Genomic DNA, 247,643 nt, shown 5'->3' on the forward strand with positions numbered 1-247,643 from the left:
GAATTTACATTGTAAATTACTCTAGATCTGTCCTTGATAGCTACACCTTATCTATCATTAATGATCTGCGTACTATTTGAACAAAGCTAAAGTACTCCATTTACATATATAGTAAACATCTCTTCCCTTAGCAAACAGATTTGACTCAGTCTGTCCTAGACTGCACTAGACTCCTTAGATCGCACAAGACTCAACTTCCTATACAAAAGAAGGTTATTCTCTAGAGTCTTTCTGGTACAAAAAAACTGTGTTCTTTTAAGAACTTAAGTATCTCAATCTCTTCACTAGTCTCAATGTAATTTTCAATTTTTATTACTTGGACTCTTACAAAAGAGAAAGCAACCCAATCAACTTCTGTTAAAAACTCATCTTAATAACACATTGCTTAGCAGAGCTCTGTGTCTAGAATTGTTAAACACACATTCAAACTAAAATACTGTTTGGTGACTTTCTTTCCCAACACCCACAGCATCCTGCTAATCAAATCTCTGTGGTAAAGGTGATGATGGTAATTCGTTGACTCTTCCTTTTAAACAGTTAACCCATCCCACTGTTTGCTGTTTTTTAAATTTTGGTGTCTAAAGCTGCATCATTTCCAGGTTGACTGGATGATTTTTAAACTTTTCCAGCCTAATTATGCAGGGATTTACACTCCTTATGCTGAATGCCAGACATCCGTGATACGCAAAGACACCCAGAATTTTAGGCAAGTGAGAAGTCAGTATTATGCAGGTACAGTCAGATGCAGATGTACTCTCTCCTACAAAGTATAAAGAAATGCTGTGATAAGTCAAGGTTGTTTATCAGTAATTTAAACATAAAAGTGCTTATGTAACAGTTGAACCTAAAGAAAAGAAAATCTCGCAAGTCAAAAAATGGAGAGGTAAGCTTAACCTGTATTGATACTCCTGTCATTTGATCATTGTTTATCATTGTCACATACTTGAAATTAAAATGATAAAGACAAATCTTAGAATGCAAAGCATTTCCCAGAAGTTAAAACCAAAAGGAGTGAGAAGAATTAAATCAACAGGTGAGTTCATTATTGCTGGCATTATTACAGCAGTTACAGGCTGCACAGCAGTCCTTGGGAGCGTAAGAAGAGTGGATGGAAAGAATATGTAGTTTCACAGTGAGAGAGTATTTCCTGTAGGGTTGTTTTTATCCAATCCATTAAACTCATACCCACTCAACTCAGATTATGGTGAACCAGGATTATAATAAATCTTTCCTTACTTTATGAACATTGGTTCAGTTTCTCGGTTAGCGTACACTGTAATATTGCTACTGACTTCAGTGGTGCTATGCCAGCTCAATTTAGCTCAGGCTCGCTAAATAAGTATTAAAACTCTGTTGGTTTTAATACATTAGTAGTCTAGAGGTTTCTCCATATTCCCTTTTCATCTGTTAATTGAGATAATTTTTATTATCTGTTTCTCTCTCTAGCTAATGACTCAGCACCTCTTTCATTCCCTTCCCATTAACGTTTTATTGTTGTGAATATTGACACACAACATGTTTATAATTGTTCAATAAATACCATACCATATAGAAAAAACAGTACAAATAACTTCTGGGAAAGTAAAAGACTATGACGCCTTTATGGAATCTCATTTAAAATGGATCACAGCGTCCTATTGTATCCTGTTACAGTATCAAAGGCATTACACTTAAATTAAAGAAGCAGAAATAAGGGAAACCATCCAGATGAATGAAAATACTTGCTCAGGGGAATAGCTTTATTCTAATCCTGAAACTGTATATATATATGAAAATCTTCATTATCAAGTAAAATCCAAGACCCTGTGACAAGGTGTCTTCTAGTAATCCACAACTAAAATGATTTCTGGTAGTCCTCTGGGTCAAAAAAGGCCCCTTGGCCAATTTATATCATAGGAGTACAATCCAGAAAGAAAAAAGATTGAGGATTTGAGGAGTCACACTACTTTAGTAGCTGTACACCTTGGCTTTGTTTTCCATGTCATCAGCTCTGAGAGACTAAGATTCATTACCCTTTGTTCCTTCATTAACTGTGCTATCAAAGGCTTATGATCCCTGCATGACTTCAAGATCTCACTTCAACATCAACTCAGTTCAAGATCCATTCCACTTTTTGTAAATATTATTCAAAGACTCTGGATGTGCATGTCATCTTTTATTTAAGGCATCTACGTACTTAGTCATACTGAGGTAAGTACAGGTCTGATAAAAACAGGTACAGTTCTACTAACTTCAGCCAAGCTGACTCTACTCACACTAGAACGGAACTTGGTCAATTGACATTCAAATAAAAGTCCACCCATACGGGTAAAATCCATGTTTATTCTATTGATACCTCCAAATGATATGTCATCAAGTATATTTTTATTAGAAATATCTGTTTGTACTACTAATAATTAGAGGGTGTTATCTTAAAACACCTTGAGAATTTAAGTCAATAATGATTAATGATAGACAAATCCATTCATTCACAGTCTTCTCTATTTACAAGCTGATCATAAATAAATCAAAAATATCTACCAACTTGTATTATTCAGCAGTCTCAAATCCTTATTGGTGTTGACTGTATGCATATAACATGTTTGTTTAATGTACAAGAATCAGTCAAGAGGATTTTAACTAATTATACAATTCACTCTAGATTTTAGTTTTCTGATTAGAGACCCTCAGAGTAAAATTTTCAGCATATACTGACATTCCCAATGTCATGCCCAGCATTCACTTCAAACTGGCCAGTTCCTTCGCTTTTCTTGTTAGAGATCACTGTTGCTGTCAGTGTCTTTTAGCAGAGGGTAAACTATGCCCCAAAATAAGAGCAGCGAGTATGTCAAAAGAACAATAAAAGAGTAGAACAAAATCAGTTTAAAAATTCAAGTAGAACTGTCTTGCAGCATTTGCTCAGTTCTAGCAACAGACTTGCAGGATCACACCCGAGAACAATGTGCTCTGAAACTAAAACAAACAGGGGGATTTAATAATACAGCTAGTTAGATAGGAATGACCCCCTGGAATCTTCCTAGCAGGCTGTTGTTAATTTAACAGGTTTCGGTGTCCATCGACCTGGTCCCAATCTATCCCATCTCAATGCTGGGATAACAGAAGATGTGAGGCTGAGAGCTGAACATCCACACTAGAGACCTTTTGCAGCCAGCCCCTCCCTGCTCACTCCCACCCGAGCCTCTTCACTTTATCGCCATCCAGACCACAATACAGATGAAGCACACACAAGCCTGTATACACAGTCTTGGCATCTGTCCTGGACCCTGGACCTCTCCCTTTGTGCTGAGAAATAAGCTATCAACTTAATGAAATCATTGATGGCATTTCAAAGGTTAAAACAGCGCTGCAAGTATTCCCTCTTACTTTCTCTCATCTCTCTAGAGAAGACACCACTAGTTCTTTGAAACAGTAAATAAACCTTAAACCTTTACGTGTTCAAAGGAAACGCTGGCTTGTCTCAGAGAGCATTCCTTTTGACACAGCCTCCAAAAGCCTGCTCCCTGGCAAGTTCATCCTGTTCCTCAAGCAAGACCTGGGTATTCCCTGCTGTGAAAGAGCAAGCCCTTCTTCCCCTTCTCCCTCAGTGGAAAGTACATCTTCTTTCCAGCCAGGCTAACCTTTGACTTTGTCTAGAGCATAACAATATTCTCTCCTTTGAAAGCTTCCTGGAGGACTTCTTCCTTTAAAGCACAGAATTGCCCTAATTGGACCTCCAAGAACGACTGTCATCTTTTTGTTCACATTGCTTTACAAACCCACTACCCTCCCCACCTCTCTATTCTGTGGTGTTAGATTTTGTTAGGTTTTAGATTAAAATAAATTAAAGGCAACTGCATGAGGTTAAAGGCACTTGAGGGTTTAAACCACTGTTATTGCAGTAGCTCTCTCTCTACTGTGGCACTATCACACATCCATCACATTGTCACTTCTCCTTTCAGTGTACGATTGACAGAGAACAAGATGGAAACAGTCCATCAATCTAGTGTCACAGCTGTAATAAAAATCTACAGAAAACCTGTAAAAGTGCTTATACTCTCAGCTATAGCACCAGCGTGCTGGCTGGTGTAAAGTATTCTACAGAGCTGCAAAGAGGCAGCACGTCGTATGGAAAAACTGCCATTTGAGTCATTTTGCAAGTACTAACTGCTTGCAGATACCATGCTATCATAACAGGAGAGAATGAGGACACCACAAACAAACACATCTGCAGTCCCCACACTAAAAGCACAGATAACTCTCCTGTGCTTTCACCTGTTGGGCTGCATGTATTATACAGGGACAGTCACCCAAGTCACAAAGCACTTGTTTAAGTAACCAACTAGTTCATAGTGAGTAAACATACAACTCTTCTCAATGAAAAGAAAAAAAATTTTGGATTTTCTGTGCACCCACTTAGTGTGCCCCACTTAGTAAATTTTTTTGGATTTTGTGTGCACCATTTAGTAAATTATAGCCAACACACCTGAGCATGGATTTCTTATACAAAAATACCGAAAGCCACAGTAAAGAGAGGACTGCAAGCTTTCAGAATAAAGAACATGCAACATGTAAATCCTCACTTGTAGTTCACAACATACAAATTCATTCCATGGAATGCATGCTTTAGGTGCTCTGCTTATAAATGAGGAGCACGCACAAGAAATATGAGACACAGGTCCCCCTATCTACAACCATTCCCATGCCTGGGAACAAAAATGCTAATACAAAAGTAAACAAAGAAAATAGGCAAGTGAAGAGATAAAACCGTCAAGAAGGTGTACATTTAGGAGGAAAATGTAAACCAAATAAACAAACAATATAAAAACGACCGAGGAGACTGAATCTTAGGACTAAATTCTACTTCAGAATATAGTAACTTTCTAGAAATACATATACCTGTTATACTGCATTTTTTAAAAGAAACATTAATTCTGATATGAATTATTTTAAAGAGGATCAGGAAATACCCCCATCATCCTATTAACTCACATGAAGAAAGCAGTCAGTATAATAAATTCTCCTTTGTCAGAGTGAAAACCAATCAAGGAATATCTTTACAGACATTCTAACAGATTACTTTTCCTAATAAATTAGAGACTCACTCTTTAAATTGTTTATTTCTTACTCAGTTTTTAAGTAGCATAATCCACCACAAAAAGGGAGGTACAAAGCAGTTAAACTCCATAGTTTTGTCCAGCTTTCTTCATAGCCTCTTCGTCAAAAATTCACTGGAGGAATGGGTTTGTTTATCAAATCATAATCAGATGTTTGCAGGGTGACCTAGAATATGAGCAATGACAAATGTGTCTCAGTCTTTGTGTCACAACATAATGATTTGAGTTAACAAAAATTGTTTTGGTGAGGTCATGGATCTTTCTATCATCAAATAAGAGTTCAGCAATCTGGGTAATGAGGAGCAGCAGGAAAAGCAAGTAAGAGAATAGAATGAAAAATAAAATTTCTACTTTTTTGATTCATTGAGACTAAGCCTTTAACTGGTCTGAGAAATAAGATTTTTCTTCTCGGTTTTAAATAGCAGTTCCACTTCATCATTTATGTGGATATAGAAAAACGTGCTATAAAGCTGAAAACAGAGAACTGCTAAAATCTGGGGTTTAGATTAATTCTTACCATATTGGCAATTGCTCTCTTTCCAATAAATACGAAGGCTTTTCCTGAACAGGATAACCAAAAATGACAAGACGGAAGGTGACGAGTCTTTTATCATCCCAGCAAACACAGTGGTTAAAATGCTGAAAGACCCACAGAGCAAAGAAACCCTCTGCAACATGAACAAAGCTCACACTTGCATTATGGACCTGACTTCACGTAATCCTCCTCCCCTAGAGCCACACTGGAGACTACATCCATGGTATGCCCTAGTTCTTTTGCACTGTTAATCACTCCTCTAGCATTTTTCTTTTCCTCAGGATCAATGACCCTTAACGGCAAAATCATCTTTATGTCACACCTCCAGCTACCTGAATAGGCATGGATTTACTGGAGCAATGGGGATTTAAGGGAATTTCAATCAGTTCGCCTCCCATTATGTCAGAGACCATGTGATTACAGCTGTGCAGGACCCTAATTTAAATAAGGGCTGAATTCACCTCCCCTACCAACAAAGATGCAGTGGGCACAGCATAAATTACCTGATGCTTTCATAACCGGGAGACTAGTACGACTGGAGCACCACTTTGTTAATAAAGGCATTCAGATGATGGAAAGGGTCCACTAGGTTATTGCTTCCAGAGGTGAAATAATACCTGCATGGCTCCAGGATTAGGATTTGCAGAAATAATGCAAGATTTCTTTGATATTGCTGCTTAATGAGACCATGAAAGCAAGGCCCTCACAGGCCTTCACAGGAAGAATTAGCATGCTTGGACTTGCAGAGCCTCTACCTGCCTAAACACCCTTCAGGTGCCTAGGTTTGGGACGTGGCACTATAGTTCTATGCTCTTTGAAGTGCTATAGTCATTGTGACTGGCCCCAGTCTCTCCAGCACAAGAGTTCCCTATCTATTCTAAATTCAGAGGATCAGTACTGCTCTCCAAGATGTTGCATGAGCTTAAGCAAACCCCTTCTGAGAAAATCAGTACCAAAAAGTTACTGCTTTTATACACCTCTCAGAGCTGAACTTCTCCAGACACATGTGTGCCTTTCAAAGTTTTGTATTCCAGTATAGCTTTTCTTAGATAGTAAATGAGACAGCACTGATCCACTCAAATCAAAAGAATTCATCCATACCCTATTCCAGCCTATTCTCCCCACTTCTCTTGAGAAGATCTCTGGCCTTAAGTCAGTGTCCTATAAAGATTCTTTCTGTAGCTCATGACTTCCCTCATCATCAATTTTCCCCTCTCTCTACCCAGACTGGCTTTCACTAGCCATGGCTGGGCCTCCCTGTTTCAAAAACATGCTCCACTCTTTTCTGTCCATAGCCACCACCTCGTCTTTGTGAATTCTCCTGTCTTTTCTCATTTCTCCAGTACCTGTGATTTTAAGCCCAACCTTGATATACTGTCCACCTGTGGAGAGATTTTCTTTTCTACAGTTCCCCTATCAGTGAAGCCAGAGAAGATTCCCGCCTCCCCCCCCCCCCCCAGATGTCAAGGTTACAGTTCTATTTTGTTATTCTAGGTAAGATTTGGCAACCCGTTAGACTGACCAGTTCATGGATGAGTACACAGAAACTATTCCATCTTCTTAGCACAAGGTGCTTGAGACACTACTCAATAAAAGACAGTTCTAAGACACAAGAATACAAACAGGTTGATGAAAATAAATTGGAAGGTGTAGCTTTGAGTATTGACAAACTTCTCACATGAATAATTTGCAATTTCTGCCAAGATGACAGGTAGTGGTTTGATACTTTGTAAACGGGCTAAAGATCTAAAATGTTTGGCCTACCTTACTTCTGAACAAGTGGCATCACCTCAACCATTTAAAGAAGTATTAGCCCTGAAAGTTAGTGGTGACTGTCATTATGACAAGTTATTTTTCATGAAATCTAATGTACAGGAAAATTCACAGCAATTAGTGGATATTGCAGATTGTGTACATGCATTTCGCATTATTTGGTGATTTTAATTGTTAAGTCTCACCCAAATGGGATTTTGCAATTAGTCTTTTTATCTATTTGATGCATTCTCAGCACAGTGTTAGGCAGGACAGCTTTAGATAAAGAATGTTCAGATGTTTGTCTTAGATTAAGTAGGAGGGTGTTAATTGGCAAAATAGTCCCTGATTTTGATATTAAATATGAGTATCATGCAGCATATTTTCAAGTTTATAAGGAAGTGGCACCTAAGTTCTGCACGCTGTGTTTACTTTGCAGGTCTCGAAATGAATGATATATGTTCTTGCTAGTGTACAGATGGTCATTTATTTCCATGCCAAATTAAAGATAGTTTTTTTCCCTACGTTTTAACATCTGCCCTAAATTTATCTATTGTTGTGTTACACTTAGCTTTCTTAATTAGAGGAGAGAGTGAGTGTAATTTGAAGGTTCAGCTGGGATGCATTTTCCAAACTACCCCACAGCGTCTGAGTCTTCCGGACTCTTGGGAAATCCAGCCTGATATTATTTTGGCAGCTCTTGTTTTCTAAGTTCCCTACTTTCTCTTTTCAACAGACAATGCCTTTCTCCAGGTCTCCCATATGGACAGTAAATGGGATGCTAACATCCTGTACGGCTGCTAAATTCTAATTCACTGAGTTCATGGGAACATCAAGACTGCTCACTTGTTTCCACACATTTTCAGTGGTTTCTGTGACATTCCTTACCTCAGGACCAACACATTAGAGTTGTCAGCAATCTCTTGTATCCATTATGTTGGAAGATTTAACTCTCTTAATATACTTGTTTGATCATACAAATATGGCTTTTCCTATTTCTAGATTTTCTATTTCAGTTGTTATTTTTTTAAATATAGTTTATTAAATCTCCCCATATTCCCCTTTAGTGCATTAACTGATACCTGCCTGATAACTTGCATTGACTTACAGCCCCAGGCTGCTGTAAAAAGCACCCTGTGAGGACACGCTGTTTGGTTATTCATGGAGCTCTGTCTTCTGCAGATTGTTCAGTCCCCATTTTTCAGAAACAGTTTCATAAACTAAAACTACATTAGAAAGCTTACTCTCCACTGTAGCAGATGATTTAATGCAAATTATCAAGATATTTTGCAACATTTATGAAAAATATTTAGGAAAGAGAAAAGTAACATTTTGCCATCCAGCTAATAGAACATTGCAAGCTCTACTCAGAAGGGCAATAGACTTCTTGTAAAGCCTTGACAGCCACGATCTTGATCATACATTCCTGCCCACATGTCACAACCCTGAACGAAGGGATTTTGATCTTTGCAAAGTCAGTCCACTCTGAATTACTTTAGAGGTACTGAAAATGTTTAATATCTGTATCAGTTTGCTGTTGCTGCTCAGTATTTTATTTAGATTTATTTAAAGTGCTCATCCATGGCTCTGTTATATTATTCTGCTATTTATTTCCCTTAATCAGAACATTCAGTAAACGGTGTTGCTATAGCAATACTGCAACTTTTCATATGACCAAATTCTTGTCTACTGCAGTCTGTGCAAAGCAATTTAAAAATAATACTGTCAACCGCTAAAGTGGTCCAGGGGCTCACCTAGAAAAAAGCAACCTCTCACTCTGAGAGCCAGCTTGCACACTGGCATCAGTTAAGGGTACACATAAGATATACTTTATTATTCACCCTGATATATGATGCACTTAAGTGGAGTGCTAATAACACAGCATGAAAGGGGTTTCTCCACCTTTGTGCACCACAGAGGATGTTTTTCATCCTCAGGTCTTCAAGGTGGACTGGCACAGCCCAGTGTTAAAGGCTAGAAATAGGTCAGATATTCTCCATTAAATATGTAGTGACCCAAATTTCTGTGCAAGTGGCACAGTGTAACAGTCCCTGTTAGTCCAGACTAGCAAGTACTGCTAAGTCCAAAGTACCACTCTTTGGACCTAGGTGCACAGACTAGAATTAGCTTCCCCATTTTCCTTGTGCTTGACCCACATAAAGCCCTTTCAGTAAAGATTTAGTATTTGAATTAAATTCACTGATCCACAGTTGTATTTCTCCAGTGTGAGTTACACTGACATAAAATGAAGTGGCGAATTAGGCCCTGAGGGCTTTAGGAATGATGGGGCCTTTTGCAGGCCTTTTGGCTTGGGATGAGTTTTTGCCCACAGTGAATACATAAAATAACTAGCAAACTCTTTTACTTTGAATATCAGTTACAAGACCAAGGAGTCTTCATTACTCTACTGGCTGGGGATTGAAAGTTCCAAAATTAGAAAAGCTACTCAAGGAAAAAAAAAAAAAATCTCTGCATGCTATAATTGAACTGGTTATGAAAAGAGCTGTGAAGAGACTATACAAGTGAGGCAGCGAATGTACTACTCAACAGAACAGCAGCAGCAAGAGGAATAGACACTGTAAGCCATTTCTAGGCCAACGAGGCACAGAGGGGGATAGCAGGCCAAATAATGAGAACAAAAGAGAATTAAAAGTGCTTTACCAAAAGATTAATTTCAAATGTTTATAAGAAATTTACACAAATACTTCAGTAATTCAGTCTTAAAATAATGCAAGTTAATCATACTTTAGTTTGAGATCACATGCTCTCTTATAAAGTTTGTGGGTGTTTTTTTAATAAATGTAACTTAATGTAGAGATTCATATTAGGTCTTTTTACCTGTGTCCATTGCTTCTAGTCACAGAAGTTTTGATTATAGTCACATAAGTTGTGATTATTCAGGGAAAAGAGCACTGGAGGAAAAGGAATGATGCATACTGTGCCTGTAGAAAAAAATAAAAATAAAATTAGTCCAAAGAGAAAAAGTACAGCAACGTACACATCAGAGGCAGATGATGACAGTCCCGTCACACAGATTTCACATCCTGTTCATAATTCAAATAATACAGGCCTCCTCCCCAGCTGGTTTACTGACAGAGCATTCTGGAAGTTGTTCCAACAGCTTGGGATCTGGTAGTATCATTTATTAAAACAAAACATGTATTTGGTGTCTCTGTGCTCCCTTAACCTTGTTATTGCTAATTATTGTGTTGGAAATAAAAATATCCTCTCTTTTTTTGTATTAATTTCATAGAGATATCTAAAGTTGGGTGGTGTGCATGTACTTCTGCCAAGCTACTTGGCTCAGCCTAGAGTAACTGTTGCAGAGCAGCACTCTTTCTCGCTCAGCCCTCCTACTCCATCACAGCTGAGTATTTTCTTCTGTGCAATGGTTTGTTTTTTGCGTTGCATCACCTAGTTGCTATTCTCCGTGGTTAGCTTAAAAGGCAAGAACACATTAATCAAGTCATTATTTTCTATAATAAAAATCCCAAATCATATTCTTTCCTAGGGTTTAGTTCCATTCCTAGTGAGTCTACAAGCAACATCTACTGCACACGCTCTGCTTAGCAATGAGGACACTTGCAGCAGACTAAGTCACCAATTTCAGAAGCATTTTTGGATCAATTTTACCTGCCAAACGATGTGAGGGAATGAGTCTGTGCTTATTTGTAATGACTGCCCATGTCCATGCATAATGATTTTTCCTTTTGCTTATCTGCATCCTAGAAGCTGTGATGAAAACTTTATTGGTAGTGTACAAGGTATATAGGAACACACACTGGAGCAAGCTGGGACTTACATTCCATTTCTCTTGGGGATTTTAGTATATCAACCCAAATTTCATTAGTATGGGATCCCCTGACAGACTCCACTTACTTGCTTCTCCTACACACTGTAAGTATTTATAATGCACAAGCAGTGCAGCATCTGAGCACCACACAACTGGCATACGGAACAAATCTTTTGCAAAATATGAGACCAGCAATCAGCACAGAAAAATAAATGCATTCTGAAGCATAACTGTAAAGCCCATCCCACAGAGAACACATTAATAGTCGTTAAATCTATCAGTATGCATACAAATATCCCATTATGGTGTATCTACAGTCTTATTAAATACCTATCTTTCTTCCTATCAGTTAAATCAATCCCTCTTTCCTTTTTCTGAAACAAAGTACTCCATATTCCCTGCAGCTGGCACTCAGCCTAACTTTATGTAAATTGGACAGACAAAATAACTTAATTCTTACTATGTACTGCATTCAAGCAAGGCTTTGGGCTATATTTGGAATGGCAACCCTCTCCTGCACCCATTCATTCATTAATCTGTTTTCCATAAATCTTTTTGCATAAATAAAGTTTGTTATAATTAATAATGAATCCAGTTCCAAACTATGAATAAACTATGCTCTGGAGTTTTTCCACAGTTTCAAAGAATAAGACTTTTGTCTGAGAAATGGTTGAAGAACCAACCATTTTGATCTGACACAACAGAAAATTAATATTGTAATAGGAAACTTCTAAAATCAATATAATAGACAGCCTCTGCTGGATGCATATAAAATCCCTGAGTTAAACGACCGTGTCACTGAAGCACTCGGAGACAGGGGATGGTTGGAGGCCCAGCATGTGTTTGCTGTAGTACTCTGCTGAAATGCAGCTTTTATTAAGCCACATATCTTATAGAAAGTTCCTTTATATCACTTATTTTTTTTCTTTGTCCTAACTGTTTTCCAGAACATATGCTCAAATTTCAGAGGCTGAGACAGACTACTAGGTAGGGGAATAGAGAAAGCAGTACATGTCCCTTTACCAGTATCAAATGAAGCTTTGTAGTTGAGAAATTTTTTTTAAATTTAATGAAAAAGTGCAGATGAAAAACTACTTGCAGAAGGCTTGTTTGTCTGTTTATGTTTAAAACACTTAACTTTGCAAGTTATCTTGCAATGAAAAAAAAAAAACCAGATGATTTTGAGAGTTGCCTTAGCAAGTAACAAGCATGAAGTTTGCAACTCTGGCTCAAAAGTTTTTCCTTTAACTTCATTCAGAATTAAATAATTACAGAACTTGCATATAGTTTATTCTGAACCACTACAGTTAATAAGAGATTCTACATAATATTAGTATTCATGGACATCAAACAAAAAACTGGCTGAGGATGGCATATTTCCCTTCTAACAGGAAAATTGTTGTGTGAAACTGTGCATAGTTCAAACAACTTCAAAAATAATGTTTAATATTTAAAGAAAAGTACTAGTCAAGGGTTCCATAACTTCAGTAGATTTTATCATGTATTATTTACCTATTGGAGACTCTGAAACCTGCTCTATAACAAAAATGTAAAGATGGGTGCTGAAGTAGCCCTTCTAACTCTGTGAGAATACCTGAAGGAGGGGGTTTGAGTTTATGATACCTTAATAGATAGAAAATATGTGGATGATTATGTTAGTAAAGCAAATATTTGATGGCATTATTATGTTATTTATTCAATTAGATTCAAATTTTTTCAGTCACACCAGACTGAGTTAGGTACTTCTGAACTGAAGCCAAAAGAACAGAGAGGAAAGAAAAAATTGTCCCTCCTCAATGCCAGTTATGGTACGATTCTGCACCCTGCCAGGCCACTGCTCTAGCAGACTGAAACAGAAGCCACTCAACTATACTGCATCAGCTGGACAACTCTTGGTGCTAAAAAAATCAAAATATGTGGAATTAAAATTGATTTTAAACCTGCATATCTAACTGTCCAGTGAAATAGCACTATATTTTAAAGGGAACAGAATACAACAGAATTTCCAAACCCCCTGGCCAGAGCTGACATAAAGGAAAATCAAATGGGATAGGGGCACAGGTTTTCAACTGTGCAGCAAAAAGACAATTAAGTTTAAACTTTTCTGCGTGGCCTTACAAATGTATGGCCTAAGCACATTCTCCATGAAGAAGTCTCAAAGTCATATGGGCCAAAAGACCCATTTGAAATAAACAGTATAATTTCTCTGCTCTTTCCCTAGCTGCTTTGCTCCCAGAGCCCCCAGGCCAGATCTGGCTGGCAGGTCCCAGGAGCAGCACCAGCAGATGCCTCGCAGACACAGCCCGGAGGGGGCAGCCCCCGCCAAGCCCTGGCAGAGCTGCTGTCACCGGGACAGAAGGCAGTGGCGTACCCTGACACGCATGCTGCATTTTTTCTGCTGGTGAAGCACTCCCGAGCAGCTGGTTTTACCTACTGTAGTAGCATGAGGGATACTGTAAACAGCAGATCTATCACACTACTAAGGTACAATAATCCCACCTGACTTGAAATGTTATACTTCATCTGAAAGGGAATCAATAACAGACGTTTTGCTTGCAACAAATCTTCAGCACAGCTTCAATATGGAATACGAAGCAGCGAGAAAGGAATAGATTTGCTATTAAAATTATTCAGAAAATATCAAATAAGACTAACTTTAAAGACTTTGCTATTTGTTCACAGTCATCCTATAAGCAGAAAGATTTATTCAGCATCTATTCATTGAGTAAACTGCTGTGATTAATTTTTCAGTCATCAGTGTCTTTTGCACAGAGACATTTAAAGAGCGTGTACAGTGAACATTTTATGAGTTGCATTTTATTTGGCCAGGAAGTTGGACAAGAGGAAGATGACCTTGCCTGACACAATTTCTTTATGAGACCATCTTGTCAATGATCTATGGCTCCACTGAGTAGAATTATGGTTTCAATGCTGCCCTTAGAACATGGGTCAAGCAATGTTGTGAACATACATTCTTCCCTGTCAAACATCTAACTGATCCCATGGTTTGCAGAGCCACTACTATTACTTCCAAATTTGATTTGCATGTTTTCAGCAAAGAGGTGCCTATGCCTGTATATGATAAGTAGCTGCACCTGCCTTCAATTTGCTTTACTACATCTAATTTCCTAAGTGAGCGGTTCAAATACTATAAGATGGCAATCAAAGACTAGCCATATTTCAGTAGTGAAGGTAAGGACTGAATTACTCTCAGCTTTCAACCTGTGTTTCCCTGGCCTTGTCCAATTTCTTCACTAAAACTGGGAAATAAAGACTCAGCTCCGCTAAATAGAGTTGTCGTCTGTTCACCGGGAAGCTGCAGAGTAGAAAAATGTTTTATCAAGACATGATGCTTCATTCTGGTAACTCTGAGCTATATGACCATTGTCTTAAAACTGACAGAGAATTTATTTTAACTTATAAATATAGGGAAGGTATAGTTAATATATATTTCTGGGATTCGCAGAAAACATGTCTGCTGTTTTGTTTTTAACCATTCTTTTTTTGATGAGAACTAGTGTGTTTGTGGTTAAAAAGAAACAGAAGAGAAATAAAGCTTTGATATCTTTTGTCCAGTTCATGTCTAATACTTGATTCAGTCACTATTGCCTGGTTGGCAGTACATGTTTGAGTCCCAATTGGAAGCAATTTCAACCATCAGGATGAACACACCTCACAAGATCAACACACCACAATACAATCCATGCTGGTACATTAAGCTTGGTCTTCTGAGGGCAAAAATTTAGTTTTGTCCATTGTTTTCAGTTGGAATCTCTGAAATCACACAAGCAATATGTGATTTCACAAAATGTGAAATAACTTTTTTTTCCCCTAAGAAAATTGTACTTATCAATTGATATAAGAAGTTTATTTCAGTAGAAGCAGAAACTTCAATGGACCTTTCCAACATGAATATATAGAAATGATCATCCTCTCAAGATGTTTTGGGTTTGGATCTGTGAATTGTTGTACAAATTATACATGGTTTCTTCCAAAGGAAATTTCATTCTGAAAAAATCTAAAAGATGAAGAGAAATTACAGAGAACGAAAGCCAAAATATAACTAACCTGTAACATGCACAGTACATAAATAGAGGGCCAAATATAATTTCCTATTATTTTATATTAATAAATTATCCTCTTATTTTACATTGTAGCATTACTTTGTACTACACTTTCCCAATTTTCATACTGTGTTTAAGCAGGCCTGAACACCCTACCTATTTATTAAATCCTGAATTCTGTCATTCCATCACAAAAAAGACAGAGAAGGATAACAATATATCTTGGTGCTACGGAAATTTAGGTTAAATGTTGTTACATCAGACAGGAAAAGATAAAATTTGGAAGAATGAAATTAGATAATTTATCTAATATGCTTAGATATAATACCTAGTAAAAATGTACCAGTTTTAATATACAAGTCTTCTGAAAAACTTAGGAATGCAAAGAAGAGAGAGAACATTTAATACAATTTTGTCATTGTAATATGAAATGTCTTATTAGTTGTGAGTAATTATTTGATTAATTTTTCTTCATAACATTTAGATTTAGTTGGACTTAATAGTCGTCATGTAATAGCAGAAAAGTGATAGAGAGCGTATTCTACTGTCTGAATGAGCATATCTGCTTTTAAAGATCATGCTACCATTAGTTACCCTCAAGCTGGAATGCAGTATGCGATGTTTCTCCCTTAGAACATCTCCTTGTCTCATATAATATCACTTCCAAGCTCACAGCTACAGTCATTTTCAGAATATGGTCTCTAATGCAACCTCAGTGCTTATAAATGGACTCTCCTAGCAACTAATTCTTTAAAGACACATAATGCATGCTTGAACAGCATTATCTTCTAAGGGGCCTCATGAGTCGACCAAGTTAAAAGAGCAGAGAGAGAAAATCCACTTGTTAAATAAAGTCAGAGTAGCAGAATAAATTTACTACTCACTAAACTAATCATTTTATTACTAATATGATTCTTTCATTAATTTTTGTTATAAGAACTGCACAATGACAGAAAATATTGCTGAAAAATCATTTTGGATTTGACAAACATATTCATTCCATCATCAGATACCCACCACGACAGAAGGTCAGTACCTAAGACTCTCCTGCAACGTTAAATGAGAGAATGTATTTTAGTACCAGGGCAAGGCTAAAATGGGACTGGAGAGCCCACTGAGCCATTAGTCTCTAGAAATTGGTCTCAACCTGAATGCCCACAGAAATAATCCCACCTGGTGACTGTTCACTAAGCCTCCCAAAAAAATTATTTGCTACTTTCAATAGAATAATCATCACCACAAATTGGCACTAATACCTATCTTTTCATCTCAGGAGAGAAAGTGAACCAGTTAAAAACAAACTTTGCAAACTCTAGCCAGCAAAGTGCCTTTTAACCTTCTAAGCACTTGGGCTGTGGTATTATCAAGTCACTGGCAGGAATTTCACTGTCAAAACACAGATCACATGTGATATACATGGACATTTTCATGACAAAGTAGTTGTTACTGAAGAAAACATTTGTGCCCATGAGATACAAATTTAGCCCTTTTACATTTATAGTAAAAACCAAAATGCGTGATGTCTCAAAGAGTGGTATGAGGAAATTAGCAATGAATGCTTTATTTCAGGAACCGGTCACTAAATGCTTTACCCTGGCACTGCCGTCAGTACAGAGCAAACCTGCAACAGGCTGTCAGGTGAATGCAGGCTCCACTTCACTTGGGCAACACTACTCGCACTCCAACAGGAAAAAAAGAGTAAGATGCATTTCAGGAAGTAGCCCAAACACTGGTGGTTCAGACTTTTATTTCTAATTAAAATTTCATAAAAATATATTGATATTGCTTTATTAGCAATTTCTTTTGCCCCACTATTTTCTCAAATGTCAGTTGCTTGAAAGGGACAAACTTTACACATTATCAGCTCTTTCAACAAATTAGAAAAACAAATATGAACATAGTATACCATATTCCTATATAATGAAAAATTGATTATAAGCAAAGAATTGCATATTGTGCTAGTGTTGTAAATTACTTCCTCTGTGGCTTTTACAACATTGCCTATGAACATAATTGAATGTCACTAGTTTATGTTTGCAAATACAATCCCAATGACATTGCACCTGGGAGCGTACACGAACAGTCATCTGTTATGGAGAAGGATCTAAACATATGGCCTGTTGATTGGGGTCTGGCCCCAAAGCTATCACAAAATTCTCCAGCCAGTTTTCTGCCAGACTAACCCATCACAACAATTCAGCTTTATCAAATAGAAGCTTCCCAACAACGACCGAGAAAGTGTATAGCATTTGAAACAGCCACTTCAGAACTAAACACTAAACATTTGAGAAGGCAAAGGTCAGAGGCATACCTCTTACCAAGAGAAAACTATATTGGGTCCAATCCTACATTTTTATTCATCTTACTAGGCTGGCCTGTTAAGATAGAGGTTTTATTTTCTTCTTCAATTTTCCACTAACACCCTTCTAGAGCAAAGCTTTAACAGTGAGCTTATCTTTTGTGTATATGGGTAGCATCTGTATGTTCAAAGTTAAGCTGATTCTTTAAACATAGTTGGACCTCATGTGCATGTTTCCCATCAGCTATTAGCAGGCAAATCAGCTTTGGACAAGCCTTCTGTGGCTCACAAATGCAATGCACATGTGAGCACTCACACAGGCAAAACATGCTTCTTTTCCTCATTTCTGCATGTGTTCTGAATGGGATAGTAATTAAAAAAAGCAGAATTTAAACTGTAAGTTTCTATTTGTGAAAATGAGCAAATGTTCCTGGGAATTCAAATAGGATAAGATATTTAAACTTTAAATAAATACCTTTGGAAAGAAAATTTTCCACCACTAAACATAGGAGTTTGATGTATTTGAAATGAGATACAGCTTTTGACAATCACTAAAGCTTACTGCAGGGTTCCAGACTTTAAAAAATAAAGGTCTGCATGTACGTTTTTTGGAAGAAACAGCAATCAGACTAAGAACAAAACACCTGTTGGCAATGCCAGAATCTATAAACTAGGGCAGCGTCTGTTGGTGTCTGTTATTACATCTGAATTTGAAACATCTACCCAAAGTAAATTGCAGCATTTGGGCTGCTTCCTTTGTCATACGTTCCAGTAAAAGCTGGCTTAGTTTGATCCTGAAATGCTTTTAAATTGATAACTGTAAGTGAATGTGTGCAATGGCCATGCTCATGCAATTGTACTTTGTATAATATAAAATAGTCAAAACTTGGTAGTGTATGTGATAGCCTGCTGTTAGAACATATTGGAAAGAGAAAGACGTTCTTTGTAATGAACCCTTAAAGTGAAATGTTCTGGAGGACAAAAATATTCAAGTTACTAGCTGACCTTTAGAGTCATATAGGAGAGGATGTGCATAATGCATTATTCTGTCGGATATGCGTTACTTATTATAAAATAATAGAGGCTTCACTACTTTACATGTGACCATTAGAAAGATCAGAACATAACCCAGCCTTCGTAATATAATTGAGTACTGCAAAAATATCTCTAATGATTAATATAGCAGACATTATGCAATGCTCCTACAAGGTAATTTTGTCCTGACACAGAATAATGATTGTTACAGTACTTCTGCAGCTTAAGACACATTAGGCCTCCGGGCTTCCATGGCCAGTCGTAAAGCTGTACGTGGGTGTAGAAATTCCTCATTAACATCAGAGTACCTCCGACATCTGTTTACATTAAGCCAACAGAAATTTTAAATACTTGTCTACACATAACTGCACAATTCTCCCTTCAGTATGCAAGAGGAAAAGTCTTCAAAGCTAAATACAAACACCCTCATTCACATAGTGCCGCTCACACACAGCCAAGGCCCTGCACAAGTGGGAAACAGGCTCGAGATTTTCCCCCCTCATTACGTCCCTGGGAAAGGACTGGAAGAATCCAACGATTTATAACACCTGTAAGCCTGCTTCAGCTTAGGCAGGGGCAGCTTACTGGTAGAGGTGAGCTATGAGGGACCGCACACTGCCCTGTCTGTGCTGTTTAGCTCTCCACCTCAGGTCGTGGGGGAGCTGAAGCACGGTCCCCCACCGCCCCCTCGCAGGGCATCACTCTCAGCTGTTCAGCTCGTGACACCGATCTTACTGTCCACTGTAAAAGGGCAGGAATTAACAAAGAAAACAAAGAACTAATGTAAAATAGCTGCAGGTACAGAGATGCAGAAATGTCTTCTTTTTTTGTTATGACAATTTGAGAAGCAACACTAAAAACTGATGTCCAAATCTGTCACCCAGATGAATTTTTTTGTTGGTTGTTTTGACATAGAATGAATTCTTAGAGTTCATATGAGAACAGCTCTTCGTGAACAGCAGTTTGATACTTGTTCCATGTTTTGAGTATCTTTTTTTCTGGGGCGCCATATTGGGCTATCGCTTGTTTGCAATTTGCATGGTAAGCTTTTGCAGGGCATACATGACAATCTGCTATGAGTGGCTGGAAAGGATGGCAATGTTTACGAAGGTAACCCTGTGAAACAATTCAGAATAACCAAAACCACTACAATAGCAATAAAATTTGAGCTGATATTCCTTCAAACCAAGGTTAAAGATCATTTCAAGTGACAAAATATCTGAAGGGGGCCTACAGGAAAGATGGAGAGGGACTGTTTATGAGGGAGTGTAGTGACAGGACAAGGGGTAATGGGTTCAAGCTGAAGGAGGGTCGATTTAGATTAGAAGTTAGAAAGAAATTCTTTACTGTGAGAGTGGTGAGGCACTGGAACAGGTTGCCCAGAGAGGTTGTGGAGGCCCCCTCCCTGGAAGTGTTTAAGACCAGGTTGGGTGAGGCTTTGGGCAACATGGTCTAGTGTCCCTGCCTGCAGCAGGGGGGTTGGAACTAGGTGATCTTTGAGGTCCCTTCCAAACCAAACCATTCTATGATTCTATGATTCTATGTTTTTATTTATAAGCACCACAGATTGGAAGAACAACTGAAAATGAGTGTGCTGGTTTTGGCTGGGATAGAGTTAATTCTCTTTATAGTAGCTGGTATGGGGCTGTGGTTTGGATTTGTGCTGAAAACAGTGCTGATAACACAGAGATGTTTTCGTTACTGCCGAGCAGTGCTTACACAGAGCCAAGGCCTTTTCTGCTTCGCACCCCACCCCACCAGCGAGTAGGCTGGGGGTGCACAAGGAGTTGGGAGGGGACACAGCCGGGACAGCTGACCCCAACTGACCAAAGGGATATTCCATACCATATGATGTCATGCTCAGCATGTAAAGTTGGGGGAAGAAGAAGGAAGGGGGGGACGTTCGGAGTGATGGTGTTTGTCTTCCCAAGTAACTGTTAGATGTGATGAAGCGCTGCTGTCCTGGAGATGGCTGAACACCTGTCTGCTCATGGGAAGTAGTAACTGAATTCCTTGTCTTGCTTTGCTTGTGTGTGTGGCTTTTGCTTTACTTATTAAACTGCCTTTATCTCAACCCACAAGTTTTCTCACATTTAGTCTTCCTACTCTCTCCCCCATCTCACCAGTGGGGGAGTGAGCAAGCGGCTGGGTGGTGCCCAGTTGCCAGCTGGGGTTAAACTACAACACTGGGGAATTTTTTTGCACCCATATACCATAAGTACTGTAATTAATGTTGTATTATATGACAGTACTTTGCTTCCAGCTAGTAAGAAAAAGATTATGACTTCAGAAATTACATATAACATCTACTTTTCCATTTTCAGATATAAAATCTGAAAGAAAAAGGCAGTCATTATTTCTGCAAACACAGGAGCTTCAAGAAACCAGAGCAAATTTTCTTACTAAAGCATACAGCAACACAAGACAGAGAAAAGAGTAGCACCGTGAGAAGGGAATTGAGAACAGATACCCTCAGACAGTTCTGAGAACTGAAAAAATCCTGAAAATAGAAAAGAGATGACTAATAACCAAGACATTATTTTCAATGATAAGAGATTTAAATAAAACAAATGTTACAAATTTAAATTAAATTGCCCATTTAACCCCTTCATTCCCACAGCCATATGTTTTTTCAGCAGAAGACAAAAAATGTTTCTTTGCAAACTTTGATTCACAGTGGAAACAGTAAAGCTGATATCAGCTAAGCTAGCTTTCTCTAGGAACTCACAGTTGAAGGGAATTGTTTAGAAACACCTCCAATTTTTTTTTTAATTCTCCAATCCCATACTTTAATATTAGCTAGCAGGCATGAACATCAGATAATAAGATGTAAAGACCGAAAGGACAATGTGTTTCATAAGACCACACAAACACCATTAACAGGAGATGAATTTAATAAGTGCTGCTGCTTCTTTCTGTGAATCAAAGGACTGCAAAAGTTGCCATGGCAGAAATCAGAAACTAAACAACATGTTGTTAATACAAGAAAATATTATCAGAAACAAAATGCTTTATTTTGGAAACATTTTACAAAATACTTTAACTAGTGATTTATTTAAAAAAAAAAAAATAAGTGGAAGAAATCTTTCAAATAGAATAAGCAACCATTTTTTTTAAATATAAAAGCTCTGTGCTCAGCCATCAGGGCCATATGGTACTCCCAATGATCAGCTCAAGTAATCAGAAGCAGGGAAAGAGAGTAGCCCTCCTTACCCCAGCACTCCGTGGCTGGATCAGCAGCATTTTGTAGCAGATATTCCAGTAGTTGGATTAGACCTACAGTCCTAGAAACATGGCTTCTTGGGTGTGCTTGGGGAATAGTATTTACCAATTGTGAAATAATGAGAAAAAAATTATACCTAAATGCAGAAAAATAGAAAAAAACTAAAACTATGATGGGATTAAATCATCCAAAGATGGAGCAACACAGTTACAGGCAGAAGCACAAAGGAAAATGCGCAAGATGTGATGCAACAAGGATAAAAATGTGAAGATAAAGACAATGAGGAGACTTCTGTTTTTACAGAAGCCACCTCTGGGAAGCAGAAATAGCTTGGAGCCATTTGGATGGGTCTACTTTTATGTGCTTCTAATATGGACATGGAATGATTATATCACATTTAGCCTTTTCTTCATTATCTACAATTCACAATGCCATGGATGCTTTTTTTTTTTTTAATTTATGAATAAAACAAAGATTAGAAACTTGCAAAATATAGCATATTGGTAAATTAAACTACAAAGGTGCATTTTAAAGTACTGTTTTCTTGCAAACTAATACAGAAGATGCTATTAGCAATTGCTTTTTAAGTCAGGAGTTGTTACCACATAAACAGCAGCTATAGTGTACTCCCTTCTTTCATTAGCTTATTCATATCACTCTTCTGGTGAAAAAGCTGTTTCATCTCTGCTTCTTAAGGTAAATATTTTATGGTGTCAGAGTCCTAAATTCAACTCCAGCATTGATTACAAGGTGTATTATATTTGAGTTCTGTATGCATAGAATAAAATCAAAGATCTCACAGTTAAAGTATCAGAGAAAGTTCAAAACCAAGAGATCATGTCCTCTCAGAGTGACAGGGTTGCTCGCACTGGAATACACTGGTAATAGGCATCAGTTTTCTAAGAATTTTACTGTGCAACATTTACTGATTAATCCATTTTGGAGTTGCCAAAACCAGATCACAATGGAAATGTTTGGAGACTATAACATGATATATTTATTTATGCATTTATGTATAAAGTAAGAGAATTTTGCAAATAAATCACATTAGTAAATCTCAGATTACAGTTGTCATTGCCCTCCCAGTGCTAAAACCACTGCAGTCATTTTACAAAAGAGAGCTTAACCATGATATTCTTTTCAGTCATAACAACTGACAGGACTGACTGTTTTATTTTATGCCATCAATGTGCACTTTCCTAGACAGCAATGCTAAAGAATATACGGAGAGAGGAAAAAGGAACCACAAGACTAGAGTGAGATACTAGGTCTTGAAAAGCAGGGGCACAGAGGAGGGGCTTTAGGGTGATGGTAAATAACCAACAGAATGCACCAATGCTTTAGCTAATGCATGGCAAATGCAATCCTTAGATGCACAACCAGATGAATACAGAAGCTCCCAAACATCACCGAGTCATGTATCACCTTCTGATAAAACCAATATTTGTATTATCACTTGTTTTATCACTTGTTTGTTTCTCATTTGGGACTACACGCTTAGATCTCACACAGTTTCAGTGAAGTGCTTCTAGACTTCATAGTCAAGTATGTGCTGGAGAGGTTTAACATAACTAGGGCTTGCCAAAACCCAAGATCTCTGCTTCTATTAACAAACAAACAAACAAACAAGTTAAGACTTTGCAACATTTGGGAACAAACAGACAACAAAAAACAGAAACCAGAGGTTTTTTACTGGATCCAGTTAGACAGCTAACCCCTACACTGCTGTTTAGTCCTTCTTATTTGTGGACTGGAGAAACTCTCCCAGTGGAAACTTCAGGTAAACAAGGATATGTTCAAATTATAAGTTATGGTTTTGATGAATCAGTATTTTCAGAAAAAGTTTCATCAGAAAGCTCCCAATTTAGTCTAGTTATACCTAATTTTTAAACACATCAGGATTTTAGACAGTGAACCAGGGGAAAGGCAATATAAAAGTCATTGTTATTATTTATGTCTTTTGTATCATTTCTATTACAACAAAAATATTTAAATATATCAGAAAGTTATCAAGGTGTTGTGCTAAACTATTTTCAGTAGATTGCCTTATTTATCTAGGTTAAACTTGATATTCTTGCTAATGCATATCTAGGTAATTGCTGAATATGAGGCAGAGTTCACTGTATTTGGGGGTCTACAAATTTAAATCAAGATAAATAGAACACATTATTTATTTTAGCATTTTAGAAATGTACATATGCCAGATCTACACTCTGGAAATGATGTATATTTGTACAAAGATGAGAAGGCTCCTCATACTAAAAGGCTTGCAGTATAACAAAAACAATGGTCATGAGAGCTTACAATCCAACTTAAACAGCATATGTGCATACTGTACCATATTCTCAATTTACAGTAGGAATTACTGAACAAAAGAGAAAGCTAAAATTTTAAATGAAATTTAATAGTGAAATATGTCACAGGGCAAAATCATTATTCAAAGTAACTCCAAAGTGAAAAAGAGCAATTCAGCTAATTTGAAGACTGGGCTAGCTCAAAAGTACTAATCTTCAGTCGTGTCTTTACTACTCCTTAGCAGATGGCTAAGAATGTATTAGAGCTCCAGAACATTAGACTGAAGGCCAAGTGCCCAAAACAACACACCAAATGCTTCTATTTACTAATTTTTAGTCTCTGCCACACTACTGCCATAGTGCAGACATTGAGTCATCATTGATGTAGACACAGGCAGATGAGACTTTAGAAATGAACTGCCACATACTTCAGCTACAAGGCCTTACATGAAGGGGCCAACTCCACCAACAAGCAGTATTCCATCCCACCTGAACAAATATTATCGCATCAGAACAACATTGTAATATTACAAAGATACCTGTAACACTGCTAGGTGCATTAGGAAAAATATATAAAATAAAGATATTACCTCTTGAGACCACATTTGCTGCTTTGGGTTTCTCTGAGTTACTACACATTAGTCTCGTTTAATCTGCAGGCTGCTCAAATGTCCCAGCTCTTTAGTGCATCCCATTCATCTCCTTACACGCACTGGTTTTATTTAAAAAACAACAACAAACCAAACAGAATCGTCTTGATTTTATTAAATGTCATTGAACCACAATGACACGTCACATGTTCTGATCACTCAACACAATTTCCACTATGCATATCTTATGGACCCTACCACCAAATCATCAAATTATGGGATAAAACTATGTTGGCACACTGAGTTTAATGGAGATGTAACAACATGTCCCAAGAATTAGTGAAGAGCAGAAACAGAGTGATTTGCAAGTCTTGTAACACTGTGCGTGTTTTAAGAGAGAGAATGACAGGAAAGAGATTTTAAAAGGCAAGACATTTAAAACTCTCAACAATCAGAACCTGGTGTGGAAAATGCTCAGTTGAGATTTTTAAGAAATATCATAACTCTCAGTGCACTGCAAAACTCATTTGTTCAGCCCTCTTCAGAGCATCACGGAAAACAGTTTAGAAAAGACTATGAGTGAAATACAGACTTTGTGAAGCTCATGATGTACGTGAATTTAGCTCCACTGATGTTCTCATCGTACAGAGTTCAGTCACATTTACTACTTATGAAACTGGTCTGATGAATTCAATTACTGAAGGAAGCCTGTTTTTAATTCTTAGAACTACTACTTCTTTCAATTTAAATTGATTAATAATAAAAGTTACAGCATTTCAGAACAGCATATAAATTAACTATAAACTGAAGCCCTAGCCCATGGCAATAAGATACAAAGCTCTCCTTCATGTCAGCTCGGATGCAGCTTTCAAACATATTCTAAAGGTACTTCTTCTGGATAAATATTTTACTTTATAGATATAAATTACAGTTTATTGCCAGCTGTTTAAAATATCTATGATTTGGTAAGATGAGTCTTGCTAACCCCCAGCTGTCTCCCATTTACTTGAATTGGAAAAACACTGGGTAAATTGCTGCCCATGGAGCACAAACATAAGCAACTGAAGTACCCATAATTTGCTGGAGTTTTAGATCATCCTAATTTAGATATTTTTCAAAAGACATAATGTAAAGTAGACTCCACTTAATCGCCACCCTGATAAATAGCTCTATTGGGAAGATAATACAGTTAGTAGAAGGGTAAATTAAAAGCAAAATGCAAAAGCCATTCTGCATCCATGACATACCCAATGTGTTCGGACTGAAGTTGTTTGATGGGCTGGTCATAGAAGTGTACGGTGAACTACCACTATATATGGCACAGCTGTTTATGAAGTTCCAGGGACTTTCTTATGCTCTTGAATTCATATTTACACAACTACATAGCTATAATTAAAGAAAAACTAGAAAGTTTCTTACTTCACTGTGCTCTTGGGTAATAATATGAACACAGCATTCCATGTGTTTTCAATGGGGCATTTAAATATCTTTTTTTGCAGGTTTTATCATATGAAAAGCTACAATAAGCGGGGATGTAGTGTACAGCCAGGATATATACCTGAGTTATATGCCAAGGTAGCAGCAAGAAGGGAACCTCAAGAAAAGAGAATTGACAGCACAGAAGAGGATATCTTCTGTCTCAGCAAGTCTGTAGCAATGTCTAATTATTTGTGATATTTTTGTGGTTCTTATTTCTATATGTTAAACAGAGACAACATAGGGGGTGAATATTGGTTCATACTACACTATCTGTCAAAGATATCTGTAGACTGCTAGGTACTGTCACCACTAAGCAAAAATTGCAACCTCAAGAACTGAGAAATACGTAGCTTTTCAATACATTACAGAAACAAGTATTTTATTCTCCATTAAAAACACATTTAATATTTCCTTGTGAAAGCTATTTATAACCACAAAGGCAATTTTGTCCTCTTTGACTAGTTAAAACCTTAATCTCTGGCTTTCTGGTTCGGAAGATATTCTTCATAGAATGATTTTTAACTGTCACAATCCCTTTCTATGACTCTTAGCTGGGGCTGAGACTTCTCCCTTTTTACAGGGTGCACTGAAGTCCAGATGAGGAGAGAAACAGAAGGCGGCAGTGGCAAGACAGAAGCAAAGGAAGGAAAACATGCAAGCAAAGGAGACAGAACTGCAGAAGGTAGAAGTGTGGCTGACAGCCCTAGAATCCCCCAGGATCGCAGTCAGCAGTGAAGAGAATTACCTTGCGGAAAAGACACAGCTGGCAGGAAAGATGTCAACCGCAGGAGGTAAAGAAAAATGCAGGCAGGAGGAGAAACTAGTGAGCCACTCTGTGGACAGGAGTGCCTTGGGAGTAACACGACATGGGTAAGATGGCCGATGACTTACAAATGTGCATGAAGCCCACAAATTAATATAACATTTGATTAGCCCTATCAATCCAGAATGGTTTCCTTGGACACCAATCCAAGAGAACACTCAAATTACCTCTTGACTCACTGACAGGCATGGTTCAAGAGCAAACACCTTATACCCTCACACCCAAGGGTATTAACCAGTCATTACCTCACATTTTCTTGTTTCCCTAATGGGTCCCATTTCATCTTCCTGGGTATTAGGAGCTGCTTCACAGCACATCCACGCAAGCAGTCTGTAACAGTGCACTTAACCAGTCAGCAGGGGTACTGAATAACGAGCCCATCTGTACTGTCCTCACAACCCTGTCCTGAAAGCATCAGTAAGCTCAAGGAGCAATATTTTCAAGGTACCTCCATCTAACTAAATTTCTAAGCAGCAAAGGAGTACTCTTATTGTTGGGGTGCTTCTTGTACGTTATATAAAATGAGATTTTTACTGGTCAGCCAATAAAAAGTATTTCCCTTTTTTTGTGTTGGGAGATAGCTAATGACAACATGTCTAAATCACATTAACACTGTTATAAAAGGGAACCAGAAGGAAATGAGAATCTTCATTCTTTCTTCTTCCATATTATGTCACAGGACATACCCAATTAGTGGCAAAACACTTGGTAATCCCTACGCTAGCACTTAGATTAGAACAAAAAGATAAAATATCAATTTGGCAGAAAACTTTTTAAGATAGGTGTCCAAGAGTATAACCCTTCTGAGTTCTGCAACAGCAAAAAAATAACAAAAAAGAAAAGAAGAAGAGAAAAACATTCCTCTGATACTGCAACACCTTCTTCTTTGTTCCTCCAAAACCAAAATGCAGTTCTTTTTCATACAGAAGGAGAAGCTGGAGCTTTATAGAAATGAAATGCTCAGGAGTGAAATCTATCTTCTATTCTGGATCGAGACACGGGTCAAGCAGATTTCTGACCAACAGGAAATAGTAACTACAACCATATTTTCACATGCCTCAGATCCTGCTAGGATCAAAGCCAAGGCTGTCAATCTTCACTTATGTTTAGGTATTTAAAATATTTTCAGTATCATTCTGGATTTTTTTAAGCAGTTGTCACTGAGCAATATCTGAAAATGTCCTACTCTACTATGGCAGTATTTTTTCCCCATCAGATACTAGTACAGCAATCCCCTTCATGTCTAATTCTTTGACAGCAATTCAGTTTTAGATGGCTTATAATAGGCTCTGCCTGAATTCTGCCAGGATTGAATTGTTATTGATTGGTACGAAGCAATGGTGTAGAAGGGTGCATTTCCACAGCTCGTATTTGGATGGGTCAGATCTTTTGACAGCTGATTTTGTTAGAAAACCTGGGGTCATTGTGAGCACTGATCATTACACACCCTTGCATTTTTTCCATCACTGCAAGCTCAGCTTCTTACTCTACAAAAGACACAAGAAATTTTCTTTATAAGGTCTATATAGAGGTTCTTTCATATAAGACATTATAATCAGTATCTTTATACATAACTTTGCTTCATATTACTCTGAAACAGTACATTAGATGCACAAAAATGAAACATCTACCATTTTAATTTTTTAGAATATTACCCTGCCTGGGCCAAATCCAGCTGTCAGTGAAGGCAATGGAACTATCCCGCAGGAGTAGAAGTGAGCCTGCCAATGCTCTTTGAATGCTGCTTTCTCACAGAAGCTCCTAAGTGTCAAAAAGGTCAGGTCAAAAACTCCACAAAAAAACCAATCTTACTCTGCAGGCAGCAACTTACTGTATTTTTGACTTCTTTTCATCATCAGAATTGTTCTTATTTGTTTGAGGGACATATGGCTCTCACTAATCAAAGTAATGCCCCAAAACCTCCATGGATTGCACAATCTTAGGTTTTCAAAAAAAAAAAGGGGGGGGGGGGAAGAAAGAAAGGAAAAAAAAGCACAAACCTCCCTCTACTATTTGTCTAAAAGAATACCATGTTCTATTTGAAATCAAAGCTGTCACAGACAAGTTTTAACATCACTGAGCTTCAATTCTGCTGTTGTCAGTCTTGTTGATGTAGAAAACACTAGCAATTATCAAACACAGTCTGAGCATATCAGCTGGGAGTTTTAATCAATCCACTGTAAGAGAGTTTAGGAAGGAGAAACAGGTTTCAGGCAATGGATGCCGAGTGCCAGTTTCCTACCTCAGCACAGCCTACCAGCCTGAGTGAAGCTTCCTTATAAGCGTATTTTTCCCCATCACTGCTTCTCACTCTACAGATGTACTCCTCTGCACTGCTGTGTAAGTCAAACCCATTCACATTCCATTCCTACACTTATAAATGCCAAAATACACCAAGTCAACAAAAATTTATGTATTTGACTTCAGAAGATGAAATGATGTAATTAGTAACATTACACTTATTTTATTACTGTTGCTTTGATTTAAATTGCTAGTGGTTTAAACTTCTTAATTTCAAAGTGAATTATATAATTGTTTTTGTTGCCTGTTTACAGATTTTTTGTATAATTAGGATGCAGTAATTCACTTTATATCTCTTTAGTTTAATTGAGTTAATAATGTCTGCTGAGAAGCATGATGTCACCCTCCCAGCTACTTGGCTGCAAAGCCAGGGGAAGAGCTTTCACTGGACGTAAGAATTTCAAACACCAACTTTTTCTTCCAGAGTTGTAACTCTGCAAAAGTTAGCTCTCTGTTGAAATGACACAGCTGCTTCCATATTTTTGTGCTTCTGTTATTGCTCTTGTGATAGATCATATTAAAAAATCTTTCTTGACATGCCATGGTTCTCCCTGATGATATTGTTATCACAAAACACTATCTACTGTATCAATAACAGCAAATAGGAGCAAGGACAGTCTGTATTGAAAGAAAACCTTAGCTCTCAGTTAGTTTCTAATAACTGAAATTGCCTCCCTTGAACTCTACCAATACAGCCAGTATAGCACATCCATCTCCACTGGGGAGTGGCATTTTATCAACCCTTCAACTTTTCATGACACAGTCTGGAGAAGACCCCCATCTCCACTTGGACCATGCCAGGGAGGACAGGCTCACCCGGGGCTGGGTCCCACAGTAATGGAGAGCGTCTTTGGCACCAGGCTGCAGGTGAGGAACACACATTCGCCAGCTGCTGCGTGGCATGTCAGCCTCCTCCCCAAACTGAAATCCCATTTGGTACATACTGCTGGTCAAGAGATCACATGGAGGCAACTTGCCTCTGAGCCATAGAGTATCTCACACACAACGAATAGGATTTGACAGGTCTGGTGTCATCGGCATACAGTTATTATGGAAAATCAAATAAATGCTATATATTGGGATAAACTACCTTAATGACACTAAAACAGCATCTACTTTAGGGGTTGTGCCACAAAAAATTCAACTTAAAAACAGCCACCATGAGTACAATAACTATACTCACCAGACAGCCTAACAGCCTAAATCTTGACTTTGTCTAAAGTTAAATCCTGCAGATAAAGTTTACTGTTAATAATCCCTAAAACTGGTGGAGCTACTCACCAGTAACTGAAAGAACTTGTTTAAAAAAGCCACATTGGTCAATAGGCATGTATCAAACTTTGGCTCCCAAATACTCGGTGCATGTGTAATGCTTTCCATCTCCAAATTTTGTATAAATATTAACTGACTGATCTTCATACATCACAAAACCAGGAAAGTTATGCAATTGCCATTTTCCAGCTGGAATAACGGAGATGTTAAAAATAGGAAAACAAGGAAGAAAAATGCAATAACAACTAGTGTAGCCATGCAGAAGTCTTCATAAAACTGCCTGTGACAAAAAAGGAAGCACCACATGGTAAAAATGCAATATTATAATCTTAGCTGTGAAACATAGCACTAAAAATGTTAATTTATGTATGGACCAATTCAATAAATGAAAAATCAGAAAAAAACGAAGCCACATGAGGTGAGGAAAAAAGTTCAGTATAATTTCTGTCACTCCAAGACAGAACCACTCTCCAGCACCTCAGTCATCAGTCATCGGGTAATACATCCATCCTGCACCTACAGCCCACAATATGCTCTGCTGGCTCAGACTTGCCAGCACGGTTGATATGGGCACCCTCTGTCCAGCGCCGCCGGCGTTCAGAGCAGGTACAGGCAACACTGTATGGCTGCTAGTAAGAATTCCTAAGTACCCAATAAGTGTAGTTAAGGTAGTTATTTTAGAAGGTGACTGGCACTTTCTGCCCCACAAACAGTGGTGAGGTTCAGAACTAGAATGTCCAAGTAGAAACAGGACTCGTAGGAAAATGAGAAAAAAAGAGGAAAAACAGCCTATACAAACCTACAAATGAGGGTGCTCAGAAAAGAGTAGCCTTAATCCAGACCAATCTGTTGTCTAAAGGGCCAAGCACAGTTTTAGCCCTGAAGGAGCTTTTGAAACTCAAGATGCCCACAGTCTGAGGCTGAGATTTACCCATTAAATGCAAGTAAATACATAAGTCCTGTATTCTGGCTCACTGCAATATTCATTTTGAAAGAAGCTGTACAATTTAACCTTTCAGTGCCACAGCCAGCAGCAACACTTCCTAAATTAGCAAAAGTAATAAATAAGAGCCTCATTAAATCTTCCTCTTCCCTGGTTTTTTACCCCTCTAATGAAGCTCTCTGTCCTGTAACTCCTCTCATTTCCCTAATTCTCTCTTCATCACCGATTTCTTTCTCCTTTGATATGACGGAGACTCCTGTCATAAGTAATGACAGAGCTACGTTTTCTAGAGGGCAGAGTATGCAAAGGACAGGAAGGCATGTTGTTCTTAAAACTGTGGCCCAGCAAGGCAGATGGCTCATTAATGTACCAGTCTTGCCCTCTCAGCAAGGAAAAAACACACACTCAGTTACACAGAGGGGTCAGCCTGCGAGGCACGCTCCCTCTGCTACCTCAAGTCTGGCTGCTTCTGTTCAAGCTGTCTTCCACACTACTTAGGTTCACCTTTATGCAGCAATGAAGTGAAAGATTTTTTAAAGATGCCGGGACAGCTCTTGATGCACTCCTTACAGCTTTGAGTCTGGCAAAATCTGAAACTCAAGAGCCCCTTGAGATCAGCAAAAAAAACCCCTTGGTATCGTGTTTCTTTGCAGACATTAACTCAATTAAACAAAAGAGAAATAAAGTAATTTACTGCTTGCTAATTACACCCCAAAAAAAAAAAAAAATTTAACACAAGCAGGCAACAACAAAAACCTAATATAATTCACTCTGAAATTAAGATTTTTTTTTTTTAAAAAACACCCTCGGCTTCTATCAAAGCAAGTAATAAAATAAGTGTATTGTTACTAATTATAGCAGTTCATCTCCTAAAGTCAAATACATACAACTGTGATGACCTTATATATTTTGACAAATGAATCTTGAAAGAACAAAAACAGCTCATCAGATCAGCTTCCTCAACAAGGAAACAAGGTCAAGGCTATAGGCATAGAGTTTTCCCTGCTCTTCTATCGTTAAAGAAGGTGTCAAAAGCACATTGACAAAGTCTGACAACCACAGATGATTCCAGGAAAGGCTTTGCCACTTTATTTTTCTTCTTATTTGCATTTGAAGAATGGAAATAAAATTCTGTTGTGCCATGCATTGCCCCATCAGGACTCCATTGACTATTTGCTAATGGAAAGTGCATTGCTCCCTGCATTGCTGCCCCTGGGCTCTCCTTCCGCAGTACTTGGAAGCAGGTGAACTACTTCCATCCTTTAATACCACCATCTTTTTACACTGGATTTTTTTCCTTAACTAATGAGGTTTACTTGCAGTAATCACTCTCCTACCTCTGTACAGCAGAGTAGGTACTCCAAGCCTACTTCAGCAATGGTAAGGACATAATGCTAAATTGATCTATCCCTGAAATCTAAAGAGTGCTTTATGAGGGAAAGCACAGGGAATTCAGGGAGGAGAAAAAAAATCAAAGACTTCTCCCATTTGAAGTTAATTCCTCAATCCCAAAATTGCCATTGGGTACCCCGGCATCCCCAGACCCTCACGACTGTGATGGATTAGTGCTCTGTCTACTACCCCAGACACTGTTAATTAGTATCATGCATCCTGGTTCACAACATCATTTAATAGCAATGTTTTTCCAGATTTTGTATACCTTTCATACATTCCACCTTTCACAAATTCAACTTTTAATGCATTTCAGCTGAAGACAAATTCATATTTGTTATGCAGTCTTCAGCAATCATCACAGTTCAATAAATCAAGCTTTACAAAAGTCTCAGAAATTAAGAGATGCTTGCTGAGACATCTCGGTGATTCTGAAGCCTTTAAAAATGGAATCATTCTAGTTTCTAATGAGAAATTCTTCCGAAGCTCCAAAGGAGCTTTTCCAAGGAAAAGAAGGTATCGTGGCATAAGGCCTGTGTTTCTTACATCTGTTTCTACAGATCACTTATCTGTGGGTCTAATCTCAAGGGGCAATGCTAGGGATCTCCTGAGTTTCACAGAAACTGTGAAGGTTTCCAGCATTTTGCAGGAAAAGGCTGTTTGGGTTTTTTGTTTTTAAATCAATTCAGCTTACTGATAAAACCCACCCTATCTATCTTAGCTACTGTCGATCAGGATCCAGACATGTTGATAGGACAGTGGGTGGGGAAAAGAAGAGAAAAATGGAAGTGAGCATGCCTCTAAGGTCACACGGACCCTGCGGTCGGTGGATCCCTGCTGGGACTCCCCTTCCTAATTGATTATCTTGCCCAGCAGGAACCTGCAGACTCTCCAGGAGCTAAAGGAATGGGAGCTGCACTTTTTAGCAGTAATAAGTGTCGTTAACAAGGCAACTCTGCCAAGAGGGCTGAAGGCATCTGTTATTTTGTAAAATACTTAGATGGATGATATATGCACTGTACCTGTTTAAGTGCGTGCACTGACTCTTATAGATGTAATGTATCAAAGCAGCAAAATTACTGCCCAATAAGCCTAGGCAGAACTCTTGAGCAACAAGAAAACTGATCTTATTTTACTCTGAGTTAAGGATAGTTGACTTTTTGTCTATTAGTGTAGCTTTTGATGTTATAGTGTAATTAAATTTGAACCCAATGTGCCCAACTTCTGCAACAAATGATATATATTTCTCTTTCTTCTCTTTGTGTTGAAAATATATCCTGGCTGACTGGAACCACTGTGGCAAGCTGTAAATGATGTATGAAATGAAAAATCCCTGCTCACTGCAAAGAGCGAATATAGACAGGGCTCAGCAATTGCTGCTGGGCTATGCTATTTGCTGAAATATTCAGCTCAAATACAATCACACAAGCTTGCCAGTGCTGACACTGGGCAGCAAGCTGCATATATCATTTTTCAATCTTATTCAGGACCAAATGACTAAGTGATAGCCTGTATGATAAATTCAGAAAAAAATTACAAAGAGCCTAAACCAACTTGACTTGTTGGAGTTTTTTTTATTTACTCAAATGACTAATGTGCCACTGCATCTGTCTCACTAGTGCTCTGAACTTCAGAAATTCACAAAGTGACACCAAGAAGGGCTGGACAGCTGGAAAAACTCTTAAACAACAAATGGTTTGACCACTCTGGAACTATTTGTAGACACTATTTGATACATACTGAACCAGCACCATGTTTATTAGGGCGCACTGCAATCAGGACGGTTCTTTGAACATCTTTGCCCAAGTCAGAGGCAAGGACTCTCTCCATCCTACAGTATATAGGCATGGAAATGCATCTGTATCTCAGCCCAAGTTAAAAAACAATTTGCATTCTAGCACAGGACTGTTTGTAGATCAGAGATATTTGTGTTAACTGTTGGGATTGAGGCTATGATTTAACAATATACAGACTTTTGCAGATTATGGAGTTCCTGTTAACCCCACACCCCACATTGTTGTCACCCCACAGCTCACAGTTTCCTCCATTTTACCAGGGCAACTGAAACACAGCCATGCTGTGACTGAATCAGATTATATCTGACTTGACTTTAACAAACTCTGCCTAAATAAAGAAAAGAAGGGATCGGAGTATTTTTGGTAAGCCAAACAAATTCTTCCTAAAGAGAAGGACAAGATGAAACATGAGATAATGTAAGGCATGGGTGGGCCTCATTCTGTCATTGGAAGCGTCCAGGGTGGATACCAAAACACCACAAACAACTGCTTGGAAGAGCTCTCAATCACAAACCTAAGAGGGGAAGGGAAAGGCACAGCAGCTGAAAAAAAGGGGTGACTGTCTTGGCAGTAAATCTGTGACTTTCTGTCTCCTGTGATAATTGTAAGCCTGACTGACAAAATGCAGATCATGTAGCACCTATGGGGTTCTCTTTAAAGATTTTTATTCTTGAAGCCCTTCAAAGATCACACAACAAGTTGAAATTTGAGATTTCTTTCTGCTTCTGTGTTCTTCCTTCCCTCTCTTCCATTGAGCTGCCTGCAAAGGTTAGAAACTTGTCTCACCTCCCCTGAAGGCAACCAGCAAAAGGGAAGCTCAAAAAAGGCTTAAAAATCCACAGACTTTAAAATGTATTAGCTGTTAAACTTTGGTTTTGTTCAGACATTTTTTTTACATACACATTTTTATGCATTATGGAAGTTTGGAAGTCTAGCTTTACATACTTAATGTTTAACCTTCCAGGCATATTTTTGACTTCTTACCCCCTCTAAGTGGGTGTTAATTCAAACTAGTCAAAAGGGCACGAACTTGAACAGAAGATCTCTTTTCCAATGTTATTTCCTCCAGACCTTTCAAAGATAAGGTTAGATATATGTGTCTGATCCAAATGTGGTGCAAGCAGTTAATGGCCCTCAAAGCACTAGTATAGCACCTTGAGGCCAGAGTTGATGAACTGAAGGAGCAGGGAAATACGGATGTCTCTACAGAACCAGCAAAGCAGTCCTACATCAGAGCTGGCTGTCCTTACCATGCAGCAGGGAACACAGCACATATAAGGGGAGTTGGGGGGAAGGTCACTATTTTAAACATATAGAATATAACAGAGAGAGAAGATTACGCTGTAAAATCTACTTAAATCGATTATACCCATATGGATACAAGCCCAAATGACAGAAAACAAAGATGTTAGAAGCATCATTGTGTTAACCATCTCTTGATCAGGGAATGAACTCTGACTGCACAAGGTACTTTATCTAAGGTCTTTTTCCTCGTGTGTTTAAACACGGACTAGTACAATGACAGCATGGTCTGCAAATAAGGCTGCTGTGCATTACTGTAGCCTGAATATTTTTCCTACACATTATTTATTCTGAGCATTGTTCTAACATCTACAATCCCCAGTCATGGGGCAGGACCCCACTGAGAAAACCAAGTCTAATAAAAGAGCAGTAACAGGCAACTTCAGCCCTTTGTATATAAATTAGATCGCTTAATACTGTTACAGCCTGAAGATGAGCAGAACTCCATCTGTGCATGGCTTTCTGTATTTCCATGTGACCAGGTGCTTAATGCCTGAGCCATCATTTGCTGCCTTCCTGCAGCAGGGGAGGGCCAGCTGGGAGCTCCCACTGAGACTTCAGCGTAGCTTACCATGGAGATCTAAAAAACAGGGATGCAGCCCCTGTGGCTAACAAATTTGGACAAATCCAACTGAATGTTCTGAGAGGCTAGGAAAGTTTAGAAGAGGGATTTTTGAATGGACTGCTGTGGGGACATTATTGCCTTTATTCATGGCCAGCAAAATAGCAAAAAAAAAGAGCTGATACAGAAAGATGGACCCAAAGAAAACCAAGATTTGCATATTGAAAGCAAAAGATGTAAAATAAGATAAAATAAAATTAAAATATTTAGTTCTAAGAATCAGCAAAACAGGGAGGCTGATGCATTAGAATAACAGAAAATAAAGGGCACCAGAAAGGGACAGAAGCTAAGTTCAAAACAATTGAATTACTTTTGTCAGGAAACTGCACTGAGGCAATACCTGGCCCAGCTACCTCTCTCTAGAGTACCTGAAGCAGGGTGCACCTCATGGGTGAACGTCAAAGAGTGTGTCTGGGGCTGTGAGCTGTCTTGCCCCTTTTCTCCTCCTGCAAGAGCAGGTATTTGGCAACACAAACCCCTGCAGTGCTCCTTAGCACCTTGACATGTAAGATAGATACCCCAGTGGCTCCATGAACCATTTTGGACTTCCTCCCTCGCTGGAGATGAGAGCACTCCAAGTTTGTAACTTACACTTTGATTAAACTTATCAGAAAATGAGATAATATTTGTTGTAAAACAAAGAAGAAATTTATTATCTAGTCTCAAGATCAGACTGTTAGCTATAGCACTGGATACAAAAGGTCACAAGTAAAACCCAATTTTAGTCTAATCTTGTTTCAATTAAAGTTTTCTATTTACCGATGGAATACTTTTCTAATTGCTTACTCTCCTTACATGGGATTTCAAGATGTATTTGACACACTGGAGACAAAGGTTAAGGTTAACAAACATAACCTGTCTCCTGAATGCCACTGCCAGTGATCAGTAATTTTATCTTACCTGACACAAGAGTGTGTTCATTTTGAATTCTAGTCTGAGATGAAAATATGAATGTTCTTGCTGGCTCTGCTGACCTGCTGTCTTGGGTATCTCCACCCTGTTATACCTATCAGTCAAAAGATATCTGGGTTCCCAAAAACCTGTTAATGGCTTCTTCCTGATCATTTCAGGTGTAAAAGAGGTATTCCCTCTTTATACCTGCCAAGTGGCTGTTTATCTTCAGTCTGATCTGTTCATTATGTATAGGTTATTGATTCATTCATGTCAAATATCATGAGATTGGTGATACATACTTTCTGTTTGGTTCATGACTTATTTACCTAGCATCCTGTACTGGTATACATTGCATTCATAACAGTTATTTCTGGAGTGCAGGGCCAATGCATTCTGCAGCAAGTCCCACAGTTCTGGCCCTCATGTTACTCATAGGTTTCCTACCTATAGGACTTGGGATGGTGCATGGCTGCTCCAGATATGTAGCTAGGACACAGTCAGCTAGAGTTCTGAGTCTGGGAATAAGAACATTCTCTCAGAAATAGCCATATCCATAGACTGGGGTTGGTTACAGGAGGAAATACATATTAAGTGCAATAGCACATGGAGACAAGCTAATCTTCATGCAGATATCCTAAGGGAACTTCAGAATGAAATGGCTGAGCTGAATACAAAAGAAGTTATCAACCTAAAATTATCTACTACTGCAGGGGACTTGGGGGCATTGTTAATTTGTGTTTATCCTTCAGAAAGGTATTGGGGTGATTCTGGAAGCCAGGCACTAGTAAGGTTTTTTTAAAAAAAGTGCTGAAACAACTGCAACAAGAATAAATTACACGTTAGGGACAAACAAGCACAGCTCCTACAAAGGAAGATATGTCACTGTCATCTATTTAGCACTTTGGGGATTGTAAACAAAACTGAATGAGGAAGAAACAGCAAATATTTATATGGGCTTCTAAAGCTTTTGACAAAAGAAACTAGATCTTGAAGTCAAACCATGTCATAGATTAGACACTGACTTGAAGACACGAAAGTATAAATAAAGGAACAGTTTTCAATCTGACAACTAGATGGGATTGAAACCTACTGGTTATTCTGTTTCTGGTTTTCTTAATTTATTCTCAAAGTCTTCAAACTAGGAATATTCTTCTAAAATACCTGATTAACAAGACCTCCCTCTTGACTGACATTTCCATATGCTCACATGAGTGAAATTTAGATAACTAACTGTAACCTAAGATTTTATAGTTACTGAATTTTTATTCTGAAATCTCCTCTAGCACCTTCCTCCTTCTGGAAGCACTGGAGTACAGCTTAAATGTAGGGGGCAGAAGAGAGCAGATGGAATGTGTAAGAAGTATGGCCAATCATGAATCCAGTGAACATTAGAAAAGGAGTTTCCAGGTTGATTCTAAGTCCTGAACATTAGAGGGAAGACAGATGCCTAAGTAAGAGCAATGCTAAAGACATAAGGGTTTGTCTGCATTTTTTTTAATTCTATTTTGCTAATCTGATGATTATTAGTTTTTCAGATTGCCCTAGGTGCCTGCTTACACATATATTGGCCAACGGACTTTGTGAAGAAGAAAGTCATGGATATTTTTATGAGGAAAGAGCAGAAATAGAAACTCTTTCTCCTTGCTGCTGAAAGCATCCCCAGTTTTAAGTACGAACCAGGAGAATGGAGTGACAAAAAGCCATGTGCCAGTACTATGATCTCTGATAATATATTAGGCCATTTATAGTAATGGATCACTTTGGTCCCTTCAGCTTTATCATCTATCAATTCATTTGCATAAAAAATAAAAACTTAAACTTCCTAAAAGATCAAAAAAAATCCAAGAAACTTGTGCTGAAACATAAGAAGTCATCCCAAACTCTGTAGGCTTCTGGGTCGCAAGCAGAGCACACAGAAAAGGTACTCACTGAACAGAAAGAGCGGGGGAAGACGAGACCTGTACAGCAACTGCAAAGACAAATGAAAAGTAAACCAGAGCAAGCAGCAGCAGCTGTGACCTGAATGAAGGAAATAAACGATAGGGGTGCCTCCAGTACTGTTACCATCAACGCAGCAAAGACAAGAAGATATATCTTGGATCTTTTACTACATGAAACTATTCGATCAGCATGCCTGAAACATTCACACCAGCCATATGACCGTGTTGCACTCACCAGCAATGCTCACTGCTGTACAAGAGAAGTTAAAACAGTCAGGAGTATATTTTGCTTCTCTGTCTATGCAACATCAAACATGTCTTTAAAGCACTGTCTCTCACTCAATAAACCAACCCTTGAGACAGACGAAGACCATACTCCCAAAATAGGCAAAATATGGACAAACTAGCAAGCTGTTTTCTGCATTAATATTTTGGCTTGTCACCTCCCTCAGCAGTTGATAGTAACTTTTGAAAATAAGCTAACTGTTCTTTACACCTCTGGGTTTAAGGAAGATCACATATCAGAGCTTCATGACCAAATTAACATAAGGTCTATCCCCTTCCCTAAGGCCCCTTCCCTGGCATTATTATTGCTGCTAATATTGTAAGTGTAGTGTGAAATGGCCAATTCACACATGTGCCATGTTTTGCACATTGCCTGAACCTGCTGGAACATGATTTTCGTAAGAATGATGAGAGTAATAACCATCTTCTGGCAGAGGCTTGCAAAATCTGCACACATTTTACTCACGCAGTAATGGGCCATAAAACTCTTAGAGAACTGCAGGAGAAAAGCAATGTACATACACATGCATAAATTAAAAGAAGAAATGTGAACTCAGTGGAACGCTACTCTTTCAGACATTTAGAAAAGGCACGTTTAGAAAAAAGCAGAAGAAAACTACATACATATACGTACATACATACTCAGTAGCATTCACAAACAGTCAGAGAAACTAGAGCATACTGGTTTCTAAAACCAGATTTTATGGGAGAGCTTTCAGTGATCCAGTCTCAGCAGTTGCCTCAACTGGATCCTGGGTTTGAGTTCTCCACATGGGCTGTAGCAATGTTGCAACAGCAACCATGCAGGCAGAAGAAAGTCTTAAAATGTACTCTCTCCTACTAACCTATTACGTGGATTACTTGTACTTTCACTGGATGACCAGTAGGGAGGATCCTCAGGATTTACGCTGCTCCACTAACCTAGTCTAAACCTTACTGGAAGGGTTTCAGATTTTTTACAGCCTTTAGAGAAATGTAGAAATCATTTCTATTTTTTTTGGAAAATCAGTCCGATATCAGCTAAAGCTTTCCAATTGTTCTCTCACTAGCACTGAAAATAATCAGAAATGCTAGAGATCACAACAACTACTTCTTTGCTACATATTGCTGAATGTTTTATGTACTAAATGTCATGACATCACGCGAAGTCCAATGCCACAGTGTTGTCCTTGTAGTCTTGGCCCCCTCATTTCACTTGCTCTTGGAAGAGCTACTGCTAAATTGCCACGGTCAGTCCAGAAGCACAGGTAATAGGAATTGCTGTCATGCAAAGCTAACTTTCTGGGATAAGGAGGTATCTGACAGCATACATTACTGACACACAGCTGGATTTCCTCCAAACCAATGTCCAATCAGAGGGATAATAAAATTGCTGTGGATTTTCTAAAGCTGAGAGATGAAATTAAACTTTCATACTAGAAGAATTCCACTAGCAGATCAGGAAGGTCTTGGTAACGTGTGTAAAACACAAGCAAGGGTGGGAAAAAGACTTCAATTTTGTTTTAAGTGAAAACTCTGATCACCTTTCTCTGTTATTCAGATTACCTACTTACACTGTCAGTGCAGCAGGGCAAGTTTTTGCTTACCAAGGAACCAATTTGAAGCCTGAAATTGTAAAGTAATTGCCATTCTGCATGCTGCTGCTGCTTCAAAGAGACTGGGGGACTGCAGCTCCTGGTGTTGCCAGCAGTGTGTAGCAAGTATTTCCTGCATTTGCTGAGAAGCTCTGAACATACAGAGAAACACTGACTGGATGACGACTAAGGTAACTGGTGTAAAACAGCACCGTTTTGCCATGAAGTAAATGCAGGCATAGTCTTAAGTGCACAAGAAAACAAGAGTTTTGTTCTGCTCTCTCATTTTAGAAAATTAATTTAGATCATGAAAGTAACACTCAAACAGTATGAGCTCTGAATCAAAAACAGCAAATGCATGGGGGAATAAAAATGGAGGAAAACAAAATTTTTGGCACTGAAATGAGTGCAATCGACAGAGCTTAACCAAACAACAGGACACTCCCCATTCTCCTGTTCTGTGTTAGAGGTGTGGTGTTCAGCCACAGCCTGCCTTCCTTGCTCCTGAACAGGCTCTAGTCCTTGCTATCTCTGCCAGAATTTTCCTTTCAGAGTTTTTAACTACTAGTGACTACCAACAGGTCAGCTAAGTGACTAATTCCTGGTGTAGAAACAAACCAAAGGTGTCATCTTCAATGAAAAGTTGGGTAGGACACAAAAAAAAGCTTTGTCATGTTTTTTATCTTGTTCCTCCTTGAATGTCAACTATGTTGAAGTCCCATACCAAGTTTCACACCAAGCACTGCTAGATGGAGGAACTCCTCCACGTGTCTGTTTTCAAGTTTCTCCAGCTGCCCAGTGGCATGTGTGCCATGGTCTCACACAAACTGTCACCTATCAACAAAATCTACATTTTTCATTGCACTTTTGCTGAGACTGGCTGTGTCTGTTTTTAATTTATTTATTTATTTGCTCTGTCTCTTGTAATAAAATTGAGAGCCATGCCATGTAGTAGAGGTGACAGAAAGCATTCTTGTTTGACACTATCATGACCCTGAAACATGGGCTTTTTCATGCTCATGTGAACTCCTGATCACGTCTTTATTTCTCTTTTACATAGCACAGTATTTTAAGAAGTTGAGTTATGACAACTGTGAAATATTTTCTTTAGGTCTATGAAATGCAGGGGTAGATTTTGTCTTTCAGGGCTCTTTTCAATATTATACTTAGAGTGAAATCTGATTAAGACATGCTTTTCTGAAGTCCAATATATCTTCCCTTAACATCTCCTGAAGGGTTTGTCTTTGTTCAAGATGGTACTACAAAGAAATAATTATGATTGAAAGAACTGCAACACCTTTGCAATCATTCTAACAACTTACATCAACTTTAATACAGTACGTTGACTACAAGGACAGTAGTATTTCATTATTCTGATAACTTTTTCCACTCCCCTTCTTTACTGAGATGTTCTGAGAACTTCGTAATGATAAAATTATCTCAGACAGACAACATTTTCCCAGTGACAAGGCTTCACTTGCACTTTTCCAAAGTTTTATCTTTTTATTGCATCTTTAAAAAAAAGCCTGCAAAACTATTAGAAACCAGTATCAGTTGAAAAGTAGAAATGTTGGCAACAGTCCTCCAGAGAACCTAGTTTATCTTCTATGGGGCAGAACAGCTCTGTAGTTTATGAGTTTTGCGGGTTCAGAAATAATTTCCTCAGAAGCTCCAGCATCCTACCCTTCAAGAACACTATTCTTTTGGGGGTACTGTGATAGATAGTGCCATACAGAGGAGTTTCCCAAGAATATATGTATGATCAAAAGTTATCTAATGGTGGGGAAAAAAAAAAAACAACACACAACCCACATTTTGAGATTTAGAAGAGAAAATTAGCTGTGTAGGAAAAAAATATACCTGATCATTAACTATAATATCAGCATAAGGAAGAAACAGACTGACAATAAAAAGAAGGAAAAAACCCAATTTTTTTCAGCATATTTTTCACTATCTTTGCTTCTGTGTTTATATTAATAATAGTAACCGCCATATTATTCATATATAGAGAGACTGTTCTGAATGTTAGGAAAAGTGGTTTTTTGGTTCTCATGCTCTGAGTTTCTCAGTTTCTTTGTCTTCCTACTCTAAAGTATTCTGTCTCTGAGTCTCACACTCCATTTTGTAGCACAAGAAAGTTCTGCCTGATGGAATTTCCAGAAGACAGACATATATTATTTACATCTGCAGCTACCATAAGAAAATGCCTTTTCTTTTCTTTTTTTTTTTTCAGTATCTTTTTCTTCAGTATTTTCAGTGCACAGTTTCATGAATAAGCACATACTATGAAAAAGACCCCTACCAGGAAATACCACAAGAAAGCAGGAAGGTCTTTTCATGTTAACTAACTGTTAAGCATGTTTAGTCAAAAAAAGAAAAAGCCCACAGGAATGCTTTTTTGTTGTGGCATTCATTAAGAACAAAGGCATAAGCCAGTCTCTCAGGCAGCCCGTTTGGACAGATTTGAAACCCATGCAGTTTCATTAACCCTGGCTCTTGCAAATTTACCCATTGCAGTAATATATAGTGTGGTTAAAGTCTATCCATCAAAATGATGATATGTTTAAAACTGGATCACAGTTCCTTTAGATTAAGAGGTTCCTTTATATTGCAAAGTGTTCCAAAGTACAAAATGAGAAGTACCACTGCAAGTGGATTTGTTCTAAAGTGCTTTTAAATATGCACTTTAATTGCTATTCCTACTTTATCTAATCATCACTAGAATTACTGAATCTCAACACATTTGATAACGTTAAGAAGCCTTGTGGTAATGAACTTAGGTAATGTTTCATCTAAGTCAGAAAGCTTGTCAAAGAGCAGTATATTTGACCATTAATTTAACTATAGGGCAGTTAAAATATTTTCATCTTTCCAAATTTGAATGCATAAAATAAATGCAATGAAAGAACACTCAGATATTCAGAGGTGAACTGCCTTCTAAAAGCATCTGTTACCAATTTCTACAGAGGTACTCAAACAGCGATATTTTGAATCCATATTGTATTGGTTTATGTGGCCAGGTTTTGGTAGTTGGGGGGGCCACAGGGGTGGCTTCTGTGAGAAGCTGCTAGAACCTTCCCCCATGTCCGACAGAGCCAATGCCAGCTGGCTCCAAGACGGACCCGCCGCTGGCCAAGGCCAAACCCATCAGCCATGGTGGTAGCACCTCGGGGATAACATAGTTAAGAAGGGTGGAAAAAAATCACTGTGCAGCTGGAGCGAGGAGTGAGAACATGTGAGAGGAACAACTCTGCAGACACCAAGGTCAGTGAAGAAGGAGCGGGAGGAGGTGCTCCAGGTGCAGGAGCAGAGATTCCCCTGCAGCCCGTGGAGGGCTGAGGAGGGGAGCTGATAAAGCAGCTTTGGGGGGCACCTGGCAAAAAAGTGGTATTGAATAACCCAACGTACTATTGCTTTGTTCAATAACAGCCAAGTTAAACTGAAAACCTTTGGCTGCTCTAAACTATGTGACATCACTGAAGTTATGCCAGTGGCTGTGTAGGATCAAGCCCTTAATATTGTCAAATGGTAGTTCCATCTCACAAAACAAGAAACATTGCCTCCTCCGAATTGCAGGGAAAGAGAATATTGAGTCTCCAGTATGTATATAACATAGATAGGCCTATACTCACATGGCCTAAATTCCTTTTAAGTCATGGTGTCTACAATTTCCCACGGGCTCAGCACCTTTTAAGGTCTAGATAAGACCCAACAGGTATTGTAAGGCACAGGGACAAAGTGAAATTTAAACTGTGTGAATGTAGACACTATTGAAAAGAGGTGATATTATTATCTTCATTTCACCTGTGTAATAGAAACATTTTCTATAGCTTGTTGTTTGACATTAATGGATAACATGTATGAGAAAGCCCACTCCATCTGTTTGAGAGTTTTCTTATTATTCGTCCCAGAGGTAAGAACTGAAAGCTACAGCATTTATTCATTATGGTTGCAGTGACTGGCGCGTGGGAAAGTGTAAAATACAGATTTAAGAACAGACTCCTGATAAAGAGATATTCTGGATCTAAAATACAATATGGCCTAATTCTAACACTGCTGAGTAAAAGATTTTTCTTGCCATGAGACAAATAAACAGAACTATATACAGGCACAAACCAGCCCATTTTGAAACATATGTCACGTATTTTCTTAAGCTTCCAAACCCTGCAAATTTCAAAATATGCCAGAGGAAAAATAAAATTTACCACACATCATTTTTTGGATAGTAAATTTGTAAGCTGTTATTTTTTATAAATTGAGATGCTTTTCTCAGAACACAATTGTTTAAATTGCATGCCTATATACTAGATCCTGAGACATTTAGGGAATACTTGAACTCTCTTCTAGAAAGGACCACCCTAGGTCTTTATAAGAACTATTCATTGTAAACAGGTAGCATGGTTTGGTTTTCTCTTTTTTTTGCAAAATATCACTGAGCAGGTTCTCGTTTCAAAGAAAATATTAATTATTTACAAACACTTGCTGAATAAGAAAATAGATCTCAGACTATACTGATGAACATTTGTTTCAGTACTTGCTCCTCGTTATTCTGGTCGACCTACACAAATTTTTGAAATAGGAAATGAGGGCAGATTCTGAAACACCCAGATGTGCGGTAGATTGTTTTTGCTTGGAAATCAGCCTGAAGAGTAACAAATGTTAAGCAAGGAGTAACCAACAGAGATTTTATATCTGGTGTAGAAATACTCCTTGTCCTATATGAAAATCAGGATTCAAATGAAGTAAAACAAAATCTGAGCAGAAGACCACACTTCAGTCCCTGAGGAAAATCACTTCAGTGAGACTGGGAGGCTGCAGACACCACGTAGAACTTTATGGCATTGCTGTTTGTATGAGCAAAAAGCAATTGGAATGGGACAAAGAATATAATTAAAATATAATAACAAAAAGCTTTAATGAATGTATGAGTATTTGATCAAATCACATAAAAATGAAAAAGCATCATCTGCCAGCTTCTCTCTGGCAAATCACTTGATGTGAAGAAAACAGCCTTGAAGTAGCTTTACGAACCTGAGCTGTCATGCTGGCAAATCACAAAAACACTATGAACTTGTTAAGAATAATGCCTTCCAATTCACAACAGAGAATGCACAGTCCCTAAGAAACAGCAATACCTTACTCTTTAAACCCCTTGATTATTAAAAAAAAAAAAAAGTGTCTCTACCTTGTACTGTAGCTATTAAAATCTTTCAGTATTTGTCTGCATACCTTCTCATGTCGATGTGATGTTGCCTTAACATGTCACTTTCATTTTATTTTAAACATTACTTTTATTTTAAACACTACTTCTATGACAGTACATATTTCTAAGTGCTGGCTGAGGCAGTTAAAGCATTAGCAGGTGATTGATTCCCATCATCATGGGACTCACTCTAAATACATTTGGTATTTAAATAGGAACTAGCCATTGACTCTGTAATCCCTTGTGCCACACTTGTCCTGCGAAAGGATAATGACAAAAGGCTAGTACGGTGTTTGTCAGGATACCCTCGCCATCTCCTCTATCCCCACAGGCAGTGACTGTAAATGTCTGTGACTTCAGGCGAGTTCGTGTTGTGATATTACTGTGCACATTCCCAGAGGGAGCTCTGCAAAAGGACGTTTGCATTCATGTTAAGACAGAGAATTCAGCTGCCTTCAACAGGCACAGACTGCCCAAGACTAAATGACTGACTGCTACATGGAGAGAAGGCTGAAGGACATAAGCATACTGCATTATGTTTGGTCACAGATTAAGGCCCTTTTCACAAGGGATTGAACAAAATGAATAAACAAAATAAGAGATACGTGTGCTGAGGCCTCATTGCTCAGGTAAACACACTAATTACGTGTTTCAAAACTTGCCAAATACATAGTCTTTCTTTCCTTTTTTTAATTATAAAAACTCACAAAGAAGATATTTCTTTAAATGTGAGGTTGTAGACTAATCTTGATGCTGATGAAGTTCTGGGTTATTTGAGGTTAAGTATAGCCAACTGCGCAGGCATAGGCACCATTCTCTTCCCCTCCAGAGAGCAGTTTGGTAGCTGAACCGATACAACATCAGGACTTATTTAACTTTGCGAGGCTGAGCAGGTCCATGTGGATCAACCCAAGGGTCTCTGAACTGGCCTCCTCAGGGTCACAGGTGGAGGAGGGCTCAGCACAGCAGGATGCAGGGAGCCGGCGCAAGGCTAGCACTGCCCACAGGGCAAGTCCAAGTGCGTATGCACAAAACCAGCTTGGATATATCAGGAAACATTAGCTTGGGCATTCCTGCCTCCATTTTCAGCGGAGGCACAGTTAACTATTTTTAGGCTAGGGTCTAAACCACTGTCACGCTCTACCTTTGCCCCCAGCTGCTTCTGTGGTGGGTACACCACCCACTATTTACTTCCTCACCTGTGCGGTTTACATCCTCTACCACTGGACTCTCCTGTATTATTTACTGTTACTCCCACTGTAAACTCCAGTGTCTCATCTCTTCCTTCAAACACCTGTAACAGAGCAGCCCAGCACAGAGAACAGCCTCTCAACATGTGAGGTGAGCCTCATTGCCATTACTAGCTACCTGTCACTCAAACACCGCTTTCTCACTTACCTGGACACGCAGCCCCTGGCCTGTGCTGCTGCCTTTCAGCATACAGCCTATATAGTATGGACACGACTGGCACATGAATTCTCCCTTGCAGTTAAATGCTTGTATCTGTCCATCTTACTGGTATGCCTTTTAATTGTTCTAAATGAAAATTAACTAGAGCTACAAAAACCTCTTCATGGAAGTGTTACATTTACTCACAGAGCTGGGTTGTTTTAGCAGTACAACTACTGTATGTAAGCAAGGCCTAAATATGGTAATTTTACATCAATGGAATCTCAATAAACCAGAGACTATATTAAGATAAAAAAAACCCTAGCTGATGAATGACAGAAAAAAACACATACAGGCACCTCAAATCATGCACCCAAGCAGCCCTCTAGTACCCCACAGTGTGGAAATACCAAGGTGTTAGAACAGCAGAACCATACTCAGTTTGATCCTGTATACACTTACAAATGTATTTATATTTTACATATAAGAATTTGAAGGAAAAAATCCTTCTTGTTAAAGATGCAAGCACATAGAGCCAGTAATGATTTTCATGATCATTTGATATTTGTTTGTTATTAAGAATCATATCAATATCTGCCTTGAATCATGACTCACTATTTAGCAAAATTCCATTTTATTTCCCTATAGAACAGAAAGGCTGATGAGAAATTGCTTAAAAGAACATCTCCCTCAGTAACCAATTCCAGACAGCTTGTATGACATTTCCCTGGGAATGCAAAGGAAAAACTGAAAAAAAGAGTAAATTCACTTGGGGCCTCTCCTCCAAGCTATGAGCAAATGAATCCCTGTTTGTGGTTCTGCTGCAGGCTTGGAATATGGTAAAGTTGTGGGATTAGCAGAAATCAAACATTCCTGTCTCAAAAATGAAAACTTTACTTAGTATACTCAGAAGAAGAAAAAGATGCAAGTGGAAAGTTTTGAAAAATACCATTCTGTAATTTAAATCTGTCTGGTGTGGGTCTAAATACACAGTTCTGGATGTTTTCAAAGAATGTCAGCATGGGTATTTACCATGGGCACATCTGCATAAGATTATACACAAACAGAACATCTTTCTTAACAAAAAAAAAAAAAAAAAAAAAAAAAAAAAGTGTTATTATGGTCCTTTAGATATATTTTTGTTCTGTATTAAATGAATGTAACAAAATACTTGTGAAAGCTCAATAAATATGCACACTTTTGATACAAAAGAAAATTTTCATTTCTGAATTAATACAGTAACACAAGCCTATGGAAAAAAAATATTGCTTTGGAGACTGTTTTTTGAAGGACAATCAGCAAGTCATTACTTTTAAACCTCCAGAAAGTACTGTTAATACCATATACAACCAAATACTGAATGGCATAAATGACACTACAGAGAACAAATAGTAGCATAAAAAGCCAGCATTTACCAATTAGTCAGTCTGCATAAAAGCGTACACTGTGATATGGCAATTACAGAAGAAGTACTTACTACAAGGCATGCAAGAGGGATAAAACCAAATGAAAATGCAGCGCTAGAAAGTATGAGAGAAACATTTTAATATGTACACCTACAGAGAGCAAAATATACACCAGAAGTATATAATCAAACGCTCTTTGCTTAAAACAGCATACTGAACAGACCAAGGAAGAAGAAAACCAGGAACTAGCATATGTAATCTGACTATATAATAAACATAATAACTAGTGTATTTGAGATTTGCCGTTATTACCTCTAATTTACTAGCCAGACTGTCTTTTCTTTAACACATTCAGTATGTGACACTACACTGGAAGTATGCTATATTGTAAATCCTTTTAATGGACTTCTTGGAAGTTTCTTATAAAATCAGAATCAGGGAACTTAGATTTTAATTAATATAGCATAGGTGTCATATCTTTCCCACAGATTCAGGCACCAGTAGAAAATTCAAGAGTTGGATCTTTTTCAGTTCAAGCTCTGTACCAATGAAAATATTTGGGTCACAGAAATCTTTTTTCTGGATAGCAAAGAATTTCATTAAAAAAAATTAATTTTAAAATCTTCCAAGTATTTGCAGCTAAGAGAAAACATGTTTTGGCCATGGCTTTCAGCAAGCTAAGCCGTTTTGAATTCTGCAGGCTTGGTATGTCATTGCAAAGACACATCAGATTTGATTATGTTGTCGTGTTGCATCCCTCAGCAGTTCATTGACAGACTGCAGGCTCTTGATCCAGTTTTTGTGCTTCTTTCTAAGTTTCTCTTTGAAAGCTCCAGGGCCAAACAACTGTGGATACTGACGGCATTTATTTTCATGTGAATAAGCCCTTCACTATTTAACTGACTCTTGGGCCCTGTTTTGTGGAAGACACAGGACATGAAGAGCCAGCCCATCAGTGCCATACAATACTTACATTATTCGATTCCGTCAGTATGCGGTTAAATCAATTCTGGATACACAAAGTCTGACATTATGAGATGTTGAGGGTGAACCCCCACATCTCAGTTAAACCAGTAGCATAAGAAACTCCTTTAGGTAAGGATTTTCAATTCTATTTAAAGCTTACTCTCAATTCAGTCTTTAAATGGTATCTACAGAAATCAACCCTTCAATATGCCTGAGTAGACTACTTTAAATACTTTTGAAGTTGAAGTCAGTTTACTGGCAATTAATTTTCAGCTGTCTTCATATGAAGCCATTGGGGATTATCTAAACATCCACACTGATCTCTGCCTAAGAGACATCACCCTTAATGAACTGTGATCATGCAGGTTCTCTTACCCTGTGCCATTTGAGTTATATGAAATAAAAGCAACGCATCTAGATTTCAAAATTAATTTCAACATAGGCAGGACATAGAGTCAAAATGTTGCATGAGCCAGTCACAGGTAAGACTATTTTAGCCATGCCCAAAACACAAGCATATTACAATTCTGAGACACAATTTACCCCAAGGTAATGTTTCAGAGGTTGTTCCACACAAATTAAGGACTAATACCTTCCCAATGTTTCTTTCTTTCTGGGAAATACAGCTAATGTAACTACATCTAGATGATTTTCAAGCTCATTTCCATAGGAAAATGAGCTGTATACCCTCAAAGATCTTTCCATCACGATATGCAGCAACAAAGAGGTCAAACTTCTCTAGCTTTTCCTCAGATTTTGAGGCCATTAAATGAGCATGGGATCCTCATCCAAACTTCCTCTGTTGATTAGTAACAGTTCCTAGGGAGATTTCTCTTCAAAGGCACTTTCAGTTTTCCTACTGTGCCTGAGTTTTAATCAGAATCTAAGAGTATGAATGCTGCTATTAAGGCCCTGCTATAGGGCCTTATATATGTGTTGCTTTAGCTAAGCAATATTACACATTAATGTTAGCATTTACCCTTATGTAACAGGATATTGGTTTGTGTCTGTTATTGGAGCCACCTACCTTTTTAAAAACTATGTGGCCAAAATTAAACTTAAATTTAAAAAATTCTTTTAAAAATGCATGAAAGATTCCTTGTTGTTCTAAATGCACTGTAGTCAACCAGGTTATTTTTAGCTTATTTTTTTGACATTCTGAATATCCCTCTTTTTTTATTCTAATAGTTATCATTATGTATCATATCAATTTGAGGCATGCAGTATTTTGTGTTAGCAATCAAACAGTATCCTTCCAGTACCTAAAGGGGCCTACCGAAAAAATGGGGAGGGACTATTTACAAGGGCATGGAGTGATAGGACGAGGGGTAACGATTTTAAACTAAAAGAGCGTAGATTTAGGTTAGATATTAGGAAGAAACTCTTCATTATGAGTGAGGCACTGGAGTAGGTTGCCCAGAGAAGCTGTGGATGCCCCCTCCTTGGAAGTGTTCCAGGCCAGGTCGGATGGGGCTTTGGGCAACCTGGTCTAGTGGAGGGTGTCCCGCCCATGGTAGGGAGGTTGGAACTAGATGAATTTTAAGGTTCCTTCCAACTCAAACCATTCTATGGTTCTATGAAGTTAACTTTATAAATAAAGAAAAAGTACGTGTGGTCAAACAACATAACTAAACTAAATTCATCACAGTGAAGAAATGTTTAGAAATATAATCTCTGTCTGTCCCAATGAAAAGATTTCATTAAGCCACAAGATGACATTCAGCTATTATATGACTGTCATTCTCAATGAACCAAAGGCCTACTTAAATCTCATTTCTTAACAGTATGTTTTACAGAATTGGGATGCTTGTCCTATTTCACCAGCATCTTTAGTATCGTTATGCAACCAACATATTCTGCTTGCTTTTGCTCCTCTTAAATACTTTCCATTTTCAATATCCTTGAGTTCAACAACACTTATAGAAAAAAATTTTAAAAAGTTGCAGTAACATATGTAGTGTGGCAAAGGAAATGCCTAGGTCTATCTCCCTATAGTCACATCATCTAATCCCTTCCATAAAATTCTGTTCTTGCTCCTTCTGGAAAGCAGTTAGATTTCTTACCCCCACTGCTGTACTTTAGCCTATTTCTTACACATCTGATTCGTAAAAACCTCTTACTTTCCACCTGCTCATGGCTTGTTTATGTATGTTCATTCTTCTGCCAATATCATAATACATCTTTAAAATCTCTTTTCTGTCCATAGCTTTATAGGTCTTCCTATGTAAATATATTCCTTATCTTCCTTCACCTGTACTGCTGGCCGATGATCAACATACACTGACAACTTGCTGTTACACTGTCAGTAAATTTCATCAATTACTCAGTCATCAGTTACACTGAGGATTGTTAACAGAGAAGTCAAAAAGTTACAAGAGATCCAGAAAACGAAAGTTACTTCATTCACAGTACCAGAACTCACCCATAGGGGCAGGATCCAGTTATAAAAGTAATACATTTTTATACCATCATACACATATCATAGAATCATCATAGAATTATTTGGGTTGCAAGGAACCTTAAAAATCATCTAGTTCAAACCCCCCTGCCATAGGCAGGGACATCCTCCCCTAGATAAGGTTGCTGAAAGCCCGATCCAACCTGGCCTTGAACATTTCCAGGGAGGGGGCATCCACAGCTTCTCTGGGCAACCTGTTCCAGTGCCTCACCACCCTCACAGTAAAGAATTTCTTTCCAACATCTAATCTAAATCGACCCTCCTTCAGCTTGAACCCATTACCCCTTGTCCTGTCACTACACTACCTGATAAACAGTTCCTCAACATCTTTCCTGTAGGCCCCTTCAGGTACTGGTAAGCCACAATTAGATCTCCCCAGAGCCTTCTTTTCTCCAGGCTGAACAACCCCAGCTCTCTCAGCCTGTCCTCACAGGAGAGGTGCTCCATCCCTCCAATCATCTTTGTGGCCCTCCTCCGGACTCGCTCCAACAGCTCCATGTCTGTCTTATGTTGTGGACCCCAGATCTGGATGGAGTACTCCAGGTGGGGTCTCACGAGAGCAGAGTAGAGGGGGAGAATCACCTCTCTTGACCTGCTGGTCACGTTTCTTTTGATGCAGTCCAGGATACAGTTGGCTTTCTGGGCTGCAAGTGCACACTGCCAGTTGAGCTTCTCATCAACCAACAGCCCCAACTCCTTCTCCTTAGGCCTGCTCTCAATCCATTCTCCATCCAGCCTGTAGCTGTGCTTGGGATTGCCTCAACCCATGTGCACTTGGCCTTGTTGAACTTCATGAGGTTCACATGAGCCCACCTCTCAAGCCTGTCAAGGTCCCTCTGGATGGCACTCCTTCCCTCCAGCATGTTGACTGCGTCACACAGCTTGGTGTCATCGGCAAACTTGCTGAGGGTACGCTCAATCCCACTGTCCATGTCGCCGATAAAGACGTTAAGCAAATTAACATCATTAAATACAAATCGTCCTTGTCCTTTACCATCAGGGGGAAACAAAGATCAACTCATGCAGGATAATTTGCTTCTCATTACTCAAACTCCTTATAAATTTCCACCTCCTGTGTTCTGCAGTATTTTTAGCTGCGCATTGGCACATTAATCCAATTCCAAAAAGGCCCAAAGTTTATTTGTTCCAAAGAAAAAAACCTGTAGATAACTTCCAAAATACATTACTACTCAGCTGAAAGTGTCTGTTCATGTTCATTTTGTATGTATTGCAATCTGTTTTTTTCTAATTTTTTTAGAAGCCAGGTGACAATTTCAGCTCTTAAGGTGCAAATACAAATGTTCAGGACAGACATGGACCACAGGATTCTGCCAGAGTTCTTTCATTATTGTTATTATTATTATTACTATTACTATTATTATTTTCAGAGTAATTCAGCAAGTCAAAACTGATTCCCAACACTGAGCCCTTGGACAACTCTGAGCTCATCTAAATTTTGAGTACTGAATGAGGTTTGAAGTGGAACTGTATCTTTTCTCCAGAAGCTATTTAGAAGTCTCTTTTGGACTTAACTTCTTACCCAAGTTCTAAACTGCTTAATAGAGATTAAATTAATAAATGGGGCGGGGGGGTGGGGGGGATGGAGGGAAACATGGGACACACAACACCACAAGTAGGACACAGTTTTGAACCTATCTACTGTCTATTACTCAATGAACCTATTTACTGTCTATTAGTCAATGTGCCTTCTTACAATGTCAAATTAAGCAAGCAAACCATCCAATTAGGATTCATTTAGCTATAATCTGACATCTTTTTTTGTATATATAGGAAGATCTAAGAGTCTTTTATATGGTTCCTCAAACTCTTTCCTGTACAAACTAAGACTACACTATTATAAAAGTTAGGTCTGAGCTTTTGAATGCAGGAGTCTGAATATATTTGAATTTATTGCAGAGAAAATGGCTTAGAATTGTGAATTCATTTGGATAAATCATTGTTTTCTCTCTGACATACATTTCTATTTCCACAAGTAAGTATTTCACAGTACCCTCTAGAAACTGGGGTCTTATCTTTCTGGTCTCCATATATTATGGCAATATAAATGAAAACAAGCACAGTTAATGATTTTTAAGGTTAAAACATGTAGCATCCACTGATGGGAATGAAATCAACCTTAGAAATCACTATATGCATATGCGTGTGTATATATACACACATATATATGTGTGTATGCATGTATATATGTGTGGGGAGAGAGAGGGAGAGATATGTACGTATGTACGTGTGTCTGTGTGTGTGTATATATATACACATACATTGCCAAGCATAAATACGGAGCTGGTAGGTCGTTTGTCTCAGATCCCTTGTACTTTATGCAGTGTAATGATAGCATCTGAAATACTAGTGCTTTGCAAGTCCTGAGAAATAACAAGAAAGCATGTTTTCTTCCTGCTTCATTAGAGACACTAGTAGTTAATGTTTATAGAATATCAATAATGCAGTTTGCAGTTCTGCATAATTAAAGACACCCTATGTTAATAAAATAACTTGGAAAGAGAATGCAAAACACAAGACATAAATCCTCTGATGCCTTTGGCCTAATCTCAGACAAGTTTAATTACAATGATGTTGCTGTACTGCACCCTACAAAAATATTTTTTTGTCACTTAAACCTATCAAAGTATACACCCATTTATGACTTTTGTGAGGAAGAGCAAACAATATAATGGCCCACAAGTGGATACTTACAGTTTATGGATTACTAGAATACACATTTGCAATAAAAGCTATGGAAATGGAGGAAGCTTTCTGACGTAAAGAGCTACAATCCATTATTTTAAGGATCTTCTGATAAATGAAAGCAGCCAGGAAATTCAGAGACAAGTAAAATGCCATCATTATGCTGCCTTAGACTCTGATGCCTATACAGAGAAAAATCTTTTTGTGTGCTTTAACAGAACTTTCTATTGATTTGAGAAGGAAAATTTGTGTCCAACAGGAAAGTGACTGGACCTGTCCCATGGAAAATTAAACAAACCGAGTATCTGAAATTCCTCAGTAATGATAATCTATAATATCTTAGTACAATGTTTTGTCATTTCTTTGTGACGCTACTATTTTATTGCAGTACACTATTACTAGAGACAATAATTTAATGTAGCTTTCTGGATCATTGATTTAATCATAGTTCAGCAATTCACTGATGGTTTGGGGGTTTTTTCAGGAAGGGGAAAAAGCGGGAGAACAGAGATGGCTTCTGCTCTGACCCTCTTTCTGCTTCTCCTAAACAGAAGGAAAAAAATCTCAACAAATAGTGCACCTGAAAGGCAGATCTTATGGGCTATACTTTGTTCATGCAGAGCTCAGTCTACAGCCTCCATAAGTCAGTAACATATAATCAAACTTTACTGAGAAAGTGTTCCAGCTCCAAGTCACACAAAGCAATATGATGATGATAATAAACAAAGGTAAGTACGGTAATAATGTCATAATCCCTCACATGCACCACCATCAGAGAGATAAATAATAGAAAATGTCAAAATAAAGAAAAGTGAGATGAAGGAAGTTACTATGCAGATGGGGGAAGAAATTAGGAAAAAAGTCATGAACAAAAAATAAGTGGTTCTTTTTTACTCGTGAGTAGGTGAAAGAAATTTACTGAAGAAGTAAAAGCAAGCTGCCTTTTGATAACACCCTCTCATATCCCTCAAATTGTACAATAAGTTGTCTGTACAGACCCATATTCCTGTAATTTATGTCCTCATTCTCACTTTCCTAATTTCCTCTTACTGTTTGTTACACCCATTTATTATATTTGTATTAAGTTAGCGTTGATCTTACAACTGAATTCTTAAGTCTACCGGCTTGCTGCCAGTTGCAGGCTCTAAAACCCAGCCTGTGTGATCTTGAGATAAAAATTGAAGTCTCCAGGACATTTATACACTGTCCCACAACAACCTCTTTCTAATCGGGACCTTTGGGCAATACCGTAACATGCACGTGAGCAATGCCCTTCAAGGCCTGTGGGATGGGAGGCTGTGTTGAACCCGAGGTTACCTACCAAAGTGATTCCACAAAAGACAGTTAGGGTTAAACTGTTTTGTTGTTGGTTTTTTTCCTGTCTGACTAACCTGTAATGGTTCAACCCCATTGATCCACAAAAGTAAAATCTTGCAATAATGTAAGGGTAGGTATAAAAAATTCACTCCGCTAATTCTGGGTCAAATTTCACCCTTGCAAGCCTTAAGGATTTAAAACAAACCCTTCTTAACAAAGCAGGACATGGAAGTGGGAAGTAAGTGGAAACATGCTGAAAAAATTAACAATAAATTAGAAATATTTAGTAGATGCAACTCCATTCTGCCACAATTTTTTTTACAACAGTAAAGATTTCAGCTTTCTTTATAGGTGTAAGTAGATCTATGAGAATAATACCATTTGTGTATTTTGGATAATATGCAAATAGAAGAGGTAGAGATGACAGAATTGGTGTTTCAGGTCAATGTGAAATTGCACCTTTTGCCAAACAAAAGGTTTTGAATCAATTTGACTATTGAACTTGAAACAACTGGAGATTCTATTGATGTTTCTTAGCAGATTAAGTTGCAGGTGTTTTCCCTCTTAAATGTAGGTGATCTTGAAAAGATGTTACTTTTGGAAATAAGTATTTATATATTCATTTCAAAAATATTAATACAAAGCTTTTATCATTTCCCCCATTTGTAATTTCCTGAAACTATATGTGAATTTGGATGAGACTTAATACTAGGTTTCTATTTCCCTAAGACTCCATTTTCATTTTCCTTTCTACAATTTAATACCTGCTGAGGAAGAAAATTCACTTAACTGTACTTATGAATGGGCAATGAAGTTATGCCTTCCAACATTAACTATGCCTTCCTTATCTGCATACTACTCATAGATACCCTTGATTTCCAAGATACACATTCATGATGGAATACAAAATTCAGAGTAATTAACCTTCTATACCACAGATAGTGGTACATACCTTTTCCTGGTACTTACTCAGCATAACCAAGCTGAAATGGTTAAAGGTTTGACAGTGGGAAGAGCAGTCTGCAATTTGGGCTGCTGCTCCCTGCAGCTTTAGCCCAAACCTAGACATGGCTTCAAAAGCTACTTCTGTACTATCTCCGGCTCCATCCCATAGCTCTGTCTGTCTACAACGATGAAGCTGCTCTGCTCCACCTTAGGTGGGTTTATCTAGAAACTCTCTTCTGTGTACTGAGTCTTCAAGCTGGGTGCAGAGTCTATAAAAGCCCTTCCCTGTTCCAGGAAGGAAACGGATACACAGCAATTAATGTTAAGCTTGTTCTTTCACCTTCAGTGACAATTTAGTATAATGGTTTTTTTCCTTCATTGTGATTGGTCAATATTGCTGGCAATCAGTAAGTTTTTTAGTGATCTGCCATGCAAGTAATACAGGATGAATCTGTAAAACAGAAGTTAACTTGTCTATTGCAATTTTTTCTTTGTTTTCTAAGCTTTCCCTGGATGAATATGGGTAAGCAGTTGTTTTATGCTAGTGCTTTCTTGTTGTTTCTCTTACAGCATAATCTCCTATCAAATACAAATCATGGCAATGTCCATTAGCACAGCAAGAAATTTTCAAGGATGACTCTAAGGCATTTATATCAGTTACTGAAAAAAACCTCCATATCATGCAAGCCTTTGGGGCTATTTACATGAAAATAAGACTTTATGTGAAGTTCACAAACAGATGATAATGAGCAACAGAAAATAGAAGTTTTTTGTTGGAAAAATGGATAATACCCAGAGTATACACCCTCATTAACATGCTTTTATATTACAAAGCTTAGTTATTTTATATCCTTGAAACAAAGCACATATGTTTATAATACAGTACATGAGAATTTATTGGTAAATGCACTTCTATGATCAGAGGTTTTATACTCTGCCTATGCTTCCATTGTTGAAATGGCTGAAAAGAATGTTACTTTTGAGCTAAATGTCCAAAGGAAAAAATATTTGCTCAAAGAACTAGGTTACTGTTATAAAAAAGACCAAGACTTATTTCACGTTTGAACTGAAACTGTGGAAGAGAAAACACTGCTAATCCAGAGGCTGATGGTCTTTGTGAAATGTTTCTAACTACTGCTTTTTTACAAATGAAGACACCCCAATAGCTGCTATAACGATTCAAATTCTATATTTTCCATACAATCACTAACCATCACAGACTCAATGTTCATTCACTGAAACAGAGAAACAATTTGATGCTTTGGTGATGTGGACTATAAAAGAACATTCAGATAGACTGCTGAAGAAAAGAGAAAGATTTAAACTTTCTGATATATAGAAAAACTGAGTGAAGAACAGAGATCTTCAGCAAATCACTTAACCCCACCCAATCTTCCAGCCTGTAAGTACTGGTTTTTGCCTGTTCTTTCATTTCAGAGTTTGTGAAGTGCTGTAACACTGTAATATATTCTAAGATACAGCGTAAGTTATTAATGAAATTATATGAATGGCAGAATTTATTTTACATATTTTACATATTTTTATCCCCCAAACATTTACTCTTTATTGCTGGAAAGCAATATTTATTATACTTCAGAGAGAGATGAGAGGGAAGAAGTGAAAACTGCTGGAGTTGATTCACTGAAGCAAAACATATCAAAGTATCTGAAAAATACATTAAACAGTGAAGTCTGATCTAGCAAACTGCAAAACACTGAATGCTTCATGTGGGTCAAAGATAATCTAATGAAATTGCATTTCAGCAATGTAACATTGGTTTAGAGATGGAACAATTCACTCATCGATGACCACCACAGCAACTTCCACTTGTACTCATCTCATTCTTTGTTTTCTTTTTCTCTGCACTTCTTTCATCTCTCTACTTTGCCCTCACAGCATTCCCTACGTGCTGTCCAAATACATGTTTCTTACACAAATGAGGTGTGTCTTTAGAGAAAACATTTGTGAAGTGCTTTATGGCCACAGATGTCAAAGCACTTTACAAAGGAAAGCAAGTATTATTAGTGTTCTGATCATGCAGAGGAGGGAAATGAAGCAGGCAGAGGTTAACTGATCAAGTAAAAGCCACACAGCAAGCCAATTTCACTATCAATAATAGAGTGACAGCGTTGTGTAACCTAAGACACTGACATCCATAGGGCTCCTCTTAATCACGTATAGAGTCTCATTTCAACATTGTAGATAGCAAAAGGGGAGCTCACCTGAGGAAAATTCAAATATTATTATGGAGGTACAGACCTGCTTTGCAACATTCCCCCTAATGAGACAACCAGATGTCGTGCCCGCCTCCCACAATGTGACACGAGCAACTGTGCCGTTCCACAGCATCCACCTAGACTCAACTGCATCTGGCCTTGTCCTAAGCTTTGAAAAAGAAAATACCTAAAACCAGTGCTAATCACTTTTAGTGTCTGACCAATACTGATAATAGTTGTCAAAGTGTTTCCGTGTTCACAGAGTTCCTATGCGAAATACAACTATTCCCCAACACACATTGACTAAAAATTATTTGCTCATTTGAGGTTTCAATTGAGTGAAATGATATCATGTTGTGGAAATGTAATATATTTAAAGGAGACATGCCTCCTCTTGATCATATCTCTTTGAAAATCAAGTATTACCAGCTCTAGAAGAAACTCCTGAAATTATAATGTAAGATAATGTATAATATTATAATCTAGTGCTTCAGGATTTTATCTTTATTACATCTGTCAGTAGTTTTTTCCATAGTGAAGTTCATTCACATGAAACACATAGTGCTAGGGAATGCGTCTCTTCCTGACATTGGAAATATCAGTAGCAGTGATGCTAAAAGTGAAATCAAGGAGAACTGCACTCTTGACAGGCAGGAGAATTGAGCTTTCGAATGTTTGAGCAGCCTTATTTTCACTCAAAGCATCTATATAAACATAGGAAAGGATTAGGAAGTTCTTTTTCCTTAAATTAAAATGAGAAAAAAGATAGTCTGAAGTAGCCTATACCTGTCTGAAACTAAGCTATCATATCAGCTATTTCTTTTTATTGAAGGAAAATTTCAAATTTAGCTCAATTGAACTGGGTGCATTGCATGAAAAGAATGCGTTGCATAGCTCAAAACACATAAAATTGCATGTAAAAATCAGTGGGAATGTTTCTATTACAACAGTGGTCTTTGTATCCCTCCCATAAAGTCTCATGCAACTAATACAATATTCTGTCCTAAAACCGTCAGGACAAAAATGCAGACTTTGAATTCTGACCTGGGGATTTCTCAAGGGTGAATCCCCCTTCTCATTTAAGCACTGCATTACCTGAAAATTTAGCCCTATGCTGATCTAAATAATCAATGTTGCATTGTTTGGAATTTTGTCACAAATTTGTATGATTCTTTGCCAATTCTTGTTCTTCTCCATGCGTGGCATGTCAGGCTGATGAAGGAAGGCTTGTATACTGGGAAAAGATTTTAATTAATTGCAAGATTAAAGTATTGTCATGAAACAGATGAATAGTTCTCATGAGTCCTCACTAGGTTTCCAAAGCAGCAGTGTCAAGCAGAAGCTTTCGTATCTTCAGTGCTTCTGCTCAGTTTCCCAGAAAACACGACCCGGCAGTGCATCCTGCTTGCACTGTTACCAGCCAGCATCCTGTAAAAACTATCACACAGGCTGCAAGCAGATCTTAACCTGGACCTTTTTTCCATGCATTATGGACAAGAAACAATACAGTATTTTTCAGTTAAAGGTATGGTACACTTAAAAATACAAATCTGGTTACAAACAATATCCAGGCATATTGAATTACAATAAGTTTACTCTAGCTACATTGTAATAATTCTCAGAATAGCTTTTCCGGATTTACACTCTCTTCCTGGATATTTGCCCTCTTCTTTAACATAGGTATTTTTACCACTTTTTTTTTTTTTTTTTACATTCACCTATTTTACATGCATAACTCAACTGGATGGCCAAAGGAGGCAGAAGAGCATTTATTCCAAAGAAACTGAAATCAAATACATGAACTTCATGACAGAAGATGCTGATGAGAAGGAAGGAGTTTTGGCAGTTGGATGGGAAACAACAGAGCTGGTTACTCACTATTTGATATTTTTGTCAAGGGGGTGAGGAAGGTTGTTGTATCAGCATCTCCCTTAAATATTTTGGGCACGAGGAGAATGATATTAAATTCATAGCAAATAAATTAATTGATCACTTCTTCCCTACCATAGATAAGCTTAACGAAATGAGTGGTACCAATGGAAACTATATTTAATTTTCTTTTATTATCTCTAAAAAGATTGGTTGTTTCTGCTAAATCTGTCGGCTGAGAAATAGTTAACAGTGCTTGCTTTCTGCTTCCTTCAGAGGCACCACCCGTTGCAATGAAGGGGGCATACTATCATTTTCTTGAAGCTACTGTTTCAAGCTGTCTGCAGATGCAGACAGACATCAACGCATCTGCTTAGGTTCATTTGACATTTTGAAGGTTATCTTTGTAACCATAAGGGCTAGAGGCTTAATTACTTTTGCAATGAAAGCTTAGATTCTGAAGCACTATTATATGGCACATTCAAAATGAACTACAATTATGTAGCAATTTAGGTGACTGCATAATCACATTATACATTGGCCCTTTACAAGATGCTAAATGTGTGTCTCAGGTTGTAGAATAAAATAGGTGGTGTATCTACGTGTAGGTATGTGCATGCTCCCCCAACACGCATTAGAAATAGCACAGGACCACATAGCTAAAGACTACATTTTGCAGTGCATACATACAAGTATGCAGAGCTAAACTTGCAGATCAGGACATCTCCTGGGCATTTTAATGTGAAAGATAAACTTTCTATGATTGCAGCATTTCCTAGGGTATTTAACAGAAACTGCTTCTGAGACTCATTCTTTGGAAACCTGGCACGACTCAAGAGTACCGTTCAGCTCTTTCATGACAATACGGTAACGGTGCAATTAATTAAAATCCTCTTCTCAAAATAAAACTTCTTCAGCATGTTTCTCAGCTGCTGAGTTTCCAAAGTATACTAGAAGACTGCCCAGGCCCTGAGGAAACTTTTCTCACCTTTTCCTATAAAGATCTTTAGGTGCTAAGCAACAGTTTTAAGATCAGTCAAGCACTAAGAAATGTAACTCACACTTCAGCAACCTGTGCGTGTGTTCCCTACCAACCTCCCCCAGGCTGAATGCTCCTAAGCATTCAGCAGACTACTTCCACGGTGTACCAACTCCATGGCTGACCAAAGGAGCAGTATGGTTAAATTGTGTCTATCATCGTGAAGTCCACTAGAATTTTCCACAGTCCTCAGGCGTCCCTGAAATTTGCTCTGTGATGGGAACCAAAGCACAGTGAGGATAAGGAATTTTCCAAGGAAATTTCCTCTTATCTAAGCTGAAATGCTAATGCAGGTGCACCCATCCAGATGCTAAACTGTCTGGGGCCAATTTGAGGTCCCATGCCTACATAGCACTTAGTGTACTTCTTCATGAGTACCATACTACAAGCAGTAAAGTATTAGTAAGAGGAACAGAGACCAAACTGGGTTTAGTGTAGGATAAAGGCAGGCACTGCTTTCCAATAAGTAAAGAATAGTTTATTCTGAATTGCAGCCTTCAACTTCTGCTGTAGGAATACTTTTTATAGGATTTTTTTCTCATTATTGATCATGATCTAATGTACAGGTGTTTATGAACACACCAAAAATTTAAAAGTGAAAATTTGAACATCTTCTATAAAAATGAAGAGAGACATAGAATGGAAACTGTCATACAGCCTTATTCGGAGAAGTTTCTGATGTTCTTGGTAGAAGAGGAAACACTATTGGCTTTGAAAGCTATCCTCTCATAATCCCTTAGCATCAGTCTAAATGTTCCACAAGGAATTAGGTCTGATGCTAACAAGACCCACTTCCTGAGTGTGTTAAATGGATTACTAGGATCAGCTACACACTTCTCATCCAAGCCCATGATCTTTCCATTTTTTTTTCATATTAAGGTAATGTTTTCTAACATTAATACCTATAGCCCAGCATGTCTTCAAAAACCCTAAAAGAAGCTGAAATTACTTCATCTTAAGTTGAAATACAAGAAAGTATGGGGCAAGGGATGCTACATCTTTTAATTCTTATACCCAATGTTTTGCTCTTTATGAATAAGTTTCAGTCCTAGATTTTTATGCAGCAGTAATAAAATTACCACATTCATTTACAATATCTTAATAACTAGTGGTTATAACTAACCAAATTATACATGACATTAAATTTACAAGCTCCTTTCCTGAACTGGATAGTAATCTCTTTCTTAAATTGGATATATTTTTAATCTTTAACTTTTCATTTACTCATAAAAATAAATACCTAAAGAGATAGTGATGCAAACCGCTCTTTAACAAAACACTGTGTAAAGTTTGATTCTCTTAAACTGTGCAAATTGTTTAACTTAATATAACTGAATTGTTACATAGACTTTAAAAAAATGACAGTTTTATGTAAAATTCAATAGATGTTCACATTTTTGCAACTTGTCACCTCCTGGCTGGACTTTGACTGATTCTTTAATTCTGCTACAATATTAGCAGAACAATTATAATAGCACAAGAAAGCCATGTAAAAGATTGAGAGGAAGAAGATCAAAGGAGGCTCATATGTAAGATAAGATGGAAGGCTTCTAAGGTTTTGTGTGCTCTGATCATTCACCAGTATTCATAAATCTTTCAACATTTTTTTCAGCTCTTTTTGATTTTGTGTATTCAATTAATTTCAACAAAATGTGTTCTAAACACTTCACAGGCATTAGGAGGGCACAGAATTACTGCGCCTGAAGCATCTTCAGGGAGAGGAACATATCCCCAGGATGCTCAGTGTGCAGGTGTAGAACTACCGGACTTTGTTATAGGCGTAACAGGATGCAAGAATTAAATAGTTACACTTTACATTTCAGAGAGCACTCATTTCTCTGTTGTGGTCAAAGATGGGCCTTAACAGATAAAAACAGGGTCAAAACACTTTAATTGACTGTGTATTTGACCAGCTATGATATTAATGTTATTTAATGTCCTTATAGATGCAACAGTCCTTTTTGGGGGTTTGCTCTGTGATTTTGTTCTCAGTGGATGCTTTCCTTCAGACCTTCAATTTCCGATAGCTTAAACATCCTGCTGATGCTGGAGCTCAAATTACCATTACTTCTGTCCGGTTTTACTGCATCATGTCTGTCCATCAACTTTACCACCACTGGTTCAAGAGCCTACATTCCTCAACCAAGAGCAGAACTTGTTTAACTTCTACATTTAAATAAGAACCAGTCATTTACAGTTTCATACTGATATTCCAGTAAGTACTATATGGAATTCCTATGCAATGTCAATCATACCCTTTAAAAGAATCCCATACTCCTTTCTATGGTATAATTCTGTGAGATGCTGAGTGCCTCCTGCAAAATGCTAGGTGTCTTTACAATGTTTTGAGGGAAGAAATTCTGTTATACATGAGATTGGCATTAAACACTGTTTGTGTATTGTATACTTCAATCATCAAAGAGAAATGCAGCTTTTCTGGAGGACAGGGCACTCCTCTTTTAATCGTAGTTTGCCCTATTAATGAGGTATAATTTTCTTCCTCATTGAGTGGGAGCAATACTGGACACTAGTTCTCATAGCTCATGGAATCCATCACAACAGTTTCTCAAACTATGGTTTGTTACTAGCAACAGCTCAGGGGATGGTGGAAAGGTTATCAGGAAAAGTAAGAAAAATCACACTTATTTTATTTGGTCCACAAAATTCCACAATGCTAGGAAATGGAGCAGGTGACAAAATAACTAGGGACATTCTGTGATTCCCAGGTGATATACTGGTCATTGCATTGGGTGGCAGTCTAATCCAAGAAAATTTGTTTTGCACCTCTGCTGAATGAAACCTTAGACATCAATGTTTAAAGAGCATAATGATAAAGTACGATCTGATCACACCAAGTACCTTCCTTATATGCACTAACATAAGTAGGAAGAAAATAGAAATAGCAGGATGTGCTAGAGAAGACTTGACTTCAATTACAATTAATGTAATACATGGGAATCCTCCTAAATTACTAAATTATTACAAACTTTAACACAACCTGTGATCTGACTAGATAGTCTTCACAGTGATGACTTTTCAACCTTCAAGGAAACAATAAAGCCCATTTCAAGAAAATTGTGGTTAAAAAGTAGCTTAAGATAAAATTCTGGAAATGGATTACTTAAAATAAGAACAAGAAATTATACAGGTTTAAGGGCTTGAGTTGTGGCCTAAGGCACTGAAATTACTTTAGAGGGAGGTTCTGTGATGAGCATCTCCTCAGTTCCATTAGGTTTTAAAACTGCTACCTAAAAAGGTGTCATATGAGTATACAACAGCGAATGCATTACTAGCAGTTCAGATTGTTCAGTATGGCAAGAAGAAAATGACAATGGGGAGGCAGCTGTGCTAGTGGTGGAAAAATTCTTGTAAAACCTTTTGAAGGCAAGAGAGGAAGGTATCAATTAGCCTTTGAGAGGAATGTATAGCACTGTTACAGATATAATGAAAGTACTATCTTCTTAAAAAAAAGAGAACAGACCAACAAAACCAATTACCTATGCAGTAATAGGATGGAATTGATGTTGCTTTTACAAAGTTACAATCTTTTCCACCTAGCGATGCAGGTTTTTATCAGCCTTAACGTCTGAACATTTGAAGAATATGATCTCTTCTGATACCCATCTGGAATATGAGATGAAGGAAAGCTGCCTTTGGATGTAAGATGATCACCTTGTCCTAGGATATCCAGTAGCAGTCGTGGTCTTGGAAGGTAAATCATTAAGAACATTAAACCTTGCTACTGAAATGGTTTTGTTCAGGCAGAAGCTATCATGATAACATCAGCAACATCTTGTCTGGTCTTTCTCAGTAACCTGGAAATTGGAGGAACTGATATCAGCATGTTACAGAGCCAAGGGCCAGTGAATAAAGAAATCTTCTGCCAATGCTTCTGGGACTTCAAGGAAAATTCAAGGCAGTAAAAACATGGGGAAAAAGACACGCTGCAGCATACTATGAAGTGTTGCACAATATCTCCCACTTTTTTCCATGAATCCTATCTGCTGCCTCCCCTTTAAACGGAGGCTTTTACCTCTGGACTTCAGGTTGAAGGCAAAAAAAGCATGGAAGATCACACGGAATGGCCTTTATAACTGCTACAGTAAGTTCCACTATGTAAGCCAGGCAGATTGCTCAAAATCTGCAGGACCACAAAAGGATCAAAAGGCAGAAACCCATACTTACTCTGACAATTCATTCATCAAATCTTTACAGTTTTTGTATGTAAACAGCTACACTGAACTTGTAGCAGGATAAAGTATTTAAAAGCACTTCTGAAAACTAAACCTACAGTCAATGTAGCAGAATTCAGGAATGTTTTCTAAGTAATGACTTTTAATTCCCTGAAAATTTAGAATTGCAAGATTTACCGTTTCCAACTTAAACTGCCATTTTTGCAACTAGATACTTAAAAGTTTCAGTCTTGTAAACTCCGCATCATGCAGTCTGTGAATGTTTGGAGCAACTAAAACATGCCATCACCTGGAAATAAAGCTTGAATGCTTCACCTGAGTTTGCTCTGCATGAAAACCTTTTTTTTTTTTCCTGCATTAACACGACAATTTTTTTATTAGTTAAAAGGTCAGCAAACATACAGGATACTGTCCAGTGATACTGAACACCACAAACATACTTTCTCTGAAGATACAGAATTGACTCGTAAGATGTCTCATTTACCAGTGTTCAGTGAACCAGAAACATTGGTTTGTTAACTGATGGATATTGACAATTTTACAAATGCTCATGACGATGTAGTTTCATAACAGCCCACATTTACACAGGATTACTCACTTGCAGCAACATGCTCCATAACAGCCCTTTGTCTCTGCCTCTGCTCCCTTCAGTGAGCTGTAAATCATGTCATTAAACAAGTGCTTCCAAAGCACAGTGATCTGTCATGATACAGTGAAGATACCAGTCATAATGTGGGCACTTTATCTGTCAGAGCTTGTGGTGATGCATTCTAGAGCAAGCATCGCCATGTTTTGCTGCCCCTAAGTATTCAATGACAGAAGTTAAATGATAACGTGAATTAATTCCTTAATCATGTGGATATAAGTGACCATTACAGGGATTATTGTGCAAAAAAACAGAGGGTTGTTCTCAAACTTACTCTCCTCCTTCACTATGAGGCCTGTTTAATTTCTTTTTAAAACAAAATTCCATCATTTCATGTGTTCAGATTAGACTAATTATTTTATCACGCTAAGCAATACAGATTCTTTAAAAACAGTAATTTCTGGATCTATTTTTGTAACATTAAATGCAAGCTTGCAACTGACAAATATTCCAGATATTTTTCACACATAAACGTGGTGGTACATTGGACAATTCCCTTGAAATAAAGAAAACTATGCCAGCAGTACTCTTCCAGACACTTTTTAACCACCCTATCCTCCTGCCTCTCCAGTCCTGATGCAGAGGGGAAGGAATCGTCTCAAAAGCATTGGTTCAGATGAAGCTCCCATTTCGATGGGAACCACATGGAAGATGGATTGGAAAAGAAGCACTAAAGCCTCTTTGATTTTCATCTCCTGCTACCCCATTAACCTGAGTTTTGTCAAGCCCACCTGCTTCGGTCAAAAAAAAAGAAGAACATTAAATGCCAGAATAAGCATAAATTACATCTGTTCCATAGTACAATCTTAGTATATCATGATAATGTAAAATGATGTTAGGTTACAGTGTATCAACTGATACTATTTTTATTACCGTTATACTTTAAAACTGCTCTGAACACGATATGTTCTGTTCTTAAACATGCCTAGCTGGTTTTTATCATGAACCCTGTTGAAAGATAAAATAACTCACAGTATTTGGATTTATAAGCAATAACGTACACACTTTGAAATAAGGTGCAGAAAAATTGTTTCCATTCAAATTATATTTGGTATAATGCTTAATTCTGTTCTACAAGCCACTACAAGGTGTAAAAAAGACTATGTACCAAGTATAATAGGAAATCAGGATTTGGGAGGGGATGTAAGAAATATTTAATGATGTGAAATGAATTTGATTTTCAGAATCCTAGACCTATAAAATCTTATGCACTGTGGGATTAAATTATAAATACTATGTAGTGGCTATAGACTAAGGGATCCAACTAGGATTAATCAATATAGAGTATTCCTTTTAAATAACACGATAAAAATAAAAATCTATTCAAAATTATCATAAAATTATTTTGAATAATTATAATTACTAAAAAAGTAAAAGAAAATAAGCATTGCAGACAGATCTTTTATGCTACACTCATTAAAACTGTGTATTACTGGAGAGTCTATTTTGCCATACAGAACAATTAAGCCACGTTTTTAAAATAGCATCTTCTATTCTAAAATGTAAAGGTGCACTAAATTAATTCTGTAGAGACATTGCAAAATAATTTTTCCAGGCATTTCTCTGGCAGAAGATTAACTTACGTTTTTTATGTTTGTTACTCAACGTTCTCATTAAATTAATTTGGACAAGGATATAATCCTTGAAAGCTCAAGATTACACTTCACTATGAACTTCCTGTAAATTCCTTATAATGTCATTTGAACTTTTTTTTTAACTTCCATTTTCATGTTAAAGGATGATAATTCTCAGCCATTGGAATGTTTCAATAGATCCGAACTGTACTTTCTAAGAAGCAGAAGTATTGAAATTGTAATTGAAAATGCTTGTGGCCAATGCTGAATTTGGTAAGTATTTTTGATTAAAAGAAAAAATAATCCAAGAAATAAAAACATCTGCATTTTTGCTACTTTTAAGATGAAGCATTTTATTTCCAAAATGAAGACTGAAAACATTTACTTAATTTGAATTAAAACTGAGTATACATATGTAAGAAGCCAGAAGAAAGCAAAAAAGAAATTCAGTGATGAAAATGAAATTCTGGGGTTTCTGTACAGATTAAAAAAAATACAATTACTTTTAAGGTGACCAGAAGCAAAATAATTTTCAAATTTTTAATTCAGCTATGAAACTAAAGATTAACTGGCTGTAATATTCAAGTTGGGAGGCTTAGTTACTGATTTAAACTATTTTTTAATTTCCATATGGTTATGTAACTTAGTGCAGGAGCTTTTTCAAGTCATATTTTCAATTATCTAACTGTGTTCTATCACAGTCAATCAAACTGAGAGAAGATGAAAGATCAAAATTTATTTTTCAGGTTCTAATTCCAGTCTATGTTAGGGATTTTCCAGATGAACTTTTTAACCTCTGTTCACTTCACTATGCAAAAGTCTGTAATTATTTAGGGGGGTTATTTTTTTATTTTTTTAGAAAAGTTACAAAAGATCCAAGCACACAGCACATGGCTTTTACATTAGCGCATACATCTGATTAAACTTGAGGTGTAGTCTTTGCATTTTGAAACCTATCTACATATTTTAAAGCTTTAATGCAAAGGTGAAAAGTATGACATATACTTTGTGCAGTGCTGTCCACTTTGGCACAGATTTACCAAGGTTAACATCAGCCACATGAAAGTGAAATACCTACTCTAAGCAAGTCTTCTACGTCTCCTCTGTGAAAAAATGGAAAAAGCAAGCATCTTTGGAAGAGCAGGTATGGGATAAGAAAAGATCAGCAGAATAACCCTCTGAACGTGTCTTCCTCTCTCCATTGACCACTAAAGGTGCCTTGGTGACAAACTTTGATTAAGTGCTCCCTTCTGGTGCCTAAAGACAGGTAAGGTGAATCTAACCCTGAGCATCTGAATCAAATCCACTGAGGATGGCAGTGGAGTTTGGAAAGGTAACTGCAGAAGTTAAAACACAACTTCAAAGCAGTGGGCATTCTACTGATCCTTGTATAATGTTTCTGCTTTTTTCATTCTGCCTATCCACAAATCAATAGTTATAATACATTCAAAAACATTTTAATAAATATTTCCAAGGCTGCATGGTTTTTATTATATAGAATCAAAGACACTTCACCATTAGAACAGTTCAGCTACATCGTAATTGCCATGGCCATAGATTTCTTTTCAACAAACAGGCCTTTGCCTGTGTGAATCATTGGCATAGTGTACTTGAAATCTGCAACAAGCATCCACACATGCTGTTGATTTAGATAAAAGAAACCCACTGGCACAGTTTGGATGACGGCTAAGCAATATGTACTTCACGTGATGCCGTTTAATAGAAAGAGCACTCCATAGTACATACACACAGAGCAGGTATAAAATTAGAGACAGACTGGGGCTGAAACACTAGACTATAATCAGAGTTCACACAACTTCAGACATCAAAACCCAACTTCAAGACCCCACAGTCTTCTCCAGTTCTCCACATATTCACCCTGACAATCCATACTCAGTTATTAGAGGATCTAAACACTGACTGCAAGAACTTACAGCTTCAGGATTTGATAAATATTTTTGTGCATATCAGTGAACAGCACATCTGAACAAATCTCTTTTCTGTGACTTACCCAGATCTTAATCTCTAATTTCTAGACAAACTACTTTTACTTTATTTTGGATTAACCACAGCCAGGCAGTATTAGAAGACTTATACAAGAGCTTGTTCCATGAGTCAGTAAAACTCCACAAATTCAGGTACGATGGAAGGAAATGGAAAGACAGAATAAAACAAACCAACCTTTGGACTTTTTAACTCAGATATGTCATGTCTTCTACAGAAATGCTTCTCTTGAATTCTGACAAGACAGTCAGGTGCCATGCCTGAAAGATGAGAATCATGCTGAAACCCCAGACTGAGTATTTTAATTGGGCTAGAAATGTGACAGTCAGAAGGCAGGTTATATAATTCACCTTCTATCTGTATTAGCTATAGCGTGACATGAGATTAAAATCTGAGAGTTAAGGAGTATCTATTTGTTTCAGAGTAAATGGTAAGAAATCTCTTTGTCACCTACTAGCAAAGGACACACCTGAGTTTCTCCAGTTCATTCTATCATCATTCCCTCTATCCAGGAAGGGTGAACAGACAAAATAGCCATTCAGAGGGAATGTAGAAAAAGCATTCATTAGCTATCACTGCCATGCCTGGGGCAGCTCATAAGTGAAGACCTCATGAAATCAAAGTGTCTATAAGGAATGTTTTTGCATATGATATATCCATCTAATTAACAAAGGGAGGAAGTTCTTGTTTGTTACTTAAACCGGTCCTGTAACATAAAAGTGAAATTAGAAAGAATACTGTTGTTAGGGGGCTTGTCCCGTTTGAAAGCAATTTCAAAGACAAGTTTTAGAGAAAAATATGCCCTTTATTTCTTCCAGATGCAACTGTTTGCTCCTCAGGCTGCTATTGTCAATTTTTCTTGCCTCTACCTTTCAGCTACCCAGTTGGGGTCTCTGAAGTCCTGCAAATATGCCTCTTAGAGTATTTCATTCCATGTGTCAGGTTCTCCTAATACTTTCTCAAAAATATTCAATACACTGTATGTTTTTTAGTCCCCAAATAGTTGTCCTTCCTTATCATACATCTGTGTTGTCCATTCTTAATCATCTGTTCATGGTACTTACTCAGAGTTCACCTTGTTGCTAGTTCAAGGCTACACCTCCCGTGTTTTGGCTAGCACAAAAATTCTGTAAAGGTTGTAGATAAGTATCTGCTTTACTTCCACTGCGAGTATTTCTGCCTCTTATCTGTGTCCAATAGGTTCATCTCTTTTACTCTGGGTAATTTGGGATTTTGATCCTTTCTTCTAAGGACACTGGTTCTTATTGTGAAACTCTTTTTTTTTTTTTTTAACATTGCTGACAGATATATTTTACAGCAATTTTTCTTGCCTTTTTCTTCACTTTTCTTCTATAGATTTTTTTTTCCCTTTAGGACTCCCTTTTCTCATCCATTTTTGAATTTAGTTTTATTACAGTTCTTTCAATTTAGCTCCCCTTACTTCTTTCCCATTTAGCTCATGACTAAAAACAAACAAACAAAAAAGAATCCACAAAAAACCCAAAACCAAACCAAAAAACCCCAGAAAAATATCAGGAAGTCCTAACTATACAATTTCTAATCTTAATCCAGCATGTCGACTGACTGTGGGTAAGTGATATGAAGAGCAGTATGTTCTTATTAAACTCTGAGCTCACATAGCTTCATTTACCACTTGGGGCTCATACAGCATTGGAGCATTGGCTGCCCAGCTGAGTTTTCTCTGAGAACCTTTTCACTCAAGAAGTATGGAACAGTGTATGTCAGGACAGAGGATTATATTCCCACATGAAGCAAGGACTGTAAAAATATTTGGAACTAATCATCTGATGCACACCTGTGGATAGAAATTTCTTTCCCAGGTGCATGTGTTTGTCTATTAGAATGCTTCTTTCTCAGCATATAAACAGATTTCAACTACATCCATTCTTTCAAAATGTACTTTTTTTTCCTGTGCAGTACATCTGACTTACAGATATTTTTTTTTTTGGCATACAAAGGACTGTTAGAAACTCAACCCTTCCTTGTAAATGTGGCCCACCTGTGCATTTTGTTTTGTATATAGTTATAATACTTGTAATATGATTTTAGTCTAACTGCTGCTATAGCACATCTAATTTTTTCTACTCAGAATTCCAGGATTACTATTGATAAGTAAGATAGGGAATAGGGATAAGTAAGATAGGGATATTGATAAGTAAGATAGGATAAGGAAGATAAAAGGTATAGCCATATTTGGGCTCTCATTCTTTTCCTTTCAGCAATAGTTTGCATGCTAACAAGTTCAATGAAGTCTCTGTGCCTCTTGTGAAGATACAATCTGTTAAGTACTCCTTGCTCTGTCAGAGTCAACTAGCCCCCAAATTACCTGTTCTGTGTAATTTACTCCTACCTTTCTAATTCTTTGTAAACTTAGAAGTGATTGTCTGGGCAAAAGTGTAATTTCTGGTGTCTTTTCAGCTACTTGCAAACTAGACCTTAAGAGGCTCCTCTACCACTAATAATAAGATAAACAATGTGACCTTGGAAACATTTTTGTCAAGACAGTCTTGAAGGTTAGCTCATGAATCCTCAAGATCCAAATGATTCTGATAAGCTTTTTCAACATTTATTGCTATTTCAGGTTGCTGTTACAAGTGGGACATCCTAGTTTGTTATTCTGTCTTTTTATCTCTCACATGAATAAATTACAGGGTTCTGCTTCTTATCATAGAAAACATTCCACTGATCATCTGGGGAACACAAAATATTTTTTTCAGTCTATAAATTATTCTTAAAGAAATTCTCAGAACTAGTGAGACAGTGGGTTGGTTTTGTTTGGGGTTTTGTGTGTGCCTTTTTTGACAGCATTTGTCTAAAATAATCACATGTGGTCTATCAAATTTTAGTTTTGTCATAAGAGCTGTCAGTCTTTCATAAAAACATAATTTTAAAAACGTATGCACACACACACAATAAACCCTTTGCAGTGTCTTGGCCAGTGAGTGTGAATGACGAATATACCTGGCTGCTCTCTTACGGTGTTTTCTTACTGTTCATTGCCAGAGAAAGTGATTTCATGGTAGAAGGTTGGAAAATGACCTCTTGTAATGATGAAATTTGCATAAATAAATGCTGATTGCACAAAATGAATAATGTGCAGTGAGTATCATCACAGTAAGTTGTCTCCTACTGACACGGAGTCTAAGTTAGAAGCGTACAATTATGCAAATCAAACTAATGCCAGTTTCTCATTACTGTCATGGTGGTGGAAGCAAACACGTATCCTCCATAGACAGCTTGATGCTGGGACACAAGCCAGAATGTTTGGTTTTGCTGACATAGTAACTGAGTCAACAAAAATAGGATATAATAGTAATACATCAGAGGAATCCATATCAGGGCAGACCTGAAACTTAATGGACTGTGAATCTTTTGTCTGCAGAGAGGCCTTTCACTGGTATTGACCCATAGTACGTCTGCTTCCACTTTTGCCGATTTTATAGAAATAGATTGCAGAAGCAATTGCTTTTTGGAGCTGAAATGTCTGCAAAACAGTCTATTAGCTTTCCTTATAACAGATGAGATGACATTTATAAATACTTAAATAATGTCATATATCCCACATTTAAAAACTTCCCAGAATAATTCACAGACTGCTTGTGGTTGCTTGATCTAATGTTTATGTGAAGTCTCATTATGACACCACTGGGATTTTCAAACAATGCCACTTTTCTTTTGCCATCTTAAAAATATTCAGACAAAAGATATTTTATTTTTCTTTTAGAAAAAAAAGATGCAGAAGCAATTACCATTAATATGAGGGACTGAATATAAAAAAGATGTTGATAGCTCCACTCAGAGTGTTGCTAACCCATGGGAACATGTACGACATCGGTACTGTGAGTCACTGAAAAAGAATCTAGTGCTCTATCACTTCAATTTCTCACCCTTCTTATTCAAGTAATTACTACTTGTTTGCCCTCATCTGCATATTTGCCTATACTATTGTACACTTCCATATACATGCTGGCATGCAATTCAGAAATACCAAGCTAAGACTGAGCTCATTGTTTGAAATTACCACCACCTTTCCAGGTCACCCCATGCACGCACAGTTCCAGTACAGGAATTTGCCTCTCCAACAAAATTCTGCATTAAAGGTCATTTCAGAAATATGGCTTTGCTCAAAGACACATTGGAAGATCCTCCACTTGACTAAAAAAGATTAAAAAAAAATAAAAAAAATAACACACACACAAAACCCCCAGACATTTTATACAGCAACTGTATCAACTAACATCAATATGTTGTATTCTGTGAGAGGAGGCTCTGTGACCTCTTCTCCTTGGAAGAGTCACTCCAAACTACTCAGAATGTACACAAATTTACCTTAAATTTCAGCTGCAGATAATTTTCTAGGACAGAGCAATTAACAGCACCTGTAAGAACTGACAGTTTAAACACTTCTGAAAGTCCTTCTGGGATAAGACTTCTGCACTGCTGTTACCACTACTGTTGCACTCATAGTACCAGTACTCGAAAAAAAGATTTAATAGAGACAAAGGAATCTCTCCAACATTATTTCATGGTACCTGTACAGACTGCTTTCTATTACATGAAGAAACATAATAGGCCCTTCCTTTTATAGATCCTTCTTGCAAAAGCATTACCGCTTCCAGTGAAGTACATTGGAAGTATTGATGAAGCAAGAAAGTAGGCAGATCTCTGCACAACTGCCTTTGAAGGCAAAGATGATTCTTTAGGACATCATTTTTTAACAAATCAGTTAAGTGACAGAAGATTGGGATACTTCCTTGTTACATGTTGACCTTTAAAAATAGTGTTGCTTTGCTTTGGGAATATATCAGATCACATTTGATGACAAGTATTTGAGAAAAAAATCTCATAAAAGGACGACATCTCAGAAAAAAACTAAAAAACATTTTAAACTCTTTTCATGCACAATCCTTCTTTGATCTCATGCAGAATGAACACTGTGCTGTATTATCCAACAAAATACTAAGTACATTTTTTTCCAGAGCAAAATTATTTCAGCAAGAATATTCTGCATACATTTATTACTCTATTACTGATGCCTTTTTTTATGGTTACAATTGCAGGAAAGCACAGCTATAAATGAAAAGAAAATATGTCAACATCCAGTTCCTCAGCCTTTCTTCAGCTGTGAGTCCACAGTTTAATGGGGGTCATCACAAATTGAGATGTAAAATATAGGGGGAAAAGTCCAAGTTAAAAATTGGTGAAAAACCTGTGAAAAACTGGAAACATGGTCTGATGAGGGTCAATATTATACAAATTCGCACAATAATTTTATTGTAGTAGGTGTGTATCTGTGTTCCCTGCTAATCATTTTTCTAACTGTTGCCAATTTCAAGAAATTGTCTCCAAGAGATTTTCTAAATATTTCATGAGGCCAGGTTGTTAAACCAGGAAAAGTAGACCTGTGAAGGAACCAATATTAAAGAAAAACTTCATATACATCCTAATTTCAGGAAAAGCTTCAAAATTTCTCCTATGCTTTTTTGACCCTGAAGACAATCAAAAGGTTCCAGGAGAGCACGCTTCATGGGCTGCGCTTGCAGCCCCAGGCAGGTGCAGTCCCTAGTGCAGCTAGCAATCTGTTCTTGCCAGCACCAGGTCTCACAAACCTGATAGATTTTTCTCCTATGCAGATCAGAAAGTGGCCTCCAGGGTATTTCTTAATTCTGCTGGACAGCTTCATAACTGAGATTTTATTATGGGCAATTTCCACCTGTTCTCAGAAGTTCTGAAATCTCCTCACAGAACCCATACTTCTTTATTTTCATGCTGTCAGTTTAAAACTGGCAAGCAGTTTCACCCTGGCTTACAATAAAGTTTATAATAGAGCATGCGTACTGCAATTTTCTCTTGTTAGGATATGGACATGTCAGCACTCCCATCTACTGCCTCTTTCTCACAGCAAACAACTTCCACTCACACTTTTCAGATCTGTTTTCCTCAACTCAGTGATGTTGAATGGCCAAGAGGATCTCAAAATGAAGATGTTCAGGCATAGATTGATTGTGAGGGAAACTAAAAGGAAATTTGGATTTACTTAACAGGAAAGTAGCATTTGTGAGGCTTCTGGTGGGTGGCATATCCTTTCTATCCGAAAAAATGCTTTCTGATGTCTCAAGCTTATAATAGACATGTACAGCTAACTGACTTTTATCTTGCTTGTGTCATATTGATCTATCAGTGAATCCATAATAAAAGATAGCAGTCTGAAACAGTAAAAAGTAATAGCCGTTGAGATGGATAGCCGCAGCTAAAATGTAGTTTTGTTGGGACACTTAGTGCAAAGAACTGTAGATTCATGTCAGGTGGGGCATAAGTATCCCCTTCAAAGCTCACTGTTACAAATACCCGGTGCACAGATGACCTGCCTTCAGAATATATGTTTCTATATTGATTTTCACAGTTTCAGAACAACAGGAAAAGCCAAGTGAAAGTTCCTTTGCAGAACACTAAAAGTAATTTACCTTCTTCTTTTGATTCCATCTCTGTATTTTGCTTTATGGTTCACAGTACAATTGCTTATTTTAAAAATTCATTTGTGACTCAGAAAGGAAGCACAGAGTTGAAGATCTTTGGGAGTGCAGAACAAGAAATGAGCCACAAAATGAAATGAAACAAAACAAAAATGCATTAGGATTTAGTGGTAAGTCATTACACAACAAAGTTTGTATTTTAAACACAGACACACGGGTTGTTCTGGTAGCTTATAATATTATAAATCTAGCAGCAATATGAAGAGGAAAATATGTTATGAAGATCCTCTTATTATAAACACGATAACATTGGCTTCTTATGGTCTGTGCTCCCAGAAACCAACAAGCTTCTGAAGCCTACCTAAAATAGTTTTCCTGTGCATAATAAAACCATGATTTTAAGATTTTCCAGTGTTATGACCAAGGGCCTTGCTTAAGTGACATAAATGCAAACACTCCTCTCCTGCAGCATTATGCTTCCAGGACCATACATCTATTTTGAACACTTAGTTTTCCTTCTCTCTTTAAAAATGGAAATTATGATAAAGGAAGAGGCACAGCAGTTACTCACTGTGAAATGCCTACATGTGTCAAAAGGTCCTGTCTGCCTCTCCACAACGAAGTCTCTGAAGCTCTGCGTTGGACAGAGGCACTCAAGTAATGGGACTTGGGAATTAAATCTGAGCTGCCGGGTAAAAACACTGTTATTCAGGATTACTATTTCAGGTTATCTCTAGAGTCAGGCAAATATAACCTAATTTGTTACAGTTGCTTTACGGTTTCAAGCATTCCTTCATTCTCATGACACTTACTTTATTTGTATTTAATTGTACGTATGGGGGTTTTGGTGGTTTGGGTTTTTTTAAAATAAAAAGATAAAACATACTGTGGATGTCACCAGCCAGCAGAATAACATCTCATGCTGTGACAGCACTCCGGCCTCCCCTAAACGCTTACAAGAACAAGAATTACTCCAAGAGCTGAGATTCTATATACAAGCTTGTGTTTCCTGTGCCTACTACCAGACGCCTGATTTGTTGTAATAACGGAGCCAGTTATATTTTATAGCTAATAGACTGGCTGTCCTCTCTGAGAGGAAAGCTGGCTTTTCAAAAGATGAAATCTTTGAGGACAATTTCTCCTAGTAGTTTTTGAAGGATTGTTCAGTGTGGTTGGTCTGCCAGCAGTTTTTGCCTTGTGGACTTAAAAGAACAAACTAAAAGCTCCAGAAGAATGAAAGTGCAATTTCTCTTGAAGCTGCTAAGGAACAGCGTTAATGATAAATTGTATTTTAAGGTAAAAAAAGTGTGGGGTTTTCCCTCAGTGCCTGCTAGCAATGGCAGAGGACAATACATTGAGTTCTTTTTAGTCTTCGCAGGCTAACATTTTAACAGCTCTTTTTTTGATGGCTTAATCACTCTTCAGCATTCATAAACATTCAAACCCGTTACTCTAACTTCTGCTCTCTACAGAGATCTGAAAAATACCTTCAAAAGATGTTCATAGAAATTGAAACTCATAACCCTATCGAATTGGAAAAAATAATCACAGATCCAGCTGAGACCCTGGTTATAGCCCACCGCAGTCTTCCTCTCACACACGTCCTCCTGCTGACAGCCTCTCACTCCCCTGTTCCTCAGCTGCCTATTTCCCCTCTCTCTCAAGCTGTCCAGCTTGGTGTTGATGCCACAGGCTAACCCACCCAGTCACAGAGCCAGATGAAATGCCTGAGCTGATCCGACGCCTGGCCGCTGCTGAAAGCGCCCTGCTCCTGCCTCACCACCCCCTCCTGTCATCCTTCCCCTTCCCCTCACTGCCTGCAGCGTTCACTGAACCACGCAGGGAGCCAAATCAGCTCAACAAGTCAGAAGAAAACTAATCCAATAAACTATCTACACAGTTTTCTGTCATTGCAGTAAGCTGCATCAGCTCAGTAAGGGATTCAGAGAGGCTGGGGCAAGGAAAGAGGCAAGGCCACAAGCCAGCAGGGGAGAGCGGGACCTTCCAGTGCCAGAGCTGTTACACTGACTCTGCCAACAGTTGTGTCTAATGATACTTCACTGGGGACTTTATTTCTTCTCTTTCAGACTTGATAAAAGGTCCAAATAAAACCTATTAACTTTCCTTAGAACTGTTATTTCTCTGGAGTACTCCAAAACCCTTTTCCTTTTATAACAGCATGCAATTGCTGGATATCCTGGAGACTTTCGCTATTAGAGCAAATTCAGCATCTGCGAGCAGGATAAGGAAGTATAAACCCATGCCAAAAGCCTCTTGGAGTAATTTTTGGGTTTATACATTTTTAAGGCAAGCCGCGATGGTATGGGATGTTATTTTACCATCCTAGTGAACTCTATACTGAGGAGGACAGTGTCCTCATAGCAACCATTTAAAAAACAATCCACATATTTTGTGCCAAACTAAATTCATATGATCAATAAAAAGAAAGGATACAGCTATTAGCAGGAAAACATTTTCACAAAATGGCCCCTCCCCAATGACCTTTCAGCCTTCACCCCCACGCAAGATTTACAGAATACCTTCCAGAGCTAATCCAGGAACTCAATAACTAATGGATACTGAAAATCATGGACTCAATAAAGACATTAGTTTTATGGCCCATTACAGTCGTCTTACTGTACATCCTACTGATCGCTCTCCACTCACTGGTGCTAAATCGCAGTTTCTGTCTCCACTCCACAGGAATTCTCTCCAGCTAACACTCATCCATACAAAAACCCCTTTCTCTCAAGTTGTCAAATCAATTAACATAATTAAGTTACACTAAAAACAATTGTTTCTGTCATTAGCTGTAAGTTTACTGCTTCTAAAACCATACTTCCATGGCTACTTTAACTTACCCAAAACAAATGCTGCGCTGAAAGGATTTTTTTCATATTTTTTTCTCCTCCTCCTCCTCCTTAATTTCTTTTCTTTCCAATTCTACCACAAAATGTAATTGTTCTGGAGAAAAGCTATGCAGGAAGATGAGACAGTTCACAATGGACCTGTCTGGCCTTAGAAAGACATGTGGAAACCAGACAGCTGGTCAGGCCAGGTAGAGAGCACCCTAAGCCAGGGAAAGGAAACAAAATTCAAAGCAGGAGAACCAGTGACCACCACGGCCCAGCAGCGCTCTCACGGCACAGGACTGCTGAAGTCATCCACAACCCACGCTGCCCTCCTCTGCTGCTTTCCCCATTGTGCTGACTCAGAAATAAATGAGGCAAGTACCCACTGAGGAGGACTGTTTGAGAGACTTGAATACTTTAAGCAATGCCTTTTCTCTAAAAGAGACTTCCATCAATTTCAATTAAAGTTTATTTTGCATATCCACTCAATTGAATTTCAAGCTTCTCTATATCCAATTCTCTCTCTACAGTGCATCTCAGTCAAAAAATGTCCTAATTTTGACATTAATTCTGTAGTATCTTTGCCACCAATCTAAGCTGGCCATGGTCTTTCAACTTAAAACCCAGAATCCTTTTCTAATAGCTGTACCATGAGAGGATCATATATAGTCTTTAAGTATGTTCAGTCCACCTAAGGCAGCACATGCTGACCTTGTCGAAATGTACACCCAAAATGCTAAAAAGGGGGCAGGAGGGAAAACGGGAAGGGAGTGTAATTTTAGGGTAGGAATTTCACTTATGCAAGGAAAGAAGAAAATTTAAATTACATTTTGAATTAAAAAGTGATTGGCTGAAAGTATCACTTCTGAAGGCACAGCCCTAAAGGCGATGAAGCCATGGCCAAAGCATATCAGATCATAAGGTATTTGCAACATCTGTATTTAATCACATAGGCAGGACCACTACCTGATGTCTGTCATTCAGATAAAACTTGTAAAGGTCAAGATGTATTTTGCAAAAATTGCTGGAAAACATGTAATATACCCTGAAAGATTGAAAATGGAATAGATAAAATTTTCATTTCTTCTTTTACCAGGTCTAAAGAAAAATATCTCTTCATTAAAAGAAAGTATCTGACTGACATACATACAGGCTTCACTGTGGTTGCTGAACAACTCAGGAAATTGTTGGTGTTGCCTACTCCTTCTTCTGTGAATTATACAAACATTTAATTTTTAGCATTTAATTCATGACTGAGGTACCACTGACTTGAGAGTTCATATAAACAGAACGCAGAACAATCTTTTCAGGAATGGGGCCTAAAAGATTGCTTTATTTTGATACACCTAAAGAAAAATAAAATCCTAAAGTAGCAAGATATACACAAAAGCAAGCTATTGGAAATCCATCATTTTGGGGATAAAATATTGTTAATCTCCATCCCTCTCCCTCCCAGCATTCTTCTCCTCTAGGGAGGAAGAAGAGGACACAGAATTAAAGATTTTGCATGTTCAAGCTACTTAGGGACAGAGCATTTTATCCTCTGTCCGGTACTTTCTCAGACATCACAAACAAGCATACCTACAGCATTTTCAAATGGAAATTCAGAACAGTTCCTTGAACTTGGAAGTATGGGAAGTACATTGCCTAGCGCCAGTTAGATATGACTCACAATTTATTCAACGTATTATTACTATGAGAATTAGTGTCAACAGAGCTTCAAGGCTAGAGTTGGTGCCCCTCCAATTAAAAATATTCCTTCACTGCTGTAAGAGTCTCAAGAAGCATCCAAGCCTATCTATCAACACCTATACCCACACGCTATCAGCATATTGCTGGGAGCACTGACTTCTTGACGGCAGCACTGAGAAGAGCAACATCAGAATGACCTTTTGTAAGATAATATATTACACCCTTCATCGTCATCCTCACTGCTGGGATTTCTCTCAGATGATGCATCAAGGTAATGAGCCTATGTCTCCACACAGCCATGTTTTCAAGCAAGTTATTTAAATTATTTAAAATAAAAAACTAATTTAAAATGTAGGAGAAAGAAACAGACTAAGAACTACAAATGCTGCTCAAAGAACTGTAACTGCATATTCGTATGATGTATAGTGCATCATTATTAAAATAATTTCTTTGCTGGCAGAGAACTCTAAAGAGGTGGTACTATAATCAGGGTAATTTGAACTGCTATTAATGAAAGAAGCTTTACATGGTATACAAAATCCAAACTAGGAGCCTAAGGTGAGGGAAGGCAGGAAACAGAGCCAGACAGAGAAAAACAGAGGAAAAAATGAAAGAGGAAAAAATACTACCCAAAAATTCTTTTTGTTTTTCCGCTTCAAAAAAAAACCCTGATTTGTTCATGTAGCTATAATTTTTCTCTCTTGAGCTGCCCTGGTAGCCAAAGTCTAGACTAAAGAATAATAGAACAAATTAGCAGAGAAAGAATCTCTCAGCCCTGTGCTGTCTATCCCTTCCTCAGTCCTTTCACTCCTCTCTCTCTACCAGCTTTCATGCAGTCACCTGAATTCTTCTTCCTGACTCATGTGATCATGCTTCAGTCTTAGCTTCCATTAAATTAACTTATTCTTGCTATTCCCATGCTCCATTACTTTCTGCTTGGTTCCTATGAAGTAATGATGAGGCAGTGGGGAAAGAGAAAATAATCAAAATTAGAACTGCAGGCACATGATGAGCATCAACAAGAACTGCCTTCTTCCTCTTGCTCTCGCAACAACTCTCTGTTACTTTCTCATGTTCTAATTCCACTGGATGATCAAGAAGAGACACATCTAGCTAGCACTCAGGCCACTGTAGTCTTGGAAAACTCTGGCTTTATTCATTTCAGTCCTTCAAGGAATTCATGTTCATTTCACCCATCTCCCTGCAGTTTCCCAACTATCACATTGTGACAAAGGGAAGACGTGGGGAGAGGAAAGGCAAGTTGTCCCATATGCAAAATGAAGAATTAAAGATCACTTATTCTAGAGCAAGGCCACAAGAAAGAGCATGGGCTTCTTGTGTTTAGAACATTCATTTAATAGTCTCAGCTCTCGGAACTGAGACACTACCTAGCAGCTTATGCTCCCAAAATTTTACATATATTTAATAATTGTCATATAGAACTGTCAGTGCCATGGAGCAGTGACTGAAATCAAGCGCTTCCCCTCTTCCTGGCAATGTCCAAATCCCTAGGTTGCAGAGCAATGATCTCTTAGGCTCCGTTCTATTCAATCAGTCTTTAAACTTTTTTTTTTTTTTTTTTTTTTTTTGGTAACTTACTGGAACAGCCAACCCTTTTTTCTTTTTCTTTTTTTTTTTTGTTTTGTTTTGTTTTGTTAAATTACTGGAACAGCCTTACTAGATATCTGTCTCTAGAACAATGTACAGTCTAAAAGCCAGGTAAAGTTTCAGGCATGTAAAAAGATTTGGATGCAAACTGAGATTCACATCCTGCATAACTGCACTAACCAATGACGTATGATTTAAGAAGAAATAAGTGACCATCCACTTTTTAAAGGAAAATACATCTTAAAAGAAAAGTATAGTCATATATCGTAAAGTCAGTATTCCAAGCTGTGAAAACCACGTGAAAAGAGGTATCTGATATATATATATTCACCATCCATCAGTTCCCCTATTGGTTACTTTACATGGCTTCTTGTTCCCTCTGCATCCTATTAGGACCTATCTAACTCCACAGTCATACAGAATTTGTGTACCTACTTAGAAGATTCTAGCTAAGGGGATCTAAATGGCTTTTTGCATTTCAGCTTGAGTGTTTTGCTTTTGCCTCTTCATTGGTATACTTATCCTTAATTCTTTTGTGATTTTTACTGATACTTAACAATCTGTACTTCTGGATGGCACTATGTCAGATGAAAGATGCTGAAATCCTTGTCTCAATGAAATCATTGCAAATTGCACCTAGGAAGCTTGAAAACAAATAGCTTAGAAAAGATGTCAAAAGGATAAACAAAGATTGTAAGGATAATAAAGTGGATTTGGAGATGCAGATTTCAGCTCCACAACTTACGCTACAGTACAAGTCCAATGACTTGAGTGTAGTTGTTGTGGATTCACCAGTATAGGAAAGATCAGGATAGCACCTTATAAAATTCTTTTGGGATACTTTTAGGATCTGAAATTTTTTCAGGATTTTGCCTTATTAACATCCATTCCAAACAGAAGATCTTGGCAGTGCTTCAGAAATACGAAATTACCTGTACTCACTTGTGTGTCTGTTTTTCAAAACAGCCTGACAGCTGCAGAGAGAATGCTTATCCGTTTGACACACTGCATGTAAAGTTGGTCAGCTAAATATGTGAACCATGAAACACCGATGCCTGCTAAAGAAGCATGTGCTTCAAATTAATCAGCTGAAATCCCAAATATTGTACTTTATTGTATTAACACTTTATAAATAACAGCCACTATTTCTAGTCAATTCTTCCACGCAACTAGAAAATGTCATTAGCCATGTTTTGGCAGCGTTCTTTGTCTAATTTCTACAGCTAAGGTGGCAAAAAGGTTATTACAAGTAATAGCAAATTTAAAGTTTTATTAGCAGTAAACTGCAGAAGCTAATGGTGATGCCAACGCTAGATAAAATCATTGTCACAGTTAATTTTGAACTCTTTATTTCAAGCTTAATAATAGGAAACTCAGTGGAGAGGATATTACACGGCCCATATCACTCATGAGTGCCGCAGGCCTGAGTAACTTGTTATTTTGCTCATGAGTGAAATAAAATGCAGATTATACTGCCTGCTATCAGGGGCACTGCTTTAATTGAGGGTGCATGCATGGTGATGAAGGAGTACCAAGTAGCCTTCATTTTCTCAAATGTTAGAGGAATGTTCTAACTGTGACTTGTCAAATCACCTCTCCCTTATTGTTGAATTTTTAAAGTTCTTTCTGTTCCTTAGGTCTTGAAAAGTGACTGAGTATGTTTGTCCCTTTAGTCAAGGACTATATGAAACTGCTTCTGTAACATCCTAGTGCCTGTACCCTCTGCCGTTCCTTTGCTTCAGAAGAAGAAAACAATGGAATATCTGTATCTTAGTCAGCCTTAATTATGTATGCCAGCCAACACAAACTACTTCGCCACCCTGAGACATATTCCAAATCAAAAATAAATAATACAATATATACTACTCCTTACCTTACATTTACTCAGAAAATAGGTGTTTCCACAAAGTGGTAGCACATGGGAATTTCTGATCTTTTTCTAAAGTAGATTTCTTTTCTATTCATCTACTTCTTGTACTAATGCACTGGATGCCACAAATCACCTAGAAATGTCTCCCTGTCAATTGGATGTATTTATGGGCAACCTTTTTCACAATGTTCCCTATCTTGATTTGGGAAAGCTATCTTCATGATTACCCAAAACCTAACTTTTTTCCTTTTTTCATCCTGTATTATTAGCTAGGAAGGTCTGATTTCTAATCAGATTGCATTTTTCTAACACTTGCTAAATCTTGCAACCTTTTTCTTCAGCCAGAGCTACCTGTGAAATACAATCCAGTAACTCAGCTACCACTGCAATCAACAGAACTTTTACTGATGTTAGCAGACTTTGGTGAGACCTTTAAATATAAAGGGCTGTGAATACCTTTTTATTTATGAATATGTAACAGAAGAAAATGCCCTACACCTTTTAATCAACCATAGTCAGGACTATCTCTATTGCACTTCTAGGAAATTGCTGATGGCATTCTTGCAAGGATACTAAAGAATTATTTATCAGCATTCATTATCAAGCTCCATATACAGCACAGAATTGCCGAGAAGTAAAAGCAGCATTACGTGGCTGAAAGTGTTTGACAAATTGAAATCCTAACAATAGCGAACTGTAAGCACAATGCGCTGCCATGTAAAGATGCTCAAACAAGCTTTTTTAGAAGTAGTACAGCTAGATTAGTGTGGTGTTCCACTGAAGCTAATTTAGTCAACTGAGAAAGAGATGATAGCTGCTATCATAACATTGCATTGCTCAGTGTAGACATATTTTGAGGGACAACAACTGATCTGCTGAGAGTAAGAAACAAGGTGTTGAGCTAATGTGGGGGTTTTTTTGTTGTTTCAGAGTTTTTACTATTTCTCTAGTGCAACCGAAAGCAGAATTTAGTAATCAAATCCCACACTTTTAGAAAGGTACACAATAGCAATATTGTAATAGCTACTTCCTAAATCTCTGGGAGCCTACGTTAAGTCACTAAGTAATTAGGTGCAATCAATCCTTGATAGCTAAATTAGTTCTAAAATTACAATTCAGATTTCTCCTGAATAAACTACTATAAAACTATTTTTACTGAGGAGACTATTTAAAGCCCTATACTAAAGAGACCATTATGAATTTTCTATGACCCAGCACATGTGCATTGAGCCAGGCAGACCATCATCCTTTTAAATAAAATCTTAACATTTCTAATGGCATGAAGGACCATCTTTTGTAGCCATGCCACCATGACACTCTGGCAAATGACTCAGATGGTATGGGTATATGCTCAGAACTCCATCTTTCCTAAAGGACACTTTTTCTCTCCCCATGATGTGCAGGAGACAAGACGAAGAAGATGGCTCCTTTTCGAACAGCCTTTCTTCTAAAAGGAGAGAAGATATTGACACACTTGAAATCGAAATTTCTCCTTCTTCGAAAAGGGACAGAACAGAGTTTAAGAGGTTACCATAGTTCCATCTTTTCAAATTAAGAAGAGAGAATTTAGTCAAGAAAAAAAATTTCATCCATTGTTAAGAGTTCATTTTACTTTTCATTGGTGACATGTGCTGATACAGGGGCTTCATGCTTTCAGCGCTTCATTTCTCTTGGGACCTATTGTAGACTTCAAAAGATAAAAGAAACCTATTGTTCAGTAAGCCACTGAACAACGTAAAATCGTATTGTAGTATAAGTTTCTTTGACAGGTTGACCTCATGAAGAGATTTTAGTTATTTCTTTTTATTTTCTTTACTGTGGCTTTGGTGAATTAGGCTAGGATATTGATTTTGTGGCAACACTGAAATCATAATGGCTTTTAATTTCAAAGATGACTGTTTGTCTTATATTACATGTCTGTTTCTGAGCAGTTACATGAGAATTTTAGCATTACAACCCTTAAACTTTACATCTGCTTCCCACTCTGAGGTCTAATAAAGCCTTTAAATCTGCTTTTCCTTTTTTTTTTTTTTAATCTCATCTAAACATGTGCTCAAGCAGAGGACTGCAGATCATTTCCTCTTAGTCCTGACTTGATTCAAAGCACTTGCCATATGCATCTATTCAGCACAGAACACACTGTCCACTAACTTGTGTTTATTAGAGACTCATGCTTCAGTAATGCTTTTTTTTTTTTTTTAATGGATATCCTAAGCCAGACTATCATCTCAGATATTCCAGATAAAAAAAGGGGAGAACTGACTATTATGCAATAAGAAGTTGTAATCAAAGTGAAAACATTGTTGTATAGCCTAGGTTCAAAGAACATTGAACCACTCCCCAGCTTTGTACTGAAAGGTTCAGTCTTGGTCATCCAAATGCACATGAAATACTTAAGTGATTTTTTTCAACCATCTTTGATCTATATACAACTCAGAAGGCAGATGAGGGGAGAGAACACAAAACAAAGAAAACACCTTAGGCAGGATTTAGAAATACCATGAGGAAAAATGCTATGGGCAATATTCAGGCACTCTCATTCCTGTCTCAGCATTAAAAGTAAAAGCACAGAAAATTCTTTTTCAGAATTCCTCTAAGTCATTCATATCGCAATTTATAAACTTGAAAATCATAAATTGAATTCAGAGAATAATTTGAACTAAACATGAAAATACTATATGGCTTTCATCAAAAATTTCCTCGTCTTCCTTAGAAATATTTTCCTCCTTTGCATGATTTTATAATCACTATGCAGCCCAAATTTTTAAAATCCCTGTTTCTTACAGGGACCATACGCTAAGTGGAAAAGTGTTCAAAAAGACAGGACATCTGAGAGAAGAAAAATAAACTAGCAAAACCAACCAAACAAAAACCCCAGTTCACTGGTAAAAGCACTAAAATTCTTTTTCTGACAAAGGTATTTATTTTCATAAAGTTACTGAATTATTTTTTTCTGTACAAATAAGTCAACAATGCAAAATGATAAGCAAAAAACAATTATAAAAAATTCAGGAACTGACTTACTGACTTTACTTCTATCCATAAATGAGTGGAGCGGTTAGTAACAACAAAAATACTCATGGTCTGAATGTCGGGAGTAAAAGCAGAAAGACATGAAAAGGATGCCAATTTTACTAATGTCAACAATTGCCTTCAAATGTAAATAAAATGCAGATAAATATAGTTATCATTTTGCTGTAAAATATCTGTAAGCAAGGAACTAAGACAGATTTAATGCTCAAAGTTGTAGCTGATTGTGGAATGGAAGCACTGAAATATTTTTCTTACATTTTTCTGTTCAGAAGTAATACAAAAAAGCAAGATAATTAAAACATTAGAATTACTTATATTAAAAGTTCATTTGTTGAAGGTGTCTGTCTTATCTTTCAATTGTAAATACAAATTACTCCTGGTGGACATTTATTAAATATTTTAACCTAGTGGAAGAGATAAAAAGACAGAGCTCTCTTCCTGCATTTATACAGAAATACTACAAAATAAATTTCATAGCCCACTACTTCTTCAATCATTGCCTAATTTACTGACTACAGTGAATATTTTATACCATTAAAAGCAGGGGAATTTGTTTAAAGGTTTAGATCTATATTTCAGTTAAGTTCAATGTGTATTATAATAACTTTTTTGCCTGAGGTACTTCCACTGCATAGGAAAAGAAAGTTTATTTTTATTTTTCACTATAGTTCTTCTGTATCTTTTTGCATTAATGTTGAACATATCTGTCCCAGTTTTCTCTCCACTATTCTGTACTTGCCAGTTTCAGACTAATAACCCAGGATTTGGGGACCGCTAGAGGGTTATATGAGCATTCCACTGAATTTTAAGCCAAGGTAGTCATATGAATCTTAATTATCATGTGTAGGAAACTGATACCTCCCTATGAAATCCCTGGTGATAGAAACAAAAAGGAGAAGTCAAAAGAAAATTTTAGCAGTTTCGGTTCACAGTTCATGCAAGCTTTTGAGTTTTTGACAGCAAGTACTATTTACTGCCTTATGTTACTTAGATCTGTTTTGAGTAAAATAAATATAACACACACACACACACCCTCCCCCCCCCCCCCAAAAAAAAAAAAAAAAAAGATAGGGAAAAGACAGAATCATCAGAATCATTATCATGTCCATTTTTCAGTTGAGAAATGGGCAGAAAGTTTGGGCAATGTCAGTAACGATGCAAATGCTCAGAAACAGAACTGAACCCTAAATCCCTGTGTATTGATTTATCTCAAATGTATTCTCACATTTAAATTTGGCCCAGGCTTGTATGCATGGCCAAAACATCCTTGAATCACTGGGGACATGATCTAACTTTGCTATGAAACATAAGGGTTTGGTTTCATTTTCAATTTCAATGAACAATTAAGTGGCAACTGGTTAAAACAAGATGTGCACAGATTCTGAGAACACTCAGCATACATACACTTTAAAGCATTCTGTGTTTTAAGCAGCAGTTCACAAAATGCCGAGGTTTCCTGTGTTCTCCTCATGAACAGTCTTTTGCAGTGCATTAATTTGTTGCAGTAATCCCCAGTATTAGATGTCTAAGTTGTTTATAGTCATTTATAATACCCTCTGCATTACAGAAGATCACGATTTTGTTATCTGATGACCAAACAGTTTGTTGGGTTTTCAAGATGCTGTGCCTTCACAGCATTAGGCACTGCTGAATTCCAGCCTCTTTTAGTCATAAAAGTATTTTTTTATTCAATCATCAGCCCCAGGTAACATTTGTGGATTGGAATTCTAACGAGTCAGAAGCTGATGGTTGTTATCCAGTCTGGTCATTATCACATCCTTTGTCAAGAGCCAAGAAATCACTGATTCATGCTCTGATTTTCAGGCAGGATTGGTTCTACTCAGACATCAATGATGTCCAATTCTGTGGCAGTTTCAATCACAGGCATCCATCTAATATCCAGCAAAAAACACCCAGTTCTGCTACTAACACAGTCCTTAAGTGCTGCTCTCTGCAAGGTGTCCAGACCTGGATACATCTTCAAGTGACTCTCATCTGTGCTCAAATACAGCAGCTGACCTCTTGGCAGTGAAATATCAGGGAGTCAGCATAAACGATACTCAGACACTCACTTAGTGAAAACTCAAATCATTTATCACGATGGCAAAGTCCCTGTGCATTGCTGCGAGTTCCAAATGATCCAGGGTCAAGAGTCATCTCCTCTCTGCCCATTTCAAAGGGTGCCTTCAATTACCTTCAACACATAACTCTGTGCCTCCTTGGATCTGAGCTAGATGCCATTTAAATGTATCATATCTCTCTTTCAAAAACAGTTTGCTGTCTTTAAGCTTCTAAGAAAAATAGTCAACTATCATTTAAATTCTGGACTTTTTTTACAGTTATGCCTGTTCTCAATTGTCTGCTGCAAGTATGTAAAATTTTTGAATAGCAACATTTAATAGCTACATATTAATTACGATTCTCCCTCACCCTAGCCTGTCAAACCTAGCAATTTCCACCATCAGTTCTGAATCCTCAGCCTCCTTCCAACTACTATGTTGAGCTCCACAGTGAGTCTGGAAGTACTCTATGTATTTTCAAATCAGCAGCTCCTGCTAAATTCCTCTTTGTCCTCAGTTCCTACATATCTAAGCTAGAAGACTCTCTGCTTGAGCATTTTGGTGGAACAAAAGAAGGTTGATCAAAAATCAATTAGAGTTTCTGTGCCAAAATTAACATCTGTTAATTATTCCAATACAAGAAACCAATACAGACCATTCAGTATAGATGTAATGCATCAGTGCCCAAGTAGCACCAATAACCACGTAACTTCTGCATTGATGTAGGGATGGAAATTACTGGGAGAAAAGAGCTGAGGAGCAGATGCTTTCTCCTTAGCTCAGCCCTCCCACACTGCTCCGTGCGTGTGACTGCATTGGACAGTCACACAACCGCATGCACTTGGAGAAAATTAATCCCTCCAACTGAACATTAATTTAAATTCTCAATCAGTATTCAGATATCATGTGTTGTTGATGTTCAGCTTTCAGATGACAGAAATGCAGGTGTTTATTTGGAAAGTGAAATCCTAACAAAAATGTTCCAAACGTTTTACTAAGAGGAAAGGCTGGAAAGGGTAATAGCTACCCATGCTATTACTTGTATACGCAGAAGCTTAGTTACGTTTCTTCGTCCGTACAAGAGAGACAACAGGTTAGAAATTTTCAAAATCCTCCACTGGAGAATCTTCAAGGTAAACAAGCAATCACTTTTAATGATCTCTTATAATCTCTCAAAAGGGGAGGATTAAAAACTGCTCAAGTGTACTTCTACCCATTTTTTCAAATGTCAACTGCTCATACATAATGCCTCATAACCAGTAATAGCCAAAGCATCTCTAAAACAGTCTGATACCTCATTGGAAGGATTTCTATAACTTATTTATAAAAGAATACTACAAAGACTAATTTTTTCATTTTAAAAGTATTTCCAAATCTGATTAAAAAGTGGTAACATCCAGAAAATATTGGTATACCTATACAAATATATAACTATATAGAATCATTAACCATTAATTGAATATAGTAACACTTAGTTTATTCATATATCACTGAATGTATCCTCAAAGATCTGAAAGCTTTCATAAATTATTTATATAGCAGCTGTTCAACAGATAAGAAAAAATGGTAAAGAACTTAAGAAAATGGGAATAACTGGACGCAAGCACAGATAGATATCTTGACACGATAGTCAAGAGAACAATCAGTGACATCGTCTTCAGTGGGCAAGAGTTAAAGTCACCTTTCTCAAAAAAGGTGGTGTGGGCAGTATTAACTGCTAAATACATACACTGGAGATGAGCAAGGGAAGCTCAAGGAAAAGACCCTTCAAAGTACGGAAATCAATTTTAAATGGGCAATTTTTCATCTGTTGAATTTAGCAATACTAGGTAATGTGAAAATTTATTTTCAAAAATTCAGCATTTGGTCATTTTTAAAGACCACTTTTCCCCACCTATTTCTTTTTCATTTTAATTGAGGTAAACTTCAAGGTGAACTTTAGTCAGTCCTCCCATCTTGTCCTCCTCCCAAAAGACGATCAGTTAGAGTAACAGAAAGCATCTCCTATGCCCACAGAATTATTATGTGGTAGAACAGAATCAGAAAGACTAATAGCAGTGAAATTTCATTACAAAATGCCAATCTCAACAAGACACAAATGGTGACAAGTGGTTGTTTAAGCTTCAATGCCATGCCAATACCTAGAGAAGAGCTTGCATTAGGGTATCATCTTGATGATGCTGGGCTAGTCACATATCCTAAAAAAGCTTGAAGAATATGTTGCAACTACATGAAGTGTTTGGTCTGCATGGGGAGAGCATTGTTTGCTGCCTTGAGCTGGGAGCTGAAGGAGGAATTGATTCTGAACTGCTCACCTGTGGTGGGTTGACCCTGGCTGAGGGCCAGGTGCCCACCAGAGCCGCTCTATCACTCCCCTCTTTCATTAGACAGGGGAGAAAAGGTACAATGAAAAAAAAAAAAAAAAAAAAACTTACGGGTCGAGATAAGGACAGGGAGAGATCATTCTCTAATTATCATCACGAGCAAAACAGACTGAACTTAGAGAGGGAATTCATCTTATTTATTACTAAGCAAAACAGAGTAGAGGAATGAGAAATAAAACCAAATCTTAAAAACACCTCCCCCCACCCCTCCCATCATCCCGGGCTCAACTTCACTCCCGGCTTCAAACCTCCGCCCCCCCCAGCGGCACAGGGGGACGGGGAGTGGGGGTTACGGTCAGTTCCTCACGCGGTGTTTCTGCCGCTTCTTCATCCTCAGGGGGAGGACTCATTGTTCCCCCGCTCCAGCGTGGGGTCCCTCTCACGGGAGACAGTCCTTCACGGCCTTCTCCAACGTGAGTCTCCTCCACGGGGTGCAGACCTTCAGGAGCAAACTGCTCCAGCGTGGGTCCCCCACGGGGTCACAAGTCCTGTCAGCAAACCTGCTCTGGCATGGGCTCCTCTCTCCACGGATCCACAGGTCCTGCCAGGAGCTTGCTCCAGCGCGGGCTTCCCACGGGGCCACAGCCTCCTTCAGGTGTCTCCACCTGCTCCGGCGTGGGGTCCTCCACGGGCTGCAGGTGGAATCTCTACACCCCCTCATCCTCCCTCCATGGGCTGCAGGGGGACAGCCTGCTTCACCATGGTCTTCACCACGGGCTGCAGGGGGATCTCTGCTCCGGCGCCTGGAGCACCTCCTCCCCCTCCTTCTGCACTGACCTTGGTGTCTGCAGATGTTCTTACATCTTCTCACTCCTCTCTCTGGCTGCAAAAGAGCGCTCTCTAACTGTTTTTCTCTTTCTTAAATATGTTATCACAGAGGCGCTGATTGGCTTGGCCTTGGCCGGCGGCGGGTCCGTCTTGGAGCCGGCTGGCATTGGCTCTATCAGACACAGGGGAAGCTTCTAGCAGCTTCTCACAGAAGCCACCCCTGTAGCCCCCCTGCTACCAAAACCTTGCCACGCAAAACCAACACATCACCTTAACAGGACAGACTGCATTAAAAAAAAAAAAAAAAAAAAAAAGGGAATGCCAATCTACAAATAGCAAGCCGTGCAAAAGGAATACAGACCCAGCCTCCAATGAATAGAAAGCGCATGTGCAAATATTGGTGGCAATAATGAAAGACAAGGTTTTGGTCTTTGGGAAAAGCAAATTCAGACCAACTTAATGCTATTAATCTGCATATATAGACAATGGGAGTTACAAAAATGTTGTTACTGCACACAAAGATGTGGCTACACAGTGTCCCAGAGAAAGATATTCCTAAATAATGTCAAGGACTTTTCTCTGCTTAAATGAAAGGATTATTATGTTGTTTTAAGCAATGCCACTGGGGTTACTCTTTGGTTCTTCAAACTGATGTCAGGATAGGTGAGAAGTAAAAGGTAGGTTTAAGATTATGAATCACAGAATACCCAATAAACCTTTGGGATCCTCACAGGACAGAAATATTATGGATATGTTAAGAAGGGAGCCTGAGTAAGACTGAGCCAGTCCCTCTGACTCCAAAAGCTGAAGCCCAGAGTGCATTGACAAATATGTATTTTTTTTTCCTCTCTCCCCAGGTACCACTTTCTAATGACCATGGTATATCACAAAAACCCATGCCATCATTATGCTTTACAGGAGACCGGAGACCAGCACGACTTGAGTCCACTTTTCAGTTATACTGCTCCCTCAACACACCAGAAACCAGAGGTGCTCCTGAACCAGCTTACTATGCAACAGCAGAACACTGTCAATTTAGTTTCACCCAAAAGTAAATTTTGGCACAAAGGAAAATCCTCTGAGTGCTTCACCCCTCTTTTAAATACCAAATATAATAAAGGCATACTATATTTGACAACATTCAGTCAACCTAACCATGAAATATTAAAATAATCTAACAAACAAAAATCCTATCGTCTCTTTGTATGGCAGAAAAAGCTATATGCTTACACAATAACAGAGATAGATAGATAAAATTTAACTGGTAAATATACATTTTGAAGCATTCATTCTCAACCTCCCTAGGTTTACTTACTCCCAATGAGGATTTCTTCCCCAGCACTACACTCAACATTATAAAAATTGTGGTCTCTTCTGTACTTTTTCACAGAGAGTGCCATCATATAGTTTGTCCAATAGGTTTTTCAGAAATTAAAAGAAAACCTCACCACCTCCTTTCCCAACAGTTCTGTAAGCCTTTAAAATATTTGTTGACAAGGCATTTTAGTTTATGATAACTGTTCTTGTAGTTTTGCCTTCCTGAATGCATTTTATATGTGTCAGGCACAATAATTAAAAGAATTAAAAGTCATCTGGCAAGCAGCCTTTAAGCCTCATGATTTTGGTTCCAAAACATCAGCCCTAATGTAAGATCTCATCCTGCAAGTAGACCTAATAGCAAATCCTTCATCCTCTGTGTTTGAAATGTCCCCTAGCTGACAGCAGTACTTTATGCTCCCTTTTCAGTCTATTTATATCACTTTGTTACCTTTCCTTAGGTCTTCCTTCACACACACATGCAGAACACAGTCATAAGGTTCATGGTTCTGGTCTATGTCACTAGTCTTTTTTGAAGCAGTGTTTAACACACTGTCCCAAGTGGACCTCGGAAAACACCACAGTTGTTCTCAAAAGAAAATGTATTCTAAATTCTGCAAACAAGTACATCCCAAAGATGATCTCATGACCTTCTAAGAGAAGAAAGTAAACTGATTGAAAGATATTGCCTACACTAAATCAGTTTTTCTGTTGGTCCTAGGCTTATTTAATAGTAATTATTGAATAGGGATGTTGAACTATAATACTAAAAAGTCTTATGGCCAGTGGTTTTTTATGATGATCACAGTAGTTACATCAAAATAGAAAAAGCCTTGTGAAATTTGGAAGGTTTTTAGTCTGGAGAAACTCTGGATGAAATACAAAAAAATCTATAGGCTCAAGAAGCAGCTCATGAAATACAATGAACTTCGCTCTGAATAGCTGGGACTCAGCATTGCAGCATTGAACTGGAGGTCTCAGACAACTGTTTCTCTTAAAGGGTTCTTAGTACATCTTGATTGTAGGCTTGAAACAAAAATGCATTCTATTTGTTCATTTTCTTTGAAATGTTTCAATATAAATGAGATAAAATCACTATTTTATAAATAGTGAAGGAGAGCAAACTATACTCTTGATAGTTTGCCTGTGTTTCAAATGCAGATATTATCAAGCTAATATTAAAATTTTATTAAAAATATCTGAACATTTCCAAGCCACAAAAACCTATTTGGTTATGCATCACAGTAGAACCTTCTGTAGGTTTATTTCAAGTTCTTTTGCCCAGAATAAACAATATTTGCATTGGCAGACTTCACTAATCAAGTCACAATGGTCATGCATTTGTGGAATTGCATCTTTCAAGATCCAAATGTTAACACAAACTATTGCATTGGACAGAAACAGATAAAGTTTTTGTAAAGAAGCAGATGTTTCCCAAAGATAAAACTTCACCTAAATACAATTGTGTCATTTCCACTACATTTGAAGGTTAAGTGGAAACTGTTTTCAACATCCTTAGCAAGAATTGCTCCTCCACAATTTTCCTCTCCATATATCTGAATGTAATTCATATAATAACCTAATATGATTTGTAAATCACGCAATTTCCGACAGAACTATGATGAATACACATTCAAATAAAAGAAAAAAGTGGTGGAGCAATATAGTCCCTGGAATTTAACACTCTGTGGTCAGAAGGTCACATATGTTAAGTTTCTTATTTATATCCCTATTAAAGCTCTGATCTGTGGGAAGCAGGATAGATGCAACATGACTCATTTTACAGATAAAGAATGCATTGTTGTTGTTTCTGAGTATTTAATGATAACAATGTATGAACTGCAGGTGAATATAATAAGGGGAAAAAAGATCTTCATCAGGAGACATAAATATTTGTTCCTACTACTTCCCTGGTAAGTGCTTCATTAAAAGCATAACAAAAGACATATTTTATGAATGAGTTATGCAAATTAATATTCTTCATAATTTTTTCGGACTTTTATGTATCTCTTGACATCACATTATATACAGGCTGACTAGATATTTCAACTGCAGTTATGCTGAACAACAAGCATATAAAGAAGGAATAATAAGGAATTTATGTACATTACATACTTCAAATCAAGATAGTAAATTATTCAGATCTAAAGATTAACCCAGATCATATGAAACCAATCTGGCAAGCCTTTATTCACCAGAGGAGCCTCTCTATAACACTCAGCACAAACTACACTGTGGCTTAGTATTTGTTCCAACTATTTTGACCTGTAATATTAATATTTTATTGCTTTACATCACATAGGGACATAAAAAAAATGACATACTGAGAGTGTTATATCAGCAAGGTATTAATGTCCCGCCCAAAAAATTTTCTTTGAGAAACAATCGAGTGAACACATGTTCTTAATGAACCAGAGGTTAGGAAATAAAAACAAACAACATCAGAGGACAAAAGAAGATGGACAGATGATAAACTGTTGAGAATTTAAAAAAAAAAAAAAAAAAGCTGAGATCTTTTTAATGTGTAGAAAGACTGGTTTGGGAATTTTGGGGTTAGGTGTTTTGAGGTGGGTTTTTTTGATGTAAGCATTCTACCTGTGGCCTGATATAGTACAAAGGCCACTATTACACATACTCAGACTCCTGAACACCTACACAGACTCGTCGTAGCCAAACCTCTTTCCATTGTTGGTTTTTTTGTGGTTTGTTGGTTTGTTTTTTGTTTGGTTTTTTTCCCCCAGCTTAATCTATACTGGCAATGGATGCTAAGGAAGTGTTTTTTCTTGCGGTTTCATATCATAGTTATGAATGTGCTTGGCATGAGTTTGATAGGACAGCATTACCTTGGTTATGGCTTCTTCTTTCTGGCATAAATATATTCCCTTTGAGCATATTCGTTTTTAGTTGCAATAAAAAGTGTAAGTCTTATTGTTTGTTTGTTTTCTTTAGGAGAAGCAGCTGCAAAGTCATAATTATGTTCACTTCCCATATTGGCAACAAGTAAGCTTCACATTTTTGTGCATTTGAAATCACCTATAAGGAGGGGCTGAACCACTTCCACCTAGAGGTTTACAATTTTCCCAGTACCTAAAACATATTACTATTAAAAAGGATCTTTGTTTCATTTTTAATTATATTGAGAATAGCTAATAAATCAGTTTGGAATAGATCAAATAATTAAAAGAGCAGTATGAGTAGAAAGATACAGCACTATAGTAATATTATCAGTTCAATTATTTTCATAAATTCAGACTTGAAATGCAGCAAGCACAGCTGATGACTGTTTTCTGGACATCAGGAGCCAGGTAGTGATGCCTCAGTCAACAAATGGTCTCTGAGGAGAAAAAAAAAAAAAAAGGTGGAAGGAGGAGAGGTTGTGAGGAAGAAGAAAGGCAGTAGAGACCCTGAAGAGTCAGAAATGTTGCAAAAGCTGCAATGCTTGCTCTGCTTGTACACCAGATACCTCCTCAGACCTTCTGTTTTGTCTTGCCCACATAATACTGTGTTTTGGAACAAGGCCCATCTCTTGATAGTTAGAGTGCCTAATAAAAGTTAGTGTCCTGCTTATTCCTTTATCAATATCCAATAAGCTAATATCATTATTAAAACAAAATGGTGTCAACCTTTTGACCTAAGCATCTATCCAAAATTCAGGCTCTAAATTCTTGTTTCTCTCAAGAGGAGGAACTGATGATGGAGTCCGGAATTTCTTAGTGCAATCTACAGCAAATTGTATGTTAAAGCCCAATTTGCTTGAACACAACAGGAATCAAGCAGCAGGAGATAGCTTCCTTGCTCACAGCTTCATGCCTCTTTTTAGCAAGTACTTTATGTACTAACTCTCTTAGTTCGCAGTATAACTACTTCTTTGGTTGCACCTGGAGCTTCCCTGTTCCTTTCCTGTGTGCTCCTGTAGCATGTCTGCCCTTTTCCTCACAGGTACTGACACCCAGCTATAGCCAAAGCCCTTCCCCTACCTCTGCATTTAACTTCCAGCCCACCAAGAAACTGCTCCAACAAAATGATGAACCACATTATACATGAATTGAATTTTTAGGGGTTGTTTCAATATTTTCAACTATCTCTAAATGCAGATGCATTTAACTGTTCCCTCATTCAGCTTGAAGAGAAGGTGGCTGTTACATTTAGCAGCTGCACCAACGTTTCTTCCCATCCCTAACTGAACCATAACAATACCACCCCACCATTTCATTCTTTACTGAACATTAGTATTTTGCCTTTTTATTTTCTGCTCTACAAAGAACAGTACATTTAGAACGCTGCTTTTATATTCGTTTTCATAAGTGGAACAATCTTTCAAAAATGACAAGTTTTTTTCTTCTCATTTTTCTTTCAGTGTGAGATTAGCACACACAGAGAAGCTGGAGGCATTTTCTGAGGAACTAGAAATGGCTTGGCAGGAAATAGATCATCTCTTACATTGATGACAAGATGTTGGATATTTCCACAATCCGTCCACTAAATTATTTTTTAAAATTTGACTGGAATTAGACTGTCACCCTCTATACTGCCAGATTCACACAGCTACTCAGAATGTCTTTCCAGATCACACCACCATTGGTTTTCATGCTTGCACACTGACCACCACATCCCAACCCTGAGAGTTGCTTTCACTTGACAGGTAGGCTTCACTCCCTCTTGGTTATGGAATTTCTAAATTTAGAAACTCAGACAATGACAAAGCAATGGTGTTTGGTGGGAAACCATAATGTTGCAAACAGAAGTTAATCTTGTTTAAAATCCGTCAGCCTACATGTGGAAGCTGGCCAAGAATACTGTTAATGAACATTCTTCAGTTTCATGGGGGCTTTCAGAAAGGTCAAAACGGAGCTACATTATTTATGTTTTATGGGAAGATGTCTTTAATGTTTATAAATCCATTTTGATAATAACACTGACTTTAATGGACTGATAGATGTACCATCTAATGTGGATTAGAAGAACGATCACCTACAGTGCATGAAAAATTTAACATTTACCCGTTCATTAGTCTCATTTGTCTGTTTGTTACTTAACAAAAGTTTTCAAAAGGGTGCCCTCTATAAACCCTCAATAACTGTTTTTCTTAAATGTGTTAACAACCCATGGATGTTAGAAGGGTACTTTCTCTTCAAGCTTTGGGAATGACATATGTGAAATGGCATCTTCAGTCTTCTGGCTTCTTGAATTGCTGATAGGTCTCTAGAGAATGGATCTCTACTCACTCTTAGATAAAGCAGCAGCTTTTGGCAGCAGCAGTTTTAAGAAGTCTGTTATAAAAGGGAGTGCCCATGCTAATGACATGGTGCTAATGTGAAAATGACTGTTTTAACAACTATGTTAAGTCTCTGAGCTCTATGTGCTCTGTATTTTCCATGGCCACAAAAGTCTCATGAGCTGGCAAATCAGGAAGTTAGTAAACGTTACAACTTTAGAGACACATCGAGGATCTAGAGAGCGCCTTACAGAGTGCTAAAAGCAGCAGATTCTAAAGCAGGCTGGGGCTGTAAACAAATAAATACGTACGTACATAAATAAATAAATGACAGCGCACGAAGCAGAACACACAGAGCACACCGACTCTGGCCCAGTAGATTACACTGCCTCCTCGGTGCTCGTTAACTATAATAAAAAGGGAAACTGAAATCTAAATCTCATATAATGGCAAGGAAATACATGATACCTTTATTTTGACCTCAGTCATGTTGATGGGTTTAAAAGGTCATCAAACAGGCCTATGGGATTGATAGTTATATTATAGTATAATAAGGATTACGGATAAGGATCTTCAATTGCTGTATTTAAAATATGACAGAATTTTAGTGGATTTAAATTCCTTTCTCCTTTGATATACTGTAAATGTAGCACTATCATGGAATGCAAGGTACTACCAAATATAAAATGGAAATTACAGACAAAAACCACAATGGCAGGCATTAAGAAATACTAAACTTGATTATATTTTTTTAAAGATGAAAAGAGCATAAAGCTTACAAAATTTGCAGTGAAATATATATACAGTAAGACAAAAAAAAGATGTTTCTATCAGAACTGAAAACTAGACAGAGCTTGGTCAGAAGATGTATAATCTCCACTGTCATAACACAAAACTAATGGTGACAAGCAATCTATACCAGAAAAGAAACACACTGAAATGCATGCTGTAAATATATGTCAAGAAGCATATAAAGGAATCACAATTTCAAAAAAGAGGACCAAATCTCTGCAAAACAGTCCAAATTGTTTCTGTGCTAGAAGTGACCCTTTCTACATCTGCTAGCAGATCTGACAGCTCCAGTTGCCAGGATAATATATCTAGCATAAGGAAGGATTTTCAGAATCATAGTAATAATCTCTTCACAACTATCAACACCCACAGAATTCACTTTTTGACATCCACACAGACATACCTAGAGGAAATAGGATTTACTTAAAAGCAAAATGTTAATATCTCTAGTTATGACTGATTCCACACTAAAACATGCTAAGACAAATCAAGGGAGCATTGTTAAATACTTAAACTAAAGTAATGTGACGTTTCGTCTGTAATTTGACAAGTCTTGGCCACAAGTCCACAATTTAGTACCTAGGAAAGTAAACACAAACATAACATTGTCCCCATGCACATTCCTAAGACCTGAACCCACAAGTTTTGAGATGTCTGAATCAGAACACGGTTTAATTCTGTGTACAAATACTAATTCTTGGTTTCTGCAGAGCTGTCATTATAGTAATTGTTAATGATATGATGACTTGCCTTTCTTTAACAAATATATAGCACATCTTCTTACATATATTGCTATACTTACTTTACCATAACAATCCTATTGTTATCGTGGTCTTAAAACATATTCCAAGACTTCAAACAAAATCCTAAAACCTGTAGTATATTTACAGTACATCTGTCACTCCCTACAAGTCTCAGGACTTGGCTCCAACAGCTCATTACTTACAAACAAAATCTTACTTACCTCTCTCAGGCAAGCAGTCAGCAGAACCATTCATCACAATAAAGGATTTGCCTCCATTTTCTGAATAATATCAGCATGGAAATGTACTTATTTTCAAACAGGATAGCCACAAAATGAGTAACATTTTACTATATTTTTATTTTTAAAGCAGATATAATTACTTCAAAATGGTACTAGCCCATTTCTTGGACAAATTAAAATTCACTGTCAATATTCATACTACTATAGTATTTTAACATACCAGCCAATAATTAAAAAAAAACCAACCAAACTAAACTGCAGTTAATTAGCTAAAGTCTGGAATTCTTTCAATCTTCACTATGACTTGTATTGTAAATCCAGATGTACCTCCAGATACACATAAAGCCAGCTTATTTTCAGTGAACTTCTCTTTAAGACCACACCTTTTGCCTTACACTTCCTAGTGTTCCCAAACAAGAACACACAATAGAAAGAAGCAGGAACTTTTCCTCAGTTCCTCCACAATGCAAAGCCTCAAGTGTCAAAGGACTCCAAAAACAAAGAAAAAAGAAAACCCAACAACAACAAATCATGGGTACCACAGCAAATACAGTATCTGAAAGAACCAAAACTAATCTTAGCTAAATAAACTCTCCTTAGGGACTAATCCATTAGGCAGACAACCTTGGTTATGTTCTGGCAGACTAAGCTGGAAAAGTCTCCCAGTAAGCTGATTACACAATGGAGACATGGTGCTACCCATTTTGGAAATCTTAGTAGGAAGACAAGTTTATTTTCTTAATTCTGCTTAGACTAGAGATGACAATGGATAGTCTGAAACTATTACACAGACATTTTCAGGCACATTAAGAGTTTAAAGGGATACTGTGTGACCTTAAGAGAACTAAGAAGATCCCAAACAAGCTCAGCCTTTTGCTCGTAATTAAATATGAAATAGCCTTCCAAGAAGCTCCAATATCATAAAGCAAGAAACAAATGCACACAAGCCTCTAAAAGAAATTGATAAATTTAAGCTATTATGATGTAAACCTTAAAACTGTTTAACATATGGTTAGTTTATTACAAATTCAATTAATATACAAGCCTCTTCAAAATTAAGACTTTCAAAAGTCCTAGGCTATGCATGATCTACCCATATCATGAATTCTTTCCAAGTTCAGCAGATATTTTGATGATCTATCACAATTCCTGAACCTGTAAAGAGTAATTTCAAATCCTGGATCTTAATCACTGTTTTCAGGGACAAAACCTACATAGTTTGGATGGTCATCAAGCTGGTTTTGTACAAGTGAATCTGGACAGCTGAAGATCTAAGTGCTTGATATCTACTACCATTCCCTTAGACCATAGTTTATTGGAAAGGATGACACAGAAAAGACAGGAGAAGAAATGGCAGCTTAGAGACATAAAATAACTTCAGTTTATATATAAGACCAGGAAAGGCTTAACAGTAGTGCAGTTCTTCAGGCCAGTATAAACTGACAACAGAGTTACCAGGGGAGAAACTGATGAAGATAGGGTTGGGTTTTTTTTTTCTTTTAGGGAAGTCATAAGTTCTCCCAAGAGAACTCCAAGTTCTTTGATGGCTTGTGTGACGCTTTACCCATGAGGCCATAAACCTTCTTGTAACATGCCTATACATGCAAAGAGTGCTGTTATTGAAAGAGGCGTAACCATGGGCAAAAAGCAAAGCTGTGAGTATTCTTTTTCAACTGAATGTACAAAGTGAAATTTAATAAAATATATGAACTCTTTCATAACTTCCATGGAAAGAAGCATGTGGTATTCACCTCAAAGAACCTGGAACAAACCTTTGTGGTATAGTATACAACACAAATCCTTTACCATTTGGTATGCATATGCCTGCCTGTGTTTGTATAGCATGCTCTTGTGTTAGTCTTAAAAAGCAAAGCTTGTGCCAGAACTATGCAGAGACTGAGTTACTTAAAAAAAAAGAAAATCTTATCTATTCAGAGATTCTTTAAATGAAACAGAATTCTGAATCTTTCCTCTGTTTTTTGGGGGGTTCACCTAGCTGAAGATTTAGAGCCAGAAAAAAACATGGAAATTATTAAACTGGAACAAAATTGCACTACTCTGCCTTTGACAATAATTATAATTGAGGTGGTGTAAGAGTAACTAGCATTAGGTCTTCTATAAATTACAATATTCTTAGGCAATGAGTCACAAAATACCACGGATTCTTTGTGCAGAAAAAAACTCTTTACACAAGAACACAGAATATGAAATGCATAGATACAGCCCAGAAAGATTAAGATGTAAGACCAAATTCAAACTTAACAAAAGAAACATCAATGGGATAAAACCATATGAAAATGAGTTTTGTCACAGTAATCTACAATGGAAAAAGGCAGTGGTGACTTGCACAATGTATTTCTCTGAAACAACAGAGCTCCCTGCAGCCACAGGAAGGACAGATTCAGAAATATCTGAATTTTGGGAACTTTGTCTGCAATAACCTATTAAGCTGTTGGAATATACAATTATTCTTTCAACACTATTCAAGAAGAAAATAAGCAAAGCCCAAAGAGGAAAATATATCCTGAAGAGATCTATTAAGAATAAACTATATTAGAAAGCTAAAACAGTGACCACCAAGCAGAATCTGGACAACTTCAAGTACCCAAGGAAGTACTAATGAGGTGCACCAAAAACTAGGAAATTGCTGTTAAGACTAAAATGTAGATACAAGTACATCTAATCAACCTTGAAGTACAATACAGACATCAGACTAAAGAATTTAAAAGTAATTAAAATTTTAAAATTTGTACTGAGATATGAATGTTCAAACAATTTAAAGTGCTTCCATTTAGAAACTAAGACAAAAGAGTACAAACTTCCACAGAGCGTCCTTGAGAGTGATTTACTGATTACTCCCATTCACAGTGAGCTACTCCCATGAATGTGTTTGCAATCACACAGTAGAAGAGAGACTATAGAAACTAAGATTTTTAGATCTAAGTTTAAAAATATGTTTATTGTGATTCAGAGCTAATGTTATTCATTACTCAGCCAACATATTAGTGCAGACAATATTCTCTCACTTCCTCTGGGTCTTCTTTAATCTTATCTGGATTTATTTTCTGTGTATCTCTGAGTAATCAAAAGTTAGAAGCTTGATATCTCTTGAGTTAAAAACATCCCTAGTGTTCCTGCTGTTTCTCTTGTATATATTCATTTTCAGTGAATCTCTAAAACAAAGATTACCAAAAAACATCAAATAAGGCTATTTTAATCAGAAAGAATCTGCAGTTTGATTTTTTCTGATGCATTAAGTAAACATTCCTGTTAAGACAGCAATTGATCCAAGTTGGTGTTAATAAGGGTAGCTGAAAACTTCATCTTAGGCATTCCTTCGGCAGATGTGCACTATGGTAATAAAGTCAAAGTAGAAAGCACTTAACTCATCTTTCCTTTGAATAAGTAAAATTATTACACAAACCCTTCATTTGAATTATATACCAAAAGAAACCTAAATATACTCACAAGGCATTCATAAAACTGTTCAGGACTCTTCTGACTAAACTGAAAATGACAATTTGTCAAAATTGAAATGTTTTGCAGAAACGTCACTGATTCAACAAATTTTCATCAGTGCACTGGCAGAGTGGGTACCCACCAGGGCCTGGCTGGTTCCTGGCTGAGACCTAGGTTCCTGCAGCTCCAGCCAGTCATAGTACAAGGGGTTTTCTAAAAGCCAGGGGAGTGAAAGTCCTCAGAGCTATGTGTCACAAGAGTGCTTCCTACAGGAAAGTGCCAAAACCTTGAACTGGAGCTGAACTGAAGCTCTCAGTGATTCCAGACTCAATATTGTGGAGCCAGGAGCCTGACAGTAGGACACACCAGGCCCAACACCAAAACAGCTCCTGTACCTGAAGCAAAGCATGGTGTGGCCCCACGAGCCTCAGCTGAATTCACTGCTGTCACTTTCAGATTTCATGTGCTAATGCTGGAAGCCTTGGCTTTCTGGGTGTGCTCATAACCCAGGCTGCACGGACACAGAAACTCACTGTGAAATTTCTTCAGGACAGGCATGCCTTTTTTTTTGAGTTATGTTAAAAAACTTAAGTCATGTCTGTGAATATGTCATGACTCTGTAGCATATCTAAGGGTATTTACCTAGCTCAGGAATTGCCAGCAATAGAGCTATGGTACCACTGGCTGACCATCCAGTTAACTACCATTCTCCTGGATGCAATTTAGTTTGCTGCATAACCATGAAATACTAACACTGATTTGACCAGCTAACTGATAAGAAAACCACAAACCACTTCATCTTCACTGGATTTCTATCTCTTACTAGTTAACTCAGGATAGCTAAACCAAGAACACACCACACTTCCCAGTGAAGGCAAAACCTTGATGTATAAAGGTAAGGCTATTCTTTTTTTTCTTGCCAGAATAAAAATACACATGGAAAAAGCATGGAATTTACAGGCAGGTGTGAGGGGAAATGAATGGTAGCTGCACTATTCAGTGCAGAGAAAATATATATTATGTGTGAACACATGGCAAAGTGTGAAGAATGCACGCCTGCATGTATAAAAGAATATATGTATTCACAGTACTAAGCAATTTGCAGTTGAAGGAGTGGCTATTGTAATATCTGTTGAACCCATAAGGAAATCCCTGGTTGCTGTAAGGTTTGGTTAAATTTAAACTGCAAATTAATCTGTACAGATCTTCCTACTCTACCAAGTTATTTATTGTAAAGAAGAGGGTTGACAGCATTATGATTATGTTTTGTGGGACCAATGCAAATGACGTAAGAACTTTCTGGTTTCGTAGTAGACCAATTTACAGGTCTTGCTTAGCACTTGAACTTAGTCTTTATCAGTGAGACAAAAGACAGGCATAGAGAAATTCCCCAAAACTTCCATTAATTCGTCTTTGGAAAAAGGATGTTGTTGAATAAATATCAAATGGAATTTCCTAATTAGCCCATGCTACTTCCATACACTTTCCAAAAATCATATATTTGAGTCATTAGAGCAATATAAAACTTCACATCTCATTCAGATTGCAAAGTTGGGAGCGCTATAATACTGTCTGGGATTTAAGTTTATTTTATTATTTTAGGCAGCCAGGGTTTGGGGGTTGGTTCTGTTTCAGTGAGTTGTTTTGTTTGTTTTTCCCCTTTATTATTTCCTGGGACCCTAAAAGACTGACTGCTTGACAGAGAAACTTGGTTCTGGGCATTTGCTTTCCCTCATTATCTCTGAAGAGGAAAAAAAATACCTCTTTTGTTCCCCTTATCGCTTCACTAACTTATCCAAATATTCATTTCTCTTTTAAGAAGAAAAAGACAACTGAAATCATGCAGAAACTATGCCTTATATGTTAAGAAAAACATTATCATTCAGGCAAAGTGCTAAGCACTCAGATAATAAAACAGAATAATTCTATTTCTAGCAGTTTCTATTTCATGTTTTTTCATTTTCAGCTTAACTTGAGCAATTTAAGACAGACTTTGTGTGATATAAAAGAAATATTTTCTGCACCAAACTTCAGGATTATATTACGAATAATTTTTCTGCATTCAATCCTGACATTTTTTATACAACATCATTAGAAAAAATAAAATAAATGGTGACACCTCAGATGGTGTGAACTGGCAGAGCTCTTCTGACTCCAGTGGAGTTCTGCCAATTTCCACGTTGGCTGAGAATTTGGACTTTAAAAATTTATCATAAAATTAGAAAGAAATAAAATGCAAATTCTCTCTCCCTAAATAATGCAGCCTCAAAGAAAACAAAAGTCTTCTATCCAAATAATTTTAAAATGTCTGATAAAGCATACTTATTTAGCAGTAACTGCACCTGAGATACATTACTGGCAAGGTATTGGTGTCAGAGGTGAAAAATTTGCATTGTAATAAATGCAATGAGGCTTTTCAGTTTGAGAAAGATTTTTAAGAAACTTGATTATTTTATTATTTTTTCCTTTCTTCTTGTCCATAATGAAGTGAAAAATCCACACTCCCATGAAACACAGATAATTGTTTTCTTTTCTCATCCATGTCCATATGGTACAACAAGCTTGGATCCAAAACATTTTCTCATGAGGGAGGGTAAATGCCTGATCATTACTTTGAGCATATGGTAACATTTTATATTGTTCTTCTATTTTGAAATACTTTATTATCATTTATTAAATGATATAGAACATATATCCAGCCTGGTTCATGTATACAGCAAGCAGGAGTTCTATGTACCCTGCTTTAGCAAATTGCACAGGTATAACAGTCATTAGAGTCACCCACAGCAACAGCATCTGTGAATTGTTAAAAATAAAGTGTTATACAATCTTAATTCCTTATTAATTTTTATAACTGACAATATAATAATTTTTATTTCCAGTTCTAAAATATTTCAACATAAAGCAAACACTGTATCTGTCTTCAATGCATTATATGCACGAGAATTCTCCACCAGCTCCACTCTGTGCCCCTTCCCCCTTTCAGAGCTCAGCATTTCTCACAGGGCAGGACCTCGCCCAAGACTAATGAGCTTTGGTGTAGTAAAGATCCAAGTAGCCAAAGGGTACCAAACCAACATGCCAAAACCTACAATACACTGCAAAAATAACAAATGAAAAAAAACCCTCCAGTCACCTATTCATAAACCAGCAAGTCCAGGTTGTTTTTCATTAAAAAAGTGGACCAGGACTTTCCTTTGAGGGTTCTCTAGTCAAATCGTCAGGATTCCAAAGAGCTCTGGGGCTTCATTTAAGGGCTCTGAGATGATTCAGTATAAACCCTCAAATCAAGTGAAATTTGTTAAATGCAAGTGACAGAAGCATCATATCATAAACTGGAATGGTGACAATCAGAGTTACTGCACATCATTAATGATTAGGTACCTGCTTTAGCAAAAAAGACTCCTTGGTTTCTGTACAGTCAATGTAAAGACTCTGGCCTGCCCCCTGGAGACTCTCCATCACTCTCAGCTGATGGTAGACAGAATCTAGGGCACAGGTTAGCCAGCTTAATTAGATCGCTCACATTGGGTTGTGTGAATTTCCCCTCTACATACAAAAATGTATAGAATTTCATTTAAAGAGGAGCTGCCTATATCAGGAGGAAGGCAAGAAAAATGGTTAATGGTAATGGCCTGGGAAAAGTGATTTTGACGCTGCAGGCAAAATTGTCAGTTCATCTATATCACCATAGCGCTTACTCTTTCACAGAGCTCTGCAGACTTGTGAAAGCCAGAATCTGGCTACATACACAGCTAGGAAAAACTATGATTAACCGTTAATCTGGGAAAATAACTATCTGGAAAAGGAAGTGCCTGCAGATCCACTGAAGGTGAATTCTAAATTGTTCATCTTTAAGATAAATGAGTGCAACATTTCTAGCATTGAGGACCAGGCAGTGGTTTTGGGACTGTCCTTCCATGTCACTTTCTAGATACATTCAATGTGGACATTCAGTCACAAGAAGGGCCTTTGGCTGTTGGACTTCATAGGCTGCCATTCTGCATCTACGCCTAAGCACATAAGGCTGCAAAAGGAAATTTTCTTATGGGCTCAATCCCACCCACAGCAAAGCATCTGAACCAGAAACTGAGCAAAATGGAAATGCACCCATACCTTTATTTTTGCAGAACTTATGCAAAGACACAAAGTTCCTGTATGGGATGGCCCAAGCAAACTTCATCAGAGGAGGAAAAAAATCTCAATAAAGTAAGTAAAATCTATTAGTCAGGTATCATTAGCGAAAACAAAGGACTTGCTCCCCTCTTCCAAATCCTCATCCACTCCCCACAACAATGCAATGGCATAGCATCAAACTAAGTAACACAGAAGGTTTTTTCCACCTCTAATTTCCATCTTCTTTTTTGTGTGTTTTGGGGGGGGGTTTGAGGGGTTGTTTGGGTTTTTTAAAAAATTCTTGCCTTTTGGAAGTATATTTCTATTCCTAATGAAAAGCAATTTCTAGAGGTATGTTAAAGATAAGCAACAAAATGTTGGCAACCATCTCTAATCAGAAGGGGAAAAATTAGTTAGCTCTTTGAAATACTATTTAAAAACAAATAGAACAAAACCAGTTAATTTTTCCAAAGGCCCACAGCAATTTCAGGGTAGCTGCTGTCAAGAAGAGTCAGACAGGCTGTCAGAAAGTAAATGTACCTTCTGGCTGTGAAGATTGCTGGTCCCTAAGGAAGCCATGTTTCCAAAATTATTTAAATTTGAGAGAGAAATCCTTTTTTATTATTATTTTTTATCTTTCATTAGAACAGCAGTGTATCATCACAACATAACTGTGTAAGTCCTTAGCAGTAATAACTCATATTACTGACTCTCAGAAGCAAAAAGCTCCAGGTATCAAGGCAAATTTTATAGGGTGAATTTATCAAGAGCTTAGTTCACTGGTTTGATATCTACAAGCCAGAGCTATTTAGGTTTACACTCAGTGTCTGACATGTTGAAGATTTTATTGCATTCAGAAACTGGCAGAGCACATACTGAGAAAAATGTGTAAGAGGCAAGTGGAGAGTGTGTTGTCAGATTCTTAGTTCATTTAGGGTTACAAGAACAGTACTTAGACATCTCAGTCAAGTATGCAGAATTCTTAACTTTCAATTCAGACTAGTATTAAGAATGACCAAAAGTAAAAGGTTTGAGAAATTAACTTCTTTTCTTGTTCAGTATGGGTTTTTTTCTCATCCTGTTTTCTTTTAAATCTTCATTTCTTGTTATAGTCCACTGCAGTTATTTACATAAACTCTGGATATATACCATTATATTAGGTTACCATTGTATTTAGTTAATTATATTAACAGCATGAGAGCTGGCACAGGAAAGGAGGGAAAATTGTTGTAAACAATTTTCTTAAATTATAAACAATTGCTATTATTACTAAAGTGTTACCTAAACCTTTTGATTTTTGCGAAAAAGTTGTGCAGCATTCTGACAAGGACAAGTTCCCCCTTAAGTTCTGTGGGAAATTTTTTCTTATAAGCAGGCCAAAATATACCACAGAAATATTGCCCCTTTTGGTACAGAATTCCGGTAACACATAGCTCACATCTTGGCCAGATCCTGGAAATGCAGAGGAGCATGAAAATGAAAAGTAATGAGGGTGGAGAGGAAGGAAACATTCCAAACTTGTCAAGCCTCAAGAAATGTTAAGTTTGGGTCCAGTTCAACTTTTGGGTGAAGATTTAACTCAATTTTTATTTTCTTCAAAATGCCTGAGCACCCTCAGGGACTATTCTCTTCCTAGAGAGCTCTTAGAAAAGCATATTTTTTCACTGACAAAAGGATCAGCAAATGGATCCTGATGCCAAAAGTTTGAAGTTAAACCAGTTACTGTGGCAAGTCTCACTCACATGTTTGTTCCTTAAAAAAGACTTTTTCCTTAAAAAGAATTTTAAGAGATTATGCAGAACTTGTGTATTTAGTGAATCTTTGTATTTCCAAATGAGACAGAGACAGCTGTCTATTATACTACATGCAATGAAGCAAAAATTACTTCTTTATGCTTTAGTTTCAAAGTCTCGTACACGCTGAAGTTGTTCCTTTAAAACATATTTTCTAAAGACATTTACAGCTAGAAATGTGCTGCTGATCCAAAACATCAAGAAAAGGAACAGAGGAAGAGGGAGGATCTCTGAATAATTTAAAGCAGCCTCCTCATTCAAAAGTCATTCTCTTTTTAATCTCTCACACTTTGTAGCCAGAGACTTTATGCTGGGCTCTGGCAGAAAGTCAGGAAACAATATATCTGCAGCTTTAGAGCAGGATGAAAAGAAAAAACAAAAACTACAGGAGACCCACTACAAGTTCTACTTTTCAACAAAGTTTGTTTTTCAGATATGGGTCTGCGTCCACAGGTAAAGTCCACTGCTTGAGGACAGAATCTCTTCCCATCACCTGCCCTCTACCTACAGAGGGTATGAGCATGCATGCGCGTTCATGTGCATGTGTACACACAATTTGCTCTGCTAGAACAGGTGTCTTTGATTAACCATTGGTATTTATGTTATTTTTGATAATGAGTTCTCCTGGAACAAAAACTTAACTGAAAATAAATTATCTGCATCATTAACAAAGGCAATAATTAATAACCAACCGAGCCAGGACAAAATTCCCCTATTCAGAGTTTATGAAAATAGGCTTTACTCTAACAAACGCTAATACTTCCTTTTTTTTTTTGCCATAATCACTTTTCAAAAGACCAGACAGGCCTATTTTAGAGGATCTTTTAATGGATCCAATATGGAAATAGAGACCACCTGTCTTGAAGGAATACTCTACAAAAATCTCTGTAAAGAATCAGATAACCCGGAGAAGAAAAGTTTCTCAAACATCACCTACTTGGCAGCTGACTACAGAAAACTCACCTAAAATTAGCAGTGCACTAACTTATCAACTTTTCCAACCCTTAAGGGGGTTTCCAACACTTAAGGGTTCCCCCTCCATTTTCTTCTTCTCCCGTGACATCTTTAAATGCAATGCATATGAAGAGAAGCAATATCAAACACACAAATTATTTTCTTTTGCTTTGAATTAGCACTTAAGAACATAGCAACATCCCATCAACATTCAGCTTCTGAGAGACCACCAACAAACATTTCATGAACCACAGTGTGAGAGTCACTAACACCTTCAATAATTGTTATTATTGAACTCAGTACAGAGTGATCAGAACTCCAGTACAGAGTGATCAGATAATTATTTCCTGACTGTATTCTCAAAATTCATGCAAAAGATGTGTAAGAATAGAAGATTAATTGCCATGCCACGCTTGTGTGGCCTCAGCTTAAGCTTCCATTTAGAGCTTGCAAATAACTATCGTGAAGTTATCATGAAGTTCTAAGCACATGAGTCACTTCTGACTGTCATTGCTCATGACTACAACTAAGGGCACCTGCACAGACAGGCATACATCGATGTGAATGTAAAATAGAGGACTGGATTTCAAATCAGTCCAAGTGTCACTCGTGTTGTACAGTTAGATCACAGGAAAGAAACCAACAAGTTTAAAATACGAAACAGATAGGTAACTGTAGAAAGAGGAAGGGAAATATGTTTGGATACAATGAAAGGATAGCTAGTACAATCATTTCACAGGTATGTCTATTGTTTCTAAGCACGTATCCTGAAGCTAAGCACTGCAGTATAAAGAGGGGCCACAGGAGAAAAGCGAACTTGGCAACCTGACAAGCCTTCTTTTTAAAAGAAAGCAATTCTGATTGTATGATAAAATTACTATTCACTGACAGAGTTATCCTCTCATAACATCCTACAGTTATTGTAGCCACCTGTTCTCTTTAGGCACACATGCACATTTTTAGCTTGAAGATTCATGAAAAACAAACCTCTACAGATCAATATAGAAAAGTGCATTACAGTCTGACATTACTCTCCCAAAGTCATGGTAGACTCTAATCCAGTCAAGGATAAATTTGGCCACTCTGCAACCACACTCTTCCAGAGGAACTTCCTTCATTGCCCAACATGGCAACCTTCTAGTTATCATACAGAAGGGCAGGATATAAACAGGCTGTATTCCTTGGTGCCAGGCTGACTTGGGGGGCTCAGAGGCAAAAGCCCCTTTGCAGTCATGCTTTTCTTCTTAATCCAGAACCAGAGCAGAATAAGACTGGGTGTTCTGAAAGAGTTTTGCTAAACATAAGCAGAAATAACCATAAGCCCTCACAGGTCTCCATGTGCTGTAGCCAAAACAGGCTACAGAAATCTTAGAGAATGGTAGGCATCTTAACCTGCAGCAAATCATCACAACAACAATAATACTGACTTGAACTGCAGCCACTCTGTGTGTTCTGCATACAAACAAGATATACCTAGAACTTTGTAATATCATTAGGATTTAGCTGAGTATGCAAAAAGGCACGTTTTCATCTTTTCAGGGAAAATCCTTGCAATTGGTTTCCTAAGAAGCTGAAAGAAAGTCTATGATGTGGTATCTGACAATATGATAAAATATTTTAACTGATTGTACATTACCATTAAATCAGTCTAAATCTTTATCAAACATTGATCTTCAAAAGATTTTTTTCTTGCTATTATATATTATAATCATTAAACACCTTTTTCTTCTCATCTTTACTGTAACTCCTATTAATTAGAGATTCCAAACAAAACTGTTAAGGGTGGAGGGAGCATTTTCCTTTCCTTTGTCATCAGGGTGAAAAATCTTTTCTTTGTGTTCCATTTCCTCTATTAAATTGTTTGAATCTGTTTCCTCTGCTTAATTGTTGGTGCAGTTTACCCATGCCTATATAATTTTCTCATTGAAGTGTTTAACATTAATGTGAATGGCACTGTATTTTCAAGCCAACTAGAATTTTTATGAGACTATGCAATCCTAGTTGGCTTTACTTTTTCTTCAATGGCCATGAGGTAGCAAATAGCATGCACTATGAACAGTTGAACTATTCTCCTAATTATTATATCTGGTTTACTGTATCCTACACATCTCACATGTTTTAACTGAAGGGCAACAAAAATCTCCAGTTGATCATTGATACTTTTAAATTGGCACATAATGATAATACTGATTTCTGAATGGAGTCCTTCCTAAATCTCAGCATATGTCTTTACGTTTAAATAATTAAGCTACATCTGGACACAAAAAGCAGATCAGAACATCTCTCAATGGACTGTGCACTCAGTGGACAGAATACTTCATGAAAGAAGATGACCTTGAATATAATTTTTGGTTAAAAAACCCTACATTTGAAAAAGAATTCTATGAAATGCATAGCTTTATGCTATGCATATATACTATAGCTTTATACTAGCAATGCTTTCAAGCAATAACAAGGAGATTTCATTCAAAGGCTCTAGAGGAAAATATTATGATTTAAGACTTTTCATATTTATTAGTTTTGCTAAGGTTAAGCATGCAACCAAGCATCTATGCTCTAATAAGAGCATCAGAAGGTATGGCATAATGCAAGATTATCTCCTACGTCTCTAAGAAATATTTAATTAATCTTGGAAGCAGCATATAATTCAACATTAGTTTTGGAGGTGGGCAAAAGAATAGTAACATACATCAACTTTGCTGCCTCTAGTCTTTGTAAATAGTACCAGTGAATTTCATAGTTACTTGAAGGAGAAGTTTTCCTTTAAAGTGGGTAAGGAAGGCAAACTTTAACACTATTTTTCAAATTCTGAATGAATCTGAAGGAAAAAAACCCCTACATTTAGATATTTTCCAATGTCTTCCCTCTCTATTTTTTTAATAACGTGACAATTCATGAAATTCTATGTTTCTTTTTATGACAACTCAGGGCATTTTAATGATACAAATAATGAAAAAGAAAAAGAATATTTGTTAAAAAGATCTTTTCTGTCCATATTTCAACTATTACACCATTTCTGAAACTCACTGTTATGGAATCACTATCACATCCTCACATATTATAAGACGGAGAGAGTGACTATTTAGGCCAAATCTATGAACAAACTCACAATTATATTTTAAAATAAAATCACTCCCTTTTGATTTTAAGTAATTTTTTGTATCTGGCAAAATAAAAAAGACATAGGAGTAACCTAAGTGAGTCAAAAGCCACAAAAGGTGTCCTTTGCAATTACCTGCGGGTTTTTTGTGCAAGTTTGAGAATCAGTCCTCAGTGATGAATCAATTGTTGTATCAAAATCTAAAAATTGCCCTGTTCTAGAATGGCATACTCAACTCAAAGCCAAAGAAATATAATAATGACAAGAATAAAGGGGGGGGGAAGCAAATTTTAACTCAATATATAATGGAAAACATTATATAGAACATAATAACTGAACTTTTTCACCACTGTTGTCAGTAATTAGTAGCACATTTTGGAAAGGGAAACTGAGAGCAAGTGCAACAATGCAGGCATCAAATATTCTAAGTACCTTGCTATTGCCAGCTTTGTCTAATAAATTAACTTCATGATACTGAATAACAAAAACTTCTTGAAGGAGTTCTTTAAATGGCAAACTAGCAAACCTTTGACATCAAATTAGTACAACTAAAACAAGCAAGTTAATGCTTGCTATGTGTAGTGTAAACAGTTACATGCATGTTATATCCATACTTGCAGAATAATTTTAATAATGGAAAATGTTTTCTTTTATGGTAAATTTGATAAAAACTGCAGCATATTGAAGTTTTAACAACACACTAACTTTGGGGAAAGCAGAATCTGGGATGCACATCATGAATGACTATCAAGCATGATGCAACAACAACAAAAAAATAAATAGGGGACGTCATATGGTAGGCAGCAATGATCAAAGAGGGATATATAGAACTATAAATTTAAGGGCAATTTAATAAGTTACCTTTTCAGGTGCATGTGACAGGGAGATAACCCAATCCAATGGGTAGTTTTGCCAGGGTGAGGCTCATCCCTTACTCCTGGTTGTGCTCATCCCTGTTGCACAAAACTCAGCTGTGCTGAGAGTAGTTGAGGACTGTATTTCTGTTATTCTCTGAAAAACAAAAACAAACAAAAAAAGTAGAAGTTGAAGGAATTTGAGTATGCAGGAGGTTTTGCGGGCACCTGAAATCTGAAACCCACTGAAAGACTAGAAATGCTTTCAAGAAGTTTCACATCACGCATATACTTCCCAAAGCCATTCCAAACACTAGAATGGTGCATAATGAGGCTCACAGTTCGGAAACGTAACTAAAGCAGTTCTTAAAGACTTACACAAAGAGCACAGCAAAACATACTCTACTACACAAGTCCTTAGGCTTTACAATCAATAACACAATAAAATGTAATAGTTCCTTCAGTCATGACACTTGACTAGAAAACTCTATGCCCTATTAATCTAAAAGCATATAATTGCCTTTTCAGACCCCATCTGTTTTGTCAAAATCTAGCTAAGGATTCTCTTAAATAGAAGAATTACTTGTTCACTGTAAATACATCTACTGAATTTCGAAAGATCTGTATATCAAAAATTCAGCATTATTATTTATCAATTTTCTATTTCAATTTAAATCAGTATGGTCATATTTTAAAAAAAAAAGTCAGATTTGACTTCTATAACAGTAGAAAAATTGTCTTATTAAGCAAAAGAATATCCATCTCATGTTGGTGGATCCTGTTCTTCCTGTGGAATTTTGTTAAATAACAATATTGGCTAGTCACAAATTTAAGAGCTTAAAAACTACAAATCTTTAAAAAGAAAACTTCAAACTATTAGAAGGATGCAGGATGAAAGGGAACTTTATTTTATTCTATTTTGTTTTGTTTTATTTTATTTTATTTTTATTTCATTCTGAAAACTCACAAGTACTAAAGAATTTAAATTCTGCATTCAGAAGAAACTAATTTCCAAATTTTATACATTGTTTGCAAAGGTTCCTTTTATTAAGTCTCTAAGTTATTCTTCCAACCACTGGTAGAACCTCTGAAAATACTCAAGGGAATTCTCCTGGAAATGCTATCAGACCTGTTAAATTGCTGAAATTACAAAGTGTTTTCTTCAGTATATTCGTTCTCTCCATGTATTAGTTTTCAATGTATTGATATAAAACAATGAGTAGTAAATTCTGTATTATTAATATCATTATAAACATCTATTCACAAGACACATTAATAGACTCTTCGGGAGTCCATGGCTTCCAGGAATACAAAATGAACCACAGTGAATAGAAGTGACATGCAAATAAAAATCATCCCACCCAGATGAACACCCAGAGAAACAAATCCATACACAACTGACCAAATAACACAGATGCAAAGGAAATCTTTAGTCTTGTGCCTCCCCCTGGAAACATTATCCATCTACCCTGTCAGACAGAAAAAGGAGGTCAGAACATCCTGTGAAATCACTGTTCATAGTCTCTATGGAGATAACCCTCTTCCTTTCCAAGACAGGTTACTATTTCTAAACATTCTCTTGCCAGATACATGATAGGACAACTGGTGAAGTTTAACTAAATTTAATCTTCATGTGTCTTTGAGACTGGGATGCATCAGCAGGATGTCATCTCTGCCACTCAGCTAATGCATCAGGTGGCCACTAGCAGGAAGGCTCTATGGGTTACTCAGAGAGGAAATGAGAATAGTGAATTCATTCCACTTCACAGTGGTGAAAATAACTGTGTGATGCAAGGCAAAGGAGTTTGTGATCTGAAAGTCACAGAGTAAACATCCAGAAGGGGCACCTAGTTATCCATTTTCTATTACACCACTTTGAGTTGCGTTATTATAATAGGCATTTCAATTTTGTCCAGTAACTTTTATATTGACCAGAATAATTTATGTTTTGCTAGAAAACATTTTTCCAAGAAAGCATCTGATCATGATTTGAGCACATGAAGCATACAGAGATACTACTCCACTTAGAAAGTTGTTTCATGGTACATACAGTAAGTGCCATTTAACATTTGTCTCACTTCAGCTTCCAGTCCATCATCCTAGCTACACCTTTACAATGTTCTACTTTTTTCTGCACAGTGTCTCACTTATAAATGCCCTTTTTTAAAAAAAATTATACACATTAGGCTTTCTATAGCTCTCACCATAGACATTTTCTTCACTACTTGTATAATCTTGGTAGTTCTTTTCTGTATCACCTCCTACCTTTATACATCTTTTAAATAAATGATGTCAAAACTGTATACAGTAGTCTACTAATGCCATCTTACAGAGATTAAGAAAAATCTCTATTTCCAGCTTGTATTTCTATGGATGACACTAGCCTCATTACCTCAACACTGATCTGGGGGCTCACTATCAGAGGCTCGTCCACAGTAACAGTCTCCTCCACCAGAAGCCCCAGTTTTCAGACCACCATCCTCCATTCTCTCACTTTGTTCGTAGCTATAAACAGCATCAGTTGGGATTAATGCACATTTTGGTTTAGAGGATTACACCAGCAAATGATACTTCAGATGACTGTGCTCGTGTCATGCATTGTTCCCAATTTGTCAGTCTTTTTGCCATCATGTATTTCATCAGCAGTTATAGCACTGAGATTCAGACGTGGCTTGTGATTTTGTCAGTTATTCCACCACTGTCAGAATGCCCAAATAATGTATATGAAAATCTGTCTATATGCATACTAACATGCTTTTGCTAGTTACATCTTAGTAAAGTCATATTAAATTAGTAATTGAGATGATTGGAAATAAAGTACTGGCAGCTATAAACTCTCATTTTTTACTCTTAATTACCAGGTGAGGAACACAACCACCTATTGGTTTTGTGGTTCTTGTGCAGTCACACTAATAAAATTGTTTAATTTGGGAGTCTGCTAGGCCTTTCCTTCAGTATCTGGTATACATTGCTCATTTTGACAGTGTATTTGTTTCCCATTTGCTTCTGAGCACATAATAATCACTTCCTTCTCTAAGTTCTGCTTTTATAAATAAAGCAGAAAAAGCAATTTTCCTTGACTGAAACAGAAATTTTCATCAGTAAAGTTCTTTGGGCATGTATGGAAAGAATAGCAACACTTCTGTTCATGCCCTGAGTTTCTGTTATATGCAGATTATTTATTTAAACTAAATGTTGGAAAGACAATATGCAACTAATTAACCTGTAACAATAACTTAATCTTTCTGAGGTAGAGTAAAATTCAAAGAAAAATTTGGGGATGTCAAGGCCACTGTCATTCTAAAACTCATTTTTCATTTAAATAAAGAGCAAATAATGTCTGTCCTGGTTTCAGCGGAGATAGATTTAATTTTCTTTCTAGTAGTCCCTCTAGTGTTGTGGTTTGGATTTAGTATGACCATAATATTGATAACACACTGATATTTTTAGCTGTTGCTAGGTAGTTGTTGTGTTTACGCTAAGTCAAAGACTTTTCAGCTTCTCATGCCCTGCCAGGTGCACAAGAAGCTGGGAGAGCACAGCCAGGACAGCTGACCCAGACTGGCCAAAGGGATATTCCCTACCATATAATGTCATGTTCTGTATAGAACTGGGAAAGGTATCCGGGAAGCAGATTTGCTGCTTGGAAACAGACTGGGCATTGGGTTGGATGTTTTGTTTTTTTCTTTTCACACGTGGTGAGCAATTGCATTTGTGCATCACTTGTATTATTGTTATTGTTGTTATTCTTTTCCTTTGTTATCCTATTAAACTGTCCTTATCTCAACCCACGAGTGGTTTTTTTCCATTCTCTTCCCCATCCCCTTGGTGGGGGGGAAGGGGTGAGCATGGTGCTCAGTTTACTGGCTGGGGTTAAACCACTACAGTCCTTTTTGGGTACATGAAACACTTCACAAATTTGCATGTCATCCTTGCACAGCAATCTTTGTTAACAAAGATTTGTTATCCATCCAGAAGCTGAAAAGAAGGAAACCAGGACAATGAGATACAGGGATGTATGCCATTTAGGTTTATTCAAAATGTGTGGGTTTTAACATAAAAATTAATACAAAATATATTGTTCAATGGCTAGAAATAGTGCACACCAACCCTGTAATTTCACAAGAAGCATAAATCTATCTATGTGTGGGCTCCCAATGGGCCAATCTGCCACCTCTACCTTCTTCTGCCCCTTGCCATGTATAAGCTCCACTGCATATGGCCATGACATCAGTGAAATTTGCTGAAAATTATTTTTCCTTCTTTTTGGCGCAGTAATTTCTCTCATGGATCACTGAGTTGTGATCTAGCCCACTCAGCAGTAACATGACCAGTACAGCAAATGCAGGGGAGCAGCAGGAGCATCTAGCTCGGAAAATGAGTGATCACCCCTTGGCAGTGCAGTCTCAGGTCAATAGGTAAGCTAAAGCTTACTGTGACACTGTATTTGTAAGGAACTAAAAAATGATCTATTTTTTCAAGGGAACAGCAAAGCTATCTCCTGCTTAACAAAAATGCAGGTGAGTTTCAAGAAGAAAGATTAATTTTCTTTAAACCCCCTTGTGGACTCCAAATGAAAGAGGCTATAAAAGCTAATACGTTCCACCATGAAGAATTTCCTCCAAGCAATGCACCGTATAAGTAAGATATGAAGAAAGATGTACTCACTTTACAAACTAAACAACATAATCCACCTTTGAACAACACGGTCCCTGTCTCCATGGACACCATTCTGCACAGTGTCATCCCACACGACAGCCAGCCTTAAGTACTTACAAGAACAAAGCCAATACTGACTTCTAGCCTCAATGCATTATTGAAACTATACACTTACCTTCATCCAAAATATCATCTTCAGCTGCCTGTGTTTCCTCTAAACCTTATAAAACGAGCATAAGCATCAAAGCTCCATTCTACCCATGAGTCTTGCAAGAAAAAAAAAAAAACACTAGATGATTACACCAAACAATACCTTGTGTACCTAAGACATGTGGATAGCATCTTTATCCTTGGGACTAAAATGAAGACTCACTGATCTGTATCACAAGTTAACAACTAGTGTTCAGTCCCCTCCATCAAAACAGCTCATGGCTACTTTTACATCAACAGCCTCTAAAAAACTAAACAAAGGCCATAATGTTAACCTAATACGTATCACAGTCTAATTAACTCATCTCTTCAAACAAGAAGTGAGAAAAAAACCTCTACAAACACATCTTCCCTGAAGAAAATACCAGTCACGCCTTCACCAATACAAAGGTGACACAGGCATTGTGTCAGCAGTAAAAGTATCCCTGACTGATTTAAAACACCTGGTTGTCACAAAACATACCGAAATTTAGACTGAAAATCAGGAAATATGCAACAACTGCATAAAGATCACACTTTGAAAACAATCTTCCCCAGATTCTACTAGCCTTTAAACAGTAACTTGCCAAACAGCATCAGAAATAGATGAACAAACGGTTTAGGCAACCAAAGCAGAGAATTAGCACGTGTTGTGCAAACGTAGGAACCCAGTAGGTCTGCGAGGCAGCCTACAAATGCATAAGTAAAATCCAGAAATTCTAACATGGTGCATGGTATATCTTAACTTTAGCTGCTCTAGCTTCTTTGAGCAAAACTGCAGTTATTTCACTTTTAACACTAATGGTGGAAGTGATATTTACCTTAGCAAATGATGAACAAACTGGTGCAAAGAAAGGCAAGCTTATGCATTTCAGATCTTGCTGTAAAATCCCTAGCTTGGAAATCCAGCATGAAATTGTCTCTGATGCAACCAAAACATTTCAAGCATAATCTTGCCACATTGTTGACATGCACAAACTATATCTTGCTCAAGTTTACAGGGCTAATTTTATTGGTTTTGTAAGCAGCCTATGCAATACATATGTTGCAGAATATGAGTCTAAAATACCATATATAGAGTAAGCAACACAAGGATCACAGCACAAGTTGTGTCATTGCTAAGACAAACCAAGCTGCAATGGTAGAGAAGTATAAAATACCTACTTATTTTTAACAGGCAACTTTATTAACTACAGTGGGTTGGCATTACAAGAAATCAGTATAGTTAACCTGTAACATAGCACAGTTGATTAACCACCTCTTAGGTACAATACCTCAATCATGCCAAATCATTTTTTTAATGCAAAGAATTCAGTAAAACATGATTTTCTTCATTACGATGTTCACCTTTATCCAAGAATGACCAAAAGTCAACAGACTTTTGGGTCTTGGTGTTTTAGTTATGTTTTCATCAAATTTACTTATGTTCCATCAAATATCTCGCCCAGATGTTTTAAAAGACTGCAGGAAAGCACTGCTAAAGAAATGTGCAGAGGATAACGTAGTTAATTTCTGGAAGTCATTGAATGTGAAAGATATCATTTATGAATATCAGATAACATGAAATAATACCCAGGGACAATACTGCAATATAAATGACAAACAAGTTCTTGATAAATTCAAGATACAATTCTTCTTTAGCTAGGCAGATAAGACTGCAGAGAACATAGTATTAGATATTAGAATGCCTTACTGGCCTTGGTGACTTGAAGAATGAAAACAGCTAAGAATGAGTGCAGTATGGCAAATTACAAATGAGTTACCAATTTCAAAATGACTCAAATTGTCATGGTACTAAAAGAAAAGCAGAAAGGAGAAAGCAAAGATATCACAAAAATGTTAGGAAAGGTTTGTACCTAACAACAGTTAGTGCAAATATGTAGTGCACTGTAATACTTCTGGCATGCAGATAAGTTCTTTAACAGCAGTAGCTGATATTTGGAATTTTGTATGGTATGTAATAAGATCTGATGTAAAATTTGCCCAAACTATCATTGGAAAAACAGAAAGAATTTTTATTTGAATAACATCTTCAGATGTATACTGCCCAGCAGAGAGTTACTATTCATTAGTTACACTGATAGACCATCAGATGATGTACGTTCTATCAGATTTGCATTACAGAGACCATATAGTTCAGTTCAAATGCATACGCTTTCATGACACTGTGAATTATTTATTTACAATTACTGTGCAGACGTATAAATACTCAGGAATAACCTTCCTGTAACACATTTGAATTGAAAAAAATCACATGGATATTCACAACTATTAGTAACTTAATATTGTCAGGGATAAAGAAGATATTTCTTCAGCTCATGATTTGTCCCTAAGATGCAACTTTTTCACAGTGTTAAGAATCTATGGTTGTTCCAGACAGTTAATACAAAGATAGAATACCGATCAGGTTATGATTACAGCATACTGTTGTACAAAAACACGTATTTAAAGTTCAGTTATGACTTTGAGATGTCTTCCTTTATACATAAAACATCTGAATCACTTTCACCATTTCTGAAAATGACAATTCTTAAAAGAAAAAAATAAAAAACAAAACAAAAAACAAAAACCACAAAACCATCAACACTGTCATACAACATAGCAAATACAGTAAGAGGAAACATTTATTTAGATGTTGATGAGCAGAAAGTCATGTGGATTTTTCATAGTCATTTTACCAGAAAAATCTAGTTATTGAGGTCCAAATAATCAATATATTGTGGTATAGCCAATACAAAATCGGCATTAGGAGCCATCTTGCACATGCAACTTCCCCAGAAGCCATAGCCTATAAAGCCCCTAAATTCTTATTCAAAGCCAGAATGCATAGGTTGCAACATACAGTTAGATCAATGTGCCTACAACACTCCTTCATTAAAGTTATTCCCTGATGGCTCAAGACTCCTTGGGTAGTTTCAAGTGAAAAGTGGTATGCAAGTGAGAAGAACTATCATCATTGTAAGTAAAATCCAATCACTGACACAAATGACCATTCTTGTCCTGAGCTACATATAAACATGTGAACTGAAAGAAAACTCAAGTTACTTGCGTCTAATTGCAGCATTTTATTGAAACTTTTATCATCTGGAATCCATATGGGTCACACTGTCTTAATAAACAATAACACATTTTATTTTGGTTTACTGAAAATTAACAGGGCATTTGGGAAAATACTATTATTGTAAAAGCCTGTTTCACATTTGTTTGGCAATACTCAAGCTATCTAAGTGGAAAACAAGAGAACCGTTTGGTTTTGGTTTTTTTTCTGTTGTTGATATTAGGAGAAAACAATGCAGCTGGTAACATTAATGACACCCTATATCCTCAACAAAGATGAAAGAGGTCAAACAAAGTTGTAATGGGCTTAACCATATGAAACAGCCGTACTGGATTGATTAGCTTAGTATCCAGACACAGTAAACGCATTTTTTTCAAACAATATTCCATGCTATAGTCCAATAGGTCTGCAAAGTCTCAAGGCTTTGCATAAGGCAGTTTTCTTAATATAGTCAGCCCTACAGCAAAATGCAATGAAGGGCTATTTCTGGTTTGGCCTGCCAGACTTGGGGGGAAACAGGGAGAGCAGACTGAATCATAGAGCATCTATCACAGTATCACACTGGCTACTCTGTTGTGAGACTACTGGCGGCAACCTTATTATACAGTCCTGTTTTCAGAGATTTACAATTAAAACTCCATTATAAAAATGTCATCTTGGCAAAAATGTAGCAAACAAGCTCGTTCCAAAAGGGATTTATATTTTAATTAGAGAAAAATCAGTTCAGCTGTCTTTTTGGAAAGTCAGAGGGCTTGGCTAAGGAAGACAAACAAAAACAGATTTTTGGTGGTTTCTCTAGTTCTTTTGTTCTTCTTGAGGAATCAGTACCATGTCAATGTAATAACCATAGTGTAATAAGATCCATACCAAGAAATGAGGATTTCATTTGACAACTGATCAACACTGTCTTTTAACATAGTTAACATCACTCCTCTGTTACCCTGTAATCCAGATCCTTGTCTTTCATATTTTACATTTAACAACAACAACAACAAAAAAATCAAAAACTATAATCCTGGAACTTAGATTTTTAGTTTTCTTGGCTCTTGTAGGATACTCGTGACCTCACTGTTCTCACTAGCACTCTGGTCATCAGAGCACCACAGATGCTAAAAGGCATGAAAACTCGGTTATCCTTTCCATTAAAAATCACAGGATTCCTTAACATTAGGCCATTACAGTACATCTGATTTCACAATTGGCCAATTAACCTGAGGATAATTCAAGAAAAAAGGGATATTCAACATACAGTGACCCAGAAGGACAATGCCAGGATTTTTCTTATATTGCCCAATGTTGAAAACAGCTTCCATTCAGCTCTGTTCTTGAGACACTTCCCCTTATCCTGCAAGAGCAATTCACATAGCTAATTGCACTGAAGTCAGTAGGGCTGATACTGAGAGTAAACACTGTTTTGTATGCTTCGGGTAACTACTTCCTTGAACTCAGGACAAAAATATGTCACAAAAAAGATAGGGAATGCAGTGTTCATTTTGACGTTGTTTTACTATGATTTATCCTGTGTCTAAAGCATAATTTGTGGGGTATATGAGTCTACACTCCCATCCATTTAGAGATCTTCTTTAAGAATATTAAGAAAATAGCGTGAAGGCATCAGAGAAATATATTGGCATTCAACTGTCCAATTTGCAACTGTTGCAAACAGGCTCCACTATCTCTTCAAATGGCCCAATGGTGAGAAAGGCACCTATTAAGATATCTACATGGTACCCTACGAAAACCAAAGGTTTCCAATGGAAACTTTTTAACAGCTATGAATGTCCACCACTCTTGCTTCAAATACTTCTTTAATGCCCTACAGTACTACAGCAATTTAGCAAAGAATGATCTTTTCTTCCAGGTAATGTAACATGCATGTTAGAAATAAAGGCACTGAGAGTGACAAAAAAGGAAATTTTCTTCTATCACAAAAGGAAGATGAGCAAAGAACTTTTAGTCAAGAAATAGAAGAAAGCACATTATTGGCATTAAAAAAAAAAAAATACAGCTTCTCAGAAGTCAAAGCCTCAGTGACCTTGGGCTCTCTGTTCATTGCTCAGGATTTGAGAAAAAAAGGCAGGAAAAGGGTGATATGCTGTGTAATCCTCTATAGTAACAGAGGGGCAAGAAAAAACCAAGATAATAAAAACCTTGTAGCCCAGTACTTTGGAAAAGCTTCACCTTGCTTTATTTACAAAATAGCTAAATATATTTGTAGCAAAAGCTGAAAAATTACAAGTAAAACTTTCAAAAATTAATGTTTATTAAGAAGTTTTAAGCTGGAGGGGTTTTTTAAAATACTTTTGTCATTTTTTGCAATATGTGGATCAAAGACATTTCCTTTCCCCATTCCTCAAATGTTAAGTAAATATGTGGGCTTAGAAAAGAAATTCATGTAATTCATAGCAGGACTGAAAGTAGTACTTGTTACATCACACAATTAAGGCTACAGTATTAGAGGTGGGAACGAGGGGCATACAGTCTGATTTTCTAAACAAAGACATGATGAATTTTTTTTCAAAGATTGGAAAAAATTCCCCAAACCACTCATCTCTATGCATCCATATGTGCCAACTTCTCATGGCATTCATTAATTTTATTGGCCAGCATGTTCCCCATCTGCTTAAGAACAAGCAGAGGGGAGCAAATTAATCCATTTGCTCTCCTTCGATGCTGTTCTTCCTCCAGCCCACCTGAACAGTGCCACAAAAATGTCCTGCTTTCAGCAGAGGCTGTGGAGATCCCCTCTTCCCATACCGACAGCCGCTGGGCTTCTCTGTCCAGCTGCCCTTTGTGTTCAGGGCACTGAGGCACTCATAGGCCTTAATGGTCCTGACCAGCCTCACTGGGGCTCCCCCTCATGACCCCTGCCCATGGATCTGGGGCCCCATTCTGGCTCAGCCCTGGGCCTTCAGCTGCAGGGGTGCCTCTGCCTGTCCACAGACCCCGTGAGCTGGTGTCCCACCTTGACTTTGGACCTGGCCCATGATCGTGAGGCTGTGCCTTACCCTGGCCTGCAGAATGGCTTCCTAGCTTGCCCTCAGACCTGCCTCATCACCATGAACTTACCTGACAGACCCCAGGCTGCCCCCAGCCTGCCTTGCTCCCTGGGTGGTGCGGCGGGACTGGTCCCGGCTGACAGGCTCTGCCCTGCCATCCCTGGGGAGCCCCTGCAGCTCAGTACCAGCCCAGCGCTGGGCAGGCACCTGCCCGCTACAAGGGGACCAGCCTCGCCTCTGCCACAACCAACGCACCAGCCCAGCAGCGCTCGGCAAGAGTAGGAGTCAGTATCAACTACCACAATTATGAATCCTTCTCTCCACACAGCATGTGAGAGAGAGAGAGAGAGAGAGAGAGAGTGCGGCTTTGACTTACAGTTTTAGACTCCCTGACCAGAAAAGAAAAAGTCAGGAAAGACTGTCCTTGGAGCAGCACCAGCAGCCTCAGGGAGCTGTGCCTAGCTGTGTACCTACTTGAGAAAGCTCCTCCATGGGAAGATGAACAGGATTTACCTCAGCTGCTGTGTGGCCAGCTGCCAACTGTATGGGCACATCCCTCTGAACACAAGAGCAGAGGTGAGACAAAAGCTGCTTGAAATAATGAAGCACCAGAGCTAGTTGCGAGTCAGCCACATCTGGGTATACTTCGCTCCTTTTTCTGTGGTAATTGTTTCACGCTTGCATTACGGAAGTCCTCATGTGCTCTAACTAGGCTGCCATTCTGCTTCTCCCACACCAACGATGTACCTCCTGTTTTGACTATCACACTTAAAGTTTCAGAAAACCAGCACCCTTCACAAGACTGTAGGAGTGTGAGTAGAAAGATCCAAAATCCTGGGCTGGCAGGGCAACACCAGCAACAGGATATTAAATCTATGTCACAGATGTCCAAGTGACAGATCAGATCCATAAAATCTGGAAGAAAAGGAAAGAGGTGTGTGTATATCAGGGCAGTATTTAGTGAGTAACTCCATACTGCACATCACAGCAGATCCTGAGACTGTTCCCATTCCACATTCAGTGCAAAACTTCAATTGTCAAAAGCTTTCAACTGATGAAAATCCCACAGATTCAGGGAAAAGAGACCACCCACCTACAGCTGCACTGAAGGAGTGGCCATGGAGGAGAGTGTCTGAAAGAAGACCCAATACAAGATTTTAAGATGAATGACTAAATATCATGAGCAGTTGTATGACCAAGGTGAGAGCAAAAAATCCAAGATACCACTAGGAAAACTCAATTGAGATTTTAGCAGAAGCAATTTCAGTCAAGTAAAAGGGCTAGCCGCCAAGCTGGAGGTCACCCAGGATGAATCGAGGTTGGATTACCAGTGAGGAGCTTGTGGCAGTAGTTGTGAACATTATGCTCAGTGAGTTTGGACGTGTAACATAAGAGAGAAACAGCAGGATAATTGGGAAAATAGAAGGGGTTTTACTTAATGAATGCAGGAGAGCAGGCTGTGCCTGCTTTATGACAGGGAATAATCCAAAATAAAGCAAAAAGACTGAGCAAGACTGAGGCAAAACAAATCAGAAGGTAAGCCTGAATGCAATCTATGGCTGGAATAGGAACTACAAATGAATGAATAAATAAATTAAAAACAGAGAAATCTCAAAATTAGCGGTAAGGTGGAAGAAAAACCACTGCAGAAATGTTTCACATCTGCCGTCAACATAAAATATACAGACTAGTTACAGCAAGAATATTAAAAAAAATGGATGAAAAGTATGCATTATGTCAACTATAATTAAATGGCAATGAAGTTAACAATAGGCAAAGGGATAGTAAATCTGAAAAACAGCAAAAAGAGAGAAGATAAAATTTTTTTTTTAATTAAAATGGATTTCTAGTGTCACCAAGTAACTTGCTCTTTAAACTTTAGCAGCCATGTAATAATAAGCTGCAAGGCTATCAATAGATCTCTACTGTGCTTCAAGCCTTTACTCTTCCTGCTCATCATTACAACCTGTGAGAGATCTTGAAACAGATCATTATAGCTGAAATATTTAGCTATGTTTTTCTTTAACCCTCCCTTCTTTCACTTAAAAAAAAATAAAATCCTTCCCTTAAATTGTAACATAGTCAGAATGTCTATAATGTGCATGTATTCTCCTTGCTGCTGAATAGACCTGAATGTTTTCTCACTTTCAGCTTGTACAGATTTGTACTTAGCTTTTATTTTCTCCCTGAAGCAATATTAGCATTATCTCCATTTCCCAACCAGCCCGCTCCTGAATTCTCAGCACCTCCTTCTTGGGCAACAGCTCACACTGTGCCTTCTGCAACACTGCAACATTAACCTATTTTTTTCCTCCTTGGCAAAAGAAACACTGGAGTTCTCTGGAGAACGCCGATTCAGAAATTTGCTCTGTGAATGACATGCTGAGGTTCCTAACTAGGTATGTTGGAGAAGTCACAGAAATCCTGGACCTGTAAGTCCCAGAGAAAACGAGGCCACTCACCTTTCAGTTCAAAGGAAAACTCCTCTTATAAAGTCCAGAATAAGCAGTCCAGAGGAAAAGGCAGTTTTTTGAGTTACTACAGAGATATACAGTTTAGCTTGTTTGTTTAACACAGCTGAAGAATAAGACATGAGAATTCATCTGCACTGAGACTGGCAATTTTCATAGTTCTCTGAGTATTTTAGAAGTGATCAGAAACAGACATTAGGAATGATAGTACATATTTTGCATCAAAACACCAACAGAAGGATAAACATGACTTATTTTAAAAGAAAGATAAATGTTAAACTTTTTTTTTTTTTTTTTCAATAAAATTAGTTCCTGTCATTTTGGGGAAGCAAGAAGGTATACAAATAGTCAAAGATTCAAGAGTGGCAACAAACTGGTACCAGATGTTATAATGAATAAGAAGAAATTTTAAAGTAAGCAAGCTACAGCCAGTCCTGTCAGAGAAATACTGCAGCAGCAGTTAATCTACTGAAAAAGTCTCCTCTCCTTGAGACTAATGAAAATGGCAAAACTGGGCAGTTTCGCACAAGATTTACTATGAAAAGCAGCCATGGCAGCTGAATGCTAAAGTTACTGCTCAGGATCTCTCTTCCCCTATCATCACTGAGGAAACCACAGGATATCCGCATGCCTGCTAACATAGCACCTTTTATAATCTTGCTGCTTGCTCCATTTTTCCCTGTAAGCAGAGTAGGTTTTATGCTCCCAGACACATTGGGTGGGTATCCTGTTTCACTCTACAAGAACCTGGTAGGCCAAAGACAAAGCTTCAAAACTGTTCTTGGATGAACTGCGTTTCTTAGCTGCTGCTAATGCCTCCTGAACCTCTGATTAATCTTCTTTGAGCAAAACTGCAGTCAGCACTTGTACCTCAAGGGCAACGAACTCCGTTAATGCACTCTTTCAAGAGACCTATTATCAGCTTGGAATCTCACATAGCAGACCCTCTCCCTGAGTAGCTCACATTACTTTTGGCCTTTCAGACTCTAAGGGTGTGGTTTGATGATCGATTTAAATTGATCTAACTGTGGACCACTGCCAGTCAGACAATCCTACAACTGTGCCTATCAGGCTATGCAATGAGTTAGTATAACTGAGCATCTCTTGTTTGCTGGGATAGTTTTTAGTCAGATCATTCCCCAGTCCAAGTCGTGCCATGACAACAAACAGAATGGCACTAGAGAAGAGGCAGAAATGTACAGCTGGCAATAAGGTCAGCACATGCAGCCCAGACTTGGATCTGCTTTAACTTCCCATCAAACAGCACCCTAGAGTGGACATCTGGGTGGATTATTAATATGAGATGGAACAAAACATATTATAAACAGTAAAATCTGTGCATCTTCATCCCCAAAGCATCCTTAACAATTTCATACCAGCTTTGAGCAAAACGGTAGTATTATGAGCTGACAATGCAGAACTGGCTTTCATTATATGCTTCTTAGGTCAGTATGCAAAATGTTTTAAGAATCTCTCTTCCATGACAGCCCTGAGAGAATGTCTTTCCACAGTACACAATCACACTACAGATAACAACAAAAGTTCAGCTGTTCAGAATCTGTTTTGTAGGTTTCTTTATTCATTTGGACATGCCCTCTTCTTTTGGCTTTATATCTTTTTTTTTTTTCTTATTTTACCATGAAACAAAGTCAATGCAGTAAAAAAGCTTCAGTCTATTTGCTACTTGGGATCTAGTCAGACAAAGATAATATGAAAGTTTTTGGATTAGCTCTTCCCTAAACTCTTCTTTAAGTTTATAAGAAATGTTTGCTTTGTCTATTTCCAAAGGAATTAATAAATGATAGAATATGGATATATCTGCTTTATTCAGTAACTGGATCCCAGTTATGTACCTGGTAATTATGTGAAAGTGAAGTGTATCCATATTTTATATTATTTATTTAGAATATTATCAGGACTTTTTCCCCTAATGCAGCCTAAGATATCATGATTCCAGAAGTCTTTGCATATGGCGTTAACACATTGCCTGAGAGTCATCAAAGAGAAACAAGTAATAAAGCTCCAAGTGTTTAGTTAGATCTAATTTACAACTAAGCAAAACAGTGTTTATTGGAACAAAAAAGGTCATTAGTGTCTTACTAGGAAGCAATTAAAATAACAGATCAAAGTCATTCATCAAATCACAAAACAGATGCTAAGCTTTACTGTAAGAGATTTAGAAGCAATGGTGTATGTAACAGTAGAAGTCCACAAACAATGTTGCACCTTCTGTGACCACAGAGAAGTTGCTGAAAAACAAGATTTATCATATACTAGATTTAACTGTGATTCTCCAGCTCCAAAACGTGCTCATCTTACTCTTCTGGAGACTCAAAATGAAGGTAATGAACCAACTGAGATTAAGTTTCTATGTTTTTAATATGAAAATTATTCTAACCCAAAGAAAATATTTATCATGCTCTTGGCAAACTATTCCAACGTCAACACTGAGTTCTGCTTCAACAATATAATGGAAATCTCTACTGTCACTAGAAAAGAACTGCACTGAAAAAAAACTTTCAAGATTTCAACAGTTTGAACCAAAAAACTGTACTTTACATTCTGTCTTCAGCAACGGACTGAACTGAAGCACTCTTAGCCTCCTAAACTTCAGGTACTCCAGATACGGTTTAATTCTCTCTACAAATTTTAAATAAGTAGTGAAAAATAGTTGCAAATAAAAAGACAAGGCAAGGTTAATATTAGAATTCTGTTTCTGGTAGAACCTCTCTGTTTCATACAGGAGTTGCAATCCATCATTGAAAATCCCTGCTAATTAATAGATATTCTCATGTCACGGGTTTAGGGAATCTGTCTCTAAAAATCTTAAAACCTCCGCTTAGAATAGCATGGACACTCCATACATACATCTATGTCAGACTTCAAACACTGTTTTTTATATATAGCTCAACCATTGTCTTCTTGCCACCAAATATGTTCAGAAACTTGTGTCTACCCAAACTGAACCAAGTCAGCAGTAGTGGGAAGAGCCAGAACTGAGTTGCAGTTAAAGAGCCCCAACATGACACAAGTGGAGCTGCCCAGAAGCCTGCAGTTGTCTTTGGGGGCAACTGCCAGCCCAAATGCTCCGATTCAGCTCAGATTCAGCTAAGGTCCTATTAACAAACCCTTCTGAAGAAGTTTCTGAACAGCTCTGTAGGTATCGGGCCAAATCAGCAACAGGCATGCCAGAAGGAGACTTGGTTCATACAAAGCCTCTTAGGGTTTACTTTCCAGCACTGGCACTCTCTGGATTCTTCCCTTATCCAGTGTATCCTAGACCCTGCTACCCTGAATAAGAGAGCTAACTGCCTGAAAGGCGAAAAGAGACCCCAAAGAAGCAGTGTTTACATTGGGGGGAAAAGATTTTTCTCTTAGTCACTGGGGTGATCAGCACACAGTCTAAAGCAAGTTACTTGATTGCCTGTGCATTTATCGTACAAAATATAAATATTACTACAGGTCATAAAGTTATGTGATAGCAACTGTCATTTCTACCCTTAGGGCAGCTCCTCTGTCTACCAACAGCCAGCTCAAGTCCCTCCTAGTGCAGATTCCCTGCTGGTTTGCACAAATTTTTAAAAATGAATTGGGAATTTGTTGAAGAATGCCCTTAAGCACATCAAGTGGGGATTCTCATTAACAAATATCAAAGGGAAACTCCATATGCTCTGCAAGCAGCTTTTAACCAAGCACAGGATTACTTACTGACTAAGAGAAAAGAGTAGAAGATACCAAATTCCTAACATCACTACTATTTCATCTCAATTTTCTCTGAGTAATCCTCATCTATATTCTAACCCTGCAGGAATGAGATTAACCAACAGGACTACATGCACAATACACTTCAGTGTAATAGAAGGATACCTGACCCAGTACTGGATATCTGTGGGAACTAGCTTGGGCATCAAAAGTAGTCTGAACATGACAGTGTAAATTCCATATAATTTAATGTGTTCTATTTCTTAGAAAAATCGATTAGACTATGCTAAGGCAAGTGCTGTCACAGACAGACTGCTTTTGGTATCCAGCTTTAGTTGTTTAAAATTAACTTGGGTATCTCTATACTAAATTGTGCTGTGTAGCAAGATGAACAGATAATACAGTTCAACTGTTAGCAATGTAATGAGAGATTTAACTTTTCTATCACAGGTTGTCAGTAACCTAATTAATAATGGCCAGAGTTTTTTAATTTCATTTTGTAACTCTAGGAATTAATTTTGGTCTGCATTAATGTAATCCATAGGCAGCAGATATTCTTACCAGTGTATCTTGTTACCTTTGGAAGTAGAAGATGATACAACAGAAGAAGAAATACCTTGCAGTAGCCTAACTTAGGTAATGATCCACTTGACTGCAGGTCAGTGGTGAAGGGAGATGCTAGGGAAAAATTCAGCTACGTAACTGCTTTGTACAGAACCTGGTTTTGACAATGTACCCAACATCTCATCCCTGGAGAACTTTTTTCCAAATACTTCTCAAAGTTTTTTTCACGCCATATGCTTTCCATATAGGATTTGGCAGATTTTCATATGCATTTTGTAACCAGCAGACTCAATGAATGGTAACAAAAGTTGGGTTAAGTAGTACACAGTTGTGTTGTTCTTTTAGAAAGTTTATCATCAGATTTGCTGCTACTTAAGGATTTTGGTGTTTTCTGCGTGCATCTGAAGCCTCTGCATTATTTTGTTGTATCTGTGGGAGCGCAGTCCTTTTGCTTACTGATTGTCATCTTGCATTTCAGCCCACTGATTGACAGAGCAACTAGAAGGTACAAGCAGAAAATCAATAATGCAGGACCTCCAAACAGACCACTGCTGCTCTTAAAAGTAACTGGTTTACTCCTCTCAGTGCCAGTTGCTGATCAGAAAATGTAAAACTAGCCAGCCATGAATAGAAACAATGTAAAGACAGATGCACTGTTTCTTTGCATGAAAGGTTTTTTATATTAGTTTCCCGTGTTTAAATTCTCTTATATTTTTCTCTAAAGGCCGACTGGGGAAAGGATGAATGGAAATAAAGAGGAGGGGAAGGGAAAAGAAAGGTATTTTAAAAGCTGTGCAGATTTATATGCACTTGTTTTTTCCATCACCATGCTAACTTCACCACTCCTTAAGCTTTAGGGATTCTAAATGTAAATTTATTCTTTAACATAACATTTTACTTGTTCCTGAATGAGTGGCACTCCTGTAGAATCCAGACTTGCTACTTACAAGTTAGCATTTTACTGCTAATACATTCTGCCACCCTTTACCTTCTGGTTTTACAGTACTCTAACTACAGTCCGCAGGCTGTTGGGGTCGTCTGCCACTGCAGCTGGAGGTCAGCTTCAAGCAACCTCTACCTATCAGGACCTCCTGCTGAGTTACTGGTTATTAAGGTAACACAACTTTAGTATAGAAATAACATAGAACTAAAATAATAAATAGCTTTCAAGGACAGGAGAAAGACTTCCCTTGCTCAAATACATCTTCTTTAATAATGGTTCTCAGATCTGTATGTTCCTTAATTCCTCCTAATTAAAAAAAAATCTGTAGCACTTCATTGTGAACAAAATTTGTTTTTAATAAATATCAAAGCAAAATGATAGATGCAGAAATGGTTTTTAACTTTCTGAGAAAGATATGTCTTTCTACAGATTGCTAGTAAGAAGACATCAGTGCAATTTCTCAATAGTTCTATTTTATCCTTTTATAAGTTAAAATAGGCAGTGACCTTGGTGTTAATAAAATGTTCTGCTTATGGATATTTGATATGTAAAGAACAAAAGGAACCAGGAGCTGAGAACACTTTATTATTACATAGGAAAAACAGCTCAAGGTTAGTACTACAGTAGCATTTCTGACTTCACTCTATGAAAGCCCTCAGAAGGCAAATGCATAAAAATGGCATACAGGAAATTGAGTTTGGTCAAGAAATTGCTGGCAAATAAGCTTTTGGTTAGAACCCTGCTATCCAACAAACTTTACAACTAAATTGACTTGGAATTTTCTAATTAAATGGTGTGGGGGTTCCCATAATGGATTATTATCAATTAATCGAACCTGAAAGCATATACAGTTAGTTTTAAGAAATTTACCACTACAAAAAAATTTTGGACAAGCTGTCCCATTTCAATATTTTCACAATTAAAAGTTGTTGGGGTTTACAGTTCAGAAGAACTTTGTGTTCAGAAGTAAATATTTTTAAATTAAAAATGATTTATGTGTAAAAAGTTTTAATATGGAAAAGAAAAGAAAGCTCTAAGGGAAAACAAAATATTCCAATGACATTAATCGAGGGTTTGGATTTGCATGTTGTTTGTCATTTCACTGTCTTGCTTAAAATATTACCCCAGAATAAGGATATCTTTCTTTGCTTATCTCACTTTTAAAATCACCTGGGATTTTTACATTGTCGAGGGTAACATGGCCATGTTCTTGGGTCTTCTGGGTCAGCCACAATGCATTAAAAAATAGTAATTTTTTACCAGAACCTGCCACTCACCATATTTACCCTTTACATAACACTCCCATTCTATACCCTCAACTCTTTTTCAATAACATACTCTCTGTCAAACAATCAATTTCACAGAGACACTGCAAAGGAGTCCGTTCATGCTTAACATCTAATCTAATCATCTGTAAGATGATTATACTGATGCAAATTCAGTCCTAGAGCCACAGTTGTGAGAAACAGTTGAATCTGGTCCCGCCTTTGTCACTGCCTTTGGCAAATCGACCTGTCCTTACGACGGTAGAAGTTAGTTTTAGCCAAGTTCACCTTTCATAAAAGGAACCATTTATATAAATAGGTGCAAAGTCTTTGTGGCAGAATTCTTAATGGCTCTTGATTAAAAGCTATCTTTCTGCTGAAAGCTGCACATACAGACTTTTCCTTCTACTGAAGGGCGCATTTACTTTTTGTTCAGTTACGATGCACATGCTTTACTTAGCATCTTTGACACAAAAGTTCAACAGAAGGCAAACACTCAGGCTGTTTACACCAGAGTCACTGATCAGAATATGTCAATTCCTATAGCTAAAAGATTAAAATCTTCAGTGCATTTGTATCAATTCATTGCATGTGTTGCTTTCACCACATTCAAGTAGCAATACAAAATTACTTGTTTTAGTTAATTACACACACTCATCAAAACCACCGGTTTAGCTGCAGTATCACAGAGCTCAGCATGAATTCATACATCCCTGAGACAGGCACAGGTGTCTCCTCAAGACTGCAATATAGTTATGCTGCTTACAGTGAATACCATAATCTTTTTTCTTATCTTGTATTACTTTTTATTGTAGTGACACATACTGCAGCTGCACAGCTGTACAGTGTGGTGTCACTGCTGGATTTATCCCAACAATCCACCACAGTTAAGATGTAACTCTGAAGTCTCAAGGGTCTGAGGTGTCTTACCAGGGAGTGAGAGCCCAAGTATCTGTTTTTTCAAAAAAAAGCCCACTGGATCACAGTTTTGGAAGCGAAGGAGGAAAAGGAGAAGAGGCTTTAAAATTTTATCTGAATTTCATGTTCTAAGTAAGAAAATACCTTTTTTTTTTTTTTTTTTTTTTTTGCCTTTACTAAAACACATGCTAGTGTCTCTCTGTGACAGCCTAATTCTTCAAAAAGTTTAAACTTGTCTCCTTCAGGAGGGTTTAAAATGCAAATTTGGTACAGGACTTGGCCAAAAGAACCATTTATGTATTTGAGTATGAGAAGCTGAAAAATGGAAGTTCAAATTACTTGAAAGAGTAATGCTTTTCTGAAGTCTGCTACTCATCCACATCTGACTTAAACTACAGTCATTTCAAAATACTGATCATCATATCTATAGACCTCTATGAAAATGATTTACAGACAGCTTATTCTAAAAGTTGTCCTTATTATACAACAATACATATTACAACATTGAACAAGAGTGAATGCTATAAGTGAAAATTATCTTGAGACTGAAATTCAAATTAATATCCTGTGGTTGAAACCATTTTTAAAATCTGAAGATCTATGAAATCAGATCTCTGATAACTGCTAAGAGTTAACAATATTGTATTAAATGCCACAAAATCCACAATCAAGGAAAAATTAATCAACCTTAAAGGAAAGAGACTTGCAGGGAAAGTAAAAGCACATGTAAAAATAAATAACGAAAGCAAAAAAGGGAACAATGATAGCAATTAATATAAATTAAGAGCCAGGAGATTGCTAGGATGCTGGAGGCTAATGTCAATGAGAAATCAATGGCCAACACAATTAAGGACAATAAGGATTTTTCAAAGTACATTAGCAACAAAATGCATTCTAACAGCAGTATTAGTACAGTAATAGATTAATATAGTAGAATGGTCATTAAAATCCAAATAGCGTAGAAATGCTCACAAACTAGTTTCATTCTGAATTTGGGAGAATTCCAATATGAGTTGATACTGTCAAGAAAATATACTACAACACAAAAGAGATTTAAGGAAGTAATACTGAATAGCTACCACAGTAAGAATGGGGAGTTTTTTGGTGGTTTTGTTGTTTGGTGGTTGGTTTTTTTAGATCAGCACGGATAGAAAACTGCAAGCCAAGAGCTAGAGAAAAGCTTATTTTGTTGTTGGTAGCTCATGAAATTCAGGGAACTTCTCAGAGAAAATGACAAAAACCAGTACAGTACTTGTATCTTTAAAAGTGAAGTGGTATGACCTAAATGAGTAAGTGGACATGATGTCAGTCACAGGCTGAGTAACACTAGAGCTGCTTCTAAGTCACTTAATAAAGACTTAGAAAAGTTCAGTGGAAGATTCAAGATTTATTGATTGATAGATCTCAAAATACAATTGTAAATGGAGAATCCTCATTGTATGTGTGCTCCAACTGAGTTCCTACAGGGACCAAATTTTGGTTACATTATTATTTAGTATTTTTATCAGTCCCCTGTGGGAAAACACTGAATCTTTACCGATAAAGCTGACATGCAAAGAGGATTTTGGCACAATGAAAAGAATAGCTTCTTGATACACAGCGGATCACTGTAATGAATGGGGCACAAAGTAATTATATTAATTTCAACATGGCCAAATGTAGAGTAATAAAGTAATCTAGGAACAAATAATTATAGGATACCTCTGCCTACTTCTGTTGAGCAGACAGAGGTATAACACAATCCACAGCTGGAATCTGAGGCAAATTCTAATTCAAAATAAAGTGCACACTTCCACTGCCAGGTAAAATGAAACAGGGTAGTGGTAGTGGATTCTCCATTGCTAGAACCAGTCAAATCACAGCTGGACACTTTTCTTTAAGGCACAGAGTCTATTCACAATGAAAATTAATTTAGGGAACATTTATGCTGTGCTGTCAACTTACATATAATGCTCTTCCAAATGTAAGGTGCAGCCATGAGCAGGAACACTCCTTGCTATTCCTGGGCATAAAGCCAATTCAATGGTCTTGATAGGATACAAATGGTGTGCGGCTCACAGCACTGGGCTAGCTTTTCCACTGCCAGTTTTATTTATAGCCTTGCCACATTCATTAGACAAAGTCAGAGAACATCTCCAGCACAAGGAAAAGAGACAGAAGAACTATATGTTAGCTGATATCACTCTGAAAGTTTATTTTCAAATGATTGCATTGTTGTGTATGGTACAAGTCAAGAGCAAAAACCTGCCATCTCTACTTGCTCTTCATTGAAACAGATAAAATGTCTCTAACGACAAACGAGAGTTGATAGTCTATATGCAGTTATCCAGAACACAAACTGATGCAAGCCCCAACAGTGCACCAGGAGGGCAGATAGATGTGAGTCAGGATTGTTGCAGATTCAGGACCCATATCTGAGAGCAACAAGAATTTGAAAATACATTACTACTTAAATGCTCACAGGGTTTTTTCAAAGCAAATTAGTTACCTGGTAATATGTCTTGCTGTCTAAAATTCACATAACTTATAAGCTATTCATTAGAAAACACCTAAATATCCAAACATAATAAAACTGGAACATGACACATTCATTAGTGAGGTGTGACAAAGGAACAACCTTATGTGTGGTAGGACAGTAGCTGCCCTTTTTCACCATACAATAGCAGTATTAGACTCTGCTCTGCAAGCAGCTTTGAAAAGATTAAATTGACATCCACCCCACTGTAATGCTTAAGAGTATTCTGAGGTACACAACTGGGAAGTTTGTAAACTGATTGTGGAATGCAAATTTTTCTTTGTTTTACAAGGAGGTAAATATTATTCAGTAAAAGTCAGCCTTTGGGGTAAAACCACTGTCTAGTGACACACATTTTAGACCTCACTGTTACTCCCAGGGCACTCTGAAGACAATCAGATAGCAGATGGAATCAAAATATTCTACGTTTTACAAGAGTCATCTGATAAGCTTCTTAATTCTAATTTTCTGTTTTTCCCATAATCATGAAGCATGCCTAATCCAAATTTCCCTCTTTTTTTGAAGAGCCATCACTTCAGCCATTCACCATTCAAACTCTAACACCTTGACATTACACTGTGCCTATGGGTATGTGCCAACCAAAACTATAACATGGGAATAGATTAACTCAGAATCCTTATTACTGTATTTATAATTGTAATTGTTTTAACAGATGTTAAAAAAGAAAAATGCAGTAAGAGCTGGAAGAGTAATAAAGGGATTACATTTCACAGCCATATTCATAAGCCTTGCATAATGAGCGGAAGGGAGGCAACAGAGGATATAAAAAAATGACAGAAGAAATGTCCTAAATTCTCACTGAAAGATAAAAGACCGGAAAAGAACCATCCTGCTACAGCTTATTTGTACCTGCCACTAGCCTTTCATCCATCTTGAATTCTTCTTCACCTCCTCAAAAAGTATATCAATGCTACCGTTAAATGTAATAGATTTTGGTCAACTGAAGAAAGGTGGAAACAGGCAGCAAAAGACTTTTCCAAGCATTCTACATTCTTAAACAAGCATAAAGGACTCTTCAAAACTACTGCACCATCTTCACTGGCTCTGGTAACAAAGCATTTAATTTCCCACAGTTGTCAAACAACGTGTTTAAGAGTCATACAAGCAACGAATGTTAAAAAGAGAAGTTCTTTTCCAACAAAAGGAAAAGCTCAACTGTGAAGACCTTTGAAGGAAATGCTGCACCTCAGTGCTAGTATCTTTGATCTGCGATTGGTACCTCTAACAGAGGTGCACTTGACACTTTAAATATTGATGAGGTATTTGCTGAGCTGCCATTAAAAGCCAAGGCTTCGCTTTCTAGTGAAAGAAAAACACAAGCTTCAAAGACTCTGTAGGGGTCCTGATCTTGAGAGCCTTTAAAGAAGCTGAAAGTATATCAAACCAAGGGAAGGGGGATCACCCCATCTTGGTCTGATATGCTACAACACCAGTTGTTATACACAATTGTTTGGAAGTATTATAAAGTGTGAAGCCTCTTGTAGTTACCATTCTCCTGCCTAGCATACTAGAAAAGAAAATCATCCTCTTTTTTGTCGAGATAGTACACATTAACAGTTAGTATTTATACTACAGATAACTTTGTTTGGTTTTGTTCTTTGATTGCATGGATAACTCTGACTTATGTTTTACTATTTCTGAGATACGTGAAAAAATGCATCTGAATAGTTCTGACAGATTAAAGTCCAGCAACTACACAACTTTATGTCCAAAACAGTCAGAAGAAAGTGAACTTTCACGGTCATAGACATGAGCACAGTCTATGCAGATGAAGTAAAAATGAGTGTCAGGGGCCAATAAAACACCCCGTTGAGTTTTCTTGCCTAGTCCACTGTGATTTCATCCATATGTCCATCCAAACTTCATTATTATTAGTGTAACTATCAGGAAAGTTATGCTACATATGGAAATTACTATCAAGGATAACAAACAAAAGTTAAGTTACCAGCTATCTCTTTGTTACGTGAAAGCGGACAATGACCTTAATAGGTAAAGAAAGCACACAAGAACTTTGACCTTTGGTCCCAACTGTGTTACAGTCTGTAAAGCTACTGAAAGAAGTTAGGTATGAAACACTGCCCAAAAACTTCCTGCAGCTGGACTTAGATTGCTGGCCAGGGAAACCAAAGGGCAAGTAGATGCTCCATTGCTATTTAGCATTCTGATCAGGTGAGCAGTAAGAAGGGTGAATTTGTGGCTGTTCTCCCTGTATGTGAGCTGAGCAAGGAAGAATTAGAAAAAGAAGTAAGCTGAGACAAAGAAAGCTAATGCAATTTATTTCTCCACAGACTAAGGGGAAATATGGGTGAACTATAACTCTGCTTCATGAGAACATTGCAAGGTGCTTATTCAGCCATGTATGCTTAAAGAAGTGAATATAGAGCAAGCCTCTTTTATATAAAAGACAAAGTTGCAATCAAAACCTGCACCTCTTTAATTTTTAATTTAGTTACAAAAAGGAAAAATTAAAAAAATAACCATTTCAAAGACAGTTGAAAGTTTGTGAAATGCTCCTTCAAGCATCACAAAATACATTTGGCCAGGAGCCAGTGCCATTTTCAACAGTGAGGAAAAGGCAGTAGAAAAGTCATATTATTTCACAATCTTTTTCCAAAGACTTTCATCCAGTACCCTGTATGCAAGCCTGGACATTATGTGTGTTCCCGCCAGCAGCAATTTGCCTAAGTGCTTATGCATAGCACTGTGCATATATTGTAGTCACATTAAGACACTAGATCATAAAATAAAAACACTGGCTTCAGCATTAGCATGTGGTAGAGGATAAAAGTAAGAAAATTAAATCATTTTGACTGACTTTCAATTAGAAGTGAACTGAGAAAAAAAAAAGTTCAATTAATAATTTACTCGATGATGAAATGAAGATTAAAAATTATTTACAATCATACCAAAGAAGAGACAATAATATTATTATCTGCATTTGATATCACAGCGCTATGAGAAGTTATCTGAAAGAGTCACTTTAGTTAATTTTCTCTGTAGAACAGGAGAAAAGTATGGCCGTAGTATAATTAGATCAATATATTATGAATCTTTGTATATTCAGAAGTGAAACTTGTTATTCTGCTTTCACATCCATTTTATCCTTAAAAACCTTTTCTTTAAAGCAATTGCAATTTACACTGTAAATGCATACTGCATTTAGAATTGGAAAGGTATCTGTTATTTCACATAGCAGTCAATAAACGCTGTATATGTTTTCTTCACAATGTAAACCAGCTGCATTTTACCCTGAGTCACACCCTGAGAATGGCTACTCACACTAGAAGTTGCAATAGAGGCATCTTGGGATTTTTGAAAGGGCATTCATATAATTAGCTTTTCAGTTCCAACGGCACTAATAAAACTCAGAGCCTTGGTGCCAGACCTTCAGCAGACAAGTGGGCAAAACTCACTTTTATGTGCTAATCTTACAAGCTAATCTTATTCCAACAGAAGACCATGCATTTTGGTAAAGATTTGGAGTTTTTTAAAAAATCCCCCCTTCTACACTGGGAAAAAACCTAACTTAATTAACTCTGCTTAGTAGAGATTTAAAAATTGGGTCCCACGAAATGGATATCAGCCATTAGGTGAATATTAGACAATATGTGCTCAGCAGTACTCCAATCTAATAGCCGCCCCAGCTGAATCAGTATAATGCTTCCTTTTCACTGTGTTATCTCCTTAGTAATATTACATTATTATGGCCAGATCATCAAATGGTAGAAACTGGCAGAGTACTATTGATTTCAGGAGAGCTATACTAACGTGCACCAGCTGAGATTCTGGCTTTCTTAACATAAATCCATTACAAACTTAAAACCATAGCTAGAATTGTATGGATCACCTATGTGTAGACAACATACAAAATACCAGAGCAACTATAAGAGGAATAATATAAAGAAATACATATGATGAGGCTTACACTGAAGAACAGACAAAGCAGCTCAGGAATGTGTTGTTTTAAATATAGGGGGCATAGTTGGAATGGCTGAATGTTGTTTCAGATTGCTCAAAAAGATTATCTTCAAATAAAAAGACTGATGCAATTCAAAGTCAGAGCCACCTGCAGCAACAAATTACAAAGCAAGCAGCAAGCACCATTGAAGTAGATCGTTCAAACAATAAATACAACTAAAACTATCTGAATACCTTTCAAATACAGAGAATAAACAGCAATTCTGTTGATACAGAACAATTTAAATACAGACATTCAAAAGAAAAGTTGCAAACATTTTTTAAAATGAAGGTGCACACAATGCAATTTCAGAAGATGTTTCCATTTCCATACTAATTTTGAGTGATTTGGTGGAACTCACACAGTTGCAATGCCATTTAAACAGTATAGCGTACTCAAACCCTTACTGAAATAAATAATGTTGTTCAGCTTCCTCTGTACTGGATTCTAGTGCCTTTGCCCACATTAAGAAATACTCGCTTTTGCAGGTATTTCTCTGGTGCCCTAAACTGAGGACTTAAATACACCAACACATTAATGAACAAATTCCTATCACTACTGCTGGGCCTTAAAGAGTAAATAAGCTGTGTGAGGCTGCTGGACGTTTCCACAGACTTCTAAAATGATCAATTTCTTATGAAATGTTTCAGTTCCATACTCATCACAGGCTTCGTTATACAATACTATTTACTGGCTATACATGAGATTCATATTTTGATATCACAACATGATGGTTGTTTTGAAAAGTGCTATATAGCACAAATCCCAACAGTTATGGAACAGTCATAAGTATAATTTTACGTCTCCAATCTCATATCAGAAACATCTGATTCACACATTCCTGGGTCACAGGAGGATCCTTACAGCTATTTGCAACCCCTCTAGTATGGGTAAAACAGCAGGACATATTTTATACAACAGTTAACACGGCACATGCCTACAGTATCATGTGAGGCAAGAGGCTGAAAGATGGATCAAAACAGCAATAGGCAGCCCAGCAGAGGCATGGCCAGAACATTTCAAAGTTTGCATAAAAAAAATAAATAAATAAAATTGTACTGGGAACATTGCTCTGCTCCAGGCTTCTTTTTTAATTTACACTGTACTTTGGAAGCACAGAGCACACACACATATATACATACACACCTATAAAGTAACAGCCCCAGAAGCCAGGACAAATGACAATTCTTCATCCTTCTACAGACAGGCATCAGAAGGATTTGGCATCAATTCGTGCCACTTACAAGCTGAGCTCCAGAGTTAGTACTCCTAACAGGAGCAGTGGGTGCTGAAGGAAGTAAACTCAGACCATAGGGATAGAACAGAAATACACACAGTATTGGGAAGGGGAAACAAATGTGAATCTTGCCTAATTCCATGAAAAAATAAACATAAATAAAAAGTAAACACAAATATATATGAAATATATAGAAACATTTTAAAGTATCCTGTCAAATTGAGGACAAAACTAGTATGTGGGTTATAATTGTGTGGTTATATGCCCATACAAACAGACCTGTCTAACGGTACAGCATAGTACATATTACAAACATATAAAATATAGGTGATCATTAAAGCCACTCAATGGAAATGTTTCAAGCACCTTTCTTCTACATATTTTTAGGTAATAGGTGCTTTGTCCTCTGCTAAATGAGATATTTTATAAGAAATGTGCTTTTATTTGTATGTACAAAGCACTTACAAAAGGACCTCATTAGCAAAACTGACTGTCCTCACAGAAGCTGTGGTTTGACCTCAGCTGAAGCAGGAGTCACCCTTTGGGCCTAGTTCCATTTGGGCCCTCTTGATGTCAGCTAAAGTCCTTTTATCCCCTCCATAAGATTCAATATATGAGACCATTACCATGCCTACGCCATCAAAAGATGCCAGGAAATTCAAAATTCAGCTGGTGTACATTAGTTTCAATGGTACTGAAGAGCACTTAGAGACATGACCACCGACAGCCTAAAGCTGATGAGTACCCATGGTTTAAAAACCATGGCCGACGTCCGTCTCTACACCAATACTGCTCATCAAAAAGCAAACAGCTGTAGGCTGAGTAGTCAAGGATCTCATGATTAAAGATACATCTGCAAAGAACTTTCTAACACAACAGAAAGAATAAATTCATAGTGACAGCTGTGAAAAATGTTTTGTCAGAAAAACTTACTAGTTGTAGTGCTTACTAGAATCCATTAAAGGTACAATGAAAAGGTACAAAGTAACGTTAACTTCAAATTTAAGCACGGCATATATTGTTTTTGAGGACTAATCACAGAATTAAGTCCTGTATTGGACAGAGTGTCTGGACACTCCACTAATGACTCAGCTCATTTGGGAATAGCGGCAGAAAAACAAGTCAAAAGTTGTGAGCTTTTAAGGGTATATAATCTGTCCTCCTGCTCCATAAGAAACTACAAAATTTATCAAATTGGTTCAAATATATCCATGCAACACAAGTATGTGCTTGCATGGATATATTTGTGCAAGCATGTTACTCATGCACAGTAAAAACTGGAAAAATTCACAATGGTATAAATAATGTGCTAATGCAAGCTTACTAACAGTCATACTGCATTTATTTTCTGTTGCAGGTGAGGAAAAATATACTATTTCTTTCTGCACCCAATCTAAAGAGAGACTGACTTTCTAAATTCCTCTGGAGGAAAACGAATATGAATAATTTGACATTATTTTTACAAACTCTGATTGAGAAGACACTACATCAAAGCAGAAGACACTAAATCAAAGTATTCAGAAGCTCTGCATACTGGTTTTCAAACACAGAGTAAATTTTTTTCCAATATTATTGTATAGGGTGTCATGTTGTAGCTACTTTATATAAATTTTATTGCTTGATTGAAACAGGATAATTATCCAATACTCCAACTCTGTGATATTTAACTGTATCATCTGATACAGTTCTCAGATGAACTTTTTCCCTTTTTTACTAATTACAAAGGCTAATAATTAAAAATTGAAATAAAAGGCAATGGATGTCTACACATCTGAATAATTAATTCATAATTTTAATATTTTTTCTCTGCTAAATTTTCCTTCTTGGTTGTGCTTGGTTTGGGCTGGGACAGTGTTAATTCTCTTCATAGTAGCTGGTATGGGGCTGTGGTTTGGATTTGCGCTGAAAACAGTGTTGATAACACAGGGATGTTTTCGTTACTGCCGAGCAGTGCTTACACAGAGCCAAGGCCTTTTCTGCTTCTCACCCCACCCCACCAGCGAGTAGGCTGGGGGTGCACAAGGAGTTGGGAGGGGACACAGCCGGGACAGCTGACCCCAACTGACCAAAGGGATATTCCATACCATATGATGTCATGCTCAGCATATAAAGCTGAGGGAAGAAGAAAAGGGGGGTGGGGTGGGGTGTATGTTTAGAGTTATGGCATTTGTCTTCCCAAGTCACCGTTAAGCATGATGAAGCCCTGCTGTCCTGGAGATGGCTGAACACCTGCCTGCCATTGGGAAGTGGTGAATGAATCCCAAGCTTTGCTTGTGTGTGTGGCTTTTGCTTTCCCTATTAAACTGCCTTTATCTCAATGCACAAGTTTTCTCATTTTCACTCTTCCGACTCTTTCCCCCATCCCACTGAGGCAGGGAGTGAGCAAGCGGCTGTGTCAGGCTTAGGTGCCGGCTGGGGTTAAACCATGACATTGGTACTACTGCATTCTCTGTTATACAGACAGTTCCCCAGACATTTCAATCACAGCTAGCATGACTTCCGCTTTTCATTTGGTCATGATCGTACAAATACCAGGGAGACTCCTTTCCCTCTTGATCAAGTTCTGTAATACGCTACAAGGGGAAAAAAGGGGGAGGGCATAGTGTCTCTTTCTATATGTCCCTCCCATTTGAATTTCTATAGCAGAAGATTGCAAAGACATAGCACTCTCTGGAACTTTGCTCAGAGTTATCTTCCCTATACAATGTGGTAATGTGTCACACGTGAAGGCTGGCTACACTCAATGAGAATTGCATTGAACTGTATGTAAGATTTCAAATTCAGTAGCCTCCAGACACTGATAAAGGAATTGGCAGTTCTTCCTAAATCCCATCTGATATTGGCTGATTTAAGCTTGACATGCACTTTTCAACATACAAGGCTAAGGTCTTTACTACAACCTTACAGAAGAAATTAATATACGTGAGGAGATGGCAGGATGCAGAGAGGAAGGCGCATCTACCCTTTTTGCCAATAAATATGATGTCAGCACAGTAGAATGCACTTCTGTATCCTCTCTCAAAGGAGCTATAATAGACTTCCAGTAATAAACTTCTCATTTGATGCTTAAAGGTTATTTTTTGTATGACAAATAAATGTCTCCTTCCCAGACTGTTATGAATCAAATCATGTAATACACAACCAAAGCTGGAGATGACAAAGACCTATTAGGTCATCTACAGCATGTTCCTTTGCCAATGCAAGATTGCTCCCTTCAGTCTTCTAGTACCTTCTTCAATTTACTCTGAAGTCTCCAGCAAGGGAGCTTTCGCCTTTTCTTCAGTAAGCTCTTCTGGTATTACAGAGATTCAAGTTACAGGAAGGAATATGCTAACATATTTATAGATGCTAAACTCCATTACTTATATTTCTACCACTTTTCCTACCATAGACCATTTTTTTTTTTAATTGGGTCACTGGAAAGCTATTTTTTCCCTGTGTGTTAGGGTTTTTCCTTCCCTTCTTTGTCCCATGCTGTTTTCCTTCCATACCTCTTTTCCTGTCATAGTTTGTTTTCCTTACCCCTTCCCAGGTAAAGGTCATTTTATTATCTTTTTTGCCCATAATTCTACCTTCATTAGGGTGATTTATATTATTCTTCTATTCTGAATATTGCCTGCAACTATCACTAATTTAGTATCATCTGCAAATTTCATTAACAGGCTGTTTGCCTTCCCTAGATCAATTCAACTGGGTAATATTTTCAATTTATTATTGTAAATTTGTACCCAGACATTTTGACCAATTAAAAGAGAGTATAAGTACATGTTTTCTATTTCCCACACAGTATTTGTTAATTCTGTTCAGTTTACCAGATAGGTCGCCATAGCTGCCCCATTAAAGAACGCTCACAAATACTTAAAATAAACTACATAAAATACTTATTTGCACATATGAGCCTACATACATCTGATATCATTATTTTGCATGTGTAAGCAGGCAACTGCTTTTTGTTTAGTTGTTTTGGGTTTGTCTTGAATTTAGAAGCATGAAGTACCACACCCAGACTAACTATTACCAGAGAGGGAGGACATTTGTGAACATCCCGTGAGTTTTCAGAAATAGTAGCTGAGTTTTGTAGGGGTTTTTGGTTCCCAGGCTAAGCTGCTGCAAAAGAGTTCTAAATTTAAGCATGATACTGTGCTTTCCTAACCTCAAAAGACATTCCTTTTCCTAACTACACAACAATGGCCACATTGACCACTTCTTTTATTTAATTATTATAAAAACCTTTTCTCTTGTTAGTAAGAAAGAAGATGAGAAAAGTAACTTCGCATTACGATCTGAGTGGTTGCAGCACATCAGTTATATTTTGGGGTCTCAAGTCAACATATTCAGGAGAGAAGCACTGGTATATGCCTAACCTCAGTCCCAAATAATGTGTGGAAAGCAACTACCAAAGCAGCAAGTGACTTGCATTAACTTTCAAAAGGGACTCATGGTGTTCCTCTTTAACATACCTGAACAAAACAATATTATTTTGAATATGCACTGAAAGTTACAGGTTTCAGCAAAGCAAATAAACAATTCTTATTTCCTGGGCATCAATATTTCTACTAATTCCCTACTGATGACATTTAGTGAAGAAGGCAGGCAAGTGAAAGCGAAGAGTCAACATCATATTGGATAAATGTGACCTGTGAATTGGAAAGTAACATCCAGGCAAGGCCAGAGAGTGTCAGCGTTCAATTCCAATGCAGTGTAAGAAAGCTATTAATGAGCTATTTAACAGTTTCATGTCCTCACACATTGCTACTGAGCTCGCTCCAAAGAGCTCCTATAATAGCCTTACCAGCTTCCCCTAAGCAAGGATGCACGGCCTTTGAGGTGTCCTGTGGGAACCCTGTAAGGACAGGGCCATCACAGTATGCAGCTCTTTTGTTGCTTTATTTATGCTCTTACCCCAACACTGATCACACAGAGATCCTTTGAAGTTGGATGGTTTGCACTGCACCTGACCTTTGTGGTTCCATTACTGACTCCACACCTCTTTTGCTAATGGACTGTTCTTTAGAAGAGCATCTATATTCAGTTTGGCTAGCTGCTAACATTCCCTTCCTGAAATGTTAGTAAGCCTCGAGGGTTTGTCTTATATCTTTATCCTGTCTGGAAGTCCTGTAATCTAAATTAAACTTATTCCCACCTCTTCACCTTTTCCAGTCCCTGAACTGCTTTAAGCCTTATCCCTAGCCCGCAGAACTCTTCATTGCTTTCCCCATTCTCACAGTCCCTTTCATCTTCACATACCTTTCCCACTGCCTCCAGCCTCTATTTTAAGAAATTTCTTGTCCAAAGACAGAGAAAAAGGGGAAATTAAAACAGATGCTCAAGCAACTGTTATTTATACTTCCTTTATCCCCACACAAACCATCATGCAGAACCTCTAAACAGAATATGAACATCAAACAGCTTGACTCTGCTCAGAAATCCCTATCCCGTGACATTCTAACAGGTTCTGCACAGTAGGACGCAACGCTGCTGGTGGTGTTTCTGCTCAGCATGGAGGAGCACTCCTGTCCCACAGAGCATACACGTGAAATAGGTAGCAAAGAAAAAGTAAATTATCCTCATTTTAAAGACAGGAGACTAAAGCACCGAGCCAGCTAAAAAAAAAAAAACCCATGCATTTTATGCCTGAAATATAACATTTCCCTCCATGAAAAACATCACAAGGCAAACATGATTCTTTACTCTTGTTTGCTATTGTTCAATATTAGCTTTTAGTTTAATTTCTGGTAAAGACTTTTTAAATGTTGAAATGCAAAACTTTAAGTACTAAACTAAAGCACTGAGATGAGAGAACATGCACCAAAACAGCGACTGACAGCCGACTTCAAGGACTTAATGAGATTTATTAGAAAAGATCCTGAAAGAAACACAAAAACATACATACACTTTACAAAGTGAGGCAAGTGACCCCAAAGGATACTTTTTTATTACTATTGTAGTCAATGAAGGTCTAGGATCCACAATATTTAAACATGTGGATCTTCAGCACTTTTCTTCATCATTTTCCCAGAAGATGTGTATCAAATGGGTCGGCGCAATCCCAAGCACGACTACAGGCTGGGCGAGGAATGGATTGAAAGCAGCCCTGAGGAGAAGGACTTGGGGGTGTTGGGTGACGAGAAGCTCAACATGAGCCGGCAGTGTGCGCTTGCAGCCCAGAAAGCCAACCGTGTCCTGGGCTGCATCCAAAGAGGCATGACCAGCAGGTCGAGGGAGGTGATCCTGCCCCTCTACTCTGCTCTTGTGAGACCCCACCTGGAGTACTGCATCCAGCTCTGGGGTCCCCAGTACAGGAGAGAGACATTGAGCTGTTGGAGCGAGTCCAGAGGAGGGCCACAAAGCTGACTGGTGGGATGGAGCACCTCTCCTGTGAGGACAGGCTGAGAGAGCTGGGGTTGTTCAGCCTGGAGAAAAGAAGGCTCCGGGGAGATCTAATTGCAGCTTTCCAATATCTGAAGGGGACCTACAGGAAGGATGGTGAGGGACTGTTTATGAGGGAGTGTAGTGACAGGACAAGGGGTAATGGGTTCAAGCTGTAGGAGGGTCGATTTAGATTAGATGTTGGAAAGAAATTCTTCACTGTGAGGGTGGTGAGGCACTGGAACAGGTTGCCCAGAGAGGTTGTGGAGGCCCCATCCCTGGAAGTGTTTAAGACCAGGTTGGATGAGGCTTTGGGCAGTGTGGTCTAGTGGAGGGTGTCCCTGCCTGCAGCAGGGGGGCTGGAACTAGGTGATCTTTGAGGTCCCTTCCAACCCAAACCATTCTATGATTCTATGAAATAGAAAGAGCTACCAAAGATATTAAAGGCGGCAAAACTTTAATGACATGAACCCCCCACCATTAAGGATTCCACGCACCATTCTCTTCTAGTAAAACTGGGCTGATTTAGATTGGTCTATTTAGAAAACAACCTGTGGAAGGCAGGAATTGCCCATAACTACACACATGCTCCCTGCCCAGCACAGCAGAGTGCCAGCCTTGTTTAGGGTCTCTAGCAGGCATAGGTAAGCAATAACTGATGGCTAGCTGTGAGTTCAAGAGGATTATAGCAAAGCTCACTTGGGTTGCACTTCCACTGGGATGTTTATTATTGCAATTATTACTGTCTTTCAGCTTAACCTCTTCCCCTGCTTCCCTAGTTTTCATCTGGGGGGCTTGTTTTATGTTGTGCCTTTACCTTGGAATTTCAACTTAATTGTTTTAGATTAATTCATACTGGTTTATTTTAATATTGTGCCATGTGGGAGTCAAAACGGGGAATGAGGGCCTCTTCAGACCCAGAAAAGGCAGCTGGCTCCACTTGAAGAAACAAGCAGCCACAGTGAGGGAGGTGAACCCTTGAGACTCATTTTTTAATGGGAGTTTTAAATGGGTGTTTGTTTTCCATCTCAGGAGAAACAAAGGGAACTTCTAGGTGAGACAGAGATGCAGCAGATGTGGTCCTGTTACCTTACAAAAAGCAGGAAAGGGAAGTGCTATTCTTTCATTTACCCTAAGATAAGAGATCCATTATGAAATTCTACATCTGTGTGTGATACTCTGATACCTTAGCCATTTAGTCCTTCTCTTAAATAAATATACTTCCACCTTGAAAAGAGCAGGAGATGAAGTCAACTTGTTGAAATGTTTCTCATTTCTATGCAGCATATACTGTATGATAAGCAGTTAAAACTAAAAGTAATATTTGGTACTTGGTATGTCAACAACCTCTCTTTCACTGCCAAATATACTACAAAGTCCAATACAACAAGAAAATTTAAATGGGTTCCAAGATGTAAATGTCTTGGGACAAGGTCAAACAACGTGGCAAGTATTTGTGTGTACTACACATTTCCACCTGATGAAAAACAAACAGGTGTGGGTATTTATTTTTTTGTCAATGCAATAGTAAAGGGCAAATGTGGAAATCCATCCTACACACAAATATTTCTAGCATTAAAAAAAAAAAATCAATGTTTCTTTAACCACTGTACCTAGGCTGCTTTTCTATTAGTTCAATACCTACTGACTTGTGATCTGATGTCTTGTCCACCTCCAAGAATTAAGGAAGGCAAAGGTACATGCGGTCTTCCATTCCTCAGATTCTGGGAAAGATCTATGCCCCATTAAAATAAAAAATAGTAACACCACCTTCGATAGCAAGGTGAATATTGACATGCTTTAAGAGAAACTCTTGTGTATATCAACACCACAGTGTGAGTGACTGTATAATTACAAAAAAAAATCAGGCCATCATTTTTTTAAAAACATAGCAAAAATTCTGTATCTAAAATTCTGTATCTAAGATAGCTATTGTACAAGTGGGGGCATCCAACAAAGGAAAGTGGCCAGCACCTGTTGTGTGATCTATGGTTCAAACGGTTAGTTACTCATCAGACATAAAACAAAACTCCAGATTCATGGTCCATTGGTAAAAATACACTACAACAAGTAAGATTCTTGCCTGAGGTAGGACAAAGCTGAGCCCCATAAACTTGTGAAGCACAACAGCCTCTCCATGATAAATGCTTAATTTATAAACTGGTGGACAAAATATTAAGTGCACTCTTTGATAGTGAAACAATAATGTTCAATATGCCCGCCGCCATACCGTCTTCAACTATGATCCCATCAGGTCACACAAACTAAGCCAGGTCAGCTTAGGTCAGTGTTTGAATCAAACACCTCCAGGAGAGTGCAAGAGTTGCAGAAGCATTATTATGATTCAATTCATAACAGAGATATTTGCTTCAAAGCAGGCTACATAATCACAGTAAGCTAACCATACCTGAGTTAACTCTTCTTAAATTAGTTATTCTTACTCAAGAAACACAACATGGCAAACTTTATAAAATCATTATTAAAAATAAATGTTATTATCAAAGGCTGCAGAATCAGATTACATTATTCAATTATTAGAGGAACTAATGTACCAGAAAAAAAAATTATTATTTTATGAGCTGCCAAATTCTGCTAACTATAGCTGCTGCGTTTACTCCCTCGCAGCTAACCAACTCAAATGAGAATTATTAGAACACTCCACATCAAGGTTTCATGCTAGATCAAACTCAAGTTAGAGTTAATATTCAGGTAGTAAATGGAGTCTGTTCTTCAATGACAACAGGCTTTCAGTAATGACCCAGTATCTAAACAGAATGCTAAACAAAAACGGAGACAGTCAACAATGTCTTTATTTTAATCCTCACCAACACTTTATCGGTAAAAATTACATGCTATATGTTACGCTAAGCAGAGATGAAATAGCCCACTGATCAAGTTCTCTAGCACTGTTTCAATGAAAGCCAAATCAAAGCTTAGGGGCAGCTTATGGAGGTATTTCCTAATGCTTCTCAGATACTAACAGCCACATAAATCTCTGCTGAGACCAGACCTACCTGCTGGCGTGCATCTCCTCCCTGCTCCTGGAAGGCGGCAACTAGTAACAGCCATTTGCGGCCGGTAAGAATATCTACCAGGAGCAAAGAGAGGAGACATGCTGAAGCAGCTAGTTTTAACCGCTCCAAAAGGCAGCCCCAAAACCATCACTCTTCAGCTGAGACCAGAGGGCCCCTTCTCACCTTTAACAGGAGGAAGGAATGCCCAGGTTCAGATAGGCACCAATGCCACTAGCACCTGCCTTCTCCAGAAACCTGTGCCTGGCCAGAGGCATGGCCCAGAGTGGGCTAGTTAACACAAAATCGTGTTTACTAGTTGACAAAGGAAGAAGAGGAGCACCCTCGATGTAGATAGTCCAATAGAGGCAATTACATTTCATTTTCATGCAAATTTAAACACCATAACTGCGCACATATCAGGAGAAACAAATTACAGGTAATTCTGATTTACTCTAGCCAACTCAAACCACAATCAGACTACAGCCCCATAGCAGGCAACAGAACTAGACCCAGCTAACCTAGATGTGTCATGCTTAATCATTTAGCAAAAATTGGTAATGTATTTCTCAATAGAGACTGTGATAAATATTGACAAGGTGTCCAAGATACATTTATGCTATACAGTTTTATTTTAACATGAAAAAGAAACTGAGTTTGTTTCATTGTTCTGTTACGGTACTACCTGGACTCCAAACTGCTTCTGGATGATCAAAATACAATGTTCTTACTGCTGCTGCATAAGGCCAAACACAAACCAACAGTGCCTTTTATAATTAAGTCCATTAATAGCTGACTTCCCTGCATTTACAGGAAGATGAACAAAATTGTCCTGATATTACCCTCACAGGAGAAAGTTTTTTGTCTCTTTTCAGACAGTCTGTCTACAAATACCATCCTGTGGTAAGTGAAGTTGCAAGTGCATTTGTCTGAAACTATGTAATGGCAGTTTCATTTAAAATAGTATGTTTTGCTTAGATTCACTATTATTATTTCTAGTCAGAAGAGTCCTCCTCTGCAGAGGACAGAGAACTTTAATTTCAGTCAATACATGTGCACCATTTGAAATCAATATCTATAGAAGATATATTAAACTTCACCTGAAAAATGCCAGTAAATAGAGCCAATTATCAGATTAATTTTTTTTTATATTCATGAAATAGGAACAGTCATTGTCAAGATAAGCAATCCATTAAATGACTGACTGATTTGTCTCATAGCTGGAAAGATTTAATCTTTAGAGCATGGGAAATCTATAAAAGCTGTGAAGTCAACAATGTATGCTGCCCACAGAAATTCATTATTTTTAGGGGACAGCTATTCCACAAAGTGAGCAGCCTCCATACAAGCGTCCCAGTTCACGTTATAAACATAAATTAATTACGTTGAGCTTGAGATGTTTATGGCATCCCTAAACTGTGTTTTAAACTGGCTACAAAAAACTAATGATCCCTAGTTTTGAAATGGCCAATGTATGGTGCTTGAATTTCTTGGGGGGTGGGTAGCATCGTCTAATTTTAGATTATTAGGTTTGCTTTTCCTAGTGTTTTGTGACAAAAATGTTGCTCCGGTGACAATAGTGCTGGTCAGAGAAGCAGAGAGAGAACACAAGGCAGGAGCTACAGCTGTTGTTACTCACCCTCTCAACAATATAATCCCAAATCCACCAGTCAGTATAGAAGCCTCTCTACAGTAGGACTTCCCTCATTTCTCTAGTTTCGTGGAGTTGCATTACAAATATTTTTTACCAACATTGAAGAGAGAGAAAGGAATGAGATTTTTCTTTTAGTTTCTATAGGTAATCAGCTGTCAAGTGCTGCTGATATCGCTTCACCAAATGCAGCTGAGCAGCACTTAGCCAGCATTATGAAACGTGGTTCTCAAGACAGACACTTCATATATGCTCACAGCTTTAAATAGTTTTAGGGCTCTCTTCACCATAAAAGAGCTGCAATGCTGCTTGCTAGGGAAGCCTTTAGAGTGACTGAAGCATGAAGACTGGGGTCTTGCATCTAAATGAGTTATTCTGTACCAGCAATATCAGCTAATATAAGTAGTCTGTGAGCATGAGGACAAAGGGTGGGTAAGACAAGCTCTCCTCTTCTGCACAGTGCTAAACCTGATTCGTTCTGGGAAAAGAGCCAGTATTTCCAATTGCACCTACCTGCAGTAAGGACTCAAATGTGTGAGTTGCTGAGCAAGCACAGCTGCCTCTAGGTCACCCAGCACAAGGGGTGCTTAGCACCCCGGGAAATCAAGACCTAGTCTGCTTTTAACAAGTGCAGAGTACCTGCAGTTCCTATTGGTTTTACTGGGAGCACCCTTAAGAAACTATAAAATCATGGGTAAAAACATTGAAAAGGATATTTCCTGTCTCTCCTCAGAAGCACCTAGATATGCGGCATGCACTCATGCTTCTTCAGTCATGGCCTGATTTTCACAGACGCTAAGGAAATGCTTACAGCCCGAGTCTGCAATACTGTACTAAAATCTCCAAAGATCACAGATATTTCATATTGAAATCCAGTATCAGTGACCACGTTTCATGTCTTTTAAATTCACCACTATGATTATAACAACATCCCATAAAGAACATTTTATTTTAATTTACTTTAAACAATTCTCTGCAGAAGCCTCCTCTGCCAATCACGCAAAGAACGCTATGACTGATTGCTAGAAACAGTCACAGGAAATAAATGGTTAATATCCTAAGTAAGCGAATGTCCGATACCTGGATCTAAGCACTACCGCAGGTGAATTACGAAGAGAGTTGGAAACAAACATATTCATAAATAGAAAAAGAGGCGAAAGCTGACCACTACTTGTCATTTTGGGGTTTTGACTGAATATGGCCAAAAAAAAGTCACTTCTCAAAGCACCCACAATTCCAATGCTGAAAACACATGACAAATGCCTTGAAAGGAAAATGGAATATGAGCTCCTTACCCCCTCACCGCAGAGGTAATTGAACATATCACGTGAAAGCAGGCACTGTAATAGCCATTATTAACTCTGTATTTTAAAACCTGTGAAAAATAACAGGACAGCCTTATTCTGTTTATGTCAAAGACAAATGCTTGAGCTAGTTCGTATTGTGTGACCCTCTCTGACATGCATATATCGATACAGATCATAGCAAAAGCTGGTTTAAGCATGTCTGTATTACAGTCCCCTTCTTGCTGCTTATAACCCTCTGATGCAGCCAGATTTTTCTTTTTATAAAAGGCATTACACAATTAGAATGGACCTGTTTTACACAGAATTTGATCAGCAAGACGGCACTTCCCCATGAATTCTAAGGAGCATCATATTTTCTTCATGAACCGTAATTGCATAAATACCAAAAATTCCAGAAGTATTGTCAAGTGAAACATACTCTCAAAGCACAATGATATGTCTGCATATAAATTGTACACGTGCATCAAATACAAGTTTTTATAAGAATTAAGGCTTGAAAAAGTCCAACTTGTACTTTTTTTTTTTAGCTATGTTGAGGACAACCCATTGAAGTGTCCCAGTGGTGCTGTGATGGCCAGTACAAACAACACGATCATGCAACGCTTAAGTCTGATGCCTGGTTTGGTTCCGGCAGTGCCAAACTCCCAACGTTGGCTCTGCTCTGTGGGGGGGACACAGGGCTGGAAGAGCTCAGACCCTCATTCTGCCTCCAGCAATATCCCTGTCCCACTCCTCCTCCAGATACAGATTTTTGTTTACATTCACTGTAGAAAGCAAATCACCTTAAAAGCCAAAGTTCTGTAATATTTGGACCAATGGGGTCCTGGGAATAACTGAGGTGAATCTGAAAGAAAATCTTCAGACAATCAATGTTAGGTGCTCTATATACCAGCTTCTTACCATTGCTGATGTCAGGTGCTTTACAATGCAACAGCTATGGCAAATAATCTGTATGCAATCATTCACTGAGTTACAATGTTTCAAGATAATACATTCATAAATGCATTCTGTTATCTTCTTGCAGCTGTTTTGGGTGTGGTTTAGTGCCTAATAGTATGATTTTAATACCATTCATAACACGGGGGACCCACACACGTTCAGTTTATTGGGAGCTACTGTGAACCATACAGCTGAGCCTTGGTAACCAACCGTCTGCGCGCATTTTGAAAATGTGAAATAACATGTATTGTCTTCTACTATTTTCCAGGTAGTGTCTCAAAAAATGAGCTTACTGCAGACAAACATGTTTTACCTTGCATTTGTTAGGAGGACACACATAGTTCCCGCTGCTTAGCTGGCACGTAGCGGCTTGTGGAGATGAGGTATCTTGGGATCATTCATGCACTGTACCTTTTCTCTGTAAATGCACTTGTTTGCTAAACATTATCAGTTGTCTACCTCGATAAATTTTACTCCATGATTTAATTTGAAATAAATTGCCCTTTTTAAACAATGACTCATTGTTAAGTGTAAGTTCCACACCTTGTTTGGCTTTCAAGGAATTCTCCCCTCTCAAATCCAAAAAGCCTGTGGTGGAGGACCAAACACACACCTAATGAAGGCCTTCCCTTGAGAACAGAGCTAAAATAACAGTCATTTCTACCCACAGAAATACAAGTATCGGGATTCAGCTCTCTCAGCAGACACATCCCTTGGTACTGAGTTCACAAGTTGGCCTTTAATGTCTGTATTTATCTTCAGTACCTTGACTGACTCCTTTCCTAGAGACTGACAGACTGCAGACTCACAAGGCAAAAACTTCAACAACTTTTGCCAAACAAGTCTCTCATCTACTATATACTGCTCCTGGCTTCCTCTTGCTGAATTGCTCTGCAGACAGAGTCTTCCAGCCAACAGAGTGATTCCTTCCCATTGCTTCATTGCAATCAATGCTGCTCTATAAAGTATGTCGGTTACAGCTACATTGATTGCAGTGACAAAAAGATTCATTTCTTCACTCAAGCTTGCTAATGAGTCCAAGGAAGGTTTTAGAGCAATAAAAGCCCTTTCTAATGACTAAAAAAATAAAATTGTTTTTACTCCCTGCACTCTTTATTTCTATAAATGCCAAATAACCAGCACTTACACAAGATTTCAAGCTCAAGGAGAAGAGGAAGACTGCAAGAACGCTAATGCGAAGGGGCTGTAGTATTACTCTTTGCTAGCGACTCTACTTAATGCAATGTATAGCATAGCATCAAGCCAGAGCCTGCCCAAATTTAAATGCTAAATAGGGATAGCACATCTATGTGAACAAAATTGTAACATAGAAGTTGCAATTCAGTGTCTTTCTGAAGGCTGGATGAAGGGGGTTTTTGTATGGGCAGCCCTATAATTAACATCTAACTTCTGATTTGTTTTTTCCCTGATTCATTGAACCATTGACTTAGAAACAGGGACAAATTTAATCTTAGAATCCCAGTTTTAAAAAAAATCTTTACATGTTAGCCAGTCAGTTTGGAGTGCAGTGTTGCTGCAAATCGTTCAGGATTTCTGTATAGGTTCAGCTCCAGTCCATGTGAAAAAGAGAAAAACAGTTAGAATAGGGCTTTTTTTTTTCCCTTTAGGGCTGGTACATTCTCAACTATTCATGGAGAAATTTCAGAGCTGCACTATCAGTGTTTTGATGATGTGCTCATATAAGATGGTTTTTTCCCTTGGCTAGGACAAGCATTGTGCCACAGATTACAGGATTAGAAAAAAATAAAAATCAGAGACAACAGAATCTGTTCTTTTGTTTTACTGTTTAAATAAAAGCGGTTTTCCCAACTGTATCCCAGAAGGAAAGCAGCCTCCCAGTCAAACAAACACACATTAAGTCACAGTTCTCTAGGAAATAATACCCTTTGCTCCTGAAAAAATATACCAAGTACATTGCTTTTGACTTTTAAGCTTCCTAGTCACTGACCATCAAATTTTGCAAAATGCTGACTTCTGAGATAAGGGCTCATAAGCTTTTTCATTGCTTTTGGACCTGTGCTTAGACTTTTCTGAATCCATCACCTTATTTACATTGTCTATTGGCCTTTCACCTGCCTCCACGATTTGCTTTCTCAGCTATGAAGGACAGTTAACTCTACAAGAATATCAAATGCCAAGTTATCTCTATTTCACAAACCATCCAGATAGAAAAAAGCATTACATACACCTTGTAGGTAAGAAACCTGTGGCAGAGGTTAAGGACAAACTTTTCAAAGCATGCTCTCCTAGTTCTGGGATTCCAATAAAAGAGAGCAAGCAGCTCGGCGCATATGAATGAGTAATGCCTGTAGTTGAAATTACAAGTGCTTGGGGCAGCTCGATGGGTTCACAAAAACACACAGCTGTAAAATGAGAGGTTACTTATGACCTGTTTCTCTCACAGGCTTAAAAAGGTTGCTCAAACACAAGTCAAGAATGGAAACCAGAACCTCAAACGTTCATTTCTGTTTTTACACCAAACCACCAGGACAACAAAAGGCAGACAGCATCCACAGAAATGCCCACAGCAGGATGTAAAGCTTATGTAAAGGATCTATTTCAGGCCCTTCGCACAGCTGTCGTATACAGGCGAGGTAAAACACGCACGGCTGCACTGCTTCTTTCCGTGCTGTCTGGCGATGCCACCTGGCAGAAGAGGTGGCAATGCTGGGCAAAACCCCAGAGGGTTGCTTTCGCTTGTGCCAACATCCAGCAAGACCTTTTGCCAGACAAAACCTTTTTAGAGCAGGTGACTGCAGCTACCTTCTGACTCAATTCCTGAGTGGCATTTAACTTCATACCAGCATATAACTCGAAACCATAAGCCCATCCTCTTGCTTTTTTCCCCATTTTAAGCAAAAAAACATGTTGCAATAAAATGCCCACCTTCCAATCCCATCCCTCTGCCTCTGCTCCACTTCAGGGGGTAACTGAACATACAGGGCAAGCAACAGGGTTACAAATTTTCTCCTTTGCTTTGCAAAGTTTAAAATCCTTCAGAAATTCCCTAATCTCATTTTTCTCCCCCGTTTTAGCCAGACACATTCACATGCCAGATGGGTTTTCCCCGAGCTCTCACACCACTAAGAAAACTGCAGCATTTTTTTTGTTAATTTATCACTGTATTAAAATATAAGAAGTGAACCATCCATAGATAAAATGAATTATAGGTATACCTCCCATACATTCTGTACATCATGCTAAGCAAAAGCTGTGTTGTGTTAACTGTCAAGCTGAGAAATAGCTGACATTTGTTATTTTAATTAATAGTTTACTTTGCTGAAATAAGCTTCTATGAGATGCTATGACTTTTATTAAATCTTCACTACAGCATTATTTTCACAGATTGGGAGGCAAAAACTAATTTTCAAAACCGCTTTGCCCTACAAGGTCATTGCCAACAGCTTGAATGCACATGTCAAGGAGACATCTGCTTCAGAGATACCAATCTATGTTAAATGTGCATTATTTCAAAAATTTAAGATTGCAAAAAAATGATTATTCAGTAATTATGTATTTTTTAACTGGTGTTTAGTAGTAAAGATTTTTATCCCCTGTGGATTTTTTTAATATTTCATAACTGCCACCCTGATTTCTTAGACCTCAGCATTTGCTTTAGAAATCACAGTAAAGCATACCCATGGATGAATTCAGACAGAAAAGCTGTCTGTCACTGATGTAAATCATTACACAATTACACAGTAAGTTTATACATTTTCTTTGCCCAATATTTTGAGGTCATTGATGACACCAGAGAATTTCTCTTTTCTTTGAAAAGAACAATGTGATTTTCAGCTAGACAAATTTATTTCATTTCAAACCAATGCAAGTACACTTGGCAAAAGAGAAAACTTCTTGGTACACTGACCCAGTGATTCTCTGGATGCAGTTCTTAAGTTAGCAGTTTCACAGGCTGTACTGTCACTGATTTCAAAAGAGCTTCATGTGTAAAGAAGACACAATGTTCTGGAGAGCCAGACCTTTTCTTCTGATTCTTGATGCACTTGAAGATGGTAAAGCAGGATACTGTTAAAAACAGCACAATCTTCCCCCCCCCCCCCCATCAATGTATGAAGATCAATACATCAATTGATTTTTATGAATTATATTTCACTTAACTTTTTTTTATTGAGGTCTAGCCTTACGATGAATAAAACTTGTGCTCTCAGGATTGATCTGTTGCTTCATATTAATGGAAAGATTCCCATTGACTTCAAGCTCTCAGTGCTAGAAATAAGAAGCCTGAATGTTTATGACTATGTAGTATAACTGCAGACAGGTCATAGCTTGCTCTGCCTCCACTCTGAAGTGATTAAAAGTTCCATTGTCAAGATTAAAATAGACCTAGGATTTTTTTATTTGTTGGAATATAAATATTATGCTTTGAATTTTAGAAGATGGAAAGTTCTGCTCATCTACTCAGATATTTTTGGTTTATTTTCTGAAGAAAGGGGGGGGGGGGGGTTGCTGCTCAAAAGCAGTAGTATTAAAGTTGTTATAGCCAACTTTGGTCTTAATGATCCAAGAGTGGTACAGGTTATGGAGAGAAAGAAAATAATTATAGACCAGTACTGGAAAAATGGACAGGGTTTGGGGCTAAAAACCTTTCGTCAGGGCATATGCATAAAAGAAAGAAATATACATTTGCTTGAATATAGATTCCCTTACAGATATATGCAAAGAATTGGTTTCTGTCATGCTTTCCCTCATGGCCAACAAATTTTGCTTAATCCTGTGTGTTCTCATCTCCCATGGTTCTCAGGATTTTATCACTGGCCCAATGGCACCACTCAGCAGCTGTCAGTAGCCAGGACTGGGACATTCAGTAGCCAGGACTGGGATATCTAGTATATCCCTGTTTACACTTTCTTTGCTTGTACCTGTCTCGCTTTTCACATTCCGTAAAAACACCTTTCAAAATCCCCTAAGTAACGAAACACTTGGTTTCATAATGCACCTTTCAATAAATAGGTTTTTTTGCAGCAGGTATTACCTGATTCCCATTTCCGGAGGAATGCTGGGTTTAAGGAGCAAGGCAGATGTTGCAAATTGCATGGCTAACCTGTAACTGCACGGCTCCGCATAGCTTCTGTAGCATCCCCTTGGCACAGAGTCATGGACAACCTGCACTGGTGACAGGTCAGATTTTGTTTCTGCAGGAGTCAGCTATACCGTCCCGCCTCAGGCCTGAACCTGCTGCAGCTGAATCGAGTGTTTGCTGAGCCCGAGGCCGTAACCTGCTGCTGCCGCCTTCGTCTTTTATTTGATAACTGCCTGATGCCACCTGTCTACCTCACATGATACAGCAATTGGGACCAGATCGTCTCCACCACACAGAAAGCTGGAAATAATCGTCCCTCCCGGTGTTTATAACTCCACTGATACAATAGGAAGATACTTTCTCATGGAACTGAAGGAGCACAAAAACACTCCCATCACAGCTCAAACGGAACAATATCAAATGGATATTTAATTCAAATATCTCTGGAAAGGTAGAGTTATCAGGTTTGCAGCACATTAGGAGAGTCAAACAGCTAAGTTACACGCACCCCACGGACAATCGAGCCATGGGATTTCCTTCCTGACAAAACTGTGTGACGATTTTATAATTCCTCATTATAACCTTATTTATCAAATGTTGTACTTATTGTGTGGCAACAATGCAAAGAAGGATCTTCAGAAGAAAGTAGGATCAAGACTAAAGGCCTGCTGAACCCCAGCGAACCATCTGTACTGACTTCATCTCCTTAAAACTGCGATGCACCTAAGGAAGCTTGCAACCCTGTTAAGCTAGCCGGCTCAAAGAGTTTGAGGGAACAGGAGTGCAATTAATTTTTTAATTGGTTCCTATAATCTACACTCTCTATTTTCCACAAATACCTGTTGTTATAAACTAAATTATTGAAAAAACATGATTTTTTTTTTTACAAAAGTCAGGATTTTTTTATACTAACAATGTCAAATGATGTTTTATTTAAACTTCTACATTATATTAAAATATGATCACAACTTACACATAAGCACTGCATTGCTGTCTATGTTCATATATAGTATTAAAAAGTAAAACCAGAAATAATAATGGGAATTACAAAGATAAAATCAAAATTTCAGTGACTTGTATCAACTATAGATCTAAATTTGGAATCTGGGATAGGGTTTAAATAAACAAGAGGAATAAAAAGGAGTTTATAATGCAAGGAAACGGTTACTTCAGCCTTTTATCCTTGTTTGGCCAGTGAACAACAATATATATATTTATTGCCTATTAACATCTGCCAACAACAAAACAAGATGATATCAAGATTTTTTATACGGTATATAAAAATATTTATTGAAGTTGTGACATTTTGTATCTTTGGGAAGTTCGTTTTCAGTTCCTGGCAGTTTATGAAAATTCAAACTATACATCATTGCTTAGTGATAATCCCAAATACTGGGAAACAAATATTACAAACCAGCGCCAAAGGAAAAGATAAGTCTGATAGCAAACAATTCTGACATTTGCTTTTAACTGAATTTTTCTGTATAATTGCTATGTACTTTCCAATAGGATAAAAGGTGATATACAACCTATAACCTTTTTAATATAGAAAGACAATCATCTTTTAGGCTTGCTTAAGAGGTAACAGAGTGGTAACTAGCACATATATAGATACAAAGTAGATGCTTACAGATAACATTCAAACTGAACGCAGGGAAACAAACAGCACTCGAATGGTTATTCTCATGTATTTTTAAAGAAAAAATATTTGCTGGTTTCGTTTTTCACCAGTTCTATCATCAATAATGCAACTCTGCTTTGTTTACATATTCCTTACAAGTCACCTGGGCTTTATTCTCCTTCCTGTCTCCTTTCCACCCTACATTTTTAAGCTCATTTGTTTTGGGGGAAAAAAAACAACAAAACCACATCATAATATTAGAATCTTTCACAGCTGAGAACTATTAGGATGAAATGTAACAGATACTAAACATAGGGAAGTTGTTAAAAAATATGCTAAGACAAGTGAAATCCAAAAAAACCTAAGGTGTGTGAGAAGCATATAAAATTTCTTTACGCATGTCCTTCAAAAAAGTTTAATACATAGTCAGGTCACATTATTGCACATCAAATTCTCTAGGTCTCTAGCTGCCAGTAGCAATTATCTGTAAGAGAACATATTTTCCCTCGTGACTAGCTATCGGGAATTTTTGAGTATACCTAAGCATAGCCTTGAGCAAAACTCCTACGGGGCATATTTGGAATAGAGTATTTCATTTGGATGAAATATTAAGGTTTCCTTGCAATATGTCTGTCTATATATTTATACATCTGCTTCAACATATTGATCTGTTTATCTGTTTACTTTAATTACATGAAATAGTTGTATTAAAATGTAAATAGTTCTGAATCTATGTATTTCTGTGCGGAGTTTTAAGAAGTACAGTTTCCTGGTTCCTGAGGCTGCTGCCTATCCCGACGCGTCCCGTACGGATGGATCCCACCAGCCATCCCAGCCCTGCGGGGCTGCTGGGGGTGGACCCCAGGGCTTGGCTCTGGGGCTGCATCACTGCACCCCTCACCCGGCACGAACACCCCTCGCTCTGTGTCAGCTAATGGCAACGGGACATGATAGTGCTGCTTACGGCATGACTCGTGATCATACATGCAACCAAGAGGGGGGGGAAAAAAAAAAAGGTGGCGTTTTTAAGGAAAAGAAGCAAATTCCATCACTGTGGAGGGAATATGAAGTCCTACAATTAATCATCTTTAAAAATGTATGAGGCAATCCTGCTTGCTAGAGGACTTTAAACAGTGCCTGCTGTGGTGGTTTACAAACCTCGGCATGCCACAGGGTCCTGTTTGCTGCCACAGGTTTTCAAACAAGTTTCTAGTTTCAGAGTGCTCTAGATGGAAGGTGGTTTTAAGTTTTCTAGAAATACAGTGCCTATAAAAAGGACAGGAAAAGAAAATTGTGTAGTTGGATGATAATGGTCCCACAGCGTACAAGAACCACTGGACTCTGCTAATAAGAACCACAATGCAAATGTGTAGTAAACCTACTAATGAATGAGATTAATTTAATTTCTATCTTGTGAACACAGGTGCAACCACCTGCTTTCAAATGAGATTATCTTGGTTTCATTTTGATATGGACTGGGTCTCAACTGTACATTAAATAAAAGAACAATTAGTCGGTCTTACACTACACCCTCTGAAGTCTACACTAAACTTTCCATTGATTTTAGAGGCAGATTAAATCCTTTATATTTATGCGTTATGCATGTGTATTTATTGTATAACCACATTTAAATGTATGAAAATATAGCTGTAAAAATTAAGAGACTATTATTCAAACAGAGAGTAAACTTTATCAGGAGGCTGGTGATTTTTTAAAAAAAATTTCTAACAGCAATAGACAATCAGTAATTTTCATCAACACAATAGTTTGAATAAATGCAAGGGAAGCATAGCAAAGACTTTGATAGCTTTTATATGCACTTCTATTACTGCAAAAGAAAACAGCATTACAGCTTTGACAAATGAAATATTCTGCGAGTCTTTATAGCCCTGGTAGAACAAGAGTTGGTACTTTCTAGCTTTCAAATGACCATGAAATGTATGAAAAAGCAAAAAAGCATAAATTCTCATCTCTCCGCTTAATAATACATTCACAGTCTTAAATGGTGTTCTTCCTTCCTGGATTTTTCCAAATCTATCCTATTTATCTGATTGGATTTCTGTCCCATCTTTCCACATATTACAGCTAATTAGTACCCCCTGATGAGAAACAGTCCACTGATGGAAAAAGCAGTTGGATAAGATCTACATTAACAAATGTAGTTCATTTAATATCATTTGTACTGCTGCATTATTAATAATACATAATTACCCTGTGCAGGCTGCAAGGGGGAAGAATAAAATCATTCATTAATTTCTTGGCCTTTACAAAAGGAGTAGTATACTTGCCAGAGAAAAGAAAAAAAAAAAGTATTGGACTTACAGACTGCCATTCATCAGTTTTGCATGTCGCGCTAAAATATTAACTTTTTTGCATGGGAAGTACTGCTATATTTAAATGAGATCCTTACACTAGCCCAAGATACGGTGTGCCATACCGCTGCTGGAACCCTAAGTTGTTATTCTGAAAGCACTGAACAAAGAAGCATGACAGCCAACTATCTGAAAGTTGAGATTTCCAGACGGCTACCAAGGGATGTTTTCAATGCATACAAATTCCAGGCCAAAAAAATACACAGAATTTCCCATGGCCTACACTGGGCTATATTTGTTGTACAATCTATTACTTATCTAATAATCTAGTTAGTATTTTTTCATTTACATGTATAAATTACTCCAGACTTTGCATATTACAGGAAGCAAACACAGACCTGCCTTATTTTTGTCCTTTTTAGTCCAAATCAGCACAATAACATATTATACCAGTTACAGAACAGTGTTACAGAACTGCTAAATTGCAGGCTAGAAGTACCTTTTAGGTATAGGATAAATTCAAACACGAGTCAAAATCTGTTGTTCTCACTCCAGTACTAGTTTCAGCATCGCTATGCATGTTTTGATTGAGGAACAGGTGACTGATTTTTTTGATTTTTTGACCCTTGCTGTAATGTTATCAGATGTACTGGGCTTTTTCATAATGACTCTTTCTAGCATTCTCATGTTCTTTAAAAAAAGAAAAAAAAAAAAAGAAAAGAAAAAAGAGAGAGAGAAATGACACACGCATGCTAAAATCCAGAGCTATATTTCTACATTTTTCCTGGAAGCAAGAGTCTGGTTGTCTCCTGATGCTGTGAGTGGCACACATGGCTGCAGTCATTAGAGGAAGAAGGTTCATGTCCCTAAAGCACTTTTCCTCTGACCAGGAAGGCAGACCACACAAGGCAGAGACACAGGAAGCATCTGACTTTTTTCAAGATTTTGGATCACAGTCCAACTTGCTCTCAGAGATGCTTGGTTTAGCTGAGACAGTACCTCAGAAATTTTGGGGAGTATTCCTAATACTTCCTCCACATCTTCTACAATAGATTGTGATTTTGTATTGGGTTTGCATGGCAAGGTTCTGGTAGAAGGAGGGCTACAGGGGTGGCTTCTGTAAGAAGCTGCTAGAAGCTTTCCCCATGTCTGACAGAGCCAATGCCAGACAGCTCCAAGATGGACCTGCCGCTGGCCAAGGCCAAGCAGTGACGATGGTAGCGCCTCTGGGATGACATAGTTAAGAAGGGGGTAAAAAACACCTGTGCAACTGCAGCCAGAGAGAGGAGTGAGAATATGTGAGAGGAACAGCTCTGCAGACACCAAGGTCAGTGAAGAAGCAGAAGGAGGAGGTGCTCCAGGTGCCGGAGCAGAGATTCTCCTGCAGCCCATGGAGAAGACCATGGTGAGGCAGGCTGTCCCCCTGCAGCCCATGGAGGTTGATGGTGGAGCAGATATCTGCCTGTAGCCCATGGAGGACCCCACGCTGGAGCAGGTGAATGCCCGAAGGAGGCTGTGACCCCACGGGAAGCCCACATTGGAGCAGGCTCCCGGTAGGACCTGTAGCCCTGTGGAGAAAGGAGCCCACCCTGGAGCAGGTTTGCTGGCAGGACTTGTGACCCCATGGGGGACCCACGCTGGAGCAGTCTGCTCCTGAGGGTCTGCACCCTGTGGAAGGGACCCACGCTGGAGCAGTTAGTGAAGAACTGCAGCCTGTGGGAAGGACTCACGTTGGAGCAGTTTGTGGAAGACTGTCTCCCATGGGAGGGACCCCAGGCTGGAGCAGGGGAAGAGTGTGGGGAGTCTTCCCCCTGAGGAGGAAGGAGCAGCAGAGACAACGTGTGATGAACTGACCGCAACCCCCATTCCCCGTCCCCCTGTGCTGCTGGGGGGGAGAGAGAATTTGGGAGTGAAGTTGAGTTCGGGAAGAAGGGAGGGGTGGGGAGAGGTGTTCTAAGATTTGGGTTTATTTCTCATTATCCTACTCTGGACCAACCAGCTCACCTATGTTCACCTCAGGAATATAAACAAAAATACACAAAATTAACAATAGATCAAAACACATAGCGCCATGCTAGAACTGGAACAAAGCAACTAAGAAGAAGAAAATAGTCCAAGGAAAAAGTGAATTAAAGCTCTCTCGTATAAAGGTAAAAGTGAGAAGACCCTGAAATGAAGACGGAGGTATAGAAATGCGAGAAGAGAAAAAATTTTTTTTTAAAAAAAAATCAAATAGAAGTTGTGTATGTGAAGGGCAAGAATATTAGCTATGAAACAAAATCACATTAAAAAAATCAAGAAAGAGAACAGTAAAATGAATGCACGAGACAGAAAGCAGGGTATGGCAGGTATCACTAAAATCAGAGATTTTTCAGGTAGCAAGACAGGCTGAATAATAGGTTGAGTTCAGAAGGTAGAGCTAAGCTCATCTTGAGGAGAGGGGAAAAGCTCATTCTTACAGGATTGAATTGATGTACCTGCATGACAGAGTACAGGGGAGAAGGGCCCAGCTCAATTAAAGATGATCAGGGGCGAGGGAAGGGTGCGGTGAATAGCTGCTTGTCCCACTCAGCTAACCACTGAAAAGAACAGGAGTCATCGGCTCTGCACTACTGTGACAGAGGGGATAATTTGGATTTAAGTCATTAAACGTTACAGATTATTTAGCAGAATGCTTAGAAACACACTGCCAAGCAAAACGTTGCAGTGAAGCTGCTTTTTAAAGGGATGACCTAACAGTGGACACAAGGTCACCTGAAACTGCTTCTATCATTTGGCACAAGCCTGAGGGGAAAAATCCCTCTAATATTTTATTATAGCAGAAGGAAGTGGGGGGGTCATGCTTTACACTGAGAAGTCAGGACACGGCTCTCCTCAGGTCCCCAGCTGGAAAGGAGACATGAAGAGCAGACCATAGAGAAACAGCAAGCAGTCAGATCCATCTGGACCCAGAAAAAGTTACGCAGCCAAAATTATAATGCTTAGAGACAAACTTCAAGTCAACAGCCTTCTGTTCGACAGTGCTGAGGAGGGAAAATTAACCCATCTTCTGGAGGTACTGCAGACCCCTGAGACACTTGCATCCTTTTCAAGTCTCCTCCATCACACACACACACACACACACCCCCCGGAAAAAAACAAAGCCAAAAAGCCCTCAAAGCCTCTCACTTACCTAACAGAGAGATATCCAGCAACAAAACTGTGCAAGAAACTAGAAAATCCTTTTAAGGGACATAAAGATATATTTCCAAAAGATGAAATGCAGTGAAGCAGAGTAATAGAGAGTAACTCTAAGTTTGGAGCATAAAATGCATTTGAGAAGGATCTGAAGTGCTTGAAATCAAGTATTTTTTCGGTTGACTTCTCAGGCTACTTATTTTAATTCTACAAAGTGTGAGCGATCCTGAAGGTTTCAAGTGACTATTAAGTGTTTTTGAGAAAATAATCTTAACTAACATATGATCAGACAGGACTTCTAGGTTTGTTCACATTACTGCATGTTTTGTAATGGTCATTTATTTTTTTCCCAAGAATTAAAATATTAAGATATGTTCCTCATCTGTTTTTCCACACAAAGCTACACAGTGGTGTGTGTGACTCTAGGTCCGCTTTAAATTAACAAAACCATATGGTCTTAAATCTCCAAATTAAGAAAAACTACATGCAAAGCCTATGAATTCTGAATTATTTGAATTCCATTATCTGAACAATTTAACAAATGAAAAAGTTATATTTTATTAAATAATGTAGGAAACAGCAGTGCACGTTTCATCCTTAATTTTGAGAGTCACAAATATCATTATTTCCCAAGTATTTTCTCAAAATGTATTAAATTGAATATACTTTATATTTGATACAAAAAATATGTATTTAAATATATAAAACCAATATATTTCTATATAAATAACGTAATTCTAGAGGACCAGAAGAGACTTCTAATCCGTTTAAGTCATACAATACAACTGAATTCAAGGTTAACAGCAACTTTGTCCTGAGTAGCATTCACTGCCAATATGTCCTAGTTTCATTGTATTTACTACAGGATGCCACACTGACAATATATCACAATATAAAATAGATGGTAACAAATAGAAAAAGCTAGAAAACAAGACAACTAACATAAAATGAAGGAAAACCAGCAGACAACAACAGACATTAACTTGACAATTGGTCCAAATCCCCTCAATATAAATGTCCAATAACTAATCCATCAGGATTCACTGATTTGAGTAAAGCTGTGCAAAGAGGGGCCAGACAGTACCGTCACCAGCGTAAGCTGCTCACTCACAACAAGCTGAGCTTCCAGGCAGCAGAGGCTCTTTTTCCTCACTAGGAGAAAAAGAGATCTCTAACTTAACTGGGTATTCCTCCCCACCTTTTTCCAAGAGTTGGAGACCTTCATTCTGCTCAACGCAGTTGCTGTAAATGATGATGATCAGGAATTCTTGGAGACAGGAAACTCACAGGATAAATTTAGAGAAGCTGAATGTATCTTATTTTTATCTACTTGATTAAATATTCCAGAAGAATAGTCAAAGGACAAAACTTGGAAATTATTATCTACTCCCCAGTGATCAAAAATGCTTTGGAAGTAATTCAGAGCAAGAAAGAAAAAAGGAGGAGAAAAAAGAAAAAAAAGAGTTTTCTCCACCTCCCATAATCAAGAAAAGATGGGAAGAGAAAGCCAGAAGTCATGCAGCAATTTGTCATTCTCTCACTTTTCTCCTCCAGCATAGCCTGTGCTGTCTGTGCTGAATGGCTGTGGGGTTTTGGTGGGGTTTTTTTTTAAGATTTCTACAATGTTTAGGTTCAGACAGGTTGTGTGAAACTGAGGAACACAGATCACATTGCAGCTTATGATTCAGAAGCTCTTGAAAAATTGGGCATGTCTATTTCTACAAACAACATACTAGCATCCAGAGCTTGACACAGGCAGCTTTAATAAATAAATATTAAACATAAGCTCCATTACATAAGTAACGTCTCTTTTCCATAGTTCTCCTTCAGGTAAGGCTGAGCGTCGTACTACATCCCACCTCACTGCTCAGCCTTTGCTTCTAAGCCAAAAGACAGAGAGACCGCAGTCATTGCTAGCACATCTATACTGATCGGATTTTTGGCAATCTGTGCTGACCCCTCCGGAGTGACTATACGTCAGCGATGTGTGTCAATGAACTACTCTCTCCACTAAGAAGAATAATTTGCTTTCTTTGATACAACCGTTGTTAGCGATGCGCACCAGCAGTAACACACTGATGAAGACACTGCAAGGAGTAACGTAGCACCGTGTCCTACGTGGGTGCGTATAGTATGGATTTGCTGACCCCACAGACCCAGTCTTGGCGCTATCATCTATAAGCCTCTGTAAATAGTTTCTTCATTCTCCCTTCACTGAGATACTAATTCCTGTATTTGTTGGCTGAAAATGATTTACACCTGAGGTTTTGTTGGTTTTTTTTTTTTTTAAAAGCAGAAGGAAGAAAAGAAATGCAAGACCTAAAATTGCATTAATGACATTAAGTCCCCTAACACATACTCCGAAGCATTCACACCATGAAGTCGAAGCTTTTGTACATTTGGTCATGTTTTTTAATTTGTGCATTAGCCAACTGGGATAACAGTATTTTAATGCCCTTGAAGTGAAAACATATTCTTTCCTCAAGATTTTTAAAGCTGTCGCATATCTGAAACATAAATGAGACTTGGTCGATCCATTTTCCCCCCCTCCCCGCCAAAGGCGGGTGCGGTGCTTCGGGCTCCACCTGCCTCCAGCAGCGCTGTGCTGCTCCTCTCCTGCCTCATCAACACCGGCAAGGAGCCAGCTTCCCACTAGCTACGGCTTCAGACCAGGGGCTTAGAATTCTATCCTAGTAAAATACAATGTCATTTCAACAGGCAAACTATTACACAGAAATATTTAAAATGTGGGAAATTTTTTTTATAGAGAAGGAGGCCAAAAATTCACTCAAGTTTGCATATAATGAAAACATTTCAACAAGTGAAGCATAACAATGCAATATTAAGTCTAATATTGGTGACATTTCACAGATCTTGTTAGAAACTAGGGAGCAGGCTTTATTTGAACTTTGTTGCCCTTATATTAGATTTCTTTTTTAGAATTAATTTATTTCCTTGTAGTTCTCATTATGTTTTTATTGCATTCATGGAATAGTAGAGCATTTCTCTAACTAATTTAACACCTGTAAATTCCCATGGCTGCAAATGAAAGACTGTGTAGACTACCAGATAAATTTCTAATTCATATTTCAAAGGTTGTGAGTTCAAATCCTATTAAGGTTGTAGTTATTAATGTTTCTATTAACTCTTTTCCATCTCTGAAGTTATAGATTGAATACTTGCAGTTTTTCTAAAGAAAGAAAACACCTCTGCTCCAAAATGTCACAAAAAGAGGCGACAAGGAAGAACGAAACAAACTTAGTAAAAGGACAGTCTGTGCTTGTTGAAGGGATAATGCCATTCTTGCAATTAAAAGCAAAGCCCAATGAACTACACCTCTTGAATCATCCAAGTAGGAATAAATTCCGGTGTATATGAAACAGTGAAAAATCCATAGTTTTTTCCATATAGTGCAACTGCATTGACTGAAGTTTTCGCTTCGATACCTAACTCACTTTTCTTTGCAACAGTTATCATTTAACCTCCCACTGCCTCAGTTTATTCATCTGTAAAATGGATGCAATACTTATTGACCTTCTAGTTTAATACTCCTTAATCCTTTGCACTTCTATAGCTATTTCCATTAGAATTTTAAAGCTAATAAATTAAATGCAACTCCAATGGGATTTTGTCAGATTTGATTCATTAGTTAGGAGATTCTTACTGGAACAGCTATAGATGGTCAAAGGATTAATTATAGCTAAAAAACAAGCACTTGGAAAGCTATTTAGCTATATCAAAAAGAATATATCTCTGGAAATAACCCTGCCCAATGAGACCGGGAGCTAAGCAACCTCTAATATTGTCCTTCACTGACATCACTTTAAATGTAACAGCATTCTGGAGCAATGCTCTAATTTATGCTGATACAGTATCTACACCTTCTATCAGAAACAATTATGCAAAAGGTTTGAGGATTTTTTTTAATATATTGTTTTGCATATTAGATAACATCTGAGAAGCTGTATTTTGCACAGCCATTAAAGAAAATAATTTGAGTGGTGTACAAATACACGATACTTGATTAGCAAGCAGTACACTAGATTCCCTTCTCATTTCTTGAATGGTAATTACTTTTTTCAAAATGACATCATTTTCTCAGAGTAACATCGCGTTCTCCCCCTGTATTTGCAATTTACAAGTATTCACTGTGCTCTTACATTGACCTCCAAGTCATAAGGCTAAAAAAGTGGGTTGTTATCTTCATTCATTTCTTTAGTTTATTTTGCTTCTCAATCACTTCTTAATGAGCTTATAGCATATATTTCCAATTAATGCACAACAACATTCTGTTGAAATATAAAAGAATCCATTTGAACACATAAGTGTCTACCTATAATTTACCTGGGTTCAAAAATCCCTCCAAAAACATCCACAAACAACACTTAGAGGAATTTTTGAGCCAATTTGAATCATCATTTTTATCTGTTTGAGAAAAAGTGAACATATAAGCATCAGAAACACCTTTATTCATCCAGTAATTTAAAATGCAGCTTGTTTTCTCATTTGGCTTTCTCCAAATCAGTGTAAAACTGCTCGGACACATTCGAGACTGGTTCAGAGACAAAAATACCTATTTTCCCCACAAATACTACAATAGCATGAGTCACCAAAAATCCCAATGCATACGGTCTCTGGTGGAAAGGCTTGCGAGCAGTACACCATAACTGACAGTACGCACATGTCCTGATTCACAGGAGCCACCGTACAAGGTTAAGAAACTTTTTGACCAACTTCTTGCATTAATTTGAGCCCTGCTTTACACTGTGCCTCACGTTTGGGCCACATTTATACCCTTAGCCCAATGACAGCTGCAGACTGTAGCTTCCCTGCCAGAATTTGCTTTCAAAAAGACTGACTGACAAGTTCCTCTTTGTTCATTTTCTGGGGAAAAAAATAATATATATATATCTGAGGGTCATGCTCTTGGTATTTTCAGAGCTCTAAAAACTCTAGAGACGTAAGGGAGACAGAGCTGACTTCTTGCTGTTGATCACAAACTCCATCGCAAGGAGAAAGAAGATTGAGGCCTTGATGTAGACTGTCAGGATTTATACCGAGGGGGGCTGTCTTCAAAAGAAAGCTGTGGATAAATAAAAAGCCGGCTACCATGCTCTTCAGACAGAGCGTTAGAATCAAGGTGCATGAGCTGAGGAGCCCCATCAATAGTATTTCTGCAACAACAACCTGCCAAGAAAACTAGGGAGGCTCTGAAAAATGAGTGAACAGGGAATGGGAGAAAAAGTTTGTTTATCCATATGGTAACAACATTCACACGGCTCCTAGTAACATGCAAGATGTAGTAATGTACTTGAGAGGAAATAATTTTAAAATATATTGTCTCCAAATTCTTATGATTCATACTAGCTTACAAAATCCTTAGGGCCAAATACAGCAGTCCCTCCTCAGCCCTCATTCAAGAAAAATCTGCTCAAAATCAATAGGAGTTTGCTTATATAAGGAAAAAGTGAAAACTAAGGACAAAATAGGGCTATGATTCATGGGGCACATGAAAATCATTTCAGTTGTTCACATATGCAGACTATACATCATAATAAAAAGATGCTGTCCCACTGATGACCTAGTTTTCAAAATCTGTATTTATAACATAAAATTATTTATTTATTTATTAATGGAACTGAATTTATTAATTTATTATGCATTTCTTAATGGTGCTGAACACAAACGTCAGCACAGATGCAAAACCGAAGCGTGTCACCTGGCTGACAGTTTACACATCTGAACGTCCTGGTTCGTTCTGGTAAGTGTTCAGAAACAGCCAGGCCCCTGCACTGCACGAGCTCTCATGTTCACACAATCTTATACAAGTCTTTTGAGAAAAGACTATATGTGATTAGGATAGGAAACGTCCTACTTTTCTTATGATGCCTCTGCATAAAAATAACAGTCCTATCCATTTTTTTTATTTTACCTTCTAATAACACAATCTGGGATTTATTTTGGAAGATTTGAGTGCTTCAGAATAACTCATCTCTCACAAAAAGCATTACCATGACAAATATTTAGCTATTATGCAGGTCATGTTTAATTCATTTTACTACGTAAGAATGTTATTAGTACAGACGCTTATGAAAATAAGTAGGATAGTTTTATTATTTGTAAATAATTTGTAGTGAAATTTTCCAAACAAACATGAAAAGGACAAAGACATTTCACAAAAGATGTAAATCAAACAAGTTATTATTCATACTCTTTTCTTATTTTTTCCTTTTAAAAAAAAGGAGACAGAAAACTCTGCTCAGCATCAAAGACATTGATGCAGCTTTTAGGGTTTCCTGCATTTAATCATCTTTGTGGAGAAGAGCAAGCCAGTGGTCCCCTGGATTTCAGCCAGTTCTACAACCCTTCTCTCCTTAAATTTTCCACTTCCTTAATTCATCTTATCTTATTCTTCTCACTGTTACCAGATTCTTGGCTTAGACTACGAAATGCAGGTAATATAATACATTAAAGTAAAGCTGCCCAGATTTTAGTAGTAGGTGTACTACTGCTTTTCCTCTTCAGTTATTCCCTTTTATTTTGTATTCATTCCCTACTCCACTCCATCATTTTCTGCTCAGACACACCATTGGAAACCCCTCCCCGCTCAACCACTTTCATACTTTTAATTCCCTTCTGCTCTCAGTTTCTCCTACCAGCAGGTCTTTTTTTTTTTTTTTTCCAAACTGTTTCACGATACTTAAGGGTCTCCTTCCCTCACTCTTCTACCATCTTGTCTCTATTACACTTTTTGTTCCTAGTAGTGTTTACATTCCATCAGATGCATTCGACATGGCATATTTAGGAATTTACCTTTTTTCTCTCCTTATCTTTCTTCCACAATATGTATTCTCTCTCCTGCACCTTGATCCCTCCCCTGCTGCAAAATTTCCCTATGAAATGAATTTTTCTCACCCTCTCTTCTTCAAGATGTTTTCTGAAGACAAAGCTAGATTTCTCATCAGCTTCTTTACTGACACATTACTGCATCTCTCTCTCTAACTATGCAACAGAACAGCCTGTGTGTGCATAATGGGGTGTATATTCTAGCAGATTGCAAGGATGGTGGGTGTTAAAATGCATATATGTGTGTGTAAGTGCATGCTGGTATGTGTGGGTGCGCATATAGATGCCAATTGCCAGCTACACTCCTAGAGTCTATGAATGACTGCAACATGCACCAGAACTTAATCGGTATTAAATTCTACTTCCAAATCATACTGTAGAAATATTTTGCCTTAAGCAAATTAAAGCAGATACAGAAGCTTAGTATGAAATAGGAAGTGTCTCCACCTGATATCTTTAAATCTGTTAGAGAGTCTGAACTCAAACTTGAACATGAGGACAGTACAAGTGACAGGATGATTATATTCTCAAATGTGGGAAAAAAAATTAAAAACTGCTGAGTCTCATGATGTGATATTCAAAGGAAGGAGGGAGCCTGCTACTGGACTGCAGAGGTGAGAGGAGGAGCTGCCTGTTGACACGGGGCAGCTATGAGTGCAGGGGCTGGAATCCAGGGGAACGACGCAGGCTGGGTAAGAACAGAGGAGAAAGGAACAATATCCAGCTGAGGCAAGGACAAGCACGCAAACCTTGAAATCTTCTCCTGACCCCGAGTGAATCTCTAAACTGAGGAGCCCCCATGGGTCTGATAATGGCACGTGTTCTCTTTAGATGAACAAAATGTATTTTAAATCTTTAACACTCTCCTGGAACCAGAAGCCATTTGACCATGCACGTACAACTTTAACTTGAGAGTTCCTAAGGGACATCCATGAATGAAAGTTTGTTCCATGAAGTAAACTGTAATGAGACATTTTTCTAGATTCCTGAAGCTCATATAGAAATTTCAAGCAACATTCAAACCATATCATTTTTACAAATGAAATACAAACTACTGATATATCTGTTTTTCAGAAAGCTATTTTAAGTGTAATTTCTTTGCAGTGAAGCACCATGAATAAGGAGACTTTGTCTGCTGCTAACCTCTCACCTCCAAATTTTGCTGTTGCCTCTTTATTCTTCTTTTACACCTGCTGTTTTTCAGTGCAGACTGATAACTCAGAGGTCACGCTAATCTTCCTGTATCAAGCCAACTGCATTTCATCTGAGTTACTACTAAGGGAGGCACTTGAGTGCTACCGCACCGATAAAGGAGTACCTGGATGGTTCTCTGCACATATAAGAGGTTGCATTTCCCGTTCATTAAAAAGGAAGAGCATGCAGAAAATGTATTTTTTCAAAGGTAATATAAGATGGGCTACTACATCGTATATTAGCTCAGTAATAAGTTGTTAACCACTAGCCATGACTGGTGCTGAGTAGTCATCCCTTTGCTCCCCAAGAGCTTGGTAAAGTGAGTTCACTTCTCTGTGTATCTTGATTTGAAAAACAGTAAAACATTCACCTTTTGAGTACTCTGAGATTTCAAGGCCAAAGGTCTCCATCAGGCAAATAGATTAACAGTTTTACAGTTAAGATAGATACACTCAAGCAAGCTGACGATAATCTACACCCAAACTACAGGGAAAATAATTTAATCCTTCATGTGCCTCATTTAGAAATATTTTTCTCTCTCTTCTGTTTCTCTGTCTCCTTTCTTTCATCGAACAAAAAGAAGCAATGATGCTCACTGCTGACACTCTTCAAGAAGGGTGTGATAACCAGAATTAAATATAAACATAGGACATTGGCAGAATTCACCTATTCATCAGTTCTACAAACTGGAACTTCATGCTAAGCTTTCTATATTGAAATAACAGGTCTTTGTTTCAAAAAGAAAAATATATGCATATAAAAGGTAAATGCAAACCTCTCTTTCACAAGATCTCTATATATAATAGTCCTAATGTTTGGTGGCACTTTTTTTCATTACTGCAGCTATATGCTGACTACATTCAATTTAGTCTTCTGTCACCCTACTTCAGTTCCACAGACATATAATTGTTATTACATTTTCATCAATACCTAATTTACTTTGAAAATATAACAGTCTCTGTCCACCTCTAGATAAGAAATTATTTTCGTTTCTTATCCACCATTGCTGCAATAATAAAATATCTCCAGAATTATTGTCAAATGTGTTTCTTTTACAAAATGACATCATTACACAGTGTCCCATGACAACTAGATATGAAGAAAGAATAACTTTTCAGAAGTCACATTTCTCAATCAACACGAGCTTACAACTTTAATAGTGCCATCAGTCAGATGGACGTAGAACTGATTGTGTATTTCATAAGGTTCCAGAACTACTGTCAGCCAGGAGTTGCGTGTCACATCCATACAGGAAAAACACTGGAAATATAAATTATCCTCCATCTTCTGTAATGTACTTATACACTGACTCTATTGAGCAGCGTATAATAAAGAGACTTGTGACTAACAGAACACTAGCATGGTCAGTATGTAGAAAATCAGGCAGAAAAGTGTATTTTTGTCGTTTTCAGCAGCAAGGAGACACCTAACTTTTCACCTGTCAGTTTTGCCAATTTTGTCAGAGCTGAAGAGCAGTTCAGGCCACTCAGCTGTGCCTCGTTGTTTCCTCAAGCCACCAGCAATGTGTCACCATTCAAGCAGATGCGGAGGGTGGACACAGTGCAACGACCGCACGCAGCAGGAACTGGACTCACTCGGTAATGTCACCACCATGGCCACCAGAAGTTACGGTGGCCCAGGGCCAGCCAGACGGTACACGTAAGAGACAGAAACATCACATCTACTACTCCCATGTACTGGGTGAAAGGAATCTTGCCAATTTGATGTACTTACCCACTACATACATTTTCTAAGCTGCTGCTACCAGGAGATGAGTGGTTATGAACACTCTTCGAAATGCAAGACAATATAAATGGTGGTTAATGACTAGCTCAAGATAAGAGATGTTATTATTTTGATGGAGGTCTTGGCCCTTTCCAGAAGCTTCCCTTGTATACGTTGTGCCTTTGAAAGGGATTGCTAGCCTAAGCACTGTAAACAATAGGCAGAAAGTGTCGAGTTTTCTGGAGACAGCAATCCAAACCCTGCATTACACAATCAAATTTCTAAATCATTCCTACCTGTCCAGGACTTTGATCATACTGCATTACTCCATGACCAGTCTCTAGGACAACCAGTGACTCTCCTCTTTGTACCACCCATTACTTACTTAGACTACACAGAACAAATTGACAGGACTATATACTGTAACACACAATCATTTCAAAATGAGCATAAAAGAAACATTTTCTGGAAACCATAAATAGAACTAGTACAGCAGAAGAGCTTTGCCTATAAAATGCTACAAGTGATGAAGATCCCCTGTAACTTCTGTGTTTGGCTCATCAGAGGTGTGATAGCTGAACAGTGAATATTCCTTTATTTCATACTTAGAAAGTACTGAAAAAAATCAATTTTCCCTTGAAATCCACAATTGGATTGTCTGCAGAAAAAAACCCACAGGGTATGTCTACTGTAGTTCTTTGCAGTTGCCTGCAGAAAACTAAATGTTGACTTTTTTTTTTTTTTAATGGAAGTAAAGAAAGGCCTTTTCCTTCATCTTGCGCTTATCTAACTTATTGCCATTAACCTTGCAGATAATAATGTCTTCCATCTTCTTCTCTAATGACAGAAATGAAATAAACTTATCCCACTTCAGCACTGCTTTGAAACTCTCCCTTCTGATGTTTCATCAAAGCAGTCCTGAACAAGCTTTAAAATGAGAGGGTTAAATGAATTGCAATTCAGCAGCACTTTTTCCTCCCACCTGTTGAATCCCATGACCTAGAAGTGACAAAGCCACCTGCATCTGTACCTGCCAACTCAAACTGCTCCACATGATTACGGCAACTGTATTCAGGATGCAACAGTGGGATGCAGAATGATAGAAAATAATACTGAGACAACAGCAATACTAAGTGAAACTCAAAAAAGAGAACAATATAATTGGGGCAACCTAACTGCTACCTGGACAGCCAGAACTACCTTCCTCAATATGCTCCACTAACTGACACAACAGTTACAGTCCTGACCTGGTAGCGTTTCATTTTATTAAAATATCACTGTTCTTAAATTAAGCCAGAAGGACCCCAGATCTATAATTTTTCTTCCACTCAAAAGCACACTGCTGTTTTGGAAAACATCCCGATCTCCAAGGAAGATTATGCGAAATCCCAATCCATTAATACTCTTCCTTAGGAGTTAATTTCATGTCTACGTAAGTCTATAAAAGGGTTCTTACATGGAGGTCAATAGAGTTGAACTAAAGCTGTGCAAAATGTTCAAAGAGCCACATGAAACTATATAAAACTCACCAGGTCTAAGGTGTGCACTAATAATTTGAACCAGCAGGGCTTTGCTCTAAATTTTATTGAGCCCGAGTACCTTTCATTAAAATCAGAAATGTAATTTTGAGCACTATCTGGAATTGTACACATTTCTGGAGGCTAATTATTTCACTTCCCCCCCCCCCCGGCCCCCCCTTTCCTCCCAGGTTGAATGCTGTGGCTGTTGCACAAAGCCACCGGTGTAAGTTCCATGGTTAGACTTCTGGAAGCCTAATTGGCTCAGTGTGACCAGCATGATGCCGGCTGCAGCTAGGCAGAGAGCCTCTCTGTAGCTGACTTACATAACTCCTATTTCCAAAAAGTAAAAATTCTAAAAGAAACTCTTTTAAACACTAACACATTGTGTTCCTGTCTCCCGCTGCGGCTGACCCAAAGAGAAGAGCCGCCTGTCACTGCTCACGGCGGGCAGATCAGTCCTTCAGCTCAGCAGCAGAGGTCTGCGCTTCGGAGGGAGAGGTCTCAGGTTCACTCGCTCCGACGAAGCAATTATGTTGTTACAAACCTCTACTAATTTCCACACAAAGTTTCACTACCTATTTGTGTAACCAGGGAGAAGGAAGTAAATCAGTGTTAACTCTTTATCTGGCTCACCTAAAAAAAACAAACCTAGAATAGGGATTAAGATTTGAAATGTAAAGTATTCCTTAGATAACTGTGCTGTCATCCTTTCCCGCTATCTCATTCAGGTTTCAAGCCTACAACAAATCCAATGGCAGAGAGCTAAGAAATGCTTGCTCCCAGCAACTCTTTTGTTAATAACTCTACCTAAAAGTAGAACGTATGCACTCCCACTCTCCTGATTACACGTGCAGTAGGGAGCAATTTAACAGCCAAAAACTGTTTACAAGTGCGCAAGTTCCAGATTCACACATACTGATGAAAAAAATTTGGATACACGTTTATTTGGGGGAACTGGAGCTTCATCAATCTTCAACCTATATAAGTCTCGCTTTCATAGAACTTACATGAATAGGTGTATAAAACAACAGTGGTAGCAGAAGCAACTCCTTATGTATAAAAAATAAAATAAAAATTGAAAGAGCTCCTTGGGAAGGGAAGATCTTTCACAGAACCACTAACTAGACCAGATAAGGTGTGAAAGTCATGGGGTGAGCTTGGCATATCATTCTCATCACTGTAATTTTTATATAAGAAGTTTTAACTCAAATTGCAAGCGACTTGTTCTATTTAAATGTAAGTTGAACTAAAATTTTTGATAATAATTGAGCCTTTTAGATAAAATAGGATCAAGAACCTGGAAATACTAGTATTGATTTTAGCGATTGCAAAATAAGATATCACTGAATTTGATATGGGCAATCAGAGCAAAAAAATGCAAGACATGAAAGAAATATGAGAAATTAAAATTTACTAAGAACTGGATGACCTTAAGAACTCAAGTAGCAAGAGAGAGATGAAATTGGATAATAAGACGTTATTAGGCTAAAAGATTGAAAAATAATAATTAAAAATTACCATAACCAGCAGATGACCCATGGTAATGTTAAGCAAGCATGCTGTGCTGGAAAGCTGCGGTGTCATGTACTTCCTACGTTCACGTATTGGTGTAAGGCTTGCTTTAAAGAAAAAAAAAAATTGTTGGCAAAATCCAAACAATTACCTTTATTGACCATGGCTTAGTGATAGATATATAGCATTCTGTCTCGACTCCTGAATATTTGGAAGTAGCTGACATGAGAGTTTACTTTTCTTATTTTAAGGGTAGAACATTCAGCATCTGCTTAAAAGCACAAAACTATACTAGTAAACAGTTTGTGATCATAAATCCCCCAACCATTACTGGACTGTGAAAATGACCCTGAGATCCACCATTAGGAATACATAAATATGCAGAGTAATTAAATTCCCATCTTTGTTAGCATTTGGAAACTACTTTTTCCACACAGATATCCAAAACACTGAACTATCTTAATTTTTGGTCATTGTCAGGATTTATTTTTTTTTTAATAAAGAAGTCTCCCTTTAACCTGAGCAACTGCTCATGGCCTTCTTCTGAAACAGTGAATTTTGTTCCTTTGCATACCCTATACCCTCCTGAGACATCATAAAAAGTAATGTTGAGAACTGGGCACGAGCAGCATATGTGCTAATCATCATGTTTTCCTTTCCCTTTGCCATTCCAGAAGCAGATTTTCACTGTAAACCACAGAAACCCAGACTCCACTACGTCTTCTTTCCTTCCACCCACATTTTCATTTCGAGCCTCAGCTCACAGAAACATTTCGGGGGGGGGGGCGGGGGGGGCGGGGAGCAGGGAAGAAAAGAAAAGAAAATCAACTTTTCCCAGTGCTTTTTTTTTCCAGTTGATTGCTACTCCTTGGCACCAATTATAAGTAACTGCTTCACAGCTGAACCAAAGCAGCACAGTCAGCAAAATCACAGCCTCTCCATCCTCAAGCAATCAGAGAGACTCCATGCAAAGGAGCAAAGGTGAGAACAGACACCATCCTAATAGGCCAAGGAGGAATATGCCTCTGGTTCTCCCCAGTCCAGGCAGCCTGGCGGGTCAGAAGGTAAATTTCTGGTAAACAATTTCACTGCCCGTCTGATAAAGAGCTGCAAAATCCGTAGACAGTACAAGAGCGCTGGGACAAGGGGAACTGCAGATCCTGCCACACAGTGTCAACAGAAAAGCATGTAAGGAACTCACTGCCCAGCTGGAGCGAGGCTCCTCAGGTTGCTGGTCAACAGTGACAGAGGTAACAGAAAACAAAGACCACATTCAATGCATCTGCTTAATGACAGGAGACATCAAACAGCTGCCTGTACAAGCAACCTTCTGGGAATTTGCAGTCTGCCTCAACATCGTGCTTCACACCTTGATTCCTGGCTCAGGTCCTTGATCCTCCTTCCTACCTGCTCAGCCTTGATTCCTCTAACATTTTCTTATCCTGCCGTCTCTCATCTCTGTGTTACAGCTTGCTCCTGGCTGGCCTACTTGACCAGCTCCAGCACTGCCTGCTGGCTTCTGTCTCACTGCTTGGAGTCCTTGGCAGCCTGTCTCAGTCCTAAACAATTCGCTCAACCCTGAACTGATGTATTTTTTAATTACTACGGGTCCTTAATTACGACCCCAGAGCTGATTTGCCACTCTATCATCAGCCTGGTCTACCTCAGAAGCACAATCATCCTACCCAGGTGGTGTAGGATTCAGTTCTTCAGGTCAGATTCTTTGAACTCCACTAGAAGTCAGCACCACAGCATAGGGGGTCTCTTCACATCTCTACCGCTAGCAAGCTTTAGCAGAGCAGACAGCTTTATTTGGGTTGACTCCCTCCTGTATAGTGCTCAGTCCTGCATGGTCAGGTTTAACTAGTAAGTACCACAGATGGTGAAGAAAGAAACATGATAAAGACAGATGTGCATAACAGCAGCTCAGAGCACTTTGATACCACACCCTGCTAACTGTCGGCAAGCACTATGGCTTTAGCAGTAATTTTGGATACAGTTAGGTGACTTTTTGCACAGATCACGAGAGAATTGCCTGTCCTTACCATTAAGTAATCTCCCCGGCTGATCTAGCGATAGTGTTAGTGGATGCCGAAGTAGATTACATTAACGTATTTCTCTGTATTCGTAATGAAGGGCTATACAGTCTCTCTGAAAAGAGAGTTAAAAATAATAACCAGCACACAAAGACAACTTGTGTGCAGGCTGGTGTGGGCAGCAGAATCACAAACTCAAGTGAGAAACCCTCCCCTGCGCCCCAGGAGCCCAGGTCTCGGAGCTGGCTCTGTGACAGCAGCGGGCATAGGCTCGTCGGAAACGTGTCACACCTCTCCGAGGAAGGGACGCTTACCAGCTAGTACCCCTCAGCCGTCAGTCCTACTGCTGCCCCACAGAGCTGCTGGGCTGAAGGGGAGAAGGAACCCACAGTGCGGGATAAAAAGATCATGGCCAGATGTGGGGTGAATACCCACTACTAGGGAAGGATACAACATACCATACAACATCAAGAAGCTTTGAAATCATCTGTGAAAAAATGAGTCGAGGCAGAGAATGTATTTTACGAACAAGAATGTGATCTGGGAAATCAATTCACTGTCAGCCAACTCAAACTACAGTACCAACAGCTGGATTAGTTGCCTGTCCTTGAGTGATCAAGGATTGCAAGATCCTCTCTGGCTTTAGGGCCAGGCTGCTCTGCAATCCTTCAGCATTAATTAATAACAACTTTGTTGGTGCATATACAGGTTCGAAGTCCAATAGCTGGTGCAAGCCTTTGTCTCATTCACTTTCTACTTAAACACCGACCTTGCTGACTTTCCTTGTTCATTCTGCTAAATACAGTACTAGCTGTGACCTGCTACAAAATGCAGAATACCACACACACAAGAAACACCTTCTTCATTTCCCTGATTTACACTAGCAGACATGAACACTACCTGCACTACCCCCCCCCCCGCCCAATTTGTATGTACATAATTTTCTTACAATCCTCCACCAAAGTTAAGAGAGAAACTTTCATAAAGCCCATCAAGGACTTACGTGCACTGACGAGCTCCGTGAACAGCAGTTCAGGGATGATGAGCCAGAAAGCCTGTTGCAAACATGTCATCATTCACCTTTTGGAACAGCAGGGAAAAGTGGGCTTGAAGCACTTGTCCTGTGTCACGCAGGAAATCATGGTAGAGACTGACAGTACTCTGGGAATCAACACTTCCTTGGGAGGGCAGTCATTTGTAGAGGACACTCCTGCATCCTCTCTCTAAAGTAGTTGTATTAAATTATTGTCATGCTTTCTTGTTCTACAATTCATCGTAAGAATTGCATTTAGAATTCTTTTTAAACGTTTGTATCATTTGACAATGAAAATTGCCATTAATGCAGAAATCATAAGCAGTACTTAAAGTGATGCTTTCTTCCAGGGGTTCCTCATTTCTCACAAACATGCAAAACTACATAACAACTAAAATAACAAACAGTATTTCATCACTTTTCTTTCACTTTCAATAATTCATAACCCTAATATTTACTCTATTACCTGTGCAGCATAAATATTAATGACATGCCGTTGCAAACTTTAGAGTACTTTCTGACTAGATCAACAAGAAGGAACTCTCGCCCTTGGCCTAAAGACAAAAGATTGTCACTGTGATTAATAACAAAAGTGACAAAACCTTGTAACTATAATCAAGAAACATATTATTCTAGAGAAATATTTCACTAGTTTCTAAATGCATTTCATAAAGGCTTGAGATGTATTTTAAAAAAATAGAAAACCCACCCTGAAATTATTGTATTGCATGGAAGTATCTGCAATCTTTTTATTGCATTGCAATGTTCTGAAAGATCTATACCTCACATTTAACAGGTTTTACCATTTCACATGTTTAACATTATGATGCATTAGTAAAAATGAAGGTTACTCCCCACTTTCCCTGATTAATTTCATCTTAGAGGAAAGAAAATTTAAATCTTGTTTAAGGGGGGGAAGAACGGAAGGCACTGTGCCACCAAACTATCCATCTATACACAAATAAATTAAACAGGCCTCTCTCCTCTGGTTTCCTCCAAAGTAAAAACAACGCTCATCTATGATTTTATTGAGTTAATCTACTCAAAACCTAGAAACTTCTGATGACACAAATCTGCTAACACATTAAAAAGGTTCTTGCGTTTCCCTAACGCTACTACTAATAATGCTTTATCCTAACTTTCTTTAATGCACAAAACTCTATTCAGTGCAGTTCAGCCACCTGAGGAGCCAAGGTTAGCATTTGCACAGTGCTGACACAAACTCTGCCATTCTTTAAAGAGTCATAAGTATCTGGTGAGAGCCTGTCACCATACACAGTCAAGGACAATCCGGACTCCTGGACTCTGAACTAACACTTATTCTAGTTAATACAGACAGCCCCCACACACACACTTTTTCAGCTTACTAAAGTAACAAAATAGATAGTTATCTTTTTTCCCCTCCTCCCTCGTGAAGCTATAAATCTTTAAATGAGTTTCTGACATTTTGACAATTATTGACAGTCCTCTATTAACTGGGGGCTTCCTGAAATGGGCAGAATTCTGTCAGCTCACTCTTCCACAAACATCAGGAAGAACTCAAAAAACAAGTCAGATATTTAGTAGCAGATAAGTGAAGCGTAGTGTTTTGGCAACCTTCACCAGTCTTTGTTCTTCAGTTTTGTTCAGCTCTTCTCTCCTATGTTTGGCTTGCTGATCAAAGTCCAAAATGTGAGGGCTACAATATGCCTAGTTTAGCATGCAAATGCAAAGATCAAAAGCAGCCCTCCTTTTTATGAACACACACGCATGCTCTTAGTCAACAACCAGACACATCCCACTTCTATTTTTGCCACTGGGAATGAGAGATCTAAATGAGATTCAGGGGACAGGAGAGAGAAAATTAGTGGCGTGTCATTTTCACCCATTCCAGCACAGTTAGCCACGAGTTGTGCCATAAGCAATGATTTATATACTATGAAATTTCAAAGAACCACAGTCAATCAACATTAGATTCCAGTGTTTGTTGGTTTGGTTTTTTACTTTGGCCTTTATGTAAATACTACTCTGAGTATAAAACAGTTTTCATGGATTGCTCAAGCATATGGAGGCAGGCATACCTGGATGCATCAGTCAGAGAAAGACTTGTGCTCCAAGCACGTACAGGGGAGCTCACTCTGAGTACAGAGAAAGAGATAACCAGCATCATTGTCTAACGTCATTTAGCACACAGATTTAAAACCTAGCAATTCAGACTCAACCATGAGGAACTACTCTACACAAGGACAAGATTTCTCTGTTTACTTTCCTGTAATTTATAAACCTTCCCTACAAATGGCCCCTTCTGGTTCAGGGAACCCATCTGCAGTTCTCACTTGATATGTCCAGAGTCTGTACAGAATTGTCTTCAAGATCAGTATTTGATAGCTTTTCTAATAATGTTAGTTCATCTCCGATCCTTTTTTCCCACAAGGATGTCCTTTTTTGCTTTATGCAGATATTGTCTTTCTATTGGCATAGAACAGAATAGTTCAGTTGGAATGGACCTACAATGACCATCTAGTCCAACTGCGTGACAAATTGGTACTAAGGGCATTGTCCAAATGCCTGTTAAACACTGACAGGCTTGAGGCATCCACCACCTCTCTAGGAAGCCTGTCCCAGTGTTTGACCACCCTCTCAGTAAAGAAATGCTTCCTAAAGTCCTAGGAGCCTAACCCTCCCCTGGTGCAGCATTCCTGCGCATCCTGTCACTGGATACCAGGGAGAAGAGATCAGCTTGGAACAAATGAAGAAAAGCCATGGGACAAACAAAAAATACAATTGGAAAGCGCAAGATGTACAGTAATCAACCATGGAGGAACTGCATGACGTTTAGGTGTTTGGGTCCCATTCCTGCCTTCCCTCTCCACCAAATGAAAGGGAAGGAATAGAGCAGAACACTCCTCCAATTCAAGGTTTTCACAGGTCCTTAGAGTCAATACTTTTAGAGAATGATGCATGAAATAATTTCTATAGAAAAGCTGGAGACTCAGCGTTACCTTAATCTTGTCATAAAGCAGGAAAAATTGTTCAATATCTCCTAAGAAAAAAAAAAAAAAAAAAAAAAAAAAAAAAAAAAGAGAGGCCTTAACCTAGTCTACCATTCAGTGAACTCCTGAATGGGTAAATAAAAGGATCAGATCATTAGGGGAGTAATGTGGACAGTTTCTATTGATCCTTCCAAGGCCATTTAATTATTTATAATTTCCTTGATTACATGTGAGAAGGGTCAAATCACTTTTGTAACACATAAGGTTTTTATGTCATTTTTCAGCTGGCAAGGTAAATGGTTATGGCTTTTTCCCTCTAGCTCCAGATGGGCTATTGTTGTTAATGTCTGTTATGTTAATAGAGTATGCAATATTAAGGAATATAAGATATTTATAACAAGTTATAACAGAGCTATGACCCAAACAAATCAGATATAAAATTTTAATGAATTGGTCCCTGAGTCTATTAATTTAGTTATAGGGTAGAAAACTAGCAAATATATTTTCTCTCTCTCAGGCACTACAACAGGAAAAAAACATTAGCCAGGGTCAAGCGCTGCTGTACACTACTAAAAGCAAAGAGTATGTTAGAAGGTGACAAACAGTTTAATTTCAGGAAGATTTCCTAGTAACATCACTAATTATAAACAAAAAGCTGAACCACTTTTTCCACAAGATGTTCCTCTATATCATACAATGCTGAAAACACACATATATAAAGACCCAGATTGTAAAAACCTAGCAAAGCTCCCTGTTGGATTTACCATCCTTTGTAGTGGAGTAATATTATATCCACAGTCACAATATTTCCAGTTCCTTCTGGGAAACAAAAAAATGCCTTTTTGCATATGTGCATACATACGCATATAAGCACTTATTGGATTACTGATCCCAAGGAATATTTCCTTGGGATACATTCTTCACAAATTCCTACAGGCTAGCTTTAAAAACTGCTTAGAAAGTATACCATCTTTTTTCTAGAAAAATGCATTCAGCTTCTGCAGAATTCTTTTACAGCATTTTTATAAAGGTCTTCTGGAAGAAGCCTACGGAAATTAAGAATGATTTAAAAAATACATTCTACAGATCGTACTGTAAACTCTAAGCTCTTTTCTGTAGCCTTATTAGACTACCGATACCATTCGGTACCTACCATGAGATTTTTTCCAAAATAAATCAATGAAGGGGTTTTTGTTTGGTTTGTTTGTTGGTTGGTTTAAGAGTTTACTTGCTAACTTATAACCAGGAACATGTAATAGTTCCACACAAATTCATTTGCCTAATGAATATCAATCCAACTATGTGACTTGCTGTTACACAAGTCTTTAATCCAGTTGCTTCGTTTTACTCCTTTCTCTCCCTCTCCTTTACTTTTATACTTAAATTTATCATTTCATCTTTACCTGACTCAATTACCCTTCAGGATAATCTATCCATACTTTTCTATATACCCTCTTAATTAATAGCACTGCCATTGCACTATGACTGTCAGAAATGTTACATTGGCAAGTGTTGGAGGTTATTTAATTACAGTGTATTAACCATTCATTCCCATCAAAATTATGTTCCTGTACGCCCCCATGCCTACAGAAATAAACATAGGAGATTTAATTCTCTCTTTTCCCTGGCTCTCGATCACAAAACGTCAGTGCTGCATAACTGAAATTACACCTCCTTGAACCCAACTGATCCTGATCTCTCTCAGAAATACCAGCTCAGCTACTGCAAGTGATGTCACCACCGCGTTACACGCAGGTCTGAGTGACTCATCTGCAGTGAGCTGGCGCCTCTGACACAGCACTGACTTCAAGAACGGCTCTAGATGGCTGCCAGAGGACAATGTGTCTGGCAGCCTGGCTAAGGCCTCCTGCAGGCTCACCGCCAGTTAAAGCTTACGCTGACAGAGTTGTGGCTCAGTCTGTCTCACTGGGGTTCTTTTCCTTAGAAACTACATGCGTTGCACAGGCAACGCTGGCAGAGTGTCACATCCATACCAATATGGCTTTTGCCTGTTCTTCAGGATATCCTAGAAATACACTGCATTATACTTTATACCCTAACATATTTGTTGTCCTTTGTGATTCTTGGCAGTCTCCAGGATTTATCTTTTTTTTATGTTTCAATTGCCATATAAACCATTAAAAGCTCCCATAAACACAAATATTAATGTATTAATAAGGCACACTATGCTGCAGAATAACTTACTTTTACTACAGTTCTGCTTTGTATAGGGTGCAATAAAAACAGCATCTTGACATTTTACATTCATATTCTCTCAATTGCTTTAATACCATTAATTAAGTTCTAAGTTTACAAGTTAAACATTGCTTACTTTTCTGCCTGCCAACATGCAAATACAATATCAAATCTGAGAGTTAACCTAGGTCATCTTCTACTTCATGAACAACAGCCAGCAGAAGTTGACTCTATCACTTAACTCTTTGCTTAGTGTTATTTGTGGAAATCCACAAAGCATTTCCCAGTTAGGACACACTATGCTAGACATTTTCCTGTTTGGAAAAAACTAGAAAGGCAGGGAAAAATTCCTAACAGCTGCTTTTTTTTACTTGGTCCAAAAGGTATTAAATAGATATCACACTTCACAAGATTCAACACTTGGAAGCCTTGACTTGTGACTGCTTTCTGTGAAATAATTGATTATTGATATCTCAGTGCTCTGTTTCCCATTTCTCTTCAAGTACTTCCCCAGGTACACGAAGAATCAACCCCCAGAAGAATCAAACCAGTTGAACTCTTCTCCTGAGAAGTGCTCAGAAACAATCTCTCACAGTCATACCACATGGAGAACCTTGTTCATTGCGGGGGTGGGGAAGAGAATCTGTTCTCATTTGTACCTTATATTGACATTTCTTCCATCGTAATATTTGGGAAAATAGGAGAACAAGGTGGATCTCCAGGAGAACCATGAGTCAAGCTTGTTGTCTGGATTCACTGCCTCTAACCAATACCTTGGTGAAAGTTTAATTCAGGGTGCCAGGATCCAGTCAGCTACGAAGAGATAAAAAGGGAGGACCAGAAACTAAGCAACATGGAAGGGCTCTGGTGGATATTTTAAACAAGTGCTATGTGACAAATAAGACCCCTTCGCAGAAGCTTACGGCAGCAGCAACATGGAAGCATAACGTGATCTAGTGAGAAGAACATCACCTACTTAGCACGCTCCCTTTTCTGTAGCGTACAGGACTAGGGTTAGACCACTACACTTACTATAGTTGGTTACACACAAAGAGCAGGCAGGAAGTCAAAAGTCATCGTTAAAAGACTCATGAGGAATGAAAAGATGTTCCTCGTGACAAAGCCAGAGCACTTTGGCTCACATTGGGGCTAAATTTAAAACATTTCACATCCCATGCTACACGGGGGGGGGAATTTTAAAGCATCTTCCAAGTTAATTTCTCACTAACAAATACCTTGGAATTCAAAACACTGCCTATATTTCACAAACAGTTTACTGAAAACTCAAATATTTAATTGTTACCAGATTACACAGCTTACATTCTTCACCGCTCTGAGGCAAGACATTCAGCAACGAAACCAAAAAAATTCTGTGAATGATGAAACAACAAAAACAACAACTAGTTGCATTAAATATCTCATTAAAAAATTTTATAGCATGATAAAGTAGCAGAAAGGGAAAACATCTGGATGACAATTTAATTTATCAACTGCCTTCTACCCATTAATCTCAGGGCCTTTGAAATCTACTATAAAGTTCATCCCTGGACTGTAAGTATTATAACAGTCATTTTGCTGAGAGGTAAACTGGGATACAGAGATCTTTTTTATGTCTCTAATCTCTAAAAAAAAAAAAAAAAAAAGTCACGCCAAGGAAAAAAAGCAGAATGAAATCAGCAGTTTCTGTTCTTTTAGCTACCACATCACTCCTCCTCTCAGCTTTATCTGAGCAAAAGGATATTTGAAAATGTCCTCATCAAGTTACAAAATGATACGTGTACAACTACTACCACCTTCCCTCTCTCTCCCTTTCCAGTCATACAAGTACTGGACCTGCCACCAGTAAATCAGTAAAGGCTATATAATCTGTGTTGGTTTTTGTTGGGGTTTTTTGATTTGGTTGGTTGGTTTTTGTTTGTTTGTTTGGGTTTTTTTTACAAGCACTATCAAAGAAAGCTACTATACTTTCAGATCTGCTATCACCTGTGCATAATGGCACACACTAATACTTCTGTTAGGTAAAAGAAACTACCCATGTGCATAAAGCTCAGTAACAATATAAGCCCTACATAAAGAAATAAATTTTCTTACTTTGTCATTATGTCAGTAAACCACTGATGAACTCTGGGACTGCTCCTATGTCTGAAGATTTACTTCTCAGGGAACACAAACAATGATGGGCAAGGAGTTCCGTTTATTTAAAATTTTAAATAGATGCACACAAAGATTTCCAACCTCTGCTTGATAAAATGCATCGCATAGCCGATAATAAAATGAAATAGGTCTAATAAAACATTTTCATATTAGGCATGGAAACTTAGAAAAGCACGTATGTATTATTACAACCATTTAGCAGACCAAATACTACTCACTGGTTCAGCAAGTGGAAAGCAGAAAAAAATATACATGTACTAACCAGACGCTGGCAGGCCTGGCATGCCAAACCCTACGGCTGATGCTGCCTTTCCTCCACCATCCCTGCTGTGCTGGAGATCTGGCTCCTCCAGCTTAGGAAGGAGGAGGAGAAGGCAAAAGAGGTCACTAGTGGCCACTGTGACACTAAGTTAATTTTCAGTGTAAACTATTCATTACTAAGTACAGCTTTTCCCCACCTCCTTCCAGCAGAGCCCAGCTGCAGAAGTCAGGAACGCTGTAGGGGTTTGAAGTGGTGGTGAAGTGCAACATATATTTTAAATTTCAGATTTTAGAAGGTAACTTCCCATTTTTTTCTCAGGCCTCAGACTGACAGGAGGGTCAGGAGAACTCTGCAGACACAGTGCTGCAAATATCCCCCACACCATCCCAACGTGGGGATAACCCCGAGCACTTGAGCTGCAAACTTTCCCCCTCCATAACTGCTGTGGTATGGAATACAGAGATAAAAATAAAATACTCGTTTCTCTTTTTCTCCACTCAGCTCTGCCATTCACATAATCACTACCTGCTACATTTAGGTTTAATCCTAATTATGAGCAAACAAGCAGTCATAATCTCAAAAAGAAACTTTAACATATTAATGCCTATTAGCTTAACAAAGTCCATTCTCTTTCCTCCAAAAAAAATCAATTAACAATAAACAAGCCCACAGACTATGAGTTTTATTAACAGCTATTTAATTCAGGCATTAACAGTGAAAGAGTATAGTACTACAGAATTTTTACAAGAGTAAAAAAAAAATTGTGGAAAAGTTGTAAAAAGTTCTATATTCAAGCAGCAGAGGAAAAGATTTGGAAGCTGTATGGCAGCTGTTGCAAATAACCATCATTTGCAACTGTACTACGGATTTTTGCTTTTACCTTGATAAAGTAACACAAATCTTTATGAACTCTCTGCTGCTGAATTTTGGATTAAAGCATTACACGTAGGGCTGTTCATTTCTGATATACAGAAGACATTAAAGCTCGTTTTCAAATAAAATTATCCGTGTACCAGAAAGCTATGTAGAGATTAAATAGTACTGGGTAGAAATTTAAGCTAGAAGCAAGTTACAGCAACATTGCCTGGCTTGTGTACAGTCTAGTACAGTTCATGTACGCAGTGTGGCTTTCCGTATTTAGAGATCATCATTAAGTGTTTTATGAGCATCACGGCTCTGTTAAAAGGCAGATTTTTTTCCTTGAAGAAATGCAGATATGCATTTTCCTTCCGAACCTATTGCTTTATTAATTTTTTTTAAACAGCCTTGCAGCCTGTCATGAGGTTACTGTATAACTAAACACAAAGCGATAGCTCTCATTTCTCTTGCTTATGGTGATGATGCCACTTTTTAAAAAACAGTTGACTTGCATTTTACATCACTCTTTTATTAGCTCATCTTGCTCCTCTAGGTTATCCTAGTCATTCATTACACCAAATTATATGCAAAAATGAGTCCAAAAGTCACCTGATTTGCCATCTCCTCATACTTGCACAGCTGCCACCACAAAGCATGGGAGGGCACGTTTTAACCCTTAATGGGGCAGGAGGAGGGAAGACCTAGGTCGGTTCTGGTTCTATTCAAACCTCTCATTCTCCTTAGCCTGGAAGGGAAGCATCAAATATTTTAAGGCATTTGCTTGTTTGCAAGTGACCTGTGCACGTGTGTGAAAAAACTAACGAGAAGGAGCTGATGTAAAGCGATAGATGTTGTACTTCCATCTGAAACTTATTTCTGTGGCCCGTCTCACCCGTGGAGAGGGCGAGCTCTGCAGCCAGACCCTTGCCGGTCACTGGAGCCCTCCAGGGCTCTCGCCGGGGTCCGCGGCCAGCGGAGCAGGGCTGTAGAGCCCAGCCACACCTCACCGGCAGCCACAGCCTCAGCCACGCCGTCATCTTCCCCTCAGAACTTCCCAAATCACACAAGACAAACCCTTTTGAAGCCCCTATCCATCTTAATAAACATTACTGAATGAAAAGCTGCCTCAGACCACGCAGGGCTCAGCTCAAACCGTGTCTGATCTCAGCTCTCTGAAAGCAGATCATAAAACGATCCAACTGCCCACAGACACCTCACTCCTCCCTGGCAAATGAGGTATTTGACACCTGCTCTACTAACCCGCATGATTTCATATTTCTCCAAAACCAGTCTTGGTTTTGAGATGCCCAGCCTTTTCTTCCTCAAGTCTATCTTTAATACAGAAAATGGCTTTTTAATGTCCTTTGTGCCAGAGTTTATCTGTTATAAAAGTAAAATATTTCAGGCAGTGCCGTGACTAACATTAGGAAGACACTGAGGACACTGCACACCACGGATTCCAGTCAGGCTAGCTTGCAAGCGACACAAGTAGCTGTTTGCGAAAATAGCAATGTCTAACAAAAATTAAAATATCTTTTCCACCAGTGTTAATAAATGCTGTGTATTTCTTTTGTCAGGAAGCTGTATTTTTCCCTTTTAATCTTTTATAGCATTCAAAAAGATATCTTAAAACATAACTCAAGTTATAATAAATGATGGGCCAAGGAAAATAGCGACTATAGGCAATATGGTGACTTGAAGCTCATCACAGATGATGACTGCCTGAATGCAATATTTTAAAATTCAAGTGTTCTGTAATTGTTGCAGATTTTTCACACTTCAAATAGCATACATTTTTAATGCTTGGTTTAAAAATGTTTATAACCACTAAAAGTGTTTAGTGGTTATGTAGGAATCAGAAAAATGTAATTGAAGGTTATGGGATAAATTAATCTGCATCAAAGTAACTACAGATTTCCACAGAGCTTGCATTGTCTTTTTTTTTTTTCCCTCCAACAAAGCTATTCCAAATTTGTGACAACGTTAGTGAAAACAAAACCACACAAGTAGGAGGGAATAAAGGAGGGACCAAGGTATGTCTTGCTGAGTTCATACAGCCTCTACAGATGAGCTTACCAGCCGTATAGTGTTCACAATAGTGCCTATATTTGATGAATTAATATTTCTTTTCCAAGGACATACATTTTGAAACAAAAATGGATTAAATGTGTTGCTTGAGTTTGCAGAGATATAAAACAGTTACATTAATAGTGTCCATATTTGGGGAAAAACACCCAAAAAGTTATTTTTATTTGTTGCTCTTAAGGAAACTTGGAGTCAAGATCAAAGAGCACTTTGATTTGTTTGAAAGTTGTAAATGATCCATTTCCAAATTTTATAAAGTTAGTGTGCAATCTGTGAGTACTTGTGCCATAATCGAGAAGGAAGGCTCCTCAGCTTCACATGTCAATGCTGTAAACATGTAAATCTGGAAAATATTTTCCAAGCAGGCAGCCATGTGTAAAATTTACAGAACCTGTCATGAAAGAACTGCAGCTGCAGAAGTGCAAACTTCTCGCTGCGTCTTGAAGAATCCAGATGGGGGGATGTGAGAGATTTTTTTTATCCCCCCCCATCATGGAGAGTTCCAGCTGGATTGAGTTGTTGGTGCCATCAACTTTTAAAGCAACACTTCACCCAGTAATGAAACACTGATTATCCAATCACAAACAACAGAACAGAGGAATCTCTTTAAAAATAAAATACGAAAAAAAAAAAATCTTAATTACACCAGTATGTGAAAGACTGTAGGCTAATTTATGACCATTTTGCAACATGTCCAGATGTCACTGTGCTGAGACCACCAAAGTTATATTACATGAAAACAAAAAAGTAAGGAAAAAATATCAATTCAGAATAAAACAGCAGTCCAGAGATGCTCTTGAAAAGCAAAGGTACAAAACTGAGATTTGAAATATATGTATTTATATTGTGCATATGTGCATATATATGCACACAAACCCCCTTAGTCTCAAAATAACCCTCACCTTAACAGTCTTTCTGTGGAATCTTAGGTGGAATAAAGCTTTAACCACCTCTTCACCCAGGTCCTTTCATCACTGCGGACAAACGGCAGAGCCAAGTCACATCCCTCCCTTACTAAGCCTGCGGTTTCAGTTGCTTGGCACTGCACCTCTATTCACCCGCTGCCACCCCCAGCGTGTTTGAAAGGACCAATGCAGAGCAGTCGCTCTAAGCATACACAAAAGAGAATAATTCTGGGAAGGCCAGAGAGGAGTGATAAGCACACCCCAGCCATCTTCCTGCATACTAGCTGGTCATTTCTTCTTTTCTAGCACATCTTCTTTGAAGATGCCAGAAAATACAGAGACCGATATGCAGCAAAAAAAATCTTTGTCAATGCTTATAGCATCATTATACAATGCTATCCACCAAAGCTCAGTGTAGTAGGAGGAGTTACGCAGAGAACCCAGGGATCAGTTTTCAAAAAGAAAAAGGAAAAAAAAAAAAAGTTGAAGTAAGCTATCAGAGTACCACGGCTGTTTTACATAAGTGAGCATGTAGTTGAAAAAGCACTGAGCAGCCTTAAATAAAAGTCACTATTAAATCACATACCTAAAAAGACACAATTGTCAAATTTAAATCCATGACCTCCCTATAACGGTTTAGAAAAGTCTAGTCTTTTGGTTTAAAGTTTGTCCCTTGACACCAAAGCCAATTCTGGGAGATCATGTGTAACAACCATCTTTCAAAATCTTCACAGAACTATGTAGGATTTGCTTTCCATTTATAGTTATATTAAAAACTTCTTAGGTTATATTTAAAAATGACACGTATAAACTACCAGATGGCACAGAAAACAATGACAATTTGATGAATATAGAAATCAGTGCAACTATTTCTAACACCACTAATATGTAATATTTGCGATATGTAGTATTCTGGTATAATATACACTATTTCAAAATGAAATCTGCACTTAAATGCCAATATCCTCTCCTTCTGGCTTCTCACTTTATGACACTAACATAGGATCTCATTCACCAAGCCAATTGAAATTTTAATAAAAGAAAGCTGGAGTTTCTAATAAACTCCTGCAGCGAGCGGATAATACTAAACATCTTTAGCAGCATGGTGTTTTTTATTATTATTTTAGCTGTATATTAATATGCTAGTATTTGTAAACTCTCTAGTGTCACCAGATTTATTTCAAAAGGCTTCTCTGCGTTCTTCTTTTGTGAAAAGTGTATGTGACAATGAAATAATAATTGCAGCGGGTCTTTACTATGTAGATGTCTAAACCAAAAGAAGATGATACATCTTACCTTAAAAAGGAAAGTTTTGATATTATTTATTTGCCATTTGGGAAGACAGTATATTGAGTTTTCTTCTTGAGGGTAAAATTATAACAGCAAGACTGGCAGCATTCACCGCGTGAAGATTTATTACAGATTTTGATCTGTAGCACGTGCTTTTTCCTGCCTGAGTTCTGCACACACGGCCAGGTGAAATGTGCCTAGAATATGCTGCCCAAACACCGGCCAAAACCTACAACTCCTCACAGCCAACAACGTGCCGTGCAGTTAGAGAAATATTGCTTTAAATATTTTCAGACCTCACCAGCATCACTCGCAGCCCCGCAACGTGCCATCCACCCACAGAGCGCCCTGGAAGGCATCAGAGCCCAGAGCCCAGCTTTTGCTTTCCACCCTGGCAACAGAGAGCTTTTCCCTACGGGACTCAGGCTACGGGTCTGCTTCGTCTCCTCTCCTGTCCCCTAGGCTTAGAGGATTTTAACGCCGCTGGCATTAGTGGTTGCAAGAGATCCAATAAAGCCTTTGAAATCAATCCCAAAACGGCCCTTTTTCTTCAGCGGACGTAGGGTAAGACATCTAGGAATCAAGTTCTCTTTCGAGCACAAAAATCTGTCTACAGTGTTCAATTCAAGCAGGTTGCCTCCAGTATTTGTGTGGCAAATCAGTTAGCAGCATGTTTAACAACACATACGTAAAACCTTGTACTAATTTTCATAGATATTAAATTTAGCTTTCAGTTGCTGGAAACACACATACGCAACTTTCTTATCTCATTTCATGATAATAGCTGTGATTGTCAATGACAAAAAAAAATTACTTATTTGATTCCTAAGCTGCCTGTACACTACCATTAATTCATTATCTCTTTCATCTTATTAGTTATGTTCTCAAACTGTACAGTGCGCAAACATTAATTTGAACAGTCACCTGCCCTTAAAATGCCAAAGTTTGTATCGGGTTTTGGCAACTTTAAAAAAAACCTGCACTCATTGGCTTGCAAATGAAATGTATTCACAGAAAAAAATTCCTCCCATAAGCTGAAGCAGCTCATCATTAACATTCAAGGAATGTGAACACAGCCTTCATAGAAAACCATTAAAATATAAGGCAGCTTTCAGCCTATTTTAAGAATTTCAGAGAAATTTTGCATTCTCTTTCCCATGATGCCGTGGTAATGTCAGGCTGCATTTCAAATAAAATGACAATGAAATCATTTCAATTCCATGCAATGTGCAAAAAAAAGTCAATTTTTCTCTTGGCAAACCGAAGTCTAAAGTAATTAAGCACTGCTGTGTGGGTGGCAGCTTCTTCCTCTGAAGTCAGCCTGAGATAATTACCATATTAAAGTCAAAACATCATGTGCTGCGCTGATAGATAGATGGATGGAGAGATTGGGCATCTATTAAATGATCCATTTTGTTATGCTCCCTGGGAAATGTGCCATTGATGCCAATTAAAAATATATATTCCAAGTGATTATTTCTAAGTGACAAAACTTCTATTCAGTAAATTGAATTTATTATTTACTGATCACGAAGTACTTAAAGGCATAAAAATCTGTATAGATAAGAACCTAGGAGAAGAATTATATACTTTATAAGTTTACAAACTCCTCATTACCCAATTGCCACATTCACATAATGTGGTCTACAACACCATTTTTAGCTAAAATACCGAGCTATTTCCCTTCCATCATAACATCCTTAACTAAGGTGGACATATGATACAGTAAATAAAAGAAACATCACCTAAGACTTTGGAATTCACAGTTCTATTGTAAAAAAAGGTCTTTTTCAATTTTAATAAAATATCCCTCAGTACATATTCATAATTAAAAATCTTTACATCTAGATTTTTGGTGTCAGAAAAGTAAATGGATCAAACTAAGGCATACCAGTGATGATTAATCAAGTGCTATTTGTTGAGATGTATTATAGCGAGGCTTAGCATGATAAAAACGCCCAAAAAATCTGTATATAACCACTATTAACATGTATTACCAACACCGTCTTTGCTGCGTACTACTGTCACTCCAACAGTAAAATGCTTCCGACATCAGGATGTGAAGAAAATGCTTCCACTAAAATTTAAAGGGAGCACTTGTATCGGATTTGGATTTCATTTGCAGGGATTTCAGAGCACGGCCACTTGCATTAATCCCGATTTAGCCTGGTATCGGAACACATTTATGTCGTGCTGTAACAACAAAGAGCTAAAAGGAAGGGTTTGGTACCAGAAGCATTACAAAAAGAGCCGAGTCTCCATTCTACCTACTCTGTAGGTTATGTTTGATCTCATTTAAATGCTTTAAATGAGATTTACTTTTCACTGTAGCTATGATAAAGGTCACAGAACTAAAACTATGTCTCTTTAAAATTAAGGATAGGAATTTCTGAGGCTCAAAAGAAGGGCTTTTTCATATTGACCAAACATAAATTAGAAGAATGTCATATGGAAATACACATGCGCTGATATTAAAATGCTAATGAGTTTTCTCAGCAAGAAATCTAAACAATCAATATTTTAATTTTTAATATTAGATTCAGATCTTGCCCTGAAGCACCTTGCTGAAGGTACTCAGATTCCAGTGAGGCCAGCATTTGAGTAAGCCCAGTATTTATGTTACTGTCTACAGAAAACTCTGACAGACAGTCTTAAGACCTTTCTGTTTAACAGATTTAAGCTAAAATCCTAGGCTGAGTGAAGCTTTAAAATTATCCTGAGGAAAGTTAAGAATCTGTAAGGGCTCAGTCTCACAGCAACTGCAATCCAAATATATGATTTGTAACAGCAGAATTTATTCAGAGTTTGTATTGTATTTTCAGTAGACAATTTTCAATACCAGTATAATTCAATTTTTAATGTACAGTATAAAATACATAGCTTTCAGTATACTGACATGGATATACCTTTGCTACCTCTTATGAGGTATTCAACACAATGGCACAGAGCTATGAGAACGAAAAAATCTACGCGTTCATAAAAAAGGCCAAAATGGTCCAGTGAAAGAGAGGAACAGGCAGAGCAAGCAGAATGAGTGGGAGTCTACTTGCCATCCCCTTATTCAGGGTCAGTGGAATTATTGCAGATTTACTTGAGTCTAATGAAAACAAATTCTGACAACAAATTCAACTCCTTCCAAAATTAATATGTTAAATACTAACACTCGAGATGTATAAATAAATAAAAATGATGAAAAATTAAAAATTAACTGACTTTAAAAATTTGCACTTAAAAGTAACCTATGTAAAGCTAGTTTAAAATGTTTCCCCATTTTGAACTTTTTTTCTTTTTAGCACAATTTTTTCAAGCTTTCCTCTGTAACCTAGAAATTTTCCTTACAATTAATGAAATTGGAAATTCTCTAATGCTAATATGAACTCAAGGAGTGACATTTTGAAAAACAAAAAGATAGCATGGAGGCAAACAATCAGGCAACAGAAGTGCATTTTCTGTTGAAAAATCAGCCTTTAATTTAAAAGGTGATTATTGCTGATAGCTTCCCACACACACTCGCCCCCCCCCCCCACCCCAGTCATCTTTGACAGCCAATTTGCTTTTTGGTTCCCCAGTGCTGTTGCTCAGCTGCTCCTTAAGGTAATGTAGAATGTTTAAATCATTTTCAAGTTACATGTATTCTTCTTATTTAAATCAGATTTTTTTGATGGTAGTTTATGATACTTTCATTAGTTTATGGATTTTGGTTTAGGGCAACCTCATCTAGTGGAGGGTATCCCTGCCCATGGCAGGGGGGTTGGAACTAAATGATCTTTAAGGTTCCTTCCAACCCAAACCATTCTGTGAAAATCCAAACGTATAAATGTAAATAATCTTTGGTAATTAAAATCTAGAATTTGTACAAAAATACAAGTTTAATTAATCTCCATTCCTCTCACCTTCCTCTCAAGTTTTATCTACAATCATAATGCTCGATTTAAAAAATAAAACAAATTAAACAAAAAAAAAAAATCAAGAAGCAGTTATCACATAATCCCCAAGAACATTGCTCCTCCCATCAAATGTAACAAACAGCACCTGGTTATAAATTTTAAGGAGAAATCAACAGAAGATCACAACTTGGCTTACCTACTCTTCAATCCAACATGAAGTCACCTTCCACAGGAAACACAACCATTTACATACCTGTAGGCATCCTTCCAATTCCTAATAAATCTTTCTACAATCTGTGTCATTGCACCTGCATTACTCATGAACCCCTCCTGTAGACAGGTTTTCCAATTTAACACAGACAAACAAGGAATTTGTCAGGGGCCAATCTGCTGGTGGAATTTTTGGAAGGATTTGGAAAACTGAAGTTCACAAGTCTGACTTTCCCCTCACCAAAATTTGGCATGAGCAAAACCATTTTTGGTTTGTACCATCATCAGGCATGCTGTTACTATTCCTTTTATTAGACCATCACACCCAGTCTCAGACTTACCAAAATTTCACTCTTATTCTCTGTAGACACAATGATCTTGACCTTAGAGCTCTGGAAAAAAAAAAAATCCTGTAATGTACTATAAGCGCAAGCGTGGACATTGTCCAGTTCTTTTCAAAAGAATACAACCTCATCTCTAAGAAAGTTTGAACCAGGATTTCATATCCCCTCTACCTGTCTCTCAGGTGATCATAAAGCAACTGGCAGGTGCGGAGAATGGACCAGAGACAAAAGTCAGGTCTGCAAAGCCTTCCCGGTGCAGCATATGGTGCAGCCAGAGAACCGGATAGCTCTAAATCAGAGAGCTGCCTACTCTCTTGAGCAGGTTCCCTTTCTTTTTCTTTATTTCCTCAATAAAGACTGCTATTCATCAATTACTTGATGTGCCATATTCCTATATGGGTTTAGAACAGATGTAATATATATTCACTATATGTCATCATCATAACTAATCTAAGGAGCTTCACAAAGTGTCTGCAAAACTTTGTGTTCCTACAGCATTCTGCCAGTGAAATTTATTTTTTGAAATGCAGAAATGTTTTCAATCTATAGAGAAGGACACCAAGGCTCAAAGAAATAGGATAATTTGTCAACTGTTCCAAAAGAAGAGACACTGCTTGAAGTAGGCAGACAGCAGAGGTGTCTTAAATACCAACCTCCATGACCTCTTCCAACCTTAGGTCATGGTTCCTTCCCTCATTTATCCACCCGAAGCTCCTCAACAGTCACACCAGCGAAGCAGACATCACAGCAGATCTGAGGGTCTCTTCCCCCCCCCCCCCCCAGTGTGTTGCAGAGCATATAGATGAGTACCTTCCTCACCTGCCAGCGGCACAATTCTATTTTATTCTGTCTGACGAAGTCCAACACCTTTCTGCAGAGGACAACTTTACAAAGCAGAGTGTTCTCCAAAAAGCCAGGGATTAATTTAAATCATGAGAGTGGAAATTCAGGACAAGTAACAGGTTACCAGGTACTCGTTTGCCTCTAGCACATCCTATTAACCATTTCAGTGTTGAGCAACAGAAGTGAGATGACAGATGTTGCCCATCTGGGCTGAAGACTGAAGGAATTCTCCTGCAAACTGAAGCAGAAGACCAAGAGAATAACCTGCATGGCAAGAAAAATTGCGAACTTCAGATGAACATACTCTTACAATAATCAACACTGTACCTTAGTATTCCTATTTATAATAGCAACACTACAGGTGCTTATGAGAGTGTTACTTTATTATGTTACTTGCAATTATGTTTCACTGTAACCCATAAATCTGTCAAAACGAAGAAAGCAATTAGGAATTTCCACATGAACAGGCAAGGTTTCTCCTTCCCACACAAATGGCGCAAGTAAACACCTTAACCCACGTGCCTGGTGGGGATTAGGCACCGAAACCTCCTCCTGCCTAATGCTGCCAAGTTTTGTGCTGCTCCATGTGTAACACTTTTATGCCAATTATTAAATGAACTGATTTGCAGTTACAAATAATATGCATATTAACTAGGAACTCGAGTTTACTGACTAAGTAAAAGATATGTACAAAAAAACAGAAGGAAGGAGCATATGCACATTACAGAAAGTCTAAGGACAGGAGGTAGCTGGAAGGAAAATGTCTTGGGGGGAAACCGAGGTACAGCCGAAGGTCTCTCGCCATCATTGTTCCTCTCTTGAACAAAGTCCCTGTTTGTCCTTGGTGTCAGCACCTGGTCCTTCTCCACTTGCAACTTTCAGGGGAGCAGCACGGGGAAGAGCAGAGAGAGGCGGCCATATGGCTTCCAGCACAGCAAGCATCAGCGAGCTCCCGATGGCAAGCTGCAGTGATGGCAAAATGGCCAGCTCATGGTTTCTCTGCCATGGAGACAAAATGCAATTTTCTGGTAGCCCATTTGCAGGGAACGCAAAAGTGATTATTCTGCTTGTGATTTAAAAAAAAAAAAAAAAAAAAAAAAGAAAGAAAATGTGTGTAAACTCTTAAAACCTGGGAGCCTAGAAAGGTGGAAGGCAAAGTGCTTCAAAGCAGTTAAGAGGCCAGGTACAGAGGAATAAAGAGCAAAATATTGTGCTGCATCCATTTCCCAGATAATTTTGAAAATCGCAGTTATCAACCAGAAATACACAGCCAGGTAGAACAGATAGTTTCACCCAGCTTTACAAAGCTCCATGTTACTTCGGACACTCTAATTTTCCATTTAAAAATTATTTTAATAGTTAAAAAGGACTGGACTCCATACATTCTTATTTATTACAATTAGTAGTGTTCAAAATTCTCAATTAATAAAGCATTTTACTTCGATGACTATAATTTAGTTTTTCCCTTGTCATAAATAGGGTAAGCACTCAGGAATATTTAGAAGTACTGCATCTTTTATATAGTACAAGGCATAATGTTTATATTCTTGAAGACAGAGTGACATCTAAAGGGATTTTGAAATACTCAAATCTTGCACACTGAATCCAAACTGACAAAGTCAAGGGCATGTCATATTTTTGAAAACTGATGAGTTTTCAGGTTTGCTGTGGTTGATTGTCCCAAGTAACCATGAAAAGAGGATCAAATTCCAATTTTAATGACATGCCTCAGGGTGCCCTGAGGACAACTGCCATTTTTATCTTAGATTCTGCAGGTCCTCAGTGAACAAAAGGGGGAAATCAGCTTTGAATGGATTCCTTGCACTGTTGTCAAAAGTAATCCAACTGCTCTAAATATCTATATCCTAAAATATTTTCTTACAGCAGTTTTTATTAACCTGAAGCATTAACAGAGCAGAATATTTAAATGGCATTTTTAGCTACCAATTCTCCAAGCAGATCTCATGTTCCCTAACCAATAGGTATTATAACTGGAGTCTTTCATAACTGGAATCTCTCCGATACATGCACACACACAAAGAAAAATCAAAATACAGTATCTAATGGCTAGATTTGGGATCCAGGATGGTATTTGCATGCATATAAATACTTCTACCACATCTTAGAAATATTCTTTAAATTATATCATTCCAGACATACTCCTGAATATAAAAGCCAATTGGGAGGGGGGGGAGAAGGGAGAGAGGGGGATCTAAATAAAGTGTATAATATCAAAGACAACAGCACAGCAGAAATAGTAGCATGTGTTTTGTGAACAGCATGCATGTGGTAATGATGAGTTAGGTACCTTTACAATGGACCTTTATTTCATTCTCCTGTTAAGTATCTTCCTGGACTCACTGACAGGGGAAAAAAATCCTACATTAGAAACATATTTTCCCCTTTCGGGCTGAAATCATAGTAAACTGTTGTGAATTTGGACTGGGGGGGTGGGATACTATCTTTAACTGTCTGTTCCTTAAAAGTAGAACATCATCTGATGCAGTTTTATTTATTTATGAAAAAAAATCATGAACAGTTGTCAGGATACTATATCTCATTTACAGTCACAAGGCCCCAATGAACTACTTAAATGTGGCTCAGCAGCAAAGCGCTGGCAAGCTGAGTTAACTCTTTCCCACCAAAGAGACAACATATCTCAGCTTTGAAGACACTTATTTATTAGAGGAGAGAAAAACTTGCATTTCATCAGCAAAGTAATACTCATAGCAAACCTGTGGTAAGAAAAGAACATGGAAAACAGCTGAGAAAAGCTGTTCGAAAGAATATTTACTGTACATCAGTTGTAGGAAAGTGGTGTCTTCGGCCTTAAGATACTATTTACTCATGCAACTGATTTTGTTTCCTCTTGGTTTTTTTGTTTGTTTGTTTAGACACTCCGTCCTACTAAACTTTACTAAAACTACAGTATTTCCTTTTCAAGTCTGAGGCAGTCAGCACAGCTAATGTAAAACAAAAAGTGGGACCCGAGGCACTCAGACAATAAATAATGACAGACCCTTTCAGCAAGTCTTAATCAAGGAGATTAAAGCAACATGTAACTCTAGATGCATGTTAATAAAACAAGTGGTGAAAAATAATAAATGGAACATTCAGAAAGATACCTATCTCTATGCTTCAATTAGTCTTTGTGAACACTATCTTTTTTCTTCCTCCCCCAGCACCTGCAAACATATTGCAACTGTCTTAATTTTATGATGATTTTCAGAAGAAGAGTTCACAGAAAGAGGAATACTTGAGTTCTTATTTAAAATATTATTCTTTAATCCAGTACCTTTTTTTGGCAGGCTATTTGAAATGACCTGTGATTAGCACTGGTTTGGGGTCCTGTTCAGATCCTGACCAACTTCCCTGGGTGATCCCTGTCTGCTACAATTCTGATAAGGATTCCCAGACACACAGACAGGGCTGTAAAGTCTTGAAGAAAGGAGAGAATTAGAATGGTCTTTATTAGACCACAGATGAGTGTCCGTGGCTGCAAAGAAATTCATTTGCACTATATCTACAATGCAGTTTGAACTTTTCCTTTGTTTGGCAAAGCACATCAAGTCCGATTTAACAATTCTCTTTGTGGCTTTGCTTTTCTCTCTACAGCTTCATATATTTACAAAAGGATAGATCCACAAAGACTTCTGATAAAGTATGAAAAAAAATAGCCATTACTATACATCCTTGTATACAATTGAGAACCATCACCTTATGAGGAAAACAGTATTAATAGAAAGAATGAGTTATAAAAATATATCGAAGTCATGACAATGTCAGCTGCTAGCATTTTATAAGTCATGGTCATTCACTGCACTAAGGAAAAACGCAAACCTCATTTTGCATTAAGAAAGCAAGCATTTAGCTCTCCAACTAAAAGCTGGTCTCCACAAAGCTGAATGAGTCTCTGGCGTGAACTGCTTATAAGTAGCACCTACTACACAATTCACAAGCTGTCAATACAGGCATTACATTTTATTCCTGAAGCATTCCTAGTTAACAATATCCACAAGCAAAACAAAAAAGTTACCGTTTCTTCGGCAGCAGCAACCTGTAGTTTGGATAGAGAACAGGGCTGGACTGGGAGAGGCCCTCTCCAGACCAAGGTCCCTGTTTTGAACACCTCGATGTGGAATTAGCAGGAGAGAGCGAGGAATGGAAAGCAGAGCAAGCAGGATTTGCCCAAGGTCAGTGACAGGGAAGGGGGTTCCTGACTCCCCAGTAAGTCATGCAGCTTTTTCTTGAGTCCACAGGACTTATCTGACTCAACAGGCAACACAAAATACAAACCTATACAGACTGAGAATATTTTTTCAAAACTAAATCTTAAATTTGGCACGTTTATTTTATATCTATACTGGTTTTAGTTTTGTTATTCTTTCTGTTTTGAAATGTAAAGGAATTAAGTTGCTATGGAGTAGATCAAGTGGGGTTATGAATTTGATTTTTAGGAGGATGTATGCAGAAAAATATCCACAAATAATTCACTGAAATTACCAAATTTTGAAATATAAAAAATAAGCCACAAGATTATTTTTTTTACCCCCAAACCATTCTTTAATCAGAAGTGAGGTTTGTTCATTTAAGGGAAAATATATATATCAATGCTTTTCTAAAGGGTAAAGAGGCTAAGCAAGTAATATATTCAGTTCACAGTAGAATGAGTCACAGATGCAAAATCTCAAATATTCAGCTATCTTTGCAACAGCTTATGCACATATCAGTTTCAGCAGAAGAAAAAGAGAAAGCTCAAATAACAAGAAGATTGATCAGGCAACAAAGGAACACAGAAAATGAGACAATAGCAAAAATTAATTAAGTAAATATATCTGAGTACATCTCTTGTGTGCATGGAAGCAGAAACAGACAAACTTCATTAGTTCATGAATGTCCAGTTGTCTCCTCTGAGCACTCATCCTGCTGCCACAATCCTCCCCCTTCCCCAATTTTTCTATATAAATATTCACGTTATAAATTACCTAGAGCCAGGAGGAGCTTTTCAGTTTCTCTCAACTACAAATCCCTGAGTTAGGCTGTGCAGACGTAGCAGGCAGCAAGGACTGGCACGCCAACCATTGCACTTCAGAAATACTTGGAGAAAGGGGACAGAAATAGACATTCTTTGCTCAACTTCCTCTCATTTTTGCTGAAGCCCTGTTGTGTTCCTGGAGCATAAAGAGAGAAGCAGCAGAGACAGAGGGTACTCACACGTTCAATCCACGCTCCAAGTATCTGCCAGCATTAGTTCCCTCAGCACACTCCTACCCTGTCCCTCATGAGGGGCACCCCTTCAGTCAGAGCCAGGAGCAGGACACAGAGAAGGCCAATGCTTGGCTCCTGTCAGAGCCATAAACCTTCTTCCTAAATATCCAAACCTTTATCCTCTCTCTTGTCTTGGTGCATAATCAAATAAAACAGATCTATCAGGAAGGACTGTGAGAAACCCGTAACAGAACACCATACCACAAATGATAAAGGAAGGTCATCATGGAAAGTCTCCAAACCAGAGACATCCCAGTTAGACAAAGAAGAATGTCTCTAACACACGTAAAAAAGGTGCCAAGTTTCCCCCAACTTCTGTATGGAACTCAGTTCAGCTAAGTATACACATCCCACAAACACAAACACCAATGAAAATTAAAGTCAAGCTACAGCCCTCCAGTGACACTCCAACAAATCATTTAAAATTAATGGATTCAACGGATATATTAGAAATATCAGAATGTTCCATTCTCCCTTTTTGGAATTAACTTAAATCTGAAGTACATGACAGATGCTTCTAACTTCTCAATTAAATAAAAGGAGTCAATAAGACATGAGCAGTAATTTACATAAGACATTTTTTCCAGTATTTCATGCTGCTCTCTTTATAGTAGGCTCAGTAACTGCGGTGTTTACAGATCAAGAGAAAAGTTAACCAAAACAAGCTATTCAAAGATTCCTAATCCTAAAGCTTGTTTTAAGTTACATATGTATTTCAATTCACATGCTCGCTCTTTGAAAACTGAGATCTCAAAACATTATTCTGACATTTTATCCCAATCCAAGAAAATTACATGAACTCTGCTATTTAGGAACACAACAGCATAGAAAACATACTGGAAAGGACCTCCTAGATGATTCAGTGATGTTTATACCACCATATGTTTTATACCGCCATATAGGTATGTGCATATACCAGCAACAGTACATGTGGTATGAAACCTTTCCATTCCGATTTAATTGCAGGCCATCCGCATCTCTCTGTTGGTATTTGAACACTGCCCTTCAGCTTCCATAGCTTTTTCCTTTGTGTTGTTTGTCATAAAATAGGCTCTTCACTGCCCTAAGCACTCCAGTAGACTTCTCTCACCCCTCATACACTGAATTTATCATTCTTGAATAGGCGTGATCAAGAATTTACAATGGTTTTAATACTTACCTGTCCTTACTGGAAATGCAATACCTGATGAATCCTATGACCATATTTATTGTTTGCAATGTTGGTATCCCACAGCCATCCCTGCGACCTATTCACATATCTATCTTTTTCTTTTTTTCCCCTCTTTTTTTTTTTTCCTTTTTCTGTTATCTCTTCTTTTGAAGCCCTTCAACATTAAAGCAAACAACATGATTTCAACTGAAGAGCATTTTACGTCAGAACATAAAACTCTAGGCCAGGGCTCCCTTTAGTCCGTGTCAGGAAAGCCAGTAGCAGAGGGGGAAGGAGGGCAATCAATGACCAAACAAAGGTGGCTTTTAACTGGAAAAAACCCTACAACATTGTATAAGAAACGTTGGTACTGTGTTAAAGAGGTCACTTAAGGAATCATTTTGAATACCGGAGGCTTTCCAATGCACAGGTTTCACTATATATAGTGCAGTGCCGGACTAGCTGGGTTGCTTTGTCAATGCTTTGCTTTCAGAAGCCAACTCAGATCTTTAGAATCACGGTATCCTTTAGCCCAAATTCCTCATATTAACTACCTGGTAGTAAGTAGAGCCTTTCTATGTTAATAAAGGTTATTTCTATTCACTTCCCACATCTACTTGTGTGCATTATAGCACTTTTTTTTTTTTTGTCCCTTCTGAAAAATATATCAATAGGAAAACTCCAAAGCACTCCCCCCTACACCACCCTCCAATCTCTTTCACAGTACTAAAAATTGAGAAAATCGCTTTATGTAAAAAGTCTGGAATATTCAGTCTTGTAGAGAAAAGCAGAACATAGATAAAAGTTCATCTGACATAAAAAAGAAGGATGGTCAAGACAAAGCGTGCTTTGTGAACAGCAAGCCTCAGTGGCCTTCTGAATGGAGAATGGTCCTTCCTGAGGTTAGGAGGCATCTTTTTTCACTGTGGGTGATCCAGGATTAATCTCAAGCAAAGAAGTAATGATTACAAATTACAGACCAATTTCTATCTTGCCTGCTGTGACAAAGATTACTGAAAAATTGGTTCACTCACCAATGATGAGCTCTCCAACATGGTACACACTAAAATTACACAGAACTATCATCCAGATTTTTGGCCCCTGATGGAATTCAAATGGCCCTGGAAACACGACCAGTAGTTTCTTCTGCACACATATCAACAGTCCCATTTCTGAGCCTGCGGTCATGAATTCACAAGCCTTGGGGAATTTTTTTTTTAGTTTTACTTTTTCCTGAATTTGTTCCAGTACACTGTAGTAATGAAACTGGCTAGTGAATACGCTCAAATCGTGGGGCTAGTCCTCAACGGGTGCCTCCATTCACTTTTTCACAGTGTTCAGGTGGGTCTGGGGGAAACGAAATAAAGAACGTTGCATTTCATATTTAAATTCCCTTCAGCATGTAACTCATAACAATTAAATCTACTCACAGAACCCCAAAATGGAACCATACTTATTTCTGCAGCACGTACCACTGGATCAGAAGAGATGAATAGTATTGCAATACCCAAGGAGAAGACAGGTACTGAACGGTGGAGATGATGCTTTAGTAAGAACACAAAAACCACACCTCTTGGGGAAACAGGTCTTACGAGGCTGAAATAAGGTGCTGCCCCCTCCGCTGCTCAGACCTCTGTTCTAATGGGTTTATAAATTGTTATCCTTGGATGCTCTAAATGTGTTTTACAAGCACAGAAAATGCAAAAGGGCAATATTCTTTCACAGTGGCATTTCATTCAATACAGTCCAGGAAACATATGCTCCAGAATTGCTCTTTTTCCAGCTCAGGGGCTTTCTGAGTCATAGAAAACTACAAGCAAAATTCTCCCACGGAAAAGAATGAGAGGGGCCTCCCAGACTAATTGGAGAGGAGGGAAGGCAGATCGTACAAATCAGAACGACGACAGTAATACGACTGATAACCCCAGCACTGGTTGAATTTGGAAACAAGACAAATGATAAAAGGTAGATCATGACACAGATACTCTGGCAGGAGGTTATTGGGTACTGAAATGGTGAGCTAGGGTTGGGATGGGGGGAGCGGGCTGGAGGTTAACGCATCTTTGCCAAAAAGCATCTTCCAATTGAGAATATTAAAGCATTTTAAGAAGGGCAGGATAAAGTGTTATTCTCTCCAGTTTACGGATAAGGAAACTAAAGAATGGAAAGGCAGACTACTCAATGTCACACAATAAGATGTAAAGAGGGCAGAAATAGACCCCCAGGTATCTTGATCTCAAAATCTCTCCATTTCATTTAATGAACTTGCCTCCCAGATGCAGAGAGATATTATAGTGCCTTAGGGCAAATCCAGATTTTCATAACTAAGCAGAATGTGAATCAAAATGGATAAGGAATTTCATCCTAAGTAAAACTCTTGCTTAAGATATAAAAATGCAAAAATGTGTTTTAAAGTGTCAAACAGTTTGGAAAGAGACTTTTGTTCAACAAAGCAGAAGAGTTTTCCTTCCTGTCTCACCCTCTACAAACTCACAGATTACACATTCAAAATTTCCCCAGATAAGCTACTAAGTTGAGTGCTTGGTATTCTATGAATTTTACAACACACAGGAAATTGAGAGCATGAGGGTGCCGTGGGTGAGGAATAAATAAACGGGGACTTTCAACATTTCTGCAACTAGAAAGACCTTCAAGAATGGGACCATGTACTGGGCAGGCACGTCCCCCCCTGGGAATGCACCAGAGAAAGTTGGAAAAAAGTTGTGGGACAACAATTCCCAACTCATGTTTCATGGGTAATCCGGTACTTGCAAAAGCCTTTAGTACTGTTAATAGTCATGAGATATTAAGGCAATAGTGAACACAAGAGAGAGCACAAGGCGAAGGATGATGCTGTCAACAGCACTTGTTCAGTACTGTCACCGGTGGACCTGCAAAGATGGAAAAATGCTGCTCTAATTTCATTTAGCCCACTTAAAGACTTGAAGGAAACAGAAATACAGCTTTATTTAATGTTCTAAACCGCTCTCAGTGTATAAGGTGATTGGACAGCCATGCCAGTTTGTGTTCAGTCTGCATGTTATGTTTATGTGAGCTTATATCTTTTTAATGCAGCATGGTTACACTTACAGCAGTTTGCAGCTTCCCTAGGAAACCATTGTAAATGGGACCTGTGCCCAATTGTTTTTATCCCAGTTAAGTAAATAAATGAAATATGCTAATTAGCACCCTATTAGCTCACAGCAGGGAGTAATCCAGGGCACTTTGATTGGAAATTATTCTGTCATCCAGGAAGCTGCTCTGTAACAGAATGTAAACTGGCCCAATTTTCTCTTTTTACCAACTATGGATGTCATCCAAATAACGGAGACGCCACTGAGCACAATCTATAGAACATGGTGATGTTGCAATGAAACCTCCTTTCAGTCTCCCACGAGTCTGGCCCAGAGGTATGCTGGCAAATCCCAAGACTAGAGACACTGTCTGCATTTAAATTTGGGGGTCATTTTGTCAAAATCACTTTTAAGCACATAGTTTATTTTCCTCCCCACAACTGGCATTTCAAATATTACTCCAGAATACTTTCTGAACTTAGCACAAGTCTGTATTAATGTTAACTTTTTTTTTTTTTCCCCCCCAAATGCCAGAAATATTGAGGCTGGGACACACCAGAGATACATCTGGACAGAACAGAAAATGTAGGATAAAATAGCCATGAATTCCCAACTTCAGTATTTTCAAATTGTAAGCAAAAACAATTGCATTTTTATATAATTTATATAAAATGTATAGTTTAAATATATATAATTATATATTTTTTTTTACCTCTTTGTTAATAAAGCAGAGTTGCCAGCCTAGTTAGTACAGATCTGCACAGTCAGCCTGGCAACAAGATGACGCTGGAAGTAATACAGGCACTGAGAGAAAAAGCTTAATAAAAAAAGCAGCATGTTTTCCAATCCGGTCTTTCAGAAACACCCATTTTCAAAGAGCTTTGGGGCTTTTGGGGATTAGACGCTATGACACATCTGTCAGGTTGCCACTGAGCATGTCAAAATCTCCATCATGGTTTGAGTTATGCAATGAAGCTTAGTTATGTTACAGAGATACTGGTAGCACACTTTCTTTTATTATCAAATTTATATGAAAAAAGTTACAGGGATTACCTGTGGATTTTCTGACTGCCATTTAAACCAGAGAAGGACCTCGATTTTTAATCTTCTGAATAGAGAGGCAGCTTGGAGTGAGTTCTCTATAAAACTTCTAGGTCTTCCTTCTGAAAAGGCCCACATTGAAGCATTACTACATTGTATGGATTTAAGGCCACAAAATACAAATAATTTTTAATATTAAATATGTAGCTATTGATGACAAGCAATTTTGGTTTTATTTAAGTAGCAGAATCTTCCAATTGGCAAAAGATCTAGTTTTGGTTTGTATGAAATTACAGTCTTAATTCATCAATAAAATTGTGTTGCTCATGGTAAATATCAATTCTGCCACTGTTATTTAATCCTGATATCCATTTACACCATAATTGCAGTATTTATATACATGAGTGCTAGCCACTGGAACCAGTATTTTAAGTTTCAAAGGTTCCATTTTAAAGTTGGGAAATTCAAATTAAGAAAAGGAAAACAAGACCTTGAGTAGCACACCACAGTCCTCTAGTGTTTCAAATCTATGCTAATTAGTCTTTCAAAAGGGAATTTTTTAAACATAAAGGAAGAGAAGATCACACTATCAAGTGGCTAATGTAATATGGGTCTGCTGTCTCCAGTTTAGCAATGCCAGTTAGGGCACCCAAGGATCAGGTCTTGCTCGTGCTCTCAGGAAGGATAGTTTTATTCCGTATCCTTACAATCTCTGACACAACGCGGTTCTGATTCTCAGGGAACCTCTCCTTTAATAACTAAGAATATTGTGTGTTGTGTGTCCAGGACTGCTCAGAAATATGCCCAATGGGTTTGTTCATGATGGGTTTATTTTATTTTTATTTTTCCTTTACAACAGAAATGCTGGGGTCTTCAACGAAAACTAAATAGGAAACGTCAGTGACTCGCAACGTGATGTGAACAGACTCAAAGGACGGTTTATAGATCTGTAGAGAATATATAACGCGTATATCTCTCTATCTGCCTTTTGGGAATGACCCCTTTTATCATTTGAATATGTGCTTTCCGACATGCAGAATAAGACCTTATTTATTTCAATACAGAAAAAAAAATCTCACAGCCCTCACAACATAACACGTAAGAAAGCGGTATTTATATAAATGAAGCAGTTCAGAAACCTGCAGCCCTCTGACCCAGCAGTGCTCCTGAACGCAGCTGCAGAAGTGCCCAGGGAGGCAGCCACAACAGAGAACCTGCTGGTGGAAAACCCGCCCGTGGAGTATACCCTCACTCCACATCTGATCTCGGAGCAGATCCGAGCCCATCTGTTCCTTCACTACTGGCAAATGTTTACTGGGGGGAGACTAAAAAGCTACGTGTGTCTCACCAGTAGTTGATATCATTGGGTCAGCATCAGAGAACACCAGAACATCCCCAAAGAAGCCAGCAGGACCGAAACGCTGCACTGCTGGTGAGGAGACACCACGGTCAGCTTAACATTTATCTGCTCCAGTAACTGTGGATCACATAGTTGAGTATCTGTCTGCTACATACATTTATTTAACCTGTTGAAAAGTCATGTGGAGAGGAGAACGAGCTCTGAATGCTTTTACACATTTACAGTTGCAGGGAAAAACATTTCCTTGAAATCCACATGTTCAATATATCCATCTCACTTTGAGTCTGGCCTTCTGAAAGGAAAATTCACAGCCTGGCATTGGGAATGAAAAAACAGAGAGAAAAATCCCCATTGACACATTAAATTAGACATGTTTGCAGGGCCGCCAGAGATAGCAATTACTCTGCTGCAGCTTCTGTAGATGGATTACAGCAGAAAACACTGACTGCTACCAGGTAATTCTACCTGCTAATTACTTGGGAAGACTCAGGTACTAAACTGACCTGAATGTTTCCATGGGTCCTGGGACCCATTAAAGGAAAGAACGTTAAAAAGCCACACAGTGATGCTGACAGGAACTCTGGAGCTGTTGAAAATCCATCAAAAATATTCTTGCAGTATAATGATTAGAGTTTCAGTCAGCCCCAATCTGTGCAGGCATTCACATTTACCAGCAGCTACAACAAAAAGAAGTGCTTTAATGGGCTGGTGATTTATTTTTTTTCCTCCGTGTAATTTTTTTTTTCCCCCAAATGATGACTATAAAAAGCACCCACAGAGCTGGTCCTGGTGCCTGCCAAGCAGAGAGGCACCGCCAGTGTCAGCTGAGGGGAGGTCAGACGGTCTTGAAATGCTTCCATTTCGGAACAGGGTGCTTGAATTCGCAAAGTGAAACTGATAATCAAACCGGGTTAAAAAAGAAAAACCCAAACCGGGAGCAATTTGCACAGTTTCGTAGCGCCACCTGTCGCCACCAGCCTCCCCCCGCTCCCCCCCGCAAGACCAAGGCGCCGGTGACTCCCGGAGGAAAACACCCGTGGCTTTAATGGAAAATATCTCAAGCAGAAGTCGCTTTTTGGGGAGGGGGCACTCACCGGCAGCAGCACCGCAAAGGCGCGATGCTCTAGCGAGGAGGCGGTGGGTCACAGAAACCAGCGGGACAGCAGGGCAGCCCTGCCTGCCCTCCTCGGCCAAAACTGAGCCGCAGAAGCTAAAAGCTGGTGCTGAGACCATCCTGCATGCCCAGCCTTCACCCAAGCCATGCAGTCCCTCAGCACAAACCACCCTCTAAAACAGGGAGCTAACGCAGGTGGCATTGTCTGCTGTAGAATGGCCCCAAACAGTTTGTTTTGCCTCGCTACGCAGGACGGGTCCATCCTGTGACGAGATGTCCTCTATGGCACGGTGAGCTCTGATACAGGTGGTGTTCTGAGCCACCAGGACTTGTGTGAAGCTGCACAGAAAGCACCAGCTGGAGCTCCAGCACTGCTCTCAAGGCTTGCTGCGGTGGATAAAAGATTGTCAGATCCAAACCATTAACTCTCCAAAGAGGCGATGCCTTGCAATTCTTTTGGTGCCATGCTGAGACGATACCCGCAAAGCTCAGAACTGGGGACCCAAATTGCAAATTGGCTGGCAATAGCTTGCCTCTAACCCTGTTGCCAAAGAACGCTTCAGCCAGCAAACCCTCCTTTCTTTGGCAGCTATTTGCAAAAAAGAGTCTTGACTGTGCCATGCCCAAAAAGAAACCTAGACCAACAAGACGCAAAGATCTTTCCGTCACAATGAAGGTTCTGAATACAGTCACCGAGGCAATAAAAAGAACAGAAGGAACAAGGAAGCTTTCTGTAAATAAATCTGCACCTACAACCACTTTCCACCCAGTACACTCCCCCCATGGGAGACTGGAGTTGTCCAGTGTCAGACAATAAATCAGGCCGAGGTGTCACGGTCAGGAGCACATAACAACCGTTACAGACACGCTGCTAACTTCACATCTCTTTGCAGCACTTTTAGTGTCTCCTACAGCACAAAGGCGAGTGAAGAAATCTGACAGAGCTCCAATACACAGGCAAAGCCCAGATAATCCAGGACTGACATAATCTGCATTTCACATCTAAAAATTCAAATCTTCTACCACTGAGACAACCTGCCATTTGTCATTCTGTAAGAATTTGGGTATAATTAAATACTGCTAGAGATGCAAGGAAAGCTGTGTTATTTCCTGTGAGGAGAAAAAGGTGACTTAGAGGTTTTTAATATTATAGTTATTGCTTTTCAGAAACTCTCCTCAGGAAATGTTGGAAAATCCCTTCTCTCCAAATAGACAAGCCTAAAATTACAGATTCATTAAATCAGTGTGTGGGTTAGAAGTTTCTTCATATAGTATCACTAGGTTTAAAACAGAGAGAAAACACAGCCTCCTTTCATCTGCTGAGGATGAGAAATGTATAACAAAAAGGGAATATATAAACAAAGCACACCGCTCCGTGGCACAGTCTTTGCTGTCAAAACTCCTTCCTGCTCGGGGTCCTTTTCCCCATCCTACCTACATTTAAACTATCACTGTCCCAAACTGTTATTTCAGGGTTGCATTAAACACTTTAGGATTTACTTATTTAGTGAGCAGTGATGCCACCAACCCTTCAGCCTGACACCAAAAACATCTGATCAAGGCTCTGCAACAGAATTTAATCCACTAGGCAGCTGCCTAACGTGAGAAAATATTCTCTACACAATGAGTCTCATCACACACTTCTGAACAAAAATATTCTCTTTATCCTACCCAACAATGAGTTCACTAATCTCTTTTTGCGATCATGGCATACATAAAATTAAGAATAGTGCAGCAGGGACATTAAATAAACAAGGCCCATGGACCAAACCAGTTGAAAATTACTAGATAGATGCAGTTTAGGTCAATCTGGTTATCTTCTAGCAGGCATAATAAACGAAATGAGCAGGGAGTAGACACTTTCATAAACTGAAATACTTGGAGCTGCACTAATTTATCTATTCCACCAGACTAATTTTTCTGAGTCAGTAAACAACAAAAAAACCGCAAGCTGCTCACATCTTCCCCACAAATAACATCCCACCATGTTGTCTGTGACAACTCTCAGCCGCATTCCACCAGACTTTCACAAATATTACCATTAGGAACTATTTTTTGTCCTCCAGGCTTCACTCCTTTTCTGTAAAACGAGCAGCTATTATTGACATGCTGGTTCTCCAACTAGAAAGGGAAGCAGGTGTCCAAATCCGAGCTCAGTGGAAGCTGATAATTACGTACGTCCACAGGTTCTCTGGTTTAGCAGATCCATGCCACCTCCTGAGCCAACACACAACTCTTGATAATGAGGCACAGAGGCAGCAGCTGCCCTCTGGCTCCCTACTTCTGCAGAGGTGCAAACCTCTTTATGGCAGCTTTGTTAAAACTGGATTTCTAGAGTTTCTTGCCTAAGACTATACCTTGCTTCAAACAAGGTGCTTAGATCTGTAAGCTGTTTTAAACAGTCCCACCAAAAACAAAGGTCCAATGGCCTTGAAGTTAAATATGTGCTTGAGAGCCTTGCTCAGTGGTTGCTTCTTTTCGTAGCGCTGCAGGCGGTTGCCAGAGCAGCTTACTGCAGAGGTGCAGTACATTGCACATGCAGCAAGCTGGTGTCACGCCACACAGATGTGCTGAAAAAAAAATCACTCACAAGAATCATCTTGATGCATCCATGAATGCAGGACAGGTAAACAAGTTTCCTTAAGAGTTACGCCAAGTTCCAGCAGTGATTTTCCCTATGACTGTGAGAAAATCATTTTGTTTCTAAGCTCTGTTACTGATATATAAAAGGGACTAATACTTGCATAACATTTCACCAACTCGTGGAGTATTGCAAACATTAATGTCCATAAAGCACAACAAGCAGGAGACTGATAAGACTCACTATTCCTACTCCAAGATTGCCTCCAGTGGCTCATTAGCAGTTGACTTTACAGTTATACATGCAATTTTCCACATGGGCCACCTCCTAGGGAAAACAGATGGTGAGAAAGAGCATTCCTTCCCCTTACCACCATCCCCCCAAAGAAGTAACTTCTCTATTTTGACAGGTATTTTCCCACCATTAACATTTAACTTCACAAAAAACTATTACTGTGTCTTGAACAAATAAATAGCTATACACAGGAGAAACTAACACATTCAAAAGAAAAGGGATATTTCTGTATTTGGAAAATTACACCGGTATTCTTCCTTCTTTTTATTTTTTTTTCTTCCAGGAATTCTGCTGATGTTCGAGACATACTTGGTCAGTGCTTCCACTGGACTATAACACATGACTATACAGTAGGTGACAGACTAAATTATATTTTGCATATATAGTTGACTTATGTTCTAGACTTTCCCAGTTTCATTCTCACAAGCATACAAGAATGCAAGAGAATTAGAATGCATATCTAGTTCCAACAGTACAATTCTGTCTCTTACACAGCTCAAATAAAACTGTGTCATACACAGATATTTTACTCAGTCTGTGGAGAACTTTCTCTGTTCCACATCATGGCAGTGGTCGTAATGCTAAGGAGGGCAAATAAAGCCTCATGGTCCTCCTTTCACAATGCAGTAACATTTATCTCTGAGGTAAAACCACACACGAATCACTGGGTCCTATTTTCTTGCATGTTGATTTAGATAAAGCCAGAGAGACAAAGCTTCCTTCTTCAACATTAACACAAAATGTTCCAAAAAAGACATTGAAAGGAGGGATCACCTATTTCTGAAAGGTAGAGATGTTTTCCCCCATGCCACCCATGTTTCATATCTATTTCTCTGCTTGTGTTGTAACTGATTTAAAAGTATTTTTAAAAGTCAAAGATTCAGGTATTTTATTTGCAAAAACTATTGCATAGCTTTTGGTAATTAACTGCCGTTACCTTTGAATGGAAAAGAATGCAAGAGGACCATCACAGGTCTGCCACTCCAGAAACTCTCTGCCTCCAGCAGCCCAGCACATACGCAGAAGCACACACACTAATGAACTGGCTAGCTCTTCAATAACAGCTGATTTATATAAACTACAATGGTTTCTACTGAGTTAAATGTATTTCTAACACATTGTAACATATAAATATGCAGCAGGAGGGGACCCCATGCTTTGCATGTCTTTTGATCAGGCACTGTGTTTATTGTCACTCATTTTGAAATTAGATGCCAAAGTAGAAGGGACTTCAATCACAGTAACCCTATCCCATGGCGGTTTCAGAGAGCACCCTCCAGCAAAATGCCTAATTAGCAGCATTTTCTGAAGATTTGGGGCACCCAACTTCAGACAATCTGCGTCTGATTTCCAGAAATGCTGAACATTCATAGCTTGCTTTGTATCAGCAACAGCACAAGGTAGCTCAGCCTGAAAAGGCAGAGATGCTTCGGAAGACTACGTAATGGGTGGTCACTTCAGTCTGCACGCACACCCTGCAGCATCAGAAAATGTTACGTGTTGCCCGATTCCATCAGCATAAAATTAAGCTTCTTGTTAACAGACATGCAAAATGAAAAGGAAATTCTTGTTTTGTATTTGAATTGCTGTTTTGAAGATTGTGGCATCTGTTGGTACGTATCTGTTGTAGAGTTAAGCATGAGCAGCATCCCATGCACAGGCTCATTTATCTTGGTATGTATTCTCCACATCTTAAGTTGTTCTTAATTTCTATTGCTTTCCCCAAGATTCCTTACGTACAGAATTGTGATTTTGCAATCATAAGGTACATCCAGGCACTACTTTAAAGTATTCAAGTACAGCAAAAATGAAACTCAAGAAATTTAGGTAAGTTTACAAAATGCCTCAATAATGCTAGAAGTAGAAGGATGTGGTAAGAGAATCCCCTATGCCTCCAGCACTTTAAAGTAAAAGCAACAGATATTTTTTCTTTTCTTTTAATTTTTTTTTTTTTTTTTTTGGTCAAGAAAAGAGCAAACAAGGTGTTAAGGCAGCTAAAATGGATCACAGAACAAAAAAGGTCACACTTCCATTTCTCATAGAGTGCCACAGGATAGATCAAATATTTATATCACCAAAATTTTTACATTTAGACAAGTCAGGGAAGAAAGTGCTTAGTCTAGAGAGTGTGGCAACTAAAAAGTTGGTGAGGGGGTAATTTTTGTTTTTTGAAAATCTAATGAAGGGTATTTTTGCTTTATAGCTTCTTTTACAGCTGCTGGTTATGCGGCTGACGTGACTGTCATTGATGGGAAGACATTGAACTGATTCTTATTAATAAGAAGGGCAACAAACATCCAAAGGCCGACCCAAACAAAAACGATGTCATGGTTGCAAAGATTTGAATTCACATTTGAATTTAAATGCTTGCAATTAGTCAACTGCATCTTTACTTTTTGGCTACGGGCTGAGGTAGACACAATGTTAAAATAGACCCACTGGGGGGGAAGCCGACACCAAACCCTCTAATGGTGGTCTCCAACTGAGAACTATTTGAACTGTTCCAGACATGTGCTCGTGGGAAAGTGAAATAAGTCTCTGAATTTAGACAACAGTTACTAAAGCTATAGTTTATCTAGCAGAGTTACTGATTTAAAGACAAACATTTTCAATCCATGCAAGGAAACGGACGCTAAAATACCAGAGGGGGTTGTTCTCAAATTCCCATGAGCATAAACTAGTCCAGTTGAAAATTTTGCACTGGGAAAATCTTAGCTCATTGTGACTTACAAGCTTCTTTGCTACAGCACGTGACTGGCAACGTGTTTATACCCTCCACAAATAATCAATATCCCATGTGCCTATCGCAATATGCTTTTACCAGGTAAACCCACTTACTCTCTGTGGAAGTGGTAAAGGAAGGAGAAGCAGTACTGCACTCTCCAATAAATACAGAAAAAAAAAGAAGCTGCCAGCACCCACAGTTGTTAATCTCCTGCACTCAAGAATTATGAAGAGGAAAGTAATATGGACTGTAAATCGTGCAGCCAGCCCAGGAAGCTCAGTTCAGCAGCACTCCACAGCACCCGTGTGGCCGTGGTCTTTATGGGGTTCTTGGGGAGGAGGGTCAGGATGAGGGGGATGACTTCTCCAGGCAATTCACAGCCCAGAGGCATCTGGCAGCTCCTCATTCCCCATATTACATAGATACCTTATAAACATGCCTACCCAATCTCACAGGTTGCCAAGCGTTTGTTAAAGGTTGATCCTTGCTTAGAGAGCAAGAGTATAGAGAAGGTACCCATCACACAGGGCCGCCACAGCACAGCTGTAGATTCAGTCACATAAATGCTGAAGTAAAACAGTCAGGGTCATGTACGGAAGATACGGATCTCCGATCAGGAATCACCAACAGACAAAAACAAATGTGTGATCACTACAGAAATCTAAAGCAATCCAAGAGGTACCTTACAAGTGTGTGTCTCTACTTACTAGCAGCAAAATCCCCATTCTCTGGATTAATTCACCAACTAGTTCAACTGCACCTTGACTTCTTTGTGCCTTGCAAATTTTTTCCCTATGTTGTTACCCTGCTAAAACAAGCAATATCATGTTGCTCCACAATTTCAGAGGAGCAAAGTCTGTCCTAGGACAGGATCTTCAGGTTCAGAATTGGCAGAAATGCAGACCGTCAGATTCTGCTCCAGCGGTGTTGTTCTGGGGTAGCGCCAGCCCTTGCCTAGAGAACTGATCCACAGCTGCACCTCAGCTCTGCTGGAGAGGGAGCCCAGACCAAGGGATGAACGTGATGCTTCCTGTTCATTCTCATACAGATGAGAGAAGCAGGTCAATTCTATTGGGAGGGAGCAAAATGTTCTCTATGTTACTACTACAATTAATAAAATGAGGCGCTGGATTTCACATTAACAACTATGATCTGAAACAAAAAACAAAGGATGTGCAGTATCACCCTCCATACTGCACATCCAGGACTTGTGAAGAGAAGGGAAAATCCAGTCTGCATTGCTGGGAAAAGTTATAAAAAATTCAGAAGTATTTAATAATTTATGCAGTTGGACCACTGACCTTAAAAGTTGTGTTAAAAAATTAAGAACCTCAAAGAAAAGTTATTCAAAAATACTTAAAATAGATTATTAGCTCCCCAAAGTTATTAAATATGACTGAATTTAATAACAAATCACACATGAATGTAATTACATGTATAAGTAAATGTGATCAGATCTGAGAACTCCAGAGCGCAGCTATGCGGCATCAAGCTGAGGCAGTGAGCGAGTGTGACACCGAGAGAAAAAGCCTAGCTGAGGCATCAGCAACTCTCATCTGTGCTCAGCTGCTGGCTGGCATGATACCAAGGACATTTGCAGCCTGGCAAAATATTTACTGTGAAGCTCACCTGAATTTAGATTTCATTATAAACGAGAAAGCAATCCCTTTCTCCATCATACCTCGTGTATGAAAAATTATCTCTAAATGTTGGATTCTTCCCCTCCATCTTTCTACTCCTCATCTATGCACCACACAGGCCAAAGCAAAACAGCACTTGAACAGTGATTTAAGAAACATGGGTATGATCTGAAATCTGGTATAAACAAGGATGTATTTGTTAACTGTCACTAACATGGCATTCAGTGGAATAACTGTTAACATGCTACCTGAATAAAATTCAAGATGCAATTAAAAGTGAAGAAGATCTTCTTCTCATCTCATTCAAACCGTTACACAGATTTATTGGTACAAAATATCAGTATTTTGGTCAGTTGGCCAGTGAGTAATCCCTAGATATACACTCTGTAAAGCACTTCATGATTCACTGTGAAGAAATAAGCTCTGGACTATTATTTTACTGTACACACTGTGAAGATAACAAGCCCTTCACTTGAGAGGAATATCTTTTTGGGTTTCAGGAAAAAAAAAAAAAAAAAAAAAGCAGTGTTAACCTGCATGCATGAGAAGTGCATCTTTGATTGTCAAGTGCAGAAATATCTTGCTCAATTTGCCTTGACTCAGGAAGTGCTCTCTGATCTCAAAATTGTTGATGACAAAAAAAGAGTATTGTCTTAAAAGAGCAAAGCAGACAGTACTATAAAAATAATAAGCTGGGAAGACTCTTAAGCCTTTTACATAATAGAACCTCTCACTACACTGAGGAAGATTCCCTCAAGGCCCAGTGTAGCTCTTTACTTTTTATTTTGGCTTAAACAGGCAAACACCATAGCATCAATTAAAGAGGCCACTTATTTACTAAGCTTTCAAAGTCTACAGCAGTTAAGAGGATTAATTGTCTTCATGCATATAAAATTTAAACATAAGAGATTAAAGACAAACCAACCTGGTCACACACAACTAACTTCAATTAACCTATCTGCACTCCCTAAGCATTTTTGTTAATAAGCACAGACCACTGGTCCCAATTCAGAGCCTGATCCTGCAACAAATTTTCTTCGTGTGAACCGTGAGAGAGGGAGCACTGTCAGAACAGAGCTTCAGAAGGAAAAAAAAAAGTAAAAGACAAGTCTTAGAATAAATGGTAAAGCAGCAGCTGCAATCGTATGCCAGCTGAACCAGAGCAGAAAGCATATGTGGAGACATCCATAGCCACCTTCGGAAACTACTAGCATCGGAGCATCCAAACACTGGAGGTGACTCTACTGTAATCCGAAATTTGAAAACAACTCCGACTGCTAATGACAGGAAACCATCCAGTGTTACAAGCTATGGCTGCTCCATTCATTTCAACAGAGTTACTGTGCTGAAGCGATTTACATCTATCACATTAAACATCCCAAAACGGGGACTAGAGCCACTTTATCCTTATGTAATTAAATTAATGCCAGTCTCGAGCTTCAGCTCTGCCTGGTTAGGAAGCCGTGTTCTCTCTGACCTTCACTGCACAGCAGACCGCCAGCAAAGAGCTGCGGCAGCAGTCAGGCTTGAATAGTACACACTTGTCAATATTGGTTTTCAGTATTAAAATCAAGTCCAGTTCTTTTTAGTGAGGCCTTTTTCACAACAAAATATTATTGTTAAATCTTCCTGTGCTGAACTACTTGCAATCATTGCTATGGATGAGCGCTGGGAGAGTGGGGAGGGAGGAAAGGTTATTAAAGACTGTCAGTGTTGTAACCATGGGGTTTATTTACCCAGACTGTACATAACAAATACAAGAAATTTCACTTAGGCATAACCACCACCCTTTTTTCCTGTAAGAGAACAGAAGTAGATACCACTGACAGCTGTCACACTGTGTGCCTTCCCAGTGAACAGCAGGCTAATTACATGACAATTAGTTAATACAGAAGGGTCACATAGCAAAACTAAACCTAGTAGCTCTAGTTTTCCTGATTAATAGTTCACTAGAAGTTGTCTCGCGATAATACTAGTTTTAACCAATACCTTCATTTGCAAAAATGCCCATTCAGACATTTTTTTCCTACTCTTACTCCTGCTAGCCCTGTGCAGGTAATTACCCCGGCCAACTGCACAGGAAGGTGAATTTTACTCCTCTTTCTAAACTGCCAGCAAAATTATTGACTAATTTCACTAATTTCCAAGCCATTCCACCTGCACAAGCCCATGGGCTCTTCATAGATGCAAGCAGAACCAGAATTTGGCCTGATGAATCTTTACTGCTGGTGATGGCACACAAAGAACATCCCACAGAAACTGGGCAGAGCTGCCAGTTCAGAGGGGTACGGCTGGCGGTCCCACCTCCTCTCCCCCGGAGCCAGGCTCTTCCCACTGCACACCCTTCCTACCAATGGGCCACCTAACTCCAGGTACCTGGAGGGATCCACAGCTCTAGATTAGGAACACTTTTTTTTTTTTTTTAAATCGAGTTAAATAGTTATTTAAGAAAGATATTTTAATCTATTAGAGCAGGACCATATCTCTTCTTCTTCCAGATAGCTGCTCCAATGTCTGGTCTCAAGTGTCCCTTTTTGGCCCTAGGTACAATTAGTTCATTTGTAAAAAAAAAAAAAAAAATAAAAAAAATAAAAAAAGTGGAGTTTCAATGTAAGAAACTGTATGTATGCTCTCCCACAACATTTTATAGCCAGCCAGCTGACTGCATGATTTCCGGGCATCTAAATTTTGGATGTAGACACATAACAGTGAATCTAATTGGGGACAGATGGGCCATGGCACATTTCAACAGTTTCTCAGTGATTGTAACCTTTCTGCTAATAAATAAATGCAGTAAACCTGTGAAGGTTCTTTAAAATAAAAATGGTTATATATCCAGTGGAATATAGACTTAAGGCAGAGGAACACCCTGCGTCCTTCTTGCCTGTAATTTCCCTAAATGTTCGGGTAGGAACAGTGTGGTTTTTGCCCCATTTTCAGGGGAACACGCTGATACGTCGTCTGAAGGCACTGCCCGTGTGTACTCGTGTCCTTCAGCTTTTATCTCTTCTAGAAATCTTTAGTTTATGTTTCCTTCTTGAAGGCCCCTTCAGTATCCAAAGCAATGAAACACAAGACTCAGCTTTGTTGTAAAACATTGCATGGGGTAACATCTGGAAGTGCTGTAACAGGATTCTAGAATCAGGGAACTGGTTTATTGTTTGGGATTTTTTTAAACGTAGTGCTTCAACAATGTAGCAAACTGGTCACAAAAATATAAACAGTACTCAATTACAGTAACTCTCTCTTTCCTATTTGCAAGTTGAATACATTTGATGTAAATATCACTAGCAGAGTGAAAAAAATCAGGACCCAGGACCTTCAAACAAAAGTCCAGTCTTGATTTTTTTTTCACAATTGAAACGCTACCACAGAGGTAAGGTCTTACATGTTACATAAACTACATCAAAATGTACCTTAAAAATAAAGAAAGAATATAAAAATTGTCATGTGACAATTACACAGAAAAAAGGCAATTACTCATTCAATAACATCTTTGCCAAGCAACAACGTATTTAGACAGAAACAATCTGACAGTAGATGCTGACCAGTGACGGTCTTTCACAGTCATGTTGCATGACATGTGGGCCAGTTGCAAAAGCTGGGCATTCATCAAGCAAAACCAGCTGGTTTTGAATAAAGATCCAAATAGAAACAGTAGATTAAACCAAAACTAAGTTACGTGGAAATTTGCCAGTTCAGTGCACCTCTGCAGCTGGCTTAGCGAAGCCATTTCACTCTCGGCTGAGACGCCTGCACGGTCCCTACCAGCACAATGCAGTACCTGAACGCCTTTAACCCGCGCCGCGCGGCACCGACGGGACGAAGGCTGCTGGTACTCTCTGTTTTACAAGTGGAGGGGAGAGGCGCAGAGGAACGAAGGGCTGGATCCACAGGAGCAGCTTGCACGGCTCGTGCTGGACTGCCCGGCCCACCCGCGAGGCGCTGGGCTCAGCGCAGCACCAGCACCGGGGGGAACCTCCCGGCAGCTCGAGGTGAGACACAGGGGAAAGGGGGCAGGCCTGGGTGCCCAAGGGACTGATCCACTCCACAGACAGTTACCTGTTAACCACCTGCCAAAAATATAGAGCTAAGCTCCATTTCTCCATCTGCAAAAGCCCACCACTGCTTTATGTAAAAAACCTACTCCTAAAACAAACAAAAAAGAATCTAAATACCTCACAGCCTTGAATGAGCATCAAGGTTAAGCATGAATCAAAACCCCACTCCACCAAAATATTGGTACGTATGAGGTGTTTCCTTCCTGTTGAAACTCCTATGCTTGATATAAGTAATATTCATAATGAGAAAAGACACTATCTACAACTCAGTATCCAGGATATTATCCTAAGATATCAGAGACCCAAATCTAAATTCATACTCCAAAGTAAACAAAGCCAGAATTTTTCTCACTCTGGGCAAGCATTCTGAACAGAACATCTCAGCACACCACAGCTTCTCTGCTCTTGGTCTCAGCTTTGTGCATGAGCAGCATTCAGCTGCCGCCAGGTCAGAAAGCACCTCTGCGATTCAGCCTCACCGATCATCTTGCAGAGCTCTGGCTTCAAACAAGCAGTTGGCTACGAGGTGTTCATAACTGGTGGAGGTAGCAAGGGCTGGATAATTTCAAAAACGTCATTGCCACTTCAAAGGCAAATCAAATGCCTAAGGGCTTATATGGTTGTTCAAGTGCATTCGAGAATCAGAGTCCAAGTTATGATTCAAAAATCATGAAGAAAGTCTGAGCCTCCAAAAACCAAAGCACACTAAGCACAGCCTCTTCCTTTCCTTTAGCATACTGTATACGTGAGCAGAAGGTGCATCTGTAATTTTAGAAAGACAGCAGCATTGACCAGAGCCCTCACCTTGCTATGTACTGCAGGGCTGAAATCTCCAGTGTTCCCTTAACTTAACTGGTAGAGTGTTTCCAGCAATGGAAAAAGTATTAGGCTTGAGGGCACATCAGCTAAGTTAAACTGACCAAAATAGCTGCTGAAGAACATACAATAGAGGTTTTGTAACAGTTCTCCATGCAGACACTCTACTCCCCAGTAACAGCTATTTTGTTTCAGAGGGATTAGGACAGTACCAAAAGGACAGGCGTACACAATAAACCATTACTTCCTGAATAAAACTGTTCCACGAAAAGATAAACCCTTGCTTCTGAAAACCCTTATTATTCCACAGACAGTAAAATTAACATCAAACCAACCAACAGAGGTTTCCCTTGCTTCCCTGAAAGGAAGAGAACAACTTTTTCTTCTTCCACATTCTCCCTTCTTTCTTAGCCCTGAGCAGTCACATCAAGCGAGGTGCTCTCAGCTTTGCCCGGACTGCAGCATCTACGCTGTATCACTGATTTCTATTCCCAGCATCTGCGAATGTTGGGATGAGGGTCTGAAATCCACTATCCAATCTCATCAGTATAGGAGGAATACACACGCTATAGGATACTGCAGTATGAAGCCCAAATGTTAATTTGAGGCATCAAGCTGCTCTCAATATACACAGAGTAATAAAATTAAAATAAATTTTAAAAAAAGAAAAAAAGATAGAGACGTGGCAATTTGAAAATCATCGATTCTCCACAAGAAAAACAGAGGAAGCACAGAGGAAGCCTGAGCCCGTAGGAAGGGATGTACAGTGAATGGAGGCCATCCTCAGGCAGAACTGTAATCTATTCGGAGAAAAGCTCTTGTCCATAATGCAACATGTGCCACTTAAATAGCAAAGACCTTTTTTTTAAACTTGTATTTCACATTTGCTAGACTGGCAGAACTACTTTAACCTAGAAGTCTTTGTGTATAATCTTCATTTCTTGTCTGTCCCCTTTTGTTTTTATCTCATGTTTTATGTGTATACAGCTGGTATATAAAGAACCTTAGCCTGAACAGAACTAAAAATCACTGGGAAATCCTCACTGAAAAAGAAAGCACTGCATTACAGGATTAGTCTATTGAAAAATGCCTTTTTTTTTTTTTTTTTAAAAAGCTGCAAATAATGTAGAAACTGACCATGTGTAAAGTCAAGGTTAGCTGTTGCATTCATGAAAAACACAGACCGGTTTGTGTCCTCAAAGAAGAGACAGTTAGTTTCTCAGTCCCAGACTGTCATTTCACAAATTTTGATAGCCTCATCAGGTGAGATATCTCAAGTCAGTTCACATTTCAAAGGAAAAGCCCTAAATTATTGCCTTACTAAAAGTAATAAGGATTACAAAAACTAGAAAGCTATGATTTTATCAAAACAAACATTGACAACAGCTTTGAAAGAAATTATAGGTGGTTTTATGTATTTTAAAACACCATTTTTCATCTACACCTTTAACACTACATTGCACTTTTGCAAATGTCAAAAATCCAAAATAAGTCAGCTTTTCTTTCTAAACCTTTGTTTCCTTTAAGTTTGGAAAAAAGTTCAGATCCAACTCCCATGTAAAAGTATATGACACAATTTTTTAAATTATGTAGAACACAAATTTATGGCAAATGACACAGTAGTCACATGTATTGCAATGTTGATTACCCAAACCTCAGTTATCCAAAATTCCTGCGAGCTGAAACAAGCTTGTATGCTGCTGTATCTAACTATCAGGGGAACTTATTTAACATGATTAACTGAAACCCTGATCCTCTGAATTCATGTTCCCTCTGACATTTGGATTATTAAAGCTATAACTGCTCTGAAAAAGAAAAGGCTAAAATGAGCTAAGAGGCAAAGACTATTCTAATGACTGTTATTTTAAAAAGAACGCCAGGTGCTTACCCAGGCAAGTAGAAGGCAGAGTCGCCCACTTTGAGTGGCCTGCGGTGTACTCGGGCACGATGCTCGAAGGCACAGAAAGGCCTGAGACGAAAGAGTACAAGAGTTACAGTAATAAGATTACACGGTTGCATAGTTAAGGAATGTGAAAATCTTGATGGTTCACTTGCAAGTCTGCTGGTCATTTTGTGTGTGTAATTATTATTGATTTACTTCTTGATAGAATCTCAGAGAAAGCATGGAAAAAAGATTTGAATGAGAAGATCCAGATGTAAATGCAGATTTTAAATGGTGTTTTCACTTGGCATTTGTTATTTTAATGGTATTTTTAATTCTGTTTTCTAAGATATAATTTTTTTTTCTCTTGACTTCAAGTTATCACGTACCCTGCTTTAGCAAAATAAAGCAATCGAGTGTGGAATGGGCACTGAAGGCAAAGACTCAATAAAAGAGCAGCATGCTTTTCAATCTGGCCTTTTAAAACATCCACTATCAGAGGGCTTTGGAGGTTTAAGGGATTAGATACCGTGACACATCTGTCAGATTATTATGTAAGAAAATTCTCCTGCTGTTTTCTGTGGGTAGAATGTCTGCTGTGGAATATTTAAAAATAGTTTTAAAAACAAAACTACACAAAATAGGCAATATTTCAGTTACTTCAAAGTGTGTTTTCATGGGAAAAAAATGATAACTTATTTTTCCTGGCCTAAAAACAAGTTATATTTACCACTCTGACTGCAGGCTTGTATCCGAATATGGATTAGCAGAATACACATGCTTTTACTGTTCACAACAGAGATTATGCAAAAATATCAGGATTTGTAGGTTGGCCTAACTTAGCTATAATTTACAGAGCCAGGAATCACCAACAGCATGCAAAGAATAGCAACAAAATATGAAACGATAATTCATGCTACATTTCAGTTATATGCTTAAAAGCATTTTAAATGACTGCTGATCTTAGGAAGCTTTTCCGTATAAAACAAAAGCCAAAATAATTTCATGACAAATACCTACTGCTCCCATGCTTCGTTTTGGTAACAGTCACATCTTGTCAGTGGTGTGGCAGCAGTGTCCACATCCTGCTGCTGAGGGCACTGCAGAGCAGCGACCAATCTCCAAATTCACATCATACATGGCTGGAACGCTGCAGCTTCATTAAAATCATTATGAGAAGCAGAAGTCTGAAGCCATCAGCCACCACCAGTTGGATACTACAGATTTAAACAATTATTGTACGTTCTGTATTGGTCAATTCTGATCTTCAAGTCCCGCAATTCTCATGCCCCTGCTGTGCTCTTTTAGACATCTCACCCTTACAGCAGGGGACTAGATGATGCAGGGTTGTTTAGGTGGTAAGAGCTACAGCACTGCGTTACACAAACAAATCACAGAAGCAAACACAGCAAGAGTTGAATTGGAAGTTTCTCCCGTTCCAATAATTTCTCTCCCTTAGCAGCTGAAATCTACCTTTGCCAGAAATTCCATTATCAACTGCACAAAGCACTTCAGGCTCTGCCTCGCATAGACAGATGAGCAGAAAATAGTTGTCAATAGATGGAAACTAGAAAGAGGCAGACTAAAAATCAGCAAAGATCTGGAACACCACTATAGCTTTGGACCACTAATAAATATGGCCAAAATATGGGGGAACAGATGGTAGATTTTTTTTTTTTTTAAATAAACCTCTGTGTGTGTGTGTATAAAATTTCTCCCAAACCTGACCTTCACAGGAGCACATTATGACCATGAACAGTATTCCCTACTCAGGGATCAACCCTAACTGGTTTTTTATGCTGACATTATCACAATTTGAAGCAACAGGGCTCTGGTCTTGAGCACTTGCCCATTACTCTCAAGGGTGCGGGCTAAAGCAAGAAACTTCTGTGCAGCTGCAGTGTATATTAGAGTACTTCCTCAGCACATGAAACTCTCAGTGCAGACACACTTGTTTGCTTACTACTTCAGAAACATCATCCCACCTGCACAGTAGCCCTCATTTTTTAAAGTTTCCCCTACTTTCAGTGAGTGGGAACCTAAAGGCAGCATGTTCTCAGCCACAAAAACTCTATTTCACCAAAACTTCCCAGAACTTTTGGTCTAGAATTGGTAGTTTCACTGTTTGCATTCCTGCAAACCAGAGCATCACCAGCAGAAGGTTTCTATTGACAAAAGAACAGGGCAGCAATAGTCGTGAAAATTACAGATCTAGCTCTAAATAAGAATGGTTCAATAACAACACTGCAGATTATATTGACTGATACATAACTTGTTAGTAAAGGACAAGCACCTTCTGTTCACAGGAGTTTTACAAACTTTGTCTGGAAACCTTGAGTCCCGTTTTGTCTCTGTGTACCACTGGCATTCACACTGAAGTCAGTTTAATTCACATCTATAAGTTTACACAATTCTTGATTGATTGTGTACATACACAGACAACTACTACAGTGAGTCAGGAGAACAGTCAATTCAACACTTCAACATTTTTCACAAAAAAATAATTTCTAGGAAATATCTTTTTGTCTAGAACTAAGTACAAAAATGTAGATTCAGAAATCCACGAGGGTCTCTCATTTAGATGCCTCTTGTGCAAATGCTCTTTCCCCAGCCTGGCTGTATAACCCACGATGAACCTCATTAATTCAGAAAGAAGGAATACTCTTATTGCATATTAGGAATCAGCATTAGGAAAATGAGTTCAGTCTATAAAACTAAGTGATCCATAAGGTCCTCCAGCAGCCTTTCTGAATTCAGCTTTTTTAACTATGCTAAACACCTCTCATTTAGACAGAATCAGTGTACCCCACTCCACGTAAAACTAGTCAAGATTATTTTGCAACAGCCCGTGCTTTTGAAACAGGAGTTTCAGAAATGCTCTATTTCAATCTCAGATGTGAATTATCCATAGTCCTGAATGCTTCGGCAGCCTCAGAATTATTAGCCCATGCTTCTTTCAAGTGCTTACTTAGTCTGGACATATTTGGAAAAGGATTATATCTTGGCTAGTAGTCAGAAAAGTATATTTTTATTGAACAATCCATTCTTCCAGAATTCTGGATTTAAATATTTTGAGGAAAATTCACATGTGTACCTACATGTAGATCTGTAAATATACACACATTTTGTCTTATTTACATGCAGTCCCTACATTTAGACTTTGGGCAGCTTATGCAGACATCTCTTCTAGTGGGAGTGAAAAACAGGTTCAATCCAATGCTTATGCGCAGCTGGCAGAGAGATGAGAGAGTGGCTCTTCAGGGGCAGAGCCTGCCTGGCACACACAGGTCACTCTCCGTGCATGGAGGTCTCAGATGAAGAGCTCCTTATTCCAACAGACACACCACAACAAACAAACACAGGCTGAAAGCCTCAGGCACAGCCAAATCTTGCTGTATCTTTGCTTAGCTCTCCAGAGCCCAACATACTCTCACTCCCACACCGAGCATCTATCAGAGCTACCCTTTTGTTCTTCACAGGGAACCTTCACAGAATACTGGACTCTGAAATTAACTATTTTTTACTTTTAAATAGAAGCAAACAGGGGCATATACATTCAAAAATCCAGTCTGAAGAACAACATAATTTTCCTTCCAGTGACACACACCTAGCACCTCCTGGCTCCAGCAAGCCTGTCATATAAGGTTTCTAACTATTAAGAACATCGTATCATTTGCGTTGCCTCTGGCCACATTTAGATTCAAACTCACTCCCAGTTTACATACATCTCATGTTTCATTTCTGTTACTGTGCATCATCCACATTCCTAATAAGCATGATGGGATGCTGGTTTTGCTACAGCAATTCTTCAGCATCTCTATTTTCCCTGTTCTCCTGCTCTCTGACCCCCTCCATCCTTCCACAGGCCTGAAGATATCGTGCAGCTGACATTTTGTTGGACCCCCTTAAGTGAATCCTAGTAAAGCCCATTTGGACTACAGGATCTTTTCAAGAATCTTTGCAGCGTTCGGGACTCGCCTGAGGGCACCCGTGCCCAGCACCACCGCTGCCCGAGGGCCCCAGTTCTCAGCATGTCCTCCCATGTCCTCCCACGCACAGGTCTACTGCATGCAGTCAGTGTCCCTGTACTGAAGAAACGTCTGTTATTGGCACATTGGAAGCCACTGGGAAGTTCACGGCACTTAGTTTCTACTGGCTGAGCAGGAAAATAGCTGCAACTAACTTGGATCTGGTTTATTTCAACCTCTGGACTATACAGGAAATAACCCAAGGAGAAAGGAGTCAAACCATTCGTTCTCTCCTGCGTACGAGAGGGAGAAGACGACTGCCCTTTTCAGCCTGGCGTGGGACAGGCTTTGTTGCTCATCTCCCCTTTCCCCTTGCCTGCTGCAATAAGAGCTACCCTCGTTTCAGCCTACGTAGATCCTAGGACAGGATCTAGCCGCTGCTGTAAATGAGGTCACAAGACCATGCTCCCAACACCTTTATGCCAGCTAGGGACCACAAGGTATATGTAGTAATGTATAGACAATGTAAACAACCAACTTGCTAATAACCAATCCCAACCCCAAGCTACAACAAATGAGACAGGGATGTTTTGGATGCTGCAGATAAGTATTTGTTGTCTGAAAATAACCTTGTGCATTACAAATCCCTCATTCTTATATGTTGAGGATTGCTTATCGCAAGTTCTGCTTTAAAAAAAAATCCACAGTTACTAACTTACGATGGACTTAAGACTTTGGGGCTAAAAACAATGTGAAATAAAATGAATAGAATGAAACAATGTGAAATAAAACAGTCTCTACACACTCAGGAGGGCAACCATCATTAATACTAAAAAAAATGCACATTTCTAGACTTACAAGATTTTTCTTTTTCCAAGTCAGTCAAAAATATAGCTGAGACCATACCAAAGCATTTAAGAAAACTAAAAATGTTAAGTACATTTTAATAACTTTAACCAAAGAAAATTCATGAATGCAAAGTCTGCTGTTGAAAAAAGTTTCTAACAGGAAAAAAACCAGCAATGCTTCAACAAATGTATAAACATGTATCCTAAATGCAATCATAATGAATGAGGAAACATATTCTACGTAAACATCTGAAAGACAAAAATATGATCCATAAAACATACATCATCAATAGCCATAAACTTAACTAATAATTGCACCACATCCATCACGTTCAGAGGCAGGTAAAATAGAGACTCTAAAACAGAGGACAATACGTTCCTGCTCACGACATAAAATGGCCACTTGCCTGAAGCACGTACAGCGTGCCTATGTTGCTCTCTTTTGGTGAATGTGCAGTACTGACACAAATTTCTCTGCTCAACAATTCCAGCCCTTTAAAAATATTTATTCAACTCTAATTCCAAAACTGATCTTACAAATAACCCTTAGCTTCTGATTTTAAATACTTTTTAAAAGCTGATTATTCTTCCCATCATTATTTCAGCTAAGGAATGGCTAATGATGCGAGACGTTAGCTGTTTTTGTCACAGATCCTTTATCAAGCTTAAGTCCTAGCTACAGGCTACTTTACCGAAGTGCTCAATACCATATCTACACGTACAAAAATATTAATCAAAAATAAGTACATTGAAAGGGAAGAATAATTTTGGAAACGAGGTTATGACAAATTGTTTTGGTTCTTTCATATGGCAATGGCAGTCTTACTAGTCTTGAGTTTAAGGCAGGAACAGCAAAGACCAGCAAACAGTAAAGCATTCACTGAAAATTTCAGTGTAAATGCAGTTATTTGTGCACAGTAGCAGAATAAACAGGATATGACAATTAAACTGATCCATTCACCTCATGCTCAGGCTTGTTGAGAGAACTCCACCACTGTTCTTACAGCGGAGACGTAGCACGGCATCCTAACACAGCCCTTCCCGCTTCGGGTACTTGCTCGCACCTTGCCCTTGGTGGGCCTTCCCGCACTCACAAACCACCTGGTTTAAATTCTTCCTTACCTGACACCTTCTCACCAGTGATAACTCTATACCCTTGTTTTCCTCAGCTGTTGTCCTGTTTTGTCTCCTCTGTGTTAGGCTGTTTGCGTGTACATCTGTTGTGCTATAAAAATGTTTAATAATAACCCCTGTCCTTTCCACCTGGGCTGTGCAGAACTGCGGTAATAATGTTTATAATCAATTCCATGTGGTAGTTATACGGGGCCAAGTAACCTTCAGGCTATTTCTCATTTGGGGCAAATAATCTAAATTAAAGAGATTAATCCTTAGGGTACACATGGGCTTACAAGTACTAAAGGAGGGCAAATACTTTTTCTCCATTTATTTTTGTGAATAAGTCTAATCAACAAAGGACAATCTTCTGAAAATAAGCACCTGAAATAAAGCACTCAAACCTACATGTGTAAAAATAGATGAGAATTATTCCCTATTAACATAGGAGAACACTTACAGTTCTCTTGGATTTCAGCGGTGCAGAACAAAATGCTTAACACCTTTAAATCCTTTTTCTTTTTACTGAGACGTATTAATATGGTTTTGGCATATAATTTTAGTCACCACAGTTTGAAAGCTTCATCCTTTTTTGTGAACAACAAATAAAGAAAAACAGATTTTGCATAATCATACACAAAAGTAGCTACTGAAAAACTTATTGATATTTAGAAAAATCTCATCTTTCACTATCTTTTAAAAAGCTGTTTATCCTGCATGATCCAGATGTACCCACCTAATCTCTAAATCAATGGAAATCACACCAGGAGATGAGAGAATTAAATCAGACGAGAGTTTCTGAGCATCTTTAAAACTTCCCTAAAAATCTGTGAGGGAAATTGTGTAGCTAAATTCTGCACCCATACACAGAGCAGAGCGGTAGCAGGAGAGTTGTGACCGTGCCGTTTGATTGGTATTCCCACTAGAGCTGCTGCCCCAGAAGTAGCTAGAACATGTTATATTTAATTCAGCTATCCTGATTGATAAGTGAAATTTTAAATGAATTATTACATATAAATAATGAAGAGACATGAATGGAGCCAAGCTTCAGCCAAGCAATTCTGCCCAAGTCATGAATGGTGAAAACATTGTAATTGATAAACAGCACCACACCTCTGGAGCAGAAATGTAGCTGTTTTAACTAACTGCACTATCTGTATCTGTGCAACATACAACAAAATCAAAACACTTTTGAAGACAGTATATCAGATAAGCTTTCAATAACGGAAACTTTGATATGAAGAGCTCCACAATGAAAATATGATATGAAAAACTGAAGTTATAACATTATAGAAGACAAAAGATGATCACTAGTAACACAGAGAAGTAAATCATCACAGTGCAAAAAACAATTTTAAAACAAGATCTAACTATTCCTTAAAGTATTATCTGCATTAAGTAAAAAGAACAGCATCAATTACTGATAATGCAAGTTTGAATTGGATAGCAAACAAGCACGTCCAACGCAAAACTTAAAACTGGCCCCAAATCCATAGATGTGAAGAGTTATGCGAGGACCCCGAGAAACAGCCTGCTGCAGCTCCTCTCAGTCCCCTCAGAACTCCGTCCATGAGGATGCAGCCGTAGGACCACACCCTGGGTAGCAGAGAGGAAACACTCGACTCAGCCCTGGTGTCAGATTGCTACAACTTCAGAGTAGCTGAGGGCAAAACCCAAGGAGGAGATACTGGGGCTGAGTGCACGGGTGAGCCTTGTGGCTCCCAGCTGCAGGGTTTGGCACCTACACTCACTGCCCTACGCTTTCACTGCCTGCCCTTGCAATTTGCTGTACAGCCATAATTCTTTCTTCCTCATTTCAACACTGCCTGCCAGCACCTCGATGGGGGCTGTGCAATCAAGGCAGAAGACAGTGCTGCTCTAAAGGAAAAGTACATAAATTCCCACAAGCTAATTCCAGAATAAACATTTTTAGCTTTCTGCTATCCTCAGACACAGACTTGTCGCTTGTGAGATCAACTACAACACAAGCAAGGACGTTTTGAAACTGCACTGCAACATGTAAGACCTCGATCTTTCAAACACTTGACACAAGTGTAGGTGTAATGCTTGCTACATGGGAAGAATCACAGTGACATCACACATCCCACCTGGAGTTTGGAAAATCATTTGTTCCACAGAACACCACCCACTGCTGCATCTCTCCGGAAACCAGCCCCAACAATCTGCGAGGCAATTTTAGATTTTCTACTCAACACTATTAACAGTCTCTTGATCCCCTGGAAGGACCAGCCCGTACAGCTCAGCATCCCACCCCTCTTCCTCTTCTGCCACCCTGCAAACCAGCTCCAGAAAGCAGGAGAGAAGCCGGGGCAGCCTGCAGACCAAGGGGAAGGGGAAATTTAGGCTGCGTTCGCTCTTCCAGGCTGGAGCTCCCTGTGGCTGGCAGGATGCAGCCTGTCACATCCACGACCTTTCACAGTTCAGGCCGGTTAATACACTGCTGCTGATCTGAACTACACCTTAACTGAAATGATTTCGGTTGAGCCCAAACATGAACAGAAGACAGAAATTTGCCGGTTACAGTCCCTCGACACAGCTGATATACCTGAGAGCAACTTTCTACCACTGAGGTTTTATTAAGGGTCACACCGATTATTTAGCCTTTTAATTTACAGCTTGCAGAATAAATGCAAGGTTAAATACCAAATCCCAATAACCCATAGTAAGTGGGCAAAAAATATCCTGAGATACTGAGCTCTAAAAATTCAATTAAAAAAATAAATAAATAAATAGCCAATCATTGTTTTTGTAATTATTTTAACTTTGATCTTTAAAATCTGCAAGTTGACTTATATCCTATTGCTACAGAAATCAAATCATTTTTACAGTTGATAAACACTCAAGTTTACTAGTTAATTAAATCCTTTTTGGATTTTTTTTTCCTCTTTCAATTTTAACGAAGAAAAAGTTTAAGCTTTTAATAGCAAAATGGAGCAGCATTATATAATTCTTTTACTTGATGTTCTTAATTGCAATTACTGGTTTAAACGAGAGAACTCCTTTGGGGGGAGCTTGAGAAGAGTTTGGGGTTTTCTTCCTTAACCAGAGCAGTAATTAGAAAAGACTTGACTTTTCCGCACCTCTGATAATCTGCCTTTTTCTCTTCCAAACAACTGCAAGATTCCTACATTGCTAAGATTACATGAATTAGGTTTGCAAGTTAATCCTCAAGTTGTCTGTGACATACTTAGTTTATACAAGTTACAAATTAGCGTTACTCAGGAGTCTGAAATGTCACTAATATTTTATGTTGTATTATAAAAAGATACTAAAAATGTAATTTCCATGTGATACCATACAACTCAAAATATATAGGAAAAGCAAAATGCTTTTAAAAATGAATAAACTTAAGGATGCCACCTTTAATTTGTATTTTTGTATGTGACAATTATAGGCTCAACCCTGAGAGAATTTTCTGCTAAGCGCCCCTCACCGTGCTTCGAAAAGAAGCCCTCACATTAGCAACTACTCAGCCTGAGAAATATTACAACCCAGCGGAGCCTGACTGAACTCGATTCAAAGCATACGGTTTTCCAGAAACCATCATGACAGATTTCCTTCCAACCTGCCAGCCCAATACCGATAGCTCAACCCCCTTCGCTCCTGCTGCCCAAGCCCGTCCGCTCAGCAGCGTGGCTGCCCTCCGCTCTCTCGGCCTCCCGGAGCTCCCGGGAAGGGACGGCGGGGCAGCTGCCCAGCAGCGATGGCTTCGCCTTTGGTTACCTGCGAGGGCACAGACACCAGCCCTGAAGGGCTTGGCGCACGCCCGGCCGTCTCGTCGGTCCTGTAGATGAATGCTTCTCAAACTACTGCCTGACAATATCTGATTGCACAGAAGCTGCCAGTCCTTATTATTCCGCCTGAATAACATAATATTTAAAAAAACAAAACAACAACAAAAAAAATAGACTTACTTGATATTAATTTGTAGAAAACTACTGTTATCTTAAGAATTACTCCTCAGTTAAGCAGGGTTAGGGTCTTTTGCACCATGTGATTAAAAGGAAAGAGTATCCACAGGAATTAAAGCTTCCAGAAGAAATTTTCCCCAGTAACCAATAAATACCAGTACAAAAAAGGCTGGGTTAATTATTTCTAGACTGCTCTCTCTCACTTGAGCTTGGCAACAAGAAAAAGTTAAAGTTGGGAAAAATCTCCCTTGCTTCCCCAACGATTTTGCAGAAAACAATAATAATAATAATTACAGTTAAGAAAAACCACCAGCAATAGTGCTAAAGTAATTCCTTTATTGCCATGGCACCACAAAACCTTAGTCCTTTGTGCTGAAGGGCCGGAGGTTGGAAATGGATTATTTCGCTGGTGTTTTGAACAAGCATATCCCGCAGGCTGAGACAGCCCTCCCTTCTCAGAAAGGAGAATTATTTCTTCTAAGCTTGGCCATGCAGACTCACAGAACCAAAACACAAATGCAGCCCAGCATTCGAGGGATGGGAGGAAGGGGACTTCCCGCAGGTGACAAACTCTCCCTGACACCGGCCCTGCTATCAGCCTCTTGGCTTTCAAAAATGCCGGCTACCGCATGCAGCACAACTGGTGACATTACTGATGTCTGCTAAGGACCGGAGGTGAGGCAGAACGCTGCGTAGGCAGCGTGACAGCACCCATGCAGTACATGGGTACTTTGTCATATGGCTCAGTTGATTTCAGATTTCCACGTACAGTCCCCAGAACCAGAAATAATCTCAGCACTCAGTAGTCCAAGACCAACACAACCAACCTGTGAAACCATTTCTCCCCACAGAATAGCAAAACTTGGTATTAAATCGCATAGGGTACGGACACAAGAAGGGAGCATTGCTAGACTCCAATTACTACGCTATGTTGAAGTGTGATGGTTCACCAGTAGATGTGCAATGAAAGCAAAGTTGCTTCTGAAAGGTACAATGTCTTCTTTAAAAAGAGTAAAGTACAACAGCACACACAGTAAAGTAGAATTTATTGTTGATTAAATAACTGAAGTACAGTGCTATACTTCCTGCTGAGACTTTGCAAGCTAAATTGCAACTCAGGTGAGATTCAAATTCCTAAACAACAAAAATGCTGACACAACAATATGCATATCTGTGTTACTGGATGTCGTTATCATTGTTGATACAAAAAAAGATATACAATTGTCCTCCTAGAATTGTAGAACAGGTTATACGGCAGCCAACTAAAACAAAAAATGTATACCAATTTTATTTACTTGACTGTAATAGCCAGTAAAGCTATCCCCACCATGTTGTTGCAGTCTGTACAGGAGAAAAAAAATTACTGTGAAATAGATCCCATCATTCCAAAAGCTCATCCGAGAGCCAAGCTTCTTCCCAAGGTGGGTGTTTCAAGTAAGAGCGGCCGTCCAATTACTTCAGCTTTCTAATCCTAAGTAGGTTTTCTCTTATAACTAATAATACACACGTTTGTGTACTTGAAAGAAGTATATAACAGGCAGAAATGTTACAAAGTATACTAATTGGATAGAGTTTGGGCAAATCAAACATGTTTTCTATAAAAATATTTGTACTTAGACACAGTTAGAACATCTACTGGGATAGTTTGAACACTGATTCACATTAGATGATCATTCATATTGCTATTAAAGCTTTTTCCTCAAACCCAGATTTGTTAACATTTGGAAGTTATAAGATATACAACACTTACTGTTTCCTCCACCTGAGCAGGCTGGGGGTGTTGGGGAAGGAAGGGAAGAAAAACTGCAAACTTTCACATATCAAAAAGCACGGTCGGCATTAGCGATGCCATCCTCTACACGGCGAGCAGCCACGCTACTCCAACAGCTCTAACGATGTGCGCAAGCAAGGTACCAGCAGCTTGTGAGCTGGTAAGTGTAAAACTGCTGCACTGTACACTGCTTTTCCAAAAGACCTCTCATTACCTATGTTCCCATTATTCACCAGTTGTGACCAGTACTGTTGTACTGTTTGTTGGAGCAAAGCATTGAGCTCCTCAGTATGTCACAAGGCGTGCCATGGCTGAAGGAAGTCAGGGAGCTGTCTCTGGTTCACGCCCCGTGTTTCAAACAAAACCAGAGGCTGTGGTGACAGGAGAGGAGCACACGCTCTGAAATCACTACCGACAAAAATAAAGATATGCACAAACTCTGTGCTTGGCATGTGACACAGGGAAGTTCAGGACACCCTGAGTATAACCCAACCACACAGCTGTAAGCAACCACGCTGATTAATCTGGCAAATCATCCCACAAATTAAGTAAATTAAAGATTGGAAACATGCTGTCAGGTTCAGCTTACCAATGCTGGTAGAAATTATTTTAAGTGCCAGAGGAACTTATTTTTCACTATGGCAGTAAGCTTTCTCAATCGCTTCTGGTTGCATAATGTATCAAACACCAAAGCTACAAACAACAACATGACTAAACTTAAACCCCCCTACAGCACATTTGTCTAGTACTACGTCATTTTTATGCAGCTACTTTATTCATTCTCTGAATCAAAGAAATCAGATGGCTTAGTCCTACACGATTGTGAAAAACAGCTCGCGCCCGTGGACAGCACAAACCCTGCGCGGGGAGGGAAGAGGCTGCGTGCCCAATGACCTCGCTCAGCAGAATGCTCGCGATCACCTAATAGGGCTGAGCGGGAAAGGGAAGCTGGGCTGGAAGACAGTCCAGCTCTTCCAAGCCTGACACACCTCTGCAATCGCTGACTGTTTAACAATGTAGTCCATTGCTAAAAATATGTCTATGCCGCACAACGTCACCTAATTCATTAGGCACCAGAGAAAGTACAGATGTCTGCACAGGACATGTTACTCCTCATCAGCAATGTTTCGTTGTTTGACTAATTTACTGCCTTTATAAGGGATACTGCGTATCGGTTATTTTACCAAACACTCGCACTAATGAAACCTGCAGCCGTACATGGCACACAAGTCTCTGGCAGAGCAAGCAATGCCAGAGCTGCAAGGAAGCAATTTCAGCATGAGCTCAGACCGTTCGGCGCTCGGCAGAGGTACCCATGTACATGGGCTGCTCGGGGCAGAGGTGCCTGCTCCTGGAAACGCATACCGACTGCTCACCTCTGTCTACTCCTCTGCCAGATGCACCATTGCCGAGTCCACTGGTGTGTCACTCAGAGCTGCATTTCTCTTTGCAAGGTAAACGAATCCCATCCCTCTTGTGCAATGGCAACCAGAGTGCTTCCGATAACTGAGTCGGATCAAGAAATCTGCGCACTACATACAAGTTTGCAATACAGGTATTGCATTACATTTTTTTTATCTTTACTTGGAAAGCTTCTGTTTAGAAAATAGCGTCCTCTATGTGCTTCTGAGAAGCTTCTAAGAGAGACAGTGGATTATGGGGGATTGTGGCAGGAACAACTGAGTGCTACAGATGGTCAGAGGACACTATGCCACTCCATTAAAAATCCTACATAGCTTTAAATGAAACAGCCTTTTGTTCTGTTGCTACAGAGCACATCATTTCCGCAAAGATGGGCAAAAGGAAAACCATTAATGTGAAGCGTACTCCAGGATAACACATTTTCTCCCAGATGTCTTACCTTCTCATAGCCTTTTTGGGCTTCTCCCTACTCCATGCCTGCCACCCTCAGCCTTCACAGCCAGTGCTTTGCACCAAGTGCCTACACCACCAAACCCTGCTGCAGCAGCGCGCTGCGTGACGATGCTCAGCAAAACCGCGTGACAGTAGCCGCAAGCGGTGGTGTGACCAGGGCACAGCAGGAAAGGCAGGTACGGGTCACTTCCCTCCGCTCTCCTGCCCTTCGCGATGCGGCTGATAACTCCTGACAGGGGCAGGCGCAGAGGGTGACCGGCCGCTGTGCAGCCACCTGAGCCAGCACGGCATAGCGAGTAGATTCTGGGCATCCGTGTCAGCCACCAGTTCAGCCGGGTACAGGCTCCGCTCGGCTCTGGGGTGCTAAGAGCGCGCAGGGCAGTGCAGAGGGCATGCAGGGGCCACAACACAGCAGTTTAACTGTATTGTATAATACTATGAATAATAGCATCTGTGGTGAGAGGGGGGCAGTTCTAAGTTCAGTATTAAGAGTTCTCCTTACTAAGTAAATGTTGCCTTCTGTTTTAAAAGAAGAAATTAAGATTATATTTAAAAACACACCAAAAATATGTGTCTTGGTCCCCCACAAGCAGAATCTTCTGTTCCATATATATAAATGGTAAAATTATCCCTGATTTCCTTAAGAGTCCTAAAGTGCTACAGGTATTTACACACCAACAAAGACTCTTCTACATTAACAAGCGATTTCAACAACGTGGGGAACTGCACAGAGGTAGCTGGCAGAGAACAAAGAACACAGATGCAGAATAGCAACTAATGCATAGGAATGCTACCACATACAGAAAAAAATTACAAATTTTTTAGCAAATGCTGGAGTGAAAGATTTTTCCAATAAGTATGCCATTTAACAGCAAATTATTTTCTCCTGAAAATGGGAATAAATGCAACAGCTTCGAGTTAACGGTTTTAACACTACGTGTAAAGCTAACTTGCAAATACTCACATTTGCAAACATCTAAATTAAATGTTATAACTGTCAATGCAATTCGGTCTTTTCACTTGACTATACAAATAAAGTCAAAAACTGCAACCTTAGGGTTTTATATTTAAAAGGGAATTTGTTCTAGAACTTTTAGCCCAGCTAAGGAACCATTCAGGTGTAGTTCTAAAAGCTGATGAATTTGTTTACTTTCCTGCACAATCAACAATTAAAGACTAATTTTCCCATAACGAGGGCAAGACATTAACCCAAGGTCAAGGTCTACCAAGTATGTATCCTGATGAGGTATTTTAAGTAATGCTGCCTTTAACATAACTTCAGCAAAGCACTGCTTTCAATACTGTGTTTTCCTTGCTCTCTGGGCCACAAACAAGGCCTGAAGCCTTTGTAAGGTTTCATAACGTGCATTTCCGAGCCCATCCCTACAGCTGCTCATCCCGCCCTCGCACTAGCGCAGGACGAGAACCGGGGCACGGAGCAGGGAACCAGCGTCCACGTTGCGACGTTCACGTCAGAGCGGGCTCCTTCTGAGCACCTCCCCAACACCTGAGCTTACCATAAACGTACCATTATCGACGTAAGTTTATTTCTAGACAGCAGACACGGGGCAGAGGCATCTTTTATGGCGATCCTGGTTACCCACAGCCCTTCACCTCGCGCTTTGGTGCTACCCAAGGAGCAAGCCGCCACCGTGCCGACTCTGAGAAGCGAAGCACAGTGTCGAACCACCCCGCAGCCTCACCGCCCTGCTCAGCTGCCCCTTACCTGCCGCCGCCTTCCCCCGGGCTTCCCTCGGAGGCGCCTCCCCGCAGCCCCGGCGGCGGCCCCGGGTGGAAGGGAGCGCCCGCGCTCCGGCTGCCGAGCCCCGCTCCCGCCACGGGGCGGCAGGGAGGGGCAGGCGCGGCCAGGCCGGCGGGGCGGCCGCCGCCCGCGCCAAGCAGAGTAATTACAACAACAATGCGGCGGCGGAGAGGAGCGCCCGGCACAGGCCGCTCTTCCCGGCTGACCGCCGGCGCGTACGGAGGAACCAGCCGCGGGGCGGGGCCCGCCGCCCAGGTGCGCTCGCGCCGCCGCCCAGGTGCGCTCGCGCCGCCGCCCAGGTGCGCTCGCGCCGCCGCCCAGGTGCGCTCGCGCCGCCGCCCAGGTGCGCTCGCGCCGCCGCCCAGGTGCGCTCGCGCCGCCGCCCAGGTGCGCTCGCGCCGCCGCCGCCCGGCCCCGCCGGCTTTTGTCAGCCGAAGGTCACGGCTCCCGCGCCCGTTCCTGTGTCGGGGACCCCGTTCGAGTGGGTGAGACCAACCCCGCACCGTTAGAGCCGTACGGCCTCGCTGCCGTCGTGTCTTCAACAGGCAGCGGTCAGCCTACGGTAAACATTGTACCAGGGCTCTCCTCCCTCTCATTACAACTCCCATACAAGTTGGCAATACGATGGATACCCTGTTGTATCATGAAGGGCATTTAGGATGTTGGTCTCACCCTCATGTTTGATTAATTAGTCGCTTCCCGAGCAAAGGTTTGATGGTGGGGCTAAGACAGGGGTCAGCAGATCTGCTGGTCTTCAGGCTGAAGGTTCAGCCCCAGAGGTGCTTGCAATAGCCCCGGGCCAGAACTAACCGCTATTTAAAGCGTCATTTACTAGCACCACTTAACCTGCTGGTGAAGGAAATGCGGCGGGTTTGTGGAAGGAAAGGAGTCAATGCTTCCACCTAGGGCCCCGTTTGGAGCCAGCTGTAGGGGCAGGCCATAAGACGCGCTTGCTCCGAGGAGCTGGCAGGAA

The 247,643-nt window shown here is 38.5% G+C and overlaps 2 long non-coding RNA genes across 2 annotated transcripts; one reads left to right on the forward strand and one right to left on the reverse strand.

Moving 5' to 3' along the window:
- Positions 1 to 10,268: 10,268 nt before the first annotated feature.
- LOC142602751 (uncharacterized) lies at positions 10,269 to 241,385 on the reverse strand. Its single transcript, XR_012836523.1, has 3 exons — positions 241,266 to 241,385; positions 116,583 to 116,732; positions 10,269 to 10,322 (listed from the first exon to the last, which is right to left on the reverse strand). It is a non-coding gene; the product is annotated as an uncharacterized LOC142602751 (long non-coding RNA).
- Positions 208,482 to 214,471, forward strand: LOC142602775 (uncharacterized). The gene is made up of 3 exons (XR_012836566.1): positions 208,482 to 208,588; positions 212,279 to 212,335; positions 214,422 to 214,471. It is a non-coding gene; the product is annotated as an uncharacterized LOC142602775 (long non-coding RNA).
- Positions 241,386 to 247,643: the final 6,258 nt, after the last annotated feature.

The sequence above is a fragment of the Balearica regulorum genome, chromosome 8 (assembly GCF_011004875.1).
Source record: "Balearica regulorum gibbericeps isolate bBalReg1 chromosome 8, bBalReg1.pri, whole genome shotgun sequence".
In the NCBI taxonomy this organism is placed as follows: Eukaryota; Metazoa; Chordata; class Aves; order Gruiformes; family Gruidae; genus Balearica; species Balearica regulorum.